This window comes from Amblyraja radiata, chromosome 2 (genome assembly GCF_010909765.2).
Source record: "Amblyraja radiata isolate CabotCenter1 chromosome 2, sAmbRad1.1.pri, whole genome shotgun sequence".
NCBI classification, from domain to species: domain Eukaryota; kingdom Metazoa; phylum Chordata; class Chondrichthyes; order Rajiformes; family Rajidae; genus Amblyraja; species Amblyraja radiata.
The window spans coordinates 106,027,424-106,315,781 of NC_045957.1; the positions used below are offsets into that span (position 1 = coordinate 106,027,424).

At 43.0% G+C, this 288,358-nt stretch overlaps 4 protein-coding genes and 1 long non-coding RNA gene across 9 annotated transcripts in view; 3 read left to right on the forward strand and 2 right to left on the reverse strand.

Moving 5' to 3' along the window:
• Window positions 1-1,194: 1,194 nt before the first annotated feature.
• Window positions 1,195-168,808, forward strand: fam171a1 (family with sequence similarity 171 member A1). 2 transcript variants are annotated; one of them, XM_033012812.1, is made up of 9 exons: window positions 1,495-1,562; window positions 107,058-107,093; window positions 109,887-110,114; window positions 122,814-122,906; window positions 126,860-127,018; window positions 135,231-135,407; window positions 163,444-163,560; window positions 164,958-165,081; window positions 165,929-168,808. In XM_033012812.1, the coding sequence occupies exons 4-9, from the start codon at window positions 122,864-122,866 to the stop codon at window positions 167,508-167,510; spliced, it is 2,202 nt and encodes a 733-aa protein (XP_032868703.1). In that variant the 5' UTR covers window positions 1,495-1,562; window positions 107,058-107,093; window positions 109,887-110,114; window positions 122,814-122,863; the 3' UTR covers window positions 167,511-168,808. The 2 variants fall into 2 exon arrangements, with proteins under 2 accessions (XP_032868693.1, XP_032868703.1); XM_033012802.1 differs by lacking the exon at window positions 107,058-107,093 and having other exon boundaries at window positions 1,195-1,562.
• On the forward strand, window positions 49,268-72,705 carry LOC116966506. The gene is made up of 3 exons (XR_004410041.1): window positions 49,268-49,790; window positions 63,776-63,781; window positions 72,673-72,705. It is a non-coding gene; the product is annotated as an uncharacterized LOC116966506 (long non-coding RNA).
• Window positions 168,809-211,862: 43,054 nt separating the features above from the next.
• Window positions 211,863-258,465, forward strand: nmt2 (N-myristoyltransferase 2). 2 transcript variants are annotated; one of them, XM_033012835.1, is made up of 12 exons: window positions 211,863-212,009; window positions 223,226-223,364; window positions 229,347-229,491; window positions 236,332-236,450; window positions 239,170-239,261; window positions 239,364-239,480; window positions 243,185-243,355; window positions 248,064-248,172; window positions 248,657-248,827; window positions 253,209-253,376; window positions 255,889-256,026; window positions 256,872-258,465. In XM_033012835.1, the coding sequence occupies exons 1-12, from the start codon at window positions 211,900-211,902 to the stop codon at window positions 256,890-256,892; spliced, it is 1,500 nt and encodes a 499-aa protein (XP_032868726.1). In that variant the 5' UTR covers window positions 211,863-211,899; the 3' UTR covers window positions 256,893-258,465. The 2 variants fall into 2 exon arrangements, with proteins under 2 accessions (XP_032868726.1, XP_032868734.1); XM_033012843.1 differs by lacking the exon at window positions 239,364-239,480.
• A 5,228-nt stretch (window positions 258,466-263,693) lies between these two features.
• Window positions 263,694-270,846, reverse strand: rpp38 (ribonuclease P/MRP subunit p38). The gene is made up of 2 exons (XM_033012853.1): window positions 270,601-270,846; window positions 263,694-264,992 (listed from the first exon to the last, which is right to left on the reverse strand). Exon 2 carries the CDS (start codon window positions 264,945-264,947, stop codon window positions 264,036-264,038), a length of 912 nt encoding a protein of 303 aa, XP_032868744.1. The 5' UTR covers window positions 264,948-264,992; window positions 270,601-270,846; the 3' UTR covers window positions 263,694-264,035.
• A 14,752-nt stretch (window positions 270,847-285,598) lies between these two features.
• olah (oleoyl-ACP hydrolase) overlaps window positions 285,599-288,358 on the reverse strand; it is a 48,718-nt gene continuing 45,958 nt past the window's right edge. For 2 of the 3 annotated variants that reach the window (XM_033012910.1, XM_033012920.1), the window contains exon 7: window positions 285,599-287,493. In XM_033012910.1, the coding sequence (XP_032868801.1) occupies window positions 287,351-287,493 (143 nt within the window). In that variant the 3' untranslated portion in view covers window positions 285,599-287,350. The remainder of the gene's footprint in view (window positions 287,494-288,358) is intronic. The other variant, XR_004410051.1, reaches the window with a different exon arrangement.

The following is a 288,358-nucleotide window of genomic DNA, read 5'->3' on the forward strand; positions in this document are numbered from 1 at the left end:
TCGGGTCGGGACCCTTCTTCGGACCCAGTCCAGTCTGAAGAACATCATGTATCCATGTTCTCATGGAGATGCTGCCTGACCCGCCGAGTTACTCCAGCACTTTGTGTCTTGTTTTTTGGAATAAGCACTTGACTTTCTTTTCTTTCTGATATGCTTGCCACTAACTGAAAGGTTTTTACAATCAAATAAACATTTCCAATATCTACAAGGTACTCTACCCCAGTGACAGTGACAGCCCAGTGCCCACTAGTACTGCGATTGTGTCAGATCGCTATCCACCAGTCGGGTTCCCAGGGAATGGAATTGGACATAGATCCAACCGGGCCACGCATAATCCCTGGACCCGAGGATCAAGAAGGGTCATCTAACGGGCCTGAGGATCGGTGGGCAAAGGGAAGAATGCGTAGGAAGGAACTGCAGACGCTGGTTTACACTGACGGTATACTCAAAATGCTGGAGTAACTCAGCGGGTCGGGTAGCATATCTGGAGAGAAGGCATGGCTGACTTTTCGGATCGAAACCCTTCTTCGGATTGAGAGTTGGGGATGAGGGAAACGGGGGCAGAGGGAAAAGTTGCGCCCTTCCTCAAGTCCTATATGCTCATGGTCCTTCGCAACGGTTGGGGGGTGGCGTCGAGTTTCCACTCCAATCCCCCATATCCTTATCTGTTGGCGCCCTGTAAAATATTATCCTCAGTATCGGGAACTCCCGGACCAAATAACCCGAGTACCGGGTACAAAACGGAACCATTAGAAAGGGATACTAATGGTGTCCATGACGCTCCTGGGAAAGGTCTTCTCATTTTGCACGGTACAAATGTTGCTTTGTAAGATGACAATAAAGGTTGATTGATTGATGATTGGCTGGTTCAGTGTTGGTAACTTTAATAAAGTAACTGCAGAGCCTGGAATATTGAGGAAAAATAAAAGTGCTCGGGTAACTCGGCGGATCAGGCAACATATGTGGAGGGAATGGATAGGGTCGGGGCCCTTCTCCAAACTCAACTGAAATGGCTAAATACTATAAAGTGGGGAGAATAATCAGAGGAGTTGGACATATCGTATCACTGTCAAAGTGAAGGGGCAGGCGATGGGATGGGATGGGCGATCGCTTGCGTTATAATTCGTGGCCTTGGACAGGGGAGCGGAATCGATAGGGCTTTCATCGGAGAGCACAGTGTGCTGCCGCCTCTCCTTCTCTCCGCGCTGGATGAGTGCAGATTGCGGCGGCAGCAGCGGGTGGCGCCGCAGCTCCAACCACTGCTTCTGGTCGCGCATCTCTGGGGAGGGGAGTGGGAGCGCTGGGGAAGCTGGATCCAGACGGATTGAGGTTGGAAAGCAGAGAAGACAGCAGCTGGGGCCGTGGAGGAGGAGAGGAAGGAAGCAGGCAAGCAAGCGCCGAGCAGCGTTAAATATGGGCGGCCCCACGGTATTGGCGCCCGTCGCCTGCCGCTGACTGAAGGATGAGCGGCTTTTCGCGCTCCGCCGCTCTCCTGCTCTGCCTGCTGGGCTGCAACGTGTGGAAAGCGGTCACCAAAACCTTACGGGAGCGGCGCGCACAAGGTAGACGGCGATGGCCGGGGTCCGGAGCGGGGAGAGGGGTAGCCTGTCTGTGGGTTGGAGCAAAGGGAGGCAGCGGTGGTCGTGGAGAGGAGAAGGGGTGGTGTGTATGTGTGTCCGTCTATATGTGGGGAAGGGTGGTGTGTGAAGGGGTATTGTATGGCTGCGGTATGGGGTAGTGGTGTGTGTGACTGTATATGGGAGGGTGTTGTGTGGGATTGTATGTCTGTGTCTGTATGTGCTGTGGGTGGTGGAAGTGTGTCCGGCTTCCCCGCGGCTTTATCCGGACCCTGTTATTGTCATTTGAACAACAAACCCCGGGACGCGGCGGCGGGAGGAGGGAACAATGAGCCTCCTCTGGCAGTCCTGCAGTCCGTAACCGCAGCCCTGATGCCTTTCCCTTTTCTCCCCTCCCTCTCTTTTCCTCGGATTTAATAAAGAGCAGTGTCAGGATTCACTATTTAAATTTGTTGGGGGGGAAAAAAATCAGGATAAGATGCCAGAGGTCAGATTCACTGGTTACTTTGATTCATTTCCCCCACAAATTACAAAATCGTTTTTTTTTAAGGGCGGTGTGAGTTTATTTTATTTTTTAAATGCTGTGAATATAATTTGGGGCCGGAGCATCGGTGTGAGCAGTGGCGTAAAACGAGCACAGCGCGGGTTTGTAAATGTATTGGCTTCAAAATGAACACGTTGCTCCGGAGGAGACCCCGGCCGAGGATCGCCTCTGCTAGCCCTCTCTCTCGGTTATTACTATTAAGGGTCATCGCAGAGAGATGACTACCCGGCCGCTTTGCTTTATTTCATTTTAAAGTCACAATCTCCTGCGCCTTGTTAACCCGACCGGTTCCTGGTACACTAATACCGAGCTTCACCAACGAGTGACCAACCCCAGCCCTCTAGTTTGTTTGCTGACATAATATTCTATGCCATGAATCTTTATGCTCCGGCATGGACCGCCGATTAATCTATTTCCTCCGTACACGCCCCGACCGCCGTACAGAAGATAGATGATGGGTATGCTATTATGCTATTTCAAGTATGCTATTTCAGGGGGACAAATACCCTGTGTACAAAATATGGGAAATCGTGGCTGATTGTGTGGAATGGCGGGGTAGGCTGAATGGGCCGAGTGGTCACCACCTCCTCCTAATTCCGTTCATGCATAAATTGAATAATTGTAAGCCATTGCATTTGTTGTGTTGGAGATATCTTGCGTATTCTTTTCGGACGTTGGAGATTGGCATTAACAATATATCTGAAATGTAAAAAAATGCATAAACTGAATAGACATAGAGAGGCCAATATGGCTTGCTTTCCTTTATCTTGATAGATGTTCTTAAAGTCTCATTGTCTACATATTTATCTCTTGTTTTCTGCAAATAAATCGTGATAATTTATCGAATCACAAACAATAATGAGCTTATATACAATGTATTTATCAAAAAGACATGTTAGTATAAATACAGATGTCAAGCTATGGAGGCTAGTGAATCCTACATTATATTTTTCCAGCAATATTTTAATTTGCAGTGCAGTAAATTCTAATATACATTTGGTCATATTATTCATTTCTTTTGTCCAGTTGCTGCGAATGGATAAAACGGGAGCATTCAATTTCAACATTTTGTGAAACATGCATCGTTACTTGTCAGAATTTAAAATATATGTAATAAAATGTTGAATATTTTTAGCATTAGTAATGATACCAAAAGTCAGTTCTAAATTTGGTCAACATCAAATAAAGGGCACTATTCATCAAATTAGGTGCCCAATAGACAGTCTCCAGATTTGAGGAAGGACATTCTTGCTATTGAGGGAGTGCAGCGTAGGATCATGAGGTTAATTACCGGGATGGCGGGACTGTCATATGTTGAAAGAATGGAGCGACTGAGCTTGTGTACACTGGAATTTAGGATGAGAGGGAATCTTATTGAAATATAAGATTATTAAGGGTTTCGACATGCTAGAGGCAGGAAACGTGTTCCAGATGTTGGGGGAGTCCAGAACCAGGGGCCACAGTTTAAGAATAAGGGGTAAGCCATGAAGATGAGGAAACACTTTCGCACAGAGAGTTGTGAGTCTGTGGAATTCTCTGTCTCAGAGGGCGGTGGAGGCCGGTTCTCTGGATACTTTCAAGAGAGAGCTAGATAGGGCTCTTAAAGATAGCGGAATCAGGGGATATGGGGAGAAGGCAGGAACTGGGTACTGATTGGGGATGATCAGCCATGATCACATTGAATGGCGGTGCTGACTTGAAGGGCCGAATGGCCTACTCCTGCACCTATTGTCTTTTGTCTGTTGCTCTAATTTTGCCCACTAACCTCACTGGCTCTCGCTTGTTCATTTTCCTAGTTACATACTCAAAAAATTCCAGAAGATTAGTAAAGCATGATTTCCCCTTCATAAATCCATGCTGACTTGGACCGATCATCTTACTGCTATCCAAATGTGCTGCTATTTCATCTTTTATAATTAACTCCAGCATCTTCCCCACCACCGATGTCCGACTAACACGTCTATAATTCCCTGTTTTTTTTTGTGAATTTCCTTCAGTTTCTCCGTCACCCGCTAATAGTCTAAGAAACAGAAACAAATTGAGCCTTTCTCTTTACTCCTCTCCTCTTCCTCAGTTTTAAAAATGAGCACAGTTGGGATCAACTATTTTAAAAGTTGAGAGAGAAGAAAAATCAGGTTGATGTTCCATAGGTATGAATTGTCCAATTGTCTAAAAACCAGGAACAAACACAAGTAAGAGTAAAGGGCCTGTCCCACTTGGGCGTCATTTGCGCGTCACGCAGATGGCGTGCAAAGATTTTGTACATCCCAAAATCATGGGGCGACGCGTGCGATCGCTCGTCACTGTCTACGACACCACGCACCATGTGCGCATCACGTGCGTGTCACGACGCACGCGTCATGATGTGTAAATTATGCGCAAGTGGGACAGGCCCTTAAGAATCCCACTGTTTCATTTCAGAACATATGACAATAAAACACTCTTGACTCGAAATCTGATTTGTAATGAAAGGGGTGCACAAGTGACAGTCATTTGTCAAAGCATCAGTGACAATGTGTTAATTGCCTATCCTTCGCTGTTCTTGCTAAGCCATTGCAGGGCATTTCCAAGTCAAATACATTGTGGGTGTGGAGTCACTTCTTGGCCAGATCAGAATTATGAGCAGACTTTTATCAGAATAAAAGGAGATGAAGAGGAATGACTTTAGTCAGAGGGTGGTGAATCTATGGAATGGGTTGCCACAGACGGCTGTGGGGGCTAAATCAATGGATATTTTGTGGCGGAGATTGACAGACTCTTGATTATGTTACGATAGAACTTTATTTATCCCAGGAGGGAAATTGGTCTTCCAACAGTCATAAAACACAACACAAAATCAAAGTGATGAGTGGAAAGACCAAGATTGGGGATGTGCAAAAATTGGGGAGAGGGGGGGGGGGGGGGGGGGGGGGGGGGGGGGCAAGGAGGAAGGGGGAGTCAGTCTACCCCAAGACAGAATGGGAAGGAGTTGTACAGTTTGATAGGCACAGGGAAAAATAATCTCCTGTGGCATTCTGTACTGCATCTGTTACTGAATATGCTCCTCAGGTTGAGGTGGAGGGGGTGAGCTGTTTTGTTCAAGATGCTCTGTAGTTTGAGGGGTATCCTCCCCTCCAATGGATCCAACCATCCCCAGGACGGAGTCAACCTTCCTGATAAGCTTGTTGATTCTATTGGTATCTGCGGCCCTCGCCCTGCTACCCCAACACACAACAGTGAAGAAGATGGCACTGGCCACCACCGATTGATAGAACATCTGCAGCATCTTACTGCAGTCATTGGAACAGCAGAGCTTCCACAGAATGTACAGATGGTTCTGTCCCTTCTTATACAGTGCCTCAGCATTCGTGGACCAGTCCAGTTTACTGTCCAGGCAAACTCCAAGGTACTTGTACTCCTTGGTAAACTGCACACCACTCAACTGAGCCCCTCCCCCCCCCCCCCCCCCCCCCCCTCCCCCCCTCACTGGTGTAGCCCACAATTGCAGTCATCCAACAACATCTGCAGGTGGCAGGAGACGAGTTGTATCTGGTCCGAGATATAGATGGTGAACAGGAAGGGAGAGCGGCCCTTGTGTTGCTCACTACCATGTCCGAGACGCAGATCTGTAGCCTGACATACTGTGGTCATCCAGTCAGGTAGTTGGTGATCCAGGACACCATTGGAACATCCACCTGCATTTTTTTCAGTTTGTTCCCTAGCAGTGCAGGCCGGACGGTGTTAAAAGCACTGGAAAGTAAAAAAAAACATAATTCACGCAGTGCTTCCCGGCTTATCCAGGCGAGTATAGGAACAATGCAGTAGGTGGATGATGGCGTCCTCCACAGCCAAGGTGTCGGATTATGGGGAGAACACAGGAGAATCGGGTTGGGAGGGAGAGATTAGATCAGACATGATTGAATAGCAGAGTAGACTTGATGGGCCAAATGGCCTAATTCTGCTCCTATAACTTATGAGATCACCACAATGGGTGTTTCCTCCCCTCAAGGACATCAGTGAGCCAGATGGGCCATTTTGGCAGGTTGTTACCTCTGCAGTCATGGTTATTACAGAACAGTTAATACATTTAACACTGTGGTGCTGTGGTGGGATTAGAGATTAAATATCTTAATTGTTTGTCTAAGATTCTGGATAACATCCAACTTTTTAACTACCCCTATTCCATAGGTCTCTATTGAACACAATATATTTAAAAAATAAGATTTTGGAATTATAAGGATTTATTTTGGTAGTTCCCAGTGTTCATGAGACGGTGGTTGTTGTTCCAAAAGGTCTTCGCTCTTTGTCCCAATTGTATTCCCACCCTAATGTCGAACAGGAATACTTTAGTATGCTGGTTTTTACACAAATCCGACCATGGAGTGAAATTTGCCTTTCTTAGAGTTTATGCATTAGGAAGATATTGTTGAAATAATCTCAGTGAATTGATGTGCATCCTGTTATGGAGCACGGCTGGTGGGAGTGGATAAAGTCCAAGGGAAATCATAGCATTTTCTGTTCTTCATGATTATGATTGGTCATGAAGAGTATTTCATTCCTGCCATAGAATTGGCGCATGTATGCTTTCACTCCACCTTGTAGCGTTTTGGGCCTGACACAGTCAACAGACATTACAAGCACATCTTGCCTTCTACCCCTTTGACTGTTAGGATAAGGGCATACTAAGTACGACTAATGCAGACAATAAAAACTACATTATTGTCAAATTCTTCATAATTCAATTTACATCATTATTTTGCATCATTATTTTCATCACTTGCAGAAGACTGGGACTGTGCATTGGCAAGTGTCTTTTAATTTATCCGTTATTTCAACATTTCTCTGGATGATCAAAAATATGGATAGCATAGAATACAAAAATAGGGGTGTAATGCTGTGAATCTATAAGGAGCTGGTCGGGCTACATTTGGAGTATTGTGAGCAATTTTGGGCACCATATCTGAAGAAGGATGTGCTGGCTCTGGAGAAGGTCCAGAGGAGGTTAACAAGAATGATTCCAGGAATGAGTGAGTTAACATATGATGAGCGTTTGATGGCACTGGGCCAGTACTCACTGGAGTTTAGAAGAATAAGGAGGGACGTCCTTGAAATGTACTGAATAGTAAAAGGCTTGGATAGAATGGATGTGGAGAGGATGTTCCCACTAGTGGGAGAGTCTAAGACTAGAGGACATAGCCTCAGAATTAAAGAATGTTCCTTAGATGAGGAATTTCTTTAGTCGGAGGGTGGTGAATCTGTGGAATTCTTTGCCACAAAAGGAGTGGAGGCCGTCAAATGATATTTAAAGGCAGAGATAGATAGTTTCGTGATTAGCATGGTGTCCAGGGTTATGGGGAGAAAGCAGGAGAATGGGGTTGGGAGAGAGAGAGATAGATCAGCCATGATTGAATGGTGGAGTAGACTGGGCCGAATGGACTAATTCTGCTCCTATCACTTATGATCTCATGACCATCTTGGATGATTTGGGCTGAGGGCTTGTTTCAGCGCTGTATGTCTCTGACTCTAGTATTGCATGATACACTTGTTTTATGTTTGTGGAAAATAAGTAAAATGCTTTAACTTTTGCTTTGTTCCTTCTTCAATATGCAACCAAATAAATGAACAAGCTCAGTTCAGAATGATCAGAAACTACATCGTCTCATAGGATCACTCCCTAATTTCCCACATTCAGATGGAAAGAAGTTGGCTCCTGGATGTCTCAGTTCACCACATTTTATGTTGAACAATATATATTTTTAAGTAAATATACATGCTATTACAAGAAATAGAAATGTATTAACTGCTTTTGTAGCACCTTTTAGTCATGGCAGAATCAAAGGGCTGTGCGTATGGTGGTGCTGATTGGCCTGAAATGTAACTGACACACTGTTTGGACAAAGGTTCAAAGGTTATTTATTGGTCACATACACCTAGGTGTAGTGAAATGCTTCTTGCCAAATGCAATCAACCTGGTGTGCACAATCAAATAAGATCAAATAGAACAAGTAGTTCTTCATGCTGTGCACGCCATATGCAAGAAGAAGATGTGGCGTACATCAGCAGCTCATTTTACCCTCCCACTGTTTTTCTTTCCATAGATTTCAATACACACTGTATCTCATGTTCACTACCTTCATAACCCAAAGCCCGATTAAAATATTTGCTGATGGAAAGGTGCAGAGAAGTTGTTGCCATGACTAATGGGGCTACATAGGGAGTGGTCGGGCAGGCTAGGACTTTATACCTTGGAGTGCAGGTGACGGGTCCATGGATAGGAAAGGCTTGGAGTGATATGGGTCAAATGTATTACATTTTACTCCTCCTCTCTCCTTATTAGACACCCTTTTTGTCTCCTTTTCACCTCTAGCCTTTTTTCACTTAAGGGCCTGTCCCACTTACGTGTCCTTGGCATGCAAATTTCACAACCTCATCGTCGCGTTGAGGCGCACGGGCATCGTAGGGCCGCGCCGGGCCGGTCCCATTGAGAAGCGCGGAGGAGTGTGGAGTTGTGCGCGACATCGCGCGGGGCTCCGAAATTTTTGTAGCGAACTAAATCTTCCCGCGCCAACAGCCTGTCGCGTAACTGATGGCCAAAGTGGGACAGGCCCAAGATACTGGCGCAACGGAACGTCTCATCTCCAACAGCAGCAGAAGCAGGCAAACGATCGCCGAGCTCAGCCTGGGACTCACGACATTGCGGACCGGATCCACTCCCACTTCTACTCCCAGAGCGGGGCCAATAAAACTGAAGATAGACACAAAATGCAGGAGTAATTCAGCGGGACCGGCAGCATCTCTGGAGAGAAGCAATGTGTGACGTTTCGGGTCAAGACCCTTCTTTCAGACTAAAGAAGGGTCTCGACACGAAACGTCACCCTTTGCTTCTCTCCAGAGACACTTCCGGTCCCGCTGAGTTACTCCTGCATTTTGTGTCCATCTTCAAATGACGTCACGCGCTCCAGACGACTGTGCAGGCGAATGAAGTCGTGTGCGACCTTCGCGGGACTGTCGCGCCTCAACACGACCACGAAGTCGCGTAATTAGCGTGCCAAGGACACGCAAGTGGGACAGGGGCTTTACTCTCCTATCAGCTATTCAAATCGCCCTCACAGGTATATCCACCTACCACTTGCTAGGTTTCTCCCAGCCCAACTCTCTTGTCCAGCTTTCTCGCCCCGCTACAATTAGTCTGAAGAACCGAAACATTGCATGCCTTTTACCCTACCTGACCAGTTGAGTTCCTGCAGCACTTTGTGATTTGTTGTATCATACATTAATGCTGCGATTGGAAATGCATGCAGCAAAGAAACGTTTTAATGGGGATTTTAACTTTCTAATCTGGTAACGAACCAGTTTTGAAAATGCTCTTTAACATTTATGATTTAATTTTAACTTACGGGAAATGGACACCAAAAGGCAAAATAATGTGCAGATAGCCCTTTAAACAGATAATGGTGATATTCAAGTTGGAAAAGTAGCAACCATGCTCAATAATTATCTTTGCATAAGGATTTGTAATTGCAAACTAGGATAATCTGCTGGACATCCTGTGGAAACTAGTATTAATCAACGGTATGATCTTGCCAGAATTACAATAATGTAATAATAATGAAGAAAATATTGACATTGAAGAATGAGAGATCTCTAGAACCAGATATTTTTCACCATATTCTTTTAAAAGGTGATAAGTTAGAACATTACAAATACCATATATAAAATCTAAGAGTTTTGTTGGGGGAAATTTGTTCCCTTTTGTAAAAAAATATTTTCGAAAACACTGGGTGTCATGAGCACCTATCTGGAAAGTGAAGGTTGGAGTAGCAGGGAATTGCATAATGGATAGTTTAACACATGTTATTGGGGAATTACTTGAGTCATTAATTTAGAAAACCATGAATGGCCAAATTTAATGGGTTTTTAAAGGATACCTGTTTAACTTTTTTGAAGTGATTATGATGGTGGCTAGGCGTATGTACATGAATATTGTATGGAATTCAAGAAAGCATTTAGTGGGGTCATTCATAAAAGACCATTGGATAAATTGGAAAGTTGCAAAGTGAAATTTGCTGACCCAACTAGCGAATTGCATGATGATAGGAAATGGATTAGGTTTAGGTGTATTATCGTCACGTGGACTTGGATACAGTGAAAAGCTTTGTTTTGCGTGCTCTCCATTCAAATCAGATAATACTACATCTAAATACAATCCGTTGTATCATCTGCAAACTTGTAAATGGAGTTAGAGCCGAATTAGGGATAATATTCAATTCAATTCAATTCAATTCAATGTATTTGTCATTTGAACCTCATTGAACCTAATAGGGGAGAAAGGGCCGACCATGGCTGACAAGGGACGTCAGGGACAGTATAAAAATTAAAGCGAAGAAGTACAACGTTGCAAAGATGAGCGGGAAGCAAGAGGATTGGGTAATGTTTAAAGAACAACAGAAGATAACCAAAAAGACAATACGGGGAGAAAAGATTAGGTACGTAGGTAAGCTAGCCAAGAATATAAAGCAGGATAGTAAAAGCTTCTTTAGGTATGTGAAGAGGAAAAAATTAGTTAAGACCAAAGTTGGACCCTTGAAGACTGAAAAAGGTGAATTTATTATGGGGAACAAAGAAATGGCAGATGTGTTGAACAGATACTTTGGATCTGTCTTCACTAAGGAGGACACAAACAATCTTCCTGATATAGTAGTGGCCAGAGGATCTGGGGTGACAGAGGAACTGAAGGAAATCCACACAGACTGAAGGCTGATAAATCCCCAGGGTACTTAAGGAAGTGGTTCTTGAAATCGTGGATGCATTGGTGATAATTTTCCAATGTTCTATAGACTCAGGATCAGTTCCTGTGGATTGGAGGGTAGCTAATGTTATCCCACTTTTTAAGAAAGGCAGGAGAGAGAAAACTTGGAATTATGGACCAGTTAGCCTGACATCGGTGGTGGGGAAGATGCTGGAGTCAATTATAAAAGATGAGATAGCGGCACATTTGGATAGCAGTAACAGGATCAGTCCGAGTCAGCATGGATTTACGAAGGGGAAATCATGCTTGACTAATCTTCTGGAATTTTTTGAAGATGTAACTAGGAAAATGGACAAGGGAGAGCCAGTGGATGTAGTGTGCCTGGACTTTCAGAAAGCATTTGATAAGGTCCCACATAGGAGATTAGTGGGCAAAATTAGGGCACATGGTATTGGGTGCGGAGTGCTGACATGGATAGAGAAGTGGTTGGCAGACAGGAAACAAAGAGTAGGGATTAACGGGTCCCTTTCAGAATGGCAGGCAGTGACTAGTGGTGTATGTAAGGCTCCGTGCTAGGATTGCAGCTATTTACAATATACATCAATGATTTGGATGAAGGGATTCAAAGTAACATTAACAAATTTGCAGATGACACAAAGCTGGGTGGCAGTGTGAACTGTGAGGAGGATGCTGTGAGAATGCAGGGTGACTTGGACAGGTTGGGGAAGTGGGCAGATGCATGGCAGATGAAGTTTAATGCGGATAAATGTGAGGTTATCCACTGGTAGCAAAAACAGGAAGGCAGATTACTATCTAAATGGCGTTTAAGTTGGTAAATGGGGAAGTACAACGGGATCTGGGGATCCTTGTACATCAGTCTATGAAAGTAAGCATGCAGGTACAGCAGGCAGTGAAGAAAGTGAATGGCATGTTGACCTTATAACAAGAGGAATCAAATATAGGAGCAAAGAGGTCCTGCAGTTGTACAGAGCCCTGGTGAGACCACACCTGGAGTATTGTGTGCAGTTTTGGTCTCCTAATTTGAGGAAGGACATTCTTGCTATTAAGGGAGTGCAGCGTAGGTTTACAAGGTTAATTCCCGGGATGGCGGGACTGTCATATGCTGAGAGAATGGAGCAGCTGGGCTTGTACACTCTGGAGTTTAGAAGGATGAGAGGTCTTCTCATTTAAACATATAAGATTGTTAAGGGCTTGGACACGCTAGAGGCAGGAAACATGTTCCCAATGTTGGGGGAGTCCAGAACCAGGGGCCACAGTTTAAGAATAAGGAGTAAGCCATTTAGAACGGAGACGAGGAAAAACTTTTTCTCACAGAGATTGGTGAGTCTGTGGAATTCTCTACCTCAGAGGGCGGTGGAGGCAGGTTCTCTGGATGCTTTCAAGAGAGAGCTAGATAGGGCTCTTAAAAATAGCGGAGTCAGGGGATATGGGGAGAAGGCAGGAACGGGGTACTGATTGTGGATGATCAGCCATGATCACATTGAATGGCGGTGCTGGCTCGAAGGGCCGAATGGCCTATTCCTGCACCTATTGTCTAATGCCCAGCACTTCCAAAATGGGCTGCAACTGTTCATTAGATTTATAAAAGTTAGAGCTGACATTTATGAAATCAAAGTTGAGATAATATAAGATTCTTTACAGCCAATGAAGTACTGTAAACATGTAATGCGACAATCAATTTGTATATAATGGCCTCATAAAATAAAACAATAAATCACTACCAAGACTGTTTTTAGTAAGGCTGATGGAGGGATGAATGTGGGCACGTTTTTGACTTACCTTTTTTTTTAAACTGTTGTCATGAGAACCTTTGTGTTCACCTAAGAAAACATTCCATTGAAACCTGAATTACAGACCTCAGACAATGAGTAAGAAAGTCAATGCGTTTATAACATCCCTTCTTTGTCCTGATGCTGCAAAGAAATCCACAAGCTAACTTCTTTGTGTCAAACTGCAGTCACAGCATTGGTTACGTTTGCTGACAATTCGTGTGCAGCAGCATTGCACGGACAGGAATAAAGTAAGATGCCAGTATACATTTTTCCATGGTGTGGATAAATGTTGATTGAGACACTATGAAAATTCCACCTATTCTTTGCATAGAATTTTAAATCCACATGAGCAGGCAGGTGAAAGTTTTGTTTTATACCTCCTAAGTACTTTTTGACAATGCAGCAGCACTTTAGCCGAGCTCAGGGTATCATATTGACTTAAGAACTAAAGTAAATGGGTTGACCTGAAACTACTACCTTCCAACTTGGGTGAGTTTCTGCCAATTTTTGGCACTTCAGGATGAAGTTTGTTTTTTAAATGATTAATTTGAAGGTACATTGAAAATGGAGGTTCTAGCTTCACTCCTTGAAAGTTGACAAACATGCTACATAGTAGATGCAACGAGACCTGGGTGTCATGGTACACCAGTCATTAAAAGTAGGCATGCAGGTGCAGCAGGCAGTGAAGAAAGCGAATGGTATGTTAGCATTCATAACAAAAGGATTTGAGTATAGGAGCAGGGAGGTTCTACTGCAGTTGTACAGGGTATTAGTGAGACCACACCTGGAGTATTGCGTACAGTTTTGGTCTCCTAATCTGAAGAAAGACATTCTTGCCATAGAGGGAGTACAGAGAAGGTTCACCAGACTGATTCCTGGGATGTCAGGACTTTCATATGAAGAAAGACTGGATAGACTCAGCTTGTACTCGATAGAATTTAGAAGATTGAGGGGGGATCTTATAGAAACTTACAAAATTCTTAAGGGGTTGGACAGGCTAGATGCAGGAAGATTGTTCCCGATGTTGGGGAAGTCCAGAACAAGGGGTCACAGTTTAAGGATAAAGGGGAAATCTTTTAGGACTGAGATGGGAAAAAAGAAATTTACACAGAGAGTGGCGAATCTCTGGAATTCTCTGCCACAGAATGTAGTTGAGGCCAGTTCATTGGCTATATTTAAGAGGGAGTTAGATGTGGCCCTTGTGGCTAAAGGGATCAGGGGGTATTGAGAGAAAGCAGGTGAAGGATACTGAGTTGGATGATCAGCCATGATCATATTGAATGGCGGTGCAGGCTCGAATGGCCTACTCCTGTAGGCACCTATTTTCTATGTTTCTATGTTTCTATGTTAACATGCTGGTGTTATAGGTCTGGTTAGGTAAGGGCATAGGTTTCCGTCTCATAAATTCTAGGAGCAGAATTAAGCCATTAGGCCCATCAAGCCTACTCCGCCATGGCTGATCTATCTTTCCCTCTCAACCCCATTTTCCCGCCTTCGCCCCATAACTCCTGACACCCTTACTAATTGTTTGTTTGGTTGATTGAAAGATATAGCATGGAATCAGGCCCTTTGGCCCACCGAGTCCATGCCGACCATCTATCACTTGATCACTGCTTGTTTTCCTACAATTCCGGTTCCAATGGTGAGTCCTTGACAAAAATGTTGACTAATTCTCTCCCCACAGATGCTGACTGACTGGTTAAGTTTTTCTGCCAATCCTTGCTCATGTGTTAGATTCTGGTGACATCAGATACCTTCATGGTTGAGCTTGTGTAATTAAACAAAAACTAAGCAACAAACTAAACGTTAATAATAAATGCTGCAGTTTTTAACGTTGTCAATGCTTTGTGATCACTTAGGAGGCAGTTCTTAACTCAGAGAGCAGTTTGAACATGGCACTGACTATCACAAAAGATACATTTGAGGTAATTAGATTAGGCACTTTCAAAAGGAAGCCATCTTAGTGCACCAGAAAAAAAATACGCTGAATGCAAAAGGCTAGGGTGTGAAGAGACTTGAAGTGCTACAATTTCACTGGGTTTGAATGCCCCATATTTGTGCTGGAAATCCTTTTGATTTTATGTAATTAATTCGATAGATTGTTGGCAAAAACAAAATCAATTTCTGTGATTTCCTCTGGAAACCAGGGATTACAGGAGTCCTGGCTATGACTTATGAATCGTCATTAGACACAGGTGAGGTGCCAGGAGACTGGAGGGTGGAAAATGTTGTGTTTCTATTAGGAATGGATGCAAAGAAAAACCTGAGGCCTGTAGACCTGTAAACCTAAGATCTGTAAAGGAAAGGTTACCGGAGAGAATTCTGAAAATCAGACCCTATATTATATTATACAGTATAATGTCAATAATAGGTAAATACAAACTTGTCTAATAACACTTTCAGTCTTGTTTCCAGCCTGGTCATTGAACCTGCTGGTATGTTTAAAAAATGATGACGCGAAATGTTAACTCTATTTCCCCCTCCACAGTTGATGCCACACCCGCTGGGTATTATTAGCATGCTTTATCTCTATTTAAGAACTCCAGCATTTAAAGTATTTTGCTTTTGTATTCATCTCGGAGTAGGGTAGAGCATTTCAAGATTGCAAGTTTAGATATCCAGCAATGGATAAGGACTCGACAAAAAGTCATAAGGTCTTCCTCTCACTTTTGTTCAAGTAAACCATTTCCTGCTGTTCACAGCTAAGCTAAGCTCCATTTACACAGTAGTGGAGTAAAGGGCCTACTTACCCTCCAGCTCGATGATTACTTACTGAACTATGAAGAAAGACTGGATAGACTCGGCTTGTACTCGCTAGAATTTAGAAGATTGAGGGGGGATCTTATAGAAACTTACAAAATTCTTAAGGGGTTGGACAGGCTAGATGCAGGAAGATTGTTCCCGATGTTGGGGAAGTCCAGAACAAGGGGTCACAGTTTAAGGATAAGGGGGAAATCTTTTAGGACCGAGATGAGAAAAACATTTTTCACACAGACAGTGGTGAATCTCTGGAATTCTCTGCCACAGAAGGTAGTTGAGGCCAGTTCATTGGCTATATTTAAGAGGGAGTTAGATGTGGCCCTTGTGGCTAAAGGGATCAGGGGGTATGGAGAGAAGGCAGGTACAGGATACTGAGTTGGATGATCAGCCATGATCATATTGAATGGCGGTGCAGGCTCGAAGGGCCGAATGGCCTACTCCTGCACCTACTTTCTATGCTTCTATGTAGGGGGAAAGGATTTGTGGTCAGAACAAGCTTTGTCTCCCAAAATGTTGGAATAAAACTTTCAACCTGCTAAGTGCCTGCTGGCATACCCAAGACTGTTGGAACGGTCAACATATTTGGGTTTTAGTGCTCTTCCGTTTGATTTAACAATGCTGAAAAAAACAATTACCTGAATTTTTGAAGTTATTTTAGAGACTTGGAATATTTTTTATGTGAAACTAAATTGCCTTTGACTTGTCTATGTTGTTTTACTCATTGCATTAATATGCTGCCACAGTTTTTTTTTAATGTTACTTAATCAAGAAATGACTTTGTATGCAAACATTTGCCAAAATATGCATGGCTGAATTAATCAAATAATCTATCGGTGTAGTAACTGAATCTAATTGGCCCCTGTAGTTACACTTTCTTTATTCTTTGGATAATGGAAATCTCAAAGTCAGACCAGTTCACTTGTTTTTGTGCTGTTGCATTGATAATGATGCATGAAGACAATTACTTTACATTTTATTTTGAAGTCACGTGAGTGACTACGTGAAGAGCCCGCCAGTCTGCACGCGCGTCAAATACGCGGAACGCATGGGGCGCGAGTCGGAGCAGTTCGAAACTGCTCTGGCAGGTAAGTAATTATACTTTCAGCGGGCCGCTGTGGACAGCAGGCCCGGAGAAGCTGATGGAGGTGGCCGGTCTTGGGCCACCGTGGAGGCTCCATTAGGAGCTAGATTCAATTGTGGCTGCCGCCGTTGGAGCTCCGAACGGGAGCAGGTGGCCGAATTTGGAGGCCGCCGTGGAAGCTCCATAGGAGTCCGGTTTCGTTATTGCCTGCTGGCTGGGAGTTCGCTGCTAAGATTAGCAGCAGACGCTAGTTTAAATATAGCCGCGGCTAGATTTCGACCGCTGCTAAAGATAACAGCAGCCGGTGTTAGCCGCGGCCAGGGCAGCGAACGCTAGGTAAGCTCAGCTGCCATAGCGCCTATAAATGTTTTAACATAGATGCTGCTGAGGCAGCATACGCTGTAGACCAGCATATAGTGTGTGCTCTATTTGTAGGGGCATTTCGATATACTACAGATCTTTAATTGAAGTTAAAAATCTGAAGAACTGATTAAGGTAGTTATAAATAGAGCTGGCAGTTTTTAATAGCGGTTGCTGTTCGGTCACGTTTGTGACTATCGCAGCAGATAGGACATTTATTATCATACACCATATGGTGTAGTAGAATTTGACGCCATTACCGCATAGAATGGGGCTCCACTGGAGCGGGCGGCTGTTCGGAGGAACTCCATTGAGGCTCCAGAAAGCTCCTGGCTTGGGAAGCCTTTTTTCACCTGTGTCTATTAGACACCTGTGGAGCAATACCTGGTGCAGGGTTGCATCATGATAATTTCCGCTCAGTAGAGGGGACTGTTGGAGATCTTTCATGAGAGACCCCAACCATGTGGATATCGACAAAGCAGTCGAATCTTTGATCCAAAGCTATGCTTCTGTTTAGGGGGGCACCGTCCTGTTTGTTATGGCTGCCCAGTCTACAGCTGCCCGTTTTTTCACTCTTTTATTTATTTTTAGTGTGTTTTAGTGTTTTGTTTTTGGAGTTCTAGTCTTTTTTATGTGGGGGGGGGGGGAAGCGGGAAACTACTTTTCAGGGTCCCTACCTGGTCGGAGAGGCGGCTTTTCTCCGGGCAGTATCTTTGACCCGTCCTCGCGGCCTACCAGCAGGTCTGGAGCGGCGTTTCCTGAGGGGGACCACCCAGAACCTCGGCTTCGGCGGCGGCGCAGTGCTGGAACGCTATTGTGGAGCCGGCGATGCCTTGCCCGGGTCGCCGCGCTGGAGCTCCGGTGAGCTGAAGACCGCCGATGAAACATCGCGGAGCTGCGGGACTGTGGAGCGGCGGCGCTGAACTTTACATCGGGAGCCTGGGATCTGTTGCCAAGATCGCCAGTGGTGGAGCTCCATCCAGCGCGGCCTGCCGGCTTCAGAAGCCGCGGTCTCCAGTAAGGAAGCGGCCGTTCCAGGTTTCCCAAGCCACTGAGAGGGTTCTCCCGATGCCGGAGCACCATCATCCGGCGAGAACGGCCTGGAACATCGGGCCTCCATAAAGGCGACTGCGGAGGCCAAAATATGCCCGACTATGGGTGGACATGAGATGGGGACTGGGCTTTGTGCTTTCCCTCATAATGGGAACCATTGTGGGGGGATGTTTTTTATGTTTAAATCTCTTTATTATTGTTATGTCCGTATTCTTTTTTTATGTGCTGAAGCATTTTGCTACACCTAGGTGTATGTGACCAATAAAATAACCTTTGAACCATTGAAATCATATGAACTATGTTCTGTATACCGGAGGCATTACAGGCGGCTCCAGTAATTTGCCTGTGACAACACTGGCAGGGTTGCAGTATTTTCTCCCACTCTGTCTAGCGGACTATCGGGAAGAGGTGACTCCGATTATAATGCCGGTTCATGAGTCATATGGGGGCCAGAGGCCTGAGGAAGCGACACCTGGTGCAGGGTTGCGCTCTATTTCCTCCCTGAAATACTCCGTTGAGGCTCCAGAAGGGAGCAAGGACTCGGAATCACTAGCAGGTGCAACCTGTCTGGCAAGTATAACAAATAGTGATGGTTTATACCGACAGAGCGCCGATCTGCACAGCTAGAACTGATTCGGCTCCTAGAGGGAGCAGCTTGGCAACCTCGAGTCGGGGCAAAGTCAAAGCCAAGTCTGTGGGACGTCCTGTTGGATGGTTTGGGTCAAGGGGATTCTGTCCCCACATCTATGGCAGATGTGATTGGCCGTTTGTCTCAATTGTAACATCTGATGAATCAGATGGTGGCACGAGAAATGCTCCATGTTACGGAGGCATGTACAGGCAGTTCAAGTCATACGCCTGTAGCAACTCCTGGTTCAGGGTTGCAATTTTCCTCCGACTCGGAAGAGTATCGGAGATGGTGCCAAATAATATGCTCCATGTTACGGAGGCATGCACAGACAGTTCAAGTCATACGCCTGTAGCAACTCCTGGTTCAGGGTTGCAATATTCCTCCCACTCGGAAGAGTATCGGAGATGGTGGCACAAAAAATATGCTCCGTGTTATGGAGGCATGTACAGGCAGTTCGACTCATACGCCTGTGGCAACGCCTGGTTAAGGCTTGCACTATTTCTCTCACTCTACGAGAGTGTCAGAGATCGGTATGGAGCTGACTCCGAACATGAGTATGTGCCTGAATCCCATGCTTTAATGCATGATGTACGAGAGTCGCGTAAGGAAGAGCTGCCTGCTCTTGCCTTTCAATTTCCTGGTACCTCGGGGACGGGCAAGCCACTACAAGAGGAGTTGGCCAGTGGCATCAGCTACCTAACATCACACCAGCTGAAGAAATGGCAAGCATGACAGACAGGGTCTGCAAATGGAACTTCGCTGAAGATCCAACAAGCAAATCGACCCGGGTTCAGAGAGTTGCTGCATAGTAACCTCTATTTAAATTTCTGCTCAGTTAGTAGAGTTGCTGGTTCATTGGAAACATCTTTTTCATCCTCTCTGGGATAGGTACCTACCAGCAGGAAGCTGGTCTGGCATATAATATTTTTTATCGGACCTGCAGGTTCATGTTGTGAATCAACAATGTATTTATAATAATCCGTAGGCACTCAATACCAGTATTCCTGATTGAGTGGCGGGTCGAAGAGATTTTGTTGTGCACTCTGGCGACTCACACAAGTGGTTTCAGTCAGAGGACTGCGAAGCATTTCCTGATTCAGGTTTGCATTTTGCTAAATTGACAGGGAACACGTATTCCCACATCAAGGGGAGACTGTCTTTTCAGCTCTAGTCATAAGGTTCCGTCCGTATGGTCAATAAAAGAACGGTGGTTCCGAGTGGAATCAGTGACATCTCATCGGACGATGAGTGGTCTGGCCAAGAACGAGGGGGGTATATTTCTGATACTTCTCAAGATTACAGAAACAGGGAGCATGCCGAATCAGGTTAGCATTTGGCTAATTGGATCATAGAAACATAGAAAGTAGGTGCGAGAGTAGACCACCAGGTCCGTCGAGCCCGCACCGCCATTCGCTCATGGCTGAACACTAAACAGACACACTTACCCACAAACAGTAGACACAAGACACAGAACACAAGACACTACCCTCCCCTTTATACCGCTATCACCCCTCTCCACCCCAAGAACCTCGTGATCTCCTGGGGAGGCAAAAAAACGGATAAAAACCCAGGTCCAATTCGGGAAAAAAATCCGGGAAATTCCTCTCCGACCCCAATCCAGGCGATCGACACTTGTCCAGGAGATCACTCAGGTCTTACTATACTAACCATACCTAGGTCCATATCCCTGCCCTCTCCCCGTAGCCCCTTATCCCCTTGGCAGCTAAAAAAACATCTATTTTAGTCTTAAATATATTTAAAGTTTCTGCTTCCACTGCTCCCTGGGGCAGTGAATTCCATAAATTAACCACCCTCTGGGTGAAGAAGTTCTTCCTCATCTCAGTTTTAAAAGAGCCCCCCCTTATTCTGCAACTATGTCCCCTAGTTCTAGTTTCCCCGATCATTGGGAACATCCTCGGTGCATCCACCCGATCAAGGCCCCTCACGATCTTATATGTTTCAATGAGATCGCCTCTCATTCTTCTAAACTCCAAAGAGTAGAGTTCCAGCCTACTTAACCTTTCCTCATATGTCAATCCCCTCATTGCAGGAATTAATCTTGTAAACCTTCGCTGCACTGCCTCCAGGGCTAGTACATCCTTTCTTAAGTATGGACCCCAGAACTGTACACAGTATTCCAAATGTGGTCTCACTAATACTGTGTACAGCTGCAGCAAGACCTCCGTGTTTTTATACTCAATCCCCCTAGCAATAAAGGCCAAAACTCCATTGGCCTTCCTGATTGCTTGCTGCACCTGCATACTAACTTTTAGTGATTCATGTACTAATACCCCTAGATCCCTTTGCGTTGCATTACAACGCAGCTCCTACTCATTTAGAAAATAACTTGCCCTATCATTTTTTTTCCCAAAGTGAATGACTTCACATTTATTAGTATTAAATTTCATCTGCCAAGTTGTTGCCCACTCACCTAGCTTATCTATATCCTTTTGCAGACTCTTCCTATCCTCCTCATCCCCTACTTTTCCTCCCATTTTTGTATCGTCCGCAAATTTTGATATATTACACTTGGTTCCCTCCTCCAAATCATTTATATAAATTGTGAACAACTGGGGTCCCAGCACCGACCCTTGCGGAACCCCGCTAGTTACCGGTTGCCATCCCGAGTATGAACCATTTATCCCCACTCTCTGCTTCCTATTTGTTAGCCAATCCTCTACCCATGCTAATATATTACCCCCAATCCCATAATTTTTTATTTTTAGCAATAGTCTCTTATGTGGCACCTTGTCAAAAGCCTTTTGGAAGTCCAAGTATACCACATCCACCGGTTCCCCTTTATCCACCCGGGTTGTTACTTCCTCAAAGAATTCGAGCAGATTCGTTAAACAGGACTTCCCCTTCACAAAACCATGCTGGTTCTGTCCGATGAAGTCATGTTTATCCAAGTGCCCCGTTAGTGTTTCTTTAATAATTGTCTCTAACATTTTACCCACCACCGATGTTAGACTAACCGGTCTATAGTTACCCGCCTTCTGTTTACTTCCTTTTTTAAATATAGGTGTTACATTGGCCATTTTCCAATCCACTGGGACCGTTCCTGCCTCCAGGGAGTTTTGGAAAATTATCACCAATGCATCCACAATCCCCACCGCTATCTCCCTCAAGACCCTTGGATGTAATCCATCAGGCCCAGGGGATTTATCCTCCTTCAGTCTCATTAATTTCCCTAATACCACCTCCTTGGTGATCTTAATAGTATTTAGCTCCTCCATTCCTACCGCCCCCTGTTTATCCAGCGTTGGAATATTTTTTGTGTCTTCTATGGTGAAGACTGATACAAAATACTCGTTTAATGCCTTTGCCATTTCCATGTTCCCCACCAACAACTCTCCAGTCTCACCCTCCAATGGACCAACGTTCACCTTAGCCACCCTTTTTCTTTTTATATAGCTATAAAAACTCTTACTATTAGTTTTTATGTTGTTCGCTAAATTCCTTTCATAGTCTATTTTCCCCGTCTTAATTAATCTCTTAGTTATTTTTTGCTGACCTTTAAATGCTTCCCAATCCTCTACCCTCCCACTATCTCTGGCTACCTTATATGCCCTTGCCTTCAGCCGAATACTATCCTTTATAGTTTTACTGAGCCATGGCTGACTGTTCTTACCCTTACCCCTTTTTTTCTTCATAGGAATAAATTTTTCTTGAAGGTTATACAGTATACCCTTAAACGTACACCACTGCTCATGTACCGTCTTATGTGTTTAGTTACCCAGTTTAAGATGGATGATTGGCTTTCAGCAACTTAACTGATTCAGAGAATCGATCTTGAAGATGCATACTTTGCCATATCTATACACATGAGGCACAGATTATCTGGTGTTTTGATAACATAGCCAGTGGTGGAAGCCAATGCTGCCCTACTCAGATCAAAGGGCATTGTGTCTTCGAGTTTTAGATAATATGCAAAATTTGCAGCTGATAAATCTTGGAGGTGATCAGTAGATACCTCTTGCGATATTAAGGATGAGGCAACATGAAATTTAATAGTGCCAATTTTGCCTATTCATTCAGGCCATGGTAAGGCGGCTGAAGCAACTCCTTTTTACTCGGTCACAAGTGATGGCTGGGAATGCCTGTCTTCTCAGGCAGCTATGGGAAGTTTGAGAACAAAATATGTGAGTTACATTTAAACGGAAGTAACAGAGGTTTGTGTGGCTTTCAGTTTGAGCCTAGAGAAGCGTTTATGTGATAGCACAATTGACACTGCTTGTGCTGCTTTGTCATTCTCTATAGTACCATAAGTGGGACAATAAATGATTGGTTATTCACCCGCTGTTCACTAACGTTATGCAGGGTGTCTTTTATATGACCACTCTAAAAGCCTATACTCATTGTAGTGTGCGATGTATATCAGTAAATTATTATGCAAATATTCTTCTACTGTATTCCTAATGGGAGCAGTATCTTTAAGATGATTATGCTTTCAGCAACTGATCTCAGCACAAAGAACACAGTCTTTACTCAGTCTCTGGGTCATAACTGACATTAGGGTAGTTTGTTATGGGAATGATCTCATAAGCAAAATGGGCATGATTGCGTACATTTGAAGTTGACAGCATACCCACCAGAGCAGAAATTGGGGGTGTCATTAGGTATATAAGTGCACTGAGCTTGCTAGTACCTATGAGATGAAAGATAGTTTCTTTATTGTTATTCAATAGTCTCAAGATATTGCTGATGGCTCATTAGCAGCCAATAGAATGGATAGTTCCCTTTCATCATACAGCAAGAGGCTTACATAGTGCGTGTTAATAGATTATAAAATTTGTTTGAATATGTCTGGATATTTGCAGATAGAATTCTGCACAGTGTTGCACGAGTTATTGTCTAACTCAACGTCAATTGGGACTATGGTCCGGTTAAGAACAATGGCCATGTATGCAAGTTAGCATCATGGTATTAATAACCCATGGTTTTTCTACCATTAATGGTTTATCTGTTTAAGTGTTTCACACATAGATTGGGTTACTGCATGAAACCACAGAGCTTTGAAGTCTTCACGTAGTCACTCACGTGACTTCGAAATAAAATAGGAAGATTAAACGCGAACTTACCGTTTGAAGTTTGATCTTTATTTTATGAGAAGTTGAAGTGAGGGAATACGTGCCCTCCACTCCCAACCCAACTTCTCATGAAGATCATTCGGTAGTTCTAAGGTCGTTAATCTTTCTATAGCTTAGATCGGGACTCTGCAGAAGGAGTTGGACAGGTTGGGAGAGGGGGCGGAGAAATGGCAGATAGAGTATAGTGCAGCAAAGTGTGGAGTCATGTATTTTGGTGGTAGGAATAAAGATGTAGACTATTTTCTAAATCGCTGCGAATCCAGAAATCGAAGGTGCAAAGGGACTTGGGAGTGCTGGTGCAGGATTCCCAAGAAAGTTAATCTGCAAGTCGAATCGGTAGTAAAGAAAGTAAACTCAATGCTAGCATTTATTTCAAGAGGGCTTGTATACAAAATCAGGGATATAATGTTGAGGCTCTATAAGGTACTGGTAAGGCCACATTTGGAGTATTGCGAGCAATTTTGGGCACCATATATGAGGAAGGATGCCCTGGCCCAGGAGAGAGTCCAGAGGAGGTTTACAAGAATGATCCCAGGAATGAGTAGATAAACCTATGATGAGCGTTTTTCAGCATTGGGCCTGTACTCGCTGGAGTACAGAAGAAAGAGGGGGGACTTCATTGAATCAAATTATCTAATTTGATTGGATGTCATGTGAAACAAAACTTTTCACTGTACCTTGTGACCATAATAAGCCAACACCTATGCCTGTGATTTAGTTGTGCAAGGCATGGAATTGGTAAAAAGATGATTAATACTAAACATACGTGAGTTTCACACATTCAGACCAACATTCGGTGCTGAAAATGTACAAGGTAGAAACAATGGCGCTATTATCGCCTTTTTGTTACCATCATTTGAGCAATCATTCATCGGGAATGGAATTATGAACATTTAAAAAAAAAATCTATTTCAGCAATTGATTCCTAGAGTGCTGTTTCTACCACAATATATGAAACATTTGATAGAGTTTCATTCACATTTTGGTGAATGACGTGCTCAGTAGACTGCTAATTTTGGTTGGACCACATTTACATTCCTGTGTGCAGTTCTGGTCACCCCATTACAGAGAGGGCAAAGAGACTTTACCAGAAGAGGTTTACCAGAATTTGTAGAGAGTATTCTGGTAAAAAATTTGGACAAAATTTGATTATTTTCTCTGGAGTTCGAAGACTGAAGGGACACTTCATAGAAGTATATACATTTATGAAAAGCATAGATAGTGTCTGAAGGGATAAACGAGGAACTGCAGGTGCTTGTTTACTAAAAAGAGATACAGAATGATCAGTCTGAAGAAGGGTCTCGACCCAAAATGCCACCTATCATTGTTCTCCAGAGATGCTGCCTGACCCGCTGAGTTACTCCAGCACTTTGTGGCTCATTTTTTAGACTGTCGGAACATTTTCCCCAGGGTGGAAATGTAAAAGACTGGGTGGCATAACTTTAAGGTGAGAAGTGGCATAGTATAAAAGAAATGTGCGGAGTGGTGGGTACCTGGAGCACGCATCGAGGACTGGTGGTAGAGGCAAATACAGTAGTGGCATTTAAGAGGCTTTTAGATGGGCATTTTGGATGTGCAGGGAATGGCGAGATCTGGATCACAGCACCATGGCACAACAGTAGAGTTGCTGCCTTACAGCGCCAGAGATCTGGGTTCGATCCTGACTACGGTTGCTGCCTCTAAGGCGTTTACACATTCTCCCTGTGACTGCGTGGGATGTCTCCGGATGTTCAAGTTTCCAAAGACATGAGGTTTGTAGGTTAATTGGCTTCTGTAAATTGTCCATAGTGTGTAGGACTAGAACCAGTAAACGGGTGATAACTGGTCGGTGCGGACGAAGGGCCTGCTTTCACACTGTATCTCTAAACTAAACATGCAGGCAGAGGAGACTAGTTTAACTTGGCATCATGTTTGGCACGGACATTGTGGCTGAAGGGCTTGTTCCTGTACTTTTCTGTTCCATGTTCTATATAATAATTTCGGGTGATGTGCGCAGTCTGTTCTCAATAACAAGTTTTTGGATTTGTTAATTCAGGCCCAGTGCTGTATCCCAAGGATAATTCTGTGAACATCTGGCCTTTTATTACTAACTGATTTGAAAACCCATTTAGTATTGGCCACATAAAATACTTTTCTTTCAAACAAAATCAGGACACAAGATTTCAAAGTAGAAGATATTATATTGTACATTTTGTCCCAATTATGATATTGAAAAAATTGGGTTTTTATTTGTTTTGTATGATGAGCTTTATTTCCCTGATATTGTACAAATAAGTGAAATTCTCCTGATACAGTGACATATTTGTGTGCAGCATTTTATTACCTATCTGCACTGGATTAAACACTATTATTAGAAATTGAAACATTATAAAAGAGAAGGCAAAAGTGATTCAATGCAAATATAGCACCAATGGACTTGATCATGAAAATTAGCTGGAGGAAAACTAATTTTTGTGATCAGAAAGTCCCTGTAAACTAGGAATACTGACTTGCCACCAGATTCCGGTTCAGTTCAGTTTCAGTGCAGTTTAGTTAATTGTCACATGTACCGAGGTACAGTGAAAAGCTTTTGTTATGTGCCAACCAGTCAGCGGAAATATTGTAATCATGTATAGTCTTTCCGCTGACTGGTTAGCACGCAACAAAAGCTTGTCACGTGTACCGTGAAAATAAACTAAACTGAACTGAACCGGAATCTGGTGGTAAGTCCGTATTCCTGTATTCACAGGGACTTTGTGCTCATGAAAATTAGTTTTTCTACCGCATTTTTCCATCAGGAACCATACTGATCTTTTCTTCCAATGTCTAATCTCTGCTTCTTATCCTCCCAAGCATCTCAATTCGGGTCTCTTCTCCACATTTTCATTTGAATTTTAATAATCTCGGACCCGCAAACCCTCAGCATAGGAGCACTCTCTCTACACTAATGACTGCACCTCCACTGACTTCTCTGTCAAGCTTCTCAAGTTTGCGGACGACACAACCCTGATTGGACTGATCCAGGATTGGGTTTTTTGGGGAGTTTTCCATGAGTAGTTGCTCTACTTAACAACCAAAAATCTGTAGCCTCCTTTTGCTCTGTTATCATATTTAATGCACATGTTTAATCAATAATGTTTTATTATTAATGTTTTATGTATAATTCTTAAGTGTCACTGTATATCATGTTGTCACTTGTGGGCAGAGCACCAAGGCAAATTCCTTGTATGTGAATACTTGGCCAATAAAAGTATTCATTCATTCATGGGGGTTCAGTATTGATGTGGATAGAGAGCTTGCTAGCAAACAGGAAGGAAAGAGTAGGATTAAACGGGTCCTTTTCAGAATGGCAGGCAGTGACTAGTGGGGTACCGCAAGGCTCAGTGCTGGGACCCCAGCTATTTACAATATATATTAATGATTTGGACGAGGGAATTGAATGCAACATCTCCAAGTTTGCGGATGACACGAAGCTGGGGGGCAGTGTTAGCTGTGAGGAGGATGCTAGGAGGCTGCAAGGTGACTTGGATAGGCTGGGTGAGTGGGCAAATGCGTGGCAGATGCAGTATAATGTGGATAAATGTGAGGTTATCCACTTTGGTGGCAAAAACAGGAAAGTAGACTATTATCTGAATGGTGGCCGATTAGGAAAAGAGGAGATGCAACGAGACCTGGGTGTCATGGTACACCAGTCATTGAAAGTAGGCATGCAGGTGCAGCAGGCAGTGAAGAAAGCGAATGGTATGTTAGCATTCATAGCAAAAGAGTTTGAGTATAGGAGCAGGGAGGTTCTACTGCAGTTGTACAGGGTCTTGGTGAGACCACACCTGGAGTATTGTGTACAGTTTTGGTCTCCTAATCTGAGGAAGGACATTCTTGACAGACAGAGAAGGTTCACCAGACTGATTCCTGTGATGTCAGGACTTTCATATGAAGAAAGACTGGATAGACTCGGCTTGTACTTGCTAGAATTTAGAAGATTGAGGGGGGATCTTATAGAAACTTACAAAATTCTTAAGCGGTTGGACAGGCTAGATGCAGGAAGATTGTTCCCGATGTTGGAAAGTCCAGAACAAGGGGTCACAGTTTAAGGATAAAGGGGAAATCTTTTAGGACCGAGATGAGTAAATCATTTTTCACACAGAGTGGTGAATCTCTGGAATTCGCTGCCACCGAATGTAGTTGAGGCCAGTTCATTGGTTATATTTAAGAGGGAGTTAGATGTGGCCCTTGTGGCTAAAGGGATCATGGGGGTATGGAGAGAAGGCAGGTGCAGGATACTGAGTTGGATGATCAGCTATGATCATATTGAATGGCGGTGCAGGCTCGAAGGGCCGAATGGCCTACTCCTGCACCTATTTTCTATGTTTCTATAAGTTACAAAGATCGTTCTTTGTCATTTCTGTCAGGCTGTGAAGAAAAAACAGCTATTTGAAATCTGAAGTACAGCAGAAAATCAACCTGCTTGAGCGAGGAGTTTGTCTGCACCGACGCGATCGTATTTGGCCTGTTAGCTGGAAGTCCCAGAATCTTCCCCTTCATTAGATGCTTTATTAATGTACTGTAGTAAAAATTCTTGTGATACCACTGGCACATCTACATATTGCTTAAAATGCTTTCGACCATAGCAATAATTTATTTCTTTACTCAGGATTTATTATCTGTCCCTCGTAGCCTTTGATCTGTCGTTTTCACACCTTACCCTTCCTTATCTCTAGATTATCTGTGACCCGGTACGTCACCTAATCTCCAGAGATGCTGGCTGACCCGCTGGGTTACTCCAGCTTTTTTGTGTCCATCCTCATAGCCTCTGAACTGTGTAAAGTGCTTCGGGGCGGTGCTAGAGTAATAATTTCTTAGTTTACACTCTCAGCAAGTATTACCTGTCCCCAAGATAGACACAAAAAGTGTAATCAGTAACTCAGCGGGCTAGGCAGCGTCTCTGGAGAGAAGGAATGGGTGACGTTTAGGGTGGAGACCCTTCTTCAGACTGTCCCCAATACCCCATGAATTGTGGCTTACTGAACAACATTGTTCAAACAACTACCAGTTCCAGCAGCAATTTCAAGGTCACCAGGTTTTTTAATTCCATACTTGATTAGTTGTGTGAATTTGAAATCTGCAGAGTGCACCTTCTGGATTCTAGCCCAGTAACCTGATCACTAGCCAGCCATACTCTTGCTACTTCTGTGACTTTCCCTTCCATATATTTTTACAATTTTAACCTTGATGGTGTTAAAATAGTTCTGTTTTTGTTACCTTGGTACAGATAATGTAATCTTATCTTAAATTAGGTTAATAATTTTACTGATATAAATTTTGAGGTTTATACGGCCATGAAAAAAAATAAAGCCGACATTTATATACAGCATGGATTTGAATGTAATTGACCAGACATTCCTGCAGTCAGGAAAATATTTCTGACAAGTCGTGCAGAATAGATGTCTGTATTCAATTCCTCAGTCAAATTTAAAGGTCACTAATTATCACATTATCACTCTGTTATACATACTGATCCATGAATTTGATATTGCACCATAGTGCAGGAGTAGACGCCTGATGAATGTATGTGGAACATTAGTACAGTGTTATCGTTACCCAATTATAGAAAACATAGTGTAGACCAGCCAGAGTGGTATCAGGGATATGGAACAGTATTTATGAAGATACATTTCAAGACTAGAACAGCCTTCACTGGTGAAGAAGGGTGGGAGGTTTAATAGTTTTTTAAGTGAATGAATCAGTGAGGTGAATGAGTTAGGGAGGGGCAGGGTTGGGGTTCAAAATGAAATGTTTGTCAGTGAAAAATTACAATCACTCAGTGTAAAACCATCACTCGGGTCCAAAGCAGAAGTTATGAGGAATTCATTTTGACGAGGTTTTTTTTGACAATGTAAGATTTATCATTGGAAGTGGTTAAGATACATTATTCAATTATTAATTGGCATTGAGGAGTGAAAATAATGGACAATAATGTAGAATAAAAAATGAGAAATATTTAAAGTGTGTTCAACACTAATCATTTGGGTTAAAAAAAGAAACAAACCCCAAATGAACATGATGCAAAGAAGCATTAACACATAATGATAGATGTGAGAGGAAGAAAAGTATATTAAGAGCACAGTGGCCAAGAATATAACTGCTGATTTTTTTTTAGAAGAATAAGATATTAAATTAAATGCTATGGAGCGTTAAATATTACACAATAACAATTTAAAACAAACTGAAATTCAGGTTGGGACCCTTCATTCTGAAGAAGGAAACCAACCTGAAACATGTCTCTCCATTTTCTTCATGATGGATCAAACAGTGTCCATCAGATGCTATGTGGCCCTCTCATTAGGGTCTCCTCGATATCCAGCAGCTCCGCTCTTGCTCCCCCTCCCCCCCATTCGCACCAAGGACAGAGTCCCCATTGTCCTCACCTTCCACCCCATCAGCCGTCGCATACAGCATATAATCCTCCAACATTTTCGCCACCTCCAACGGGATCCCACTACTGGCCACATCTTCCCATCTCCACCCCTTTCTGCTTTCCACAGAGACTGTTCCCTCCGAAACTCCCTGGTCAACTTGTCCCTTCCCACCCAAACCACCCCCCTTCCCAGGTACTTTCCCCTGCAACCGCAGGAGATACAACACCTGTCCCTTTACCTCCACCCTCGACTCCATCCAAGGACCCAAACAGTCTTTCCAGGTGAGGCAGAGGTTCATTTGCACCTCCTCCAACCTCCTCCAACCTCAGATTCAGATTCAGATTCAACTTTAATTGTCATTGTCAGTGTACAGTACAGAGACAACAAAATGCAGTTAGCATCTCCCTGGAAGAGCGACATAGAATATGATTTAAATAAATAAATCTATTTACATGCATACAGTCATAGTGTTTTTCCTGTGGGAGGAGTGTCCGGGGGGGGGGGGGGGGGAGGGGTTGATTGGCAGTCACCGAGGTACATTGTTGAGTAGTGTGACAGCCGCAGGGAAGAAGCTGTTCCTGGACCTGCTGGTCCAGCAACGGAGAGACCTGTAGCGCCTCCCGGATGGTAGGAGGGTAAACAGTCCATGGTTGGGGTGAGAGCAGTCCTTGGTGATGCTGAGCGCTCACCTACTGTATCCGCTGTTTCAGGTGTCAACTTCTCGACATCGTTTCGCTGAACACTTCGCTGAACACCTCCGCTCAGTCCATCATAACTTACCTGATCTTCCAGTTGCTCAGCACTTCAACTCCCCTCCCATTTTCAATCTGACTTTCTGTCTTGGACCTCCTCCATTGTCAGTGAAGCCCAGTGCAAATTGGAGGAACAGCATCTTGTATTTTGCTTGGGTAGTTTACACCCCAGCGGTATGAACATTGACTTCTCTAACTTCAAATTGCCCTTGCTTTCCCTCTCTATACCCCCCCCCCCCCCCTTCCCAGTTCTCCCACCACTTACTGTCTCAGACTACATTCTCTCTTTGTCCCACTCACTCCCCTGACATCAGTCTGAAGAAGGGTCTCGACCCGAAAAGTCACCTATTCCTTCTCTCCAGAGATACTGCCTGGCCCACTGAGTTACTTCAGCATTTTGTGTCTACCTTCCATCAGATGCTGCCAGATCCACTGAGTTTGTTTCATACATTTAGTTTAGTTTATTGTCATGTGTACTGAGGTACAGTGAAAAGCTTTTGTTGCATGCTAACCAGTCAGTAGAAAGACAATACATGATTACAGTGGAGCCATCCAGACTGTATCGATACTTGAATGGAAAAGCGTTAATAACGTTGAGTACAAGGTAAAGTCCGATCAAAGATAGTCCAAGGTTCTCCAATGAGATAGTAGCTCAGGATTGCTCTCTAGTTGTTGATAGGATGGTTCAGTTGCTTGATAACAGCTGGGAAGAAACTGTCCTTGAATCTAATGCTGTATGTTTTCACACTTCTATATCTTTTGTCCATAGGGAGAGGGGAGAAGAGGGAGTGACCGGGAGTGTGACTCGTCCTTGATTATGGTGGTGGCATGCGTGAAAACCATCTTAGACCAACATCAGCAGGGAGAGTGTTGACATCAGAGCAGAATGTCCCCAGTAAAGTCCACCAGGGTCCTGAGGGAAAAGGCAATTGTGGGAATAGTTCTCCACTGAAAGAATACCCACCTCAAAGGAAAAGTTCCTGTAGATCCTCTCAGTTTTATCCAAGGCATTGATCTAAATACAGTTGTTATAAGAGTTTGTTTGATGTTGGGCGTTCTAAAGCCAACTACTTGCTTATTGGTTCCCCCATTTCTCAACTACCATCTCTAAACCACCATTGAGGAGTGCAATGGAACACTCTCCACTTGTTTTGAGTGCATGTCCAACACCATTTAATAAAATCATCCATGACAAAGCAGCCTGCTGAATTGGCACCTAATCCACCATCCTCATTAATCAATCTCTTCACAATAAGGTATACCACAGCAATTTGCTTGATTCTTCAACAGCATCTCCCAATCCCTGACAATCTTTGATAAATCAATAGGCAAGAGTTTTCACATCGTATTATCATTCTTGTTGGGAAATGTATTCCTGGTCCTCCTCCTTCTTTGAATCAGAATTCTGGAAATGTCTCCTAATAGCATTGACAGAGTAATTATGCTACCAGGAATCTGCACACTAGATTTTGCAGTACATGTTTATAGAAGGGGTGATACACTTTTTTTGAAAAAGCATCCCATTGGGTTGACATTGATTAATCAATTTTGCTTAGGCAGCTTACAACCCAGCGGTATGATTATTAATTTCTCTAATTTCAAGTAACCCTTGTTTTCCCTCTCTCTTTGTCCCTCCCCTAGTTCTCCGACTAGTTTCACTGTCCTCCTGATTAGTTTTACTGATTGTGTGCCTTGTTGTCTATCTTCTCCTCAGCTAACAAAGAATCATTCTGCATTTCCTTGATCATCATCTGCTTTGATCTGTCATTTTCACACTTTACCATTCCATATCTCTAGTGTCCGTCTCCACCGGCACTCAGTCTGAAGAAGGATCGCAATCCAAAAATCACCCATTCCTTCTCTCCAGAGAAATGCCTGTCCCGCTGAGTTACTCCAGCATTTTGTGTGTATCTTCGGGGTAAACCAGCATCTGCAGTTCCTTTCTACACATTTTGATTAATCAATGATGTAGCTGGTTGAAAAACTGTGGTTCACAGTAGAAAGCCTTTGTTTAATCGGAACATTGTGAAAATGACGGGTTTACTATTAAATACATTTTTATAATATCTCAAGATGTTCAACTGGTAATGTACTTGGTTTAACTTTCTGTCTCTAAGACTGTATGCTGCATTGCATTCAAACATTTTTAGATTGGTCAAAATAAGCCTTATTTCCCACTTGACCTGGAGGTCAGATACCATATTTATATAAACCAGGATGGAAATTATGCTCGTATTATTCATGGAACTTGAAGCAAAATGCTCTCAGAGAATCACATTTGATCAATACAACAAGAACAACAATCCTATTGTAATAAGAAGGTAGTGTTCTTGGAATGGGATATTCCTGGCTCAGGGGCAGCATTTGTTGTGTGTACTGTCCTTCACTATGCTGTGAAGCCACAACCTCCTCCTGTGTTAAATTAATTCTGCCTGTAGAAAGCACTATAGGTGGCCTCTTGTCGCCAGCTCTCAGCTTGCTTTCCATTTGCTTCACAAGTGCCTGGAGCACTGGGTGGAGTGAGGCAGGATGGATATTTATTTTAATTATTTTTTGTGTGGAAAACTGCCCTGCCCTTCAGTTATCATGTTGTGGATGTTAATGCTTGCACCGTTTATGAAGTATTCTCTCCTTCCTGCCTTCCCTCACCCTCCCTCCCAAATGGTGTGACCTCTTTATGACTATTTGCCCCTGGGGTAACTTTGTTCTTCAGCTTTATTTACCTTGGTTCCCATTTTACTAATAATCACAGTACTTTATTAGAATACCACTCCCCATAACCATTTATCCAAATCCTAATGGGATAAATAACAAACAGAAACCAGAAGTGAGTGACTGCTGCCTAGTAATTTTGAAGTACTGTAACCCCAAAACTAACAACAATTGTTAATGAACTTTTAATCCTATTACTTATTTCCATATGCTTTCATCTTCCCCACTCCAAAGTAAAGCAGAGAGTCTTGAAAGTAGACATAAGCAACTGATTTTACACTATCCATAATATTTACGTGCTTTCTCAAATCTCTCTTGGTCCCTTCTAATAGATTCTTCTGCAGAAATGTTTGATTTTGTCCTTGTATATGTTTAGTTTAGAGATACAGCATGAAAGCAGACCCTTTGACCTACTGAGTTCACGCCTACCATCGATCACCCGTTCACACGAGCTCCGTGTTATCCCAATTTCACATCCACTCCAAAGGCATAGGGGGCAATTTACAGAGGATGATTAATCGACAAACACGCACCACTTTTAAGATGTGGGAGGAAACTCCTGTGGTCACGGGGAGAACGTGCAAGCTCCACACAGACAGCACCCGAGGTCAGGATTGAACCTGGGTCTCTCATGCTATGAGGCAGTAGCTCTACCAGCTGTGCAGCCCGTCCACTGCAGATGGAACAGTACTCAGATTCCCAGCTACAGTGTCTTACCCTCTTCCTGGCAACTGATAACCTGATTAGTTCAAACAGTACATCCTGGTCTTCTGTTACGATGTGTAGTCTCCTCAAACTCTACCCCAGCTTCACACATCTGATTTTGGCCCCTTGTTATCTTTAGATTTAACCATTACTACAAACTTCTGCTGGACTCACATTTTCCAATACCATTCAACCACACAATAATTTTAATAACTTTTAAATGTCTGTTTCTGTTCTTCTGTAACTGCTATGCTATTAATATTCATGACAACTTTTATAACTGGCAATACCTCCATGACAGTGCTTTCCATATATCTCCCTCCTAAACTGTTTTGCTTCTGTCCTTGGTTCAAGTTCAATCCACACCTGTGCTTGCTAACTAGAGTGGCTCTGACATTAATTATATTTGGATTTCTGTTGATGTTGTTATCGGAAATCCTTTTCCATTGTTGCAATCTCCTCCAGTACTGCAACTCTTTGTTATCTGTGTTCAATTCTATTTCTTAGGTCATAAGGGATAGGAGTAGAATTAGACCATTCGGCCCGTCAAGTCTACTCCGCCATTCAATCATGGCTGGTCTATCTCTCCCTCCTAACCCTATTCTCCTCCATTCTCCCCATAACCTCTGACACCTGTACTAATCAAGAATCTATTGCTGCCTTAAAAATATCCACTGACTTGGCCTCCACAGCCTCCAAAGAATTCTATGGATTCACCACACTCTGGCAAAAGAAATTCCTCCTCATCTCCTTCCTAAAAGAACGTCCTTCTTCCACAGCCTAATTAACAAATAAAACATGTTAATTGCTGCGACTTTGGTTGTTGTTAGTGCAGCTGCTGACCCCAAACCCCTCCTACCCTGCTTTGGTTCACGCTGACTTCTGACGATAGTTCCCATTTGGAGCCATTGGCATTCAGCGGTTGAAACTTGAGTAATCCCAAGCTTCCAAGTGGATATTGTGACATGCAGAAATCGGGGAGTTGCTGACAGATTGCGAAGTCCGAATCTGTCTGCATTGTTTCTGGACCCCATGTGGGGATTGTGGCCAAAGGACGAGAAGGCAAGGAGTTGAAATGCTCCTTTATAAGATTTAATTTGTTTTGGTTTAATCGTTATAATTTAGCTGTTTAAAAAAAAAACAGTCTCTCCTTGCTATTGCATTACTCAGTTTTAATAACTTTTGAATGCATTTCAGTTATGTTTAAGTTATCAGCATTAATAACAGCTTTTATAACTGACAAAATTATTGCCTCCCTCCCCCCATCACAACCTCTTCATAAGTTCACTAGTCATAGGAGCAGAATTAAGCCATTCGGCCCATCGAATATTCTCTCCGCCATTCTATCATGGCTGATCTATCTTTCCCATCTCAACCCCATTCTCCTCCCTTCTCCTGTTTCGGGGTGAGTCTAATTTGCTGCGTAACCTGAATTCTATAACACATGGATACTTGACGATGATGCTGAGTGATAGAGTAATATAGTCACTCTGGTCTAGTTAAATGCAGGCTAGGATAGATTCTGAGTGGTCAATATGATCATTGTCTACAGGTATTTCAATATGCTTGTGCATTTGAGTTGCCTGATTTGACTGACCACCTCCTACATTGGTGGAATCCAAAGTGGACTTTGCATTGCCAGATATCGGGGTTACTGACATGAGGACTAGAAAGAAACTGCTGTTGAAGCATGGACACAAAATGTTGGCGTAACTCAGCGGCAGGCAGTATCTCTGAAAAAAATGAATTGTTGACGTCTTGGGTCGAGACCCTTCAGACTGAGAGGGAAACTAGAGGTATGAAAATGTACAAAACCAATCAAGGCCAGCACCGATGACCTAGGAAAGGTGGAGCCCACAACGGTCCATTGTGTGCAGTCTAAGCAGTTGGGAGTAAAAGTGGCTAACATCAGGAAAGGAAAGAAAAAGTGGTAAAAATTCAGGGAGGGTAAAATTGGCGTTTTCAGTTGCCATTAAATTTCCTACCATGGGACATGACCCAACATAATTATTAAACCAGTATTGAATACTGGCTTTTTGTCATGCCAGAAATCTGATTCCTAATATTGTTAGTTCAATGAGGGAATGATATTTTGTCTGGCAATTTTGACAAAAGTTATCCTCTTCAGTGTCTGTTAGCAATACCGGAACATCATTATAGATATCACTTTTGTGAACATAATATAGAACTAAAGCATGATATTATAAAGATCCTATTATAGAACATAATTTATAATGATTAGACTATCTCTTGCCTAGTAAACGACTGCATAGTGATGTGCTGTCAGCTAATGGAAGGGGAAACAGTCCCAGGCTGTTTGTCAAACATATGTAGAAAGGTTCCATTAAAGTACTGTTTTGTAAATAAAATAGATTAATCTCCAAAGAAATTATATGATAGAGATGTGCCAGTATGATCTCTAATGCTTACTTCAGTATGCGTTGAAGGAATTAGTATTTTACATTTGAATTGTTTTTAATGCTGAACCATTGACACAGTGGATTTTAATATGATGCAAAGCTGCAATGTTACCATAGCAACCTTCCGACTAATGTTAACATAAAGGGACAAGTGTGTTTTTCAAGGAACAAAATCTGCCAGTGTTAAATTCTGCATATTTGTTTTTGGGTTTTATTTTGGAATCAGTTCTTCTTTCCAAATGCTCTGAACTGAGCTGCACTTGGTGGCAAGTGTGAGGAATAGTGTAATAAGCAAAGTTATATGGTTCAGGGATGGCTGGAAAATGACTGGAGATGACGACCTCTGCTTTTAGTTCCCATTGCGTGGCTAACCTGGCATTGCCCCTGCACAGCGGTGCACAGGTAGAGCTGCTGCCGAACAGCGCAGGAGACCCATGTTCGATCCTGACTACGGGTTCTGTCAGTATGGAGTTTGAACATTCTCCCTGTGACTGCCTGGGCTTTCTCCGGGTGCTCCAGTTTCCTCCCACATTCCAAAACATGTAGGTTTGTACCTTGGCTTCTGTAAATTGGCCCTAGTGTGCACAATAAAATGAGTATATGGGTGGGCCAAAGTGCCTGTTTACATGCTGTAACTAAACTAAACTAAACTAAACTGAAGTTGTATTTATATGAAGCAGCCCTTCAAGTCATATTGGTATTAGCTTGTTATCGGCACATGTACCAAGATACAGAGAAAAGCTTTGTTTTGCATGCTAAATCATACCATACATGAGTACAATCAAGCCAGACACAAGTACACCAGGTAGTGCAAAGAGAAAAATAACAGAGTGTGGAATGTAGTGTTACCACATTATAGTATTACAGTGGAACAATTGTGCGATTATGTGACTGTTACAGGTTGAGAGAATCTCGTTAATTCCTCACTTAAAGATCACATGTCTCTGATTGTAAGGGATTTACATTTATTTTCACTAATCTTTTCCTTTTTATATATCTAAAGAACCTTTGAGAATCAGTTTTTATATTCCCGAAAGCTTTCTTTCATGCTCACTGCTCTCCCCCCCCCCTCTTAAAGGGCCTGTCCCACGAGCATGCAACTCCATGCAGCAAGCGCAACCTAACGTGGTCGCTTGAGCCATCCGGCCTCACGGGGCCGGTCCCACTTCAATCGCCGGAGCCGAATGGAGTTGTGTGGAGCTGGTCCCAACATCGCGCGGGGCTCCGAAAAACTGACAGTGTTCAAAAATTCTGCGCGGCAACGTCCTGCCGGCCTGCAGCTGCCTCGACGCCATAAGCACTGCCTCGATGGGCATACGCAGCGTCTCGACGCCGAACGTAGCGTCTTGACGCCGTACGTCACGAGCGAACTTCCCGCGGACTTCGCTCGAACTTCACGTCACTCACTCAACCTAGCGCGGCCCCCGCTTCAGGTTTGGTCACGCTTGCCGCATGCAGTCGCATGCTGGTGGGACCGGCCCTGTACGGGGATCACTCGACCTCCGCGCGGCCCCCGCTTCAGGTTTGGTCGCGCTTGCCGCATGCAGGTCATATGCTCGTGGGACAGGCCCTTTATTAACCCCTTTGTCCCCCTCTGTTGGATTCTAAATTTCTCCCAGTCCTCCGGTTTGCTGCTTCTTCTGGCCAATTTATATGCCTTTTCCTTGCATTTAACACTATTGCTGATTTCCCTCATTAGCCACGGTTGAGCCGCATTCCCCGTTTTATTTTTTCACCAGACAGGGATGAACAATTTTTGGAGTTAATGCATGCGGTCTTTAAATCTTTGCCATTGCATCTCCACCGTCAGTCCTTTAAGTATAATTTGCCAGTCTATCCTAGCCAATTCCCGTCTCATACCTTCAAAGTCTCCTTTCTTTGATTTCAGCACCCTGGTCTCTGAATTAAGCATGCCACTTTGCATCCTAATGCAGCATTCCACCATATTGTGGTTACTGTTGCCCAAGGGGCCTTGCACAACAACAACGCTAACTATACCTTCCTCATTATACAATACCCAGTCTAGGATGGCCTATCCTCTAGTTGATTCTTCTACATATTGGTTTAAAAAGCCATCCCGTATACATTCCAGGAAATCCTCATCCTCAGCGCTGCTACCAATTTGGTTGGCCCAATCTATATGTAGATTAAAGTCACCCATGATAACTGCTGTACCTTTGCTACATGCATTCCTAATTTCCTGCTTGACGCTATCCACAACGTCCCTAGTGCTGTTTGCGGATCTGTATACAACTCCAACAAGCGTTTTCTGCCCTCAGCTATTTCGCAGTTCTATCCATAGCAATTCTACAGCATCCAAGCTAAGGTCTCTCCTTGCTATTGCATTAATCTCCTCTTTAACCAGCAATGCCACCCCACCTCCTCTACCTTTCTGTCTATCCTTCCTGAATATTGAATACCCCTGCATGTCTATCTCCCAGCCTTGGTCACCCTGGAGCCATGTCTCTGTAATTCCAACTATATCATATTCCTTAACTACTAACTGCACATTCAATTCATCCACTTTATTACGAATGCTCCTCATATTAAGGCACAAGCTTTCAGGTTATTTTTTCTTATCTCCCTTCTACCTAGCGCCTTGAGTATTAGAAAGGCGCTATATAAATCCCATCCATTATTATTACCTTTTGCTTCTGTCCTCCTTTTATGTCCGTCTGTCTCCTTGCATTGGTTCCCATCCCCCTGCCATGTTTAGATGTAACCTTTCTCATTCCCTTTAACTACACGCATACGCTTCCACTTTGTTGACTCCACCCCCCCCCCCCCCCCCCCCCCCCCCACCCCCCAACCATTTAGTTTAAACCCACCCGTGTAGCACTAGCAAACCTGCCTGCCAGAATTTCGGTCCCCTGATTTACCTGTGTTTGACCCACATCTCTCCAAACCTTTGCTATCCATTTCCCCAGCAGTTTATATAACTTTCAACTCATTTATAACTGATAACGTACTCCTATAATTTAGGATTATAGCTCCTAAATGGACCTATAATCGATTTGGTCAAACTCCTGTATTTCATTTACATTTTAATACCTTTTATTGTCTTTTTAAACACTTAGCCATTTGCCTGACCATCAAACTGTTCCAGCTAAAAATGAAAACCTTTTTGTTGGAGTGATAGATAGTAAATGGTGATAGCAAATTATGCCTCACAAATGAAACCGGAGATTATGATGAAACTGAAATTGTAGCAGTTATTATCAGCTTGCAATGAATATTTTATTACCTGGTTTGAATAGAACACTCTTGTTTCTGTAAGTCATTTGCAAGATTGACACAGTGTCTCTTGTGTTTTCCCTTTATTTTTGGAAAGTAGAATCTAGTAAATATAGAATCTATTGGATAGTTTGATTGCAAGACAGGCAATAAATCCATTTTATTGAAAATTAAGCAGGAAATCAATGCAGCAAAGTTGACTTAATGACCAAACCTGTGAGATGTCCTCTGGTAAAATATGTTGGCTCAGTAGCTTTTCTAATCTACCAGACCTTGACCTGTGTTACATCATCAATGTATTCATCATTTAGTTAATCTCAACATTTCAATGATAGGACCAGATATTTTGCAGAATTTTCTTTGAACAGCAAAGAAGGGAATTGTGCCCAGCTAAACATCTGTAGCCTTCAAATTGTGCAATTGTTCACAAGAAAAAAAATGTGATTTGCCTCTCTTCTTCAGTTAAATTTCTTGCGCCTGCATGGATTACATGATTTCCCCCTTATGAAGTGAGGAGCAAATGTATTGATTAGTTTGAAAATAAATTAAGAAGTCTCTCTCCTTAGATTTACTGGAAGATTTTAATCCCAGTGGGTTAATGTGAATTCAGCCTGCAGTGAAGTTCCTCTAACATGCACAGTGATTTATCTGTACAAATATCTTTCCACTGACCCCTATTTTTGTGCCTGGGTTAAGGCAAAAATGTTGCCTGCAGTGCTACTGGGGGAGGGGTGGATGGGATCTGAAGCACCAGTTAAGGTCAGAAAGAAGAAAGTGAAACTTTAGCAAGCTGCTCATATGTTTTGTCCATTGCCAATCTGCTCTCCATGAGAAGCCTTATTTTCCTTCAAGGGTGTCTGGGCACCATTCAGAAGCTTGAGTGTGCACCATCAGACTCAGGAACAGCTTCTTCCCAGCCTGCTATCAGGCTTCTGAATAGTCATTCCATAAGACAGGGTACTGTTTGATTTATCATTGAGGATATTGGACATTGTATATGGAACTGAAGTGCTGCAATGCTGAGGACTGTATTCTGCATTCTGAATGTTCCCTGTTACCCCACCCATTATATTTGATTTTGACTGGATTCTATGAATGTGTGGTATCTGATCTGTTTGGATAGCATGCAAAACCAAACTTTTCACTGCTCCTTTTCACAAGTGACAATAATAAACAAAAACCTAGTCATCGTAAAGCACGGTCTGGATCGGTGAATAATTAAGACAGAAGCTGTCCCATTAGCCCCATATCCTGATGATAGGGGCTTTTAGGACATCCTTGGTCTGCTACCGGGATTTTAAAAAGAAAGGTTTGGCCATTTGGTGTGAAATGCTGGAATAAGCAATGAATTAAGTTTATAGGCTAAAACACTGGGATGTTAGGGGAATTAAGCGTGTTGATAAATCCCATCTAATTAAATCAAAGTGTTTGTATGATGAAGCACAATCCGTCTTATGAATTGAGTGACCCAAGGTTGTAGTTGTTGGTTTACCAGTAATGGGCTGTTGAGCTGAATGAAAGGAAATCCCCTCAACAATATGTTGGCTATTTGAGGTTTCTTTCTCCATTTTAACAACTGCGCAAGGCATATAAACACAACTTTGTTACTTTCATTATTGAATATAACGCTGCTAGCTATTTACATTTCTTAATAGTTTATTTCAAATGCTCATGTTTTATCGTTCCAGTGTTCCCTTTGCTCTTTAATTTTGTGAGCTATCTAATTGAACACAATACAGATTTTTTTTTAATGCCAGATTCCATTTAATGAGAAACTAGAGAAGATTCAACATATTTTCCTGACAGTTGAGAGGAAGCTGATCATTCATAAAGAGCACCGAATGAATTAGCCTTGGAACAGATACTTTCATTGCACTGAGATCTTGGATTTTGTGGAGGCATACTCTGTGGGTCAGGCAGTAGCTGTGAAGAGGGACATAGAATCGACATGAGTAAATGGCCTATCATTAGATAGCTACAAAATGCTGGAGTAACTCTGCGGGACATGCAGCATCTCTGGATTGAAGAAATGGGTGACATTTTGGGTTGAGACCCTTCTTCAGACCTGCCTGTCCCGCTGAGTTACTCCAGCATTTTGTGTGTATCTTCGATGTAAACCAGCATCTGCAGTTCCTTCCTAGACCTTTCATTTAGAATTGGAGGAGGTACCTGTGCACTTGTATTGGGCCCGTTGTAGTTTTATGTATTTCACAAAAAGTGTACCTCCCAATGTGAACACTGCACATTCCCACACTGGGTGGATTGCTGAAGTATCCAGGTGGTGTAATTCCAGCATTGTGAGGGTCCGGCTGCAGAATGCATCTGCCATGTGCTATCCTGGAACAACTTCTGTATCGGATCGATAAACAATGCAGCGAACATGAATTTAATAGATAAGAGGAGGATGTGTAATTCTAAAAGCAGCTGCTGAAAATGTAGCAATTAATGCACAAAAGGACACAAAATGCTCGTGCAACACAGGCCGCATCTCTGGTGAACATGGTAATTGTAAGTGTAGGGTGGGCTCGCACAGACCATTATAGTTGTGTATGTATGTCTCCCCGCTGTTACCGCTCTGCCACCATTTTGAAAACACATTTGTACTGATTACCCCCTAGCTAAACCCTAATTAGTGTTCCTCAACTGAAAAAAAGTGTTAGAGGGACAGACTTGATCTTATTTAAACATTTGCACTTTGTTTTTATACTCCTCCACTGAAAGGTTCATGATTGAATGGCGGAGTGGACTTAATGGGCCGATTGGCCTAATTCTGCTCCTATCACCAATGATCTTATGATAATGGTGATACGAGGCTGCAGATGCTGGAATCTTGAGCGAAAAACAAACCACTTAAGGAACTCAGCGGGTCAAGCAGCATCTGTGGACGGTGTGCATATGTGATATTTTAGGATGCCTCCGACTGATGGAGTAAGGGGGAGAAAGCTGGAGAAGATAGGTAGGGGGTGGATCATCAGATAGGAGAGATGGTGACAAAGACTAGAGATAAAATTGAGAAAAAAAGTGTTAGATGAGGAAGAATAAAACTGGAGGAGTGAATAAACGTAAAAGATCACTTTAAAAAAATCTAGCTCATAAAACTAAATACCATTTAATTAGACCGGTTGTCTGGCAGATCAACATCCTGCCATGATTCTTCATAATCATCTTCATTGTCTACGATACCAGCTATTTCAATGTCATCTGCAATTTTACTAACCGTACCTTGTGCCTTCTCCTCCAAATGGGTGATATAAATGACAAACAGCAATGGGCCAAGCACAGATGCCTGAGGCATAATGATAACATTTTAAAGATCGAGTGGATCCTGATGCCTTCCTGGTGCAGACTGAAGGTGTAAAGAGACTGGACATCCATGGTAAAGATGATGCTATGGGAGGCCAGGAATTGGAATTTATTGAAGTGAAGAGCATGTAAAGTGTTTTGGATGTAGGTCGGGAGGAACACGACAAGTGGGTACAAGAGACAATTGGAGATAAGTTTAGTGGGGGCAGAAGCAGCCAGGAATAAAGAGTCTGGCAACACAGTCCTTGTGGATTTTAGGGAGGAAATAGAAAAAAGTAGTGTTGGGTTGGGGAACTATAAGGCTGAAAGGTGGGGGGTTGGGGGGGGGGGGGGGGGGGGGGAAGAGATCACCAGAGCTGAGGAGATCGATGATGGCCTGTTGTTTGTCCATGGAGTAGACATGGTCAAGTGATGGGTAAAGAGGAGGTGTCTGAGAGGTGATGCCTAATCTCAGTATGGTAAAAGTCAGCCAGTGGGACTATAACCCCACCTACCTTGTCAGGGGGTTTGATGACAATATTGGGATTGTCACTGAGTAAGCAAACGACTCTGTGTTCGGAGTGGCTAATGGGAGTTGAGAAGTTGAGGCAGTCGATGTTATGGTAACCGTTGTAAATGAAAAGGTTAAGAGAGGGTAGCGGGCCAGCAGGGGGAGACCATGTGGAGGAGGAATGTTGGACATAGCAGACGGGGTAATTAGTGGAGAGTGAGGACTCCTTGCCAGATGAGTAGGCCTGGAGGCGGAAGCGACAGACAAAGAACTTGACTTCATGGTGCACTCATCCCTCATTGAGATGTGGGCAAGGGGTACAAAGGTAGGGCCTCTGCTCAAAACAGACCATTCTGCATCGGGGAGGGAAAGGTCGGGGGGGGGGCATGGTAAAACCCGACCAGGGTTAGGGCTATGATCAGACGCAGGGTCTGAAGAGGGTGCAAGGGGTCTCGGGGGAGGTACCATGGAGGGTGGAGGGGGCTCGGAGGAGTACAAGCGAATGGCATGTTGGCCTTCATAACAAGAGGAGTTAAGTATAGGAGCAAAGAGGTCCTTCTGCAGTTGTATAGGGCACTAGTGAGACCACACCTGGAGTATTGTGTGCAGTTTTGGTCCCCTAATTTAAGGAAGGACATTATTGCTATTGAGGGAGTGCAGCGTAGGTTTACAAGGTTAATTCCCGGGATGGCGGGACAGTCATATGCTGAGAGAATGGAGCGGCTGGGCTTGTATACTCTGGAGTTTAGAAGGATGAGAAGGGATCTTATTGAAACATATAAGATTATTAAGGGTTAGGACACGCTAGGGGCAGGAAACATGTTCCAATGTTGGGGGAGTCCAGAACCAGGGGCTACTGTTTAAGAGTAATGGGGTAAGCCATTTAGAACGGAGATGAGGAAACACTTTTTCACACAGAGAGTTGTGAGTTTGTGGAATTCTCTGCCTCAGGATACTTTCAAGAGAGAGCTAGATGGGGCTCGTAAAGATACCGGAGTCATGGGATATGGGGGAGAAGACAGGAATGGGGTACTGATTGTGGATGATCAGCCATGATCACATTGAATGGCGCTGCTGGCTCGGAGGGCTGAATGGCCTACTTCTGCACCTATTGTAGAAACATAGACATAGAAACATAGAAAATAGGTGCAGGAGTAGGCCATTCGGCCCTTCGAGCCTGCACCGCCATTCAATATGATCATGGCTGTTCATCCAACTCAGTATCCTGTACCTGCCTTCTCTCCATACCCCCTGATCCCTTTAGCCACAAGGGCCACATCTAACTCCCTCTTAAATATAGCCAATGAACTGGCCTCAACTACCTTCTGTGGCAGAGAATTCCAGAGATTCACCCTCTCTGTGTGAAAAATGTTTTCCTCATCTCGGTCCTAAAAGATTTCCCCCTTATCCTAAAACTGTGACCCCTTGTTCTGGACTTCCCCAACATCGGGAACAATCTGTCTATTGAAAGTGTTTGTATTGTGGTGCAGGGGTGTGGGATAGGGTACCAAGAAGGAAGGGCAGTAGGACTCAGCAATGTCGGTGTTTAGGCAGGGTCCTGGCCTGGAGGAAGCCGAGAGCAGCAGTAGGACCCTGGAGAACCAGCAGTCCCAGCCTGCGGCAGCCAGGGAAACTGGAATTCAGTTCATTTTCTAATTATTTGGAACGTTTTGAGAAACTGCTTCCATCTGATACACAGTGATTGTGACTTTTATGCAATTGCGTCTGCACATTCCTAAACAAAATGCAAAATTGCTGAAGAAACCCGGCAGGCCAGGTAGCATCTGTGGAGGGAATGGACAGATCGACTTTTTGGGTTCTGACCCAAATTCATAATCTTAATGCAGTACATTTGAATAAATCTAAGCCTATTTTTTGTCGAAAGAGGTAGGACGACAAGGAGAGCTTTGCAGAAATCTTGTTTCGGTGAGCGCTGCCAACCAAGATTTACCGGCATGCTCAGCCAGCTTATCGTGTAGATTTGTAATTTTGCTCACTGGTTCATGGCTGAAGAAATTCAGGGACATCTCTTGCACTGGAAATGCACTTGACAACCAAGCGCTTGTGTCCACACTTTTTGTCTTGAGACTAGGATGCCTTGTGGAGAGGTTGCTGACAGCTTACATGTGGAGAACATTCAATATGCAGTGAGTGCCGGCCAGCTGGCCTGTAGCCGGCACTTGCAAAGTTTTACCAGTGAAATCAAACCTTTGGCAGAATGCTTCAGTTTTAAATTGAAGAGAGTGCATTGCAAAATGATTTCTAGTTGACATCATGCACATTTTGTTTTTCTTTCCTGTGCTGCCTGGATCCAGTTTCGGATAACAAATTCTGCACATTTAATATTCATAGAAATATCCACTGTATCATTTGCATGAAGCAAATCTTTTTTTTTACTTTGCCTTATTTCTGAAAGTGATATCTCTGCGAAGAATAGTGAAATTTAATAGTGCGATGAATGACACAGAAGTCTATTTTTCTTTCTGCTTGTGACATTTTGGATGGCGATGCATTTTTTTTCCATTGCTGGACTGTTTCACAAACTTGCTGTGAATTGAACTCTGCAGTGATTTTACCAGTGAATCTTTGAAAGGCTGGACCATCTAGTGGTGCAGAACATTAACACTTTTTAAAATCAATTTAACTTTCAATATCTTTCCAGTGAATTGAAAGATGAAAGCAACAAGCACTCTATTCTCTCCATACTAAATAAGGTAACTACAGTAAAACTGGTATCATCTACAGACGGATTGTTCAATATCTGGGTTGCTAGCAGCTGATTCCTGCATGCCCTTTAAACTCTCCAGGGTCCTGATTCTCGTGCTCCCTTAAACACACCAAGGTCCTTGTTTCTATGCCCCCTTTATACTCTCTGAGTCGCAGTCCCTGCAACCCCTTTAAGTTTATCCAAGTTTTCTGGAAAACACAATACACCACTGTATAATCATTTTCTAAAAGGAAAAAAAAAGAATTCGAACTGTGTTAGAGTATTAATTGGAAAAACGTCCAATCATCCGGAGAATCGGCCAGTCTGGCACTGCCAAAAGTCCTAAATGTCTGCAGTTCCCTTCACAAGAAGTAATTTTCCATCCAACAAAATTAAAGCTGATACAACTGCCGTGCTATTGCTTTTTTTCTTCAAAATAATTGTAAAAAAATCAGACTAGGACAAACTGCTTCAACAATTGGAAGGCATATGGCAGAATTCCCAAAATATTGAAAGGGATCGGCAACTCAATCCTTCCACCTTGTTCTGCCTTCCTAATGCATTGTGCACAGAATATCTGAAGTATTCCAGATGTAGTCCAACGCGGATGGAGAGTTTAGGTTAGTTTTAAGGTACAGCATGGAAACAGGCCCTTCGGCCCACCGAGTCCCCGCCGACCAGCGATCCCTGCACATTGGCACTATCCTACACACACACACACTAGGGACAATTTACAATTTTACTGAAGCCAATTCACCTAGAAACCTATACGTCTTTGGAGTGTGGGAGGAAATTTGAGCACCCGCAGAAAACCCCCGCACTCGCAGAGAGAATGTACAAACTCTGTACAAACAGCGCCTGTAGTGATCGAGCCTTGGTCTCTGGCGCTGTAAGGCAGCAACTCTACCGCTGCTCCATCGTGCTGCCCTAAGTTAAGGGAATGGCATGATGATGTGCTGGAACACTTCTCATCAGTAAAGAGGAAGTGCTTGAAAAATTGGAGTACATTAGGGTGAATAAATCCACAGGGCCTGATGGGACCCATCCAAGGAATCTATGGAAGCAAGAGAGTAGCTTTCTGGGGCTCTGACAGATTTCTTTGGATTTTCATTAGCTATGGATGAGATACCAGCAGACTGGAGGATAGCTAATGTTGACCTTTTTTTAAATTTCATATTAGTTTATTTTTTTGTTGGCCAGAGTGCAATCAAGTTAGTTGATGTGGAACAAATGTTTTCAGTAGTAGGAGAGTCTATGACCAGAGGCCACAGCCTCAGGATAAAAGGACATACGTTTAGAATTTAGGTGAAGAGGAATATCTTTAGCCAGACGGTGGTGAATCCGTGGAGTTCATTGCCACAGATGGCTGTGAAGGCTAAGTCATGGGGTATTTTTAAAGCCGATATTGATAAGTTCTTGATTAGTAAGGGCATGAAAGGTTACGTGGAGAAGGCCACGATCAAATGTTGGAGGCGATGGACCGAATGGTCTAATTCTGCTCCTATGTGTTATAATCTTATGAAATTAGCTTGTAGCTCAAAGAGCAAACTGTATACATAATGATAGATACAACAACAAATAAAAATACTTTGAAGATGGTGGAAATGTCAGAGAAGATGTCAATGTGTTCTCTGACATTTCTGTCCTCTTCAACCTGATCCCAGTCATGTTTTTCTGTCCTCAGCCCTTTCTGCTTTCTGTAGAGACCACTGTCTCTCGAGTTTGCTCATCCCAACCTCGGTCCTTCCCAGCCATTTTTTCTTGCAACCACTGGAGATGCAACACCTGTCCCTCCATCTCCACTCTTACTTCCATTCAGGGAGCCCAACTATCCAGCCAGGCGAGTCAGAAGTTCACTTGCAATTTTCAAATCTCATCTATTGCAATTGCTGCTCTAATTGAGCTGGAGCTCATGGTTGCTAACCATTTTAACTCCACTTTCCATTCTCTTACAGACCTTTCTTTCCTTGGCCTTCTCCACTGTCAGAGTGAGGTCTCTTGCAAACTGGAATAACAGCACCTTATATTCCACTTGAGTAAGCTACAACCCAACAGGATATCCAATGAATTAGGAATGAACCAGGAATGAGTAGGTTTACCTATGATGAGCATTTGTCGGCACTGGGCCTGTACTCTCTGGAATTTAGAAGAACGAGGGGGACCTCATTGAAACATACAGAATAGTGAAAGGCTTGGTTAGAGTGGCTGTGGAGAGGATGTTTGCACTAGTGGAAGAGTCTAGGACTAGAGGCCATAGCCTCAGAATTAAAGGATGTTCTTTTAGGAAGGAGATGAGGAGAAATTTGTTTAGTCCGAGGGTGGTGCATCTATGGAATTCTTTGCCACAGAAGACTTGGATTGGTTTTTTTGGAACGTCGGAGGTTGAGGGGAAATGAAGGAAGAATATAAAATTATGTGAGGCATTGTTTGGGAAGACAATCAGAACCTTTTTCCCAAGGTGAACTGTTCATCACTACTTAGGCATAGCTTTAAGATGAGATTGGTAAACTTAATGGAGGTGGTGGATAAGATAGTGACATTTTAAGAGGCTTTTAGATGGGCACGAGGAAAGGCAGAGAATAGAGGGATATGGACCATGTACAGGCAGATGAGATCAGTTTAACGGCATCATTTTCAGCACAAACATTATTAGCCAAAAGGCACATTCCTCAAGGTGGAAATGACAAAAACTAGAGGGCTTAGCTTTCAGTTAAGAGGTGTAAAATTTTAAGGAGATGTGTGGGGCAATTTATTTTTACATCGAGAGTGGTGGGTAGCTGGAATGCGTTGCCAAGGGTGGTGGTAGCGATAGATGCGATAGTGGCATTCATGGGGCCTTTGGATGGGTACATGGATATGCAGGAAATGGAGGAATATAGATTATCTGTTGGGAGATAAGATTAAATGAATTTGGCATTACGCTTGGCATGGACATTGTGGGTCGAAGGCCTTTTCCTGTGCTGTACAGTTCTATGTTCTATCAGAAAATATCTCGTCGGGGGGAAAAGGGGAATGGAGGAAATAACTGAAGATGGTTGGGCTTTGGAACCTTTTATCTCCTGTAGTGGAAGTAATTCGGCTCTGGGCCTATACTTGATTTTTACTTTATAATCACAACCACATTCCTCTGTGCAGAATGATTATATAATGGAGACTTTTCAATCAAGGGGATTAGGGGTAAAACTTTGGGGCGGTTGGTTTTTGCCCCCCCATCAAATTAAGGAATTTTAAATTATGATTTAAACCTTTCCTAGCCAGTTACCTGTCCGCAACTTTTGAACAATTGAGGTTTCATGCATGGATAGATGATTGTTCTTCTTCTTGCATTTGGTGCGCACAGCCTAAAGTTGTAGGACAACTTGTTCTATTTGATCTTATTTGATTGTGCACGCCAGGTTGATTACATTCGTCGAAACAGGGCGGACCACGTGAACGTTGCAATCTCCCAGCCCATAGTTGATTGTGATAACCTTGGTTTAAATTCATTGAAATAACATATATCAAAAGGCTGAATGTGGCAGTTAGATGCCACTGCACTTGTAAATTTGAAAATGATCATGATTTTGATGTCAATCAGAAGATTATGATTTTTACCTCGTTTGTTACAGACGCTGTGTAGTGTCGCCCTTGGATACATAGTTTTGAATTATTTTACTGGGCAATGAGAACCCTATTTTTTTTTTCAAACTCTTGCATATGGTGTCTAGGGAAGGCAGTGGGAGATAAATAAGTCAAGATGTTAAACTGGATTATTGCTCAAGAAATTAATATAAACTCCCTCCTCGGTTTACAGCATTTCTTTTTGTGCCTGGAATCAGAATGGGGAAGTTAAATAATCAAAGCTGTCAATGTTCATAAGTTGTAGGAGCCAAATTAGACCATTCAGCCCATCAAGTCTACTCCGACATACAATCATGGCTGACCTATCTTTCCCTCTCAACCACAATCTCCTGCCTGCTCCCCACAACCCCTGATACCTGTACCCTTGACAAGCTGTTAATGTTGATTGTGTTTTAAACTGCTTGAGGAGATTTTTTATTTGTTTTAAAAATCATTTGACTGCCTTATTTGTGCTGAAATCTTGTAATATATAGCCATTGTTAATACCATTAAATGAGACGTATTTGATAAAGACATTGATATTTGGCATTTACACTCATATTTGGTGTCTTGATTTGTGTCAGTTCTTGTTTCAAGGAATTGATCAATAATTTACCTTTGATAGATTTTAACATTTTAAAGATGTAGAATTAAGTGTTGTAGCTTCTATGAGCAAAAGTGATAGCAATTATAATTATAATTTACTTCAGACTTTAGTCACAGCGCTTCAAAATTTCTCTTGAATCGTGTAATATTACTGGATTTTAATGTATTAATTGGTTGAAGCCTGTTTAATTAGTCACGGCCTTTTGATTAGGGTGCATTTAATTTAATTCAAAAACACTAATAATGCATCGGTTTTCAAAAGGAAAGTTTATTGTGCAGCCAACAGAGAGACTTGAACTGTCTCCATTCTCTGGCTTTTTTTTATTAGCCCCACTAAATGCAAATTGTTAATTAATATAATGTTAGAGAAGAAAAGCATGTTGCTGCAGTAAAGGAGTAATTATTGATCAATCAAATATCACGCTGCAGTAAAGCATGGGAATCACAGAGGCTTTCAGCTGCCATTTAACCTTGTTTTAAGCATTCCATTAGGAACAATAACTCAGCAGGAAATAGTAATGTTAAGCCCATCAGCATATGAAAGGGGACTGACAACAGGGTTATTGAACTGATTTGCTTGGGGAGGTCTGCCCAGAAACTATCCATCATTGTCAGGTTATTGCACGTTGAAGCACTCTTTTTTTTGTTTTTGCTGTGACGGTACAGGTACTGTTAATATTTCCGATGGATGAGGTTTATGGTATTGCTCCAGGGAAAAGTTACTGCATTCTTACTGGTGGCAAAAGTCAAGAGTGTTTAATTCTCATATGTTCCGACAATGGAACAATCAAATTTGTACTTGCAGCAACATAGTAGGCCTGTTAATACAAAACTCGCAAATAATATATAATAAACAAAAAAAATGAATATGTTAACAACATTGGAGCAAAGAAAACATAATCCTTGGTGCAACCAAAGACAGTCCACAGAAGTTCATAGTTGTGGTTAGTGTTGTGTAGTGTTCAAGAGTCTGATGGTTGTTTGGAAGAAGCTATTATTGAATCTGGTAGTTACAGTTTTCAGTTTCCTATACCTTTTTTCTGATGGTAGAAGTGAACTGAGAATGTGGCCAGGTGATGTGGAATGTGGTCCAGCGGAACGTAATTAACCCTTGCTGCTGCTGTTATAGCAGCCCTGATGGAGCGAGATCCAGATCAGTATCTACTCCTGCATACCTCAACTCCGTTTTAACACCTGACAAGATCTGAGCAGATAGGTTCTTATAACGTCTTTTGTAACTAACAATCATAGTTAGCTCAGAGTCTCAAAGGCTCTTGGTGACCTTGACGTATTGTTGTATATGTGTGTCCCCACATAACGAGAAATCCCTGGGTATGTCTTGAGTTATTTTAAGACCTGACACCCCTACTGCTCTGCTTAAATTAATTATAGCATAAAATATTATGCATATATTTGCAGATGTAATCGTCCTCTCCTGTCACAATAATGCAACGAGTGACCTGTTGCGCTAACCAGCGCCAGGAGGATAACTACCTAATGAGGTCCGATCAAAGCTAAGAATGTAGCTAAGAACCCCCTAGTTCAAATAGTGTTACACAATGTCAACCTCCCATACTGCATTGTACTTGTCCTGGGAAACCTGTGTAACAGATATCCTTCACTAACTCGATATCCGAGGTGAACCCAACAACTTAGACCTCGTTAGCTGCAGTTAGTCTGATGGAAAGCCCCTTGGCACAGTTAATGATCCTATAATTCAATATTGTCAAAGACCATTTAAATGAACTGCAATAACTCAGAATCTGTACCATTTTAAAATCTAACATGAGCATTAAACAAACGCTTCCAATCTCCTGAAGCAGCAAAATACCGCTTTTTGTTACCATTCCAGCACTGTCAATACATATAAATATAGGCATGACAAACCCAAGCCATAGGCAGTCTATTGAGAATCTGTAGAACATATATTGATTTTATCATGCAACGGCTGATCTTTCAAGCCGCAGGCTGGACCAGCAAATTACGTTTAAATAACCATATAATGTTGCATTATTATTATTCCCAACAAATCAGGAATCAAACTGCATTGGCCAATTCCACAGCTGGAACCTAAAGCGACTCTTGATGACTCTATTCCAAGACCCGACTCATAAGGAAATTCGGAGGAAGACATAAAAGACCATTCCTCATGCTTGTAGCGAGAAAGTATATTTCGCCACTGTGATGCCACACATTTTGCAACCTTTAATTAGCATGAAAGCCATATATCTATATTCGGTGTTGCATTGAATCAGAATTTCATAAATACTGCGTGGTCCAACACCCATTCTGTGTTGTCATTGATCTGTACTTAATGATACTCCAGTGGCAAATTAGATTATGTACCTTTTACAGGATCTTTTCCCTGATTGCACCCTCGTGCTTATCATATGCCACATCTTAGTGTATCAACATGAAGTTGAGCATGCCCTTATGCATATTCACTCAATCACTCTTTAACCCATAATGCACTTAGGGTCTATAGATAGTTGATACCAATACTGAAGAGTTAATAACTCATTGCAAATCTCCTGCACCTCAACTAGAGATGACATTCGCATGTTCCCACCTTAAGCCATAGCATCTTTTTTTGCAATATAATGACATATTTATTGATCAACTGCTGGAGCAATGCTGAATACTGTTTGTCCATCATAGTGGCTTTCTTAGCTTCAGCTGGCAATAGCAATTTGTATTATCAATGATCTTTGTGACCCTTATTGTTTGTCATTAAGCATGCTGTCAGTTCTCCCAAATGCACAGCTGCATCACATCTATTACATTGTCAGTTAGTCTAATGAATAGGAACTCCTTTATAACCACAAGGCTGTTCCAGGTTTCTATTGATTGCAATCTATTGCCCAGGGCGGAGTCACATGGCAACTATCCATTTGATAACAACCTAATTTACTGGATAGGAGAAACCAATTCCTCAATTAGCTTGAAACTGAGTGGATTTTAATCAAATACAGCATCAAAATATAATCCAGACAATACATCACAATTGTTTTTGAACTCTTAGTAGTCCTTTGAATGATTTATTGTTATCATACTGTTTAACTTGCCTCATCATAACAATGCCTTCAAACATCTCTGATGATCATTGTACATGGAAAACCCCCTAGGAAATCAGTTTGATCACCCTTCTTTCTTAATGAACAGGCCACACCTGCCATCATTTCGAGTCTGCCCTGACAATAACTCTGGCCCGGTTCTGATAATTCTCACATGTCCCAAGACAACTCTTGCCATAATTCTGACCTTGCCTTGAAAGACAATTCACCATATCTCCGAGCCTGTCTCGAAGGCAACCTGGCTAAAAATACTTGACCTGGCTCAACACTCTTCTGGCCAAATTCCAACCTTCTTGGAATACTAGTATTGTCCAGTTACCTGGTTAAAATGCCTCTGAGTAGATGACAATGTCTCAGTTATTTGTGTGTTGCCCAACCAATTGTAAATCTTACCAACTTGTTCGTGGTCACTTAGTTGTAGAGTAACTCTGGTCAGCTTAATGCTGCTACCAGCTTCAGTGAACCGCTTCCTGCCGATGAAGCCGTGGGTGCGTTTTCCCCCTAAACTATGTGCTTCGCCCTTCTGGTTTTGCCTGTGGAATATGTCTCACCTGAATAGAATATTCGGCGGGTGGTTCTAACTCCCCTGATAGCGGTGTTCACTGCATTGTTGTAATGGCAACCTTGCTGCCAGAATCGTACCTCTGACATGTGCCCTTCATTCCTTGAGGTATGCTCCACGCTATACCCTCAGCCTCGGCATCAGATTACACTGACCCGGCATGTTCTCCTCTTCCATAAGGGAGACATTAAGCAGCCCTACTACAAGGCGCTGCTGGCATAACCTCTCCAACAGGTCCACCCTTCAGGGTCAGAAAATGCCCCGGTAAGCTCACCTCCTCCATGAGGGAGACATCATTGCAGCCCTTCTCCAGGTGCTGCTGCCATACATTTAAACAGCTCTATACAAGGCGCTGCTGACACGGCTTAGAGCAATAGGTCGGCAATGCCATATATTCGGCATCCCCATTATGCAGCCCTGTTACAAGGCGCTGCTGGCAAGGGCTCCCCATCTGCCCAACACTGCCATATCTCCTGATGTTAGGGTGTATCTATCTTGAGCCTCCTCTCAATAAGGCTCCATCCTTGCCAACATCCACATTATTTATTTTTACCGGAAAGGAACCCTCCCGGCGCCAGGACTGACCACTTGGGTCGATTTTCCCCATATCTTGGGGACCTCTGCAGTCTGGGCACCACATAGCTGGTGGATTTCCCCTCCCCCGGGAATCCCAGCACCCTTGTATATTACCGGAGGGAAAACCCCTACCGGCCCCAGGGCTGACCGTTCCGGTCCATTTAACCCCTTTCCTGGGGACCCCTGCGGTCTGAAACCCGCATAATTACTGGATTCCCCTACCAGGGAACCTCAGCCTCTATATGTATATCGGGGGAAAAAACCTCCCGACACCCGGCATATATATTTATATCCCGTCCTACTGGAGGTCCCCTCAACGGGAACCCCAGGATTAATTTTCATATCGGAGGGAAAAGCCCTCTATATTGTCGGAGGGGAAACCCCTTCCCGACTTCAGATCTACTCATATCGGGGGGAAAGCCCTCACGGCCTACTGGAAATCCCCTTCCTCGGGACACCCCCGCATAAATGTTATTGTCGGAGGGGAAACCCCCTCCCGGCACCCGGCCTGCTGGCGGTCCCCTCCACGGGAAACCCCAGCATAATTATTCATATTGTCGGAGGGGAACCCCCTCTCGACTCCCGCTCTACTGGCGGTCCCAGAATAAATAATTATATCAGAGGGAAAATGCCCTCTCGCACCCGGCCTACTGGAGATCCCTTCCCTGGGAACCCCAGTGTTTCTGTGCCTATCGGAGGGAACCCCTCCCGGCACCCGGAGGGCCTGTAAGCCACTGACCACCCGTCAGCGACCCACTTCGTGAAACCCGACAAACCAAACTACCCGCGCTTGGCGGCAAGAACCGAGGTTTCCCCACAGCCCATAGCTGGTTCCCTCGTCGGGCCTCACGAATCCTCCGGCGGGAAACCTCTGGAACAAGAGGTTCCTGCAGGGAATAAAACAGGTAAGAAAAACCAGCTTACCTGAAGTTTAAACTTACCGGGCTGGGGAGCTGTTGCCCCAACCGGTCGTTCTGCACCAATGCGTCTGACGTAATGACGCACGTGCGGCTGAACAGGCCTTCTTCACGTATTCCCTCATCGTAACCCCTCATAAAATAAAGATCAAACTTCAAACTGGTAAGTTCTCGTTTAATCTTACTATTTTACCTACTTCTGTCAGGTCTCCCCTCAGCCTCCATTGCTCCAGTCTAGAGGAAACAATGTTAATAATTTAATTCCATTCACCATCTCACCAAATGAAGCAGACCATATGTGCATACAGAATGACCATATATAAAATAACCTCCATTTCATTAAGGCTCTTGGCTGTGAATACCTCCAATGAGAGAGAATTTAACCAACCATCCTTTGCATTAAATGGCATTTCTCTCATCAGAGTTTTCCATCCTCAACATTTTCGGGGTGACCTGAATGTTGACCAGAATCTCAATTGGACCAGTCACCTAAATATCCCAGTTTCAAAAGCAGAGGTTGGGTATCATACAGGGCGTAACTCACCCACTGTCATCTCAAAAAACTTTCCACCATCTGCAAGGCATACGTCAGGAGTTTGATGGAATACTTCAATAGCCTTGGTGAATGCAGCTTCTGTAAAAATGTCGATGACACTAAGGATGTAGCAGACTACCTGTTTGGTATGCTGTCCAGCATCCTAAGCATTTATTCTCTCAGGCACTGAGAGATGGTGACTGTGTAGTGTGCCATCTACAAAATGCCCAGCAGTTACTCTCCTAGGCTAGCGTGACAACACCACCTAAATCTGTATCCTCCATCACCAGGAAGGAGAATACATCAGGTGCACTGACACTACAGGCTCTACGTCCTCTTCTAAAAGTGTACACAATCATACCTTTGAAATATCTTGCAGATCCTTCAACACTGATGGCATCCAGTTGTGGAGGTTCCCACCCAATAATGTTATGGAATACTGTACCAGGAGGATTGGAACAACTTGTCATCACTTTAATAGAAATAAGGAATTGACATTAAACCTTGGACATGCCACTATTGCTCAGATCCTGGAAAATGAAAATAGAAATTGTCAGAATTATCAGTTTATTATTTCCATTTTGAAGACATTTGAAAATGTTTTTGAATCTATCGATCTGTTTATCCATCCAAGATTGGTCAAAAAGGTTTCTTTAAAGAAATGAACCCTTCATGTTAATGATAGAAAGAGTCTTAAACTAACCTAACACAATATATTTCAGAGGCTAACGTCAGCCTTGCTGTTTGTAAATAAAGCTAAGATTATTGGGTTAAAATTGGATGGAATCTACCAAATTGATATCTGATTGTTTTCCAGAATTACTTGTAACTTAGCAGAGACCAAATGATCAAATTTACAACAATTAATTTTGTGCATTCACCACAGTTCAACAATAAAACATGACTATAATATTATACTCCATATATGAAGTAAAATTAGGACCATATTTTATGTTGCCAAATATTAAAGAATGGAAATAAATGTGCAATACATAAATACTAAGAGATTATGGGCAGATGTGGCAGTCCGAACATATAATTCACAGAGGCTAATATGCAGGTACAGCAAGTAATTAAGAAAGGCAATGGGATTATAAGAAAATGTGAATACAATTGAATCGTAAGAAATGATTTCAGTTATATAGGACATTGGTAATCAAATATCTGGAGTACAATATGCAGCATTCGTCTCCCTATTAAAGGAATACATTGAAAGCAGTTCAGGAAAGATTTAGCTAGACTGATATTCCCAGATTAAGTGGGATGTTTAATGGGGACAGATCTGAGTTCTTTACTCAGAGAGTGGTGGCTGTGTGGAATGAGCTTCCAGTGAAGGTGGTGGAGGCAGGTTCATTTTTATCATTTAAAAATAAATTGGATAGTTATATGGACGGGAAAGGAATGGAGGGTTATGGTCTGAGCGCAGGTATATGGGACTAGGGGAGAATACGTGTTCGGCACGGACTAGAAGGGTCGAGATGGCCTGTTTCTGTGCTGTAATTGTTATATGGTTATATGGTTATATTGAACAAGCTAGGATTGTTATCTGCTGCAATTTTGAAGAGTTAGAGAAGATTTATTTGAAACGTATAAGCTCTTGAGGATTCTAGGAAGTTTGATGTGGTGAGAATATGTCCTCTGGTGATGAATCTCAGAAATTACAGGTCACTGTAGCAGATATAAAGGAGCTGCCCATTTAAGTCAAATGACGTGAAAATAAATCTTACAAGAGAGTCATTGACCCTTTGTGATTCTTCCTCAAAGGTGGGGAGGAAGCGTAGTGTTGTAATATTTTAAGAAAAATTAGATAAGTTAGCAGATGAGTGATGACCGCAGGTGAACGGAAGTGTTGAGTTGACATTACAATCAGTCACATTAAATGACAGAGACGACTCGAGGGGCTCAATGGCCTACTTTTGCTTCAATTTCACCTGGTTGTAATCTGTGGTGCAAGTTAAATGCCAAAAAATGTGGCCTCCACAATATTCTTGGTTTGAATTTTTATCAAAAAATCGTTAATTGCTTATTTGCCTTTATGGCAATGACATGGAGCATTGTTGTCAAAAAAGAGTCACCTTATTCATCTGTACAGTTTGTTGCAGTTCATGGCTGATCATGAGATATTGTCTTTCTAAAACCGGAACATAAATAATTGTTTTGGGAGAGGATATCAATTATGATCAATTATATTCATTTGCTGTCACGAATCATCAAACTTGATTGTATATGCTGTGAAAAAATTATTATTAGGGTACTTTAAATATTTTTATTTCAGTATAAACTGGGAAGTGCACAAACTATCAATTTTAAAATGCAATAGAAATCACATTGTGTAAATGCATCACTGCCTTTCTTTGTTCAGTTTTAGAATCATTCAGAAGTGAATGGTTGTAATTTTCTGTTATTTAGGTCAGGGTTGGCGTAAAATTTTATGCCTGTCTGCATCATAATAAAGCTTATTCTCCATATGTCATGTCACCCTGGCAGAGTAGCTCAAGTGCGTGTGTGTTTAAGGATGGAAAATATATCCTGGTACAATACAGGGATGGTGTCAGACCATGTGCCTTTTTGAATACAAAGTACAAATGTATTTTGACGTCTTTGTTTGATTCTTTGTATTTAGTTTAATTTATAGATACAGCTTGGAAACAGACCCTTCAGTCCACCGGGTTCACACCGACCATCCAACTACTGTCCAACCATTCACAATAATTAAAACGAGGTAATCTAATCTGTTATCTAAAACAAATTCATTTTTGCAACCGCTCCCAACACACTATATACAGAGGCCAGGACCCGTAATATTGGGCATTGTTAAGGGCCTGTACCACTTGGGCGACCTAATCCGCGAGTCCGGAAGAATGCCTTTGACCTTCAAGCTCGAGGGCACTCTCCTGGAAAGCCTCGAGCTGGATCGACCGGCTGCATTGAAACCGCAAGCTGGATCGACCGAACAGCGAGCTGCATCTACTTACCGCACACACACACAAACACACACACAAACACATCGCGAAGGTGGGGGCCAGAGAAAGCGGAGGAGCGCTGTCTGCGCGACGAAGATGAAGGTAAACGGCTGCCACGGAATACCGCAAGTCCGTTAGAGAGCGCGGGGGGGAGAGAAGGAGACAGAAGGGGGAGAGAAGAGAAGGGGGGAGAAGGGGGAGAAGGAGTGGAGACACCTTTAAGAAGTATAATAAATTTTAATCGCGGAACTTTTTTCAACCTCCTGAAAGTTTTTCCGCGACATAGCTGAGGCCGCGAGTAGGCAGGAACCTCCTTCGAGCATGAAGGAGAGTTCCAGTCACCTCATACGACCTACTAGGACCACGTGTCGACCATGCTGCGTGTTTGAGTCCAGGGCAAACGCTTCTAAACTCGCAGCTTAGGTCGCCCAAGTGGGACAGGCCCTTTATTGACTCATTAATGTGAAATGTACAGAGACAACGGAAAATACCCAAATGGCTACAGGTTTAAAGCAAAAATGTAATAAAGTTTCTGGAAATAAGGAACAATTTGGTGAACAACATATTAGTAATAAAGACAAATTTAATGTAGGAAGCATTATTTTAAAAATTGCAGATCCAACTATATTTAAGGTATGTAGCTGATAGTGGAAGAATAATTTAGAAAGCAGGAAATGGAGACCTGCAGAAAATTGACATTCAATTTAGCCAAGAGAAGTGTGAGATGATGCATGTGGGGAAGAGCAACAAGATGAGGGAGCATAGAACAAATGGGAGAATATTGAGCAGTGTAGAAGAGCACAGTCACCTTGGAGTCTGTATCCATCAAATGCTCTTACAATCCTAAAGGGCAACATAGGAGGTTGAGGGTTGATCTTTATAGTGGTGTATAAAATTATGAGGGGTATAGATATGAATGGTCACGAGACGCATCTTTTTCACATGGAGGGTGATGGGTATATGGGACAAGCTGCCAGGCAAAATGGTAGAGACGGTACAACTACAATATTTGAAAGGCATTTGGGCGGTTACATGAAGCGAAAAGGTTTGGAGGGATATAAGCCAAACACATCCAAATAGAACCAGCTCAGGTGGGCAAATTGGGCTGAAAGGCCTGTTGTCATGCTGTATAACTCAATGATTCTAAAATAGACATGAAAAGCTGGAGTAAGTAGGTGGGTCAGGCAGCATCTCTGGAGAAAGGGAATAGGTGATGTTTCGCGTCAGGACCCTACTCAATGATTCTAAAGATCTGATTTCACTGTGTGGATGCAAATATATTTGTGCCAGGACCAGAAAATGTTAGCTGGAAGACTAGAAAGGTTTTAATCTGAACAGAAAATGCCAAGGGGATGTTTAAATGAGGTGTACACAATTAAGAAGGCCCAAATTGAACTCATTAGGCACTACTAAAATACCCGAAGCGAAGTCTTGCATGATTTTTTGCAAGCATCGTCCAACGAGGCAAAATGGAGGGAAAGCATAGAAGAACATTCCCCCCCAGCCTAAAGAGAATGCATCTATAGCCTCCGCCCCTGGGTCTGGCCCCCATGCTACATATCTTGGTAATTGGTAATTAAGCCTGGTGGCAAACAAATCCATATCAGGTGTTCCATAACGAGCAATAATGTCGTTAAATACTTTTTGATTTAACATTCACTCAGTGTGATCATTGAATTTACGAGATCTAATATCTGCCACCGTATTAAATCTACCCGGCAAGTAAGCAGCTGAGATCCAAATCCTCCTGTCTATACACCAATTCCAAATGAGATCAGCTAAAGTATCACAGGCCACTGAGTTTTTAAGAAGGAACTGCAGATGCTGGAAAATCGAAGGTACACAAAAATGCTGGAGAAACTCAGCGGGTGCAGCAGCATCGATGGAGCGAAGGAAATAGGCAATGTTTCGGGCCGAAACCTTTCTTCAGACTGATCGGGGGTGGGGGGGGGAGAAGAAAGGAAAAAGGAGGAGGAGGAGCCCGAGGGCTGAGGGTGAGATGGGAAGGGGAGGAGACAGCAAGGGCTAACAAAATTGGGAGAATTCAATGTTCATGCCCCCAGGATGCAGACTCCCCAAGCGGAATATGAGGTGCTGTTCCTCCAATTTCCGGTGTTGCTCACTCTGGCCATGGAGGAGACCCAGGACAGAGAGGTTGGATATGGATGCCTAAATCTAAAGCGGAATTTCTCACTCTCAACTCTCACGCAATGTTGGCAGCCCCTGCCTTGTTATACAGACTCCCATAGTTAATTTTACAACTGGAGGCATTTTCTCACCATTAAGTAATCACATTGGCTGCATAGCTCCACTTGAGGTTATGTCCCTCTATTTACCCTTCTTTGACTTCATAATAAAACAGACTCGCAGATTGACACCTACAACGTAGTCATATGATACTATCATAGTCGTATGTAACTAATTTTGTTTCAAAAATTGAGCTTCTGATGCTGTCTTCTGTCTGCTGTTGTGTTTGTGCCTGCTGATGTGACAAAATTCCATACCATCTTATTTACTCCCATTTCTGTCAAGGTAGCAGTTTTGCAAATTTTGTCAAATGTAAGATGCTGTGTGCTTATCAATTTGGATTGACTTCACTCTCCTTTTAGCCACAGGCAGTTGTATTTCTAGCACACAATATAAGAACTCGCCAACGTTGCAACGTGAATAAATCTTTTCATGCAACTAATGCAGATGCTGGTTATTTCTCCCAGGCATTGATTCCTAGTATTAAACATGCAAATTCCTGCAATTTCAAATGGGTTTTGATTGAAATAATCCGCTCGTTGATGTACGAGCGTAGATTAGTCAATTTAATTATCTTTACACTTATACTGGGACCTAGCACGTGCATTTTCAGTATGTTCCTTTGCTTTGAGAATATTAATTTATAAAGAAAATATTCCATTCTTTATGCTGCGAAGTACATATGCTTGATTGTGCATTAATATGCTCTCTATATATCCAGTCTACATTTGAGACATCATTTGATCCTGTTTCGTAGTCATAAAGTTGTACAGCACAGAAATTGACCCATTTGCTCACCATATCTATGCTGACCTTTTTACCAATCTACATTAATCCTATTTGCCTACTTTAAGACCATATCCTTCCAGACTTTGCCTAATTAAATGCATGTCTAAATGCCACTTAAATGTAGTAATTGCAAATTACTACATTTCATCACCTCCTCTGACAGAATGTTCCAGGTATCATACTCTCTGTGTAGTACAAAACCTTCTCCTATTACATCCCCTTTAAAATTCCTTCCTCACACCTGAAACTTGTGCCCCCTTGTTTTTGATGCCCCTATCATGGGAAATTTCGACTATACCCATTCTATTCCTTTCATCTCCTTGTACATCATCATCATCATCCCTCTCCCTCCTTCACTGCACGCTAAACAAGCCCAGCCTAATCAATTCTCGAGTTACTCCAGCATTTTGTGTCTCCCTTTGATTCAAACCAGCATCTGCAGTTCTTTCTCACACAGCCTAATCAATTACTCCTCACAACTGAAATCTTCCAATCCAGGCAACATCCTAGGCATATGCGGAGAATGGAAGGCTAAGAATCATGTGCAGGTGGAGGAGGTTAGTTTATCCTGGCATCATGCTCGACACAGACATTGAGCCAATGGCCCCGTTCCTGTGCTGTACTTTTCTATGCAGCTTAATTGTTTTATCGATATGCGTATTGGTAGTCTTATGTCCATAATACTGCATTGATGACACAAACCAATGCTGGGAGCCTCGGAGTATGTGAACTTTTATAACTATCATGTGTGAATATCACACATTGTTTATGTTTCTGTCACTTGGATAATGGCTTATATCCATGTTTATACACAAATCTACTGCATTCAGTGTCTCTACATGAATGTCGATGTGCTTCTGAAACGTGTTCTAAATACTGTAGCTAAATGATAGTTGTTGGTGTGAACAAATAACCAGATAAGTTCAATTTTGTATTCCTTTTGGAAGCAGCAAATTTGCCTTTGATGGTTTTTAATCCTCCAAACAACAGAAGGGCTAGAATGCAACAAGTGTCAAAAATATATACAATAGCTTGGGCTCCAGCTATTTGCAATTTACATCAATACTTAGTCTGAGGGGACTAAATGTCATATTTCCAAGTTTGTTGATGATAATAAAGTAGGTGGGATTTTGAATACAAAGGAGCACAACCAATTAACCACCGTGCATATAATAATACTCCAGGGGACAAAGTGACTCAAGACTAGAATTTACAAGTATAATTATGTCCTAATAAATCTGGTTAAAAGCTATCGGCAACTGTTGATTTAGCAAACTAAAGTAATTGCTATGCTTTTAGTCCAACATCAACATCCAATATTTATTTTTGATTATAAACAAACTGAAAATGCACAACTTTAGGAAGATGTATTTTATTAGTCTGATCACCTTCACTTTACAGGAGTAGTTACATCTCTTGAATATGGTGTGAAAATTTTGAATTATTTCAAATATGCAGGTGACGTTTTGATACTGTGTCCTCAACAAATGTTGGCTATAAGCAATGAATTGGTTGAAAAAGAAGCAGCTGGTGCTGGGTAGGAGAAGAAGTCAGAATATGAAGATGTACAGAACAACGTGTCTGGGAGATTGATTCTGAGACCCCTGATCATAAATGGCCAGGCTTCCAAACCCAAAGGAAATTAATCAAATCCAATCAGGAAGCAATGAGTGATTTAGTAGCAAAGCTGACATTGATGTTAGAGGCTGCTAAGGTCAAGGCCCTTCTTCAGACTTTTTCTCCAGAGATGCTGCATCACCCGCTGAGTTAAGCCCCTGTCCCACTTACGTGTCCTTGGCACGCTAATTACGCGCTCTCGTGGTCGCGTTGAGGCGCGACGGTCCCGCGAAGGTCGCTCACGACTTCATGCGTCCGCACAGCCGTCTGGAGCGCGTGACGTCATTTGAAGATGGACGCAAAATGCAGGAGTAACTCAGCGGGACCAGCAGCATCTCTGGAGAAAAGCAATGGGTGATGTTTCGGGTTGAGACCCTTCTTCAGTCTGAAAGAAGGGTCTTGACCCGAAACGTCATTCATTCCTTCTCTCCAGAGATGCTGCCGGTCCCGCTGAGTTATTCCTGCATTTTGTGTCTATCTTCAATTTTCTTGGCCCCGCTCTGGGAGTAGGAGTGGGAGCGGATCCCGATCCCGCTTCTCAGTGGAACCGGCCCCGCGCGGCCACACGATGCCCGTGCGCCTCAACGCGACGACGAGGTCGCGTAATTTGCGTGCCAAGGACACGTAAGTAGGACAGGGCCTTCACTCCAGCATTTTGTGTCTGTCTTCGGTGAAAACCAGCATTTGTAGTTCCTATACACAATGACAAAGAGAATGTTAGGTGCGAAAGTAAATTTTATTTGTACATTGACGTGAAAAGCATCAATTAAAAATGCCAACTGAACTTTACCACCAAAGTTCATGATGAAATTTGAGGAGACTTGACCATCAAATGCTATTTTTGATTCTTAGCACACATGTGCACAGGCAATGTCTGGAAGTAGTACAAAAAAATGAGTCTGAGCAACAAATGTGAGAAAACATGAAGAAAATGTAATTTTGCTAAAAGCACTTAAAGCATTTAATTAATCAAAATTATAACTTGCCTTATTCTTACCTTTCTTCCTTGGCCATAAAATGTCCATGGCTGATGGCTCCTGTGCCAGGCTGTGGATGCCAACAGGATTAACAAAGGCTGGCTCAATCCTGGGGGTGGAGTTGGATTCATGAGAGGTGGTCTTGGAGGTGAGGATGCTCCTCAAACTGCAGAGCATCTTGGACAATACAATTCACCCTCTCCATGACACACTGGTCAACCTGAGGAGTACCTTCAGCAACAGACTGGTTCCACCAAGATGCAGTACAGAAAGCCAAGGAGACCTTCTTCCCTGTGGCTATTAAACTGTACAACGCCTCCCTCTTCTGTCGTGAGGTAGACTGACACTCCTCCCCCTCCCCAATCTTTGCACATCTCCAATCCTTTCCACTCGTCACTTTAATTTCATGTATCTTGTGTTTTATCATTGATGGCAGATCAATTTCCCTCCTGGGATAAATAGTTTTATCATATCATAAGTCTATCCTGGCACAGCATCTGTGGGTAAATTCTCCAGCATAGGTGTTGGAGTATTCAATGGTTTTAGTGCTTCACTCTTGGACTTCTTGCAGAATCCATCGGAAGAATGCGGCCAAGAAATCTCCAACAGAGCTCACCACTTTTGCCTGAAGGTCAGATCAAACCAGGGCCCACATGCCAATAATTTGCTGTAGAGCTGCTGGCATCTCCCAGCATGGTCTGGCCAATAGATTTACAAGGGAAGGAAATAAAATACCTCAGAATTATTTCAAATTAAGGGATCCCGCAACATTAAAGGTCACAATTACAGGAAAGTTCATTTCTCAGCGAGTACTATTTGTATAAGGATTGATTAATACTTGGCACAGTCTTTTTAATGGCAAATGTCCTTCGAAACAGTTTGATATGGTGGGTTCATAGATTTCCATATAAATGTGAAATGGATTGGCCAATGTGTTTTCCGGTCTATTCTTAGCTATGTGAAGTAGCACTTGCCTTGTGATCCAAGGAAGTTTGCTACGTGAGAAAGATGCTGTTTAATTATAAGGGGCTGTATTTAGTAACGCTGTTAGTGGAAGCTTGCTCATAGATTCCAGTCACCATGCAACCACTGATGAATATGAAACCATATTTACAATGCATCAGTATAATGAGGGAGGAACCACAGAAGGGTCTGGACCCGAAACATCACCCATACCTTCTCTCCAGAGATGCTGCCTGTTCTGCTGTTACTCCAGCATCTGCAGTATAATGAGGGAACTGTCTACACAATGCGAACAGAACTAGTTGCAGCTTTTTTACCTTGTGGATTTTCCAGGCTTTCAAAAAATACTACCCACAAAAGTTATTGGACCATTTTGAAGCCTCTGGCCAATCTCCAGGTGTGTCTGTGCCAAAGGTTACTATGACAGACCCTTATAAGAATCTTCCTGAGAGTGAACCCCTATAAAGCAAGTGGTCCGAATGGAGTCCCTGGCCTCATCCTTTGGACCTGTGCAGATCAGCTGGCAGAGATATTCACGGAGATTTTAAGAAGGAACTGCAGATGCTGGAAAATCGTGGGTACACAAAAAAATACTGGAGAAACTCAGCGGGTGCAGCAGCATCTATGGAGCGAAGGAAATAGGCAACGCTTCAGGCCAAAACCCTTCTTCAGACTGATGGGGAGTCTGCATCTTGGGGCCCCTGTGTCAATAGGATCATCATCATCCCAGTGCCAAAGAAAGTAAAGTAACATGCCATAATGACTACTGTCCAGTGGCTCTGACCACCATCATGAAGTGCTTCGAGAGTCTAGTGATGGAACATATTAACTGCGGTCTTCCAACCAGCCTTGATATACTGCAGTTTTCTTACCATTGCACCAGGTGCACAGCAGATGCCAACTCCCTGGCCCTTTACTCATCTCTGGAACATCTAGACAACAAGGACTCCTACATTAAACTTCTATTTTTTTGAGGGGCTATAGCTCTGCATTCAACATCATAATCCCATCCAAAACTCATCTCTACACTCCTGGACCAAGGAATCAGCACCCGCTCTGCCACTGAATCCATAACCTTCTGACCCACAGACCAGAGTCAGTGAGGATTGATGACAACACCTCCTCCACAATAATTCTGAACACTGGTGCCCCGCAAGGAAGCATTCGCAATTCCCCTACTGTGCTTCATGTTCACTCGTGACTGTGTGGCCAAATTCGGCTCTCGCACCATCTACAAGTTTGCAGATGACACGACTGTGGTGAGCCGGATGATGAACAATGATGAGATGGAGTACAGGATGGAGATGGGAAAGTTAGTAACATTGTGTCAGGACAATAACCTCTTTTTCAATGTCAGCAAGACAAAGGTACTAGTTAGCCACTTAAGGAAGCATGATGGAGTATATGCTCCAATCAGCATCAATGGATCCAAATAGAAAATTATTGAGAGCTTTAAGTTCTTTGACATTAATATTACCAACAATTAGTCATGTCCAAACCATATTGTAGGTATGTTGCAAAGCCTACCTGAAGCGTCGTTGAAGATCTGCTGCTGAGGGTGTGCGCGATTTTGGCGCCGTTTAGAGGGGGCGGGTTTAAAACGCGATTTTCTCTAAGCTGTTCCAATCGAAAATGTTCAGCCTAGTTAATTATTAACGAAAAATCGCTGGAAGACCCCGTCGCAAAAGCTATTATTAGGTTTAAAGGCCTTGAATAATAGTTATAGTAGTTTAAAAATCAATCTCTAAACCCGCGACCGCCAGCAACCGCAGGGTCTCATAAAGCAAATAGCAGAAGTTAGGTTGTATATTTTTACATTAAAAAGGGCTTCTAAAGATCCCTTTATACTAAGTTTAATATTGCGAGTAGCTCAATTTGGGCCCATTATATCGCGCAGTATTTTTCTCGGCATTTGGGGCACAAATCTACCGCAATGTGAACGTTCTAAACCAGCGCGTTCCACAGGATCCCACTGGAAAGCTGATTTAAATGGGCATTTATTTACAGCAATTAAACATTAAATTCCTTCCATTTGGCCTATAAATTAATGTAAATGAGATTTAAAAATCATGTTTTATTGTGAATTATTTGTGAATATTATTTGGACATTTAGGCTATTTAAAAATGTTAATCATTTATTAAGAAATGGATAGATGTTTAGATCTAGTAATTGAAGTCTGAAATTAGCTACAATTAGGTAACTAACTAATTATATGCTTTAATTTCAGGTCATCCAAGTAAGATTATTTTATATTTGTTTCAGAATGCTTCAATCTATGATAACTGAAAATTTCATTCAGTTCTCTTAATTTTTAAGAAAGTTATGGGCTTTTGACTGTTCACGATCACAGCTTTTTTGTTATGTCCATAGAAAATCAATAGGGAACAAGATGCTCATTTCCCAGTATGAAAATGGCCATAACTTTTTAAATACTTGAGATATGAAAGTGAATTAGGTGTCAAATTAAACTTATTTTTATGCTTTATCTGATGGGATAAATTGCAGACTTGATTTTTAAAATCTCAAAATTTTGTAACATTGCTACATATTGATGCGACAGCCAAGAAGGCACACCAATGTCTCTACTTCCTGAGGAGACTGAGGAAATTTGGTATGTCTCCAATAATTCTTACAAACTTTCACAGATGCACCATAAAATGCATATTGTCAGGTTGCATCACAGCTTGGTTTGGGAACAGCTCTGCTTAAGACTGCAAGAAATTGCAGAGTTGTAGATATAGCCCAATTCAGCTCGCAGACCCAACATCCCACCATTGACTCCATCTACACTTCATGCTGCCTCAGAAAAGCAGCCAACATAATTAAAAACCAGTCCCACCCTGGTCATTCCTCCTTCTCCCTGCTCCCATCTGGCAGAAGATTGACAGACTGCACCATCATGCTCATGAGCAGCTTCTTTATCAGACTTCTGAACAGTCCTTACATAAGCTAGGGTGCCATCTGATTCACCTCTACCTCATTGTGAATATTGGACATTTGTCTATGGAACTGATGCACTACAATGCTGAGAACGATATTCTGCACTCTGTATCTTTCCATTAGCTTTATCCATTGAACTTGAGTTTGATTAGATTGTATTTATGTATAGTATTAAGTTGTTTAAAATGTACTAAATATCCTTCGGACATTTTCTCCACAAACTTTTCAGTCACCTCTTATTTTGGCCTCTATTACAATGTTATAGCTATTCCTTTTTTCCCTTGTAAAGCAATGTTGAATTTATTTTAAATACTGTAAAGCACTGCATGATCAATATTGTCAAAAAAGTGCCAATTCAGCTGACCACACAATCTCGAAATGCAACATTTTAGAGTGTGAAGATGAGTTGGATACAAGATCTTAACATAATGAAATGATGTCCAACAATATCTGCAGAACCAAAAGAGATGGGGGAGATATTGAACAATTTCTTTTCTTCGGTATTCACCAAGGAGAAGGATATTGAATTATGTGAGGTAAGGGAAACTAGTAGAGTAGCTATGGATACTATGAGTTTCAAAGTAAAAGAAGTACTGACACTTTTGAAAAATATAAAAGTGGATAAGTCTCCAGGTCCTGACAGGATATTCCCTAGGACATTGAGGGAAGTTAGTGTAGAAATAGCCGGGGCTATGACAGAAATATTTCAAATGTCATTAGAAACGGGAATAGTCCCCGAGGATTGGCGTACTGCGCATGTTGTTCCATTGTTTAAAAAGGGTTCTAAGAGTAAACCTAGCAATTATAGACCTGTTAGTTTGACTTCAGTGGTGGGCAAATTAATGGAAAAGATACTTAGAGATAATATATATAAGCATCTGGATAAACAGGGTCTGATTAGGAACAGTCAACATGGATTTGTGCCTGGAAGGTCATGTTTGACTAATCTTCTTGAATTTTTTGAAGAGGTTACTAGGGAAATTGACGAGGGTAAAGCAGTGGATGTTGTCTATATGGACTTTAGTAAGGCCTTTGACAAGGTTCCTCATGGAAGGTTGGTTAAGAAGGTTCAACTGTTGGGTATAAATGCAGGAGTAGCAAGATGGATTCAACAGTGGCTGAATGGGAGAAGCCAGAGGGTAATGGTGGATGGCTGTTTGTCGGGTTGGAGGCAGGTGACTAGTGGGGTGCCTCAGGGATCTGTGTTGGGTCCTTTGTTGTTTGTCATGTACATCAATGATCTGGATGAAGGTGTGGTAAATTGGATTAGTAAGTATGCAGATGATACCAAGATAGGGGGTGTTGTGGATAATGAAGAGGATTTCCAAAGTCTACAGAGTGATTTAGGCCATTTGGAAGAATGGGCTGAAAGATGGCAGATGGAGTTTAATGCTGATAAATGTGAGGTGCTACACCTTGGCAGGACAAATCAAAATAGGACGTACATGGTAAATGGTAGGGAATTGAAGAATACAGTTGAACAGAGGGATCTGGGAATAATCGTGCATAGTTCCTTGAAGGTGGAACTCATATAGATAGGGTGGTAAAGAAAGCTTTTGGTATGCTAGCCTTTATAAATCAGAGCATTGAGTATAGAAGCTGGGATGTAATGTTAAAATTGTACAAGGCATTGGTGAGACCAAATCTGGAGTATGGTGTACAATTTTGGTCGCCCAATTATAGGAAGGATGTCAACAAAGTAGAGAGAGTACAGAGGAGATTTACTAGAATGTTGCCTGGGTTTCAACAACTAAGTTACAGAGAAAGGTTGAATAAGTTAGGTCTTTATTCTCTGGAGCGCAGAAGGTTAAGGGGGGACTTGATAGAGGTCTTTAAAATGATGAGAGGGATAGACAGAGTTGATGTGGACAAGCTTTTCCCTTTGAGAATAGGGAAGATTCAAACAAGAGGACATGACTTCAGAGTCAAGGGACAGAAGTTTAGGGGTAACATGAGGGGGAACTTCTTTACTCAGAGAGTGGTAGCGGTGTGGAATGAGCTTCCAGTGGAAGTGGTGGAGGCAGGTTCGTTGGTATCATTTAAAAATAAATTGGATAGGCATATGGATGAGAAGGGAATGGAGGGTTATGGTATGAGTGCAGGCAGGTGGGACTAAGGGAAAACAGTTGTTCGGCACGGACTTGTAGGGCCGAGATGGCCTGTTTCCGTGCTGTAATTGTTATATGGTTATATGGTTAATAATGCAGGAAGCAAAAGGGTAAGGTTTTCTAAACAAATATTGGATCTTGGGAGCTCTAATAATACTTACATTAATCCCATGATCAACTCTTCTGTGGCATATGGCACCAACTGGACATGTTGTTTTGTACATTTGCTTCAACAAGGAGGATGATGAAATGTCTTGATGTTAATGAATATCCTGAAGACGAGACAAATTTTCAGTCCGCTTGTCATGAAGTGACAGTTTTCCACGACATCATTTTCAGTTCCCAGGAAAATGTATATTAATGTCATGGGAATCTACTGAACTTTGTAAACTTTTGGCAATGGCATATTCAGTAAAATGCATGCTATTTTTGCCAGATGTAGCTGCAACCATGCATGAAGTGCTGCAAGATGCTGTGATAAGTTGGAGCTCCATTTGTATTTAAGTAGCTGTGATTATAAATTGTTACAGTTTAATTTAATTGTTTCAAACTAACAGCTATAAAACATGGTTAACAAAGTATGAAGAAGGGTTTCGGCCCGAAACGTTGCCTATTTCCTTCGCTCCATAGATGCTGCTGCACCCGCTGAGTTTCTCCAGCTTTTTTGTGTACCTTCGATTTTCCAGCATCTGCAGTTCCTTCTTAAACAATATGATGCATACATGGGATTTTAGAGAAACGACGCCATTGTTATTTTGTATATAGTATACCATCAATGCAGTATATTACAACTACATTATTATAACTATTCTGATGGAAATTGGATGTTTGTAACAGTTGGGCTGAAGGAAATGTTGGCCTTTGAATGGTTCGAGACAGAGGCTTCCGCATTAAACTTGAACTGCTTTTTGAAAAAGTGCAAGGAGTAAGGATGGCTAGGGGTGAATGGCAGAAATTGTAAAATAGAATTATAAACTAGCATTGAAATGGTCACTGTTTCATGGAACTGATGATTTTCTTTTGACTTCAATGGAGAGTTTAAGCTGTTAAAGCAGTCAGACAAATCTTCATCTGAATTGGTAAACCACAAGTACATCCAGTTTCCTAAGTATAGTGTGTGTATATCCTAAAACCATGTTACGTCCTATCATTGAAGTTTTGGCAATTTCATCTTGCTAAAATAGGACTGGTGCAAATGCATGTGTTTAATGCATCATCTTACATTTATGAATAGGGCTGAACAGACTCTATTGAAAGCATTCAGATTCTGAATTTTCCCTGTAAAGATAACTGTCATTTTGTGTCCACTCTTGTTTCTTCCTACCGAATAGGTAATTTAGTACAACCGTGATGGGGAATGGAATAGTTAGTTTGCATTTTATGAACCATTTTCCCAATTGTTCTCAAAGCCTCCTTTGGCAACTAATTCTATATATTTAACAAACTAATAATTACCTAAATCATAGCTGTGATTTGCTTCATTATCCAGACATAAGCATAAATTCAAACTATTCTTGTTTCTGGTTTCACGGTATATCATTTATTTGCAAAATAAATTTATTTTTGTTTTTGTTATTCAAAAAAATTGATACAATATAAAACATCTTGACTATTGATTGATTATACCTTTAATAATCCTTTACAGGAAATTACAGTGCCACGACAGCTTCAAGACAGACATAACACCACACATTTCCTCAAATGGCTTCCATACTTAACAAGTTAAAATACAAGTTAAAATACAAGTTAAAATACAACTAATTTAAAAAAAAGTGCAGTTATTTATGCGCATTATATAACCTTATAGCAGCTGGTAAACAGGACTTCCTATGTCTCTCAGTTTTGCACATTGGTGCAATCAGCCTCTGACTGAAGATGCTGCTCTTGATCACCTTCAGGGCATGGAGTGGGTGAGTGGGGTTGGTCATTATTGAACCCAGTTTGTTCAGAGTTCTGGCCTCTGCCACCTGCTGGACCGTTCGTTGCTCAGCCCCGACCACTGAGCCGGCCTTCCTGATTAGCTTGTCCAGTCTGTTTTTGTCCGCTATGCGGGCGCCATCTCCCCAACAGGCCACAGCAAAAAACAGAGCACTGGCCACCACTGACTACTTCTTATAGACTGACTCACAATTAATTTTATCTGTTAATTACTATTTCCATCTGAATATTTTTCCTTGGCAATATATTTTTATGATCTACACTATATGAATTTTAAACAATTCATTAAATAGTCAGGCTTTAACTCTAAGCAGGTATAAACACGCAGAAAACTGCAGATGCAGGACACGAGCAAAAAGAAGGTGCTAGTGGAACCGTCAGGGAGATGGACAGATGAAGTTTTGAGTCTGAAGAAGGGTCCTGATCTAGAATATCATCTGTCCATCTCCTTCCACAGATACTACCTGGCCTACTATGTTTAGTTTAGTTTATAGATACAGCACGGAAACAGGCTCTTCGAGTCCGCGCCGACTAATGATCCTCACACATTAACATTATCCGACACACTCGGCGGACAATTTATCCAGTTTCTCCAGCCCTTTGTGTTTTGTATTAACAAGTTACTCTTTTCACAGAAAGGAATTAGGGTCGTGGAAATTAATTCACAAAATTTAAAACAAAATATTTCAGGAGGATTTTCATTTGCTGTTTTTTTTATTTTATTTCTGGCATAGAACTTCCCCACATAATGTCAGTAGCAGCACAACATGCAAAATTCATGTATTAAGATACTTTGCACTATCTGAAACATTTTTTTAATTTACTTGCAGTCCAACCATTGTTTAATACCTTTTCTCCCGAAGTAGTGGTATTTAAAAGGCCATTGCACAAAATGTGCTTGGTTCTGTGTGATCTGCATTTTTATTCCCTGTGTGAGTAGTAGCTCATGACTTTGGTGGTATCAGTAGAAATAAATATTGACATTTTCTTGTATTAGGCACTGGGAACAGCCTTTTTCTTCCCTCCTGCTCTTCCTCCTCCTCCTCCCCCCTTCAACACCTAATTTATTCCACACCATAAATTGTCATATTGCTCTTTACTCCACATAAATCCTACTGCTACTGCTCAAATCAGCCAAACTGATCCATTCTCTGTGGGGCAGTCATTCTTAAATCATGTTTAGGAATTCATGACTGCAGTGTGCGGTATTGAATGACTTAGTCATGTGATTTCATGAACTAAGATAAACTTGCTTCAGCAAGCAGAAGGGCAAGGATTAGCGTGAACTCGGGTCTAGCTTATTGTCATATACACAAGCACAGTGAGGTACAGGTACAATGTAAAACCATGGGGAATGACCTGCATTTTTAATTAGAATGGGAACATTTATGAATATTTCTATTGAATTGAATACCTTTATTGGAATTAACCTAATTTTAATAGTAGAAATATGCAAGAATATAAATATAATTTCTGCACAAGATCGTTGCAACTTGACTATTTACATACTCGGAATGAGACATTTATTGGTAATGATTTTAAATGCCGGCCATTAATTAAGAATACGCAACGTAACATATTAATACAGCAGGTAGTGCCTTTGTTGCACAAACCCATTAATGCAGGTTCAATCGTGACCTTTGATATCATTAAAAATCTAGGAAATAAAACATCTTGATTGCTTCTTACAGACTGACTATCAATTAGTTTCATGGGTTAATTACTAATTTAGTCTGAATATTTTTCCTTGGGAAATATATTTTTATGATTACCCTATGAATTTTAAACACAATCTATTAAATAGTCAGGCTTTAACTCTGGGCATTAGCAAAGTATAGACACAAAAAAAACTACAGATGCGGGAAATGAGCAAAAAGCAAAATGCTGGAGGAACTTGATGGGATAGGAAGCATGTGTGGAGGGAGAAGGACAGGTGACGTTTCGGGTTTGAAAACAGGTTGCAACAATGGAGCAGCGGTAGAGTTGCTGCCTTACAGAGCCAGATTTTTGGGTTCAATCCTGATTACAAGGGCTGTCTGTATGGAGTTTGTATCTTCGTTGGGTGGTGAATCTGTGGAATTCTTTGCCACAGAAGGCTGTGGAGGCAAAGTCAGTGAATATATTTAAGGCAGAGATAGATCGATTCTTGATTATTACAGGTATCAGAGATTAAGGGGAGAAGGCAGGAGAATGGGATTAGGAGGGAGAGATAGACCAGCCATAATTGAATTGCGGAGTAGACTTAATGGGCCGAATGGCCTAATTCTACTCCTATCACATGATCTTATAACCTTCCCCCTGTGACTACATGGGGTTTCTCCCCTTTCCTCCCATATGATTTAGTTTAGTTTAGTTTAGAGATACAGCATAGAAACAGGACAATACCGCACACTGCAGTCATGAATTCCTGAACATGATTTAAGAATGACTGCCCCACAGAGAATGGATCCCAGCACACCAAGTCCGCACCGACCAGCGATTCTTGCACATTAACGCTATCCTACACACTAGGGACAATTTACATTTATACAAAGCCAATTAACCTACAAACCTGTATATCTTTGGAGTGTGGGAAGAAACCGAAGATCTCGGAGAAAAACCACACGGTCACGGGGAGAATGAACCCAGTTCTCGAGCGCTGTTAGGCAGCAACTACTGCTGCGCCACTGTGGTATCATTTTAAAAAAATCTAGGAAATATGAACATCGGAGAATGCTATTAATCTTAATTGATTTTTATCGCAGTTCTCAGAGCAGTTCCATCAGTCTTATTATCTTGTTCTCTCTAACACTACCTCTGTTTCTCCTGTGACCCATCCACACTAGTAAAGGAAATCATGGGGGAAACCCACGTAACCACTGGGAGAATATACAAACTTCACATAATGATAATGGTTTAGGAGCAAGGAGGTTCTATTATTGTTGCACAGGGCCATGGTGAGACTGCACCTGGAGATTGTGTGCACATTTTGGTCTCCTAATTTGAGGAAGGACATTATTGCTTTTGTGGGATTGCAGCATAGGTTCACCAGGTTAATTCCTGGGATGGCAGGACTGACATATGATGAATGGGTCGGCTGGGCTTGTATTCACTGGAATTTAGAAGGATGAGAAGGTTTCTTATAGAAACATATAAAACATAAAATTCTTAAAGGATTGGTCAGGCTAGATGCAGGAAAAATGTTCCTGATGTTGGGGGGAGTCCAGAACCAGGAGTCACAGTTTAAGAATAAGGGGAAGGCCATTTAGGACTGAGATGAGGACAATTCTTTTTCACCCAGAGAGTTGTGAATCTGTGGAATTCTCTGCCACAGAAGGCAGTGGAGGCCAATTCACTGGATGGTTTCAAGAGAGAGTTCGATTTAACTATTAGGGCTATAGAAATCAAGGGATATGGGGAAAAAGCAGGAACTGGATACTTATTTTAGATGATCAGCCATTATCATATTAAATGGCGGTGCTGGCTTGAATGGTCTACTCCTGCACCTATGTTTGTATCATTAAACGCAGGTCGCTGGGTCTGGGAAGCAGCAGCACCACCTGATGTGCCAGTGAGCCGCCTCCTGTTTGTATGGAGACTCCACATTCTCATTGTGACCACTTGGGTTTTCTCCTGATAATAGGTAAATGCCAACTGTAAGCTGCCTCAGTTGTAAGAGGGTAGGAGAATAAAGAGGAACACGTGAGAGAGAATTGAGAATTGAAATAAGTGGGGATATTGGACTGATAGGAATGTTCTGAGAATTGGCACAGACTTGATGGTCAAGTCGCACAAATCAATCTCCCTCCCTTCCATTGAGTTTAATTTATTGCCATGTGTACCGAGGTACAGTGAAAAGCTTTTGTTGCATGCTAACTAGTCAACGGAAAGACAATATGTGAATACAAATTGTCATTTCATTGGCTTCTGTAAATTGTCCCTAGTGTGTAGGATTAAACTAGTGCACGGGTGATCATTGGTCGGCGTGGGCTGAAGGGCCTGTTTGCACGCAGTATCTCTAAATTAAACTACCATCCACAGTGTACAAATAAATACACGATAAAGGAAATAACGTGTATTCCCGAGTCACATCCCAGCCACTCCCACTTCTCCCCTCTCCCATCAGGCAAGAGGTATAGAAGTGCGCAAACACACACATCCAGATTCATGGACATTTTCTTCCCAGCTGTTATCAGGTAACTGAACCATCCAACCCACAACTAGAGCCTGTGCTACTAGTTCTGAGCTACTGTCTACTTCATTGGAGACCCTCGGACTATCTTTAATCGGACTTTACTGGACTTTATCTTGCACTAAACGTTATTCCCTTCATCATGCATGTGTACACTCTGGAAGGCTCGATTGTAATCTTGTATTGTCTTTCCGCTGACTGGCAAGTACGCGACAAAAGCTTTTCACTGTACTTCAGTTTACGTGACAATAAGCTTCTCAAATTCTACCTCCGTAACAATAAACAACTTGCAGCAATAATGTACATGCACCTACAAATCCTTTGATTACACGTTGCAGCCATTTTGTAACAATGTAAAGCGTTCTTAAAATGCAATTTGTGTTGCATTGAAGAAATATTGTCACATTCATATGCAGCTTAAAATTATGACATAAACCATATGTAGAATTTACCATGAACAAAAGCAAAATATAAGCATGCATTGGTATGTCGATTCTGATGTGTTAACTTTGTCAAATAGGTCTATTTCATCAATGTAATTTTGTATTTATAAAGCACCCAACACCACATACATGTCAGAGGTAAATTCCATTTGCTATTTCTCCGTCCACTTTCCCAAGTGATCCGGATCTTGGTGTATATTTGGATATCTTTCCTCACTCTCCACTCCACCACCAATGTTGACGTAATCTGCAAATGTACTCATAATGTTAACTACATTGTCACCCAATTCATTAACATGTAACAGACATCAGCGCACCCAGCAACAACCTATGCAGCACTCCACTGGTCACAGGTCTCCAATCAGAAAGGTCTCCAACCCTATCCAAATACCCTGTGACTCATTCCTCCAAGCTAAATGTGAATCCAATTTGATCTAAGCTTTTAGACAATCCTACCATGTGTCAGAATTATGCAACACATTTTTCTATGGAAAAACCCATGCTGACTATCACTAATCAGTCCCCCCTATCCAAATACTGGTGGATCATGCGCTTCAGAAGCGCATCCAACAACTTTCCCACCTCTGACGTCAGACTCACCAGCCGGTAGTTCTGTTGCTGCCCTTCAATTTCAATTTCAATTAACTTTATTTATCCGTTAGGAACGTTGGTTCCTAATTAATTGCCCTTATTAAATAGCGATAGAACATTAGCCACTCTCCAGTCTTCTCGAACTTTACCTATGGCTAAAGATAATGCAGATCTCTCTGCAAGGGGCCCCGCTGTTTCCTCTCTAGCTTCCCACAAGCTCCGAGGATGTACTGGGTCAGGCCATGAGAATTTATCTACTTTAATGCACTTTCGTAATACTCTTTATTAATATTTATGATCTAAGACATCCAAACTCCTATAACTCAATTTAGGATTATCCTTTACCTTGCCTGCCAGTCCATTTCGTGTCCTCCTTCTGCTCACCTGATTGCCTCCTTAAGTATGCCTACGCTTCTTACACCCTTGGGATTTGCTTGGTCCCAACTGTCTAAATTGAATGCCTTCCTCCTTTTTCCTGACTAGGGCCTCAACATCTTTCATCGTCCAGGGTTACCTAAAATTGCCAGTCTTGCTCCTCACCCAAACAAGAACACCCTGTACTTCTGCTATTGCATTTTTTAAAGCCTCCCACTTGCCAGCCATCTCCTTACCTGCAAACAAGCTGTCGCAATCGACTTCTGCAAGTTTCCCTCCCTCATGCTTCCAAAATCGTCCTTGCCCCAATTCAGGACTTGATCTTTTTCCATAACTGCTTTAAAACAAATACGGTTATAGTCATTGGTCCCAAAGTGCAACTCTAGCACTTCAATCACCTGCCCTACCTAGTTCCCGGAGTGGAGATCCAGTGTTGTGCCTTCTCGAGATAGGACTCAAATGCATGTAAATGGGACCAGCTTAGTAGATGGGGCAGGTACACAAAATTGCTGGGGAAACTCAGCGGGTGCAGCAGCATCTATGGAGCGAAGGAAATAGGCGACGTTTCGGGCCGAAACCCTTCTTCAGACCATCTTGGTCAATATGGACGAGTTGGTCTGAAGGATCTATTTCCACACTGACTCTGTCTCTCTTTCTTCTACTTTATCTTTTCTCCCTCTCACCCCTCTCCTCCCCGCCTCCTCTCTCCCATCACTCCCTTTTTCTCTTACCCTCGCCCTCTCCCCTTTTCTCTTGTCCACAAACTCTTTTTCTACTTTCAAGGCAAGCCACATTTGATATTGTTTGATCCAATCTATTAGAATATCCTATTACAAAAATGTTTTTCTTGGAGTTAATTTCACAGCATGCTTCAATTACATGATAAAAGTTGAATCCAGTCATTAGTCCCATCCACTCGTTGTTTTATGGAACAGTGGTAATACGTTGCAGATAACCATCAATCTCTTTGAGGTATCCATATCTCATCAACAGAGTATACTCAAAAATTCAGCCTCGACAACAAGCCTGGGTGTGCTTCATTCCAACCGCTAAATGAAAACAGATGTTAACTTTGAAGGATTTTTTTGTTCCCTCAGTACTGTCTGAAATCACTCATAATGCCATAGCATTAACTACTTTTTGACTTTATGAATTTAAACAGAATTGGTGACAGCCCAATATGTGAACTTTAGAGTCATGGAGTGATATAGTGTGGAAGCAGGCCCTTCGGCCCAACTTGACCACACCGGCCAACATGTCCCAGATACAGTAGTCCCACCTGCCTGCGCTTGGTCTATATCCTTTCAAACCTGTCCTATCCATGTACTTGTCTAACTGTTCCTTAAACATTGGTATAGTCCCAGCCTCAACTACCTCCTCTGGCAGCTTGTTCCATACACCCACCCACCACCCTTTGTGTGAGTAAGGATACAGTATTATTGATTATGTCCTTATATCCTCGTGGCATATGTGAATTTTCTATTGTATTATAACATGGAAACTGACCAAAAGAAGCCCAACAAATTGTTATGACACAGAAATAGCTCTGTACACCAAAACCAAAAGTTTAGAGAAGGCTTCTAGCTGTGAGAAAATCTAAAATAGTTTGCGGAAACATAGGTCATATATTCCAGGCGAGCTTGCCTGTTGGATACAAAATTGGCTTGAAGGTAGGAGACAGAGGGTGGTGGTGGAGGGTTGTATCGCCAACTGGAGGCCTGTAACAAATGGTATGCCATAAGAATCGATGCCGTTCATTACTGATCACTGTCATTCATTATTTACATTAACAATTTGAAAGTGAATGTAGGTGGCATAGTGATGCAGTGTGGAAACAGGCCCTTCAGCTTAACTTGCCCACACCGACCAACATGTCCCAGCTACATTAGTCCCACTTGCCAGCATTTGGTCGATATCCCTCCAAACCTGTCCTATCCATGTCCTGTCTAACAGCTTCTTAAATGTTGTGATAGTTCCTGCTTCAACTACCTCCTCTGGCAGCTTGTTCCATACATCCACCACCCTTTGTGTGAAAATGTTACCTCAGATTCCTATTAAATCCTTTCCACCTTAAACCTATGTCCTCTGGTCCTTGATTCACCTACTCTGGGCAAGAGGCTCTGTGCATCTACCCAATTTATTCCTCTCATGTTCTTATACACCTCTATAAGATCATCCCTCATCCTCCTGCACTCCTAGGATAGAGTCCCAGCGTACGCAACCTCTACCTATAGCTCAGAGCCTCTAGTCCTGGCAACATCCTCATAAATCTTCACTGTAACCTTTCCAGCTTGACAACATCTTTCCTATAACATGCTGCCCAGAACTGAACACAATATTCTAAATGTGGCCTCACCAATGTCTTATACAACTGCAACATGACTTCCAAACTTCCATACTCAATACTCTGGCTAATAAAGGCCTATGTGCCAAGAGCCTTTTGACCACCCGATCTACCTGCAACTCCACCTTCAGGGAGCTATGCACCTGCACTCCTAGATCCCTCTGCTTTACAACATTACCCAGAACCCTACCCTACCATTCATTGCCAAGTCCTGCCGTGTTAGACTTCCCAAAATGCAACACCTCACCTTTTTCTATATTAAATTCCATCAATCCTCAGCCCACTTGGCCAATTGATCATGATCCTGCTGCAATTTTTCACAACCATCTTCACTATCTGCAAAATCACCCACTTTGGTATCATCTGCAAACTTGCCAATCTTGCCATGTATTATATGTTTTCATCCAAATCATTGATTTCCATGACAAACAGTAATGGGCCCAGCACTGAACCCTGAGGCACACCGTGGTTAATAAATTTGTGGTTTACGCTAAAACTGGTTGTATAGCGGACAGCGAAGAAGATTATCTAAGGTTATAATGGGACCTTGATCAATTGGGCCAATGGGACAAGGAATGGAGTTTAATTCTGATAAATACAAGGTAGTCTGTTTTGGTAAAGAAACACCAGGGGAGGACTTGCACAGAAAATGGAAGGGCCCTAGGGAGTGATATAGAACAGAGCCACTAAGGGATGCAGGTATATAGTCCCGTGAAAATGGTGGCACAGCTGGACAGGGAGGTGAACAAGGCATTTGGTGTGCTTCTGTTCATCGGTCAAAGAACTGAGTAGAGGATCTCAGATGTCCTATTACTGCTGCTCAAGACGGTGGCAAGGTTAAATTTGGAGTATGGTGTACAATTCTAGTTGTCCTTAAGGATATCATTAAACAGGAAGGTATGCATAAAAGATTGACGAGGATGTTGCAGAGTCTGGGGCTTTGGGCATAAAGAGATGGTATGGGCTGGAGAGACTAGGGCCTTTTTTCCCTGGAGTATTGGAGGCAGAAAGGGGCAAGATAAACTGAATAGCCACAGGCTTTCCTCCAGAGTAGGGGAGTCTAAAACTAGCAGGGGATAGTTTTAAGTTGAGAGATTTAAAAGGAACCCGAGGGGCAATTTTTTTACACAGAGAGTGGTGCCCATACCTGCTAGAAGTATTAGAGGCGTGTACAATTCAGACCTTTGAAAGACACTTAGACAGGTTCATAGATGGTTATCAAGACATTTAGCTATACAGCATGGAAAGAGTCTGCTCGGCCCAGCTCATCCGTGCCAACCAAAGTTCCAAACCAAGCTTGTCCAACTTATTTGCACCTTGCCCACATCCCCCAAACCTTTCTCATCCATGTATCTGAACAAACGCCTTTTTAATATCGTAACTGTATCCGTCTCTTCCTCTGGCAGCTCCTTCCTATCGCAGGGTCACCAGAACTTTATGATGAAACGTAAAAAACATATCCCTTTGAACATAAACCACTTGAAATTTCCATTTATAAATTAATGTGTCCAGTCTGTGTGTTACAAATGATCTACCCCAGTTTTTAGGTGATCTATCATGTTACCTAGACTAATGTTTGCATATTTCCTTTGAAGTTACATACAGATTTCTTTCATGCTACACTTATGATTTTTTTAAATCTTTGAAATAGAACACAAAGTATAGAAATTCTGTGTAAAAAGGAACTGCAAATGCTGGTTTATACCAAATATAGACACAAAATGCTGGAATAACTCAGCGGGTCAGGCAACATCTCTGGAGAAAAAGGATGTGTGACCTTTTGGGTGTCCAGTCCCTTCTTCAGATTGGAGCAAAATAGAAATTCTGGTCATTATTTACAGATGCAGCTTGCCTATCTGGTTTTTGATTCATTCATTCACAATGGGATTGTGATATAATAGCTCTTCTGAGGGAGGGATGTGCAGGACTGCCAGCTCAATGTTCTGGATGACAGATGCCATAGGAGATAAAAGCAGAGGGGGAGTTGCGTGTTGATATGGGACAATATCACAGCAATAGCAAGGATATTCCTGCAGGGTCAGTACTGCTGCGCAGCGGTAAAGTTGCTGCCTTACAGCACTTGCAGCGTCGAAGACCTGGGTTCGAACCCGACTTCAGGTGCTGTCTGTACAGAGTCTGTACGTTTTCCCCATGACCGCGTGGGTTTTTTCCGAGATCTTCGGTTTCTAGCCACATTCCAAAGACGTACAGGTTTGTAGGTAAATTGGCGGAATTAGTGTACAATTATCCTTAATAAATAAATAAATAAATAAATAATTATTAATGAATAGTGTCGTGTGTGGGGATCGCTGGTCTGTGTGGACTGAAGGGCCTGTTTTTCGCACTATCTCTAAACTAAACGAAAAAGAATACCCAGTGTGACTAAAGTGGTAGAACCTAGAAATAAGAAAGAAGTGATCATTTTGATGGGATTGAACTCTGGGTACCCAAGTAGTAGTAGAAATTGGAGGTGCAGGTAGGTAAGGCAAGCGCAGATGGGTTGTAGGTTTGTAATTGTTGGTAATTTTAATTAGAAACATAGAAAATAGGTGGAGGAGTAGGCCATTCGGCCCTTCAAGCCTGTACCGCCATTCAATATGATCATGGCTGATCATCCAACTCAGTATCCTGTACCTGCCTTCTCTCCATACCCCCTGATCCCTTTAGCCACAAGGACCACATCGAACTCCCTCTTAAATATAGCCAATGAACTGGCCTCAACTACCTTCTGTGGCAGAGAGTTCCAGAGATTCACCACTCTCTGTGTGAAAAAAGTTTTCCTCATCTCGGTCCTAAAAGATTTCCCCCTTATCCTTAAACTGTGACCCTTTGTTCTGGACTTCCCCAACATCGGGAATAATCTTCCTGCATCTAGCCTGTCCAACCCCTTAAGAATTTTGTAAGTTTCTATAAGATCCCCCCCCTCGAACTTCTAAGCCGAGTACAAGCTGAGTACAAGCCGAGTCTATCCAGTCTTTCTTCATATGAAAGTCCTGACATCCCAGGAATCAGTCTGGTGAACCTTCTCTGTACCTTCTATGGCAAGAATGTCCTTCCTCAGATGAGGAGACCAAAAATGTACGCAATACTCCAGGTGTGGTCTCACCAAGACCCTGTACAACTGCAGTAGAACCTCCCTGCTCCTATACTCAAATCCTTTTGCTATGAAAGCTAACATACCATTCGCTTTCTTCACTGCCTGCTGTGGGGTGAGAGAAAGGCGGTTTAATTTTTGTGGTAAGACAGGTGGTTTCAGCTCTTGACAGCATTTGTGGTTTACCTGTACAGGCTTACCTGTACGCCACGTACAAGAGACCGCAGCTCTCAATGGGCCGAAGGGCCTGTCCCCGTGCTGTACTGTGGGTCAGCTGTTGTAGTTGAGTTCAGTTTACCTCCTTTACTCTGAATTAACTTGCAAGTTAAATAGGTAGTTTTAGCATTTTTAGTGTTAGAGATGCAGCGCAGAAACAGGCCCTTCGGCCCTTCAGTCCGTGCCGGCCAGCGATCCCTACCCACTGACACTATCCTGCACACACGAGGGACAATTTTACTTTGAAACCAAGCCAACTGTGGGAGGAAACTGGAGCACCCGGAGGAAACCCACGCGGTCAAAGGGAGAACGTGCAAACTCTGCACACACAGACAGCGCCCGAGGTCAGGATCGAACCCGTGTCTCTGGCGCTGTGAGGCAGCAATGCCCCTAATATTGACTAGGATGGCCATAGTGCTAAAGAATTCTGGTGCAGAAGTTGTTAAGGATGTAGGAAAGTTTTCTCAAGCAATATTAATATGACCCTACAAGAGAGGGGGCAACACTTGACCTTCTCTTGGGAAATGTGGTTGGACTAGTAGCTCAAGTGTTCATGGGAGAGCACTTTAGATTCAATTAGGTTGTTTTAAATAATTATGCAGAAAAATAAGATTGGTCCATAAGTTACTAAGGTCCTAAATTGGGGCAAAGTTAATTCTGATAACCTTAAGTAAGCACTTGCAACAGTTGTATTGCAGAAAGACATAGGGATACAAGTACATAGTGGTGGCAGAAGTACGCAGGATGGTGAAGGTGGCATATGACATGCTTGCCTATTGGACAGGGCATTGAGTAGAAGAGTTGTGATATTATGTTATGTACAAGACGTTGGTGAGACTGTATCTGGAATATTATGTGTTGTTCTGGTCACATTGCTGTAGGGAGGATGCGATTAAGCTGTGTGCGTGTGCAGAAAAGATTCACAAGAATGTTGCTAGGACACAAGAACTTCAGTTGTCAGGAGAGACTAGATTCTTTGGAGCAAAACAGGCAGAGTGGTCAGATTTTATAGAGGTTTATGAAATCACGAGCGGCAGAAATAAGATGAAAGCATAGATTTAAGATGAGAGGGGAGACAGTTAAAGGATATCTGAGAGGTAACATTTTAGCACAGGGTGATGGGAACATGGGACAGACTGCCAAATGACATGGTAGAGGAGAGTACAATTACAATGTTTAAATGACATCTGGACGTTCGAGGATTGGAAAGATTTATAAGGATATATGTCAAACCAGGCAAACGGGTCTAGTTCAGTAGACAACTTGGTTGGCATGGACAAGTTGGACCAAGTGCTCTGTTTCAGTGATGTGTAACTCTTTGACTCCATACTGCATTGTGCAATTGAGCATGGAATAAAGTTGGCAATGATGACTGTTTTCTTCAAAGGGTCGAATTGTATTAAATTAGAATTATAGTTTATGTGAGAAGGAAATTTGTAATACCCATGGCTAATTAATTTTATATTTGCTGTAGTCTGAAGAAATTTAAATGCAGCATTAAATTAATGTTCTAACAATTTGAAACTTTGCATTGTAAGCACTGAAAAATGGGTATGAACTTGGTGAGCTATGCAAATCAAGACCAGAACCTTACTCTTTACTGCATCTCAGTATATGTGACTATAAAAAAATAATGCCAAGAAAGTGGGAAATTTGACTCAATTTTGATCTCAGCTACCTGAATTGATTGACCCCCAATATTTAGAAGAGATTTGTTTGAATTCATGAAGTGGAATTGGACAAGGGGATAAGAATTTGGACGAGAGGATTGAAGGTTTTGTGGCTGATACAAAGGTTTGTGGATGATATGAAAATAGGTGGAGGGGCAGGTAGTGTAGAGAAAGCAGAGACTCTGCAGAATGACTTGGACAGGTTGGGAGAATGGGTAAAAAAGTGGCAGATGGAATATAGTGTAGCAAAGTGTGGAGTCATGCATTTTGGTAGTAGGAATAAAGGCATAGATTTTTTAAATGGGTGCAAATCCGGAAATCGGAGATGCAAACGGACTTGGGAGTGCTGGTGCCGGATTCCCAAAAAGTTAATCTACAAGTCGAATCGGTAGTAAAGAAAGCAAACTCAATGCTAGCATTTATGTCAAGAGGGCTTGTATACAATAATAGCGATGTAATGTTGAGGCTTTACAAGGCACTAGAATATTGTGAACAATTTTAGGCACCATATCTGAGGAAGGTTGTGCTGGCTCTGGAGAAGGTCCAGAAGAGGTTTACAAGGATGATCCCAGGAATGAGTAGGTTAACCTATGATGAGTGTTTGTTGGCACTGGGAGTGTACTCACTGGAGTTTAGAAGAATGAGGGGTGACCTCATTGAAACATACAAAATTTTGAAAGGCTTGGATAGAGTAGATGTTGAGATGATGTTTCCATTAGTGGGAGAGTCTAGAACTAGAGGACATAGCCTCAGAATTAAAGGATGTTCTTTTAGGAAGGAGATGAGGAGAAATTTGTTTAGTCAGAGGGTAGTGAATCTGTGGAATTCTTTGCCACAGAACACTTGGATTGTTTTCTCTGGAACGTCGGAGGTTGAGGGAAAATGAAGGAAGTATATAAAATTATAGAAACATAGAAACATAGAAAATAGGTGCAGGAGTAGGCCATTCGGCCCTTCGAGCCTGCACCGCCATTCAATATGATCATGGCTGATCATCCAACTCAGTATCCTGTACCTGCCTTCTCTCCATACCCCCTGATCCCTTTAGCCACAAGGGCCACATCTAACTCCCTCTTAAATATAGCCAATGAACTGGCCTCAACTACCTTCTGCGGGAGAGAATTCCAGAGATTCACCACTCTCTGTGTGAAAAAAGTTTTCCTCATCTCGGTCCTAAAAGATTTCCCCTTTATCCTTAAACTGTGTCCCTTTGTTCTGGACTTCCCCAACATCGGGAATAATCTTCCTGCATCTAGCCTGTCCAACCCCTTAAGAATTTTATAAGTTTCTATAAGATCCCCCCTCAATCTTCTAAATTCCAGCGAGTACAAGCCGAGTATATCCAGTCTTTCTTCATATGAAAGTCCTGACATCCCAGGAATCAGTCTGGTGAACCCTCTCTGTACTCCCTCTATGGCAAGAATGTCTTTCCTCAGATTAGGAGACCAAAACTGTACGCAATACTCCAGGTGTGGTCTCACCAAGACCATGTACAACTGCAGCAGAACCTCCCTGCTCCTATACTCAAATCAGTCTGTGGTTCTTTGTATGTAGTGTGTGCAAGAGAGTCAGCTGGTGGATGTATGTTTGGATCCAGTGGTCAGTGGAACTGAATGTGAGGATGGAAGTATAAGCAATGACTGAAGTGAACTGAAGTTCAGTGACCATAGAAAAACATCTTCCACCATCTACTTCAAGGACACATTGAAATTAAAATCCTTTAATCTTTCAGGTGCGTTGCTTGGATTGACTGTGATAATACCTTTTTAAATTGAGTCTCCTGCAATTGCACTTGAGCATTAGAAAACCAAAATATTTTAACTACTTTAATATATTTTAAAAGGTATGGTTCCTATTAGGGTCATAGAGTGATACTGTGTGAAAACAGATCCTTCGGCCCAACTTGCTCACGCCGGCCAACATGTCCCAGCTACACTAGTCCCACTTGCCTGCGTTTGGTCCAATTCCCTCCAAACCTGTCCTATCAATGTACCTGTCTAACTGCTTATTTAATGTTTGGATAGTCCATGACTCAACTTCCTCCTCTGGCAGCTTGTTCTATATACCCACAATCCTTTGTGTTTGTGTATTGCTTGTTGGAGAGCTCCTCTTTGTCCTTTTCAGATGTTTTTAACTTTGTTTGTCTAAATCATTAGTATGTCCACATATGGTTATGCTTTCATAGAGTTATGTGCAAGATTCGCATCTTAATGATCGGGCATTTTTTCTTTCCGTGATCAGACAGTCTAATGGTTTCTTGTTCCATTGGTTCGTGCTCTGCAATATGCTTAGCAGGGGGGATTTAAATTGTATCCTTTCCCTGTAGAAACTTTAATAAGCATCTGCACCCATCTTCACTCCCTCAGCATGTAGTCCTGGACCTTTGAATGTACTAGTTTGCAGCATTTAGTCCAAACAGAAAAAAGCATTAGTCCTCTTCAGTGCAGCATCTTATGTGAATGCTAATCCAGGAGTTAAACTAATTAAGGCTTCTAGTCGATATCCCTTTCTTTTTCCTTGGGTTTATTGATTGCAATTCTGGTTTGCATATAACATAATGTAACGACTTGTACAGATTTGTCTTCAAACGGGCAAGGGCACAGATGGCTATTGTCAACACAAAGTCAAACAATTTCCCCACCCCTCCATATGATGAGATGCTACAAGCTTACATCTAGGATTCTATCTGTACTTGTGTACAAGCTAAAACACTCTTTTCAAAGAAAAACCTCCTGGGGAACAGGGCAGCATAAGGTCATCCTCCCAGTGTGGCGGAGGCCCTGTATAAATCATACTAATGAGGACCTTGATCCTCTGTTTCAATACAACTGTTTAAATGAACAGCCGAGTGAATTCTGGTTTGAACTTTCTTTATTTGAGGAAATAACTCATTAACAGAGTAGGAGTTTTACCCCTTTTGTTTCCCAAATTCTTTCTTTTTCCAATTGAGGATAGGGGTTCTAAAAGTTAACTGCCAAAGCTGCTTGTCGTTTGTTTCCATGCGCAAGAAATATATTTGACCAGGTTGACTATATTTTGGTTAATGTATATTAAAGGATGGTAATAATTTTCTCAATAGCTTACTGGATAAATGGAGCATGTGTGACAATACGTGACACAGATAAAGAAGCTAGTTAATATCGGCCAGATGTCATTTGGACATGAGTGGAACAAAAACAGCCAGTGTTTTTTGCTCCCTAATTATATTCAATTAGCTTTTTAAAAGCAGTAAATGCATGAAAGTCTCATTGAGGATGGGATGATGTTGAGTGATATTTATCTCACCATATAGAAATCCTTCTAAGATGCATTGTTCAGACTCATGTTAAAAATATGGTACACGATACTGATGGAAATATATTCTAACTCCACAGCTTAGTTGGAAGAGGGAAGGCTAACAACCTCTGGTAACGTGCAGATTTAAATGGAATATATTTGATGATTCTTTTGTCTGTATCAGCTGATATTTCCTCAAAATCTCCTCGCCGACTTCCTCTCCCCTTTGAATGGCTTGCTCCGCATGTTGAACATAATTATAATGCTTCTCCTATTCCTGAAAATCCTGTTGAACGTGTACACTGAGACATGGTAGAATGTTTCTATCTGAAATACCCTCCGCTAACTTTGTCACAGTTGAAGTGGGAGTGAAATGGAATGACATTGATCTCTTTAATAGATCCACAGTGGAAGTATAATTAGAGGAATATTAAACTAGGTTTGGCTGTGAAGTTGGGGTTTGGCTGTGAATCTTGGCAGATTTAATTAATAGTTTTAGAATGGATTGATCTAAATGTTTCTGTATTCTTAAGAATTTATGTGGCATGGTGGCACAGCGGTAGAGTTGCTGCCTTACTGCGCCAGAGACCTGGATTTGATCTTGACTATGGGTGCTGTCTGTAGGGAGTTTGTATGTTCTCCCTGTGATGGCGTGAGTTTTCTCCGGGTGTTCTGGTTTCCTCCAAAGACGTGCAGGTTTGTAGGTTAATTGGTTTCTGCAAATTGTCCCTAGTGTGTAGGATAGAACTAGTGTACAGGGTGATCATTGGTTGACGTGGACTTGATTGGCCGAAGGGCCTGTTTTCACGCTGTATCTCTAAATTAAAATCTAAATGAATTATTTTTTAATTGGAAGCGAATCTTGCCAGATTATTTCAAGATAGGCCACAGTTATTCTGGCCTGATTGGCAACACTTTTCTGGAGCGCTGGTATGGGTGTTGTGGGCTGAAGGAACTGGTCTCCAGAGGGCTAGTATGGACATTGTGGGCCAAATGGATTCTTGGGGTGGCAGCTCAGTCCCTCAAGCATGATGTGCTGGCACATCACTCATGGCTGGTGGGCTGGCAGTTGACTCACGGCTATTCATTGAAATTCCATTTCAAGCAGGGTGCGAGGCCACCAAATTCAAATCCATTTTCCTACCATTTCAAGCAGGGTGCAAGGCCACCAAATTCAAGTGCAGTTTCTTGCCACTTCGAGCAGGGTGCAAGGCCACTAAATTCAAGTGCAGTTTCATACCACTTCAAGCAGGGTACAAGGCCACTGAATTCATGTGCCGTTTCATACCACTTCAAGCTGGGCACAGGGCCACCAAACTCAAGTGCAGTTCCTACCACTACAAACAGGGTGCAGGGCCACCAATCTCAAGTGCAATTTCTTGCCACTTCAAGCAGGGTGCAAGGACAACAAATTCAAGTGCAGTTTCATGCCACTTCAAGCAGGGTGCAAGGACAACAAATTCAAGTGCAGTTTCATGCCATTTCTAGCCGGGTGCAAGGCCACCAAATTCAAGTGTAGTTTCATACCATTTCATGCAGGGTGCAAGGCCACCACATTCAAATGCAGTTTCATACCATTTCAAGCAGGGTGAAACTACCATAAAACCATCATAAAACCACACAAAACACCACGCTCAAGTTCAGTAGACATTCATTGTGTTCAGTTGATTCACAGCTCAGACAGTCTGGCCTCTCCCTCCCCCATCATGCAGAGACTGTGCCACACCCACACTTCCGGGTTTTATAATCCCTCCCACTTTCACCACTTTTACTTCGACCCAAAACCCCCAAACAACCATTTGCAGTGTCTTTTACTTCAACCCAAAATCAAACAACCATTTGCAGTGCTTTTTACTTCAACCCAAACCCCCCAAACAACCATTTGCTGTGCTTTTACTTCAAACGAACCATATTTTCATTTTCAAACCACATTGAGGGCACTCAAGGACAGTAAAACCACACTCACAGCTTAGTGTTCAGTGTTATTCACACCTCGTGACCCTCTCACTTCCCCCATCTTGCAGAGACTGACTGAGGCACAACACTTCCGGGTTTTATAGTCCCTCCCCCCTCCCACCAGCAGGGGCAGCAGAGAGAATGTCAACTTTTTGTAAACATTAATAACTCTTTTATGTTTCATCGATGGGGAAAATCCTCTGGTCCAGCTCAGCGGAGGGGGACTCTGAGCGAGGTGGCCAAAAATGACGGCTGTATGTGGTGGCGTTCATTCAGAAATCACGAAACAGAAAGTGGTCAATCTTAGTTTTAGTAATATAGATTTCGCATTTGGAATTGGAATTCCATAATCAATCCAATTTCATGAAAAAAGTTAGCAGATCAGCTTTGAACCCCTGCCCATCTGTCTATGTTGATCCAATCTGAAAACTGTTGAAGATTGAGAATTCTAAACAGGTGTTTATTCCAGCAAATATTGAGGGAATTATGCAACATCCCATGTGAAGGAAATGATCAGTATCTAAAATGTTACAGGCTTAATAAATTGTCTTGCAATAAATAGGTTGTAAAAATTCAGTTAATGTTCACTTGGTAGGTTCTCAGTAACACCACATTGATTTTTTCAAGCCATCGAGCAAAGGAAGTCATGCATATCTTTCAGAAAGCACCCAACTGTAATTTATAAATGCAGCACTGAAAATTTTAAAGGGTCATTATCTTTTTATGGGTTTTCGCCTTGAGCAAGTGCAATGACCATGTCAGTTTCAGTTTAGTTTATTGTCACATGTACCGAGGTATAGTTAAAAGCTTTTGTTTTGTGCTAGCCAGTCAGCGGAACCATGAAATCTGTGAGATTTCAGTGTGGGGACTTACACCAGGGTTTCAATAGTAGCGAGGAAGGGATTTGAAATATTGATTCATAATGGGTCAGAGAACTACTCTGAAGAAGGGTCGCAACCCTAAACATTGCCTCGCCATGTCACGAGGGGATGCTGCTTGACCCACTGATTTACTCCAGCATTTTACGTTTTATTCAAGATTCCATCATCTGCAATTCCTTTTGTCTCCGTTGAACAGTGCAGCACAGGAACAGGCCATTCAGCCCACAAAGTCCATGCCAAACATAATGCCAACTTAAAATAATCTCCGCTGTCTACACATGATCCATATCCCTCCATTCCCTGCATATCCGTGTGTCTATCTAAAAGTCTCGTACATGCACAGAATGACGATGTGAACTGGGTCATGGTTGTAACTATTTCTTTTGCAGTGCCCTTTTGTCACACTTCAGTGCACTTGATTGCAGGACCAATTTGTTCAGTTGTCAACCTGGTTTGCATTGTCCTATGTAATCAGGCACAAATGCATTTTTATTTACTTGAACCTTACTTCTGGGTGTGACATTTTGGATTCTGCTGTCAAGGTTAGCCATACAGCAGACCGCAAGGAAAAGCACATTTATTTATGTGGACAGTTTGGAACAAAATTCTGGTTAGCTGCTGTATTGGATCACATTGGAAAATTGCGAAGACTAAAACACAGATCATAGAGGAACAAATGTTTGATGATTTGTTTGCATTCTATGCATTGCAGAATTGCCGCAAGGCCTGTACATCATGTATATAAGAATATATAGAACAGTACAACACAGAGACAGGCCCTTTGGCCCACAATGTTTATGCCGAACACATTGCCAAGCTAAACTGATATCATCTGCCTTTGCATGATCCATCAGTGATGGCAGCCTCGCCTACAGTCTGTTTGTCTTTTCATCTTTTTGTTAATTTTAATATGTTTTAAAAAGTATGTGTTAATGTTCTCTGGTTTGTTTTACGTGGGGGGGGGTCAAGGGAAACTTTTTTTCAATCTTACCTAGCCGGAGATGCAAATTTCTTTCTGGATTGTATCTCCGGTCGCTCTACGGCCGAACATCATCGAGCTGGTGACCTTGCTCGAGACTTTGACCCCGCCGTGGGGCCGTGAACAGAAGGTTCGCGTGCCCCGACCGCGGGAGAACAAAGAAGAGAAGATTGATTTTTTTTGCCTTCATCACAGTGTGGAATGTGGGGGGTCGATGTGGTGGATTTTCATGTTAAAAATGTATTTGGGTGTCTTGTTGCTCTTTATTGGTATAACTGTATGGCAATCTGAAGGTCACTGTACCTTAATTGGTACATGTGAGAATAAACACACCTTGAACCTTGAACCATATCCCTCTATTCCTTACACTTCTTGTGCCTATCTAAATGCCTCTTAATTGCCACTATTGTGGAATATTTATGATTGCTTTGCACTTGCAAGCAGTTTTTTTTTAATCTACAAATGTCAAGAGTTTGTGCAGGCAGTATGTTTTTAAAAACAATATCAAAATTAATGAAAAGTGTGAAGAAATAAGATATTGTATGAATTAGATGAGCTGAAAATTGTAACATAAAGGAAAGACTTTGGCAAGTGAGAATTTGTAATACGTTAACTCTGGCAAACAATGTATTATAGGGTATATTCTGTAATAAACTGTGACTTCCAATATTTGATGTGGCAGCAAGATCTGTGTGCAGGCATCCCTCAGTATCTCTATTCAAAGTCTTTGATCCAGATATTTAGGTCTCCCTCAGGTCATTTAGGTCATACCAGCAGAAGCACAAGATGACAGAAGTGACGAGATGCACAATCCTGTAAAAGCCTGGGCTGGTTAAGTAAGAGTATTCTAAAGGTGGATAAGACTGTTGTTCAGAGGGAGTAGGAATTGTCTTCTTACATAATAAGAAAACATTACACTATCTCTGCCTTGGGAAAACACTTCAGGCTGTGAAGAGAAAGACTCGCTCTGTTTTGAAGACAAAAATCACAATTTCTTATCGGTGCAGTTTTTGACTGAAATCCAGGGGCTGGCCTTAAACTACTGTCCTATTGCAGTAATTTAATATTCTCTGGTTTGTTTTTGCTGAATTGGACATTCCTTTTAAGGGAAAGCTGGCAAAATGTTTCAATTAATACTAATTGTTCTTTCCTTCATCAACCAATATGGACTCAGACAAAATGCATTTAAAGAGAAAGGATTAGGCTTTTTTTTCTCATTTAAAATATTTTTTCTAATATTTACAAATATTCTGTTTTTATAAACAATTGATGATGCACATATTTTCATTACCAAATGAAAGGCTGTTGGAATTGATTTGGATTGATTATGCCTGTTAAAAGATCAACATGATGTGACAGATGCTCATGTGGCTATATTGCTACAAACCTGAAAGTGGGACCTGGTTGATCTTTATTTGAGTGAATAAGGCAGAGGTGATTGTTTAAGGGGATTGTTAAAGATAGTGCATATTCTGACTGATATCCTTGCTGCAACTAAATAAGGGCTGGCAAAATATACACATTTTAAATAGTGGTAACAATTATCTGAAGGTTCTCACATCACAGGTCTATTTAATATTCCTATTTTAATATGCTGCAGCCAATTCAAACTTCAATCCATCTGGTAGTCTTGTAAATTAGTATTTCAGTCCTTCATGAAGGTGAAATTCGTCTAACAATAATAGATTGCCTGATAGCTGTAGTTCAGAAAACAACAGAAAACAGTTCATCCAGGGAAATAAAGTCACATCCACAACTGCCACAGTCACCCATGGTGTTCCTCAGGGATCGGTGCTGGGGCCACTGCTTTTTATCATCTATATTCAACCTCTTGGCAATATTCTCCGTCATTTTGGAATCAATTTTCACTGCTACGCCGATGATACACAACTTTACCTCTCCACAAAACCAAACACCTCCCTTCCCCCAACTGCCCTCACCACCTGTCTTCAAGCTATCAGCAACTGGATGTCACTCAACCTTCTAAAACTCAATGGAAATAAAACAGAAATCATGCTAATTGGCTCAAAGTCCACACTCTCCAAAACCCACCCGTTCACCATTTCAGTTGATGGCTCACCCATACCCACCTCCTCCCATGTCAAAAGTCTCGGCGTCATTCTGGACAGTACACTTTCCTTTGGACCCCACATCAGCAATATCACACGCTCTGCATACTTTCATCTCCGCAACATCTCCAGACTCCACCCCTCCCTCTCCAAAGGCAATACAAAAGTCCTCATCCACGCTCTGGTTACATCCCGCATCGATTACTGCAACGCCCTCCTCACTTGCATCTCCAATAAACTTCTTCATCGCCTCCAATGCATTCAGAACTCTGCAGCCCGGATCATCACCCGCACCAGATCATCGGACCACATCACACCCATCCTCACTCAGCTCCACTGGCTCCCTGTGCACCACCGGATTAACTATAAGATTTTACTGCTGACCTTCAAAGCCCTACACCACCTTGCTCCCCAATACCTCTCTGACCTGCTGCTACCATACACTCCTTCCCGGTCACTTTGTTCCTCCTCAGCTGCAATTTTAACCGTCCCCACATTTAGACTCAGCACCATGGGTGCCAGAGCCTTCAGCTGCTCTGCCCCACGTCTCTGGAACACTCTCCCACCTCTCATCCGTCACCTGGACACTATCGATCAATTCAAATCACAACTCAAAACACACCTGTTTAGATTAGCATACCCGACATAACTTCCACCATGTTCACCCTGATTTTAATGACTTAAAATGTTTTGTGTATTTTTTGTTATTTTTGTTTTTTGTTTTTAATCAACTTGATTTTAATATTGATAAATGTATTGTGATTTTATGTCCTGTAAAGTGTCCTTGGGTGTCCAGAAAGGCGCCAGCAAATAAAATGCATTATTATTATTATTATTATAGCTGTAGTTAAACATTTGCTAATTAGAGGACCAAAATTATTGTGATATTAAAATGTGCAATATCATTATCATGTTATTAATTAATTATGTCAACATCTAAATATTATCTCTTTTTTTGATAGAAAAATTAAAAGTATTTGTAAGTAACAGAGAAGAGCCTGAATAAATACATCAAGGGATCTTGGGGTCCAAGTCCATAGCTCCCTGAAAGTGGCAACACAAGTAGATGGAGTGGTAAAGAAGACATACAGCATCATTGCTTTCACAGTCAGGGCATTGAGTACAAGAGAAGTCAGGAAGTCACAATGGGACTTTGATTCGGCTGCATTTGGAGTATTGCATGCAGTTCAGGTCGTGCCATTCCAGGAAAGATGTGGTGACTTTTTAAAGGGTGCAGAGGAAGTTTGCTAGAATGATACCTGAATTAGGGGGTAATTCTGGGGATAATAATGACCAATTTTTGTCTTGATTCTAGTTATTTTCTGATATTTTGAGGTCAGTATGGAGTGACCTAAAGGATAGGTTTTCATTAACAACAGAAGGTATTAAACTCCAGCTGTAATTTGAGTTGATCTTAGTACAACTTGCCTTTTGAATCTAATAATTTAAGCGTTTGACTATTCCTTTTATGGGTCCAAGATAATATAAGGCATTATCGACCATTTTTCCACTGCTTTAATTTTTTTTAATATATTATCCTCTGTGACATGTAGAATCGTGTTAGATCAACTGTGTAAACCAATAGGCAAGTGCAGAGTAGGTAAATGCGTTAGGAAATATCTGTTCAGATGGAGAGTAATGGGCTTGTCCCACTTAGGTGACTTTTTAGGCGACTGCAGGAGACTATGCAGTCGCCACATGGTCGCCACATGTTCGCGGGTGGTTGCAGGGTAGTCGCCTTCATGGTCGTGAGGAGTTCCCGCATTCTGGGAACTAGTCGTGGCCTCATTATGGTTGCTGCAAATTTTTCAAAATGTTAAAAAATTTGCGATGACCAGAATGAAGCCGCCATGGAGAGTAGCGAGAATTCTCGTGCCGTAGGTGAGTCGCCAGGAGGTCCTAGTGGGTTCCCAGGAGGTCGAAGGTTCTCGTAGTTTCTCGTAGATTGTAGCCGGTCAAACCGGTGAATTTCATTGGCTCATTGGGAAAAAAAAACGTAAGCAATAGTTTTCAGAACCATGGATAAACGATCGGTAATGTTAAATGTCCGCCAAGCTTCACAGCCGTGTATCTCTGGCTTCTTAAAAGTTGGCTCCACTCCTTCTCCCTCCTTCTCCCCCCTCTCCCCCCTCTTTTAAAGGACTTACCATACACTGTGCTTTAGCCGTCTTAATTACAATGCCAACCTTCCTGTTCATCACGGTGTGTGTCTGTATCACCTTGGCTTTGCACCATGTGAATTTCACTCAGACAGCGCTCCCCCCTGTCCCTCGCCTGCATAACGGGCTGGTGTGCGAAGGAAACGATGTGTGTGCACTCTGACAGTCGCCGTTTCAGTTGCCGGTTTTTCAGGCGACTGCCGGCAATTGACAGTCGCCGGCAGCCAACTGAAAAATTGCCTAAGTGGGACAGGCCCATAAGCACTGACACAGACTAGACAAATATGAGACCTCTAATACAGACATGAGACCTCTAATACATCTAGACAAATAAACTACTCCATGTTGCTTTGAATGAATTTGACTTTGATCTTTGCAACAGTTCTCATTGTAATGGTAAAAAGGAAAATGTGAGAATTGCATGGCAGGCTCTTAGTACACATGCTGAATTCACTAAACATTGTTGCAGTAAGTTCCTCCTTCAATGGATCATTTTCTGCATCATTTGCAACAATTTATACGGTGTGTGTGTCTGTGTTGTTCAGGATGTGGACTCGCTGATCCTATCAGGGCACACTGACAAAGTAAACCCATTTGAGTTAGCTATTTCCCAGCCACATCTGCTCTCTGATTTATGAATAACATACTGTCAATTTGCGCAAAATGAAGAAAATTGCCATTTTCTTGCTGTCTTACGTTGAGGCTCAGTGGTTGCTAGCAGTTTTCAGGTGCTTTCCAAATTTTAATCCTTTCATGATATTAAACAAGGAAAGAATGGAGCATATGACTATTGGAGGAATTGCAGGAGTTACAACATGGGATGTAGAACATAGAACAGTACAGCACAGGATTATCTGTACCAAACATAATGCCAAATTACACTGATCTCATCTGCCTGTACATGATCTGTATCCCTCTAGTCTCTGCACTTCAATTTTCCTATCTAAAAGCTTGAAAGCTCCTGTTGTATCAGCCTCCTCCACCTCCCCTGGCAATGTGATCCAGGCCCCAAATACTCTGTGTAAAAAAAAAAAGCCCTGCATATCTCCCCCTCCATCTATACCCTCTAGTGTTGAACGTTTCCACCCCAGAAACAAAGATCTGTCTACCCTGTCAACATTTTCTATACTTCTATCAAATCTCCCTTCAACCTCCAAACGTTCTAGTGAAAACAATCCAAGTCTATCCAATGGTCTTCCTGTAGCTGAAACCCTCTGATCCAGGCAGCATTCTGGTAAACCTCCTCAGCGTCCTCTCCAAAGCCTCCACATCTTTCCTGAAATGGGGCGACCAGGACGGCTCGCAATACTCCAAATGCCTATGAAGCTGCATCATCATCCCAGTTGTGTTGTGCTTTTGCATTAAGTGCAATTGAACACCGACTATGGGGTATTTTGTTGAATGGTGGTGATCAGGAAATGGAATCCAAGGCAATACATTATTTCCTTCCTCTGTGGAATGAATGTGCTGCTTTAAAGTCGTGCCAAGACTCTGTTGTGTCCATATGAGAAAGCCCTGGGGGTCAGTGAGTCATCCAAAAGATTGCATCTCTGATAGTGCTGCACCTCCTCAGCATTGCCTTGGTGGGTCCACAGAAACCTTTGTCCTTGGTTCGTTGAAGTAGAAATTAAACTCTGGATCTTCTGAAAAAGAAAGCCACAAAATGGTGGAATAAATTACTCCTGAACTCCAGTCTGAAGAAACATCACTTCTCCATGTCTTCCAGAGATGCTTCCTGGCCTGTTGAGTTACTCCAGCGTGTTGTATCTTTTTTTGTAAACCAGCATCTGCACTTCCTTGTGCCTGGAACCTCGGACAAGAGCTGTATCTACTGAAAAATATCTGTTGCTCCAAAGTCTGAGGAGGTAGTTGAGACATGTATTATAACAATATTTAAAAGACACTTGGATGGGTACATGGATCAGAAAGGGGTTGGAAGGATATGGGGCAAATGCTTAATGATATGGAATGAGCTTAGCTGGGGCATCTTGGTCAGTATGGACCAAAAGGGCCTTTTGCTGTGATTCTATCCAGACTCATAAATTAATAGCAAATAAACATCTTTATTTATATCTTTATCTTTTTATGTCTATTTCCTTATAACAAAGAAGACAATGTCAGCTCTGAGCAATCCCAATTCCCCTTGTTCAGCATCTGCAGTTCCTCGTGCCCCCTCTCTCCTCTCACATGCCTATTAACACCCCCCCCCCCCCCCAATTCTCCCTCTAGCGACATATACCAGGGGTAATTTTCAGTGATCAATTAACCTAATAACCAGCATGTCTGGAAGGTGAGAGGAAACCAGGGAAACAGTTCACAGGAAGACTTTGCAACTCCATACAGCAACAGAGATTAGTAGTGGACACGGGCTGATGGAGCAGTGACTCAGCTGCAATGACTGCCATGCCTGTGGCTGCCCCACCATCCATCTATGTGTGAAACTTAAAGGGCCTGTCCTACGAGCTAACGTAGTCGCTTGAGCCGTACGGCCTCGCGGGGCCGGTCCCACTTCGATCGCCAGAGCCGTATGGAGTTGTGCGGAGCTGGTCCCGACATCGCGCGGGGCTCCGAAAAACTGACACTGTTCAAAAATTCCGCGCGGCAACGGCGGCCCTGCCAGCCCGCAGCCGCTTCGACGCCGTACGCACCGCCTCGACGGGCGTGCGCAGCGTCTTGACGCCATACGCAGCGTCTTGACGCTGTAAGTCACGCGTGAACTTCCCGCGGACTTCGCTCGAACTTCACGTCACTCACTCGACCTCCGCGCGGCCCCCGTTTCCGGTTTGGTCGTGCTTGCCGCATGGAGTCGCATGCTCGTGGGACAGGCCCTTTACTCTCAGTTTACTCACACATTACTGTTGATGTCCCAGTTCCATCAATATAGATGGAATTCATGTAAAGGCAATGAAGGTAAGCTGGTCAAGACCAGATGATGGGAAGACAATGCTATATGGATATAGTAAATAGAAAGGATTGTTCTTAATTGATTGTTTTTGCTTGGAACCTCTGCATTGTGTAAATTTAAGAGATCATTTTGTCTGCATTGTCAAGATACTGCAGTGGCTGTGCATATTTTTGAGAGAGACAACATCAAAGATATTAGAGGAGCATATCTTTGGACAACATGCAATGAGGGAAAATGTTTTATTGTTGCAACAAACCATTATCAGTGCATTGTGGAAAAAAGACTAGAATTGAAATCATTTAGATTGTTGCATGACAGTGTGAGGTAGAATATTTATAAATAAGAAAGACCTGAAACCTTTAAAAGACCTGAAACATTTAAAATAACTTAGACTGATTATTTTTTAATTATCATCAGGTAGCTGGGATTTTGAACGTGCAGATATTTTTAATTATTGCATATGCAAATACTTTGCATTAATCATACGGAGTACATACAAGGAAAATGTAGCCATGAATTATTTCACAGAATAAAGAGCTGGACAATAGATGTTAGCAGAATAGGCAGGTTGCTTTAAATAATTTTATTTATCATTAATTCTTATTTTGTTAACATATCTGTTCATTGCTAACGATGGTCTAGTTCTCACATTTGTTGTGTGATGTACGGTGACTGTCCGAAATATTTGGATGAGTCTCAGAGTACACTGAACAAAAAATGCTGACAGGGTACATTCTGATAATCTTGTGATAATTACATTTTTGTAATCCTGCTTGTGCCAGACGGGATGTGGAACTATATGCAAGGTTTTATGCCACATTACATTGCTCAAAGCTTCCTCGGTTTGAATGCAGGGATATGCCATGCTGCAGAATGGATTTGCTCCGACACAAGACAAGTTTGAGATCTCGATTCTTAGCCAGGGAAGGTTTTGCAAAATGCCAAAAGCAGCAGAAATGTAGGGATCGTCTGCATCTCCATTTCTATAATGATAAACAATTTATGGCACAGGTGAGGTTGGCAGATTCCACGAGCAAGGTGTAAAACTGTCATTGTTTGAGCCCTCAGGCATTGAAACCAATTGTAATACCCGAATGATAATCCAACTGAGATTAGTGGACAACAGATGGGGGATTCAAACCTGGGACATTATTTTATTACAAACTCAGTACCACAGCAGATGGTGCATTTATCAACTCAACAATCAAGGGAGAATTGTGGATTCCCATTTCATTTCTATTCAGGGGGTGTCAGTATTAGACCCAACTAAAATAAATGTTGGTGACTCCCTCATCAGCTGGATGTCTTTGTGCGTGCATTGAGGTATGAGCAGACTAAATTTTGACGGCTGGTGGGTTTTTTACCCCAAGTTTTTTTGTTTTATTTTAATCAAAAAATGTATTCAATTATTAAAAAATAATATTTACACTACAATAAAACAAGCCAGAGCCCACCACCATAATACAATACAAACATATATCCATAATAAACTATTATACAATTATGATACAATCCTTATTGAGGATAAATTCTACACCATGCGGAGCCCAGCGGTCCCGGAACTCCCTCAGGGTGCCCGCAGACAGGGCGTATTCCCTTTCTAACCGCACCCAGGCACGGGTCACAAGAAAGGGGCCCAAGTTCTTGGTAGTGAACTCTTTCCAGTGTTAGGGAATTAGACATTGGAACAAAATTGGCTGAGATCTTTTTTCAGTAAAACACTCCATTAAAAATCTTTCTATGTTTTTAGAGTGTGGTCTTTTCAACTGGTGTAAGTGTCTTTTGGGCAAAATGACAGGTAGTTTTGCTATAATTTTACAGATTTTTATTTTTATTATACTATCTTTCAGCATGCATGTCTTTAAAAACCCTAGATAAGTATTAATGAATCAATTCCCTCCCCATCTGAATACACTGCATCTTTATAGCATGTTTCCGCACTGTCATTCTCCCTTTTCTCACTGTTTCCCCTTGTAGGCGTTCCTTTTGTTGTTGTGATCATCTGTCTTCTTGCAGCTCCCATTACCACTCCTGCTTTGTGGTCTGTGATAATTAACCTTTACGTTGCTATGGTTATAATAACTCCATTCCCCGAGGGTATAATCTAGCCTCAACGTATTGATTCAAAAAAGGTTTGAGTGGAGTTGCCCTAGTTATGCTGCTGTGCTCTCTGTGGGGATTTTTCCATTCATTCTTCCATATTGCAAGAACAAACAGTGTTGCCATGGTTTCACCATTTCCCCCCCAGTAATTGATGCTAAATCCTTTGCAATTATTGAGTGGATTGGGAGGATTCTTGATGAACTGGAGGGAAAGTTATAATTTATTGACCCAATGTCAGAACTGCAACTTGGTTTTTTTTCCTCTCTCTCTTATGACAATGTGTTGTGAATATTTTACTAATGGCAGAAGCTAAACCAGAGGTCCCTAACCTCCCTGCCAAGGTAAACAAAGAACGCCTCTTCCTTTAATCATGCCGTCTGACTCTATCCTGCAGCTAAACCTCTGCATTATCTTGAAGGAGTCAGACTGCATGATTAAAGAAAGAGAAGATAGACACAAAATGGTGGAGTAACTCAGAGGGACAGGCAGCATCTCAGGAGAAAACCAATACCAATATATCCAGCATTTGGTGTTTCTATCAGATTTCTCGTATCTGCAGCGATGTTCCTTTCAGTTCCTGTTTTAAAATAAAAATCAGTGCCACTGCCGCAATCTTCAGGCCAGTACCTCAATGTTCAGCATGTGTGAGTGTTATACCCCATTGCAATTATGGCCTGATCCATATCCCAGCTTACTCTGTTACAAGCTCTACACAAACATACATTTAAAAAAAGTCTGTACCGTTGAGTTACAGCGAAAAGCTTTTGTTTGCATGCTGATCAATTAAATCAGATCATACCGTACATGAGTAAAATTAAGTCATGCACAAGAACAACAGGTTGTGCAATGAGAAAAAATAACAGAGTGCAGAATAGAGTGTTACAGCATTGTAACAATACAGTTACAAAGGAAAAGTTTAGTGTCCGCAATGAAGGCAGGTTGGAAGATTGGGACTACACCCTGATTTATGGGACGACCGTTCAGTAGTCCGATACAAGAGAGGAAGAAGCTGTTCCTGAATCTGGTGGTATGTGTAGGTATGTTGCAAAGCCTACCTGAAGCGTCGCTGAATATCTGCCGCTGAGGTTGTGCGCGATTTTGGCGCCGTTTAGAGGGGGCGGGTTTAAAACGCGATTTTCTCTAAGCTGTTCCAATCGAAAATGTTCAGCCTAGTTAATTATTAACGAAAAATCGCTGATAGACCCCGTCGCAAAAGCTATTATTAGGTTTAAAGGCCTTGAATAATAGTTATAGTAGTTTAAAAATCAATCTTTAAACCCGCGACCGTCAGCAACCGCAGGGTCTCATAAAGAAAATAGCAGAAGGTAGGTTGTATATTTTTACATTCAAAAGGGCTTCTAAAGATCCTTTTATACAAAATTTAATATTGCGAGTAGCTCAATTTGGGCCCATTATATCGCGCAGTATTTTTCTCGGCATTTGAGGCACAAATCTACCGCAATGTGAACGTTCTAAACCAGCGCGTTCCACAGGGACCCACTGGAAAGCTGATTTAAATGGGCATTTATTTACAGCAATTGAACACTGAATTCCTTCCATTTGCCTATAAATTAATGTAAATGAGATTTAAAAATCATGTTTTATTGTGAATTATTTGTGAATATTATTTGGACATTTAGGCTATTTAAAAATGTTAATCATTTATTAAGAAATGGATAGATGTTTAGATCTAGTAATTGAAGTCTGAAATTAGCTACAATTAGGTAACTAACTAATTATATGCTTTAATTTCAGGTCATCCAAGTAAGATTATTTTATATTTGTTTCAGAATGCTTCAATCTATGATAACTGAAAATTTCATTCAGTTCTCTTAATTTTTAAGAAAGTTATGGGCTTTTGACTGTTCACGATCACAACTTTTTTGTTATGTCCATAGAAAATCAATAGGGAACAAGATGCTAATTTCCGAGTATGAAAATGGCCATAACTTTTTAAATACTTGAGATATGAAAGTGAATTAGATGTCAAATTAAACTTATTTTTATGCTTTATCTGATGGGATAAATTACAGACTTGATTTTTTAAATCTCAAAATTTTGTAACATTGCTAGTATGTGCTTTCAAGTTGTTGGGTCTTCTGCCTGACGGGAGTAAGAAGAGTGAATGAAGAGGGTGTAAATGGTCCATGATTATGTCGGCAGCTTTCCCAAGGCAGCATAAAGTGTAGTTGGGTCGCACTTGTAGAGAGAGAAATACTGTAGAATTAATGTTTCAGGTTTGGACACAGATCAAAATAAAAGATGGAACACCCCAAAGGCCTACATTTATCTATTTTACATCTATATATCACCCATGGGGCCATTATGAAGAGTGAGTCTTAGTGCTGAAAATTGCCAGACAACTTGATCTCTTGTGGAAGTGTACTTGGCAGATTAGCCAGTAAACTATGCTACACAGACACCAACAGTTGGTGCTTGCCAATAATGGTAACTGGATAGTGATTAGAATCAGGGGCCAATAAAAACGGCTTCACCTTAACCTGAAGTGCTAAAGCAGATTGAATAATTTTAGTTAAGAACAATTGACATGGCTAAGAACAATTGACACGGCACAGAGCGGGAAACAAACAGTACTTTATTAGGAGGGGGGGGGGGGGCATTCCTGAGTCAAAGGAAAGTGTTTGTTTGTAATTCAAAAAATGCCTTGTTTAAGTGAAAAATCTGATTCCTAATGGTAAAATGTTAATCATTTAAAGAAAAGTTTCAACCATAGCTCACCAGAAAATGCTAATACTTAATTTAATCTCATCCAGACCAGCAATATTCAAAAGAAGTGTCCTTGTGACACTGAAATCTACAGGTTGTAGCCAGGAATATTAGCAGAAAAGTAGAACATTATGGTTTGGAAACTGGCTCAAAAATCATGCTGAACTGTTGGGTGAAAATTTGTGGCACAGACATTGTGGGCCGAAGGGCCTGTTCCTTAGCTGTACTGTGCTGTTCTATGTTTTATATTCCTCGTGAAATTAATTTGAATACAATTTTTATCAAATTTGACGGCAATAGACACATTATGCTACACCATGTGCATATACTTATTTGCGAGTCCATAGCACAGAGGTTCTGCCTAGTTTAGTGTTAATGTGGTATGCTGCATTCCAGCTATAGCTACGGCAAGCAGTTTAAGATGTTCAGATGTCCTGAAAACCTCTTAATAATTGGTTATTACTTTCCCAATAATGCTAACGATGCATATGAAGACATATGAAGAAAGACTGGATAGACTCGGCTTGTGCTCGCTAGAATTTAGAAGATTGAGGGGGGATCTTATAGAAACTTACAAAATTCTTAAGGGGTTGGACAGGCTAGATGCAGGAAGATTGTTCCTGATGTTGGGGAAGTCCAGAACAAGGGGTCACAGTTTAAGAATAAGGGGGAAATCTTTTAGGACTGAGATGAGAAAAACGTTTTTCACACAGAGAGTGGTGAATCTCTGGAATTCTCTGCCACAGAAGGTAGTTGAGGCCAGTTCATTGGCTATATTTAAGAGGGAGTTAGATGTGGCCCTTGTGGCTAAAGGGATCAGGGGGTATGAAGAGAAGGCAGGTACGGGATACTGAGTTGGATGATCAGCCATGATCATATTGAATGGCGGTGCAGGCTCGAAGGGCCGAATGGCCTACTCCTGCACCTATTTTCTATGTTTCTATATATGAAATGGACCAATTATATTATTGTGCAGAAACAAGGAATTGTAGATGCTGGTTTACAAAAAAAGGCTGAAGTAGGGTCCCGACCCGAAATGTCACCTGTCCATGTTCTCCAGGGATACTGCCTGACCTGCTGAGTTACTCCAGCACTTTGTGTCTTTTTTTAAATATTATTGTGCACCATGCTACTCTTAGAGTTGGATTAGACATGTTTATTCATTGCCATGAAAATGCCATACCTGGTACCAAGTAGTGCCTAACCAGGCTGCAAAAATATATGCTGAATATCATGAGGTTCACATGTTAACATTACCAACCAGCAAGGCACAAATAGTTATATATATTTTTAAAGCTGCACACCCTTCAGCCAGCTTGGAGGCCTATGACCAGTGATGTGCTGCAGGGATCGGTGCTGGGTCCGATGTTGTTTGTCATCTATATTAACAATTTGGCTGAGAATGTAATAGGCATAGTTAGTAGGTTTGTTATGATACAAACATTGGTGGTACAGTGGACAGTGAAGAAGGTTATGTAAGATTACAACTGGATTTAGATCAACTGGGAAAGTGAGTTGAAGAATGGCAGACGGAATTTAACTTGGGCATGTGCGAGCTGTTGTATTCTGGGATGTTTTAAACCAAGGAACCTGCACTGTAAATGGCAGGGCCTTATGGAGTGTAATAGAATAGAGAGATCTAAGGGTACATAGTTTCCTGAAAGTGGTGACACAGCTAGGCAAGTGGGGAAAAAGGCTTTTAACACAGAAGCCTTCTGCGTGAGTCTTCACAGAAGACTGAGATGAGGAAACACTTTTTCACCGAGAGAGTTGTGAATCTGTGGAATTCTCTGCCACAAAAGGCAGTGGAGGCCAATTCACTGGATGTTTTCAAGAGAGAGTTAGATATATCTCTTAGGGCTAATGGAATCAAGGGATATGGGGAGAAAGCAGGAATGGGGCACTGATTTTGGATGATCAGCCATGATCATGTTGAATGGTGCTGCTGGCTCGAAGGGCCAAATGGCCTACTTCTGCAACTATTTTCTATGTTTTTAAACCTTTCTTGATCAGAGCACTGGATACAAGAGTTGGAACGTTGTGTTAAAAATGTACAAGAGACCGCACTTAAAGGGGACATAAGGAACAACCTTTTTTACACAGAAGATGATGGATATATAGAATGAGCTACCAAAAGAAGCTGCAGGTACAATAGCAATACTTAAAAGACATTTGAACAGGTACATCGACAGGAAACATTTAGAAGTATGTGGACCTGAAGAAGGCAAATGGGACAAGCTTATTTGATTGGCATGGACAAGTTGGGCCAAATGACCTATTTTCGTGCTGTATATCTATATAATTGTGAATTATCTTGGGGATTTGCATGAGCTGTCCTTTTATTTTTCAGAGATTAGAAACAGAAAATGATGGAAACACTTAGCAGGTGAGGCAGCAACCCGAGTGAGATACATAGTCAATGATTTGGGTTTGAAACCCTTCATCAGCAGACAACCTCTAAATGCCTCATTAACCCATTTGCCTGGCTTCACCCTATCACAGATATTCCCTTCATCCTATCAATGCTCTTTCCCTTCCCCCTCCGCCCCTCCCTCCCCCCCGCCCTCCCTCCCCCCCCCCCCACTCCCTCCCCACCCTCCCCCCACTCCCTCCCCACCCTCCCCCCACCACCCCCCCCGCCCTCCCACCCCCACTCCCTCCCCCCCCCACTCCCTCCCCACCCTCCCCCACCCCCCGTGCATCCCAACATTTCCAAATATTCTCTGCATCTTAAAATTAACATATTTTCTCTTTCAAAGTTCTGATGAAGGGTCCCTAACTTAAATTATTAAGTTAATTTCTCTTTCCACAAAATGGTAATTTGCCTGCAAAGCGTTTCCAGATTTTTTTGTTTTAATTTTGGATTTTGAACATCTTTTGTGAATTTCTTTTATTTTTCAGGTTTCGTTGTTTAAAAAAAAAACTGCATTCTTTGTTGAAATAAAAAAATACTATTGAGTATCTGACCAAAAATCTGTAGTAGCAAGATCTACTGTATCTCTTGAATGGTGGCATTTGTGCCAGATAGTCATGGAATGACACAGTATGGAAAAAGGGCCTATAGCCCACCAAATCCATGCCAGCTACAGAGAACCAATCTATGTTAATCCCATGTTCCAATACTTGGCTTGTATCCTTCTTATTCTTGTCCTTCTATGTTCCTGTAACCTTCCTCTCAATGCATTGGTTTCCTTCCTTCCCAAAGACGTGTGGTTTGGTAGCTTAATTAGACACTGTAAATCGTATCTGGTGTGTAAATGAGTGTGGGACCTGAGTGGGGTGAGCGGTAGGAATTGATGGGAATGTCTGGAGAGTATAGAATGAGATTAATGTAGGATTAGTATAAATGGATGGTTGGGGGATGGCAAGGACTTGTTGGGCTGCAGAGCCTGTTTCGTGCTGTATCTTTCTCTATAGGTTATTGCTCCCACTGTAGAAAATAAAATTGCACTAAGGCTTTTAAGTAGAATCCCATCTAAGTATTTAGATAAGCACTTGAATACCAAGCACTATTCAAGTGCTTATTTAAGTAGTTAAACGTTGTGGAGTTCCCCTCCTCTACCTACGTGGGCAAGGCTTTCCAGAATTAGATAATTCTGCATCTTCCCCTGTGCAATCACATCCTACCTGGCCACTACAAGCATACAGTACGTCATCTATGGCCCAATGAATAATGTACATAGTGTGCCATAACCTCCTCGCTGTTGCTCCGTTCAAATTGATGTGAACGTCAGGATAATAAGTAATGTGATTAATATAGGATTAGTTCAAAATAGGTGGCTGATGGATGGCATAGATTTGCTTGGCCAAGGAGCCTGCTTAGTGCTGTATCTTTCTCTATAACCTATGACTCCTGTATGTAGAAAGTAAAAATTGTATCAAGGTTCTTCCGCAGACTACATGAATCACAGAAACATGTAAAAGGGGCACCAAAACTATCTACTTGAAGGGAGCAGCTGCTGGAATTTACCTGCTGGTCCTCAGATTGTGCAAACAACAGCTTTAAATGTGCCTCAAATAGAAAATTGAAGAAGGTAAAATTTGATGCAGTTGGCGCAGATTTCTGCTCTAGCGCTGTGCATCACAACAAGTACAAGCTCAGCGGTACTAGTGGACGAAATGACCAGTCAGTCGGTATGGGAATTCATTGCAAAAAACTTAGAATTAGCAGTAAATTGATGGTTGCAACATGCTGGGGTGTTGTCTTTTTAAATAGATCAAGACCCATTAAGCTTTCTCCTGGAGTAGGTTTATTATGTGTGAATGAATCATTGCTTTATTGTCACATGTGACAAGTCACAGTAAGATTCTTTATTTGCATACCCAAGCTATGCAATAGTCACCACATAAAGAGTGCCTACAAAGTTACAAGGCAGCCCGCAACAGGTCTACCCTTGTTCTTCCCGTCCTCCCCCCTCCCTCACGGCAGTCTCCCCACACCAGGTTCTCCATCGTCCTCCCCTCCCCCCTACCTCACGGCAGTCTCCCCACACTGGGTTCTCCATTGTCCTCCCCCCCCCACTCCCTCACAGCATCCTCACTCCGCGTGATCCGCCCTCATCCATCGGTCGGCGCCAATATTATTGCTTTGTTCCAACTCTTGTCATTTTGAAAATATATAATATTGTTGAATTATCTTATGTGCAGAATCATCTCACAGCAATATGATAATAAGCAATTATCAGTTTAGTTTATCGTTACGTCTTCACGTACAGTGAAATGCTTTGTTGCCCGCTAACCAGTCAGTGGAAAGGCAATACATGATTACAATCAAGCCATTTGTAGTATACATGATTAGGTAATAATGTTTAGTGCAAGGTAAAGCACCTAAAGGCTGAACAAAGATAGTCCCAGGGTAATCAATGAACAGAATCAAGGGATATGGGGAGAAAGCAGGAACGAGGTACTGATTTTGGATGAACAGCCATGATCATATTTGGCTATTTTCTATGTTTCTATGTAAGGAGATAAATAGTAGTTCAGGACTGCTCTTTATTTGTGGTAGGATGATTCAGTTGCCTGATAACAGCTGGAAAGAAGCTGGCCCTAGCAGGAACAAGGTGTGTGCTTGATATTGGTGCAAACCTAATACGTGAGAGCAAATGCAAAGCTGTTTTCTTCCATCTAATTTTCTGTCTGATCAGTAATATCTCACAATATTTTCCTGTTTTCTTTTCAGATGTGACGTTAAAAGTCCACGTGAGTGATTCCAGTACCCATCAGCCTTTAGATAAAGTCTTCATTGAGATTTTTACCAACCAGACTTCATTTGCTTCAGGATATTCAGAAGCAGATGGGATAGCCTTCATCACCTTTCACTACACACTTGGAGCTCAACTGTTTATTGTTGCAACAAAAAGCGGTTATGTGCCAAACTCCTCTCCATGGCTGGCCACCAAACTGCCTTGTAAGTTCTCAATCAGTAAATTTTAGTAAATATTTCATATTTTTAACATTTGTTCCTTTGTGTGTGTGGAAAAAAGGTGGATGGGTGGGGATGGGGAGGGAATGCAGAGAGAGCATAGGGGAGGTTTGGAGGTGTGCATGTGCGAGAGAAAAAAAGCAAATGATGCAATTATTTAAAGGAAACGGCAGCCATTTCCTTGTATTACCCACTCCATGCCAGATTAAGAGGAACCTGAGGGGTGACTTTTTTACACAAATGGTGGTGGGTGTGTGGAACATGCTACCAGGGAAGGTAATTGAGCTAGGTACTATCATAGCATTTAAGAAATATTTGGACAGTTACATGGATAGGACAGGTTTAGAAGAATATGGGCCATGCACAGGCAGGTGAGGCTAGTGTAGATGGGGCATGTTAGTCAGCATGGGCAAGTTGCACCGATGGGCCTGTTTCCACGCTGTATGACTCTATTAGATATAATTTCAGGCGAACCCTATGTTACAATCGTGGGTAATGGAAATCCACAAATCAGTATTAAAAAATATGAGGCTGGAAAGGATGTTTCCACTAGTGGGAGAGTTTAGGACCAGAGGTCATAGCCTCAGAATAAGAGGACGTTCCTTCAGAGATGAGGAGAAATTTATTTAGTCAGAGGGTGGTGAATCTGTGGAATTCATTGGCGCAGAAGGATGTGGAGGCCAAGTCAGTGGATAATTTTTAAGCCAGTGATAGATAGATTCTTGATTAATATGGGTGTCGGGTGTTATGGGAAGAAGGCAGGAGAATTAGGTTGAGAGAGAGAAACAGATCAGCCATGATTGAATGGCGGAGTAGACTTAATGGGACTGAATGGCTTGATTCTGCTCCTGTCACTTATGAATATGAATAACATTCACTCTCAGAATTTAAGTGGAAAAAAGTAAATAAATACAAAATTCCAGCAAATGCAGTTTGTTGTGTCTCCAATTACAATTATTTTTTCAACTCATTCCTTGATGCATGCTTAGATGATACAGCTTTGCATTATGAAAAATCGTGATGCAGAAGTTTATCTAGGCATTCAAGCCTAGCATACCTACCTCCCTTACAAGGATGTTGCCAAGACTAGAGGGTGTGAGCTATAGGGCGAGGTTGAGTAGGCTCGGTCTCTATTCCTTGGAGCGCAGGAGGATGACGAGTGATCTTATAGAGGTGTACAAAATCATGAGTGAAATAGATCAGAGTCGCTTGCCCCGAGTAGCGGAATCGAGGACCAGAGGACATTGGTTCAAGGTGAAGGGGAAAAGATTTAATAGGAATCCGAGGGGTAACTTTTTCACACGAAGGGTGGTGGGTGCATGGAACAAGCTGCCACAGGAGGTAGTTGAGGCTGGGACTATCCCATCAATTAACAAACAGTTAGACAGGTACATGGATAGGACAGGTTTGGATGGATATAGACCAAGCACAGGTGGGACTAGTGAAGCTGGGCAAGTTGGGCCGAAGGGCCTGTTTCCACACTGAATCACTCTATGACTCTATGACGCTAACATAGAGAGGCACCTGTATCATAAAATATGATGCATTGCCTCAAATTGTGTTGAAATTCCAAAAATCTGTATGTATATGGGAATAATTTGTTAATGGGCTGTGCATTTAGAAATGGAAAGAAATGGCAATCTTCCCAACCTGATTTCAGTTTAAGAGAAAAGTGGTTTTGATGAGGATCTTGGTTTCCAATTTACAACCACCTATAATAATCTCCATAACTTTGTTGCCACAATGAACACTCTCTGGAATTTTGTTTCAATGCCCTTATCAAGAACAATTTAATGCCAGTTACGAACATCTGTTCCCGCATTCGGTGCAGTGAAGTTTGGGGATCCATTGGCAGGCTCTTTATTTGTTTTGAATGAGATGAAGAAACGCCTCACTGGTTTCGTATTTCTGAACTTCAAAGGCCAGAAATTTGAGAACCTATCTGACAATGAGCAGATCCATCCCTCACTTTGAGAGCCTGTCTAGTTCTGCTTGGAGACCCTGACGTATTGTTTGACCCTGACCCCACCTGGTGATGCCTACACAAATCCCATTGTTCATCCTGTTGTGAGTTGTTCCACCAGCATAGCAATAGAGTGGGACCTAAATTAAAGCAGGGAGGAGTGTCCATAATGGGAACTCCATCAGCCTGGATCCACCAATTGCCAGACATTCTTCATCTTGCAGTCAGAGACATTTCTGAGGTCCTCTTATCGGAACACAAAAGTCCAAAACATCTTAGAAGCTCCTCACATTGTCATTGTGACTGCTCTCATTAGAGAATGTAAATTGGTCTGCAGATTCCCAGTAGATAAACCAGGAAACGTGCCCACTCTGTCCCTCCACAGGTTTAGCAGATCCATTCATTTTGTTGGAGAGGAAATTATATCTATTTTTCTAATTAGTTGATGGTTTTAGATTTTTGTTTCTTCAGCTGAATTGCTGTGTTTTGAGTATTACACCTTGAGACTTTGAGTTACTCTAGCAAGGTGTTTTTAACTGAAGCTTGTGTCTCAGAAGGTTCCTTGTAATCTGAGCCTTGAATGGATGAAATTTCAATATAAAGGGAGTCCCTGGTTAAAGGCTCCCTCAATAGAGGAAACATCCTCATTACATCATCCCCATCAAGCCCCTGAAGAATCAGGCATATTTCATAAAATCACTTCTAAATTTCTGAGTGTGTCCAATCAATTTACTACATTGTTCCTTAAAATACCTTTTTTCCAGGAATCAATCTGATGAACGTTCTCTATGCAGTTACAAGACACATATAACTAACTTTGAATAGGGAAGCTGAAAACATGTGCAAACTGTAGGAATGGTTGAATGAAAGCCTTATATAGGTTTACCCACCAAAGCTATCAATTGAAGACAAGTAGTAGTAAGCATAAGGTAGTGATTGTGGGAGATTTCAATTTTCCACACATAGACTGGGAAACACATTCTGTAAATGGGCTGGATGGGTTGGAGTTTGTAAAATGTGTGCAGGATAGTTTTTTGCAGCAATACATAGAAGTACCTACTAGAGAAGGGGCGGTGCTGGACCTCCTGTTAGGAAATGAGACGGGTCAGGTGGCAGAGGTATGCGTTGGGGAACAGTTCGGGACCAGTGATCACAATACCATTAGTTTCAATATAATTATGGAGAGGGTCAGAACTGGACCTAGGGTTGAGATTTTTGATTGGAGAAAGGCTAACTTTGAGGAGATGCGAAAGGATTTAAAAGGAGTAAATTGGGACAGTTTGTTTTATGGGAAAGATGTGGAAGAGAAATGGAGGACATTTAAAGGTGAAATTTTAAGAGTACAGAATCTTTATGTCCCTGTTCGGTTGAAAGGAAATAGTAACAATTGGAAAGAGCCATGGTTTTCAAGGGAAATTGGACACTTGGTTCGGAAAAAGAGAGAGATCTACAATAATTATAGGCAGCATGGAGTAAATGAGGTGCTTGAGGAGTATAAAGAATGTAAGAAGAATCTTAAGAAAGAAATTAGAAAAGCTAAAAGAAGATATGAGGTTGTTTTGGCAAATAAGGTGAAAGTAAATCCAAAGGGTTTCTACAAATATATTAATAGCAAAAGGATAACGAGGGATAAAATTGGTCCATTAGAGAGTCAGAGTGGACAGCTATCTGCAGAGCCAAAAGAGATGGGGGAGATATTGAACAACTTCTTTTCTTCGGTATTCACCAAGGAGAAGGATATTGAATTATGTGAGGTAAGGGAAACAAGTAGAGTAGCTATGGAAACTATGAGATTCAAAGAAGAGGAAGTATTGACACTTTTGAGAAATATAAAAGTGGATAAGTCTCCAGGTCCGGACAGGATATTCCCTAGGACATTGAGGGAAGTTACTGTAGAAATAGCAGGGGCTATGACAGAAATATTTCAAATGTCATTAGAAACGGGAATAGTGCCGGAGGATTGGCGTACTGCGCATGTTGTTCCATTGTTTAAAAAGGGGTCTAAGAGTAAACCTAGCAATTATAGACCTGTTAGTTTGACGTCAGTGGTGGGCAAATTAATGGAAAGGATACTTAGAGATAATATATATAAGCATCTGGATAAACAGGGTCTGATTAGGAACAGTCAACATGGATTTGTGCCTGGAAGTTCATGTTTGACTAATCTTCTTGAATTTTTTGAAGAGGTTACTCGGGAAATTGATGAGGGTAAAGCAGTGGATGTTGTATATATGGACTTCAGTAAGGACTTTGACAAGGTTCCTCACGGAAGGTTGGTTAAGAAGGTTCAATTGTTGGGTATTAATGGTGGAGTAGCAAGATGGATTCAACAGTGGCTGAATGGGAGATGCCAGAGAGTAATGGTGGATGGTTGTTTGTCAGGTTGGAGGCCAGTGACTAGTGGGGTGACACAGGGATCTGTGTTGGGTCCACTGTTTTTTGTCATGTACATCAATGATCTGGATGATGGTGTGGTAAATTGGATTAGTAAGTATGCAGATGATACTAAGATAGGTGGGGTTGTGGATAATGAAGTAGATTTTCAAAATCTACAGAGAGATTTATGCCAGTTGGAAGAGTGGGCTGAAAGATGGCAGATGGAGTTTAATGCTGATAAGTGTGAGGTGCTACATCTTGGCAGGACAAATCAAAATAGGACGTACATGGTAAATGGTAGGGAATTGAAGAATGCAGGTGAAAAGAGGGATCTGGGAATAACTGTGCACAGTTCCCTGAAAGTGGAATCTCATGTAGATAGGGTGGTAAAGAAAGCTTTTGGTGTGCTGGCCTTTATAAATCAGAGCATTGAGTATAGAAGTTGGGATGTAATGTTAAAATTGTACAAGGCATTGGTGAGGCCAATTCTGGAGTATGGTGTACAATTTTGGTCGCCTAATTATAGGAAGGATGTCAACAAAATAGAGAGAGTACAGAGGAGATTTACTAGAATGTTGCCTGGGTTTCAGCAACTAAGTTACAGAGAAAGGTTGAACAAGTTAGGGCTTTATTCTTTGGAGCGCAGAAGGTTAAGGGGGGACGTGATAGAGGTCTTTAAAATGATGAGAGGGATAGATAGAGTTGACGTGGATAAGCTTTTCCCACTGAGAGTAGGGAAGATTCAAACAAGGGGACATGACTTGAGAATTAAGGGACAGATGTTTAGGGGTAACATGAGGGGGAACTTCTTTACTCAGAGAGTGGTGGCTGTGTGGAATGAGCTTCCAGTGAAGGTGGTGGAGGCAGGTTCGTTTTTATCATTTAAAAATAAATTGGATAGTTATATGGACCGGAAAGGAATGGAGGGTTATGGTCTGAGCGCAGGTATATGGGACTAGGGGAGAATACGTGTTCGGCACGGACTAGAAGGGTCGAGATGGCCTGTTTCCATGCTGTAATTGTTATATGGTTATGGTTATAAGTGTCAAACAAGGCTGCGTCTTCACACCAACATGCTTCTCAATCTTTCTCACCACAATATTACATCTCAACAAGCTTTCAGCTGGAGTCAAGCTTATCTTCAGAACTAATGGGAAACTGGTTGCCTTAAGATGTCCACCCTCCAGAAGCAAGATTAGCCAAACCTCAGTTGTCGAGCTGCAATATGCAGACAACATATGCTTTTACACGTGATCCTAGGCTGAGCTCGAAGCTATAATTGATGGACTTCCTGGAGGCTGTTAATAGGTTTATTGAGATGAGTTCAGGTTGACTATATTGGTCACCTTCATAGCTGTAAGATTATTGTTTGCTTTGGTGGAAGTATCTTTGGCTTGGGTCCACCGGTAATCTAACAATAACATTTGCAGATGGCTTCAAGAGATTGCTAAAAGCTAGGACCTCGGTTGATATGATTAGATAGTTGTTCACCCTCCTTGCTGTCAACACAGTTGCTACCCTTCAGCAGTCAAAATGAACAGCAATTCTTTATGAAGGTGACGAAAGGATAGAGAATAAATTTCAGGCCTTGTTTTTTTGCTGCAGATATTGCTTATGCTTCCTGTTTAAATTTAAACCATATTAAATTAATTTACTACTGACAGTTAACCACAAAACTGTGGCTATATTGTCAAAATAATTTATTGCTTGTGAAACATTTTGCTGTTGATAAGGACATAAGATGAAGCTAGATCAATATAAATTTTCTTCAACAATTGTTCCTCATTGGCTGCAGAATTTTAAAATCCCATTAGGTTTTGCTTTTATTCTGTGTGTAGTAAATTTTAATCTTTGTTCTTCTTGAAATGGAATCAAAGTCTATTAATGGAAAATACTGGGAAGCATTCCGTACCCAAAGCCTTAAAGATTTAAAATTTGCTACCTCCTTTGTAGATGTTGCCTCCGCAATTTTTATTTTCTTCCCTTTACGCACCCGGGTGATCCCAATTCTCGTGTGAAAAAATATGCTTTTAACAGGACAGCGGTTCTTACTCATTAGATTGTAGGTAGAAACGTGTTACTCAGCTCAAATCTGAAGAGTTATCTTATCACAAACTGAGCCACACTGACAGCCTTCTGCTGCCAAAGGCTTTAGCTGACAGCTGGCAGAAGATCCTGCTTGTGATCAGTGGAGGATGAATTTGTGATCAGCGAGGAATCGTTATGATTAAGCTATCCCTGCGGAAAGCCTGGCACAAGATGAAAGTATTTAACTTGGAAAAGTGCTTATTATTATTGCACTCCTACAGAGTGTCATTACTGGCCATCTGCATTGTGCGTTTAGATTATATTCCCAACATAAACGTGGTTGATATAAATGTCTTGTTTTTACTGCGATATACTTTCATCATGTGATATACTTTCATCATCGTCAATGCCATTCCCCTTAACAAAGACTGCCTGCTTTGCTAACTATGAAATAACTACTTCTGTGAGTGTATCCTACTGTCAGAAATTATCATAAATATCAAACGGTACAAAGGAAGGTTGTGTGTAGAACGGTGGCACAGCGGTAGAGTTGCTGCCTTACAATGCCAGGGTCCCGGGTTTGATCCTGACTACAGGTGCTGTCTGTACAGAGTTTGTACTTTTTCCCCTCGACTACGTAGGTTTGCCCCGGATGCACCAGTTTCTTCCCACATTCCAAAGACGTTCGGGTTTGTAGGTTAATTGACTTCAGTAAAGATTGTAAATTGTCCCTCATGTGTGGGATAGTGCTAGTGTACGGGAATCGCTGGTCAGCGCAGACTCGGTGTGCTGTATCACTAAACTAAACTATACTAAAGGAATCCAATTTAAATGTTAACAATTAATTGCTAAATACCGACAGACTTGGATTGTCAGGAGTATAGAGCATGACTAAATTTTAAAGTGAATTTTAAGTAAGTAGAAATGTTCGAATTTCAGTTTTCGGACATAATTTTCAATTATTTTTAAAATACCAAGCATTTTTTACCAGACGAAAATTAAAGAGTCAATGTTGCATTCTCCTGTGCAGGCACAGACCATGATTACAGAGGTTCATAATTATGTACGTTTCTTCACTTTTACATTAGCAGGGCCCAATAGATTAAAAAAACCAGACCGGAGAGTGTATAAAATTATTACCTTCGTTAAAGATTAATCGGATGGAAATCATTAATTCTCAGGCTGAAGAGTTTGTCTGCAGATGTCTTGATATGGTTATTCATAATGGTTATGAGTAGAGCCAGGATGTTTAGGCATTAAAAAAAATTTAAATAGGCAGGCAAAAAGGCATTAAAAAATTACAAAAAAGTTACAAAAAAGGCATTTATTAACAAAAATGGCATAAAAAGGCATTTATTTCAACCACAAAAATATGGTTAAAAATGATAATATAAAGGTAAACTACATTAAATGACCAAAGTTGCCTAGTTGCTCATAATTACTAGCATTTTTTTCAAATTATTTGGTGTTAAACTATGCCGTCTGTCAGACAGAATATGCTTCAGTTGTGAAAAACTTATTTCTACCTTAGCTGAGGTCACTGGTGCATATTCATGCCGATATCTTGTGCATTACAACTACCTTTGAGAACTTTAGCTACGTTTTCTATTTCTTCAAGATCTTTGTTAGCTAAAAACACACTCATATTATCCTTGTATGTCTTTACCTACATCGCCAGGAACTTTACGAATATCGTCAGCTACTTTGTTGAAAACCTGCAAGTTATTCACTAATGTTTCGCCATGTTTTTCAAGGGATGTGATAGCTTGTGGGAAGTTTGCCCAATTGGAAGCAATAAACACAAGATTGTGGTGGAGGGAATTTTTCTGCATGATTTAACTGACAATCCTGACTGCAGCAGATTCTTCTTCTTCAAAACAGTTGACGATTTATTTTATCTTTTCAAAATTTGCAGCATAGTAGAGTACAGCAGAGAGCCATGTACCCCACCGTCAAAACGGGCTGAGGAGGTAGCCTCTTGGGTGCCATTTCCTTGAACAATTGCATACGTGACGGTGCTTTGAGGAAGATTTTCTTGACATTGGAAACTAGGCGATCGACATTTGGAAACAAGCTACATATGTGCTTGGCAATTCTATGAAGTCCTTGAGCTGAGCATGTCAAATGCAACATTTTGGGGAATAAAACTTTTTAAGTCACAAACAGAAGTTCTGGCCAAAGTACAGCAAGTGAAGATGTAAACAACTGACCAATAGTTGAGCTGTTTGAGTTCTACAATACTTCCGATGTCAACTTCTTTGACGGTTGACCTGCCTCCAGTGTACTGATGACCATAACATTGGCAACATAACTCCCCACAGCATCAGTTGTCTCGTCTATTGAGATCCATATTTTGTTGCATGCAACTTCATCTCTAATGTTCTGCACCACAATATTGAAGTTGCTGTCAACATAACTTTTCCGTAATGATGAGATTTCTTGGTCTATGTTCCTCTGTGTATTTCTCTAAAAAACCTCTGAGAGGTTTGTTTTCCAATTTCCAGCATCAATGAATGCCTTGCACAGATCACTTGAAAACTCAGATTTGCGACTGGAGTCAGCAGTAAAGGTAGTGAGGAGACAAGCTTGGGTATTTTGCTTGGGTAGTCTACACCCCAGTGGTATCAACATTGACTTCTCTAATTTTAGATAGCCATTGTCTTCTCCCTCCTCCCCCTCTCCCTTCCCAGCTCTCCTTCTAGTCCTACTATCTCCGCCTCTTCCTTTCTTTTGCCCCCGCCCCTCCCAATATCAGTCTGAAGAAGAAATCAAGAGGCGGTGGAATATGCTTCTATACCAACCAGGACTGGTGCAGTGACATCACGGTACTGTCAAATTTTTGTTCTCCCAACCTAGAATCCTTCTTTATAAACTGCAAACCCTTCTACTCTCCAAGGGAATTTAACTCCTTTATTCTCGCTGGAGTTTACATTCCCCCCCCCCCAAGCCTGCGTACGTGAGGCGCAAACGCAACTCGCTGACCAGGTAATGAGGGTAGAGAGTGACTTCCCGGACTCCATGGTCATTGTTTTGGGGGACTTTAACAAAGCTAACCTCAACCGTGACCTTCCAAAATACAGACTTCATATTACCTGCCCCACCAGAGGGGAGAGAACACTCGATCACTGTTACACGGCAATCAAGAACGCATATCGCTCTGTTCCCCGGGCGGGTCTGGGTCTCTCTGATCATTGTCTAGTTCACCTTATTCCAACCTACAGGCCGAAACTAAAATCAGCTAAACCTGTGGTCAGAACAACGAAAAGGTGGACAAGCGAGGGCATTGAGAACCTACAATCCTGCTTTGACTGCACGGATTGGAATGTGTTCAGGGAAGCAACCACAAGCCTCGATGAGTATACGGACACCATATCATCATATGTCAGCTTTTGCGAGGACAGTTGCATTCCAACTAGGACCCGGACCTGGTTCAACAACAACAAGCCCTGGTTCACTGCAGAACTCAGACAGTTCTGACGATCTCAAGAGGAGATCTACAGGAACGGGGATGCAGACCTCTACAGGCAGGCCAAGTACAAGCTGAGAAGAGGAATCAGAGCTGCCAAGGAAAGGGACTCTGAGAAGTTGAGGAGCAAGTTCTCAGCTATTGACTCTTCTTCAGTTTGGAAGGGCTTGCAAGAAATTACCAGCTACAAGAGGAAAGCCCCCCGCTCTTTGGACAATCTTCAGCTGGCCAATGACCTGAATGAGTTTTACTGCAGGTTTGAAAATCAGAAACATAGAATAGAATAGTTTCTTTATTGTCATTGTAACATGAACCATGTACAACAAAATTGTAAAATGTCAGCCAGTCAGTGCACCATTCAAACATTTCTAAAAGCTAACGATACATACAAGGTAAAATATTTAAAAAAAGATAAACAACTAAAATAAATATCATGAAAATAGCACGCATAAACACCCAGCCCTACATCCTTCTGTCGATTTCACAGTCTCTTAGTATGTATCGCCCCTGCGTTCCTTGGCGGCTACATTTAGTGCCTTTATAGCAGTGGGGTAAAAACTGTTTTTAAGTCTGTTTGTCCTTGTCCTTGTAGATCTGTACCGTCTGCCTGACGGTAACAGTTCAAACAGGGAGTGTCCAGGGTGGGAAATGTCCTTTATAATACTCTGGGATTTTTTGATGCAGCGGGAACTGTGTAAGTCCTCCAAGGTAAGGAGAGGGCAGCCGACAATCCTCTGGGCGTTGTCAATGGCCCTCTGGAGCGTATTGACATAACCCTGGTACCCCCTCCCCCCCTCCCCAACCAACACAGCCAGACCCCAGTCTACAAAGAATGGACCCTGCACCCTCTCCTTCCCATTCACCACTTCACACCTACTTAACTCAAGACTCCAGTATGAAAAGACTGGACCATTTCCCACCCCAACTAACACTTCACACCCACTCACAGCCTGACCTCAGTCTGCAAAGACTGTGCCTTTCTACACCCACCCCCCTCCAATCACCACTTCACACACAGTCACCCACACCCTCTGTGCTGCACAACATCACTTATCCAATATCAACAATAAAAATAGAGGAGGCGAGAGCCGGAAATCTCCAGGCCCTGACAATGTTTCCCCCTCTACTCTTAAGCTCTGTGCCAAACAGCCGGCACCGGTCTATACAGACATTTTTAACCATTCCCTGCAAACTTGTACTGTCCCTGTCTGCTTCAAAGTCTCCACTATTGTCCCTGTACCCAAAGAGGCAAGGATTACTTGTCTTAATGACTACAGGCCTGTCGCACTGACCTCTGTAGTCATGAAGATCACAAACCCCCTGCTGGACCCTCTGCAGTTTGCATATCGGGCCAATAGATCTGTGGATGATGCAGTCAACCTGGGCCTGCACTTCATCCTGCAGCACCTAGACCGCCAGGGGACCTATGCGAGGATCCTGTTTATTGATTTTAACTCTGCATTCAACACCATTGTGCCAGAGCTACTACACTCCAAACTTTCTGAGTTAACTGTGCCTGAACCCCTCTGTCAGTGGATCACCAACTTCCTGACAGACAGGAAGCAGCATGTGAGGCTGGGAAAGCACATCTCAGACCCACAAACACTCAGCATAGGAGCACCTCAAGGCTGCATACGCTCTCCTCTCCTCTCCTCTCTCTACACCAATGACTGCACCTCCACAGACACCTCTGCCAAGCTTCTCATGTTTGCGGAAGACACAACCCTGATTGGACTGATCCTGGAGGCTGCAGCGAATCGTCCGACCAGCAGAGAAGATTATTGGCTGCAACCTTCCCTCCATTGATGAACTGTATGTACACTGCAAGGGCCAGGAAGTGAGCGGGCAAGATCATCTCTGACCCCTCTCACCCTGGCCACAAACTCTTTGTATCACTTCCCTCTGGAAGGCGACTCCGGACTGTCAAAGCTGCCACACCCAGGCATAAAAACAGTTTTTATCCACGAGTAGTTGCTCTACTCAACAGCCAAAAATCTGTAGCATCCCTTTGATCTGGTATTTTGTTGGTTCACATGCTTGATCAATGGTGTTTTATCATTAATGTTTTATTATTATTAATGTATGGTGTTTTCTGCGTCATCCGTAACTGTCACTGTATGTCATGTTGTTACTTGTGGGCGGAGCACCAAGGCAATTTCCTTGCATGTGAATATTTGGCCAATAAACGTACTTGCTTTAAAAAAAAAAGAAGGGTCTCGACCCGAAACGTCGTCTATTCCTTCTCTCCATAGATGATGCCTCACCCGCTGTGTTTCTCCAGCATTTTTTTGTCTACCTTCGATTTTTCCAGCATCTGCAGTTCTTTCTCAAATAGACCTTGGAGAAGACTGAACCAGCGGGCAGCGGCATGAACGAATGAATGAGCGATGGTGGCGCCCCCGGTTTCACCCAGGTGGTGGAAGTTTTCTTGTAAATTATACTATGTTAACACGTTAATAATAACTTATTAATATTAACGTGTTAACATAGAAAATGTCATTGTAATCACGGTACAACTAGAGAAAATAGCACGATCTTTTAGCAAAACTGCAAAAAAGGCTGATTGGGGCACTCGATCATGAAAAAGGCATTATCCTGGTGAAATCATTAAAAAAAAGGCATGAAAAGGCACATGGCATTTATGGCAAAATCCTGGCTCTAGTTATGAGTTACCATGATGCTGTCATGCCCTTCAGTCCTAATCGTGAAAGTGTGAATCAGTTCCCTATTACACCGCAATATAACACTCATTAGCCATCCAATATAATAATGTTGAGAGCTAATGGCTTCATGTAATGTTGCAGCTTTGTTTTAATTCCGAGTATTTTTCTTTTTTAAATTTCTTTCACAGTGTTTTCCTCGGTGAGTCTGCTCCTACACCCTGAGCGGATAGCAACTCTGATGGTATATGATGATGTTGTTCAGATTGTCTCTGGATTCCAAGGTGTGTACCAGACTTCACAATTTGAAATGTTCGTCTGTGAGATTTATTAGGTTTGTCCTGACTAAGTAGATAACTTGAAATTACTATTGTTGCAGTTTGTAACGCTTGAACTTCTTTGGTGAAAGAAATATTACCTTATTTTCTCTAGCACAATTTAAAAATGAAGTGTACTGAACTCACGGTGTAAGTATGTAAATATTTTCCTGTCATTTTAATGCTAAATAAGAATGTTTCTGAAGTGTGATTTTTTTTTGTTTCTTTTAACCAAGCAATCGCTGTCGGCTAATAAATACTAGACCAAGTGCAGACCCGTTGACTCTGTTCCCCCAACGTGTGGTTGTGGGGGGGGAGGCGGCATGCAGCGTCACACACACTAACTATCCCTCCCCCCCGCACTCACGCTAATTACCCCCCTTGATATTATATTAATATTATAATATTAATATTAATACCCCCTCCCTCTCCTCTCTCCCCCCCTCCCCCCTCCCTCTCCTCTCTCCCCCCCTCCCTCCCCTCCTCCCCTCTCCCCCCCCCTCTCCCCCCTCTCCCCCCCCTCCCCCCCTCTCTCCTCCCCTCTCACCCCCCCTCATCCACCCCCCCTCTCCTCCCCCCCCTCTCCTCTCCCCCCCCTCTCCTCCCCCCCTCTCCTCTCCCCCCCCCTCTCTTCTCCCCCCCCCTCTCCTCTCTCCACCCCCCTCTCCTCTCTCCCCCCCTCTCCTCTCCCCCCCTCACATTGATGCAATCATCATGAAAGCCCATCAATGCCTCTGCTTCGTTAGAAGACTGAGGAGATTTGATATGTCGACAAATACTCTATTGAACCTATAAAGGGGCGGCACAGTGGTGCAGTGGTTGAGTTGCTGCCTTACAGCATCAGAGACCAGAGACCCGAGTTTGATCCTGACTATTGACTATCCTTAGGGAGTTTGTACGTTCTCCCTGTGACCACATGGGTTTTCTCCTGGTACCCTGGTTTCCTCCCACGTTCAAAGACGTGCAGATTTGTGGGTTAGAAACCTAGAAGCAGAGAAAAATAGGTACAGGAGTAGGCCATTCTGTCCTTCGAGCCAACTCTGCCATCTCTTAAAAATAGTCAGGGGATATGGGGAGAAGGCAGGAACGGGGTACTGATTGGGGATGATCAGCCATGATCACAATGAATGGCGGTGCTGGCTCGAAGGGCCGAATGGCCTACTCCTGCAACTATTGTCTATTGTCTATTCAATATAATCATGGCTGATCATCTAAAATCAGTACCCCGTTCCTGTTTTTTCCCCATATCCCTTGATTCCTTTAGCCCTAAGAGCTAAATATCTCTCTCTTGAAAACATCCAGTGAATTGGCCTCCACTGCCTTCTGTGACAGAGAATTCTACAGATTCACAACTCTTTAGGTGAAAAAGTTTTTCCTCATCTCAGTCCTAAATGGCCTACCCCTTATTCTTAAACTGTGACCCCTGGTTCTGGACTCCCCCAACCTCGGGAACATTTTTCCTGCATCTAGCCTGTCCAATCCTTTAAGAATTTTATATGTTTCTATAAGATTCCCGCTCATCCTTCTAAATTCCAGTGACTACAAGCCCAGTCGACCCAATCTTTCATCATATGTCAGTCCCGCCATCCCGCAAATTAACCTGGTGAACCTACGCTGCACTCCCTCAATAGCAATAATGTCCTTCCTCAAATTAGGAGACCAAAATTGCACACAATACCCCAGGTGTGGTCTCACCAGGGCCCTGTACAACTGCAGTAGCACCTCCTTGTTCCTAAACTCAAATCCTTTTGCAATGATGGCCAACATGCCATTAGCTTTCTTCAATGCCTGCTATACCTGCATGCTTACTTTAAATGGCTTCTGTAAATTGTTCCTGGTGTATAGGATGCGAAACTGGGATGTGTGGTAAACGGGTGATTATTGTTCGACGAGAATGCAGTGGGCCAAAAGGCCTGCTTCCACGCTATACTTTTAGCTAAACTAAACTACAGTAGAGAGCATATTGACTGGTTGCATCATGGCGTGGTTTGGCAACTCAAACGCCCAGAAACAAAGATTGCAAAAGGTGGTGAACTTCACGGGTATGGACCTTCTCACCATTGAAGGGATCGGCAAGAGTTGCTGCCTCAAAAAGGCAGCCTGCATCAACAGAGACTTGCACCACTCTGGCCACACCCTCATTGCACTCCTGCCATCAGGAGGAAGGTATAGGAGGCTGAAAACTGTAACATCCAGGTTCAGGATCTGCTTCTTCCCATCAACCATCAGGTTATTAAACACTACAGCTCCGAACTACATAAACAGGAAGACATGGGTTTTTTCTTTGCACTATTATTATTTGTTTTTGCAATATACTGTAAATACTGAACATTTGTTGTTGTTTATTATGTTGTTTACAGTATACTATGTTTACATGTTTGTTGTTCTTTGTTCCATTTCCATTTACAATAAAACAATCTTGACGTAACTCGTGTATGTATTTTCGGCCCACCAAGGACATGCCGACCATCAATCACCCATACACACTAGTCCTATGTCATGTCACTTTCTCAACCACTCCCGACATGCTAGGGGCAATTTTACACAGGCCAAGTAACCTACACATCTGCACGTTTTTGGGATGTGAAAGCCAGTGCACCCAGAGGAAACCCACGCGGTCACAGTGAGAATGTGCTAACTCCACATAGACGACACCTGATCAGGATCAAACCCTGCACTCTGGTGCTGTGAGACAGCCGCTGTAGCAGCTGCACCATTATACCGCCCATCTGTTTCTGCACTTAAAAATCTTAAACCAATGGTGCTCTCTACATTTCAGGTGATTTTGTAGAAATATAGCTATAATGCCAAAATGTACTTAAGCTATAGAGAATCAAATTTGTCTGTACATTATAGTTACATTTGCCTTGCTTTTAGAAATAGCCAAAGAGGCAGGGAATTTTGCTTCAGCTTCCGCTGAGGAATATTAACGTTAAAAAACATGATAACCTAATCTGCAGTCAGAAAAGTCAGTACCAGTTTGTTTAAAGATTATTTATTTATGAAAAGTGTTTAACTGGTAAAAAGGAATAGAAGAACAAATGTTTTTGGTTTTGAATGGTGATGAGCAATAAATAAAATTTGCTTCGAAAATAGTTGGTGCATTTGATATAAAATATCCCGTTTACAGTTCTAGACACGGGTGGGGTGCCGGAAGACTGGAGGGTGGCTAATGTGCCTCTATTTAAGAAGGACTGTTCATCTCTTAAGTGAAGGAATATACCATTGGATCCTTCACTAGGGTGGTCTGCGAAACATTGCAGCCAAAAGATGTGACTCAAGATTCCTAGTTAATTAAGTGGCAGCAGTTGTGGTGGAGGTTGTGGGTTGTGGGATGTTGTGGTGGGGGGGAGGGGGGGGGGCAGTTTTCAGAAGATCAGAGAAAATGCAAATCCTGTGGCATACGCTTCCTGTTACATGAAACAACAAATATATGGGCAGCCCAATTGAGAAATTTGAGCCAAATTTGAAATGAAACACTGGGTACAAGTGCAAAACTCAACTGCAGATTTAAACGTAGGCAGAACATCTACACAATCAATCTGTTGTTTTTATTCCAGTAGATTGTTCCTACTTTTTTATATCTAACTGCTATGGTGTGCCACTATTAATTTTAATTCCGAAGCAAACCTGGCCATCAAACTATATAAGGTAGACAAAAATGCTGGAGAAACTCAGCGGGTGAGGCAGCATCAATGGAGCAAAGGAGATAGGCAACTTTTGCCTATTTCCTTCGCTCCATAGATGCTGCCTCACCCGCTGAGTTTCTCCAGCATTTTTGTCTATCTTCGATTTTCCAGCATCTGCAGTTCCTTCTTAAATATCAAACTACATAAATTGTTCTCGCATTTTATGCCATAATTCTGCCATAGGATCATGTATGGTGGATGCTTGAAAAATAAGTTTTTCTCATTCCATAGGCACCCTAATTCAGCCCAGGATCCAGTTCCAGAGAAGGTCTCTCAATTTGCCAAAGAACTTATCCTATCGGAGCCTGATTGCTTTTCTTACAGTAGCTGTCACTCCATGGGAAGTGGGTGGTTTCCCATATTTACAAGGAATTGATGTCAATCGAACAGGTAAGATGTGAGCATATTATCTTTTAACATACCCATAGTTTAAACAGAGTCCTTTTTTTAAATTCATTTACAAGATGAAGGTAACACTGAAGAAGCCAGCATGTTTTGACCTTCCCCAGTTAATCTTGGTGGTGAATTTCCACCTTGAATAGCTGCTGTCCTTCTGATGAAGATACTCTCACGTGCTGTCGGGTAGGTAATTCTAAGATTTATGGGCCTGTCCAACTTAGGAGACTTTGCAGTCGCCACATGTTCGCGGGTAGTTGCCGGGGAGTCGCCTTCATGGTCGCGATGAGTTCCTGCAATCTGGGAACTAGTCGCGGCCTCATTAAGGTCGCCGCAAATTTTTCAACAATTAGCGGCGACCAGAATGAAGCCGCCATGGAGAGTAGTGAGAATTCTCGTGCCGTAGGTGGGTCGCCAAGAGATCCTAATGGGTTGCCAGGGTTCTTCTAGGTTGTAGCCGGTAAGCAGTAGTTTTCAGAACCAAGGATAACCGACTGGTAACGTTAAATCTCTGGCTTCTTAAAAGTTGCCTTCCCCCCCCCCCTCTTTTAAAGGACTTACCGTACACTGTGCTTTAGCCGTCTTAATTACAGCGCCAACCTTCCTGTTCATCGCGGTGTGTGTCTGTATCACCTTGGCTTTGCACCGTGTGAATTTTTTAGACAGATCAAGCGGGGGGAGAGCTGTCTAAAAAATGTACATGGGCTGTTGAAGGAAGCGATGTGTTTGTGTGTGTGTTCCACTCTGACAGTCGCCGTTCCAGTTGCCGGTTTTTTAGGCGACTGCCGGCAACTTGACAGTCGCCGGCAGTCTGCTGAAAAATTGCCTAAGTGGGACAGGCCAATAAGTCTCAGCAAAGCTGAAGAACTTAGGCTGAGGTCCAAACAAAGCTGAGGTCCAAACCAAGGTGATGTGTGACTTGAAGGCTGCCTTTAGGTGGAGGTGTTCCCGTTCGCATACTGCCCCAGACAATGGTGATGCCCTACACAACGGTGTGGTGTGAAGTAAAGGGCCTGTCCCACTTATGTGTCCTTGGCATGCAAATTACGCGACCTCATGGTCGCGTTGAGCCGCGACGGTCCTGCGAAGCGGCGCGATTACATACATACGCACAGCCGTCTGGAGCGCGTGACATCATTTGAAGATGGACACAAAGCTGCAGTAACTCAGAAGTGGGGGCAGATCCAGGCCGAGTTCGGCGATCGTTTGCCTGCTTCTGCTGCTGTTGAAGGTGAGATGTTGCGTCGCGCCAGGGTCTTGGGCCTGTCCCACTTTTGCCGTCAGTTCCACGACAGGCTGTTGGCTCGCGAAGATTTAGTTCACTACAAAAATTTCGGAGACCCGCGCGATGTCGCGCACAACTACATATCCCTCCGTGCTTCTCAGTGGGACCGGCCCCACGCGGCCATACGATACCCGTGCGCCTCAACGCGACCACGAGGTTGCGTAATTTGCGTGCCAAGGACACGTAAGTGGGACAGGCCCTTATGTAACTACAGTAGTACACCCCAAAACACCACACTTAGTCAATTGTTGCCTGATTGTCAAAGGACGTCTCGCTGACCTCACCTCTAAGAATGCAGCCATTCAGTCCATTTTTAAACCAAATGTGAGATGAGGTATGGGGCTATGTTGTCCTGTGGAATACACTTTGTTATTGCAGTTCTTGTTAAGTGCCATTTTATAGTACCATTGATGGCACCGCCCATCACTTCCACCACCTGGCATATCTTACCCTCCACTCCCCTACATCATTTTGAATGAATTAGAGTCATACAGCACGGAAACAGGCCCAACTCACCCATGCTGTCCAAGATGCCCCATCTACTCTAGTCCCACCTGTGGCTTTTAGACCATATCTCCCTAAACATTTCCTATGCATGTATCTGTCCAAGTGTATTTTACATGAGGTTATAGTACCTGCCTCAACTACCCCCTCTGGCAGCTTGTTCCATTTACACACCACCCTCTGTTCCCACGCTGTATCTCTCACTGATTACATGTTTTGAACATTGGCTGTTCCTCACATTCTCTGTGAAGGTGCCTTACGTTCTCAGTGCCACTTCTTTTCTCTTATGTGGCTAATAATTCTAACCATGCCATGAGACAAATTGATGTACCTATGTTTTAAACTTGTGCCAATGTTTCCGGAAATTAGGGAATTTACCTGTGGTTGCACAACAGACTTTCGTCATAGAGTCATAGAGAGATACAGTGTGGAAACGGGCCCTTCGGCCCAACTTGCCCACACGGGCCAACAATGTCCCAGCTACACTAGTCCCACTTGCCTGCGCTTGGTCCATATCCCTCCAAACCTGTCCTATCCATGTATCTGTCTAACAGTTTCTTAATTGATGGGATAGTCCGAGCCTCAACTACCTCCTCTGGCAGCTTGTTCCTTACACCCACCACAAAATTACCCCTCAGATTCCTATCAAATCTTTTCCCCTTCACCTTAAACTTATGTTCTCTGGTCCTCGATCCACTACTCTGGGCAAGAGACTGTGCATTTACTTCTCTAGTCCTCTCATGATTTTGTACACTTTTATAAGATCACCCCTCATCCACCTGAGCTCCATGGAATAGCGACCCAGCCTACTCAACCTCTCCCTATAGCTCACACCCTCTTGTCCTGGCAATATCCTTGTAAATCTTTTCTAAACCATTTCAATATCTTTCCTATAAGGTAGTGCTCAGAACTGAACACAATATTCTAAATGCAGTTTCACCAGCGTCTTATACAACTGCAACATGACCTCCCAACTTCTAAACACAACAAAGTGCCAAAAGCCTTTTTGACCACCTTATCTACCTGCGACTCGACCTTCAAGGAACCATGCACCTTGATCCCTCTGCTCTACAACACTACCCAGAGGCCTGCCATTTACTGTGGAGGTCCTGCCCTTGTTCGACATCCCAAAATGTCACACTTAGATTCCAGAAATGCTCATTTATGTAACCACCATAATAGATATCAAAGGATAAATTTATAAATATTGCCCAACTAATTTCTTGTGTTGATATGGTCTGAATGGCAAAAAAAATGGCAAAAAAATACAAGTTCACACAACTTTGTGCCTGTATCTAATATAGTCAAATCTGGTTTTCTGTAAAGCTAAGCTTTGTTCTTGGTTGTTATATTTTATGTTGTCTTGTAACTATTTTATAATGTTGTAATAGTGTGGAATGTTAAATGTTCCAGTAAGATGTTATTGACTTGAGTAATAGGTCCCACTTGAGAATTATGTGATTATCAGTAGTGCAATAGCAGGCATGCCATGAAAGTGTAATTCCATTGCCAATAATGACTGAATTTCTAGCTTAAGTCGAAGAGCATTTCTCAAAACACAGGCATATTCTGAAAATGAATACTATTGTAGAGATTTGGTCTCAGCAGCAGTTACAAGAAATCCAATCCTATTGAAAGTTTGACATCCTTGAATGTTATCTCTCTCTCTCTCTCTCTCTCGCACTCTCTCTCGCGCTCTCTCTCTCTCATGTTCCCTGACCTGCTGAGTTATTCTAGCATTTTGTGCTTTGATATTTCCAGAATTTGAAGCCATATTTGGCGGCGTCGAAGATGGTATTTTTTACCCTAAAATAAGGCCCGAAAATTTATCTGCGTCTTGGAGGCCGAAGGTTAGATTGTTAGCATCAAGAACGATGTTGCCGTACTGAGGGATAGTCAAGTCTATCCCTCATTGCTGGCAGCTGATTTACATTCTCTGGCTGGGTGGCTAGGTCCAGTGTCACCCTTGCAAACACTTTGCTAATGGCGACATTCTACCAGGACCTAGGTCTGGTCCCCAGGGCGGGATGACGGAGCAGCTTTCCCGCCGGGGCAGCAGGGACAGTGGCCGTCCGCTGGAGTGGAGTTGGCCGAGCAATGCCACTCTCATAGCGACTGCTCCGCGGAACCTGCCATGCCTTCGACCCTGGAACTGTGTGAAGTGGGAAGCGGCTGTAAAAGGACAGCGCCGCTGTGGGGGAGAGTTCCTTTCACAGTGTGTGCGAAGTCTGGCCCGGGTCAGCATGGCCTGGGCTGCACAAAGTAACAAACCTGGCTGGGCCACCAGGGATAAAGCTGCGGGGAGGGCAGGAGCGTTGAGATAGAGGGGGTCAGGGATCATGCCTGCAACTTACTCAGTAGCTCAGATGGCTGCGAGCGGCTGCCAGGACCGGACAGCGGACCGGCCGCCACCTCAGCGCCTTCTGCCGTCCCGCCCGCCAACCAACCATGGTGTTCTTCAGCACAGGCGCAACCGATGGAGGTGGTGGTTGGAGGGTAGCTACTGGGCGGAAGGCTGGCTGCCCCGTCCCGGGCTCCCTCTCTCTCTCTCTCTCTCTCTCTCTCTCTCTCTCCCTGTTATGTGATCTCCATTGTGGGAATGGGAAAGATGGAGGCTCCCCGGTCCTCATTGCCTCCTTGAAGGAGTTTCACATCTTCCTTTCTACTGACTAAACCAAACCCTTGATCCTGTCCCGCCAGCCTTTTTTTCAAAATTTAGCAACACAAAATGGGGCTGCGTCTTTGACGCAGGTGTGACTTCATTGCCGGGAAATACGGTATTTAGCATTAATATTTATTCCATGATTAGATGGTCTCACCGACAATCCCTGTTATTCCATTTTTTACATTTAAACATGTAAAACATGTTTAACACTTCAGGTTCAACTGCTGAGGGCACAAGAATTTGCTGTGGATTATTTCAGAACTCGTTTTTCGATTGGATTGGATTCAATTTATTGTCATTGCACTTTTCAGTGCAACAAAATGGTTTAGCCTGCAGTCATAACATAGAATAAATAACAAACACTCAACACAGTTTAAAGTCCCAAAGTCATTGTCTCTTCCCTCCTTGCTCTCCCTCTGCGCTGAGGCAATCCAAGCCTCCGATGTTGCGACCCCACCGGGTGATGGTAAGTAAGTCCCGCGGCTGAATCCGTGCTCCGCAAACGGGCCGGTTCAAACTCCGCGGCCCGGGACGGTCGAAGCTGCCGAAGCTGCCGCCCTCCAGTCCAGCGGACGCAGCTGTAGTTGCGGGAGCTCCGGAAAAACAGGTCACCAACCTGTGACCTGTGAGCTCCCGACGATGTCGTCCACTGGCCCGTGGCCGAGCCTCGGAGGCTCTAAAGTCGGGTCGGAAGTTGGGTCGCACCGCAACCACAGCCCCGAAGTCGGCCAGCCTCGCGTTGGTAAGTCCTGGCTCTGCCTCCGCAGCCGCGAGGTCGGTCGCAGTTGGAGGCCGCCAGCTCCGCGATAGGCCTCAGCGCAGACGGACACGGAGACGGGGGATACGGCAGGAAAGGTTGCACCCCCCCCCCGAAGGAAGAATCAAAAAACATACCACACCCACCCCCCTCACATACACAACTAAATAAACCAAAATAAACTGCAACAACGGGACAAAAGAAAACAAAAAACAGAAAAGACAAACGGACTGCAGGCGAGCCGCAGCTGCAAGACAGCGCCGCCACTTAGACATACATGGTAATGGGTGTATTTAGATTGCATTATAATGTGGCATTTGTTCATGTAATCATTAAAGATGCATTGAAGAAGAAAGAGCTTCTATTTCTTGCATTGCTTTTTACACCCACAATATATCCTTAAGTACCTTAAAGCCTGTACTTTTGTAATGCAGCTTCTACTGTATAAGTGAAATCAAGACAAATAATTGAAACACAGCAAAGTCCAACAAATTAGAAAAAATGATCACATTATCTTTGCTAAAGATCCTGGCTGCAGTGTAAGTATTGGCCAGGAACTGTATTTTATTCAGTTGTTTATTATAACTACATATCTGATATTTCAGACTATCTGATCTGTAATAAAAAAGGTCTACTGGTTGCTATTGAACTGGAACGTGATCTCAGCTATTCAGGCTTGAATGACAATCAGTTGATATTACTTGGATTATTACTACAGCACCCTCCATAATGTTTGGACAAGGACCCATCATTTATTTACTGTATTTCCTTAAGTATGTAGAAATGAAGGCTAATCTAGTTTACTTTTTTGAAAAGAAGTTGCTTTTAAAACCACTGATTTTCTGGCACCCTTGGCTCCACTGCCTTACATATTATCTGTTTGCCAGACCAAAAGAGGTCCTGTAATAATGATACAATACACCTCTGGCCCACTAATTATACCCCTATAGAATTCAACTATGGGAACCGATCCACTGGCTCAGGCCAGGCTGCAGTTCCAGAGCCCCAGTCACAGGGGGCAAATTTGACCTGCTGATCAGAAGTCCGGCCATGGAGGTTGGCTGTGGGAATGGATCTGCTGGCTCCGGCCAGGATGGAGTTCCAGAGCCCCAGCTGCAGTGGGCAAATCCGACCCACCGATCGGCTGCAAGAGTCTCGATGAAGCCGAGAGATCGGCCTCTTCACCAAGCCACGTTTTGGGGGGGATTTCTGGGAGGGAGGGATATCATGTGCGCTCTCATGATTTTGTCTGGATTAAAGGAACATCAGTTGCTGGAAAATCAGTGGTGGATCTGTGTATAATCAAACCATTGATCTTGTATCATTTTTAACTTTAGACAATGATATTCTGAATAACATAGTTGCACATTTGTAATATTGAATTAATGGATGATATTGAATTCTCCCCAGATTTTACCTATTATCTTTTGGTTGTGCGGTACAATTTTCAAGAATTATGTTGCAGAAAGAAAGATCTGTAGGTTGCATTTAGCTGTTCATTTCATCATCTGTACTAATTACTGTTCATCGTTAACAGGGAGTGTGCTGTGATATGGATCTAGTTTGTGTAGAAATACAAGTCATTTATTTTAATATAGATTTCATTGCATGAATTGGCAAATTTGATTTTGACTCTTTTTGGGTGGGGAGGAGCTCCACAACTGCAGAGATACACAGATATTTTTTAACTTTTTGAGAGTTAGTCACAAATCAGTGGAGAATGCAAACTGAATCAATTATTACAAATGAGTCTGCCTGCAGGGATCTACTTGCGAAATTGAACAGTCTTTGTGCTGTGAAATCTGTGAACTGGATCTTTACCTGGCAGTATCCATATTAGGAATAAAGAAGAGGAGATGTGTAACTGCCTGGATCAGCGGGTTCCTGCTACAAGGAGAGGTTGGATAGACATTAGACAATAGGTGCAGGAGTAGGCCATTCGGCCCTTCGAGCCAGTACCGCCATTCAATATGATCATGGCTGATCATCCACAATCAATACCCCATTCCGGCCTTCTCGCCATATCCCCCGACTTCACTTTCCTTATGAGGTCTATCTAACTCTCTCCTGAAAGCATCCAGAGAATTGGCCTCCACTGCCTTCTGAGGCAGAGAATTCCACAGATTCACAACTCTCTGGGTGAAAATGTATTCCCTCATCTCTGTTCTAAATGGCAATAGACAATAGGTGCAGGAGTGGGCCATTCGCCCATTCCACCCTTCGAGCCAGCACCGCCATTCAATGTGATCATGGCTGATCATCCGCAATCAGTACCCCGTTCCTGCCTTCTTCCCATATCCACAGACTCCGCTATCTTTAAGGCCCCTACCTAGCTCTCTTGAAAGTATCCAGAGAACTAGCCTCCACCGCCCTCTGAGGCAGAGAATTCCACAGACTCGCTACTCTCTGTTTGAAATAGAGAGTTGTGAATAAGGGCCTACCCCTTATTCTTAAACTGTGGCCCCTGGTTCTGGATTGTTTTCTCTGGAACATCGGATGTTGAGGGGAGACTTGATAGAAGTAAATAAAATTATGAGAGGCATAAATAGGGTAGACAGTAGGGTATTCAACACTAGAGGGCACGGCTATAGGGTGAGAGGGGGAACATTTCATGGAAATGTGCAGGGTAATTGCCAGCAGTGTGGTGGAGGCAGATGTGACAGTGGTGTTTAGGAGGCTTTTAGATAGGTACATGGAAGTGCAGAGAATAGAGGGATATGGATCATGTGCAGGCAGATGAGATCAGTTTAACTTGACACAAACATTGTGGCCTAAGGCCCCATTTCTGTGCTGTGCTGTTCAATGTTCTAGCTGCCGGTTTGTATTGTTTTCAGTGCTCAAATTATGAACATCTTATCTTCCTAATCCAACAAGTAGTTTTCTTTGCCTATGCAAAAGCATCAAATGTCTGGTAGCCTTACTGATTTATTTCTTCCCAAATGATAATGACTCACTCAATCTGTCCATTACTACAAAATGATTTTTGCTTTAACAGGAAACAGCAGCAGGTTTGAGCTGACCCCTGTCACAGCCGTGAGTGTTCATCTGTTGAATAGTGATGGGACTGAAATCCAAGTGAACGGGCCTATTTGTGTGACTATTCCTCTGCCAGCCAATAGCCGTTTGAAGCATGACGATGCTCTTCCAGCATGGAAGTTTGATAAGAAAATTGGTAAGCAATCTAAAAAATTCCTATCAAAATGTTGGACACTGAAGAAAAGTACTAGTTCACTTTTTCAGCACGTGCATTGCCGAGATGATTTAGAAGATAAATAATGTTTTTCATATTAAATTCGTACTGGTAAGTAAAAAAATCAAACCATTTTATTTTTCTGTTGCCTTTCAAACTTTCATGCCCCTCTTTGGGAAGACAAGGTCTATTTTTATCTTGTCTCCAAAGGCTTTAAATTATTACTTTTGCACTATTGGTATACTTGTATCCTTGCATGCTTAGGCCATTGTAATCAAGGGAATTTTATGGTAATTGTGAATGCCTGCCTCCTACTTAAGACAACTCAAGATACATGGTTAGATGAACAAGAGACTGGAGATGTTGGAATCTAGAATAAAAGTGGCCCAGTCTTGATGCAGGGTCTCCACCCGAAAAGTCCCTTTGCTTCCACAGATAGTACTTGACCAGATGGATTATTCCAGCAGTTTATTGTTCGCTGTACATAGTCAGGCTTTGTCAGTGGCTAATAATAAAAATGAACTGCAGATGTTGGTTTATACCAAAGATAGATGCAAAATGCTGGAGTAACTCAGCAGGTCAGGCAACATCTGTGCAGGAAATTGATAGGTGACTTTCTGGGTTGGGACTCTTCTTCAGTCGGTGGCTAATTGACAATCAAATACAATTTGTAGCAAAGCATCCCATTCATCAAATTTCAATCACTTTCAATCAGCCCTAACGGCATATTTCTATGAAAATGGTGATAGTTACAAAGAGATAAGCAATGTCTGAGTCAATCTAACTTCCGAGAAAGTTATTAGTGCGCATCATAATGAAAGGAAGGGCCCATATGAAAATTAACAAATAAATTTAGTAAATGTACTTGGCAAGTATACTGCACAATGGCCCTGGTAGTAGATCCACAGGCTCACAGCGCTGGAGAGACAGCTTCAATATTGATCTCTGGTGCAGTAGGTGTGGAGTTTGCAAGTTCTCTTGTACGTGCTCTGGTTTCCTCCTACATCCAAAAAACAGGCAAGCTGGTGGGTTAGTTGCTCACTATATATTGTGTGACTGTGTGTGGTAGAGTCTGAAAGGAGTTGCTGACAATAAGGGGAGATTAAAAAATGGGATTAATGTAGGATTAATATAAATGGGTGGTTGTTGGTCAGTGTGGACTTGATGGGCTGAAGGGTCTGTTTCCCTGTTCAACAGTATCGTTTTGACTGTGCTGGTGCTACATGGTATTTCCAGAAATTAGTTTTGTTTTGAAAATCTGAGGACCAATCAAGTCAAAATCTAGTCTAATTTTGGCCTGCGGATTTCCTTTTGATAATCCCTGTGTCCAATTTCTGGTAAATTCTACTTCTCTTTCTGGAACACCAGGTTTCATGTTTCAAGAATAAAAGGGTGCCAGACCCAGTTAAGCTGCCAGTGATTTTATAAAACAGTTTGTGTGTTTATATGTGTGGACATAAACCAAAATGTGCAAAGTATGTTGTTGACCTAAAAGTAATCCAATGCCCACTGGCAAAACTCTGCATGCTTCCTACGTTTAGTTCCGAATTTTCTTTGACACCCTGATGAAATGGTTAAATATGTTTTTCTCTTGTTCCTCTGAATGTTTTTTTTAATCATACATTTGCTCTGCTAAATACTTGTGCTTCTGTTTTACAGTGGCATTCCCTGTCAACTCTGCCATTTCCTTTCACCACCCTAACCCAACAGCCTGTCACTTTCTCTTTAAGTAGATTTCTTTCTCCTTTGTCTTTCTCTCTTCCTGCCTGTTCTGTAACTGACTCCTGTGGTTGTAAACTGGGTCAGTAAACCTTTGATATGTATGACTGATTAGACAAACTTAATGCAGCACCATGCAGAACGGTGGCTACACGTATTATTGCCATATCCAAGACTGAAAGAGGAAATACATGTAAGAGAGGGAAAAAGAAATGTGCTAACATAGCATAACAATAACAGCACCACAGTGGACTTGAGTTCCTAACCGTCCTTTTAAAAATTGTCAAACAGAATGAGATTAAGTAGGTGATCTTCCATTGCCATTGTAGTACACGTTGAAGGACAGGAGACATAAAGTGAAAGGTCATTTTCAGGGACAATATGTTCAATGTCATCTCAAGCTGAAAGTTGAAAAGATAAAGAATTAAGACTAAAATCTGCACTTAGGTTTCCACGTTAAGTCGAGTTTACTATTGAGATAGGGGTACGATGAAAATTTCCCATTCAGCAGCGTCACAGGCACATACTCAGACAAATGCACTAGAACAAATTATACCTAAATTACACAACATTTCTAAAAGAACGAAGGCTGTGCCAAAAAAACAAGACATCAGTGCCAAACGCCATCAGAGATTTAAAGAAATGTCCGTGGAAATACAACGGATGGGCTATAGTGTTCAGTTGTCAAGGTGGGATTAAGGATGTGCGGGTCGGTTCAGGAACCTGCCTCGCCTGCAGCGGGTTCGTGTTTTGACTTTTTTGGGGTTTTTTTAGTTTGTCCAAAAGTATGTTTTAATGTTTCTCTGTATGTCTTGTGTGGGGGGTGGTGGGGGGGAATCGGAGGAAACCGTATTCAGGCACATACCTCGACGGACAGGCGACTTTCTTCCTTCTCGCTTCTTCGTCCACCTCCTCGCGGCCTCACAGCTAGTTTTGTGCAGCCTTTCCCGGAGTCTGGCCCAGAGCTTCAGCTGCGGCATAGCAGAGACTTTAACATCTCGGGCCCAGAGCTTCAGCGGCGGTGCAGCGGGGACTGTAAGCGCTCCGACATCTGGAAGCCGTGGTCTGTGGAGCTTCTGGCGGCAGGCGTGGAGCGGACTTTACTTACCATTGTGGAGCAGGCGATCCCTCGCCGGGGGTTGCCGGAGAAGAGCTCCGACCGCCAGCCTGCGGCCTACAACATCTGGAAGCCGCGGTCTCCGGTAAGGAGGTGGCCAATTTGGGCGCTCCGGGTGTGCTCGACCTGTCAGGACATCGGCTTTCTGACCATCCCGACCAGAGGGCTTTGACATGAGGCCGTCCGTAGCAGCGACTGCGGAGGGTCAGGGCCTTGTTCACGGGTGAACAAGGGAGGAGGAGGTGGACTGTCTGAACTTTATTGCCTTCCACCACAGTGAAGAATGCTGTGGTGGATGTCTGTGTTGAATTACGTTGTATTGTGTCCTTTTTTAATTGTAACGCTGCATGGTAAATTACATTTCACTGCACCTTATGATGCATGTGACAAATACATTTGAACTTTGAACCTTGATAGCTGTAGGAAAGTAGTTATTTCTGAACCTGGTGGTGTGTTACTTCAGGTTTCTGTAGCTCCTGCCCGATTGTAGGTGAGATAAGACAACATGTCTCTGATGGTGGGGATCCTTAATGATACCCAGATAAAATGGTTAAATATGATTTGTTTTTTTAAACAGCTAATTAAAAAGAAGGGCACCGACCCTCAGCGTCACCTAGCCATGTTCTCCAGACCTGCTGAGTTACTCCAGCACTTTGTGCGTGCCTTTCTTTCCTTGATGATCATTGGAACCTTCTTGAGGAAGTGCTTCATGTAGACGCTTTCAATGGTGGGGCGGGCTGTGCCCAAGATTGTCCGAGCTGAGTCCATCACTGTCTGCAGTCTTTTGGGTTCCTGTGTGTTAGAATTGTCATCCCAGGCCATGAGCAATTACTCAGGATACTTTCGATAGCATACATATTTTTCTTACGTTTAATTCACAGTAACTCAGAATGTTATTAAAAGCCATGATTCCACCGATATTTTGTAACTGCTGTTAAGAAAAGTAAGTAAGTAATTTTATTGGCCAAGTATTCACATACAAGGAATTTGCCTTGGTGCTCTGCCACAAGTAACAACATGACATATAGTGACAGTTATGAATGACTCAGAAAACACTAAACATTAATAATAATAAAACATTAATGATAAAACACCATTGCTTTGTAGGGTTTTCACAGACGACACAAACGAACAAACACATAAAAAACAGTAAGGAGCAGTACAAGTGTTCAAGAAGGAACTGCAGATGCTGGAAGATCGAAGGTACACAAAAATGCTGGAGAAACTCAGCGGGTGCAGCAGCATCTATGGAGCGAAGGAAATAGGCAACGTTTCGGCCCGAAACGTCGCCTATTTCCTTCGCTCCATAGATGCTGCTGCACCCGCTGAGTTTCTCCAGCATTTTTGTGTACCTAAGGAGCAGTACAATGTGGCCGCCATCGTCGGCGCCAGCAGCAGCAGCAGCAGCAACACTGCAAGCAGCTACACAGGATTGTATTATTAGTAATGGAACATGGAATTAATGTAAATTATTTATATGGCTCAGTTTATTCGTTCCCCTCGTAATGAGGTACTACATTGCATTCAAAATCGCAGAATATTTTGGCTGTAAAGGAGTCAAAATATCTCAATCTCGTTCATGACGTTGTAGGCAGAAATTGGAAGTATAATTTTTACCATCATTCTTAAGCTGTGCCTTTCAAACTGGATTTTAACCTCATTTAAAGTTGCAATAATCTCTAATTCGTGTTAGTCCACCTATTTAGTTGTTTACTGGCTTAAGATTTAAGACTCCAGGGACTATCAATGGAGGTTTTAGGTTGTCCATGCTTATGTTCTTCAATATTTCATATTTTTCAACTAAAGGAATGGTGTCAATATTAATTCCAGAGAAAAGCTGTCCGGGATATGCCATAAAAGTATGAAGCCAAGTTATTTTTTTGAACTAATTTCCCTCTAACACCAAGCACAAAAGCACAAAAGCACAAAAGAAATCAAACATACTGTAACTGGAGTGGATGGTTGTATGAGGCAGCTTATAATGTGTATTGTCCTGCAAGGATGCCAGAGATTTTAAAAGGTAAGTAGTTTTACTTTATGACATGCTGCATCCTTCACACATCTTGGGAGCCTTGCCAGAGTAGTAATATTTCAGATGAGGGAGGCCAAAAGAGGGATGTTCATATCTCTGCCAAAACACATATGTTGAAAACGTTGTCCTGGACCTTGGCCAGATTTAAACAATAATCTTTGCTAAACATGCAAGGATTATTCCAAGTAGCTGTGCAACGGATACTGTTAATGAAAATGTAACAAGGAAAATGAATAATTAGTCACACATTTTGTAGAATGGCTCTTAATTATAATATTGAAATATTCCTGGTGGAATAGAGAATGCATTTCACCAGATCTGCTTCAGACTGAACCAGTTAAGCTCACATCATAAATGAGACCACTAATCATGGCCTAAATTCACGAGTCAGTGGGTGTATAAACGATGTCAGTAGCATCTGCACAGAGGAATTGATCTGATCAAAAGTATATTGATGGACAGTGCTCTCGTGTACTGAACCACTTGAAGGCAAAAGGCAGCCCAAAGGGAAAATCTTCAGAGTTTGAAATCCATTCTGTCCTTTTACCAAGTGAGAGGAAGGATGTTGTTAAGCTGGAAAGAATGCAGAGATTTATGAAGATGTTGCCAGGATTTGAGCTGAGCAATAGGGAACGTTTGACTCTATTAATAAGACTTTATTTCTTGGAGCGTAGGAGGCAGAGTGGTGATCTTATAATGATGTATAAGATTATGAGGGGAATAGATAGATAGATAGATGCACTGTCTTTTGCACAGAGTAGGGTAATCAAGGACCAGAAGACATAGGTTAAAGGTGAGAGGGAAAAGATTTTATAGGAACCTAAGAAGCATCTTTTTCACACGGAGGGTGGTGGATATGTGGAATGAGTTGCAAGAGGAGGTAGTTGAGGCAAGTACTATAACACCATTTAAAAGACATTCTGACTGGTACATAAATAATGTAGGCAGGCAGGTGGGACTAATGTAGATGGAGCATCTTGATCGGAATGAAGATGTTGGGCCAAAGGGCCTGTTTCCTTGCTGTATGACTCTATATCTACAAACACTTTGTATAGGTAGGAGAATGCGGTTGAGAGGGAACGATGATCAGCCATGATTGAATGGCAGAGTAGACTTGATGGCTCAAATGGTTTAATTCTGCTCCTATGACTTATGCTCTTTCAAATAGACAATATGGCTGATCATTTGAATCTTTTTCCAGTAGCATTCTCTGCCATCTCAAACTTTAAGAAAGTTTTCCTTGAATTACATAATCTGATTTTTAATAGGAATCACACCCATAATTTTATTTACAGGTGAAGTAGAGTCCATAGGCATAGTTAATTAAGGAAATTAGACTGCGTGAAGGCAGATATGCAAATTAAATGGCATAATGGTTACCTTGGGTTGCAGTGCCTGTTCCTGTTCTGTACTATTCGATGTGTTCATGGGATGTATTGGCAGAGTTCATCATAGGGTTCTACCTTGTTCCAAAAGTAACATGGCACCTTCCCATGTAATCAGATCACCATGCTCTAGCATTGTTTCTTTTGAGATCAAATCCAAGTTGCCAAATCGAAGTACCTGGCTTTGATGTTAGGCCCTGGATGTTAAGAGGGTGGAGGGGGAAAAATAGATCTGCCATGATCGAATGGTGGAGCAGACTCGATGGGAAGAATGCTGGCTTTATCTTGCACAAAACATTATTCCCTTATCATGTATCTGTACACTGTGAATGGCTCGGTTCTAATCATGTATTGTCTTTCCGCTGGCTGGTTAGCAAGCGACAAAAGTTTTTCACTGTACCTCGATACACGTGACAATAAATCAAATGGAATGGCATAATTCTGCTCCTATATCTTATCGTCTTAAGCATAAAAAGATTGTTTAGCAAGATACACCTTTTTTGTATCCTAAAAGAAAGATGTTATGCTTTTACAATACTCTTGGCCTTCTTAAAACAATGTGGAACCATGCCTTAGTGAACAGGAACTGGATCAGATGCTGCAGGAAAATTAATATTTATCAGTTAAAAAGCACAAATCGTTTTTGTCCTTGAAGGTTTCAGAACTATAGGGCTTAACTCTGCAAAAAGGGAAATTGTGAAGGTTGCAGCAGAACATTTTGCAAAACAGTGGGGAAATTGACTACTTTGCCTCAATAAAAAGCTGAAGCAGGAGGTTTAGAATTTAGCAATACTGCGTGGAAACAGGCCATTTGGCCCACCGTCCATGCAGACAATCGATCACACGTACACTAGTGCTATGCTATCCTATCATACACATTGGGAGCAATTTACAGAAGCCAATTAACCCCCCCCCCCCCCCCATCCTATATGTCTTTGGAATATGGGAAGAAATTGGAGCACCCGGAGGAAATCCACGCAGTCACGGGGAGAACGTGCAAGCCCAGACAGCTCCGTAGTCAGGATCGAACCCTGGTCTCTGGTGCTGTGAGGCAGCAACTCTACCACTGCGCCACTGTGCCGCCCATAAAGATTATTTGACCACATGGTGCCAGAGGTAACATTCCATGGGTGTGTCCAGCAGAACCTTCCTTGAACCATCCAAACACTGGTCAAGTCCTTGTATTTGAGCCATTTGAAAGTAGATTCAACAGGGTAAGTGATTTTCTTTTTCAACTGATATCATACCTTATGGATAATTATAGTTTTAAAAGTCCAGAAAGTGAATATTAAGCTTTAAAGTTCTAAACAATCTAGGGCCGGTACTGTAGCGCAGCGGTAGAGTTGATGCCTTACAACGCCAGAGACCTGGATTCAATGCTAACTATGGGTGTTGTCTGTACGGAGTTTATACGTTCTCTCTTCTTCTCCTCTGCTATCAAGTTCACCTCTACCCTATTGTGGACAATGGACTTTGGTTCTGGAACTGACAGACTACTATGCTGATATGCAGAATATAGTTATCAGCAAAATTCTGCACTCTATCTTCCCCTTTGTACTTGAGCTTGACTTGAATGTGTTTATGTATAGTATTATTTGATCTGACTGGATACCAAGCAAAACAAAGCTCTTCATTGAGGCTCAATACATGTGACAATAATAAATCTAAACCTAATCTCTCCCAAAATATTCTCCTCCGCTAGAACTATTGTCCATAAGAGAAAAACAACTCAACAGTGGGCCAGACACGGATCTCTGGAGAACACGGATAGGTGATGTTTCAGATTGTGACCCTTCTTTGTTATAATTTCTGTTCTTTTTCCCCCCTCCATCACCAGCAACCGTGTCAAACCATTCTGTCCTACTCCTGTCATGCTTGTCACTAAAAATCTGTTGGTAATTAGTAATTGATGGTGATGTGATTGACTGCACATTAATCAGCTTGAAATGTCTAATTACTCTATGCATAGCACAGAGGTTACCCACAGTCTATGTTATATTGTGGTGCATAATGCTACCTGCATATGGCAGGTGTTATTACATGCCACTTTTGTTGTTAAATTTACAATCTACTTATTGAACAGATTTTTAAAAACCGCATTTAGTTTAAGTTAGAGATACAGTGCGGAAACAGGCCCTTCAGCACACCGAGTCCATGCCGACCAGCAACACCATACGCTAACACTATCCTACACACTAGGGACAATTTACAATTATACCAAGCCAATTGACCTACAAACCTGTACGTCTTTGGAGTGTGGGAGGAAACGAGATCCCGGTGAAAAGCCACGCAGGTCATGGGGAGAAAGTGCAAACTCTGTGCAGACAAGCACCCGTGGTCAGGATCGAACCTAGGTCTCTGGTGCTGTAAGGCAGCAACTCTAATGCTGCACCACCATGCCGCCCACATTGTAAATGATCTAAAATTAAATAAGGCAAAGGACCATTTCTAATATTTTAATGTAAGTTTATAGAAAAGTTGTAAGCCAGTAGTTTTTGAGGAGGGTTTCGGTGAATTAGATGCATATTGCCATACTTGAGGAACTGGTTAGAGAGTCAACTCATTATATGCATTATAATAATTAGGGATATTCATTTTTGCCAAAGAAAAACATATATACTGACAATAAATAGATGTAATTGAACAATGTGAGCTAAATTGCTACTTGAAGCAGTGGTTAGAGGTTCCAAATTCTAATTTAGGATATGATCTTCTACATATAGAACATTAAATGGCAGGATTGATATTTCCTGCTGTGGGAATTGTGTATACGAGACCAACTCAGTGTCTAGAGATGGTAGCTGATGAGATTAGTGCTGATGCAGGCATTTTCTTGCTTGTTAATAACATTCCGAAATAACTTCAAATGTTCTGTGAATCTCAGCTTTCAGCAGCGTCATTTGCAAAGAACACTCACAAAAATAAAAGCTAGCAAATTATGTCATAGGTTTCTCATTAAAATCACGTAAAGTTGTGAATTTGAGAAATAATTTTCTTGCTCATCTATGTCCAGTGGACAATGTGGCTTATGGTTCTTTGCAGACATTAATGATTGAAAGAAAATGTACATGGATCAGGTTTAAGTGCAGCATAGAGTCATAGAGTGATACATGTGGAAACGCCCTTCAGCCCAGCTTGCCCACACCGGCCAACATGTCCCAGCTACGCAAGTCCCAACTGCCTGCACCTAGTCCATATCCCTCCAAACTTGTCCTATCCATGTACCTGTCAAACCTCTTCTGAAACGTTGGGATAGTCCCAGCCTCAACTACCTGCTCTGGCAGCTTGTTCATTACTCCCACCACCCTTTATCCGCATGTCCAGAAAAACTCAGTTGGTCACGATTGCTTTGCTGCCTGTCCCGCTGAGTTACTCCAGCACTTTGTGTCTTTTTTTGTATACTGGCATCTGCAGTTACCTGTTTCTAGGTTTAATTGCACATCAGTTTTTGAAAACATTTGTCGTCTTGATCTTCGTTTGGTTGAACATCATTACTACAACTGCATGGGGCATCAACGAGGCCACCACTGGACACGTACAGTTGTAGTCACATTTAGGGAAGGAAAATGTTTCCTTTGAGAAGCTTGCAAGCTAGATGCAGTAAAGAGCTGTCGGCTGGCAAAGGATAACACAATCTGATCCAAGGGTTAGTTCCATAGGACAGAGATGGGGAAGAATTTCATTTAGAGGATGCTGAATCTTTGGATCTCCGTACCCCAGAGAGCTGTCAATACTGAGTTTTGAAAAATGAGATCAATTTTTAGATCTCGGGGGAATGTGGAGTTATAGGCATAACATCGGAGAGGGAAGTTGATGTCAATGGTTTAATCAGGCCTGATCTTTCTGAATGGCAGAGCAGGCTCAGTGGCCTATTCTTTCTTTAGATGGATGGATTCATAACTTCACTCTTCCAGTGCAAAAATAGACACAACCATACTAAGTTGTAAACCACAGGTGAAGCCTGCTTTGTTGTAACTGCAGCTGTAAAGTGTCCAGGTTTGGACAAAGGGTGAAGATACACCTGAGCTCAGTGGTTTCTCATTGAAGATGCATGGTGCAAATATAGCCCTCGGAAGAATGGGAACTGCCATGCACTGTAGTGTGTTTATGTGAAGAGATTATGCTGGCAGTGTACATTTTTGTTGTTATTCCTCCTTATAAAATGGGATGACCATTAATTGGAATTTGGTATAGTCATTATTGTGAATTATTGACAGCTCCAAACTGCTGCTGGTGAAACAACGTCCTCCAGTACTGTTGTGGTTGGGAGTTCCAGCATTTAGACGAGCAGCAAGGTAGGACCAGCAATATATTCGGTAGTGCAGTAAATCCTCACTCTAACAGACCATGGGGGGGGAAGAGGTGTTGTCAGTTATTGCCGATTGTACGCTATAACTGAGTAAGGGATTACCATTGCATAAATAGTAGAAACATATAACGACAAATGCTGGTTAAAGGATACAAAGTGCTGGAGTAACTCAGCAGGACAGGCAGCATGTCTGGAGAACATGGATAGGTGACGTCTCGGGTCCAGACCCTTCTTCAGACTGTTGGTCTGGAACTGGACCTGGAATCCAGGTGAGTTGATAGTTGGGGAAGAGGCGAGGAGGCTCCTTTTCATATCTCTCGTTTCCCTCTCCCCCGACTCTGCCTGAAGAAGGGTCTCGACCCGAAATCTCACCTAGTCCTTTTCTCCAGCGATGCTGCCTGACCCGTTGACTTACTCCAGCTTCTTGTGTTCTCATGTGCCTGGTGCCCTTGTCATCCTCAGCAGCAGAGACGTGGATTCGGGAGATGTTGTTAGAGTGGTTGGGCTTGTAATTACTGTGCTTTTGGTAGATAACATGCACTGAGTCATTGTGCGGTGGTGGTGGAGCGGATGAATGATTAGCACAGTTCATTGGTGCCAATCAGAAGCAGACTTGAAGGGCCATTATGTTCATCAAAACAGAGAGCATCAGATTTCTGGGCCTTAACAGAATTGTGGGATATGGGGATAGTGGTGCTGAGGTGAAAGACTAGCCATTATCATCATCAATGACCATGTGTCCTATTCCTGCTTATATTTCTTAAGTTTTTTGTTCTGGAAGGCATCCAGCTTGTTGAGATTGGTTGGAACTGCACACGTGTAGGCATGATCGCTAGACATGAAAACATCGAAGAAGGAGCCTTCCTGTTAAATTGGTGCCTCAGACTCCCTGGAGGCAGGGCCTGCAGGTTGCTGAGCACTTTATTTTCCCATACAAAGAGATCTAGTTGTCCGAGTGCATGAAACACAAAGGGCTGGTGTGTCAGTGGAATAAATATTTATGATGGTTTATGGACTGTTAACCTTTGTTGCAAAGGATGGGTAACATGATTGCAGGTAGGTTTGGATGCAGCTTCATAAGATGTTGGTGATTTGTTGCCTGGCATAGTATGCATTATTTTGGTCTCCAATTTTCGGAATGACATGTTTGTGGTGGACTAGTGTAGAGATGGGCTCATAGAACATGGAATGGTGCTGAAGTGGAACAAGCCCTTAAGAAAATGTAGGTATGTTACAATACCTACATTCAGTGGCGCTGCAGTTCTGCAACTGGCCGTGTGCGCGACTTTGGCGCCTGTGAGGGGGGGGGGGGGGGCCCGATTAAAACGTCGTTTTCTCCTGCCTGTCCGAGATATATTTTCTCGGGCTGCCAGGTGATGCAGAAAAATCATTCCGAAGTCCGTTCTCTGAATTTTTTTTTTAAATCGCTGGAGTAAAATAAAAAAGCGACTTCTAACGCCGACAACAGGACGGATCTCATGTAGGGGACAAAACATAAGGTATGTTGTTTAGTTTACATATAAACTTGTTTCTTAGGATGACTTTAATCCAAATTTCATTGGCGAAAATGTGATTTTGGCCCCATACGAACCGGCAGTGTTTTTCCTGCCGATATGGGGTTCAATTCACTGCAACTGCAACGTTCCAATCGATCGCGTTCCACAAAAACCCACTCACAAGATGATTTAAATGGCCATTAATTTACAGGAATTAAACATTAAAATCCTTCCATTTGGCCTATAAATTCATGACAATGAGATTTAAAAATCATGTTATATTGTAAATTCTTGTGTGAATGTTATTTGGACACTTAGGCTATTTAAAAATGTTAACCTTTTCTTAAGAAATGGATAGATGTTTAGATCTAGTAATTGAATTTTGTAAGCACTGAATTAGGTAACTAACTAATTATATGCTTTAATTTCAGTTCATCCAAGTAAGATTGTTTCATATTTGTTTCAGAATGCTTCAATCTATAATAATTGAAAATTTCTTTCAGTTCTCTTAATTTTTAAGAAAGTTATAGGCTTTTGACTGTCCTTGATCACAGCTTTTGTGTTAAGCCAATGGAAAAGCAATATGCTAATTTCCGAGTATGAAAATGTCCATAACTTTTTTAATACTGAAGATATGAAAGTGAATTAGGTGTCAAATTAAACTTTTTTTTATGCTTTATCTGATGGGATAAATTGCAGACTTGATTTTTTAAATCTCAAAATGTTGTAACATTGCTAGAAAATCTAAGTTTATCTCTTCTGCCTGCGCGTGAACCATATACAATACAATACAATAACACTTTATTAGCCAAGTATGTTTAGCAACATACAAGGAATTTCATTTGCCAAGTCAGTCATACAAATAAAAAGCAACAGAACACACAAAATACATTTTAACATAAACATCCACCACAGTGACTCCTCCACATTCCTCACTGTGATGGAAGACGAAAAAAAAGTTCAATCTTTTCCCTTGTTTGTGCACCCGCGGGTTGGGGGCCTCGAGCCCTCCGTTGACGAGACGATCTTATGATTTGATGAGACGGGCCCTCCGCGTCGGGGTGATCACTCCTGCATCAAGAGGGTATCTCAGCTACCCTGCGCCGAGCGATTGAACCCGGTATCAGAGCTTGTCGAACCTTCTGCATCATTCCCGAGAGTATGATCTCTTGATGGTAAAGTCCGCAGGCCGCCGTTGGAGCGATCCCAAGCAAGGGATTGGCTCCGATGGTAAGTCCACGCCCCGCGGTGGGGCTCAAAGTCAGTCCCGAGCGAGGCCTCCAGCTCCAAGATATTGCACCATCTTTGAATAGCCATATGTGCCTATCTGAAAGCCTCATAAATGCCACTATTGTATCTGCTCCATCACCACCACCTCAGACAGCGCATTCCAACACCCATCACTCTCTGTGTAAAACGCACCACACATCTTCTTTAAACCCCACACCCCTGACCTTAAAGCTAGTCTTTGACATTTCCAGCCTGGGAAAAAAACATTCTAACTGTCTACCCTCTCTCTGCCTCTTCTTATACATTTATCGGGTCACCACTCAATCTCTGATGCTCCAGAAAAAACAATCCAAGTTTGTCCAACATCTCCTTAAGCTCTCTAATCCAGTTAGCATTATGGTAAACCTCTTCAGTGCCTCTCCAAATTCTTATCTTTCCTATAATGAGTTGACAAGAATTGCACAAAACACTCAGAGTGTTCTGTGATGTTTTCTGATGATGAAGGCATCACAATAATAAGGAAGGTTAGAGTGGGCCTGTACATATTGTTCAGATGAATGAGAGGTGATCTTATTGAAACATATGATTCTGAACGGGACTGATGAGCTGAAAGCTGAGCAGTTGTTTCCCCTGATACAGATATCCAGAACTAGAGGGCAGAGTTTCAGAATAAGGTGTCGTCCATTTCAAATAGACTGGTGAGAATTTTGTTCTTAGAGGGCTGAGGTTCTTTGGCATTCTCTATCCCAGAGAGCTGTGGAGGCAGGGTCCCAGATGATGATTCAAGGATAAATAGGCTGATGATTGAACTACGAGGAGTTGACAAGTATGGAGGCAGTGCGAAAGTAGTGGTGAAGCTGCAGTTGAATCACACTCTACCTTATTGAATGTTGGAGGGGTTTAATTAACCAACTGATTTATTTCTGCTCCTGTTTTGTATCTTCTTGTAATACATTGTACTTCCCTGTCAGGCACGGAAATCGCTATCAAAATATGGAGGGGACTGGGGGACAGGGGGGACACAATTTTTTGGCAGCCGCGCGCGCGCATGCGCGAGGCTTCGGAGGCTCAATCCAGCGCTAAATGCAGCTCAACTCTGCCTGTCTCGCCGGGTTAACCTACAACCCTGCCTGGACTGACGGGACACCAGCGCTGCTTCTCCGCGCTGGCTGTGGGCCTGGGGCACCACTCCCATCTGACTCCCGACCTCTCTGGTCACCCGTGGGGGGGGAGGGCACTCGTGTGGGGACGGGACAGCGCCGGAGACCCGGGATCGATCCTGGCTGCGGATGAAACGCAGGTCTGTGCCGAGAGTGTTTTGCGCCTCTCCCTCCTCCAATCACCGCGCTGAATCATCATGTCCCGCCCCCGACATCTCTCTCGTCCAATCGGCGCCCTCGATCAGTAATCCAACACCACTGTCTCGAGGAAAGCGGAGATTTCATCGGGTTTTAAAAACCGGATGACAAAAACTTGGTGGGGACTGTCCCCCAACTCTCAAAACAGAGGGGGGACGTGTCCCCCCGGGATTTCCGGCCCTGCTCCCTGTATAAAGATTTAAATGCCTTTTGTGGGTGTTCTTGCAGATAGCATCACTTGAGAATTGATGTCATTTTATGTCACGGTATGTGTCTAGAGAACTCCACAAGCACTATTGGTATCACAAGATCCAATCAGTATAGTTTAGTTTAGAAATACTGCGAGGAAACAGGCCCTTCGGCCTACCGAGTCCGCACTGACTGCAATCCCCGCACATTAACATTATCTTACACCTACCAAGGACAATTTACACTTATACTAAGCCAATTTTACCAAAATACCTGTATGTCTTTGGAGTGTGGGAGGAAACTGAAGATCACAGAGAAAACCCATGCTGTCACGGGAAGAACGTACAAACTCCTTTCCTTATTAATAAAATACATTTCAAGAGTGTATGAAAAAGTTCCACCATGCTACAAACTCTCTCAGCTATTAGAGTCACACAGCACAGAAACAGGCCCTTCGGCCCAACGTCCATGTCGACCAAGATGCCCCAAACAATCTTCCTGATATAGTAGTGGCCAGAGGATCTGGGGTGACAGAGGAACTGAAGGAAATCCACATTAGGCAGGAAATGGTGTTGGATAAACTGATGGGACTGAAGGCTGATGGTCTGCATCCCAGGGTACTTAAGGAAGTGGCTCTGGAAATCGTGGATGCCTTGGTGATAATTTTCCAATGTTCTATAGACTCAGAATCAGTTCCTGTGGATTGGAGGGCAGCTAATGTTATCCCACTTTTTAAGAAAGGCGGGAGAGAGAAAACAGGGAATTATAGACCAGTTAGCCTGACATCGGTGGTGGGGAAGTTGCTGGAGTCAATTATAAAAGATGAGATAGCCGCACATTTGGATAGCAGTAACAGGATCGGTCCGAGTCAGCATGGATTTACGAAGGGGAAATCATGCTTGACTAATCTTCTGGAATTTTTTGAAGATGTAACTAGGAAAATGGACAAGGGAGAGCCAGTGGATGTAGTGTATCTGGACTTTCAGAAAGCATTTGATAAGGTCCCACATAGGAGATTAGTGGGCAAAATTAGGGCACATGGTTTTTGGAGAAGAGTGCTGACATGGATAGAGAAGTGGTTGGCAGACAGGAAACAAAGAGTAGGGATTAACGGGTCCCTTTCAGAATGGCAGGCAGTGACTAGTGGGGTACCGCAAGGCTCGGTGCTGGGACCGCAGCTATTTACAATATACATCAATGATTTGGATGAAAGGAGTCAAAGTAACATTAGCAAATTTGCAGATGACATAAAGCTGGGTGGCAGTGTGAACTGTGAAGAGGATGCTATGAGAATGCAGGGTGACTTGGACAGGTTGGGGGAGTGGGCAGATGCATGGCAGATGAAGTTCGAAGATGAAATGTGAGGTTATCCACTTTGGTAGCAAAAACAGGAAGGCAGATTACTATCTAAATGGCGTCAAGTTGGGAAAAGGGGAAGTACAACAGGATCTGGGGGTCCTTGTACATCAGTCTATGAAAGATAACCATGCAGGTACAGCAGGCAGTGAAGAAAGCGAATGGCATGTTGGCCTTTATAACAAGAGGAATCGAATATAGGAGCAAAGAGGTCCTTCTGCAGTTGTACAAAGTCCTAGTGAGACCACACCTGGAGTATTGTGTGCAGTTTTGGTCCCCTAATTTGAGGAAGGACATTCTTGCTATTGAGGGAGTGCAGCGTAGGTTTACAAGGTTAATTCCCTGGATGGCGGGACTGGCATATGCTGAGAGAATGGAGCAGCTGGGCTTGTACACTCTGTTTAGAAGGATGAGAGGGAATCTCATTGAAACATAAGATTGTTAAGGGCTAGAGGCAGGAAACATGTTCCCGATGTTGGGGGAATCCAGAATCAGGGGCCACAGTTTAAGAATAAGGAGTAAGCCATTTAGAATGAAGACGAGGAAACACTTTTTCTCACAGAGAGTGGTGAGTCTGTGGAATTCTCTGCCTCAGAGGGCGGTGGAGGCAGGTTCTCTGGATGCTTTCAAGAGAGAGCTTGATAGGGCTCTTAAAAATAGCGGAGTCAGGGGATATGGGGAGAAGGCAGGAACGGGGTACTGATTGGGGATGATCAGCCATGATCACATTGAATGGCAGTGCTGGCTCGAAGGGCCGAATGGCCTACTCCTGCACCTATTGTCTATTGTCTATTTTTTTATAGCATTTTATTTTTTTCCTATAGGTTCAGATTTTTTTATCATCTTAAAGTCTTGAATGACCAGTTTCTTATTGAATTTGCCATTTGAGATGGTTTTGAAGTTAAACTGGTTCATAAGAACCACGTTCATGTGTTAGGTGGTCGTATTAATCTGGAATAGATGTTCTCTTTCAAAAGCCAATCACCCGCCTACATCTGGTTAAACATGCTCCATGAATAAACTTGTGGCTCGTTAAACCCAAGTCCAACGTTTGCAAACATTTACCTGATTTATATCCAAATTAAATTGGACACAGTGATTTATCGAACTCCTGGGATCAGTCATTTCAGTTAAGCAGGAAGCCATTTGTGATCAGAATCTTAGAGATTCATTGATGTACAGACTTTAATAGATGACGTTATTTGAGGTAGGAATAAGTATTCCAAGTGCAGCAGCATCCATTGAAGGCGACGCTTCCGATTACACCACGATGGGTTAAAATAAGAATGCCAAAAAGGCTTGCTTAGACATTCTACTAAATTATTTTCTCCTTGAATACTTTTTGTTAGATATTTCCGTATTAGTTTCCTCAGTTATAGAGTTATACAGGATGGAAACAGTGCCTTCAGACAAATGTGACCATGCTGACCAAGGTGCTCCATCTGTGCTAGTCCCACCTGCCCACATTAGGCCCATATCCCTCTAAACCTCTCCTATCCATGTACCTGTCCAAATGTATTTTAAATTTCATTATAATATCTGCCTCAACTAATTCCTCTGACAGCTGTTTCCATATACCCAGCACCCTCTGTGTGGAAAAGGTTGGCCCCTGGGTTGCTATTAAATCTTTTCATTCGTACCTTAAACCTTAGTCCTCTTATTCTTGATTCCCCTACTCTAGGTAAAAGACCATGATTTTATACCTCTCTATAAAATCACCCCTCGGGCTCCTGTCATGCAAGGAATAAAATCCTAATCTGCTCAACCTCTCGCTATAACTCAGGCCCTCAATTCCTGGCAACATTCTCGTAATTCTTCTCTGTACTCTTTCCGGCTTATCAAATCCTTCCTGTAGCAGGCTGACCAAAACACAGCACTCCAAATGCAGCCTCAACAGCATCTAGTTAAACTGCTAGAAAATGGCTAATTTATACAAGGTATGAATTGTTGGGCCATCTTACTTGTTCAGTGATAGATTACTGACCTGATTAAGTGCAGGACTGTCAAAAGTCAAAGTCAATTTTATTCATCACATGCACCCGAAGGTGCAGTGAAATGAATTTGCCAGCAGCGATACAATCAAAAAGAACACACAATACACAATAAGATTTAACACAAACATCCACCAAAGCATTCTTCACTGTGGTGGAAGGCACAAAGCTCAGTCAGTCCTCCTCCTTGTTCAATCGTGGTCGGAGCCATGAACCCTCCGTAGTCGCCGTTACAGACAGCCCGATATATAGGCCCTCTCGTTGGGATGATTGAAACTCCGACGTTGGGATGGTCAAACACACTCCGCGGCTTGGAGGTCCCGAATCGGCACTTTCCTACCAGAGTCCGTGGCTTCAGGATGTTGTAGGCCGCAGGCCAGCAGTCGGAACTCTTCTCCGGGAATCCCCGGTGAAGGATCCCAGGCTCCGGATGGTAAGTCCACGCCACGCCCGTGGCTAGAACATCCGCAGATCGGAGCACTCCTAAATGTCGCCTATCTGTCGAGGAGGTGACTAAAAGCGGTTTCCCCCCTTTCCCCTCCCCACCACCCCCTACACAAGACACATCAAGAGACACTAAAACAAACATTTGGGCACACTTAAAAAAAACAAAAAATGTCGAAATAACGAACACGCTGCTGGTAGGGCAGCCGACTCGCAGCGCCATCACTGACCGAAAATTAATTGCTGAAATAAGGATTTGGAAAGAACATGCTCGCTGTGCATAATTATTATGGTGGCATCACAGTGGAAATGGAAAATGTGGTTCTGTCACGCTAAAGCAATTAACATGACAAATGCCTCAAGAAAAAGTCACAAGTTCACCCTTGTCTGGCTGCACAACTTGAATTTTGAGAAACCATTGTCACTAAGTTAAGAAATTAGTCATAGATTCCCTGTGAACATTGCCGAGGATGAGTGGTAGCAGAAAATGGTGTAACTCTTTTGAATGAGCACAGAGCATATTGATTTGACACAGGTCTTTGGCTAGGGAGTTAAAGATATCTCTATACTTATAAAACTTTGATCTTGAATGTGTATTTATTTGTGTGTGATGTGCGTGTGCGTTTCACATCTCCTCAAAAACACGACGCGCTAATGGCGAGATTTATACATATTCCGATAGAGATTGTCAAAAATTGCCTTATCTGAAAATGTCATGTATTATTTCCGAGTTATTTATGAAAATGTTCACAAATCTCACGTAACTTAGAAAATAAACGAGATGATCTCGCTGATGACATCACAATGGATCTGGCTGCCTGCCTCTGCTCGCGCTGCGAGTGATGTCACCCCTATTCTGTCTTCTGTACTTCTTGGCTTCTTAACTTTCACACCTTTAAATTTGTCACTTAGCGTTTTTAAACTGCTGCTCAGGTCGTTCCGCGCACTCTGCTGGGCTCCTTGAAGTTCTAGAACATTGCGGCGGCGTGAGGGTGCGGAGCAGCGTGGTGCTCTGGGAGAAGCCGTCTATGGAAACTTGCGATTCCTCCATCGATCGCAGGGACTTGGGGAATCGTGACGCCGTTGACCCCGCAGCCCACTCACCCACAGCCTGTTTGCCCGCCCGGCTCCCCTCCTCCTCTCCCCCCCTCCTCCGATCACACCCCCTCCTCTACCCCACCTCCTCCTATACCCACCTTCTCCCCCTCCCCTCTCCTACCCCTCTCCCCCTCTCCCCCTCTCCTCCCTCCCCCCCTCTACCCCCCCACTCTCTCCCCTCCTCCCTCTTTCTCTCCCCCACCTTTCTCCCCCCTTCTCTCTCTTCTCCTTCCACCCCTCTCTCCCCCCTCCTCTCTCTCTCCCCCTCCCCCCCCATCCTCCCCCTCTCCCCTCCCGCTCCCTTTCCCCCCTCTCCCCCCCCCCCCCATCCCCCCCTCCCCCCTCCATCCCCTTTTCACCCCCCCCCCCCCCCCCATATATGTGTGGGGGTGGTTAGTGTGTGCGTGATGTCGCACGCAGCCCCCCCCCCCCTCCAACGGGTCCCACTTAGTCTAGTAAGTAATAGAATTGAAAGTCACTTATTATCTTTGGTGACAAAATCAAAATCTTTCTCATACATTCTTCCTGTTTGTTCCAATATTGAATGCTGTTTCTTACAAAAGATATCCTAGTTATACATCTCGGAAACAGGCCCTCAGGACAAGCCATCCTGACCAACCAAAATGCTCATCTAAACTTGTGATCCATATCGCTCTAAACCTTTCCTCTCCACGTACATGTCCGAGTGTCTTTTAAATGTTCTTATCGTAGCGGCTTCAACCTTTTTGACTAGAAGCTTGTTCCATATGTGTATTACCCTCTGTACGAATATGTTTTTCCTCAGGTTTTGATTAAGTCCTTCCCCTCTCACCTTAAACCTATGCCCAGTTCTTCAAAGGTTTCAAAGGCCTTTTATCGTCACGTGTGCAATTAAGGTACAGTGATATGCGAATTACCATACAGCCATACTAAAAAAGCAAAAAGACACACACCTACATAATAGTCAACATAAACATCCACCAAAGCAGATTCCCCACATTCCTCACTTTGATGGAAGGCAATAAAGTCAAATTTTATCCCTCATTTTTCTCCCGCAGTCGGGGCAGTCAAACCATCCGTCGGGGTGATCGAAGCTTCCGCAGCCAGCAGTCGAAGCTCCCTCATCGGGGCGATCGAAGTTCTCCTGTTGGGGTGGTCGAAGCTCCCGTGTCGGGCAATGATGGTCCCGCGTCGGGGCGATCGAAGCTCCTGCGGTCGGAGTTCCCGATGTCGGTCTCTGACCAGAGACCGCGAGCTCCATGATGTTAAAGTCTGCAGGCAACTGCGGTAGAGCTCAGAGGTCGATATCTGGCAAAGGGATCGTGGGCTCCACGATGGTAAATCCACAGGCTCCCGCGGTGGAGCTCTCGAAATCAATCTCCAGTAAAGGCCGCCAACTCCTTGATGTTAGGCCGCAGTGCGGACGGAGATGCGATACTAAAAAATATTGCATCTCCATCGAGGTAAGAGATTAGAAAAAGATCCCCCAACTCTTTGAAATCCGTCCCGACCCCCTGGGAAACTGAAGGGAGCGACAATCAACTGCCACGGATGCAAATAATGTCATACACAAGAAAGGGCAGATGCTGGTTGACAAAAAGTGAACACACAGTTTTGGAGTAGCACAAAGACGTAGCAGAATTTTGGAAACGTCATCCCGTCACCCATTCCTTCTCTCCAGAGATGCTGCCTGTCCCGCTGAGTTAAAGAGTGCCCACGGTAGACTCACGTGTCACTACGGTAAACTCACGGGCTACTACGTTCTTACAACGAGTTTAAAAGTTTAAAATTTTCACTTCAAGAGTAAATTTGGCTTGTGGAAATCTTTCATCATGTTGAAAGATTTTCACGAGTTAACAAGTTTCCCGAGTACCTGCCGTTAGCGTTACGAGTTCCAACGTTCCCACTACGTTAATTCTACGTGATTACTACGAGTTTGATTTGTTTTAAACTTGGGATCACTCGTGGGTGGACTCGCACCGTGAGACAGGGGTTTAAAGCTGAAGGATATCCTTAGTGGTAAAAACATCCCAGTGCACTTCACAGGAGCAATGTCAGGCCAAAACATATCACCGAGTCACAATTATTGAGACATTTAACCAAATTGAGTGACTCAAGGAGTCACAGAGAAGTTTGGAGGGTTTTCAAAGCTTGGAGCCTAGATATTTGAAGACATGCTCACTGACGAAACAGCAATTATAACACACAATGAGAGGCCAGAATTGTGGAGTGAAAATATTGGTGTGTCATAAGGTGATGAGGAGGTAAGGCCATTAAGTCTACCTTTAGGAGCAATAGTATGAGAATTTTAAATATGTTTTATCAGAAATTCAGTCCAAAAGGTTATATTTTCTTCAAAAATTATTAGTTTCATAGGATCTGTTTACGTAGCTAAATTGGTTTTTATTACTGATTGGATTTTCCAAGCAGCATTGAAACATTTTAGGGTAGCAAGCAGAAGATGACATCAAAACAAAATTGCTCAAAACGCATCATAAAAGGCATCCGCCAACTGCACAGTCGAGATGATTTGACAATCTACCATGTTTTAAATATATTCCATACAATGATTCCAAACTGAGCTGAGGTCTGAAGCTTGTGGTTCTAAATCATATTTGGCCTGTAATTTTAAATGCAAGACTCTCAGTTCTCTATTATTTTGAGAATTGTTGCCAGTGATTTGTCTTGGAATTTTAAATCCTTTTACATTTATCAGTCTGATAACATCTAAGTCAGAAAATTGTAGAAGTAAACTTTTATGAAAGTGCCCAGAAATATTATCTCAAAAGCAATGTCACAGCTGTTGACCAGAAATTGCTAGTTCACTCAAACATTCCCTTGGGGTCTCTGGAGGAGATTAAATGTGCTTTTTGTTTTCAGTAGAAATACGTTTCAGTGATTGTTCCAGGAAGCATTCACAGAACAAGAGGGTTTTTTTTGCAAAATATCGAACTTTCAAAAACCTATGTCCAGATGTCCAATGCAAAGAATAATGGATCAAGTGAATATATTTAGAGAAAAAACAAACACAGAAGATGCTGGACACAAGAGTTTGTATTTCAAGTCGAAGACTCTTCATCAGAATGGATGACGAAGATCTTTGACCAGAATTGTTAACTCGGTTTCTTTCCCCATAGATGCTGCCTTACTTGCCGAGTACCTCCAGCACTTCATGTTTGTACTTCAGATTTCCAGCATCTGCAGTTTTTTTTAAAGTTTCAATTATAGATCAAACAACTTGATTTGGTCTCATTGCCTGTTCATTTGTAGGTTTGCACGTTGAAGATGGGCAGAGGAAACTAGATTTCATGCATGGAACCAAAAGGACTTGCCAGCACAAGCTGAAACCATTCATAGCCCTCATTTAACTTTTTCTAAAATCATTAAATCTATTTTTAATTGATTATGGATGAAGTTCTGTTCCACACCTAACAGTTCAAACGCCACTTCACAGCTTTCTGTCTGAATGAAGTGTTCATCCATTCTTTGAGTTTATATGTTTCCTGAAACAATATTTTAAAACTATATATCAACATATCGACTGATTAGAAAAAGTTTTAGCCAAATCAAGAGTCAAGAGTGTTTAATTGTCGTATGTACCGAAAACAGAACAATGAAATTCTTACTTGCAGCAGCATCACAGGTCTGAACACATAGTACTCATAGATAACACAATAAACTAAATAAAGTTTAATCAAATTAACAAAAACAATAACAGTGCAAAATAAAAGCCTGAAGTTCCTAATGCATCCAAGACGGTTTGTATATATGCCAATACCACAGAAACAGTTAAAGATTTTCACTCAGTTTCTAGGATGCTATCAGAAGATTCGGGTTACATACAATGAATGGAATTTTGAGAAGTAAAATGCTTTTATTTTTAATATCCAATGATAGTGATATGTTTCCACAAGAATTCACAGTCACGATTCAGCTCATAGCAATCTTACCTGTCATTGGTCTTAGTCAAGGAACATTAATATTAAATATCTCTTTTAATGTGAGATTTAGTAAGGAGATCCATTTCCTTTTGAAGTTATCATATTCAGCAGTTTCCCACACACTCCCTCTGGAATCTGGTCTCAATGTAGATCAACTTTCAGCAGGTTTTATTGGATGTCCTTAGTGATTTACAACACAATTTGTGTTGAACGTAATGGAATTGGTTTGGTAGTTTTAAAAATTAACTTATTTTTAGTTATCATTTTAGTTGACTTCTGTTGCAATTGATTAATTGCTGATTCCAATTTGTCGTGGAGGTTTTTAAACTTTGGGCAATTGAACAGGAAGTCCCTTTGTAAGCTTGGGAATTCAGTTTCTTCTGTTCAAATAATGAAAACTCCTTCAAGTGACCAATGGAAGAGAGAGTGTGATCAATCAAACCATATACACTTATTATTTTGATATCTCCATAACATGATGACAGCTGGTAACACAAGTCAAAGGTGTACAAATGAAGACACAAAGTGCTGGAGTAACTAAGCGGGTCAGGCAGCATCTCTGGAGAACATGGATAGATGACATTTCAGGTCAGGATACTACTTCGAACTTAAGAAATTTCCCTTGTCCACATACCAATTAGTTTAGATCCAAAAAGCAAAATGTAATGGTTGAAGGTACACAAAATTGCTGGAGAAACTCAGCGGGTGCAGCAGCATCTATGGAGCGAAGGAAATAGGAGACGTTTCGGGCCGAAACCCTTCTTCAGACTCGATCTTCCAGCATCTGCAGTTCCTTCTTGAACATGTAATGGTTGAAGTTGAGTTCTGGTATAACGCTGGTTCTATGTAGTGGGGCTGCTTGTTCCTTGTGATATAACTATCAATGATTTGGATTTGTATGTAAGAGCCATGACCTAAGTTTGCAAGTATTCAAATTGATTTACCATTGTCACATATACCACAATACAATGAAAAACTGTTTTGCATGCTATCCAAGTAAAACTACCATTCCAAAATGAGAGAGTGGTTGACAGAAGGAAATCTACACAATCAAACCATATTATACAAGAGTACAATCAATCCATACGCAAGTACAACAGGTAATGCTAGACAAAAATACCATACTGCGGAATGCAGAATGTGTCACCCATTCCTTCTCTTGTTCTCTTGGGCTTGTACACTCTGGAGTTTAGAAGGATGAGAGGGAATCTCATTGAAACATGTAACATTGTTAAGGGTTTGGACACGCTAGAGGCAGATGAAGTTTAATGCGGATAAATGTGAGGTTATCCACTTTGGTAGCAAAAACAGGAAGGCAGATTACTATCTATATGGCGTCAAGTTGGGAAAAGGGGAAGTACAATGGGATCTGGGGGTCCTTGTTCATCAGTCTATGAAAGTAAGCATGCAGGTACAGCAGGCAGTGAAGAAAGCGAATGGCATGTTGGCCTTTATAACAAGAGGAATCGAATATAGGAGCAAAGAGGTCCTTCTGCAGTTGTACAGAGCCCTAGTGAGACCACACCTGGAGTATTGTGTGCAGTTTTGGTCCCCTAATTTGAGGAAGGACATTCTTGCTATTGAGGGAGTGCAGCGTAGGTTTACAAGGTAAATTCCTGGGATGGCGGGACTGTCACATGCTGAGGGAATGGAGCAGCTGGGCTTGTACACTCTGGAGTTTAGAAGGATGAGAGGATATCTCATTGAAAAATATAAGATTGTTAAGGGTTTGGACACGCGAGTGGCAGGAAACATGTTCCCGATGTTGGGGGAGTCCAGAACCAGGGGCCACAGTTTAAGAATAAGGAGTAAGCCATTTAGAACGGAGACGAGGAAACACTTTTTCTCACAGAGAGTGGTGAGTCTGTGGAATTATCTGCCTCAGAGTGCGGTGGAGGCAGGTTCTCTGGATGCTTTCAAGAGAGAGCTAGATAGGGCTCTTAAAAATAGCGGAGTCAGGGGATACGGGGAGAAGGCAGGAACGGGGTACTGATTGGGGATGATCAGCCATGATGACATTGAATGGTGGTGCTGGCTCGAAGGGCTGAATGGCCTACTCCTGCACCTATTGTCTATTGTGTATTGTCTATTGTCTCTCCAGAGATGCTGCTTGTCCCACCGAGTTACTCCAGCATTTTGTGGCTATTTTCGATTTACAGTAAACCAGCATCTGCAATTCTTTCCTACACATGCAGAATGTAGTGTAGAATGTAGCAGCTTATAGCATTACAGAGAAAGTGCAAATTTAAAAAAAAGTGCTCGCTCACAAAGAGGTAGGTTGGGACATCGGGACTACAGCCTAAGTTATGGGAGGACCATTCAGTAGTGTGATGACAGCAGGGAAGAAGCTGTTCTTGAATCTGGTGGTACGTGCTTTCAAGCTTTTGTATCTTTTGCAAGACGGGAAAGGGGAGAAGAGGGAATGCGGCCCTTGATTGTGTTTGATGCTTTCCCAGGGCAAAGACGCTTGATTTTATGGCACACTGAGTTGTGAATCAAGTACTAAGAAGTGGAATGATCAAAAGTTGATTTTTCTTTTGTCTAGCATACGCGCAATAGTCTGAGTGTCCCTTCTGCTGTAAAGTGATTTAACTGCAGGTAAACGTTTTAATGGAATTAATTCATGGGCTTCTTTGGTGAAAACAATCACAGCAACTAATTTAACTAAAAAAATGAATAGGTCACAGTGGGTAGTCACTAAATCACTGGGTGTCCCACTTGAATTACAAACACTCGCATTTTAAATCTTTCATGTGCCGTGTCTTAATGTATTGCATTACAACATAATGGATAAATTATTGGAAAGGGTCAGATTTTCTTTAAAATGCATTGTACTAAATATTCTGATAGATATATTGCATTAGTGTCTGAACTGCGGTCTCGTAGTGACTGGGTGAGTCTGCGTTATGTGCATTTGAGAGAAGATTTTATATCAGCGGGTAAGTTGCATACATAATCGGTAAACAGAACAGGAGGTATAGGTTTTAATTTCAATGAAGAGAAGTTTAAAGTGAAATTACACAGGTCACAGTACTGTGGCCACTCCTTTCCTTGATATTTATATATATATATATATACACACATACATACATACACACATACATACATACACACATACATATATATATATATATATATATATATATATACATACATACACACACACATATATATATATATATATATATATATATATATATATACACACACACACACACACACACACACACACATATATATATATATATATATATATATATATATATATCTTTATTTATATATATACACACATATCCTTTTAACTATAAAACTCTGGAGTGCTGCAAGGCTCAGTGTTGGGGCCGCAACTGTTTACCATATATATTAATGATTTGGAAGAGGGAATTAGGAGCAACACTAGCAAGTTTGCGGAAGACACAAAGTTGGATGGCAGTGTGAACTGTGAAGAGGATATTAGGAGGTTGCAGGGTGACCTGGACAGGTTGAGTGAGTGGGCAGATGCGTGGCAGATGCAGTATAATATAGATAAATTGAAATAGAATTGAAATAATTTAATTGCCACACAACCAAGGCCGGTGGTATTTGGGTTGCCAGCAGCGGTACAATAATAAAGAACACAACCACAATAAAAATTTTACACAAACATCCACCACAGCATTCATCACTGTGGTGGAAGGCACAGAGCTTGGCCAGTCCTCCTCCATTTTCCCCCGTGGTCGGGACCACCACCCTCCACAGCCGTGAAACATAGAAAATAGGTGCAGGAGGAGGCCATTCGGCCCTTCGAGCCAGCACCGCCATTCATTGTGATCATGGCTGATCGTCCCCTATCAATAACCCGTTCCTGCCTTCTCCCCATATCCCTTGACTCCATTAGCCCCTAGAGCTCTATCTAACTCTCTCTTAAATCCATCCAGTGATTTGGCCTCCACTGCCCTCTGTGGCAGGGAATTCCATACATTCACAACCCTCGAAGGGCCGAATGGCCTACTCCTGCACCTATTTTCTATGTTTCTATGTTTCTCTGGGTGAAAAAGTTTTTTCTCACCTCAGTCTTAAATGACCTCCCCTTTATTCTAAGACTGTGGCCCCTGGTTCTGGACTTGCCCAACATTGGGAACATTTTTCCTGCATCTAGCTTGTCCAGTCCTTTTATAATTTTATATGTTCTTATAAGATTCCCCCTCATCCTTCTAAACTCCAGTGAATACAAGCCTAGTCTTTTCAATCTTTCCTCATATGACAGTCCCGCCATCCCAGGGATCAATCTGTAGAAATAAGTAAATTTTTAATTAAACTCATTTTTTAATGAGGTAAAAAATCATCAAAACAGTAATATGTTGAGTCAAAATTTCTATTGATTGTTTTTTCCAGGTGCTTGGCTGAAGAGTGGATTGGGCATTATACAAAAAGAAGGCGACTATTTCACTTGGACATATTTTGCTCCACAGTTGGGTTATTGGATTGCAGCCATGTCTCCTCAAAGCCCTGGTAAATAACTGTTATTATGATCACAATCATATTTGAGCTTTGCTACAGTGGTAGGGGGTTGAAAGTGATGTGTTGAAACAGTGTCATAGAGGATAAATTTGTGCATTTCCTTTCGAGCTTACACCTAGAAATGGGATTTCACATCTTTTAATGGGATAAGTGGTCCTGCATTTTGCCCCACCACCAAATTGTGCATCACTGTGAAAAAATAATGAAATTGGGACATCCTCAATTTTTTTTTAGAAGTGTTCATGTGGTTTCCACCCCTTTGTTAAAGATTTGTTATAGTCAAGCTGCACATTTAGGCAGGTGGCTGCTTTTGTCATCCATGAGCTGTCAGGAAAACAAGGGAATGGTGAGAGGGTTTGCACAAAACAGCGAAGGATCACATAAACCTGGGGGTGGGGGCGGAGGGGGTTGTGGTTGGGGCGGGGAAGTAATCGATAGTACACCAGTCTCCGGATGGAGACCCCATCTGACACATGGAGAGAGGGCTGGGCTGTACCCCGTGGTGCAGCTGTGGTCCAAGGCTGTGGTTAGAGCCACAGAACGAAACATTAGTGAGCTGAAGATATTTATGGTCCAATCCTTTCGGTGCGCCTGGTAATGAGATTTTTTTCAATACTTTTAAGATGACTTGGGAATTTATTGAATATAAAGATGTCCCAGTAGGGACATTTTAAATCACCCATGTCAGATTCATTTCATTTATTAACAGTCATTTCAAACTGAAGCTCACGGCTCATGAATTACCAATTGGAAATGATAAATGTCCCACACATTCAGGATATCATCATTTACATAAAATGCAAAGTGGGATAGGTGTCTCCATGCTATGGCAAATCATGATCGTGGGTGCCCAGTCCAATTTTGCAGTGGACTAGGCTTCAATAGAAAATGGGTGCAAACAGTTCAAACATATGGGCGGCAAAGTAGTGCAGTGGTAGAGTCGCTGCCTTATAGCGCCAGAGACCCGGGTTCGATCCTGACTACAGGTGCTTATCTGTACAGAGTTTGTTCGTCTCCCCGTCACCTGCGGGGGGGGGGAGGGTCCGGGCTCTCCGGTTTCTTCCCACACTCCAAAGACGTGCAGGTTTGTAGGTTAATTGACTTGGTATAATTGTAAATTATCTCTCGTATGTGTAGGATAGCGTTAGTGTGCGGGGATCACTGGTCGGCACAGATTCGGTGGGCGGAAGGGACACTATGTATCCACTATGTATCTCTAAACCAAGCTAAAAGTAAAATATGCAATATCGGGTGAAGTTGAGTCTAATTACTAAGCACTAATGCATTACCACTTGGCATTCCTTAACCTATTTTGATATTAAGAATACTATATCTTCCACCAGGAAAAATAATTTCTATTTTTTTATAATTTAATGTATTTGTTTTAGGTAATCTGGCTGGTGTTGGAGCCAGTGACATCACTGTCTACCATACTGTCTTCCTGTTGGCCATTCTCGGAGGGATGACCATCATTTTGCTTGTTTTGCTTTGCTTACTCATCTATTATTGCAGGTAAATCCTAAAAGGGAAATAAAACTGAAGCTGAGCACTTTGAAATGCACCATTATCCACTTCCAAAGGATGAAACTGATTTAATTTTTAAAATATTTTTAATCATAATCTGAGACATTCTACTGTGCAATTCTTTCAATGTTAATTGGTCATCATTTATTTAAAACCATAAGGTGCTTGAAAGGCTATTTATTCTGCTGCAGTAATTTTTTTATTATATTAATGCATTTTGTTCAATATGTTGTACCACAGTGTGGTAGGAAATTACTCCATACTGTGATTCTTCATTCAATGAGTGCCCAGTTTCAGCCATGCTGTCAGGGATACATCTGTTAGCTGCGAAATTGTTTGGATTGGGAGATTAAAATACAGTGCGAAGAAAAAAGGGTAATATACCATTTTGTATATTTAAAAAGTACGTGTTTATTCATTGTAGTAAACAAAAATTGACGTGGACAAATTATCAAATATCAATAAGAAGCTGTTGGGAGCACTTGACAGTCTTGGAGATTTTCCTTGATAAAATTCTTTTAAATCTCTCAAATTTAATGCATTTAATGCATCAATTTTAGCAATAAATTTGGTCAATAAGTAAATCCAAACTTTCTCTTTCCTACTGTTAAATTTGTGCTTGTAAGTATAAAGACCAACATACAGCAAACCCAAACTCATTTCTCTATATACGCCAGATCAATTGAATTCCAACGTAGATTTGTCATGGAAATGTTTGAGTTGCTAAGTATATCTTTTAAGTGCCCGTTTTATCTTTTAAATTATGTGAAGTCATTTTCGAAGCACATAGAGATATTATTTCTCCTTTTCCCGTCCCACCCCATATATCTTGCAGGAGAAAATGCCTGAAGCCTCGTCAGCACCATAGGAAAATCCAGCTGTCCTCAGCGCTGGACAGTTCAAAGAAGGACCAAGCAACTTCTATGTCTCACCTCAACTTAATCAGTGCCGTCCACATGGAACTCGCATCCAACGGGGAGGCAGATGTTCATACACCGATGCTTAAGCCCTCATACAGCACTTCACGAGAATTCATGTCAAGAGAAGAATTAATGTCACATAGAGATTCAATGCTGCGAGATGTCTTGAGGGAAGACTATTATAGGTCTCCGAGAAGTTACCGCCTCAAAATGGCCAGATCAATTGACATTTTGGAAGATTTTGAATCTCCTGTGAGAGAAGACTATAGGCAGAGCTACAACTCTGTTGTTTCCCAACCACTGTTGAATCGAAGGGATAAGGAAGTTCAGGGTTCAATGAGCCTGTTCACCGCTGACAGTAAGAGTAGCATCCGAGAGCCAGATTATCAGCTAACATATGTACCTGACAAAGCACAAAACACCGAAAGAAAAACAACTGATTACAAGATGTCTCGGTCCGTCGACCACCTTGAAAGACCACCCACCTTTCCCCAGCCAGGTCAATTGCTTTGTTGCAGTTCAGCAGATGAGGTGAATGACAATGTTTATAGAAAAGTGCTCCCTACATTAGTCATTCCTGCCCACTATATGAAATTGCCTATGGAATATCCGTCCATGGGACAGCCTTTGACTGTCCCAGCGGAACAGCAGACAGAGTTGGAGAGGCTACAGGCCGATCTTTCTCTCTCTCATCAACAATTACATCCACACTCTCAGCAGCAGCAACTAGCACCACAAGTTTTATCACAGCAGCAACTTCAGGAAGCGGAGGGGGAGGACTGGAGTCCACAGTCAAGTGCCATGTCCGAATCTGTGTCTATTCCCACAACACTAAGTGAAGCTGCCATGGCTCAAATGAACGGTGAAGTGCAACTCTTTACTGAGAAAGCACTGTTGGAACTTGCTGGAGGAAAACCTCTCCCTCACCCGAGAGCTTGGTTTGTGTCCCTCGATGGACGTGCAAATGCCCAGGTTAGACATTCTTATATTGACTTGCAGAAAGCTGGGAAAAACGGGAGCAATGACGCCAGTTTGGATTCTGGCGTGGACATGAATGAATCGAAGCCCGCGCGAAAGGGTAAAGAAGCACGGGAACGCAATCTTTCTGGCAGTATGACGTACACAAGGCTGGTGTACATGGATGACATAGAGCAGAGTGGCAGTGAAAGCGGTACAGCAGTTTGCAGTCCAGAGGACACTTCAATGAAGCCACTGGAAGGGTCAGCTGAAGAAGGGCAGAGCGGCACCACAGAATGTCTACAGGACGAAAACATTCAGATGATCGAAGAAATTGAAGACTGTCTTCCGACGAGTCCAAATCACACTGAGAATGCTGATACTGATGATCAGATGATGAATATTGAAAACGATCATATTAATGACAATGATCAAATCAACGAGAATGATGACAACGATAGTACAGACCAGGAGGAGGATAAAAAAAGTCCTTGGCAGAAACGGGAGGAAAGACCTTTACTTGCATTTAATTTGAAATGATTGCTTATAGGTTTAACTCTTGCTGGAGTTTTAAAGAAAAATAAAGTTGCCAAATATTCTTTTATGAAAATGCTTGTTCAGTTTTGAGAACTTCAGATCTTTAAAAAAAAGCTAAACACGTGAATATATTTGAAAGGTACTGCGAATGACGTCCTGATCTTCCTGATGGTGTGGAGTTAAACATTCAGATATGTTTCCAAAGCAAATGTTGCTTGAATGAAGACCTAAAAGACTGCCAGATGATTGTAGCAAGACAAGTGAATTTAGATTTATTTTTACCATAAATGACCTATTGTGCAAAAATATTCAATTCCATCCCTGATATTTTCCCCAAATATCTCTGTTAACGGTGGCAGTTGATGGATTTCTACTTATTTGCCTGAATTATACTGTAAAGATGTACTAAAAGACATACATACAAGCTGTGTCCATAAGTATGGAATATTTGAAAGTAAGGCTATGCATTGCTACTTTTAAAATTTATGTTGCTTAAATTACTTGTGTCTAATATTTGATGTAAACTATTTCTTTAAGATCTTTTATTCTGTTAGGATTATGTTCATTGTTGTTAGAACACTTAGCTACCAGTACGCTGTGAATGACAACACTCAGTGACAACATAAGCCTTTGACTAAAACCAAACTGTCCTCTTCAAAAAAATCTGATCCGGTATTTTCCAAGTGCCTTCATGATTTCCAGTAAGCAAACCCTACTTCAATAGTTCACGTCTCTGGACTATTGAAATTCTGCTTTTCATAATTGTCAGTTTTTTGACAGTTCTTCAATGATTTGCATGCAATTATCAATCATTTGTGCTATTTTTTTTTGTCATGCTTAAAATACAACAGTATACTGTGGGTAGTAATGTGTACAGTATTACTAGTTTGCTGTTGAACTACAGACTAGAGTAGAGAACTCCTAAAGAGACATGAAGAAAGTAGCCACGACTGGATGTTCTGTAAATATTGTGTGTTTGGCTGCAGTTGAATGTTTTAATAGCTAGCATTTCCAATGTCTTTACAATGGGGATTATTGAGTGGACAAGAGTGAGTGATCAGTGTGTTTAAAAGAACATTTTATCCCTGTGTATCATCTTACAGTGCCAGGATTCCTTTGCTGTACAATCTTTTGGATTGTTTGCTTGTTTCTCTTAAGGTTAATTGCTCAAAATAAATCTTGGGTAAACGTTATATTTCCTTGTATTTATTTTTTTTTGGTGGAGGGAAATATTTCCTGTCTGTCTTTTTATAATCCTGTATTTATAAACTTTTATTATATAAACAGAAAATCAATTTTTATCTGGGCTTCAGTTTTATTCTTGGACTAAAGATTCAGTACGAAGTTTTGTTTGAACACTTGCTTACTCAGTGACCACTAGCTTTTATTAAAGATTACAATAAATATGCACCTGGAATTATGATGCTCTGTTGTTTCAATTGTTTAAAATATTGCATTTAATAATGGGTGACATGGTAATGGGCTAGAATTTGGGGTGCAGGTGACAGTAATGGGCCTGTCTCACGGTGCGAGTCCACCCATGAGTGATCCCGAGTGAAAGAAAAAATCGCACTTGTGGTTGTCTTCGAGATTCCAAGTTTATGTTCACGAGTTTAAACGAGTTCCCACGTGTATGTCTAAGTTTGCCGTTTACTTCTAATTTCTGCGATGTACCAAGTTCCTCTCCCGAGTTACCAAGTTCCTCTGCCAAGTTACTCTTGAGCCAACCGTGAATGAAGGTCTGTTTTAGGTATGAAATAGTGGAGCTGGACAGCATCTCATACAGTAAGTATATTCTGATTCAGTATTGAAAGTTATTCAATTTCAGAACTTAAAAAAACTAGGCCGGATCTTGGCCCCGCACTCGCTGCCATTGTGCAGCAAGGAGGCGGTGGCGGCGAAGCAACAGTGTTAAAGAAGACAGCTCCATCCTGAATTTACTGCCAGGTCTACACACTGCGGGGAGACGGGAGATTAAATCTTTGAATGTGAACGGATGTCTCCACGCCTGCTCGTTCTAAGCGGAATATATTTTTAGTTGCCTTTCAAGCCGGTCTTTGGCCTTATTCCTTGCTTTTGTTTATTCGCACACACTTTTCGTGTGTGAGGGTGTGAGAAGTCCATGCCGGATGCCGGCCGGCAGCAGCCGCTGTTCTTTCACATCAGTTGCACATCAGATTGTTGGGAGATGGAGCTCAGGGTTCGCCTCCTGAGCTGCTTTGGTGCCCAGGCGTGAGTTGAAGTGGAGGGAGGCTGGGATGGGGGGGGGGGGGGGATGCGTAGGCGTCATTAATCTGTCTGGGGTGACAAGGCTCTTGGGTTAGGCTGGGATCATTCTCTGCTCTCATCTCTCTTTCTGTGTGTGCATAAGCAGGGGGAAGAGTGGTCTACCTCGCTGGGGCACAAGACCTCTGCCGCCTGCCCCTTGCAGCCATCAACTTGTTTGTTCCTTTGGTGCACCTCATCTGCCCTGCTCCCATCCCAGCCCTGCCCCAGCTCTCTGCCCCATTCTCTTGGAAATGTCGTTGCCGCCGCTGTAACGAGGAGGGGTCCGGCTGGCAGGCTTGGTGGGTGGGTGGGTGGGCAGGGATGGGGTGTGGGTACAAACCACCAAATCCATTCTCAAAAGTTGGGCAGAGCCGTGTAGAACTCACATTTCTCTCTGCTTCATATACGTGGGAATTCCCTCAGTATGGTCACTCAGCGGGACAGGCAGCATCTCTGGAGAGAAGAAATGGGTGACGGGATGACGTTTCCAAAATTATGCTGCGTCTTTGTGTTACTCCAGCACTGTGTGTTCACTTTTTGTCAACCAGCATCTGCCCTTTCTTGTGTATGACATTATTTGTATCTGTGGCAGTTGATTGTCGCTCCCTTCAGTTTCCCATGGGGTCGGGACGGGACTGGTGTTGGGAGGGAAAGGTGGGGTGTGGGAGGGGGGGGGAATGGGGGTTGGGGTGACTTAGTACGAGAGACAAGTGTGGGAGAGGTGTACTGACTGTGTGGGCAGACACTTTGGTAGTGATTACCCACCAGTCTCAAAAGCCGCAGTGTCTCCGTCCCTGGGATAGCAGGGGGTGATCAAACAGCACAATACCCCCCAACACGAAGAGCAACATGAAGGGCAACGATCCCAAGGCTTTAGCGTCAGAAACAGCGGGCAGGCGACAATCACCCGCCATAACGCGAGAGAGATCATGCACTATTGTTGGTCTCCTTTGCACGTCGGTGTTTCTCTCTTTCTCCATCTCATTGTTGGCCCTGTCTGTCGCCACCCCCACCCACACCCCTCTGCTTCCCGGCCATGTGTGTGACCCCTTCCCTCCCCTCTCCAGCTCCCCGCCCATTGCACCGGGCGCGGGGGCTTCGCACCATCTTCACGTTGGCGACGCCAGCAGGTCAGTGCCAGTCGCCCTGGGGCAGATGCTCGGGGGCTCTCTCCCAGCGTGGCCCTGGAGAAAGGGAAAATACAAAACATGTCAATCCCACTGTATGGGCCTTAGTCATTGTGCTGTACAACACGGAAACAGGTCCTTCGGCCCAGCTTGGCCGTGCCGTCCAAGTTGGCGTCTTGGTGTAGTCCTATTTGCCTGCATGTGGCCCATAGCCCTCTAAATGCTTCCAACCCATCCATTTATCTGTCGTTAATAACCTCAAGAAAATATTAAGTCTACGTGAGCCTGCTTCAGTTTCCTGGGTCCAACTCAGAGAGAAGTCTCCACCCTTTCCAGGGTTAATTGCTCTGTTTATAATGCTCTCTGCATTATGAAGTCCTCGACAGTGAACCCCATGGGCAATCACTAGCAAAGTGTCTGCCCACACAGTCAGTACACCTCTCCTACACTTGTCTCCCGTACTAAGTCACCCCTCCCCCCCCACCCCCCCACCTTTCCCTCCCAACTCCAGCCCCGTCCCGACCCCCTAGGAAACTGAAGGGAGCGACAATCAACTGCCATGGATACAAATAACGTCATACACAAGAAAGGGCAGATGTTAGTTGACAAAAAGTGAACACACAGTGCTGGAGTAACACAAAGACGCAGCAGAATTTCGGAAATGTCATCCCATCACCCATTCCTTCTCTCCAGAGATGTTGCCTGTCCTGCTGAATTAAAGATTGCCCAGGGTAGACTCAAGAGTCACTACGATAAACTCACGGGCCACTACGTTCTTACAACGAGTTTGAATGTTTCAAATTTTAACTTCAAAAGTATATTTGACTCGTGGAAATCTTTAAACATGTTTAAAGTTAACAAGTTTCCCGGGTACCTGTCGTTAGCGCCACGAGTCGCTAAGTTACGTCCACGAGTTCCGACATTCCCGCAACGTTAATTGTACGTGATTACCACGAGTTTAATTTGTTTTAAACTCGGGGTCACTCGTGGGTCGACTCGCACCGTGAGACAGGGGTTTAAGGCTGAAAAAACTCACCAGGTAACACTGGTGCACAACTGTCCACGTGCATAGTTAAACAAGAAGGTCCTGGTGGTGTTTTTCAATAATGCTTCAGCATCAGCTATCTTGCAGTTTGGCTTAGTTCAATTTAGTTTAGAGATACAGCACGGAAACAGGTCCTTCGGCCCACCGATTCCGCGCTGACCAGCGATCCATGTACACCAGCACTATCATATACACTAGGGACAATTTACCATTTTTACCAAAGCCAATTAACCTACAAACCTGTACGCCTTTGGAATGTGGGAGGAAACCAGAGCACCTAGGGAAAACCCATGAGGTCACGGCAAGAATGTGTAAGCTCCGAACAGACAGCACCCATAGTCAGGATCGAAACCGGGTCTCTGGTACTGTAAGGCAGCAACTCTACCGCTATGCCACCGTGCCCCCCTCCTGTCTTACAGGTGGGATCTCCTTGGAAGCTGCTGGAATCATGGCTATATATGCTCTTTATAATGTTTTCTTTGCAATGATTTAAATGGTATATATATTTCCGTGTTTTATGGTTTGTACTTTGCTCTTTTGAATCAGCCTGGCTCATAGAAGTTGCAGATACCCTGCAGAGGGTCACTCACAGCAAGCTCCAAGGCAATACAAGGATAAAATATGTGGGAACTCAAATGTTCATGCTTTCTTGGTTATGTCAGCGGTCTCCAATATTGAATGCGTATGCAAGATCAATGGTTGGTTGGAACAAATAAATCGCATACAATCTGCTGGAAGAACTCAATGGATCAAGCAGCATTTGTCAAGGGAAATGAGCCGTCGATATTCCGTGCCAAGACCCTCAAAATGGCGACGGTCCATTTCCTTCCACAGATGTTGCTCGACCTGCTAAGTTCCTTAGGCAGAATGTTGTTGCTCCAATTCCATGATCTGCACTCACTTTTGTCAGTTAAATAACATGGCAGGCAAGGCCCATCAGATGTACCTTGCTGGTGCTTGTCAGCTCACATGGGTGAAAATTCAGTGTTTAGAAGTGGTGTTGTCAGTCTCTTTTCAACCTGTTTTTAAACAGAAATGCAAATTGGTCAGCTTGTTTACAAAAAAAAAGACAAAAAAAGGTCTGGAATGATTCAGTAAGCCAGGCAGCATCTCAAGAGAACATGGAAACATTGCCTATCCATATTATACAGAGATGTTGCCTGACCTGCAGAGTTACTTCAGGACTTTGAGACTTTGTCCTTCTTCATGGGCCATGGCTTCTCTTCTTCCAAAGTTGACAAAGAGTTTGTCTGCATCACATCTATTTCCCACAACTGTTCTCTCACTCCCTTTTCTGGTCAGAGCCATAATAAAGTTCCAATCCCACTCTCAAGCCTCCAGATAAATCCAAATTACAGGACTGTGACTGAAACTGGAGTGCTTGTGTTAAACAAAGAAAATAGGTAGGTTTGGGCTTTTCCCCCCCAGAATATTAGGAGCCTGAGGGGTGACTATATAGAGGTTTGTATAATCATGAAGGCATAGCAAAGTGAATGGTCATAGCACGTTCCCCAGTGTAGGGGGCATGGATATAAGGAGAAGGGGAAAGGTTTAAAGAAGACCTGAGGATAACTTTTTTGCATATATGGTGGTGGATATGTGGAACAAGTTGTCAGAGAGAATGGTAGAGATGGTATGATTTCAATGTTTAAAATACATTTGGACAGGTACATGGATACCTGTGGTTGAGAGAGAGATGAACTAAAAGCAGGCAAATGGGCCAGTTCAGTTAGGCAATATGGTCAATATGGAGGAGTTGGGCAAAAGAGACTGTTTCTGAGATGCACAACTCTGCATGACTTTAATTCTTCGATCAAAAGATTATTTCCTCTTAGCATCCTTGAAGGAAAATAAATATCTGCTGCTTTCACCCTCCATTTGGAATTATAATGGAAGTTTTCTCATTCTGACGCCCACCTCCTGCGGCAACAGCTCGGATTCAGGATGAATTGGTTCCACTCCAGAGACAACCGAAGATTCCTATGTGGAATCTGCAGACTCTGCCACAGATGGGCAGGAGATGCCTGAAGTGGTAGGTAGGTTGATTTGAAAGTCGGGTACTCTTTCCACCATTTGCACTTCTCACTTCTTGTAAAATTATATTATATTTTCTAATGACAGAATGAGGCCAGTTGCAGGGTTATAGATTGTACAGCACAAAAACAGGCCCTTTGGCCCACTGCCACCATGCTGACTATTCTGCTCATCCTCTCTAATCACATTTGCCCGCATTAGTTTGTATCCTTCTGTGCCTTGTCTACTTAAACAGTCATTGTCTCTGATTATGCTGAAATAAAGAACTGCAGATGCTGGTTTGCACCAAAAATAGACACAAAGTGTTGGAGTAACTCAGCAGGTCCCGACCCGAAACGTCACCCATCCTTTATTTCCAGAGATGCTGCCTGACCCACTGAGTTACACCAGCACTTTGTATCTATTATTGGGTCTGATTACACCATCTTCTCTAACAGCATGTTCCAGATATTTAGTACTCTGTGGGATGGGTGGGGTACATTCGCCTCTGATTCCCTTTTAAAAGCTTCAAGAGAAAAGAAGAGTCAAAACTCCTATATCTCACCTTGAACACATTCAACACAATCGTACCCAGTAGACTGGTCTCCAAGCTATCCGATCTCGGCTTCAAACACAACATCTGCCTTTGGATTAAGGACTTCCTTACGGACCGGCCGCAGTCAGTCAGGATGGGACCCCACCACTCCCCCACTCAGCACAGGAGCTCCACATGGCTGTGTGCAGAGCCCCCTCCTCTACTCCCTCTATACCTATGACTGCATACCGACCCACAGAACGGTTCCTGGGCACCCACATCTCAGCAGATCACAGGTGGTCAACTAACACGCACTCCCTGGCAAAGAAGGCACAACAACGGCTTTACTTCATAAGATCACTCAGGAAAGTCATGAGTCAGGAAAGTTCTGAGGACATGACTTCAGAATTAAGGGATTGAAGTTTAGGAGTAACATGAGGGGGAACTTCTTTACTCAGAGAGTGGTAGCGGTGTGGAATGAGCTTCCAGTGGAAGTGGTGGAGGCAGGTTCAATTTTATCATTTAAAATAAATTGGATAGGTATATGGATGGGAAAGGAATGGAGGGTTATGGTCTGAGTGCAGGTAGATGGGACTAGGGGAAAATAAGTGTTCGGCACGGACTTGTAGGGCTGAGATGGCCTGTTTCTGTGCTGTAATTGTTATATGGTTATATGGAAAGTCAACTTGCCATAACAGCTGCTAGTGTCATTCTACCATTGCTCATTGAAAGTGTCCTGACACATGGCATCCTGGTGTGGTATGGCAACAGTTCTGCGGCTGACAAGAAGGCTCTGCAGAGAATCATCAATACAGCCCGGAAGATCACCAGCTCACATCTGCCTGCCCTGGAAGAGATCTATAGCTCTCATTGCCTGCGGAAGGCATCACGCATCCTAAAGGACTCATCTCATCCCACACATCACTTGTTTGCCCTTCTGCCATCAGGAAAGCATTGCAGGTCCATCAAATCACACACCTCAAGATTAACAAACAGTTTCTACCCCAACGCCATCACCACTCTGAACTCTGCACTGAACACACAGCCCCACAGCCCCCACACTGCCACAACACTATACTGTGAACTATTGCATATTCTGACGACTTGACGTTTTTGTTGTTTCCATTGTCGTTATTATTTATCTGATACGTTGGAGCTCCGCTTGGGCAGTGCACCTAAATTTTGGTTGTATGTATTTACAATAAAGTGTATTATTATTATTGAATCCATGGCCTATTGCTTATGATACCCCTATACTTGAAAGGGCAATTCCATCAAAGCAATGCCTACGTTACCTGCTCTATACTAGCTCCCCATCCATGCACACCAAGAATAATTGACAGCAGGACATCATCTACCAATGCACACACCTTTGACATGTGGGAAGAAAACTGAGCACTCCAGGGGATACCTACATGGTCACAGGGAGAGCTTTCAAAAACCATGAAGAAACCAAAAACACTTGGCCTTGGCAGGCTCCTCAAGGGCCTGTCCCACTTAGGCGATTTTTCAGCGGACTGCCGGCGAGTGTCAAGTTCGAGGCACTCGCCTGAAAAACCGGGAACTGGAGCGCGACTGTCAGAGTGGAGCGCACACACACACAAACACATCGCAAAGGTGCGGGCCAGGGAAAGCGGGGGGAGCGCTGTCTGAAATTCACACAATGCAAAGCCAAGGCGATACAGTAACACCTTGATGAACTGGAAGGTTAAGACGGCAAGCACAGTGTACGGTAAGTCCTTTAAAAGATGGGAGGGGAGGGGAGAAGGGGGGGGAGAAGGAGTGGAGACACTTTTAAGAAGCCAGACAACTTTTAATAAGCCAGAGATACACAGCTTGTGAAGCTTGGCGGGCATTTAACATTACCGGTCGGTTCTCCTTGGTTCTGAAAACTCGTACTTACGTTTATTTTTCCCCAATGAGCCAATGAAAATGCTCGGTCAGCAAAGGCGATTAACTAAAACTTCCTACGACTAGCTCGACTACCTATAATTACATGGTGATCCTACTACCACTGTACCTACGACTACAAAAGTACCGATTTTCTCCATGGCGACCAATTTTTGGTTGCAGAAAATCTTTCAAGAAGTTAAAAAATTTGTGGCGACTATACTGAGGCCACGACTAGTTCCCAGAATGCGGGAACTCCTCGCGACCATGAAGGAAACTCACCAGAGACCACCAGCGAACATGTGGCGACCATGTGGCGAGCGCAGAATCTCCTGCACTCACCTAAAAAGTTGCCTAAAAGGCCTGTCCCACTAACGCAAATTTTCAGCGACTGTCTTTGACCTTCAAGCTCGAGGGCATTCGCCTGAAAAACCTCGAGCTGGATCGACCGTCAGCGATGAAACCGCGAGCCGGATCAACCGTCTGCACACACACACAAACACATCGCAAAGGCGGGGGCCAGGGAAAGCGGGGGGCGCTGTCTGAAATTCACACCCGCGATGAACCGGAAGGTAAAAGATGGCTGGCATAGTAACAGTAAGTCCTTTAGAGAGAGCGGAGGGGGGAGTAGGGGGGAGAAGGAGTGGAGACACTTTTAAGAAGCCAGACAACTTTTAATAAAGTTTAGCGGGCATTTAACATTACCGGTCGGTTTACTTACCTTTTTTTTCTCAACGAGCTTTTACCTTCGATTACCTACAATGACATTCCGACCTACTATGACCTACCTCGACTAAACCTACGAGTAAAAAAATATCAATTTTTCTCCATGGCGACCTTTTTTTACTCGCGGGCATTTTTCAGCATGTTGATAAAAACGCCACGACCTAGCTGAGGCCTCGAGTACACGGGGACTACTCTCGAGCATGAAGGAGAGTTTGAAAGACCTCCTAGGACCTCGTGTCGACCATGCTGCGAGTATGAGTCGAGGGAAAACTATTTTAAACTCGCAAATTAGGTCGCCGCAGTGGGACAGGTCCTTAAGTGGGACAGCCCCTTTAGAGCTTTTTGCTCCAAAGACATTTCAGATGTTCACTACCTTCCTAAATGCTTCTAGTTTTATGGTCGCAGGCCAGGAATTTCCATAACTAGTTGAGGATCTTGCATGTTCTCAAAAGCAGCTTTTAAGATGCCATTAATAATGATGTAATAGCTAGGCACTAAGAAAAATTCAAGCTCATCCTGTAAAATCAATGTGGTTTTGGAATAAGGGGTTCGTGTTTGAGCAATTGTATTTCTTTGAAGAAGTGGATGGACTACACTTAGAAGTTATTTAACTATATGCCAGATCAAAGGCTACAGTACAAAATTTAAAAAAAAATCATGATATGGGGTGGGCAAAAGATTAGCTGGCTGATAGGAAACAAAGGGTAGGCGTAAATGGGTCATATTCTGGTGAGCAAGATGTAATGAGTGGTATGTCACGGGGATCGGTGCTGAGGTCTCTACTATTTACATTTTACGTGGAAAACCTGCGGCAGTTAAAAAATGGGTGTTATATTTGCTGATAATGCAAAGATAGGTAGCAAACCTAGTTATGAAGAGGACGGAATTGTTACAGAGGATACAGAACTGTTAAGTGAGTGAAGATGTAACAAATGGAGCATAATGAAATTGCCCATTTTGTCAGGAAAGATTAAAAAGAAACGTGTTATCCAAATCGTGAGAAGCCCAAGATGCTATCTCGATGCTGGATTGACAAAAGGCAAATGTGCTTGTACAGCCAATAATTTGAAAGTAAACAGTGCATTACTGTTCACCTCTAGAGAAATGAGATATAAAAGTTGCAAGGTTATGCTTTAGTTATATAGGGCATAGATGAGACCACATACAAAGTGCTGTATGCACAGAATTGCTCTCCTTATTTAAAGGAAATTTACTATACTAATGCCTGCTATGAACGAGTTGCCTTGTAAGGGATGGATGCACAGGGTGCACTTATACCTGCTATTCAGAAAAGTCAGAGGAGCTTCATTGATACAGATACATGATCCTGGGGGTTCTTGACAGAATGGATTGTCTTGCTGGGGGTATAAAATATCACTTGCAACCCAGCAGTATGAATATTGATTTATCTAATTTCAAGAACTCTTGCATTCCCTCTCTCTTTGTCCCTTCCCCACCCTAGTCCTACTAGTTTCACTGTCGTCGCGCTTAGTTTCACTGTTTGCATCCACTCATTATCACCTTTTCCACAGCCACCAATGGACCAGTGTGGGCCCCACCTTCCCTTGATCATCGTTGCTGGCCTTGATTAGTTTTCAAACCTTTCATTACTTTGTTCTTTGTATCTTGTCATACCTCTAGTTTCTTTCTCCCCTGTCTCAGTCTGAAGAAGGGTCTTGACCTGAAACGTCACCTATTCCTTTTCTCCAGCGATGCTGCCTGACCCGCTGAAGTACTCCAGCATTTTGTGACTATCTTCGGTGTAAACCAGCATCTGCAGCTCCTTCCTGCAAAAAATATAAAAGTCGCAAGCTTATACTTTAAGGATGAATTTGGAGCAGACCATTTCTCTTGTGGAAGAATCTAGTACAAGGGGTAATTGTTTAAAAATAAGGAGTCGCCCATTTAAGACACATGAAATGAAAGAATTTCTGAGAGAGCGGTAAGTCAGTGGAAGCAGAGTCTTTGAATATTTTTCAGAAAAATTGATTAGCTACATGGTCGGTGGGAATGGGGAGTTAATTGTGCAATCAGATTAACTGCAGTGTTACAGTCAGAAGGAGTAGGCTCGAGATAGGAAGAGGCCTACACCTGCCTTTAATTTAGCAATGTTACAAACTTTTGAGATTTTAAAAATCAAGTCTGCAATTTATCCCATCAGATAAAGCATAAAAAGAAGTTTAATTTGACACCTAATTCACCTTCATATCTTCAGTATTAAAAAAGTTGTGGCCATTTTCATACTCGGAAATTAGCATCTTGTTCCCTATTGCTTTTCCATTAACTCAAAAGCTGTGATCAAGGCAGTCAAATGCCCATAACTTTCTTAAAAATTAAGAGAACTGAATGAAATTTTCAGTTATTATAGGTTGAAGCATTCTGAAACAAATATGAAACAATCTTACTTGACCTGAAATTAAAGCATATAATTAGTTATTTACCTAATTGTAGCTAATTACAAAATTCAATTACTAGATCTAAACATCTATCAATTTCTTAAGAAAAGGTTAACATTTTTAAATAGCCTAAGTGTCCAAATAACATTCACACACAAATTCACAATATAACATGATTTTTAAATCTCATTGTCATGAATTTATAGGCCAAATGGAAGGAATTTAGTGTTTAATTGCTGTAAATTAATGGCCATTTAAATCATCTTGCGAGTGGGATTTTGTGGAACGCGATCGTTTGGAACATTGCAGTTGCAGTGAATTTGAATCCCAGGTTGGCAGGAGAAATACTGTCGGTTCGAATGGGTCCCAAGTCACCTTCTCGCAACTTAAAATTTTGATTAAAGGTATCTTAAGAAGCACTTTTTAATGTAAAAATAAACGGCGTACCTTGCCTTGTCCCCTACGTGAGATCCATCCCGTTGCCGGTGTTCACGGCTTTAGAAGATGATTTTTAATTTACTCTAACAAGTAAATTATCCAACGCAGTTTAAAAATAACTCCAGAGAACGAATGTCGGAGCGATTTTTCTTGAGCAACTAAACAGCCTGACGAACATCGATTTAAACAGCCTGGAGAAAACGGCATTTTAAACCCGCCCCCCTCTCAAAGGCGCCAAAGTTGCGCACACGGGCAGTGACAGAACTGTAAGTTTTGTAACATACCTATTTAACTTGTAAGTCATATATATCCTCCTGTAAACATCTTGCTGTAAACATCTTGCTATTATTGAGCTTGGATTAAAGTGCCTGTTTCGCAGTTTAATTCAAGCCTCAATGCCAGAAATGTTGATTTGGAAAATGGCCACAAACATCAGTTTGCTTATTCATCTAATGGATTTTGAACAACTTGCGGTGGTGCTACCTCTCTATTGCTGCTGAATGTTGTCAATGCCTTTGGACATTGTGCATTTTGGAGACTTAGACTTGATGCATGCTACCCAAACGATTATGAGATCAGTTCCAGATTGCATATCTTATTCTTTGGCATTCTGTTCCTCAGTCAGTGAAAGGCCATGCTGGATGAAGGCGGTGAATTTAGTCATTGATGTCCATAGTAATCGCAGAAAAGGAATTTTCAAACGGATTATTTTCAATGGAATTTTGTCAAATATATTTTAAAGTTCAATGAAATATATCTACTGATAAAGTTAATCACTAACCTGCCATATGTATCTTTGGCTCTCCCTCTTGGAATGATTAACCTACACCTTTTCAATTGATCATTGTCATTATCTCTTATGGCATCTACTAATCTACCTGTTACCGATATGAAACAAAGTTATTTTCATTTAGTTTTAGTTTTGAGATACAGCGCGGAAACAGACCACTCAGCCCACTGAGTCTGCGCCGACCATTGAACACTGTAGACTAGCACTATCCTACACACTAGGGACAATTTACAATCTTTACCGAAGCCAATTAACCTACAAACCTGTACGTCTTTGGAGTGTGGGAGGAAGCACCCGGGAAAACCCGATGCAGTCGGGGAAGAACAAACAACATCCATACAGGAGCCCAGTCCACAGATTTTCTTGGTGTTTATCTTCATTTCCCCTTTTTGAACAATGTTTGTGATCCTCCTTTCTTAAATGGAAAGAATGGTGCACCACAGATGGTGCCAAGTGAATTTTACATAGCTGTTTCAACTCTTTACATAATTACTCCTGCACAAATGCTGTTTCCTCATACAATTGGAATTATATCCTTGGCAAGAATTTACCCCATTACCTTTAGAATTTCATCTGCTGCACTTGGATGCCGTGGCTTCTCCAGATTATAATAACGATGCTATTTTTTTTTTTAATGTTCTTTTTGCCAAGCTGTGCCTTCCGGAAATAGAAATCCAAAACACAAAATGCTGCGTTTTCTTAAAATGTTGAAGGTGGACAATACCTTTGGAGAAACGGAATTGATATTTCAGGTCAATGACACTCCATCAGAAATAGAAAAATGAAAAATCAAATGTGTTTTAGAAGTTACATACTTTAGGTGAGGTGGAGACACACTGTGGCAGGGTAGAGATCAAGGTTATCCGGATAATGTAATTGCTTTCAGAGCTTTTCAAGCCACAGCCAGAGAAAACATTGTAACATAGAAGTAAATAAAGTTTTTAAAAAATCTATTCACTTTTCAGCTGTAAGGGGTATATTCCTTTGTCTTCTCGTTTCTCCATGTAACTGAAGTTACTTGTCAAGCCTGGTATTATTCTACAAAGTTAAGAAGGGTCTCAATCCGAAACGTCACCTATTCATTTTCTCCAGCTATGCTGTCTGGAACGCTGAGTTACTCCAGCTTTTTGTGTCTGTCATTCTGCAAAGTCTCTGGTGCATTTTCCGTAGACTCTGGATGTCTTACCTCAACATATGATGCTCAGTTGCTGGGGTTTAGACCCAGTGACAATGCAGGAGTGGTTTTCCATTTCTAAGTCAGGATGGTGTGTAACCCTGTAGGGGAATTGCAGCGGATAGTATAGCTGATGATGTTTCGATGTTAAAGGTCTCTGTTTTTGGAAATTCCATCACAGTAAGCTAAGCAAGTAACAGCAGTGTGCATTTTGCAGATGGGTCCGGATGCATTGTTGGTGGAGGGAATGATTGAATAGGATGGTGGATGGGGTGCCTTTCAAGCAAAGACAAAGGCAACAATTGCTAGAAAACACTCAGCAGGTCAGGCAGCATCTGTAGAGAAACTGTTTTATTTATTTATTTATTTAATTCTTTATTTCGAACAGAATAAAAGAATAAAAAGCAAGTGTGAAACAACATACAAAAAACAAAACAAGAATATTTATAAAGTGTCATAAACAATATCTATAAATAAATGAAATCGTATGTGTCCGAAAAGGAGCAGGAAGAAGCCAAAGCTTATTAATTCCCACCCCTTATTCAACTGCTTATAATTATCTTATACAAACAACTGTTGTGTTCTGCACCTTACAGATTCTGCAAGTTCTTTTATTTATTTTCTCTTTCTAACTAGAAGCACCAAGGGCATTTAAATAACACACAAACTTGGTCCCTACCCTATCACGGATATTCCTTCTCCATCCCTTACCCTCTCTGCAGTCAAAATCAAGCTTGTTTTCTCACTTTTCCAGTACGAATGAAGGATCATTTACATGGTAAATTTACTCTTTCCCTTTTCCCAGATGATCAGCAGAGTGTTTCCAGTATATTTTGTTCTTGTTTCAGAAATCTGCCATTTTCAGTGTTATTTTTCTTGAATTGCCAGTCAAATTTCTCAGCACTGGTGTCCTGCAAAGATGCATTGTCAGTCCCCTAATATACTCCTTATACACTCATTTGGAGTGGTTAAACATGGCTCCTACTTTATCTACAAGTTTACAGACGACACCACTCTGGTAGGCCGGATCATGAACAATGGCGAGACGGAGTACAGGAAGGAGATAGACAACTTAGCACATGATGTCAGGACAATAACCTCTCCCTCAATGTCAGCAAGACCAAGGAGCTATTTATTGATTTCAGGAAGCGTGGGGGAGTACATGCCCCTATCCGCATCAATGGTGCCGAAGTGGAAATTGTTGAGAGCTTCAAGTTCCTTGGTGTTAATATTACCTAAGATATGTTGTGGACCAACAGCCAACAAGGCAGCCAGTGCCTCTACTTCCTGAGGAGACTCAGGAAATTCGGCATCTTTCCAATGACTCTTACGAACTTCTACTGATGCACCTTAGAGAGCATACTGTCATGTTGCATCATGGCTAGGGTTAGTATTTACTCCAATATTTAAATCACTTTACCTTTCGTCCAGTTTTGTCATCTTTTCTCTATCCAGTTCGCTCCTGAAAATAATTGTAACAATTTTCATTCATTTATTCCTAAACTGCTGCAAATGTTCTGAGATATGACATTCATTCTGATGCCGAAAGCTTGGTTGTAGTTCAATTTTTTATGCATTTGTGTTTAGGTTTACAGCAGAATTGTACTGTAAGCCCAACAATTTCAATGTGAGTTGGTCCATCTGTACCCAATCCCAAACTAGATAAATATGTTGACCTTTTCAAATATATTGTATTCTTTAAAGCTAACATGGGAGTTGCATTCCTTTTCTTCCTGTTTTGAAAATTAACAATTGGCATAAAAAATAATTATTCTTGGAAATTATTTTTAGGAAATAATGTAATACGAAATGATTGAGTATAATAAACACAAAGGGCATTTAAGTCGTGAAATAAAATATATTGGATAACTTGGCAGCATAATCATTGTGATTTATTCTGCAAGGATTAAAGTAACTGAAATCAAAAATGATGATTGCAATCATTTAGGTAATTAGAATCATTTGGGTGAGGGTAGTTTGGTACAATTTGAAATATCAATTGAAATGTTTAAATTTATTGTGAGCTGCCTGATTTATCATCAAGTTTTGTAAAAACAAAATGGAAATATTAGTTTGTTCTCAATAATAGTACCAGCCACGACAACTCTACTTCAACGATTAATTTTCACAGATTGATTTGTCATTAAATTTCATCTTTACACGGCATTTATTCCCTTAGTTCACTTCAGAGAAAGCGTAATCCCTCTCGCTATTTAAACCACAGCCATCATCTGCCCATCTGAAAGTACAGCTTTATCATCATGAGAAGCCACAAAGTATGGAATAGCTGAGTGGATCAGGCAGCATCTCTGGGCATGAATAGGCAACATTTCGGGCCAGGATCCTTCTTCAGACTGAACCTGAAATTACGCTTATCCATGTTCTCCAGAGACGCTGCCTGACCAGCTGAGTTACTCCAGAACTTTGTGTCTTTTTTTGTAAACCAGCAACTGCAGTTCCTTGTGTTTACTATCAGCAAGAGGGCAGCATGGTGGCGCAGCGGTAGAGTTGCTGCCTTACAGTGCCAGGGACACGGGTTCGATCCTGACAACGGCTGCTAATCTGTACGGAGTTTGTACGTTCTCCCCGTGACCTGTTTGTGTTTTCTCCGGGATCTCCGGTCTCCACCCACACTCCAAAGACGTACAGGTTTGTAGATTAACTTTGTTTAACGTGGGGTGACTGGTGCACAGACAGCCACCACACGGTCTTTGACAGATCTGGGTCAGAATCCAGCAGCTTGGAGTCCAAGATGACCGGGGTTCCTTTTCTGCTGCTGCCTTCATCCGCCTTCCCAGCCGTTGTGACGCTCCACTAAAGTCAGCCATCACCCTGCACCTGTTCCACCATTGAGGTCTTGGTTGGATTGCTCTTTGTTAGGGGCCTCGCCCTCGACCTTACCACCATGGGTGGCCCTGCCAGGAGCATAGCTCCAGACGGCATCGCTCTCAGGATCTCAGGACCACACAAGCTTCTCCACCACGACAAGGTGACAATCCATGGAGAAGAACCTAGAATTACAATTATATGGATACAACCTACAAGCCAACACATCTTTGGAATGTGCAAGGATACCAGAACACCCAGACAAAACCCACACGTCAAAGTCTGTACAGACAGCACGCATAGTCAGGATCGCACCTGGGTCTCTTCTGCCGTAAGGCAGCAACTCTACCGCTGCGCCCATATTGTCATTTGCACAAATATGGTGTGTTACAGGTACAATTAAATCCTTATTTACACCTGCATCACAGGCACACGGACTCAAACACACAAAAACAAATTCTATAAAATTGCACAAAATTTCAAAAATAAAATACTCAGCAAAAAAGAAAACAGTGCAAAAACATATGAAAAAAATAGAAAAATAAGTCTTGCTACCTTTAAAAGTTTACACATAAGAACCCAGAGTTCCCTCTGTGGCACTACTCCATTTAGAACCACGTGTGTTACTTTCCTACTTCTGCTGCATAAATTTATCATTTCATGCCTCTCCCTATGGTTTTGTCTGCCCATTGGCTGCACGGCCTAGACCATCTTCACTAATTGCTGTAAGCTTAAGTTCGAATTATCTGTAAACTTTGAAATATTATTCTCTATTGCAATATCGAAGTAATCTATATATCAAAAGGTAGGGATCCTGGCACAGCCCCTTTTGAAACGCTAGGTTTAGGTTTATTATTGTCACATGTACCGAGATACAGTGAAAAGCTTTGTTTCGCGTGCTGTCCAAACAGATCAGACATACTATGCATAAATACAATCACGTCAAACTCAAGTACAATAGAGCAAAGGGGAAGATTCAGAGTGCAGATTATATTTCTCAGCTTTGTAGAGCATCAGTTCCTCAAAATCCAATGATCACAATGGGGTAGAGGTGAATCAGTACACTAACTTGTGGAAGGTCCATTCAGAAGCCAGATAACTGAAGGAAAGAAGCTGTCCCTGAGTCTGGCGGTGTGTGCTTTCAAGCTTCAGTACCTTCTGCCAGATGGGAGCGGAGAGAGGAAGAAATGGTCGGACAAGCCTTTGATTATGTTGGCTGCTTTTCCAAGTTTCTGTTTCTCCCACAAACAACCATTTAGTAGGACGTGCTTGCTTCATCATCCTTAAACCTGTTTTATATTCTAGCTGAAACTGGTACCCCACAATGAGCCTTTTATGTCAATTGCTTTTTAAAAAATCCATGGCGACAACTATGTTGCATTTCCTTCATTGCCTCTGCTACTTCTTGAAATTAATTCAATTGCTTTGTCAAACATGATCTGCATTCAACTGTGCTAGCTCTCCTCGATTAACTCAAACCTTTGCCAGACTTTTAACTTTAACCGACTTCGCTTCCATCTCCCCCATATCCAGAGATGATTCCGAATCTTTCCACTATCTCCCTCCCCATTTTCCTTGGAAATCTGGGATAAAAACATTCCGGACCTGAACGATTTCCACTTCAACCAATGTTTTTGGCAGTGTCCTCTTCCTTTGTAAATACTGATACAAATTACACAATAGGTTTTCGAGCCTTGCCATGCCCACTTAAGCATAAATCATCTTTTTTGTATCCAATGGGACCCACCTCACATCTTACCTCCTGCTTATTATTTAACTAACTCTAAAAAACATTTTAGCGTTGCCTTTTATGTTAACTGTCCTTTCTCTTCTCATAATTTTTCTTGATTTATCATAACTTATTGAACTACAGATAAACAAGAAGAAATAAGCAAATGTGTTCTAGAGATGGACAGAAAAAAATTTATAATTTTTTATTGAGCTATAAATTAAAATAAATTGTTTGAAAATTTAAGGTCAAGACTGTGAAGTCTAGAATTACAATTATATGGATATAATATCCATCGCAGGTGATAGACTACTGACTGACATCCACTATAAACCCACTGACTCCCATGGCTATCTGACTACACTTTTTCCCAACCTGCTTCCTGTAAGGACTCCATCCCCTACTCCCAATTCCTCCGTCGATGCCGCATCTGCACCCAGGATGAGGTGTTCCACACCAGGGCATCGGAAATGTCCTAATTCTTCAGGGAACGGGGGTTCCCCACCTCTACTATAGATGAGACTCTCACCAGGGTCTCTTCTATACCCCGTGACTCTGCACTCACTCCCCATTCCCCCACTCGTAGTGCCACTTGTCCTCACCTTCCACCATCCCAGCCATCATATACAACAAATAATCCTCCGACATTTTCGCCACCTCCAACGTGATCCCACCACTTGCCACCATCCCATCTCCTCCCCAGTCTGCTTTCCGCAAAGACCGCTCCCTCCATAACTCCCTGGTCAATTCGTCCCTTCCCACCCAAACCACCCTCTCTCCGGGCACTTTCCCTTACAACCGCAACAAATGCTACACTTGTCGCTTCACCTCACCCCTTGACTCAATTCAAGGACCCAAGCAGTCTTTCCAAGTGCGGCAGAGGTTCACCTGCCTCATCTATTGCATCCGCTGCTCTAGATGTCAGCTGCTCTACATCGGTGAGACCAAACGTAGGCTTGGCGATCGCTTCGCCGAACACCTCCGCTCGGTTCGCAATAATCAATCTGATTTCCTGGTGGCTCAGCACTTCAACTCCCCCTCCCATTCCGAATCCGACCTTTCTGTCCTGGGCCTCCTCCATGGCCAGAGTGAGGACCACCGTAAATTGGAGGAGCAGCACCTCATATTTCGCTTGGGCAGTTTGCACCCAAGCAGTATGAACATTGACTTATCTAATTTCAGGTAGTCTTTCCTTTCTCCTCCCCTTCTCAGCTCTCCCTCAGCCCACTGGCTCCACCTCTTCCTTTCTTCCCCCCCTCCCCCCCCTCACATCAGTCTGAAGAAGGGTCTCGACCCAAAACGTTGCCTATTTCCATCGCTCCATAGATGCAGCCTCACCCGCTGAGTTTCTCCAGCATTTTTGTCTACCTTGGATATAATATGCATTGATTTTGGGCAACAATATCTAAATGTCCTGAGAAAAGCCATGTACATTTACAATTGCATGTCTTGACAATAATTATGTAGGTGCCAATTGTAAATACTATCTAATTTGCAAGTTGTCTGCTATTTAATCTGCGGGATTTTGGAAGGTTCACACTTTCACAATAGACAATAGACAATAGGTAATAGGTGCAGGAGTAGGCCATTCGGCCGTTCGAGCCAGCACCACCATTCAATGTGATCATGGCTGATCATCCACAATCAGTAGCCCATTCCTGCCTTCTCTCCATATCCCTTCTCTCCATCTCCCTATCCCAAAGAGCTCTATCTAACTCTCTCTTGAAAGCATCCAGAGAACCAGCCTCTACTGCCCTCTGAGGCAGAGAATTGCACACACTCACAACTCTCTGTGTGAAAAAGATTTTCCTCATCTCCGTTCTAAATGGCTCACCACTTATTCTTAAACTATGGCCCCTGGTTCTGGACTCCCACAACATTGGGAACATATTTCCTGCCTCTAGTGTGTCCAAACCCTTAATAATCTTATATGTTTCAAAAAGATCCACTCTCATCCTTCTAAATTCCAGAGTATACAAGCCCAGCTACTCCAATCTATCAACATATGACAGTCCCACCATTCCGGGAAGTAACCTCATGAACCTACACTGCACTCCCTCAATAGCAAGAATGTCATTCCTCAAGTTTGGAGACCAAAACTGCACACAATACTCCAGGTGTGGTCTCACTGGAGCCCTGTGCAACTACAGGAGGACCTCTTTGCTCCTATACTCAACTCCTCGTGTTATGAAGGCCAACATGCCATTTTCTTTCTTCACTGCCTGCTGTACCTGCATGCCTACTTTCAGTGAATGATGAACCAGAACCCCCAGATCCTGCTGTACTTCCCCTTTTCGCAACTTGACACCATTTAGATAATAATCTGCCTAACTGTTTTTGCCACCAGTGGATAACATCACATTTATCCACATTAAACTGCATCTGCCATGCATCTGCCCACTCACTCAACATGTCCAAGTCACCCAGCACCCTCATACCATCCTCGTCACAGTTCACACTGCCACCCAGCTTTGTATCATCTGCACATTTGCTAATGTTACTTTTAATCCTTTCATCCAAATCATTAATATATATTGTAAATAGTTGCAGTCCCAGCGCCGAGCCTTGCTGTACCCCACTAGTCGCTGCCTGCCATTCTGAAAGGGACCTGTTAATTCCGACCCTTTGTTTCCTGTCTGCCAACCAATTTTCTATCCATGTCAGCACCCTACCTCCAATACCTTGTGCTCTAATTTTGCCCACTAATCTCCTATGAGGGACCTTATCAAATAACTACGTCCAGGATTTGCTTTTCTCAAGGTTATTCCAAGTAGATAGTTTTGCTTATATTAACATGTTAAAAAGCATGGGGGTGTGGGGGGGAGGCAGATAATTGGAACAAAGGCCTGAAAAAATAGCCAAAGATGTGAGACAGGATTGAAGAATTGCGAAGCTAGAGGGAGGAAAGCAGCGGGAGGGGAGAAATAGACGTGGGTCTAGGAAGACACAGGAGTGGGGAGGGGGAAGGAGGAAAAATGGAGGTATGGGGGAGAAAGGGATGGGGGAGTTGTAGGGGAGGGACTTAATTGGAGGTTACCTAAACGTGGCTGAAGTGTGCCTGAAACAACAGGGGTTTCACTTCCCCACTCCCCAACATACATCTAGCCAATATTCTGTCACTCGGGGATAATTGATGTGACGGTCTGAGCTCAATTCCGTTTCTCAGACCTGGAACACTTGAACATAAAATGTCATCCTTTAGTCGACCGAGGGAAGTCATGTCTATCATCTCGTTGGTGATCTACATACCATGCCAATCCAATGTCAAGTTGGGACTTGAATTATACTGGGTTATCAACACTTGAGAGGCTGCAATCCCCGAAGCACTGTTCACCATTGACGGTTACTTCACCCAAGCGAACTTCAGAAGCTTACTTCCCAAATACCATCATCACATCTCCTGCCCCACATGAGGTGTTAACATTCTAGACCACTACTACACCACCATCCTTGCCCTCATTTCGACCAGTCTGATCATCTGGTTGTGCTGAAATTCATTGATAAAAAATAATACAGCAGTGGTCAGAGGAGGTCGACAGTCTACTTTGGGACTGCCTTGAATCGGTGGGACTGCATCATGTACAAGACCACTTCATCCAGCCTGAACGAATATACCGCAATCACCACCAGTTTTGTCACAAAATGACTTGAGCGACTGCATTCCAAAAAAAGGCAATGAACCAGGAAATTTGGACGAACAGGGAGATTTATTCTGTGATGAAGTCTAGATCCAACACTTTCAAGGATGATCCTGCATCGCGCAAAAATCACGTATGATCACTGCAAGGCTATCAGGGATGCCCAGAGAGACTTCCAAACAAACTGGAGGCTCAGTTCAATCAAATGGATGCCAGGTGACTATGGCAGGGCCTGAATATCATCACGGGTTATAAGCCAAGATCAAGGCAGTTTCTGGCCACAATACATCTCTACCAGATGAGCTCAATGCCTTTTATGCTCAATTTGAGCATCCATACCAAGCACCTAGGCAGATTCCCCATTCCCGCTGGCTCTGTCCCATACATCGCGATGGCAGAAGTTAACTTATGTGAAAAGATCCTGAACAAAACAATGCTTCATACAGATTTAATTGGAGTAAAACAAGAAGTTCTCTCAGCAATGGGGCAAGTCAGCTTGTTACTGTACATTGATGCTTGGTGTATGGCAAAGACAGATGGTACACCCTTCCCTCTATTTGTAGGTCTTATGAGGAAATAATATCCTGCTGTTACATTCATTGTGCTTTCTTATCCTGACCAAAGACCACATGCGAGTGTGTAACATTCCATCACATCATCATAAGGGAAAGCAAATGGTTTGATCTATTTGGTCACCCCTTCTATCCATATCATATATTTGGGGATGTCAGCATCATAATATATGGGTTAATTACCATGCCCTATGTATTAAACATCTCATTTTACACAACGTCGATAGAGATGTTCTCATCCTTCTTATGAACCCGTCATTTTTAATGCAAAATTTCATACATTTATTATACACTTTATTGCCCTCTACAGGATTCTTATGGTAAAATAGATCCAGCTCTGATTCCCTAAATATTGTCCAACCCATTCCCCAAATTATTTAACCAATTCCTGTATCATTCACCCATAATGGCATCTTAGCTTTTCAAAGCTCTTAGTCTATTCCTAGTTAGATTTAAGTTTTCATGGTATACAATATCTTCTGAGATGGAATCAACACCAGTGCATTTTTCTGCATCTTTCCAAGCTTATATTTAACAATGTAGATTTTATACAGGTGTTTGTGATCATTCTTCAGTTCTGCTAAGCTTGTGACAAAACTCCAGTTTTTACACCCTCCTGGTTAATACATTTAGTTTAGTTTAATTTAGTTTAGAGATACAATATGGAAACAGACCCTCTGCAGCCAAGATAGGATTAGGGTTGGAGGATGGTTCAAGAACCTGATAGTTGTAGATAACTAGCTGTTTCTGAACTGCTGGTGTGGGACTTGAGACTTCTGTGCTTCCTGCCCAATTATTCAAAAATACCTGCCCTAACATGATTCTGCCCCTTCACATGGATCCTGGAGAATACACGAATGAGGAATAATCTGCCAGGAAGTTTGTCATTATGAGAAAACCATGTCAACATAGGCGTTAAGACTACAAAATATTCTAAGCTACATAAACATGATTACAAAGAAATTATGGATCTCAAAACTCAATACAGCAGTGATTAAGAATGAACACCAAAAGCAGACTATGCTTTCAAACAACTAATGATGAATCAAACAATCAGTGACACTTTTATATGTGGAATTGACTTTCCTCTTACATTCTTACAATGAAGACTTAACAAAGATCTTTCTTGCTCTCTATTTTGTTTTCTCTCTCTCTCCCTTCCTCTCTCTGTACCACTATCTCTTACTCTCGTTCTCCTGTCAAACATAGAAATACCATAATTATTGATGGAAGCTTTCCAATTTTCTCATCTCTGATCCATTGAGTTCAGATTATAAAATCTGTTTGCCCTCTAGTCCCAGTTTTCCATGTTTATAAATATTTCTCCCCCAAGGGCCTTACTTAATTTCCAGCGCTTTTCGTTGGCTTTAAAAGTTGGGATCTTTCTCTGAGGCAACCGTGGGAAACAGAGGATAACTTGCTTCCACTCTGGATTTTTTGGCTCTGAGATGACCGATGTGAGAACTGCAAAATCTCCCACAGATGGGCAGGAGGTGGCTGACATGGTGTCAGTAGTTTGTCCGTGGGTCCAGTCTTTCCGCTGTTTACACAAGGCTTCTGTGCGCTCCTAATGCAAGGACTCTGAATACTTTTCCGAATCCTCTTGCTCCACTTGGAGAGGTTGAACAGACTTGGATTGTTTTCTCTGGAATGCCGTAGGTTGCAGGGAGACCATATAGATGTATATACAATTATGCGAGGCAGGGCCGGATTTAGATGAAGAGAGGCCCTAGGCTGTTCCGCTTGTGAGGCCTCTCCCAATCCCCCACCCCCACGACTAGAGGAAGATGGTCCACCAGATTGACACCAATTTGCAGCCGAGCGTGGCCAATGAGATAAGGGCCGGAAAGCTGGGCTATTTATTTATTTATTTATTGCCAGTGCTAGTGTTGAGTTATCGGCTTAAAACACTATTATTCTGAAATGGAGGGCAAGGAAAATTACTGAAGGGTTGTTTAGAGACTACAGTGCATTGTGACAGCATATGTAAGAAAGGCCTATGACAGAGTCAAAAATATTATACACCTTGCAGGGCTCTCACATAATTTTTTTTCTCTGTAGTCAGCCGGGCAACCTTGGCAGCTTTTTAAGTTGCCAAATGACAGTTTAGGTGGTCATTTAAGATGGCTTGCATGGCGCGTGCGATAATGTGCTCGGACGAAGCGTGTAGTTACCAGTCGGAATTATGCTCAATGAAGCATTCGCATATTATTTCTGCTTCAAATAAAGTCACAAACTAAACATATTCACCAATCTAGACATAGTATATACCACAATGACATGCAGCAAAATTATAATACAGTATCTCAACTCTTTTTACACGTTACAATGAATGCAATTTATATTATTTCTTTCCACTACCAAACAAAAATGTGGTTGGATTATTCAGCGTATGATCAACCTCGGTGAGACCAAGCGCAGGCTTGGCAATCGCTTTGCACAACACCTCCACTCAGTTCGCAATAACCAACATGATCTCCCGGTGGCTCAACACTTCAACACCCCCTCCCATTCCAAATCCGACCTTTCTGTCCTGGGCCTCCTCCATGGCCAGAGTGAGGCCAACCGCATATTGAAGGGCAGCACCTCATATTTGCTTGGGTAGTTTATACCCCAGCGGTATGAACATTGGCTTCTATAATTTCAGCTAGTCCTTGCTTTCTCCCTCCTTCCCCTCCCATCCCAGCTCTCCCACAGCCTACAGTCTCCGCCTCTTCCTTTCTTTTTCGTGTCCACCCCCCCGACATCAATCTGAAGAAGGGTCTCGACCCAAAACGTCGCCTATTTCTTCGCTCCATAGATGCTGCTTTACCCACTGATTTTCTCCAGATTTTGGTCTACCAATGGGATCCCACCACTGGCCACATATTCCCATCTCCTCCCCTGTTGGCTTTCCGCAGAGTCCGCTCCCTCCGTAATTCCCTGGTCAATTCGTCCCTTCCCACCCAAACTACCCCTTCTCCTGGCACTTTCCCTTGCAACCGCAGGAAGTGCTTCATTTGTCGCTTTACCTCCCCCCTTGCCCAACACCTCCTCTCGGTTCGCAATAATGAACCTGATCTCCCGGTGGCTCAGCACTTCAACTCCCCCTCCCATTCCGAATTCGACATTTCTGTCCTTCCTGGGCCTCCTCCATGGCCAGAGTGAAGCCCACCGTAAACTGGAGGAGCAGCACCTCATATTTCGCTTGGGCAGTTTACACACCAGCGGTATGAACATCGACTTCTTCAATTTCAGGTAGTCCCTGCTTTCTTCTCCCCTTCCCAGCTCTCCCTCAGCCCACTGTCACCACCTCTTCCTTTCTTCTTCCCAACCCCCCCCCCCCCCCCCCCCCACCTCACATCAGTCTGAAGAAGGGTCTCGACCCGAAACATCGCCTATTTCCTTCACTCCATAGATGCTGCCTCACCCGCTGAGTTTCTCCAGAATTTTTGTTTACCCATTCACACAAGTTCTGTTATCCCACTTTCCTCACCCACTCCCTACACATTAGGGGCAATTTTACAGAGACAAGTTAACCTACAAAGCCAATGCGTCTTTGGGATGTGGGAGGAAACCCATACGCTTGCAGGGAGAATGTGCAAATTTAACACAGACAGTGCCCGAGGGCAGGATCGAACACAGATCTCTGGTGTGTGACGCAGCAAGTCTACCAGCTGTGCCACTATATTTTGTTTTCCAACACACAAAAAATTATACGTTGATAACTTTGGTTACTAAAAATAATGAAAATATCCATTTTCAGTCTTAAATCTCTAAGTGATGCTATGTCCCCCTTTACACCTACTGTATGTTTTAATTCAGTTCAAGACTATTGGGCAGTACATTGGCCATAAAGTTGCTGCCTAAAAGTGCCAGAGAACCAGAATTGATCCTGAATATGGGTGCTGTCGGTATGGAATTTGCTCCTTTTCCCTTTGATCTCATGGGTTTTCTCCGGATGCTCTTGTTTCCTTCCACATTCCAAAGGTGTGCAGGAACCTATTTCAGACCCAACCCAAAACGTAATATTTTCCTTTTGTCCAGAGATTCTGTCTGACCTGTTGAGTTACTCCAGCTTTTTGTGTCTATCTTCAGTTTAAACCAGCATCTGCAGTTCCTTCCTACACACACGATACTATATGATAGAACTTTATTAATCCCAGGAGGAAAATTGTGTGTGTGTGGGTGTATATATTATACACCCCCCCCCCACACACACACACACATATATATATATATATTTGTATAGTTATATAATCATATATAAATATACATCGTTTTGTTTTCTCATTTATAACATTGTTTACAGAGTACTATGTTTATATATTCTGTTGTGCTGCTGCAAGTAAGGATTTCATTATTCTAACTGGGACGAGAGAGAATAAAACACTCTTGACTCTTGACTTACGTCACTAATGTGTGGAATAGAACTAGTGTACGGTGATCGGTGGTCGGCGTGAACTCGGTGCACCGAAGGGCCCGTTTCCACGCTGTATCTTTAAATTAAACTAAAAACACTAAAACCAGAGGGAGTCTAAAGGGTCTCTACCCGAAACGTCACCCAATTTCTTCTATCCAGAGTTGCTGGCTGCTCCATGGTGTTTCCCCGCACAATTAAAGCATGGAATAGTCTTCACCCTACCATAGTTAACCAACCAGACGCAACTAAATTTAAGGTAGCTCTTTTTTCTCCAAGAACCCTTTCTTGCTTAAGTCCAAGTCAAGAGTCAAGAGAGTTTTATTGTCATGTGTCCCAGATAGGACATTGAAATTCTTGCTTGCTGCAGCACAACAGAATATGTAAACATAATACAGAACAGGAGATAAAAGTTTAGTGTGTTTATATACCATAGACCATATATTTACACAATAAATAAACAGATAACATGCAATAGTTTGTTATTGTTCAGAGTTTGGAGTTTGGTGATGGACCCTCCACCACCTCCAGTTTAAATTCCATTTAGAATATTTTTGGCGGACCAGGAAACCAGAAGCAAGAGTTGCTCCAGCTCCAGGGAGTGATTCTGCATTGGTTTTCAGTGGTCACGGCACATGCGCAGGGTAGCCTGTTCTTGTACTGGACTGTTCAATGCCCACTCTGAGTGAGCATGTACCAGAGATTCCCAGAAATCAATGGGAATGTTGTATCTCTTCAACAAGGCTTTGAGTAGTTTCATGAATCGTTCCCTCAGTCTGCCTTAAAATATCTTTCCCTGACAGAGCTTGGAATCTAGTGGAGCCTGGCACTACATACTAAAAGTGTGAGGCCTGCCTAACATTAATTTCTAAGTGAATGGGCCCTCCATGTTGGGGGTGTTGACTTTGGATATGAGGTAGACTTAAATTATGGGCTTTATTTCATGAATCTTTCTGATTTAGGTATACTTATCATGTCAGTGCTTCCCTTCATATCTTGATGAATATGAGAGCATGAACATCAGGAATAATCCATGCTTCAAGTTAGTGGTGTGGGCCTGGCTATTCTTCACAGCATCTCCATAGAAGATTACCTCAGAAATTCTCACCTCTAAGTGGGTTCTCTATGTTTGATATTTGTCGATGCAGATATTATGCACAATTTCACCATGGCAATAAGTAGGAGGTGAACTTCAGAATGATCTGGAAAAATTTGGAAAACATTTCTACTTAGCAGGATAATATGTTGAAAAGATTAACGTTGAGGATGATATCATTCTGGCCATTAATCAAAACCTCAACTTTAGTTCCCATTCCAAATATCAGAACGTAAAGTGGGGGCAACCAGATATTAGCTCATAAGTGAAGGTGACTGTATCTAAAGGAAAAAGCAAATTTACTGCACCAAGCCTATATTCAATGAATAAATAGACAGGGGAATAAACGATGAGAGTCTACTGGACCTGTCATCCACAGAGCAAACGTCACCTGTTCCTTTTCTCCACAGATTCTGTCTGAACTGCTGTTACTCCAGCTTTTTGTGTCTGTCTTAGCAGTATTTCTTAAGTTGCCTCCGATCTTCATTTCAAGACTGTTTGAATAACAACATAGATGAGCTCTTTCCAAGGTGGAGAAATTTCACTTAGTTTTGCAGCATTTTACAAGGTTGACAGAGAAACTCAATTGCACAGAGGACAATTTAAGCACATTTGCAGCAAACTTTGCTGTGTTTAGTTGGTGAGTGAGCAGAATTAATGGAGGGTGGGAATGCAATAAGTAAGTAATTGTCTGGAAATTGAAGGAAGCTGGATAAGCGGGAAGAAGGTGCTCGCTCAATAACCCAGAACTCAATACATTTAACAGAGCAAGGCTAATAGGAATGCATGAAAGGGTAATATGATGGCAATTTGGAAAGTAATTGTGATAGCATATGACATATATAAGTGCATGGTTGCCGAGACACAGGTTAAAAAGCTGTCATCAAATGACACAAAGAAAGTAAAATAGTGTAGCAGAGGCATGGTGCATCAAATGGAAATGAACAAAAATTATTCGCCACTGAGTCCAGTGAAATGGGTTTGTATTTATAAATATTTAGTAGGACCGGTTGCAATACTTCTGTCAAAAAACATTTATAATGATATATTTGCAATGAAGAGCAATTGATTATTTGAGATCAGTGTCAGGATTGTTCAATAGACTGACAGGTCTGCACAATGTTGAGACAAATCTTGCCGGAGATTTTGAAATCTGCTAACCAAGTGAATGAACAAAAGCTGAATAACATAACCAAGAGGTAAAATCGTGGTAATTCGCTGAATACAGAAAGCCACTGTCAATTTGCAGCAAAGAGGCAGTAGCCGTCACACACTCGATAAAATGCTAAACATCCGATCCAGAGTGTAATTGGTTTAAGTCCCATGCTGAACACCTGGGCACAAATCTCAACAGAAGGACAGCATTAACTGTATCTAAAAATGGTAAGGTGTTAGCCTAGTGAAGCTTCATACAGCACTACCTGTGAGCCAAACAGCAAATACACGTATAGCATGCAATAGATAAAATAGCTAAGCAATCTTGCAACTTACAGATCACATTGTAGTTCTCCAGTCATGATTGGATGTGGATATTTAAACAGATAATGGGAAGTGGAGGACACATCAAGAACATTTCAATCCCAAACCATGGCAGGACTCTGCTACAGAAAAAGCTGAAATATTTACTGCTACGATTAGAGATCCATCTACTAGGTTTGCTTCTGAGAATTCCACAATCACAGAAGGCATTCTGCAGCCAATTCAACTCACTCAGGTGCTATCAAGGAATAGATGAGAAGACTGGATCCGGCAAAAGCTACAGGGTCATATAATAATATGGCTGTAATACTGTAGACCTGTGGTCCAGAATAGCTATCCTTCCAGGCAAGCTCTTCCTGACACAGTCTAGCCAAAAATGTGCGCTATTCATAAAAATGTAGGCCAAATTTAGTTTGGCTAATTACTTCCCAATCAGTCCATTCTCAATCATCAGCTAACAGTTGGAAGATATGGTTAACAGTGACAGAGACTGGCACTAGTTCACCAATAATCTGTTGATCAATGTCCAGCTTGGGTTTAGCCAGGACTATTCAGCTCCTGACCTCATCCCAGCCTTGGTCCAAAGTTGGATTAAAGGGCTGAATTCTAGAGCTGAGCTGAAAGTAACTACCCTTGACATCAAGGAGCCTTGGTAATACTCAGCTCAATGGGCATCAAACGGTAAGCACGTCAATGATTGGATTCAATCTGCACACAAAGTAAGATGGTTGTGCTTGCTGGAAGTCAATTACTACAACCCCAGGACGACAATAAGGATTTCCTCGTGGGAGTACTCGAGATCCAGCCATCTGCTTCAGCAATGGCCTTCATCAGGTGCTTTATCAATGGCCTTCCGTCCATGAAAAGTTCAGAAGTATGGATGTTCATTCATGTTTGCACAATGTTTGGTTTCACCCGCAAATGAATCTGTTTATGACTGTATGATTCAGATAATATTCAAGTATGGACTGATCTGGCAAGTAATAATTGCAGCACAAAGATTACAGGCAATGACCATCTCCAACAGATGCATTGGTGATAATTTTCCAAAACTCCCTGGAGGCAGGAACGGTCCCAGTGGATTGGAAAATGGCCAATGTAACACCTATATTTAAAAAAGGAAGTAAACAGAAGGCGGGTAACTATAGACCGGTTAGTCTAACATCGGTGGTGGGTAAAATGTTGGAGACAATTATTAACGAAACACTAACGGGCCACTTGGATAAACATGACTTCATCAGACAGAACCAGCATGGTTTTGTGAAGGGGAAATCGTGTTTAACGAATCTGCTCGAATTCTTTGAGGAAGTAACAACCCGGGTGGATAAAGGGGAACCGGTGGATGTGGTATACTTGGACTTCCAAAAGGCTTTTGACAAGGTGCCACATAAGAGACTATTGCTAAAAATAAAAAATTATGGGATTGGGGGTAATATATTAGCATGGGTAGAGGATTGGCTAACGAATAGGAAGCAGAGAGTGGGGATAAATGGTTCATACTCGGGATGGCAACCGGTAACTAGCGGGGTTCCGCAAGGGTCGGTGCTGGGACCCCAGTTGTTCACAATTTATATAAATGATTTGGAGGAGGGAACCAAGTGTAATATATCAAAATTTGCGGACGATACGAAAATGGGAGGGAAAGTAGGGGATGAGGAGGATAGGAAGAGTCTGCAAAAGGATATAGATAAGCTAGGTGAGTGGGCAACAACTTGGCAGATGAAATTTAATACTAATAAATGTGAAGTCATTCACTTTGGGGAAAAAAATGATAGGGCAAGTTATTTTCTAAATGAGGAGGAGCTGCGTTGTAATGCAACGCAAAGGGATCTAGGGGTATTAGTACATGAATCACTAAAAGTCAGTATGCAGGTGCAGCAAGCAATCAGGAAGGCCAATGGAGTTTTGGCCTTTATTGCTAGGGGGATTGAGTATAAAAACACGGAGGTCTTGCTGCAGCTGTACACGGTATTAGTGAGACCACATTTGGAATACTGTGTACAGTTCTGGGGTCCATACTTAAGAAAGGATGTACTAGCCCTGGAGGCAGTGCAGCGAAGGTTTACAAGATTAATTCCTGCAATGAGGGGATTGACATATGAGGAAAGGTTAAGTAAGCTGGGACTCTACTCTTTGGAGTTTAGAAGAATGAGAGGCGATCTCATTGAAACGTATAAGATCGTGAGGGGCCTTGATCGGGTGGATGCACCGAGGATGTTCCCAATGATCGGGGAGGCTAGAACTAGGGGACATAGTTGCAGAGTGAGGGGGGGCTCTTTTAAAACTGAGATGAGGAAGAACTTCTTCACCCAGAGGGTGGTTAGTTTGTGGAATTCACTGCCCCAGGGAGCAGTGGAAGCAAAAACGTTAAATATATTTAAGTCAAAAATAGATGGTTTTTTAGCTGCCAAGGGGATAAGGGGCTACGGGGAGAGGGCAGGGATATGGACCTAGGTATGGTTAGTATAGTAGACCTGAGTGATCTCCTGGACAAGTGTCGATCGCCTGGATTGGGGTCGGAGAGGAATTTCCCGGATTTTTTTCCCGAATTGGACCTGGGTTTTTATCCGGTTTTTTGCCTCCCCCAGGAGATCACGCGGTTCTTGGGGTGGAGAGGGGTGATAGCGGTATAAAGGGGAGGGTAGTGTCTTGTGTTCTGTGTCTTGTGTCTACTGTTTGTGGGTAAGTGTGTCTGTTTAGTGTTCAGCCATGAGTGAATGGCGGTGCGGGCTCGACGGACCTGGTGGTCTACTCTCGCACCTACTTTCTATGATTCTATGATTCTATAACAGGAGAAATCTTAACAGCCTCCGTTTGACATTCAATGGCATTACCGTCACCAGTTGTCCCACCATCAATCTGGTGGTACGTACTTTCAAGCCTTTGTATCTTCTGCCTCACTGGATAAAGGAGAAGAGGGAATGAATGATCAGAGTGAAAAAGGTCCTTGATTATATTGGCTGCAATCCCGAGGCAGTATGAAGTGTAGATGGAGTCAGTGGTGGGGAGCACCTTCTGGTGATGGACTGGGCAACACCCACAACTCTCTGCAATTTTTTGCAGTCTTAGGCAGACCAAGCTATAATGCAACCCAATAGTATGCTCTCTATAGTGCAGTTGTAGAGGTTGGTAAGAGCTGTTGGAGAAATGCCGAACTTCCTTGATCTCCTGAGGTAGTAAAGGCCTTGCTCTGCTTTATTTGTCCATAGCTTCAACATGGTGGGCCCACGATAAATTCTTGGACAATTACGCCTAGGAACTTGATGCTCTGGACCATTTCCACTTCATCACCATTGAAGCTGATTGAGGCGTGCATTCCACTTCGCTCCCTGAAGTCGTTAACTAGCTGCTACATCTTGTTTACATTGAGGAAGAGGTTGTTGTTTTGACACTTTGTTACTAAGCTCTCTTTCGCCTTCTTGTACTCCGTCACATCATGGTTTGATAACCACCCCTCTACAGATCTGCAAATTTGTAAATGGAGTTTGAGCAGAGTTGGGGCATACAATTGTGAGTGTATAGGCAGTATAGTAAGGGACTGAGAACACATCCTTGTCATGTCAAGTCAAGTTTATTTGTCACATACACATACAAGATGTGCAGTGAAATGAAAGTGGCAATGCCTGCGGATTGTGCAAAGAACTACAGAACAGAATAGAACCGAATCAGTATTTACATATTAGCAAAAAACCCAGCAATTTTAAAAAGACACAACACAACAGTAAATTGGTACAGTAAATTGGTGAGATAACAGTCCTAATGGCCTGTGGGAAGAAACTTTGTCTCATCCTTTCTGTTTTCACAGCATGACAGCGGAGGCGTTTGCCTGACCATAGCAGCTGGAGCAGTCCGTTGCTGGGGTGGTAGGGGTCCCCCATAATGTTGCTAGCTTTGGATCTGCACCTTCAGATGTATAGTTCCTGCAGGGGGACGAGTGTAGTTCCCATTGTGCGTTCGGCCGAAAGCACTACTCTCTGCAGAGCCTTCTTGTCCTGGGCAGAGCAATTCCCAAACCAGATTGTGATGTTGCTGGACAAGATGCTTTCTACAGCCCCTGAGTAGAAGCACTGAAGGATCCTCAGAGAGACTCTGAATTTCCTCAGCTGCCTGAGTTGGTAAAGGCGCTGCCTTGCCTTACTCACCAGTACTGCAGCGTCTGATGTCCATGTCAGATCCTCTGTGATGTGGAGTCCCAGGTATTTAAAGCAGCTCACCCTGTCTACAGTATCCCCATTTATCTTCAATGGTGTATACGTCCTCGTATGTTACATAGAACCATAGAAACATAGAAAATAGGTGCAGGAGTAGGCCATTCGGCCCTTCGAGCCTGCACCGCCATTCAATATGATCATGGCTGATCATCCAACTCAGTATCCTATGTTGTTCCCTTCTAAAGTCCACAACCAGCTCCTTAGTTTTTATGACATTCAAGAGGAGGCTGTTGTCCTGACACCAGAGTGCCAGATCAGCCACCTCCTCCCGGTAGGCCTTCTCATTGTTATCGGATTTCAGGCCCACCACCACAGTGTCATCAGCAAACTTGATTATAGAGTTGGAGCTGAACCTGGCCACACAGTCATGTGTGTACAGGGAGTACAGTAGGGGGCTGAGGATGCAACCCTGGCGGGATCTTGTGTTCAGGGTGAGGGTGTTCGATGTATTTCTTCCCATCTTGACTACCTGGGGCCTGGCGGTGAAAAAGTCCAGGACCCAGGCACACAGGGGGGTGTTAAGCCCCAGTTCCAGCAGCTTCTCAGCAAGTCTGGTGGGGACTATCGTATTGAAGGCTGAACTGAAGTCAATGAACAGCATCCTCACATAGTCCCCCTTCTGGCTGTCAAGGTGAGAGAGAGCGTTGTGCAGAACCTGGGAGACCGCATCGTCCGTGGATCTGTTCGGATGGTATGCGAACTGTAGCGGGTCCATGTTGCGAGGGAGGAAGACGCAGATGTGGTTTTTGACCAGCCTCTCAAAGCATTTCATGACTACCGAGGTGAGGGCCACCGGTCAGTAGTCATTCAAACAAGCTGGAGAGGCATTCTTTGGGTACAGGTACAATTGTGGATCTTTTGAAGCAGGCAGGGACCATGGACATGGCCAGGGAGAGGTTGAATATTGTGGTGAGCACTGGAGCTACATGAGTAGCACAAGACTTAAGTACTCACCCAGATATACCAACTGGTCCTACAGCCTTCCTCATGTTCACACATGTCAGAGCCTTCCTCACGTCGTGCTCGGACACCGAGAATGTGTGCACATCCCCAGCGGAGGACCTCTCTCCAGCCTGGCTTGCCAGCACGCTGGCGGTGATGTCGTTAGCCAGCGAGCTAGGGGTGATGTTGCCCGTCTCGAATCGTGCGTAGAAGGAGTTCAGGTCATCAGCTAGGGAGGTGCCGGCACTTCCGGTTGAGGGGAGGCTGCTCCGGTAGTTAGTTATAGTCCATAGCCCCTGCCAAAGGTGTCTGGTGTCCTGCTGCTCCATCTGCGATTCCATCCTGTCCCTGTACCTCCTTTTTGCGTCCTTCACCGCCCTCCGCAGTCGGTAGGACTCTACCTTGTAGTCGTCCATATTGCCGGATGCCAGGCCCGAGTTGTAAACAGCGGTGCGAGCATTCAAGGCAACGCAAATGGACCTGTCCACCCAGGGTTTTTGATTAGGAAATAAACTAATCCTTACCATAGGGACGATGTTATCGGCTATTGTTGCAATGAAGTCCATGACCGCTTCTGCGAACTCACTGACGTCACTGGAACTTGCTTGGAACATATTCCAGTCGACATCGGCCTCTGAATGGTCAGACCACTGCTTTATGTACCTAATCACTGCTGCTTCTCGTACTATCCGTTGTTTATACTCCGGCAACAGGAAATTGGCAGTGTGGTCAGATTTTCCAAAAGGAGGGAGTGAAATGGCGTGGAGCAGTGGTCCAAAGTTCTTTCCCCCCTGGTGGCACACGTGATTTTTGAGATTTGATTTATTAAAATCTCCAGCCACCACCATAGCCGCATCAGGGTTCTTGTTTTGATGTCGAAATTAGCACATTGTGTAGGGCCAATAGTGCCACTTCTGTGTCCGCATGCGGTGGAATGTAGACGACTGTGATGATCACTGAGCTGAACTCACGGGGAAGGTAGAATGGACAGCATGAGATCGTCAGATGCTCCAGGTCCGGCGAGCAGGAACGAGAAAGCGTCTTAATATTTCCAGGGTTGCACCAGTTATTATTGGTCATGAAGCAGACTCCTCCACCCTTGGATTTCCCAGATTCTTCCATTCTGTCGGCACGGTAAACAGTGAAGGACTCGGTTGGGCAGATTACCTGATCCGGCACTAGCGAGGTCAGCCATGTCTCGGTCAGACAGAGGATGTTGCAGAGGATGGGGCATTAGTACTGGGAATTATTGTGGAGGTTGTTTGTCCCCCATCCTCACTGATTGTGCTATCTGGGTAAGGAAGTCAAGAATCCAATGTCAGATGGTAGTTCCTGAAGTTTGGTTTGGATTATGGTGTTGAAGGCATATCTATAGTCAATAAATAGGATGCTAATGGAGATGTGTAGGAAGGAACTGCTGATGCTGGTTTGAACCGAAGATAGACACAAAAAGCTGGGATAATTCAGCAAGACAGGCAGCGTGTCTGGATAGAAGGAATGGGTGATGTTTCGGGTCGAGACCCTTCTTCAGACTCATGTCCTTATTTTCCAAATATTCTAGCAATATAATAATAATAATAAATTTTATATTTAATGGGCGCCTTTCATACAAAATCTCAAGGACACCTTACATAGTAATCGGAATAAAAACATATAATCGGAGTAAAACAAGTACAGGTGCACAACCTTTTATCCGAAAGCCTTGGGACCAGACACTTTTCGTAATTCAGAATTTGTCGGTCTTCGGAATGGAAATTTTTTAGCGTAGATTTTAATGGCTGGCTCAGTGGTAGAGTGCTCGGCTCATATCCGCAAGGTCGCGAGTTTGCGCCTTGATCCTGGCAGTTACTCGATCGCGAGTTTGAGTCTTCAATGTCGTTTTTTCTTGCAGAATAAATGTTTGTATGAAATGCAGTGTAGGAGAGGTGTACCGACTGTGTGGGCAGAACTTTGGAAGTGATTGCCCACCAGTCTAAAAAGCCGCTGTGTCTCCCTGACCCTGGGATAGCAGGGGGCGATCAAACAGCACAATACCCCCCTCCCCCTCCAACTCCAGAGGAATCCGCTCCCCGATGGGCCGCTACGGCGACAAGTGGCAGTTTGCCCACAGCCCGAGCTGCGCCCCCTCATCCGCCACCCCAAGAACAAGACGTACCTTGCACACCATCAGCTTCTGCCCCTACGTGTTCCTCTGGAGTTGGAGCGGGGCTGGGCTGGGCTGCTGCTGGCTGTGGGTCTCTGGGATCTCCGTGCTTGCTGGGGGTCGGTGGGCGGCGGTGGGAGCTGTGGACCTACGGACCTACCTCCATGGAGCTAGCCAGCTTCGGAGCGTGGAAAGCTGCGGGGGCGAGCTGCTGCGACCCGACTCCGGTGGATGGTGACACCGGGAGCTCGCAGGTCCACGGTGGGAGACTGCTTCGCGGGGCACCGGCAGCGGCGACTTCTCCCGCCCGAATTACGGGGTTCAGAGTGACCTGGAGGGGGGCCTTACAACGCCCGGCACGGCTGTAAATTGCCGCGGACTTGCTAGCGCCCGCCGAGGGCTTTGACCTCGACTTCGGGAGAGGAATGGAGAGCAGGGGAGAGACAAGTCTTTGCTGCATAAACCAAATTTCGTTTGAATCTCATGTGAGGTTCAATGACAAATAAAAGGTATTGTTATTATTGTATTGGTGTCCCGTTGGTCCTGACGTCTCCGGCCACCCCCCTGGACTGGAGCTGAGACTGGGACTGGGAACTGTACCGCCTTTGCCCCCTCCCTCTGCAACTGCAAACAACCCCACTCTCCTGCAAGGGCGGTACAGTTCCCGGAGGATGGCAGGTGGCCGGAGACGTCAGGACCAACAGGAACCCGCTCCCCGATGGGCCCCTACGACGCCCCGAGCTGCGCCCCGTCATCCGCAACCCAGGTTCCTCTGTAGTTGGAGCGGGGCTGGGCTGGGCTGCTGTTGGCTGTGGGTCTCTGGGTTCTCCGTGCTTGCGGTGGGCCTGGGGGTCGGTGTCCCGTTGGTCCTGACGTCTCCGGTGCACGGTCCTGCTGCAATCGCCGACTTGAAGACAGTGCAAAGCCCCCGTGCCGGTGCAATGGGCGGGGAGCTGGAGAGGGGAGGGAAGGGGTCACACACATGGCCGGGAAGCAGAGGGGTGTAGGTGGGTGAAACTGAAGGGAGCGACAATCTGCACTGTGTATCGTGAGTCTACCGTGGGAACTTTTTAACTCAGCGGGCTGGCAGCAGCATATTGTCAATTATTAACCCTCCCGCGCAATATACCCTCACCTTCTCTTTTATGAATGGGGATTTAGTTCCCCTTTCTTCGACGACCGACCGGAGGTTCCGCTGTCACCTCTGCGGGCCGCCCTCGGTGAACGTTTTCAAGGACCTTTTTCAAGGACCGAAAAAATGTCCGCTATTCGGAGGTTTTCGTTATTTGGATCTTCGGATAAAAGGTTGTGCACCTGTAATTAAAGACATCACAATGACACAAATTAAAAACAGAATTCAATCCAAAAACAGAAAATCAAAAACACAGTGTGAAGAGAGAGCAGCGGCAACCAATTCGTGCCAGCGTCCACTCTCCCTTCACGGCAGCCATCTTGGACACAGACCTACAAGACTACAGTTAGACAAAAAAAAATCATCCCCCCACAGTGGATAGCACTGTGGGGGAAGGCACAATGTCCAGTCCCCACCACTGTTCACCACAAAGTCAGGCCTATTGGGGCCACCGCAATTGCCTCTACGGAGGCCCGATGTCCCTGGCCGTTCTCACCGGGTGGTCTTGCCCCGGCGTCGGGAGAGTCCTTTCGGCGGCTGGGCCACTTGGAACGGCCGCTTCTTGGTTGGAGCCCGCGGCTGCCGAAGCCGACAAGCTGGCAATATGTGCAGTGTATGGTCGTAGAGTTGTTCGTGTCCCACCAAACTTATTTCCACATACCTCGACTTCATCCTATCCCCCTTGGTTAAATCCCTCCCGACATATTACCAAGACACCTCACACGCTCTTCGTCTCCTCCATAACTTGTTTTCTAGGTCCCCACTCCCGCATTTTCACCATGGATGTCCAGTCACTGTACACTTCCATCCCCCACCAGGAGGGTCTTAAAGCCCTCTGTTTCTTCCTCGACCGCAGAACCAACCAATCCCCGACTACCAATACTCTCATCTGCCTAGCGGAGCTGGTCCTTACCCTCAACAACTTTTCGTTTGACTCTCCCATTTCCTCCAAATCCTCATTCGAGGCATACCGTGGCCCTATCCCCGAGCTCCAACTCCACTACATCGATGACTGCATTGGTGCTACCTCATGCAGAACTCACCGACTTCATCCATTTCACCAATAACTTCCATCTGGCACTCAAATTCACCTGGACCATTTCTGACATCTCCCTACCATTTCTGGACCTCACTATCTCCCATGGGTATCTGGACTACACTTCTTCCCACCCTGTTTCCTGTAACGACTCTATCCCCTACTCCCAATTCCTCTGTCTATGCCGCAGCTGCACCCAGGATGAGGTGTTCCAAACCAGGGCATCGGAGATGTCCTCACTCTCACCAGGGTCTCTTCTATATCCCGTACCTCTGCTCTCACTCCCCATCCCTCCTCTCGTAACAAGGGCAGAGTTCCACTTGTCCTCACCTTCCACCCTTCCAGCCGTCACATACAACAGATAATCCTCCAACATTTTTGCAATCCCACCACTGGCCACATCTTCCCATCTCCTCCCCTTTCGGCTTTCCGCAGAGACAGCTCCCTCTGTAACTCCCTAACTGCAATTCACCCCTTCCCACCCAAACCACCCCCTCGCCTGGCACTTTCTCTTGCAACCGCAGGAAATACTATACTTGTCGCTTTACCTCCCCCCTTGACTCCATCCAAGGACCTAAACAGTCTTTCCAGGTGCGTCAGAAGTTCACCTGCACCTCCTCCAACCTCATCTATTGCATCCGCTGCTCTAGGTGTCAGCTGCTCTACATCGCTTGATGATCGCTTCGCCCAACACCTCCGCTCAGTTTGCAATAACCAACCTGATCTCCCGGTGGCTCAGCACTTCAACTCCCCATCCCATTCTGAATCCGACCTTTCTGTCCTGGGCCTCCTCCATGGCCAGAGTGAGTCCCACCGTCAATTGGAGGAGCAGCAGCTCATATTTCGCTTGGGTAGTTTACACCCCAGTGGTATGAACATTGACTTTTCAGGTTCCAATTTCGGGTAGTTCTTGCTTTCTCCCTCTTTTCCCTCCCCTTCCCAGCTCTCCCACAGCCCACTGTCTCCGCCTCTTCCTTTCTTCTTCCCGCCCCCCCCCCCACATCAGTCTGAAGAAGGGTCTCGACCCGAAACATCACCTATTCCTTCGCTCCATAGATGCTCCCACACCTGCTGAGTTTCTCCAGCACTTTTGTCTACCTTGTGCAGTGTATGGTGTCAGCTGTGAATCTATTATGACGGTAGGCAAACTGCAGTGAATCAAGGCTGCGTTTCGGGCCGAAACCCTTCTCTCTGAAGAAGGGTTTCGGCCCGAAACGTCGCCTATTTCCTTCGCTCCATAGATGCTGCTGCACCCGCTGAGTTTCTCCAGCATTTTTGTGTACCTTCGATCTTCCAGCATCTGCAATTCCTTCTTGAACACGTGAATCAAGGCTGTCTGGGAGGCTGGAGTTAGGGCACTTCATGATGGCAGATATCAGGGATACAGGATGATAGTCATTAAGACATGCTACCTTGTTTTTAGAGTGAATTTAGAGATACAACGTGGAAGCAGGCCCTTCGGCCCACTGAGTTCACTCCGGCCACTGACCACCCGTACACCAGTTCTATGTTATTCCACTTTTGCAACTTACATGCTAGGGACAATTTATAGAAGCCAATTAACCTGAAACCACACGTCTTTGGAATCTGGAACGCCCGGAGAAAACGTACGGGGTCACAGAGAGAACATATAATCTCCACACAAACAGCACCCAAAATCAGGATCGAACCCGGGTCTCTGGCGCTGCAAGGCTACCATGCTGCTCCTTTTCATTGGAGCTGGGATGATAGTGATCTTTTTAAAGCAAGTGGGAACCTCAGAATGGAGCAGAGAGGTTAAAAATGTCTGTGAATACTCCTGCCAGCTGGTCCTGAGGATGTCGCCAGGGACTCCATTCGGGTTTCCACATACTCTCAGAAAGGCTGATCTGACATCTGCATCAGTCACCGTGGATACAGGCACAACTGAGGCTGTTGGAGCAGATATCATTCCAACAACCTTCTGTTCAAAGCAAGCACTGAATGCATTGATCAGGAAGTGACCCATTGTTGCCAGCAATTCTTCCCAACTTCACTTGATAATCTGTTACAGCATGCAAGCCATGCCACAGTTTACGGTAGTCTATATGGTTATCTTGGGATTCTTGTTTGGTCCAGAATTGCTTTTTGGCCTTCTTGATGGCTATCCGATGAATGTAAATAGATTACTTGTACCCGTTCGGATTTTTTTACTTTCAATGTTGCAGATTTGGACTTCACGTGGGAGTAAACTAATCCATGATTTGAAGAAGGGTCTCGACCCGAAACGTCCTTCTCTTCAGAGATGCTGCCTGTCCCGCTGAGTTACTCCAGCATTTTGTGAGATATGCAAATGATCCATGATGTTGTACTTCCGGTGGCGCTAGTGCCAGCAGCCTCCACAGCCTCCAACAGCCTCTTTTTGTTTTTTTGTTTATTTAGTTATGTAAAAGTGTGTTTTTTTGTGGTTTTTTTGTGTTTTGATGTGGGGGAAGCGGGTACGGTGCGGGGAATACCGTCCTTCAGCCGCTTCCTGGTGAGGACGCGACTATTATTCGAGTCGCGTCCTCGCCCCCCCCCCCCCCCCCAGTGGCCTACCTACTGGATTGGCGCGGCCTTTCCTGCCGGGATTGACCAGAGCTCCAGCAGCGGCGGGACAGCGCTGTAACATCGCGGGGCTGGCGATGCCTTACCGGGGATCGCCGTCTGGAGCCCGGAGTGCTGGACCTGCTGCACCGACATCATGGAGCTGCGGTTTGCGGGCTCCCAACGCGGGCGGTGCTGATGGACAGCACGGGGTCCTGCGACTCCGCCCGGCTCGGCCGCTGCGGACTCGGGAGCTGCGGACTCGGGAGCTGCGGACTCCGGCTGCGGGAGGCGGCTGATCAGGAGGTCCGGGCCGCTGATGAGGAGGATGTTCACCGTCGGGGTTCGGCGTCGGCGTTCCACCAGCCCGGCGTGAGGGCCTGAACATCGGGCCACCCGGTGCGGCGACTGCGGTTGCTAGGAAGGCCTCGACCACGAGTGAACATCTGGGAAGAACGGAGGGGAGGCTGGCTGGACTATGGTGCCTTCCTCACCTTGGTGCCACTGTGTTATGTTGTGTCGTGGACTTTCAGTGTTTGTGCTTTTTTTTAAATTCTATTTTATTTTTAATATGTTTTATTATTTATTATTATTTATTTATTTTTATTTTTATGATACTGCTTGTAAGGGAAATTCATTTCGTTGTCTCTAACTGAGACAATGACAATAAATTTGAATACAATACAATACAATGTGCAAATGATCCATTTTGTTCTGTTCCCTGCCTGTTTATGTGCCTGTCCGAATATCTCTTATGTCACTATTGTGTCTGCTTCCACCACACTCACCTGGCAGAGCGTTCTGGCCGTACTCTATGTAAAAAACGTACCCCACACATCTTTAAACATTCCCCCTCTCACGTTAAAGCTATGCCTTCTACTGTTTGACATTTCCACACTGGGTCCACACACAGACCATCTTGACTGTCTAACCTATTATGCCTCGCCTAATTTTATAAACATCCATCAGTTCTCTCCTTAGACCCCCTACACTCCAGAGAAAATCGTCACATTTTCCTGGATGAACAAGGTGTCAATACATTTCAGGGAGCTCAGCAAATTCCCGGCAAAGCTGCCAGTTTCATTGTCACTCCGTCAACCACTCTCAATATTCATTTATTCCTTCCATCGCCAGTGCATAGTGACTGCAGCATGCACAGTGTACAAAATGCACTCTGGGCTACATGCGCAGATCCTTCAACAGCAGCTCCTAAACCTGTGACCTCCCTTCACCAGGAAAGCCGAGGAGAGCAGGCACATGAGAACAGCCCCAGCAGCAGGTTCCTTCCAGGTCGCATGCCATCCTGACCTGGGAATATAAAATAAGTGCTTCATTCTCACTAGGATGAGGAGTTCAAGAATGTTGCTCAGGATACTAATCAAGAAGGGACAATAAATGCTCAACAACCCAACCCATCTTAAGATGAAATTTAAAAAAAAACGCAGCTTAGCTTAGTTAAGTTTAGAGATACAGTGTGGAAACAGGCCATTTGGCCCACCGAGTCCGTGCTGACCCGCAACCCCTGAAAACTAACACTATCCTACACACACTGGAGACAATTTACAATGTCTCCAAGCCAATTAACCCACAAACCTGTATGTCTTTAGAGTGTGGGAGGAAACTGGAGCACCTGGAGAAAACCCACACGGTCACGGGGAGAACGTACAAACTGTACATACAGCAGCCGTAGTCAGGATCGAAGCCGGGCTTTTGGTACTGTAAGGCAGCAACTCTACCGCTGCTCCTGTGTCTCTGATGCTGTGAGGCAGCAACATTTCAGTTGTGCCACCATGCTGCCCTAGTAGCTGCATATTAAAAATTCCATAAAACCGTCTGAAGGCAGAATGTTTTTCCCCCTGGTTTGGAAGACAATCCAACTAACAACAGTCAATTAGCTGATGCTGCTTTTTCTGTACTGATGCTGATTTTTCATTGTACCTGTACCTCACTATACTAGTGCATATGACAGTGAACGTGTAGTAATTTAAGGTAGTTAAAAAACTGTAGGCAAGCAGCTAGTAGAGCAGCATCTGTGGTCAGCATTTTGGATCGAGCTCCTGCATCAGGACGGAAATTCATCAGTCTGAAGAAGGGTCTCGACCTGAAGCGTCACCCATTCCTTCTCCTTCTCCCGATCCCGAGTTGCGGTGGGGGGTTATGCCAGTGTGGGCCGCACGGCGGCGCTGTCGCCGCTCCCCCCCCCGGCCTGGCTCGGCTCGGCTCGGCTCGGCGGCGCCTGCACCATGGCGGAGGACAGCGAGTCTGCGGGCAGTCAGCAGAGTCTGGAGCTGGACGACCACGACACCTGCGGCATCGACGGAGACAACGAGGAGGAGAATGAGCAGACGCACAGGTGAGGGTTGGGGACTGGGCTGCGGGAGGGAGGGAGGGAGGGGCCGGGAGAGGGAGAGAGAGCTGCCGACTCCGGCCTGTGGGCCCGTCACCATCACCGCCACCGCCGCCGCCACCGCGCACCTGGACCCGGACCCGGGGATGGACGGCGGCGGCGGCGGGGAGAGAGGGGTCGGATACCCGCTCCCCCTCCACTAATAACCATCGGGCCGCAGCGGGGATACAACGGCAACAATAATGCGCTGGTTGTCCAGAGCTTCTCCACAACCCGTCCAATCTCTCATTCAAAACCCAGTCACCTCCGCTACAGGCCCTCCTCAACCCCACCTCCTACTCACTCTCATATCCTCCTCTCCACCCCCACACATCCCCATCTCTTCAACCCCCCTCCTCCCCTCCATCTCCTCCCCCCTCTCCTCTCCTCCTCTCCCTCTCTCCTCCTCTCCCTCTCTCCTCCTCCCCCCCCCCCTCCCTCCTCCTCCCCCTCTCCCCCCCCCCTCCCTCTCTCCCCCCTCTCCCCCTCTCCCATCTCTCCCCCCTCTCTCTCCCCCCCCCTCTCTCCCCCCCCCCTCTCTCCCCCCCCCCTCTCTCCCCCCCCCCTCTCTCCCCCCCCCCTCTCTCCCCCCCCCCTCTCTCCCCCCCTCCTCTCCCCCCCCCCTCCTCTCTCCCCCCCTCCTCTCTCCCCCCCCCTCTCTCCTCTCCCCCTCTCTCCTCTCCCCCCTCCTCTCTCCTCCCCCCCATCGTCTCCCCCCCCCCCATCGTCTCCCCCTTCTCCCTCTCCCCCATCATCTCCCCATCTCCCCTCCCCACCATTTCCCCCTCCCCACCATCTCCCCCCTCCCCACCATCTCCCCCCCACCTTCCCCTCACCCCCTCCCCACATATTCCCCTCTCTCCCCCATCTCCCCTCTCTTCCCCCATCTACCCCATCATCTCCCCCATCTCCCCATCCCCCCCCATCTCCCCTCCCCCCACATCTGTACACCCCATCTCCTCCTCTACCCCTCTCCCCCCATCTTCCCCTCTTCCCCCCCATCTCCCCCTCATCCCCCCCCCCCCATCTCTCCCCACCTAGCTCTCCATCTTCCCCATCTCCCCCTTCACCCCCCATCTCCCCTGCTCTCCCCCCCATCTCTTCCTCAATTTGTCAATTCAGTAGTATTGCTTGAAATTCATTTGGACATGCATTTAATTGGATAAGTTCTTAAATGATTTCGGAAAGAACAGATGCTGGTTTAAATCGAAGGGAAACACAAAATGCTGGAGGATCTCAGCGGGACAGGCAGCATCTCTGGAGAGAAGGAATGGGGGACGTTTCGAGTCGAGACCCTTTTTCAGACTCATGACGGGAGTGGGCGGGACAAAGATAGAATGTAGTCGGACAGTAAAGGGCCTGTCCCACTTCGGCGACTACAGGCGACTAGGCTGTTGCCACATGGTCACGGGGTGGCGCCTGTATGGTCGTGAGTAGTCTCCTCAAATCACCTAAAGAGTCGTAACGTTTTTCTTGTCACTGCTGGATTTTGAAATGTTCAAAACTTTTCGGCGACAGTGGGCTTGACGTAGCTTGTCTTCTCCTGTCGAAGGTGCTGTCGTAGGATGTCGCCAGGACGATGCAGGTTGTCACCAGGTGATATTGGTTGTTGCCGGGTGTTGACCGGTGAATTCCATTGGCGACTACCTACGTCAAACGACTGGATTGTCTTCAGTTGTCGCCGACAGGGTCGTTGCTGTCGTAGGTGGATGTAGTTTGACTTCGATTGTCGCCTGTGGTCTTAGGTGGACGTCCTAAGTTGCGACGATTGGGTTGCCGGTTGTCGGTAGCTTACTGTAGCTTGACGTCGACTAGGTGGTAGGTTGTTGTGGACATTGTCGTAGACATTGTTATAGGGGGTGTCCAGTCGCCGCTTCTTCGGCAACCTGCTTCGACTGTGACAGTCGCCGGCAGTTGCCAAAAAAATCGCCAAAGTGGGACAGGCCCTTCAGACTAGTGGGAGATCTGGGGAGGGGATAGAGGGGGAAAGCAAGGGCTATCTGAAGTTAGAGAAGCCAATGTTCATACCGCTGGGGTGTAAACTACCCAAGCAAATTATGAGGTGATGTTCAGAATGATGTCCTTGAATTGTGTGCTTGTTGAATCCTGAAAGATTCAACATCTCAATGCAGGTGTGAAAATGACAAATGGGAATTATTTCTTCAACTAAAGAATTTGTAAAGCAGTAGTTCATTTAGAAATTAAATATTACAGCAATTTGGATTTGGTGTAACTATGGTAACTGAACTTGCATTAAAAAAAAAAAAATTTTTCATAATATAGAACATTCTCCAATTATGGGCTATATAATGTTTTTCAGAGAGCTTTGGCCAAATGTCACAACGAAATTGTATGAGCTGGTTGTCATCTGCCTACCAACCACAATATGTATCCGCTCGGCACGGCAGGCCCCCTTATACATGTGCACTGCCACGGCCTGCACGTCCTCCCCTTGCACATGCGCACTGCCACGGCCAGCACATCATCGGCCGTGGTTGTGCGCACGTGCCGCCCTGCACATGCGCACTGCCACGGCAACTGATTGGCGGCGGCCACATTCTCCCTCCCATTGCATTGTGGGAGATCTGGCCGTCAATGCTGTACGGTCGCCGCCTCACCGCGACCGCTGAAAACCAACGCAGAATTACTCCCTGGAGCTGGAGTAACTCCCTGGAGTAACCCTTGCTTCTTGGTTTCTTGGTCCTCCAAAAATATTCCAAATGGAATTTAAACTAGAGTGGACCCACCACAACCAAACTCCAAACTCTGAAAAATAACAGCCTATTGCATTATCCTGTTCTGTATTATGTTTACATATTCTGTTGTGCTGCATCAAGCAAGAATTTCATTGTCCTATCTGGGACACATGACAATAAAACTCTCTTGACTTTTGACTTGGACTTAGGCGGGGGTGGAAGATTGCAACCTTCACGTGGTCCGCCCTGTTTCGACTAATTCAATCAACTCGATGTGCACAAACAGAAGATCAAATAGAACAAGTTGTCCTACAACTTTAGGCTGTGCACGCCACACGAAAGAAGAAGAAGACTTAAGAAAAAAAGGGTTCTTGGGGAAAAAAGAGCTACTTTAAATTTAGTTGTGTCTGGTTGGGTACCTTTCGTAGGGTGAAGATTATTCCATGCTTTAATTGTGCGGGGGAACTCCATGGAGCAGCCAGCATCTCTGGATAGAAGAAATTGTGTGACGTTTCCGGTAGAGACCCTTCTTTAGACTCCCTCTGGTTTTAGTGTTTTTAGTTTAATTTAAAGATACAGCGTGGAAACAGGCCCTTCGGCCCACCGAGTCCACGCCGACTGCCGATCACCCGTACACTAGTTCTATCCCACACATTATCGACGTAAGTCAAGAGTGTTTTATTCTCTCACACCCCAGTTAGAACAATGAAATCCTTACTTCCAGCAGCACAACAGAATATGTAAACATAGTACTCTGTAAACAATGTTATAAACCAGAAAACAAAACTCCATACAGACAACACCCACATTCAGGATCAATTCCGGGTCTCTGGCAATTTTAGGCAGCAACTTTATGGCCAATGTACTGCCCCATAGTCTTGAACTGAATTAAAACATACAGTAGCTGTAAAGGGGAACATAGCACCACTTAGAGATTTAAGACTGAAAATCGCTAGTTTCTTTTTTTTTAGTAACCAAAGTTTTTACACGTATAATTTTTTGTGTGTTGGAAAATAAAATATAGTGGCACAGCTGGTGGACTTTCTGCCTCACACACCAGAGATCTGTGTTCGATCCTGTTCTTGGGCACTGTCTGTGTTGAATTTGCGCATTCTCCCTGCAAGCATGTGGGTTTCCTCCCACATCCCAAAAACGCATTGACTTTGTAGGTTAACTTAATTTAACTCTGTAAATGTGTAGGGAGTGGGTGAGGAAAGTGGGATAACAGAACTGGTGTGAATGGGTAGACATAAATGCTGGAGAAACTCAGCAGATGGGGCAGTATCTATGGAGCGAAGGAAATAGGCAACGTTTTGGGACGCTTCTTCAGACTGATGTGAGGGTGGGGCGGGAAGAAGAAAGGAAGAGGCAGAGACAGTGGGCTGAGGGAGACCTGGGAAGCGGCGAAGAAAGCAGGGACTACCTGAAATTGGAGGTCAATGTTCATATCGCTGGGGTGTAAACTGCCCAAGCGAAATATGAGGTGATGCTCCTCCAATTTACGGTAGTCTCACTCTGGCCATGGAAGAGGCCCAGGACCTCACACCCATACAATAATATGTCTCTACAGTTGCATGGAAGAATCTCAGTTTGAGACCCTTAGACACCGAGACGTCCAGATTTTCCCCATGTTATTGAGGACTTTCCATGCGAGTGCTTTCCAAACCTTGATGTCATTCTCCGAGCTCTGCATCCTCGCTCTCAAGTACTTGAAGTACACTGGTCTTGAGAGGCTCCTGGTCACCAACGTTGAACGCCAAGTACTCCATCTTCTTGGCATTGAGGTGGAGGCTCACTTTCTCGCACTCCGTCGAGACCCTGCCGAGCAGCTCCTGTGCCTCCCTAATCTGGTCTGGCGCGGCCGGCCAACCTCCCCGGCACCGGTGGGGGCAGAACGCTGGTCGTTGGTGGGGGTGCGCGCGGTGTGCTGCGGCGGCTTGGCTGGACGGGCAGCATCCCCGGAGAAAATAAATGGGTTCCTCGGGAGTAGGAGTGGTGCCGGGCTGGAGCAGACGCCGCCCTCCCCCTCCCCTGTGGGCCAGCGCTCCGGGTTCGCCCCATGGCGGGGACGGGTCACCGGGGGGGGGGATGGGGCGGTCCAGTGGCTGCTCGGCAGCATCCTGGCGCCGGGGACACGGGCTCGACCCAAGCTGCGGATGAGGCACAGGTCTGTGCGCGATCTCCCGTCTCCCTTTGGCATCTGCTCCCTCTAGCTGTTACACCCACTCTCCCGCTACTTGACACCCCATTCCTCAGAATAAATATATCTTTACACATAAATCATGAATAAAGATAAGAATTTACATAGTTTATGCAGCCAGCTTTTTCTTTATAGTGAGTGACCTTTGACAATTCCCATGATTCCTTGCGTTTTTCGGAATGCTGAATTCGCTTATAAATACCTGTTTATAACTTTTTATGTAACCTCCCTGCGGTACTCAGACACCATTGTTTCATAAGAACCCAGGCTGCCAGTTTCACCGTAGATCATTTAAGAGAGATACTTTGGAAATTGACATGTAATTACTTCTGTTGATCCTTGTGCAATGATATTCTATTAAACAGTGCAACATACAACTTTTATGAGTTGTAGCCTGCAGCAATAAAATAAATGAACAGTCATTAAATACACTTTCATTTTTTAAAATCCTGTATGAAAGATAATTTTTTTATTGCGAGTCTCAAACTTTGTTTCCCCCCCCCACCCCTTTTTTTCCCCATTAATACAACTTTTTAATAATGCAGTTTTCTATGACAAAAGGTTTCTTAGGAATGCAACTATCATTTTATGGCAGAACTATCTGTATCTTGTGTTTGCGGTATACAGCTGTTAAAGTGGTTGTGGATGGAGTGACACTTACGGGCACTTTTTTCCTTGAAGCACTCAAGGCTGAGGGATAACTTTATTGAGGTTTACAAAATAATGAGGCATAGATAATGTGAATAGTTACAGATTTTGTTCCCCAGGGTAGAAAAGTCGAGAATTGGGTTTACAGTGGGAAGGAAAGATTTATAAGAGACCTGAGGGGCGATTTTGTAATGCAGTGAGTGGTGCGTATATGGAACAAGCTGAGATAGGAAGCTATAGAGGCAAGCAGGTTGGTGATATTTAAAATACATCAGGCAGGTACACAGATGGGAAAGGTTTAGAGGGATATAAGCGTAATGCAGACAGTTGGGACTAGCTCAGCTATAAAACCTGGTCAGCATGGGCTGAAGGGCATGTTTCCCAGCTGCATGATTCTATGAACCTGAGTAGTTTCTTGTCAGACATATGCTTTTAGTGCCATTCATTACAGTATTGTGGAGATATGCTTATGCTGTGAACGTTGAGTATTTTCTGACAAGGACAAAATTGATCTATGCGGGGCCTTTGTAAAATTGAACCATTTTTTCATTGCCCCGGTTTAGTTTGATTGTAATCCGCATTTATAATTATGCACCTTAGGTAAGCTTATTTTTTTTATTGCTATTGTTTTGAGGTACGGTAAATGCTGGTTTTAACGGACCACTGTATGAGGGATTTCAGACCTGTTGTCACCACCCCTGGCTCCCACCGCCTCCAGCCTTGCTTCTGATGCCATATCAGGCTCGCAATGTGTACCAGCAAGCCCGTCTTCACCCACCGCATGGTTTGGTTGATGCAGCTGTTCTTGCAACTCGAGTTGTAGCCCTGAGGAGCAGCTTTCTTTAGGCCGCTGCCAACAACAGGTTGTGCTCAGTCACCATGGGGCTCCCCCTCACTCACCTGGTCCGTTATAATGAGGGTTTACTGTACTTTGGAGAACTCCAAACAGAAGTTGTAAGAAAGTAGTGGTTAATGGCATCACGGGTTCCGAGTCTTGGACTCCTCTGTTAACTCTATCGCCCAAGTGATATTAAAGCTTTTGCAGTGCTTTTATCAAGTCTAAGTACTTCAGACTGAGCAATTTCCATTTTGATACAAATGTGACAAAGTTGGAAAAGGCATTGAAGAATGGATTTGTGTGCAATCAATGCGATTTGTTGCCGAAGATAAAGTATGTAAGATAACTTATGAAAACTTTGAGACTGATATTTGGTAAGTGAGATGTTATACAGTATAGAAATAAGGAACTGCAGAGACTGGTTTGGAAACAAAGACACACAGTGTTAGAGTAATTCAGTAGGTCGGGCAGCATCTCTTTGAACATTGAATTCCCCAATTTTAGGTAACTACCACCCCTTCCCCTTCTTCCAGCCCTTCCCTCTCTCCCCTGTGCCCCACCTGGACTTGCACCTATTTCACCCCTTCCACCTCCATTCCTTTCTCTAGCTTTGAATTGAACATACAAAACTTCTGGACAGAAAAAGTTTACAGATAATATGAAAATAAATTGAAGCTTATTGTTGTACAGAAGAGTGAAGGAATTGATGTTTGAAACTTGCAGGCTAAACCTGGCATGATTATTTATCCCCATTATGATCCGCTTATGAATAGCTGGAGCAGGATATTATATTTGTGAGCTTCTGGTAGAAGCTTAACTTAAAGACTAGTTTTGACAATATTCAAGAAATTGTTTTCAACTCGAGTTATAGCGAATTGCAGAGTTCTACAGGATAGAAAAAGTCCCTTCAGTCCAATTATCCATGACAAATAAGTAGTCTACCTCAGTGGGTTCCATTTGGCCTATATCCCTCCAAACCATTGCTATCCATGTATCTGTCCAAAATATGTTTTTTTTATAATTGTGCCTACCGTAACCACCTCTGCAGCTGATTTCACATACCTACCACCTTCTGTGTTTAAAAAGTCGCCTGTCAGCTCCCCTTTAAATCTTTCTCCTCTTATCTTAAATAAAAGTCCAGTTAGAACTCCTCAGCCTGAGAACAAAAATGACCATTCACCTCATCAAAGCTCTTCATGATTTTATATAACTCGGTCGCCTCTCAGCCTCCTATGCTCCTGGGGAAAAAGAGCCCCAGGCTAGCCAGTTTCTCTTTATACAGTGCCCTTCACAATATTTGAGACAAAGACCTATCATTTATTTATTTGCTTCTGTACTCCATAATTTGAGATTTGTAAGAATAAAAATTACATATGGTTAAAGTGCACATTCTCAGATTTTAATACAGGTGCACAACCTTTTATCCGAAAGCCTTGGGACCAGACACTTTTCGTAATTCGGAATTTTTCGGCTTTCGGAATGGAAGATTTTTAGCGTAGATTTTAACGGCTGGCTCAGTGGTAGAGTGCTCGGCTCATATCCGCAAGGTCGCGAGTTTGCGCCTCGATCCCGGCAGTTACTCGATCGCGAGTTTGAGTCTTCAATGTGTTTTTTTCTTGCAGAATAGGAGAGAATAGGGAGGGTTAGGCTGGGATCATTCTCTGCGAGATGATCTTAGTGCGGGAGACAAGTGTAGGAGAGGTGTACTGACTGTGTGGGCAGAACTTTGGAAGTGATTGCCCACCATTCTCAAAAGCCGCTGCGTCTCCCTGTCCCTGGGATAGCAGGGGGCGATCAAACAGCACAATACCCCCCTCCCCCTCCAACTCCAGAGGAATCTGCTCCCTGATGGGCCGCTACGGCGACAAGTGGCAGTTCGCCCACAGCCCGAGCTGCGCCACCCCAAGAACAATACGTACCTTGCACACTATCAGCTTCTGCCCCTACGGGGAGCGTGTTCCTCTGGAGTTGGAGCGGGGCTGGGCTGGAGTTGCTGATCTGGGATCTCCGTGCTTGCAGTGGGCCTGGGGGTCGGTGTCCCGATGAGGGGGCGCAGCTCGGGCTGTGGGCGAACTGCCACTTGTCGCCGTAGCGGCCCATCGAGGAGCGGCTTCTGGTGGTCCTGACGTCTCCGGCCAACCCCCTGTACAGGAGCTGAGACTGGGAACTGTACCGCCCCAGGAGAGTGGGGTTGTTTGCAGTTGCCGAGGGAGGGGGCAAGGGCGGTACAGTTCCCAGTCTCAGCTCCTGTCCAGGGGGGTGGCCGGAGACGTCAGGACCAACAGGAACCCGCTCCCCGATGGACCGCTACAGCGACAAGTGGCAGTTCGCCCACAGCCCGAGCTGCGCCCCCTCATCCGCAACCCTAGTTCCTCTGGAGTTGGAACGGGGCTGGGCTAGAGTTGCTGCTGGCTGTGAGTCTCTGGGATCTCCGTGCTTGCAGACGGTGTCCCATTGGTCCTGACGTCACAGCCCGAGCTGCGCCCCCTCTTCCGCAACCCCAAGAACAAGACGTACCTTGCACACCATCAGCTTCTGTCCCTACGGGGAGCATGTTCCTCTGGAGTTGGAACGGGGCTGGGCTGCTGCTGGCTGTGTGTCTCTGGGATCTCCGTGCTTGCAGTGGGCTTGGGGGTCGGTGTCCCGTTGGTCCTGATGTCTCTGGTGACTGGCACTGACCTGCTGGCATCGCTGACGTGAAGACAGTGCAAAGCCCCCGCGCCGGTGCAATGGGCGGGGAGCTGGAGAGGGGAGGGAAGGGGTCACACACATGGCCGGGAAGCAGAGGGGTGTAGGTGGGGTGAAACTGAAGGGAGCGACAATCTGCTGCTGCCTGCCCGCTGAGTTAAAAAGTTCCCACGCAAGACTCACGATACACTGTGTATCGTGAGTCTACCGTGGGAACTTTTTAACTCAGCGGGCAGGCAGCAGCAGATTGTCAATTATTAACCCTCCCGCGCAATATATCCTCACCTTCTCTTCTATGAATGGGGATTTAGTTCCCCTTTCTTCGACGACCGACCGGAGGTTCTGCTGTCACCTCTGCGGGCCGCCCTCGGCGAACGTCTTCAAGGACCTTTCTTCAAGGACCGAAAAAATGTCCGCTATTCGGAGCTTTTCGTTATTTGGAATTTCGGATAAAAGGTTGTGCACCTGTAAAGGCCATTTTTATACATTTTGGTTTCACCCTGTAGAAATTACAGCACTGTTTATACATAGTCCCCCTATTTCAGGGCACCATAATGTTCGGGACACCGCAATGTCATGTAAATTAAAGTAGTCATGTTTAGGATTTTGTTGCGTATCCTTTGCTTGCAATGACTGCTTGAAGTCTGCGATTCATGGGCATCACCAGTTGCTGGGTGTATTCTCTGTTGATGCTCTGCCAGGCCTGTATTGCAGCCATCTTTAGCTTATGCTTTTTGGGGGGGCTAGTCCCCTTCATTTTTTTCTTCAGCCTATAAAAGGCATTCTCAATTGGGTTCAGATCAGGTGATTGACTTGGCCACTCAAGAATTGACCATTTTTTAGCCTTGAAAAACTCCTTTGTTGCTTTAGCAATATGTTTGGGATCATTGATTTGCTGTTGAATGAACTGCCGGCCAATGAGTTTTGAGGCATTTGTGTGAACTTGAGCAGATAGGATGTTCCTTGACAAATCCACACCTGACTCCTGAAGAGTGTTTCTGATCTGTAGGACAGGTGTTTGGGGATTTTTCTTTATTGTAGAGAGAATTCTTCTGTCATCAGCTGTGGAGGTCTTCATTGGCCTGCCATTCCCTTTGCGATTAGTAAGCTCTCCAGTGCTCTCTTTCTTCTTAACTATGTTCAAAACAGTTGATTTTGGTAAGCGTAAGGTTTGGCTGATGTCTCTGCAGTTTTATTCTTGTTTCTCAATCTCATAATGGCTTCTTTGACTTTCATTGGCACAACTTTGGTCCTCATGTTGATAAACAGCAATAGAAGTTTCCAAAGGTAATGGAAGGACTAGGTGCTGAGAGCTCTCTTATACCTGCATTAAGGAGGCAATTAAACACACCTGAGCAATTACAAACACCTGTGAAGCCATGTGTCGCAAACATTATGGTGCCCTGAAATGGGGGGACTATGCATAAACACAGCTGTATTTTCTACATGGTGAAACCAAAATGTGTAAAAATACCCTTTAATAAAATCTGACTATGTGCACTTTAACAACATGTGATTTTTTTCTATTACAAATCTCAAATTGTGGAGTACAGAGGCAAATAAATAAATGATGGGTCTTTGTCCCAAACATTATGGAGGGCACTGTGTTTGCCCCCCATTGGATAAAACTTCCTCTTAGCATCCCACCTTGCCAAGCCACCTTAAAATGATAGATAGATAGATAGATAGATATAATTTATTGCCACACAACCAGGGTTGGTGGAAATTTGGGTTGTCAGCAGCAGTACAATAATAAAGAACACACAATAAAACTGTAACACAAACATCCACCACAGCACTGTGGTGGAAGGCACAAAAATTTGGCCAGTATTCTTGTTCTTGTTCATAATACTCAATGAGTATGTCCAACATGTATGCTCTTTCTACAATGTATATTTATGTTTAGCCCTCAAGTCACGATGTAGAGGAAACTAGTTAATTTTGAATTCTGAATGAAAGACTGCTGTGGTAAAATTTAATGGACTAAGTAACCCTTTCTCTTTCTGTGCAAATAGACTGTTGATATTTGTGCCATTAATGAATTGTTATATAGCTAACTAAATTATTTGCTACAATATCCACATTTACCCTTATTCTAAACTTGTTTTGTCAGAAGTCCTGGAGGGGATACTGGGGCCAGAAAGAAAAAGAAAAAACAGAAAAAGAAGAAGGAAAAGCCCAGTTCTGCCAGCACCAAATCAGACTCTGCTTCAGATTCACAAGAAATCAAAGTACAACAGCCTCCTTCAAAAGTAAAGTCACCGTTTTGTGTTTTACAAATTTCCAGTGCGTGCTAAACATTGAAGGTCTTAATTTCCAGGGCGATGTTATCTCAGAATGAGAATCTATGTTTTATATCATTGCAGTTTGATAATTCGATTGAATTTGATTATATCTGCCAGTTAACTGCTTGATTTGTTTAGAACACTGTAGATGTTACCTATATCAGTACTAGGGTTATGGGAGTATGATTACAAATCAGGATAAAAAAACAATCTTTTTTTTGTTACACCTATGGCTACCAATTATATTTCCCCTTTTTAGAACATAGAAAAGTACAGCAAAAGCACAGGCCCTAGAACCCACCTTGCCTGCACTGATCATGACGCCAAGTAAACCGAATTCCACGTGAATGCCATGGTCCATTTTCCCCTTTACCCTACCTATTCATATGTCTGTCCTAATGTCTCTTCAATGTTGCTATCATATCTGCTTTTACCAACTCTCCTAGTAGCATTTTCCAAGCATCTTACCGCTTCTTGTGTAAAACAAAACTTGCCTTGCAAATCACCTTCAAACTTTCTTCCTTTAACCGCAAGCCTGTGCCCTCCAGTATTTGGTTTTTCCACCTGCACCCTTTTGTCTTCTCCACTCATCATTGCTATATTTGGTGAGTAATTCCACCCTTCTCTCCCCTATTTGACTCATCTGCCAATCAATTTCACCTTACATCTACATCCACCTATTGCTTCCTAGATTTTCCTCAACCCTTCCCCTCACCTCTTTCTACAAGCTATCTCCGTGCTATTCCATTAGTCTAAAGAAGTTCCTGACTCTAAATCTTGTCAGTCCATTTTCGCCCTGCAAACACTGCCTGACCTACTAAGTTCTACTCTTTACCATCAAATACTCAACGGTCTGGTGAGTCTCCTTGGCACCCCATCCAAAGCCTCCATTTGCATCCTTTCCATAGTGTGGTGACTAAAACTGCACACACTCCAAATGTTGCCTAACCAAAGTTTTATACAGTTGCAATGAGACTCACTGCCTTTTATGCACTGTGCCTTGACCATGTCATATGCCTTCTTTACTATCCCAACCACCTGTGTTGCCAGTTTCGGGGAGTTATAAACTTGCACCTCAAAATGTCTGTACACAAATATTGCTAAAGGACCTGCCGTTACTGTATACTTTCTTCTTCTGTTCGACCTCTCAAAATGTAACCCCTCACACTTATTTGGGTTTAGTTTGCAATTATTGGGAGCATTATTCACACCAATTGATAGTTCCTGTGAAAAAAAAAAAACTTCATGTACCGTATTTCCCGACAATGGAGATGCTGTTTTTTACCCAAAAATAAGGCACGAAAATTTACCTGCGTCTTGGAGGCCGATGGTTAGGTTGTTAGCTAAGAAAGATAGACTTGGCTATCCCTCAGGGCAGCAACATCCCTCACCTCCCCCCCCAACCCCCCCCTCTTTCCCCTACTCTCAGTCACTCCCTCCCTCCCCCCAGTACCGCTCACCCCCCCCCCCACCCCCTCCTCTCCCTCTATCCCACTCCTCACCTCCCCCTATCCCACTCTCCCTCCTCACCTCCCCCACTGTCCTCCTCTCCCTCTATCCCCCATTCCCTACCTCCCCCGCTCCCCCCTCCTCTCCCTCTATCCCCCCCCCCTCCTCCTCCACTCTCCCTCCCTCCTCCTCCGCTCTCCCTCCCCCACTTTACCCTTCCTCTCCTTCCCTACCCCCTCCTCTCCCTCAATCCCCCACTCTCCCTCCTCACCTCCCCAGGATCTCGATGTAAACTACCGCTGGTCCCGTTTTCTCCAACACATCAGCGATTAAGTTGTACTTGAGGCGGGGGTTGTCGGGGGTACGGGCCGAGCGACCTGGAGCCGGGGGACAGTGAGGCCGAGGCTGCTGCCGCCGAGGACCCTGGGTCCCACTCCTCTCCCACCTCAGGGGCCCGGAGCAGCAGCGCCGCCGCCCCCAGACCTAGCCCCAGCATCAACGACGCAGTCATTTCAAATCCTTGTTGTACTTGAGGCGGGGACTGTCAGGGGGATCGGGCCAAGCGGCCGGGGAAGGGGTAGGGAATGGTCCAGGCTGCAGCCTAGTTCTTGCCCCGGGTCCCACTCCTCTCCCTCCCCGCAGGCCTGGAGCAGCAGCGCCGCCGCCCCCAGCCCCAGCGCCGCGGTCATTTCAAATCCCGCACGTGCAGATACCGGGACCACTACGCATGTGCGGGGAGACTTTCAGTTATTTTAAAATCCACACGCGCGGACACCGGGCCCATTGCGCACGCGCAGTCATTTCAAATCCCGCACGCGGCTGACGGGCAGGGTAAGTAGAAAAGTAATTTTTTTAAGTTTTAAATCCCATCATGACGTCAAACGCGGCTGACGAGCAGGGCAAGTGGAAAAGTGTTTTTTGTAAAGTTTAAAATGGCAATAACTTGCAAAATATAATATCAATCTGAACTAAACTTGGTAGGTCACATTGCAGGACAATGGTGAGTGAGGTGGGCCAAAAATTGTACCGCTATCTTGTATCGTTTTGGCGGAATTCTGGTGACGTTGAACGCGGCTGAAGGGCAGGGCAAATGGAAAAAAAAATGTGTTTAAATTATCAATAACTTGTAAAATATGACATGAATCTGAACAAAACTTGGCTAATGCACACCGTAGGACTGGTGAGTAAGGTGGGCCAAACATTGTAGCGCTATCGTGTACCATTTTACCGGGGTTTCCAGAAAACGGGGGGGGTGGGGGGGGGTGCGGCCTGCTGCGTCACACACACACTCCCCCCCCCCCCCCCGATATTATATTAATATTATTCATCCGCTCATTTTTCCCCATGCCCCGCCCTATCCACACACGCATAGCCCCCGACTGCGCAGGCGCGGCTAGAGAGGGAGAGGAGGGGGGTAGAGGGGGAGGGGGTAGAGAGGGAATGACTGAGGAGGGTAGAAGGAGGGGGAGGGGGTAGAGAGGGAGGTGGGTAGAGAGTGAGGGGTGGTGGGGCACGCGGCGTCACGGGAGGGCTGGTTCCTGAACGCAATACTCCACCACTCACCCATAGGTCCCAATACTCACCACTGCGTAGTGAGGGAGGGGGGGCGCAGAGAGGGGAGGCAGAAGGGGGGGGGGGAGCAGGAAAGAGGGGGAGGTGGTAGAGAGTGAGGGGGTAGAGAGTGAGAGGGAAGAGAGGGAGGGGGAAGGGGTGGAGGGGGAGGGGAATAGTGAGGGAGAGTAGAGAGGGGGAGAGGCAGAGAGTGAGGGAGGTAGAGACCCCATCCCATCTCCCTCCTCCTCATTTCCCTCATCCTCCTCCCCTCACTCCCATTCCCCTCATCCTCCTCTCCTGCCGCAGCACTTGCCCAGGTCCTAGAGCAGCGCCAGAGCCTGGAACTCGGCCTGGTTCTCGTACTCAGCCCGGCCCTGGCTGTAGACTGCAGCCGTCAGCTCGGCCGCCGCAGTCTACAGTGCAGGCCCCGGCTTCATCTCTGGGCTCGTCCCTGACTCCGGCTCGTCCTTTGTTCCACCGGCGGCCTCTTTTTCGGCTCATCCCAAGCCCCGGGCTCGGCCCTCACTCCAGCTCCAGGCTCTGCTCCAGCCCAGGCCCAGTCGGGTGGGCATGGACCCGAGGACCCCGAGCAAGGCGGGCCCTGGGCAGACTTGGACCCGAGGACCCTGAGCGAGGTGGCGGGCGGGCGTGGACCTGAGCGAGGCTGACGTGGTCCCGAGGGCCCTTAGAGAGGCGGCGGGCAAGCGTGGACTCGAGCGAGGCTGCGGGCGGGCATGGACTTGAGGACCCGAGCGAGGCCGTGGACGGGTGGGCGTCGACCCGAGGACCCCGAGCGAGACTGCGGGCAGGCGTCGACCCGAGGACTCCGAGTGAGGCTGCGTGCGGGCGTGTGTGAAACGGGCGCCGACCTGAGCCATGGTGCCCGCCCACCTCATTGTGATGTCAGAATGAAACATGAAGGCGTGCATTGAGCAGTGAGAATGAAGGGTTCCACTCCCCCAACCCGTAGGCGCATCTGGAGGGGGGGGGGTAGAGAGAGAGGGGCCAGAGACAGAGATAGAGGGGCAGAGACGGAGAGAGAGAGAGAGAACGAGTGAGGGGGGGGGGGGAAGAGAAGAGGGGGATGGGGGAGAGGGGGGCAGGGAAGCCAGAGAGAGAGGGGGGGGAGAGTGGGTGAGGGGGAGAAGAGAGGGGAGGGGGATGGGGGAAGAGGGGGGAGGAGGGGAGAAGGGAAGTTCAATCGGTGAAAAACCTGGAAGTAAAAAACCCATTCCTGTCCAGGCTTTACTTAAACTCTTAAGTGTCCTATTCATTCCCTCCTTTGGAAATCCATTAGAGTTTCCCCACGCAAGTTCGATCCTGCCGACCACGCCAATGTTTGATTACCTATCACAGACAAATCAATCACAAAGTAAGGCAAGATTCTTTTATTCGCTAGCGGGAGTGTGCTGGACGCTATATACTATAGCTTCCTTGTCGCACAACTCTCCGAACAAAGACAAGTTAGTACAGTTATACTTATTTCTTATCAATAAACACACCTCCTAAATCTGAGTGAACAAGGGAGGCTGGACCCATATATAATTTAAACCAATAGCACGTTACAGGTAAATTTTGCAATGTCAGCCTTATTCTCAAATCTTGGGAAAGTTTCAGTCCAGCTGCCCATTCTGGGAGTACAACTGACTCAATTTTTTGTTTTCAAATGACTCCATTTTGTTTCCAGATTGGGCATCCGTCTGTGAACTAAAACAAGCTTGTAAGACTTGGATGAGAGCAACTACCTTGTCCTTAGCTGGGACAGGCTGTTCAGAGAGATATCTAATATGGTGCTGTGCCCAGACAATGCATCTCTATGTTAACACATTGTTTCAATGATTAGTATAAACCGAGCTTTAAAATTTCCCATACTTTTTTTCTGCTGGGAAATATTCAACTTGAAAGATGACTGTTTTCTGGGTTCTTTCAGCAAATCTCCATTTTAATTTACGAATCAAACTTGACCAAATTTAACTCTTTTTCACACGCCGACCATTAACACACTGCTAGTGTTTGTTACCCACTTTTACTTAATTCCCTGCGCATTAGGGGCAATTTTACAGAGGTCAATTAACCTGCAAATTCGCACATCTTTGGGATTTGGGAGGAAACCAGAGCACTTGGAGGAAACCCACGCAATCACATGGAGAACATGCAAACTCCACACAGACAGCACCTGAGATCAGGATCAAATCTGGGTCTCCTGGCGCTGTGAGGTAGCAACTCTACCCAGCTATGCAATTGTACCGCTTATAAAGTTATAGTTTTATAATTTTGCTTCCCTCAATCTCTTCTGAATGGAATATGTAATTTTGATATTACAGGTACAACCACCAATTTTCAGGTACCCTTGGTTCCAGAGCCTTACCATATTACCCGTTTTGCCAGACCAACAGAGGTCACGGCCTTGGGGGCGGGGGGGGGGGTCCAAGATACCAGCCCACAGTCGGCCTCAGATGTTGGCTATAGTAATGGATATGCTGGCTCCGTCAGGGCAGGAATTCCAGACTCCTGGCCACAGGGGGCAAATTCAACCCACTGATCAGTGCGGATGTCCCGATCTGTCGCCTCACTTGGCTAATGCCAGTTGTTTTCTTCTATGTTCTGAATGAGACCAGTTGATGCAAACTGAGATTGAGTTTTTGTTCTTACTGATTGTTTGGTTCAATACATGATTATAATTATTAATGTGGGTAAACTGAATAGAATTTGGTGATTATGCTTCTATGTAGGGTTAAGTGACGTTGTCGTTTATGATTTGTATTAAGAAGTTGGATGACGGCTTCATTGGAACAAATTACATCTGATTCCAGTTGAAAGATGTTTAAACGAATTAATTAATGTAGACAAAATTGATAATTTTCATATTGATTTGTAAAACAGTTTGCATTTATATGGTACCAGATTTAGAACATTTTAAAGTGTGACAATGCTCTTTCTCACTAGAATCCCTCGGTACCAATGCAAAAATTACAGGACATTCAAAGAGCCATGGAATTGCTCACAGCATGTCAAGGCCCTGCGAAGAATCTGGAGGAGGCAAGTCAACACAGATACCACTTCTGGGATACACAACCGGTACCCAAACTTAGTACGTTTAGCACCTATTCTGGCTGACTACAATATATATACAGGATTCTTATGTTAATACAAAGAGTGAACTTTCAATTTAGTCATTCACTGAGCCAAAGGATTCCTAATCAAGCATCACAGAAAACGTCCAATTCTAAAACAAGTTATCAACAGTGTAATGTTTTGAGACGTAATCCAGGAAATAAGAATTCAAATGTTTAGAGTTTTAACTTAATTTTTAGAATCTAAAAAAGTAAAAATAGCCACGAAACTGTTGCAAATGCTCAACTAGTTTAGTCGGGAAGAAAATCTGGTAACATTACCCGGTTTAACCTACAGATGATGATTTCCCTCTAATGTGGTTGATTGTTTTACTTCTGAAAAGCCATTCAGTTTGTACCACTTGTCAAGAAACGTGGCAACGAGAGGTGGGCAGAGAGGCTGAAGTTGCCTAGGTCCTGGGGTTAATTTTTATTTAATTATCGGACTAATAATTGCCTCAAAATATGCTGAGGGAATTATATAGATTTTGGTAGTAGTGGTTCCTAATCAGTATAATGTACTTATTAAATCAAAATAAGCTTCTAAGGGATTTTCTGCATGAGCATACAGATTTTATGAAGAGATTAATTAATTTATTTTTGCTTTCCAAAACATTGTTTACTTCCTGTGCCATGTCTCCACCATTTTTCCAAAATTTCTTACATTTTATGGATTTTTTAAATCAAATATTTTGAACTATATGTGCAGATAGAATATTGAAATCCAGCATATTGTGGGTTAAAAATTAGAAGTTTCTCAAATAAAATTTGTTGCATTCTTTTTGATAATTTTATATTTAATACATTTTATTGATGAAGATGTCCAGCAACATCACTTGGTATCATAAAGGTCCATAGAAATAAAAGGCCAATTCTGTGAAATGAATTAGAGCACAAAACTGCTGATGCTGGAAATACAAAATAAAAATGGAAAATGCCATAAACACTCAGCATAATTTGCATTAAGAGAAACAGATTCAACAAATCAGGTCAATAAACCTTCATCAGAACTGAAATAATGAGAAAACAAGCATGTTCTAAATTGCAATTTGGAGGGAAAAGGGAAAGAAACAACCAGCATGTTGCAGCCCTTCTGAGTCAAATTGGATTCAGCAATTTCAGATAATCAATTTTTCTCTTCACAGATGTTGCTTGATATTTTAGTTTCTTGGTTTAGTTTCTTGATATATTTGTACCTTGGTTTTCCCCCTGACTGTACTTGCCTGTATTTAAAGTATATGTTACTTGCTACCTTGACAATTTTAGCCTGCAGCCTAACCTTCTACAGCTCTCCCTATCTTCCACCACCATTCCCTCCCCCAACCCAACCATTGCTCTTACTTGGAACTTAAAATGGTGATTTACTCAATTTCCAGTTCAGATGAATGGTCATCGACCTGATATGATGATCCTGATCATCTTCACACATGGTTCGTGACCTGCTGGGTGCTTCTGGAATTTTCTGTTTTTGTCTGGGAAATACCTTACTTGGGGCATTTGCTATGCAAGTCATCATCAAAACAACAATTACTAAATAGATACTAGTTCCCAATGTTATTCTGTGGATAATTTCCTCTTCATATCGCCATAATTAATGACTGTCGATTTCCAACTGATCTTTAGCTGTTTTCATTTTGAGTTCATGTTCTATTGTGTAATCAAATGTTGCCTTTAATTATGTTTTGGACTATATAAGTTTGCAGCACCAAAATTAGTGCATTCAGCATTTTGAATATGTGTCTTTTTAAGATAGCTTACACTAATATGCCACATCAGACGCTTCCCATAATACAGTGCCCTCCATAATGTTTGGAACAAAGACCGTGATTTACCTATTTGCCTCTGTACGCCACAATTTGAGATTTGTAATAGAAAAAATCACATGTGGTTAAAGTTAGCCGCAAAAGTAGAATGGCCGGGTTACAGTTTGCCAAAGAGGTATTTAAAAGAGCAACCACACTTCTGGAAAAAGGTCTTGTGGACAGATGAGATGAAGATTAACTAATATCAGAGTGATGGCAAGAACAAAGTATGAAGGAGAGAAGGAAAAGCCCAAGATCCAAAGCATAACACCTCATCTGTGAAACACTGTGCTGGGGGTGTTATGGCCTGGGCATGTATGCTGCTGAAGTTACTGGCTCACTTATCTTCATTGATGATACAACTGCTGATGGATGAGCTTAGAGCCTGGATTGACACCTGGAAGTATGATGTTGTGGCGATCAGTGAAACATGGTTGCAGGAGGGCTGTGATTGGAAACTAAATATTCCAGGATTTCGTTGCTTCAGGTGTGATAGAATTGGAGGGGCAAGAGGTGGAGGTGTTGTATTGCTTGTCAGGGAAGATATTACAGCAGTGCTTTGGCAGGATAGATTAGAGGGCTCGTCTAGGGAGGCTATTTGGGTGGAACTGAGAAATGGGAAAGGTGTAGCAACACTTATAGGGGTGTATTATAGACCGCCTAATGGGGAGCGAGAATTGGAAGAGCAAATATGTAAGGAGGTACACAAAATTGCTGGAGAAACTCAGCGGGTGCAGCAGCATCTATGGAGCGAAGGAAATAGGCGACGTTTCGGGCCGAAACCCTTCTTCTGAAGAAGGGTTTCGGCCCGAAACGTCGCCTATTTCCTTCACTCCATAGATGCTGCTGCACCCGCTGAGTTTCCCCAGCAATTTTGTGTACCTTCGATATTCCAGCATCTGCAGTTCCCTTTTGAACAAATATGTAAGGAGATAGCAGATATTAGTAGTAAGCACAAGGTAGTGATTGTGGGAGATTTCAATTTTCCACACACAGACTGGGAAACACATTCTGTAAATGGGCTGGATGGTTTGGAGTTTGTAAAATGTGTGCAGGATAGTTTTTTGCAGCAATACATAGAGGTACCTACTAGAGATGGGGCAGTGCTGGACCTCCTGTTAGGAAATGAGACAGGTCAGGTGGCGGAGGTATGCGTTGGGGAGCACTTCGGGTCCAGTGATCACAATACCATTAGTTTCAATATAATTATGGAGAGGGTCAGAACTGGACCTTGGGTTGAGATTTTGGATTGGAGAAAGGCTAACTTTAAGGAGATGCGAAAGGATTTAAAAGGAGTGAATTGGGACACTGTTTAATGGGAAGGATGTAAAAGAGAAATGGAGGACATTTAAAGGAGAAATTTTAAGAGTACAGAATCTTTATGTCCCTGTTCGGTTGAAAGGAAATAGTAAAAATTGGAAAGAGCCATGGTTTTCAAGGGAAATTGGACACTTGGTTTGGAAAAAGAGAGAGATCTACAATAATTATAGACAGCATGGAGTAAATGAGGTGCTTGAGGAGTATAAAGAATGTAAAAAGAATCTTAAGAAAGAAATTAGAAAAGCTAAAAGAAGATACGAGGTTGCTTTGGCAAGTAAGGTGAAAGTAAATCCAAAGGGGTTCTACAGCTATATTAATAGCAAAAGAATAACGAGGGATACAATTGGTCCATTAGAGAGTCAGAGTGGACAGCTATCTGCAGAGCCAAAGGAGATGGGGGAGATATTGAACAATTTCTTTTCTTCGGTATTCACCAAGGAGAAGGATATTGAATTATGTGAGGTAAGGGAAACAAGTCGAGTAGCTATGGAATCTATGAGGATCAAAGAAGAGGAAGTACTGACACTTTTGAAAAATATAAAAGTGGCTAAGTCTCCAGGTCCTGACAGGATATTCCCTAGGACATTAAGGGAAGTTAGCGTAGAAATAGCAGGGGCTATGACAGAAATATTTCAAATGTTATTAGAAACGGGAATAGTGCTGAAGGATTGGCGTACTGCGCATGTTGTTCCATTGATTAAAAAGGGTTCTAAGAGTCAACCAAGCAATTATAGACCTGTTAGTTTAACGTCAGTGGTGGGCAAATTAATGGAAAGGATACTTAGAGATAATATATATAAGCATCTGGATAAACAGGGTCTGATTAGGAACAGTCAACGTGGATTTGTGCCTGGAAGGTCATGTTTGACTAATCTTCTTGACTTTTTTGAAGAGGTTACTAGGGAAATTGAGGGTAAAGCAGTGGCTGTTGTCCATATGGACTTCAGTAAGGCCTTTGTCAAGGTTCCTCATGGAAGGTTGGTTAAGAAGGTTCAATTGTTGAGTATTAATGGTGGAGTAGCAAGATGGATTCAACAGTGGCTGAATGGGAGATGCCAGTGAGTAATGGTGGATGGCTGTTTGTCATGTTGGAGGCCGGTGACTAGTGGGGTGCCACAGGGATCTGTGTTGGGTCCACTGTTGTTTGTCATGTACATCAATGTTCTGGATGATGGTGTGGTAAATTGGATTAGTAAGTATGCAGATGATACTAAGATAGGTGGTGTTGTGGATAATGAATAGATTTTCAAAGTCTTCAGAGAGATTTAGTCCATTTGGAAGAGTGGGCTGAAAGATGGCAGATGGAGTTTAATGCTGATAAGTGTGAGGTGCTACATCTTCGCAGGACAAATCAAAATAGGACGTACATGTTAAATGGTAGCGAATTGAGGAATGCAGTTGAACAGAGGGATCTAGGAATAACTGTGCATAGTTCCCTAAAGGTGGAATCTCATGTAGATAGGGTGGTAAAGAAAGCTTTTGGTGTACTGGCCTTTATAAATCAGAGCATTGAGTATAGAAGTTGGGATGTAATGTTAAAATTGTACAAGGCATTGGTGAGGCCAATTCTGGAGTATGGTGTACAATTTTGGTCGCCTAATTATAGGAAGGATGTCAACAAAATAGAGAGAGTACAGAGAAGATTTAATAGAATGTTGCCTGGGTTTCAGCACCTAAGTTACAGAGAAAGGTTGAATAAGTTAGGTCTTTATTCTTTGGAGCGCAGAAGGTTAAGGGGGGACTTGATTGAGGTCTTTAAAATGATGAGAGGGATAGACAGAGTTGACGTGGATAAGCTTTTCCCATTGAGAGTAGGGAGGATTCAAACAAGAGGACATGACTTGAGAATTAAGGGACAGAAGTTTAGGGGTAACATGAGGGGGAACTTCTTTACTCAGAGAGTGGTGGCTGTGTGGAATGAGCTTCCAGTGAAGGTGGTGGAGGCAGGTTCGATTTTATCATTTAAAAATAAATTGGATAGGTATATGGACGGGAAAGGAATGAAGGGTTATGGTCTGAGTGCAGGTAGATGGGACTAGGGGAGAATAAGTGTTCGGCACGGACTAGAAGGGCCGAGATGGCCTGTTTTCCCTGCTGTAATTGTTATATGGTTATATGTGCACTATTAATTCATTATTGCAATATAACAATATCATCATATTTAGAAGTCTAAATTCTTCAAATCTTTTTTATAAAGAATTATTTATCATTGGTAAACAAATGCATTAACTTTTGTATCTCCATAACTTTATGAACCGCATGGTGATAAATATGTAAATTAGCACAGGCACAGGGTGATATATGGGGTTTCAGTCCTGGAAAATTCCATGAGCCAGTTTCTTTTAAGTCAGAAATGTTCATTTTCCAAAGCAACCAGTATCATGTTGCTCCACATACACTTCCTATCATTTTTTCTTTTCATTGTTACACGCCTTAATACTGCCCATAATTAAACTAGTATTCTGTATCCAGTCATAAATGAGATATTATTATTATTATTATTATTACTACTACTAGCTTAAAAATGCATGGGAGAATTTTCATAAAGCTGAATTTCCATATGTCAGGTCATTCGTAACTCAGGGTGGCCCTCAATATCTATGTTTTAGTTCTGCAGCATTTATAAATAGAAAGTATCTGAAATCTAAATTATGTATGTCATAAAACTATGTTCCAACAAGGAATCACTGAAGATTAAATTAAATTCTCTAATTCAGGTTGATGAACACAATATGCATCTACTGACTCCTTTTAGGTTGTTTATATTGCTAAAATGTCTCTCTTACTTTTGGTATTATTTGAATAGATAAATTAATGTTAACACTGTCAATAAGAGAGTATCACTCTCTTACAATCGGAGCTGCAATGTGTAAACATTTTTAAAACCTCACAGTTGCAAGTTTTAATATTGTTTATTCAAGTTTAAAAGATTAAAAGCTTATTAATTAGAATATTTGATTGTGTGCAATTCAACTCGGTAATATGTGCCACTCTCCCAGTCTTTCACCGAGCCCTGGTTCCTGCGTTCCCCGTTCACAGACCGAGGTACCAGTTCCCATGCTCCCTGTCCTCATACTGGGGCCCTGGTTCCTGCGTTTCCCATTCACGCATCGGGGCCCCAGTTCCTGTGTTCCCCATTCACACATTGGGTCACTGTTCCTGTGCTCCATATCTATTCACCTGGGGCTGCACTACTGGGACTCCAGTTCCTCCACTTCCTTCAAACTCACTCCTTCTGTTGGCCATGCTCCCTTGAAACTCATTGGGTTGTGAAATGCTACTGTATAGCATCTTAATTAAAAAAATAAGTGTACTAGAATATTAATAAAATAACCTTTAATAGCCCAATAAGTTTACTAGAACAGAATAATCGTGACCATACACATAAAGTGCTGGAGTAACTCAGCGGGTCAGACAGCATGCCTGGAGAAAAAGAATTGATGATGTTTAGGGACCCGACCCGAAACGTCATCCATCCTATTTCTCCAGTGATGCTGCCAGACACGCTGTGTTACTCCAGCACTTTGTGTCTATCTTTGGTATAAACCAGCATCTGCAGTTCCTTTCTACACATTTAATCTTGAGCATGTTGGATTTTCTGAGCTTTACTATATACTTAATATATATTAATGGTTATATTAAGTGATTGGTTCATTGGTGCATTTATGAAATAATTTTGTGTTTTGGTCCCTATAGATGAAGTGGTGACAACTCATGGTTCTATTGAACCAGATAAGGAGAATATCCGTCAAGAGCCATATACTTTGCCTCAGGGCTTCATGTGGGATACTCTGGATATGGGTAGTTCTGAGGAGGTCAGTATCCCATTTTAAGTTCATAAAAGGTTGCTGCTAAGTTGTTTTCCATGTAAATGTGATCACCTTAATTAAAATTCAGCCTGAGAAAAAGCACTCTCCCTCTGGAAAAGTCACTAGGAACATTTGCAGCCTATGATAAATGATGCTGATTGAAAAGGCTGCTGGAATAATCAATGTGAAAAATTAAAATACAACATATGAAATTGTGCAGATAAACTTGGATCTTTCCATTCATATTTAAGAATGTAAATGGTGGTACTTAAAGTGGCCACATAAGATTCCATGGAAAGACATAGAGTCCTGGAGTAAGTCATCACGTCAGGTAGCCACTCTGGAGAACATGGATAGGGTACATTTTGGGTTGAGACTTTTCTTCAGATTCCATGTTCTCCAGAGATACTGCCTGATCATCTAGAGGAGTTACTCCAGCACATTGTGGGTTTTTTTTAAATATAAACAAAAATCTGCAGTTCCTTGGTTCTACATTCTAAGTTTCCAATAAGCTGTCCTAGCTAGTATATTGCAGGCTTACCGAATCACATTTGCCCTGGCTAACATTTATCTTTCTATTTTGTGGAAATAATCTAATTGTTGCTTTTTAAACCCCAGCTGTATTAATTACCGCATTTTGTTACAACAGTAATTCTGATGTTGGTCACGAATAGACTGAATAAATCTGCTTTTCTCAGTTACATCACTTACTTTTGGTATTATCTGGGCTCTTGTCTAACTAGCAAATGAAGGAATTTGGAAGTTTTTACCATATAATGTGAGCTTTGTCTTTTGGGATAGTGAAGGTAATTTATCTCCACTAAGCAGATAGTTAACTTCATTGCTCCCAAGTGAGTGAAGGCAATTTATCTGCTCAGTGCAACAAAGAATCCCTGTATTGGGAATAACAGAATATTTATTTTATGTTTTAATTCAACAACCAAGCAATATCTTGTTTTTTTAATTAGTGCATAAAGTAAAAATTATGTAATTTCCAATAGTCATAGAGTTTTACAACGTGGAAACAGGCCCTTCGGTCCTCTTTGGTGCCAGCTGCCTCCACCTACAGCCCGGTATCTTTTTGTTTTCTTGTTTTTGTTAAAGTGTGTTTTTGATGTTTTTTTAATGTCTTTATGTGGGGGAAGTGGGCACGGTAAGGGGGATACCGTCCTTCAGTCGCTTCCTGGAGAGGACGCGACTATTATTTGAGTCAAGTCCTCGCCCCCCCCCCCCCCCAGCGGCCTACCTGGATTGGCGCGGCCTTTCCTGCCGGGATCGACCAGAGCTCCAGCAGCGGCGGGACAGCGCTGAAACATCGCGGGGCTGGCGATGCCTTACCGGGGGTCGCCGTCTGGAGCCCGGAGTGCTGGACCTGCTGCACCGACATCATGGAGCTGCGGTTTGCGGGCTCCCAACACGGGCGGCGCTGATAGACAACGCGGGGTCCTGCGACTCTGCCCGGCTCGGCCTGCGGACTTGGGAGCTGCGGACTCCGGCTGCGGGAGGCGGCTGATCAGGAGGTCCGGGCCGCTGAGGAGGATGTTCACCGTCGGGGTTCGGCGTCGGCGTTCCACCAGCCCGGCGTAAGGGCCTGAACATCGGGCCACCCGGGGCGGCGACTGCGGGTGCTAGGAAGGCCTCGACCACGAGTGAACAACTGGGAAGAACGGAGGGGAGGCTGGCTGGACTATGGTGCCTTCCTCACCTTGGTGCCACTGTGTTATGTTGTATCGTGGACTTTCAGTGTTTGTACTTTTTTTTAAATTCTATTTTATTTTTAATATGTTTTATTATTTATTATTATTTTGTTTATTTTTATGATACTGCCTGTAAGGGAAATTCATTTTGTTGTCTCTAACTGAGACAATGACAATAAATTTGAATACAATACAATACAATACAATACTTTGCCCACCCCGGCCTACACTAGCCCTACTTACCTGCGTTTGGCCCATATCACTCTAAACGTATTCAACCAATCCATGTACCTGTCTAAATGTTTTATAATTGTTGCGATAGTACCTGCTGCAACTACCTCCTCCCGACAGCTCGTTCCATACACCCACCACCCTTTGTGTGAAAATGTTATCCCTCAGGTTCCCATTTAATGTTAACCCCCCCCCCCCCCCTGCACCTTAAACCTATGTCCTCTGGTTCTCAATTCCACCTGTGATTCTTTGATGCAAATTTTACTCAAAAATTACATATGAATAATACCTTTCAGGATCATTAGCACAAACATAAGTAGGTTTAATCCACTATAACCTTTTTCCTGGTGAGTGCGACTGAACCCTGAATTTAAATAGAAAATTATGGAAATACCCAGCAAAGTAGATAGCATTGTGAAGAGGGATCTTTGTTTTTAGTTTAGTTTAGTTTAGAGATACAGCGCGGAAACAGGCCCTTCGGCCCACCGGGTCCGCGCCAACTAGTGATCTCCGCACATTAACACTATCCTACACACACTAGCGATAATTTTTTCATTTACCAAGCCAACTAACCCACAAACCTGTACGTCTTTGGAGTGTGGGAGGAAACCAAAGATCTCGGAGAAAACCCACGCAGGTCTCGGGGAGATCGTACAAACTCCGTACAGACCGCACCCGTAGTCAGGATCGAAAAACCAGGTCTCCGGCGCTGCATTCGCTGTATGGCAGCAAATTTACTGCTGTGCCGCCGACGATTTAATCAATGGCATTTCTTATTTTGCCTGTTTTGCTTGCAGTTAAAAGAACTGTACACGCTGTTAAATGAAAATTATGTGGAAGATGATGACAATATGTTTAGATTTGATTACTCGCCTCAGTTTTTGCAGTGGTAAGTAAATAGTTTTTACAGTTAAAAATGCTCTTTTGTGATTTAAAAAAATAAATATTAATTAGTTTGGATTGTTGTTTTAAAGGATGAATATTTTTATAGGGCTCTTCGTCCTCCAGGCTGGTTACCACAGTGGCACTGTGGAGTCCGTGTATCTTCAAACAGAAAATTAGTGGGGTTTATTAGCGCCATTCCAGCCAATGTCCGTATTTATGAAATGTAGGTTCTCATTCTATTCCATTTATTTTGAATATATATAATTTGTTTACTTGGGCTATTTGTTTATGTTTTACTTTTTACTGTAGAACTAAAATTTGATTCTGTAAAATTTTATGTAGAATTTCTTCAGTTATTGGACTTTTTTTAGATTTTTCTTTAATTTTTTTTAAATGCTTATTTATATGTATTGTTTAGATTGTATGGTTAGTACCTCTAAGAAGATAGGGACATCATTATTATTTTCTAATATGGTTATTTCCACATTATTAACTCTTTAAAAACTCTGACTGTCAATGTGCTGCAATTTTCATATTGCACTACAGCCCTGTCCACATGATAGAAACAAACAGACTTTCTTAAGCAGCCCACTACTTTCTTATCTAGCTACCTGTCCAAATGATTTTTAAACATTATAATTGCATATGGGTCCACTACCTCCTCCGGCAGCTTGTTCCAAATATTCAGCACCCTTTGTGTAACAAACTTAACTGTCAGATCTTCTTTAAATGTCTCCCTGCCTTAAGACTATGATCTCTCTAGACTCCCCTGCCTGCGCGAAAGATTCTGACTAGCCCACTATGCCTCTCATAATTTGTAACCCTCTACAAAGGCCCCCTTCAGCCTCCTACATTCCATTGAGAATAAACCAAACGTATCCACTCCTTATAATTGTAGCTTTCCAATCCAATGAGCTTCCTGGTGAATCTCTTCAACACTTTCTCTATTGCTACCATATTCTTCCTGCAATATGATGTTCAGAACTGTACACAATGTCCGTAGTTTGATCTAAACAATGTTTTGTATAACTGCAAATCTCACTACGTTGGTCGATGAAGGCAAACATACCAAATGCATTTTTCACTGACTGATCCACTGTGTCAATACTTTCAGGTGCAACCTGTCCCTATTGTACAGGTCACCTCTGGCTCAGAAGAGACCTTAATGGTCCAAAAATCTGAATCCCTACTCCCTTCACCAACTGCTCAGCCACACATTCATCTGTCCTATCTTCCTATTCCTACTCTCACCAGCACCAGGCACTGAGAGTAATCCGGAGATTTCTATCCTATCACGCCTGTTGTCATCCGAAACACCAAGATTTACGAAAAACAGACTTTACCTTATCTTCCATCCACCTATCTCAGCCTCCACACTGAGGTCTCGTAAACCAAAGCCTTAGCTCTTATATTGAAATGCAGCAATAAACTTTTACACACGAAGACTTGGGCATAATAGACATCCTCTCTCAACATGGCCAATCCGAATAGACCACTCTGCCAGAGCCTGCCTTCCTTTTATACACCTCCAGGAGTAGTAACACCTGGACTCTAATGGCTTTCTTAAATTTCTTGCACAACTTCTCTTAGCTGCTCACATTCTGGCTGCTTTTTAAATTTCCATGTAAAACATACAAGATTTTAAATCTTGTAATCTCTCTTAGATTTTAAATCGTGTATGTTTCAATCAAGTTGCTACTCTTCTCAACTGCTCATTTGCAAGTGAGTTTCCCGATTATTTGTGTCCAGCTGTATCTTTAAACAACTGTGTTATCTATGACCCCACTATTTTTGGTATCATCTGTAAACTTATTGTTCATACTCCTGACATTCTAATCCAAGTAATTTTATATATTGCAAACAGCAAAGGCCAAGTACCAATCCATCTCCAGCCCCCCATCCCTTGTCATGACAAGAGCTGTCAGGATCTTGTATATTTGTCAAGTTGCTGCTCACTATTCTAAACTTCAGTGATAAAGGCTTAGCTTGTTCAACTCGTAAAACAATTAGCCCGTTTTGTGTATCAGTCTAGAAAGACCTTCTCTGAACACACTTTCATCCTTTCTTACATAAGGAGGCCAATGCTGTACATTATAATCCTGAAGTCTTATATTAGTGAAGCTAACTTCCTTACTTTTATATTCTCTCCCACTGACAGTCACAATAACATTTTGTTTGCTTTTAAATTATTTTCTGTACTTGCAAATGAGTCTTTTGTAAATCATGCATTTGTTCACCCAGATTCTTCTGGATCTCAGAGCTCTGTAATCTCTTTGATCATGGGCTCTTCTATGTTTAGGTTAAATAGAATAATTTCATATTTTCTTACATTTTACTCAATTTTTCATGACTGCCCATTAACAATCTTTCTCTATCGCTTTCCAGACTTCTCAGGTTATTTTCATAACGTTTTATGCCTACGTTTGTGTCGGTTCCAACAACTTAGTAACATTTCCCAGTGATTGTAATTTTGACATCCCCTTTCATTTCCTGATTCTGTGAAGTTATTCATATCCTATAGAAATAGAACCTGACGGAAATACAAAGAGCATAGAGTCTTACTGCACCGAAGCAGGCACTCTGGCCCATCATGATAAGCTCTTTGCCAATTTACTCATTACAACCATATCCTTCTATGCCTTGTCTATGTAAGTGTCTGTCTAAATGCCTCTTAAATGTAATAATTGTTTCCAATTCACCAGCATCTCTAGCTATCTGCCACTCTGTAAAATTGATTTACCTCTCAAATCTCTCACCTCTTAGTTTAAGCTTATGCCCTCTTGTTTTTAGATACCATATTGCAATTTATCCGATCTATAACTCTCGTAATCTTCCATACCTCTATCAGGACAATCCTCCACCTTCTTTGCTGCAGGGAAAGCAAGCACAGTCTATCCAATCTCTCCCTGTAATTTAAAGTTTTCCAGTTCAGTCAACATCCTGGTGAATCTACTCTGCACTCTCTCATCCACTATCATCCTTCCTATAGTGTGGTGACCAGAACTGCGCACAATATCCCAAGTGTGTCATATATCAGAGTTTTGTTAAATTACAACACAATGTCCCAACTCTTGTATTTTATACCCCACCTATGAATGTAAGCATGCCTAATGCCATTATCAGGCAACGTGGACTTGTACCCCAGCTCTCTCTGCTCATTAATATTATTTAGTGTCTTACCGTCATCTTGTAAGCATTTAGAATAGTTTCCCACTGCAACATTCTGAGGCATTCTACCTTTAAAGTATGTAAATACATATGCTACCATGATATTCCTTAACATATATTGACCGCAAAGAATATCAAATGGTTCAATGGCACTTCATTGTCACATGTACCTAGGCACGGTGAAATTTTGATTGTATGCAATTTTGTACATATCTTACCATACATATGCACAATCATACTTGAGTACATGATTGTAAGAATAATAGGTCACACCAATGATCAAATGTAAATGGCTCCTTGTTTCTTCCAACTGCACTTACTACAGCTAGGCCTGGTGTATGTGTTGCTTTAAACTATACCTGAGGGATGGATGAAACTGCATTAGTAGTACCATTATTGCTACTAGAAATGATCTACATTCCGCAATTGATGTTAAACTAGTGGTTGTAAATCACGATATATTGCAAGAGAAATTCTACTAATATATATGTTGTATAAAATATTACATTTTCACCACTGGTGCTCATCTCAAGAGTTGTATGCTGCAGTTTTTTTGAAAGAATATATTAAGCAAAATGGACTAATTCTATTAACCTGTAATAATATGCTTGTTGGTCATTTATCATTAGAAAAGATTATTTTCAAGTCATTCAAAATAATGCTATAAAGATCAAAACGCTATACAGAACAAAAATATTATTTCCACTATTGAATATAGTTAAGTACATAGTTTGAATGTTTTGTAATTGTTTCTGTCAGTGAAAAGAAGATGGTAGAGATTAATTTTCTTTGCGTACACAAGAAGCTGAGGTCGAAACGTGTTGCACCTGTTTTAATCCGTGAAATTACACGAAGGGTGAATTTGGAAGGGATCTTCCAGGCAGTGTACACGGCAGGAGTGGTTCTTCCAAAGCCTGTAGCTACATGCAGGTAGCATTTTTTGTTAATCTAAGTAATACTTCCAAAGTTAATAACTAAATGGTTATGTACGTATGTGTTAAATAGAACTAACATTGCTCTTCAGACATTTGTGTTTTTTAGGATATTAAATCTTGTCCTCGGGTAATCACATCTTTCATATCAGAATATTGAGATGAATTTCTTTCTGGTGAAGCGCAGACAAATCATCCATTGTGCACCAGCATACAAGTGATCCCTACATTACAGAAGTTGGGCAGGAGGGGTACTAAAAAATGTTTAAATTGCAAAGCTGCATCATCTGCATATGTCAAGAAACCCAAGTTGAAAAAAATAAATATTTTTAAAGAACAAATTTTATTCTGTACCTTCAATTTATAGATAGTGATTTGTAAATTCTGTAAGGGCGAGTTAATGCTACCCAAACGGCTGTAATGCAGTGATCACACAAGCAGATGTAAGGAGAATAAATCCATGTATTTTCAAATATAAAGAATAGTCAACCAATGAACTATGAGTAATTGAGATCAAGGGTGTCCACACTCCTCTTCAACATTAACATTTCACTTGTTCACTAGACAAAGAACTAATAATATTTCACCTGAAAACAGTCACTTAGTGTTGCAATGGAGTGTTAATCTAGATGATGTAGCCATCCCTGATGTGGATTCATAAACCTAGTAACATAAAGATTAAAGTGCTTTCAACTCAGCTGAGTTTGAAATGAACAATAGAAAATGTCAATATACAAGATTTGCATCTGAACGCCTTTTTCTCCTTGCAAATGCTGATGCTCTTGCTGTGTATTTTCAGGATTTTTAAACATAGATTATGTAGATCATTTTGTTTTGCCAATGATTCACAAATTAGTTTTTAAGGAAGGATTTGAGATACAGGTGCACAACCTTTTATCCGAAGATCCAAATAACGAAAACCTCCGAATAGCGGCCATTTTTTCGGTCCTTGAAGAAAGGTCCTTGAAAACGTTCACCGAGGGCGGCCCGCAGAGGTGACAGCGGAACCTTCGGTCGGTCCTCGAAGAAAGGGGAACTAAATCCCCATTCATAAAAGAGAAGGTGAGGGTATATTGCGCGGGAGGGTTAATAATTGACAATATGCTGCTGCCTGCCCGCTGAGTTAAAAAGTTCCCACGGTAGACTCACGATACACAGTGTTTCGTGAGTCTTGCGTGGGAACTTTTTAACTCAGCGGGGCAGGCAGCAGCAGATTGTCGCTCCCTTCAGTTTCACCCCACCTACACCCCTCTGCTTCCCGGCCATGTGTGTGACCCCTTCCCTCCCCTCTCCAGCTCCCCGCCCATTGCACCGGCGCGGGGGCTTTGCACTGTCACCGGAGACGTCAGGACGAACGGGACACCGACCCCCAGGCCCACTGCAAGCACGGAGATCCCAGAGACCCACAGCCAGCAGCAGCCCAGCCCCGTTCCAACTCCAGAGGAAAACTGCAAACTGGCCGGAGACGTCAGGACCACCAGAAGCCGTTCCCCGAGCTGCGCCCCCTCATCGGGACACCGACCCCCAGGCCCACTGCAAGCACGGAGATCCCAGAGACCCACAGCCAACAGCAGCCCAGCCCAGCCCCGCTCCAACTACAGAGGAACCTGGGTTGCGGATGACGGGGCGCAGCTCGGGGCGTCGTAGGGGCCCATCGGGGAGCGGGTTCCTGTCGGTCTTGACGTCTCCGGCCACCTGCCATCCTCCGGGAACCGTACCGCCCTTGCAGGAGAGTGGGGTTGTTTGCAGTTGCAGAGGGAGGGGGTAAGGGCGGTACAGTTTCCAGTCTCAGCTCCAGTCCAGGGGGGTGGCCGGAGACGTCAGGACCAACGGGACACCGACCCCCAGGCCCACTGCAAGCACGGAGATCCCAGAGACGCACAGCCAGCAGCAACTCCAGCCCAGCCCCGCTCCAACTCCAGAGGAACACGTAGGGGCAGAAGCTGATGGTGTGCAAGGTACGTCTTGTTCTTGGGGTGGCGGATGAGGGGGCGCAGCTCGGGCTGTGGGCATACTGCCACTTGTCGCCGTAGCGGCCCATTAGGGAGCGGATTCCTCTGGAGTTGGAGGGGGAGGGAGGTATTGTGCTGTTTGATCGCCCCCTGCTATCCCAGGGACAGGGAGACACAGCGGCTTTTTAGACTGGTGGGCAATCACTTCCAAAGTTCTGCCCACACAGTCAGTACACCTCTCCTACACTGCATTTCATACAAACATTTATTCTGCAAGAAAAAACTACATTGAAGACTCAAACTCGCGACCGAGTTTACTGCCGGGATCAAGGCGCAAATTCGCGACCTTGCGGATATGAGCCGAGCACTCTACCACTGAGCCAGCCATTAAAATCTACGCTAAAAAAAATTCCATTCCGAAGACCGACAAATTCTGAATTACGAAAAGTGTCTGGTCCCAAGGCTTTCGGATAAAAGGTTGTGCACCTGTATTAAGGTCTAGACTTTTGAGGGCATACCTACTAGTGGTGGGATAAAGAGAGAAGTACATGCACCGGAGGGCAAAGTTTAAGGAACAGAGTGGATTCAAAAGCTAGAAATAGATAGTATACATTATATGAATTGTGATTTTGTGATATGTCGGACTTTCAGCCGATGAACGTATTATTGCTGAGCATCTGAAGAAGACACATTTTATGCTTGTTTACTCCTTTCCCCAAATATTTATCTGCTCAATATCTTTTCTTGTCCTCAGTAATCTGACCGTAATTGTTTCACCCTAAGATATTGATTAACTCTTTTTAAAACAGTCTGAAGAAGGGCCTCGACCCGAAATGTTGCCTATTTCCTTCGCTCCATAGAAGCTGCCTCGCCCGCTGAGTTTCTCCAGCATTTTTGTCTACCTTCGATTTTCCAGCATCTGCAGTTCCTTCTTAAACATTTTGTCTACTCCACTGCAAAATCTCCTCAAGGTATGCCTACTTTGAAGGTTTTCCTCCTTTCTCCGAAGACAGTTTTACAACCTCCTCTTTCACTACCCCCCCCCCCCCCCCCCCCCCACTCTGCAGCATTTCTGTCTACCATTGCTGAGCATCAGGTCAGTGGATGTTGGTGCAGGAAACTATATGATAGAATGAAATTTTGGGAAGGAGAAGGAGGTTCCAAAATCAAAAAAAAATGCACATGATAGAAATAGGAAATAAAATCAGAAAATGCTGAAAAGGCTTAGCAGTTCAGACAGCATCAATGGAAGAGAAACGTTTAATGTTTTGTATCCAGGACCCTCTGTTTCCAGCATTTTCTGTTTTGGTTATCAGTAGATAGTGTTGATATTGTACTTTCAAAGGAATACGATAACTGGTTTAAAAAGAGTTAATCAATATCTTAGGGTGAAACAGTTACGATGTCAGATTACTGAGGACTAGAAAAGATATTGAGCAGATAAATATTTGGGAAAAGGAGAAAACGAGCATAAAATGTGTCCATTGAGCAAGCTAACCTTCAAGGGAGCATGATTGGCTCATGAGATTAATACTAGGATTTGGGTAACTGGAATCTCAATATAAAACACACATAGAAATGTACAGTCTGCTTAGCATGCAACAAAACCCTTTTCACGGTACCTCGGTATATACGTGACAATAAACAAAATTAAATTAGAACAGTACAGCACGGAACAAGCCCTTCAGTCCACAATGTCTGCGCCATACATGATGCCAAAAATGACTTGTTTGCTTGCACTCTTTTTGACAGCCATAGGGTAAGGGGTTTGAATTAGCCTTTTATTGTCTAGGCTTATGATAGAATAATTACAATTCATAGAGAGAAGAAGCTTTTAATGAGGGCCGCATTTTAGAGTGTTGTGTGCAATTCTGATCGCCCTATTAATGAAATGATGTGGAGGCACTGGAGATGATGCAGAAGAGGTTTACCAGAATACTGCCAGGATTAAAGGGTATTAGCAATAAGGAGAGTTTAGACAAACTTGGATTGATTTCTCTAGAGCGGCAGAGATTGAGGGGAGACCTATGGTAAGTATATACAATTTTGAGAGGCAAGGAACCTTAGATAGGTCAGAACATTTTTACCAGGGTGGAAATATCAAACACTAGAGGATATAGCTTTAAGGTTAAAAGGGAGTGTTCAGTGATGCGTGAAGCAAATGTTTTACATAGCGATTGGTGTGTGCCTGGTAAGCACTGCAAAGGTGGTGGTGAAAGCATACATAATACTAGTGTTAATGGAGGTTTTAAGATAGGCACATTACTATACAGGAAATGGAGATATATGGATCACATGTCGACAGAGGAGATTAGTTTAGCTTGGTATCATGTTTAGCGCGGACATTGTGGACCAAAGGGCCTGTTATGTGCTGTACTGTTCTATGTAAATCTCCCCCCCTTATTTTAAACCTATGCCATCTAGTTTTAAATCTTTCTAATCTGGGAAAAAGTCCGAGACTATTTATGGCCCTCAACTGTAGAAATCTCCCTGTGAGGATGTAAAGAAGTGATCAATCATGTCTCGTTATCTGTGACAAAATTGGTTGTGAGTTTTGCTCTGCGGTTTACAATAAAGTGCTAGGACGTTAATAGACTTTTTTTTATCTGTGGCAACATTTGGTTGCCAATAGGAGAGTACATAGTATTTAATTTGTTAACACCATTAGTAGGTTGTGATTCAAGTGTTCTTGATGATATTATGGGAAATGAATGACATTTAGATTCATGATCTATACTGTTGGTGTATTGTAAGGTACTGGCATCGATCTCTGAACCCCAGGAAGTTGGTAGAAGTGAAGTTCTCTCATCTCAGCAGAAATATGACTTTACAGAGAACCATGAAGCTCTACAGATTACCTGATGTAAGTATAGCAAACGGCCTCTATCCTAAAATACATGCTGTGGAAATAGTAAAGTTGATTCTAATTACTCCATTGATATCAATTTCAGAATGCATTTGTTTCAGTGAGAGAACTGAACAGTTTTAGAGCAATAATGTGTTGTATCATTAAATAAATCTCAAAAGTGCTGGGGTAATTCAGCGAGTCAGGCAGCATCTCTGGAGATCATGAATAGGCGACGTTTCAGGTCGGAACCCTTCTTCAGAGTTGTACTGTGATCATGCTTAGAGTGTTTCAAATCACTGTGGCAGTCAATAGTCTTCTAAAATTATAAAGAAATATGCATTCATACTGATGGTTATGTTAATATTGCTATGGCATGTGTGAAATAAAGGAATGAAGTACAGCAATAGTAAAAAGTGGATCAAATCTCATCTGATTAGAAACAGTAGTACTAACTTCTGTTTATCCTAGTGACAATTCCATTGTATTTATTTTTTGTTAGACCCCCAAGACAGCGGGTTTAAGGCCAATGGAACAAAAGGATGTGAAAAGTGTACAAGAGCTGCTCTTTAATTACCTAAAGCAGTTTGAACTTTCTCCTGTGATGAATGATGTAGAGGTGATCCACTGGTTAATGCCTCGTGAAAACATTATTGACACTTACGTGGTAGAGGTAATGCAACTATGTTGTGGGTCTGTATATTTAATGGCCTTGGATATTTATTTTTTTAATTGCTTCCGGTTCCTCTTAATCCATTGACAGGCATCAATTAAGTTAATTATTGACTTTCCACTATTTTTCTCAGTTTGTTGCAGCACTCCAGATTTGACCCTATGGGGGCATCTCATTAGCCAGAAATGAGAAAGCACTATTATAAACATCCATTGAGGCTTTTTTTCACCCTTGATGCTTTTTTGTAGGGGAATGAAAGAGACAAAATAAGTTAAAGCTAATCATTTTTTTTGTTGAAACAGATGCAAACTTTTTGAAAATTACAATTGGGAAAAATACACTTGAAAAGTGCGGTTAGAAAAGATAAAATAGAATCAGTGGTTTATTTAGAATTTAGATTGTTTCAAAAATACAGACGCAGTTCAAATTCTGACAATATTTGCAGAAACAGAATCATATATTCATCAATTTAAGAAAACGTAAATTCAAAGCTCCAGACTTTTACTATATTTTGAAAAGGTACTTCCTGATTCCACTCCTGAAAAGCTTTACTTTTAATTATACGTCTTTTTTTTTTGTTTAATTCATTTGCCAGAGAAAATACTTACACTGTATTTACTGTATCAAGTTTGTCTTAATATTTTAAATATATCAATCAGGTATTTTCATGATCTTTAATGGTTTATTGGGGCAGATGGATACAGTTTAATTTAGTTTATTGTCACGTGTACCAAGGTACAGTGAAAATCTTTTTGTTGTGTGCTAACCAGTCAGCAGAAAAACAATACATGATTACAATCGATCACAATGTCATTTAAAAATATGAAAGCATTTAAGTCATTGCAGTATGGGAATGTTGAAGTTTGGAAAATCCAGCCTACCCAAATAAGTGTGCTAGATGGTGTTCCAGCACGGCACCAAAGACACGTTTGGTTTTGGGCTCTCAGTTGGGCTAACGAACAAAAAATAAATTGCACTCTAGTTGGCTCTGACAGAGTCCTCAGGGCATTGGGCGGGCAGGCAGCTATAGGTCTGATTGTGGATATCTTTTGAAAATGAATTGATCAGTCCTTTGCTGCTGTTCATGGTGGGATTGCATATTTGGCATCAAGGAATATTCAAGGGAATAATTAGGACTGTGTCGTGGGTGAAAGGAGGAGGATGATCAAGGCTTCTTTTATAGGTCAGGGAAGGTGGAAGTGAGAATTAGCTTCTTAGCCAGTCGTCATGGACAGGCATTCAGGATTATGGCCAATGATTGAGGTTCGTTGGCCAGTAATAAGGTCAACTAGTAGGGAAGGAAGTCTGAGATCAAGGCTAGTGGTTGACCAAATTTAAATATGGTTATGGCTGAGGATTCAGGGTATTGATGTGTAAGTGTAAAGCAAGCGGTTGAAGGGTTGCAAAATTAGGAAGGTTCTAAACATTTTCTATCCATGTACCTGTCCAAGTGTCCTTTAATGCTGTTATAGTAACTGCCTCAACGCCTCTGGCAGCTTGTTCCATATATCCACCACACTCTGAATGGAAAAAGTTGCCCTTTGGGTTTCTGTGAAATCTTGCCCCTTTCACCTCAAGCCTCACCTCGATTCCTCTATGCAGGACTGTGCCTTACACGTGCAGGTCGCACCTGCAAGCCTAACTCAAAGTCTCAGAATTACGTTTGAACTGCCTTTGCTGTTATTCCCTTATTCCCTTCAACTTACTTATACTTACCACATGTAATTAGTGCTACATATATTTTGCATGCGATTATCATATCTATTTTATTATGAGTTAATTCCTTAAGAGGAAGGATGTAGATTAGTCTGTCTTTACTATATCACCAAACTGATTATGCATGCTGCACATTCCTAATGTAGTCCAGTCTAAATCTTCATCCCCACCCTGGACTGTTAGTACTGTTAAGATAGTGCGTTACTATCTCCCGGCAGACTTGATGCTGACCAGGGAGACGAAAGCATGTAATGTTCCCTCCGCTTGTACTGCAATAAAGACTATGAGTAATTACCCCTGTGTATGGGTCACATCATTAAACATGGTTGTCAGAAATTATGGACCCCTTACTAGCCTAATTTGGTTCCAGCTTGTTTTAGTTTGTTTTTTTTTAGTTCAATTCATTATTTCACTATGGCTGCCATACTTCATAAGCGAGTACTGAATGATTTCAGACAGCTTTGTGAGTTACGCTCCAATCTCGTAATGGAGCGCCACAGATTTTTTTCGCGCAGCCAAAGGCAAAGTGATTCTTAGCCCTTTCCAGAGTGAGGTCTGCATCACATATGTTCATCTCGCACCTTGTCATTGAGAATACCATATACCAGTCTGTCACAAATAAAACTATCACACAGGTTTTCAAACTCGCATCAGCTGGCGATGTGCTTTAAAGAACTGATATAGGCTTCGACAGGCTCACCTTGCCTTTGGCTGCACGAAAAAAATCTGTGGAGCTCCATTACGAGATTGGAACGTAACTCACAAAGCTGTCTGAACTCGTTCAGTAGGCAGACGGGATTCTGCCGGGACTATCTGAATACCCGCAGCGTTTACCTGGGCTGGGGTGTAGTGGAATCGGCGTACACATCGAGTGGCTTCTGTACCAGCCAAATTGAGGAGAATGGAGGCATGAATGTCTGGTGGTGCAGCATGATGCGTTGCACGGATATAAACGGTGAGATCCTCTTCAAAGATGCGCCAACGCTCAGCGAGGTCTCCATCAAACACAAGCGGTTCAGGCTTACGAAGTATGGCAGCCATAGTGAAATAACGAATTGAACAAAAAAAACAAACTAAAACAAGCTGGAACCAAATTAAGGAGTCCATAATTTCTGACATCCATGTTTAATGATGTGACCATACATAGGGGTAATTACTCATAGTTTTTATTTCAGTACAAGCGGAGGGAACATTACATGCTATCGTCTCCGTGTCAGCATCAAGTCTGCCGGGAGACAGTGACGCACTTTCTTAACAGTACTAACAGTCCAGGGTAATGATGGTGATCTGGGCCAGAGTGCATAAAGGATGTGCAGCATGCATAATCAGTTTGGTGATTTAGTAAAGACAGACTAATCTATACCTATCCTGGGTAAACGACTCTTCATTTACCATACACGTTCTCCCCATGATTCTATACACCTCTACCTGATCACACCTCAGGCTCCTGTGCTCCAAGGAATAAAGTCCTAGCCTGCTCTCCTCTCTCTATAGCTCAGGCACTCGGGTCCTGGCAACATCTTCGTAAACCGTCTCGGCTCTCTTTAAACTTAACAACATCCTTCTTATAGCAGGGTGACCAAAAATGAACACAGTACTGCAAATGTGGCCTCACCAACATCTTGTAGAACTACAATATTTTGTCTCGACTTCTATAGCCAGTACCCTGACTGATGAAGGCGAATGTACCAAAAGCCACCTTTACCACCCTATCTACCTGAGATAGACACAAAATGCTGGAGTAACTCAGCGGGACAGGTCGCATCTCTGGATAACATTTCGGGTTGAGACCCTTCTTCAGACCTGTGATGCCACTTTGAGGGAACTATGTACCTGGTACCCTGTTACAAAATATATCCAATGAATAACTGTGTCATTAAATGCATCCTTGATTCATTTCAGAAATTACAAATTTTGATTATTTCTTGAAACTTACAAAAAACTTTGATGTACAAATTTGGGGTGATGCAAAACCTGATCTTTTTTTAAATTGCTGTTTATGTGTTACTATATTAGCCAGAAGTAATGAGAAATATTTTGTCATACAGTAAATTCACTGTTCAGCATGAAAGGACTGAAATCTAATTTTGTAAATAGCTACATCTTAAAATACAGTTACATTATAAACATGCAAATTTAATATATATGCTAATTTGCTCTAAATGATGCCATTAACATAGAATAGTCCCTTTGTATTTACACATTAATTAGCATTCACGTTTTCCTGAAAGTAGCGGAATAACTTTTCTGAAAGTAGTTGACTAACTCAGAAATAATATTTTTATGCTGTAGCATTAAGGCATCATGGACAGTAAAATCATGGCATCTGTGATCCCCTTACTCACTTCTGATTATATCTTGTATTAATTCACCTTAAGAGTTCTAATATTTGTTTCCAAAATTTGATTCTCCTTGTCTTTAAAAGTTTTGTCTTGAAACTAATCTTCAGTCTTTTTAAACAGAGATTGGCATATTCTTGATTAGTACGGATGTCAGGGGTTATGATGAGAAGGCAGGAGAATGGGGTTGAGAGAGAAAGATAGATCAGCCATGATTGAATGGCATAGTAGACTTAATGGGCCGAATAGCCTAATTCTGCTCCTAGAACTTATGAACTTATTTCTTCAGGTTTGCTTTGTTTAAACAAGTATTTATTATCTTTCAGGGTTCTGAAGGTGTTCTGACGGATTTTGTAAGCTTCTACACATTACCTTCCACAGTTATGCATCATCCTATTCATAAGAATCTCAAGGCTGCCTATTCTTTTTATAATGTTCACACTGAGACTCCACTCAGTGACCTTATGAATGATGCACTAATAATTGCAAAATCGGTAAGCTTTTCATGATCTTTTCTTGAAGTAATAACAGATCTGATCAGATCAGTCGCGGATAATTGTTGCAATGATGCTTTGTAGGCAGTATAATAACTGGAAAATTAATTCTTCATCTCTCAATTGTGCATTAATATTGGTTATTCTTAAAATGAGTTACATTAAAACATGTTCGAGCTATCAGCTTCTAGAAAGGTGGGAAATTGACAACCTTTGTTAAGTGCAGGTTAGGTACCAAGCAAACACAACTTTGTCAATACTGCTGACTCATGCATGGCCAGAACTTATCTAATTTTCTTCAGATTGAGTTCTTCACATGCCTGGTAGACCGTGGGCCAAGGTGCTTTTTTGTTTCATTTTGTGACCCAAATCACGTATCTACCTGCATTTATAACATATTGTGTGAAAATATTATAGAAATCATACCTGAAACTCATCAAGAACAAAACTTGCACATATTTTTAAAATATGGTAAAAACCTCCAATTTTCCGAGTAGTAATTGTCCAATCAAAGCACGTTTGACATTGAGTCGGACGCCAATTGACCAATCACGCGTCTTGTTTCAGGCTAGCTAGGCAGAGAGCACTCAGGGATCATGGCAGAGAGGAAGGTTCGTGCAAGAGGTTTTAACTGTCAAAACAATAATACAATAAACTCACATGATTATCTACACCAGAATGAACCATGACAGTATGATTGATGATTACTGTGAGCTTTCAGCAAGTTGTCATCAAGTTTTTGCAAGAGAGTGAACTGCAGATTACTATGCATGACTACGTTTGAAAGAGTTGAACTTTGAGGAAGACTGGATAAGAATACTTTGAATACCCAACTGTACTAAAGTAACAATGTTCTCCAAAAAGGAGACCGGTTCAAGACATGATTATTATTGTGAGATTGTAGTGTTTTCTTTCGTACATCACGTATAAACAAATAAAAATACAATGTTTCTGTTTGTAAACTAGCCATTCATGACATGCCCACCTATGAAATCTAAACCAAAAGATTGGGAAAATAAATGATTATATACAGTCTACTTTTGCTGTTTAGTGTGTCCAAGTATGAATCCATATAAACCAGGAGCGAGGAATACAACACATCTCATCGATTACCGGAGATGAGCAAGGTCCGCCTGTTCATTTCAGTTACAGCGAGCGTGGTGGTTGGATGAATTTTAATCAACAGGTTCCCGGCAATGTAGTGAGGAATGATCTCGCTGTACAGAGAGGGGATACGCCTCACCGGGACCCCAAAATGTACTGCAGGTCGTGCTTCATTCCACGAGATGGGTTGGGAGACAGCCCGAGGTCAAGCGGTGATTGAGGCCGCTAAGATGTAATGAACAGTGTACTTACTCGTCCAGATCAAGTCGAGCGATCCTGACCACTGGTTCGTGCAAAGTACCTAAAACAAAGTTACTTTCCTCTGGTAGACGCACGATGCTGGAGTAGCTCAGCGGGACAAGCAGCATCTCTGGAGAAAAGGAATAGGTGACATTTGGGGTCAAGTCCCTTCTTCAGACTGAGAGACACAGATATCTTTAATTTCTCTCTCCCCTCACTCAAACAGAAGAAGGGTCTGGACCCAAAACGTCACCTATCCATTTTCTCCAGAGATGCTGCTTGACCCGCTGAGTTACTCCAGCAAGTGTGTCTACCAGAGGAAAGTAACTGGCAGTCAGTGGGGAAAGCACAGGATCTGCCCTCACCCATTAATTAGGCAGGTTCAGGAGTCGATGAAACCCGGGTCAGCACAGCCTGGGCTGCACAAAGTAGCAAACTTGGCTGGGCCGCCAGAGGTAAAGTTGCGGGGAGGGCAGGAGCGTTGAGAAGGAGGGGGTCGGAGATCATGGCAGCGAGTCACTCACCACTGCCGCGGAGCTCTGGGCGCAAAGCCACCGCATTGTGGCCGGGGAGGGAAGTAGCTCTAGCGGCAGCAGGGACCGGACAGCGGAACCGGCCACTACCTCAGCGCCTTCTGCCGGCCCGCCCGCCAGCCACGGTGTCTTCTAATTATTTTAATTAATTCGTGTGCAACTTTTGGCACTGACGAGATACGAATTCCTTCTTAATGATATTTTATCTAAATCTGTGCCAAATTTCAGGTAGATTTCAGACATGGGTCACGAAAGTTAAATTCTAGACGCATTTTCAATGCTCGGCCCACAGCCTATGGGTACATGAAAGCCGTTGGCCATGCACTTTAAATGTAACTATTTGAAGAACAGTGAATGGTAAACTTGCTGCCTAATTGCACCACAGTAATTTGATTTTGCATTGCAGGAGTGTGACAACATGAATTTTGCCTGCTGCAATCCATAGAAATATTTCCCCATCTATTGTCCAACCATACATTTCTTGGTGTTTTTGTTTATAGAATAATTAAAGGGACATTAAAAGAAAAATGTTGATACCTTCTAATATTTCATGCATACTGAGAATGGAATGGAATTTTTGAAGATTTATTATCAATTCTTCTGTCTGTTCATAAGAATATTTTCTTTTTTCACAGAAAGGATTTGATGTGTTGAATGCACTTGATTTAATGGAAAACAAAACATTCCTAGAAAAACTAAAGTTTGGCATAGGTGATGGAAATTTACAATACTATTTGTACAATTGGCGATGCCCAGATATGGAGCCTGAAAAGGTGAGAAAAGTATTGTAAACTCTCAGGCCAAAATATAACTGGGCTAGACCTGAGTCTTAGAATATATCTAGAGAAGTCTAGGTGGATTCTGTTATTTTAGATGCTCCCAGTGAATACTGAGGCAGCAACTTAGCAGAGGAAGATGTTGCACCTGCAATTTGCCCTGGGTGCGTTGGGCAGGAGGATAAAGCATGTCAGAAAATGCTGGAAATATTCAGCAGGCCAGGCTTCATCTTCGGGAAGAGAAACGGTAAACATTTCAAGGGAGAACTGTGTTATGAAATGTTGACACTTTTTCTTCCCAGAAATTATAATTATTTCCAGCATTAGTTGTTGATGTTTTACATTCCCAACATCTGCAATTAAAAATAAATGACCATGAGTCATTTCTGCTGGTCTCATCATATTCTTACCAATTAGATAAGAGCACAGAACAGCACAGAAACAGGCTCTTTGGTCCATATTGTTTGTGCTGAATATGAGGCCAAGTTAAAATAATCCATTCATTCCCTGCATGTCCATGTGCCAATCTAAAAGCCTTAAACACCACAATCATATCTGCTTTCAACACCACCCTTGGCAGCATGTTCTAGGCACTCAACACTCTAAAAAAACAAACTTGTTCTGCACATCCCTCTGAAACATTTCCCTTCTGATGTTAAAGCTATGCCCTTTAGTTGTTGGCGCCAATAGTGTGTACGTTTAGTCATTTTATATATGCAAATTAGCTAATTATTTAACATTTTGCATCGAATGAGCTGGTTTTTAATCTTGTACACGCAATAAAACTTATTTATATTTTGACTTTTTAAAACTTTTACATAAAGTTGTTATTGTTTTTGTAGGTTGGTCTAGTGCTGCAGTAGAACATTCTACTCTCTCTGTGGAAGCCTCTTCATAGAATGCCAATGCCATGCCTTTGATCAGTGACAAAAGTCTACCAGGTGAACACAGAATTCAATAAAAGGAGCTGGTAGTTTCAACCAAGTTTTGCTTTCAACAGAATGGAGACTATTGATTCTTTTTAGGACTTGATTTTACTGTGCAGTGGTGTTGCATAATTCCATGGTGTTTTGTTGGGAGTTTAAACCTTTAAGAAGTTTATCTGATAACCATTTGCCATCTGAATGACAATTCTCACGAATAACTGAGGATTTTGTATGCACTTTGTTTTATTAAATTCCAGAGGCAGATCTGCAATTAGATTTTCATAATGAACTTGTTGCTGCTGCTAAAGATAGTAAGGAACAGAAAGAGGGGTTCTTTTGCAGAATGACAGCTAAGTATTTTGTACAAATGAAGTGCGCAATAGTAAATTGTGAAGAAAATTGTTACTATTGTACGTGGCAGGTGTTCTTGTACTGCCAGACATTTCTATTTATTGACCAGTGTTTTTTTAATTGTTCACAATGGGGACGCTGAAGAACCATGGTATGAACTGACTTACTTTTACTCGGTTGCATCAAGTTTGCAAGACGGGGTGAGATTTGTTGAATTAATGCAATTTCCAGCAAAACAAATGAATCAGAAGGTGCCCCATGCTATTCTGTATGCACCCTCAATGTTGACAGTGCAATTTGGCTGCTCGTAGTGTTCATGGCTTACTTGTGAAAGAGGCTGCATTCCCACAATTTTTTTTATTGTACAGCTGAGACAAGGTTTGTCACTTAGTTTTTAAGCTTTTTTAGATGCCACCTGGTGTGGCCCAATAATAGTGGTAAAAATGCTTGTTTTACAATTCCGAGGGCAGAGGTTGAGTCCAAGAACTGTGACGTTTCAGCTATACGCCTGGGCCGCAACTCATTTTTAGGTCTCTGGCAAGCCAATACATAAATAGCTGAGTTGGTGGTAGATGAATAAAACAGCAGCCGAGGAACGCTGCTCCGAGAGGATTTAATATCAAAATGAATCATGATTGATTAGCATCTTCCTCCAGCCAAGCCATTGATCTTTGGTTACATATGAAAACTTGGGTATTTTTTCTCCCCAAAAACCTGGATATTGAGTCAGGTGTATGTGTGTTTTTTTAAAACTGCTCCTGTAGGTAACTGACAGACTAAATCAAAGGGAAATCATTTTTTAAAAGAAAAAACTGAAAGCTTTGTTCTATGTTGTGTTTTCCACAAATTATGTTACGAGGAAGGGATAGGGCCTTGTTTGAGCATGTTTAGCTGTTTAACAGCTTAAAACTTTGCCTGGAGAAATGACAGGTTGCATATAGTTTACTTTTATTGTTATGCATGCTTCACTGAAAAGGCCCCACACTAGAAAATGTGTGCAAGAAACTATCCATTCCTCAATCAGTTCTCAAGAGGTCAAACATGGTTTATATGTTGCCAGACGAAGAATGTACTTTTTCATTTCAGTAATGTTTTCAGTTCACCAGCATGACTGTTTGATGTCTAAATTAATAAACAAATTATTTCAACTTTGTTAGAACCTGCATATGCTTTGATTTAATTCCTTCCACATTCAAAACCGTTCACACCAGTTTTGCAGAGAAAGTACACGACTGACAGTGTTATTTTCATATATTTATGAGAACCCGTTGCATTTTCCTAGGTATTTTAACTGGGATTAGAAGGGTAAATTGTGCATGTAGGTCAGTTACGTTACAGTTTACTAGAAGTTGTATGAGACTTTAATGATATTTTGTAAAGACGAAACTGCTAACCTGTGACCCTGAGCAAAGGTCAGTACTTAAAATATGGGAGATGATTAGTGGTGAAAAGGAAACTTATCATGGATGCATCTGCAAAAAAATTCTAGAATGAAAGCTGAAATAGCAAATGTACTAGAAAATACATGTGGGTAAAAATGAATCATATAATATGTTAATTTATTAAAACACAATCAGGAGAATAAATACAGTGAATGCAGTATTTTACCCAGAGTAGTAAAATCAAGAACTTGGGTGCATTCAGACCATTTTTCTTAAATGGAAGAACTTTGAAATCATTAGGACTCTTCATAGAGCTGGCCAAACTGAGAAGAAGGGCCTTGGTCAGGGAAGTGACCAAGAACCTGATGGTCACTCTGACAGAGCTCCAGAGTTACTCTATGTAGATGGTTTAACCTTCCAGAAGGACAACTATATCTGCAGCACTCCACCAATCAGGCCTTTATGGTAGAGTGGCCAGACGGAAGCCACTCCTCGGTAAAAAGGCACATGATAGTCCGCTTGGAGTTTGCCAAAAGGCACGTAAAAGAGATTCTCTGGTCTGATGAAACCAGGATTGAACTCTTTGGCCTGAATGCCACGTGTCACGTCTGGAGGAAACCAGGCACCGCTCATCACCTGGCCAATACCATGCCTACGATGAAGCATGGTGGTGGCAGCATCATGCTGTGGGGAGGTTTTTCAGCCGCAGGAACTGGGAGACTAGTCCGGATTGAGGGAAAGATGAACTGAGCAAAGTACAGAGAGATCCTTGATGAAAACCTGCTCCAGAGCATTCTGTACCTCAGACTGGGGCGGAGGTTCACCTTCCAACAGGACAACAACCCTAAGCACATAACCAAGAAAACGCAGGAGTGGCTTCGTGACAAGTCTGTGAATGTCCTTGAGTGGCCCAGCCAGAGCCTGGACTTGAACCCAATCGAACATCTCTGGAGGGACCCGAAGGTTATCCATTTTGGTGGCAAAAACAGGAAAGCAAACTTATCTAAATGGTGGCCGACTAGGAAAAGGGGAGATGCAGCGAGACCTGGGTGTCATGGTACACCAGTCATTGAAAGTAGGCATGCAGGTGCAGCAGGCAGTGAAGAAAGCGAATGGTATGTTAGCTTTCATAGCAAAAGGATTTGAGTATAGGAGCAGGGAGGTTCTACTGCAGTTGTACAGGGTCTTGGTGAGACCACACCTGGAGTATTGCGTACAATTTTGGTCTCCAAATCTGAGGAAGGACATTATTGCCATAGAGGGAGTGCAGAGAAGGTTCACCAGACTGATTCCTGGGATGTCAGGACTGTCTTATGAAGAAAGACTGGATAGACTTGGTTTATACTCTCTAGAATTTAGGAGATTGAGAGGGGATCTTATAGAAACTTATAAATTTCTTAAGGGGTTGGACAGGCTAGATGCAGGAAGATTGCTCCCGATGTTGGGGAAGTCCAGGACAAGGGGTCACAGCTTAAGGATAAGGGGGAAATCCTTTAAAACCGAGATGAGAAGAACTATTTTCACACAAAGAGTGGTGAATCTCTGGAACTCTCTGCCACAGAGGGTAGTCGAGGCCAGTTCATTGGCTATATTTAAGAGGGAGTTAGATGTGGCCCTTGTGGCTAAGGGGATCAGAGGGTATGGAGAGAAGGCAGGTACAGGATACTGAGTTGGATGATCAGCCATGATCATATTGAATGGCGGTGCAGGCTCGAAGGGCCGAATGGCCTACTCCTGCACCTAATTTCTATGTTTCTAAAATAGCTGTGCATCGACGCTCCCCATCCAATCTGACAGAGCTTGAGAGGATCTGCAGAGAAGAATGGGATAAATTGCCCAAATAATGGGTGTGCCGGGGTTGTAATCGCTGCCAAAGGTGCCTCAACAAAGAACTGCGTAAAGGGTCTGAATACTTTTGTAAATGTGATATTTCAGTTATTTCTTTTTAATTATTTTGCAAACATTTGATAGGATACAGAGGGTGGTGGGTATATGGAATGATCTGCCAGAGGAGGTAGTTGATGCAGGTACTTAAACATTTATAACACATTGGGGCAGGTACATGCTTGACAAGTCTATGCTTTTCCAGATGTGAGTAGAACCTAATCCTATCAATCTTTTGGAAGTACATACAAAGAAGTTTCAGAGTGAGCAATTAAAAAAATAACGGCCTTTTGTACACAATGTTAAGTTTTAATTTTTACATGCACTTTAAAGATGCAAATAAAGAATAGAAACTCACAACAGTTTCTGTTCTCCTGGGGCTTAGCCAATTTTCTGCTTGTGTTAATAATACCAGGGAGAAATAGATTGTCAGTAATGGTGACGTTATACTGTTTTTGTTGGGTCAGTTTAGGAATTAAGACTTTCTTCTTGCTCTTCCCCAAGCTGAGCTGAAAAATACATCAAATATTCCAGAATAGATATTTAGACAATAGGTGCAGGAGTAGGCCATTCGGCCCTTCGAGCCAGCACCGTCATTCACTGTGATCATGGCTGATCATCCACAATCAGTACCCCGTTCCTGCCTTCTCCCCATATCCCTCAACTCCGCTATCTTTAAGAGCTCTATCTAACTCTCTCTTGAAAGCATCCAGAGAACTGGCCACCACCGCCCTCCGAGGCAGAGAATTCCAGACTCACAACTCTGTGAAAAAGTATTTCCTCATCTCCGTTCTAAATGGCCTACCCCTTATTCTTATACTGTGGCCCCTGGTACTGGACTCCCCAACATCGGGAACATGTTTCCTGTCTCTAGCGTGTCCAAACCCTTAATAATCTTATATGTTTCAATAAGAGAACGTCTCATCCTTCTAAATTCCAGAGTATAGAAGCCCAGCCGCTCAATTCTATCAACATACGACAGTCCCGCCATCCCGGGAATTAACCTGTGAACCTACGCTGCACTCCCTCAATAGCAAGAATGTCCTTCAAATTTGGAGAACAAAACTGCAGAATGAATTGCTCTTTACTCCTATACTCAACTCCTCTTGTTATGAAGGCCAACATGCCATTCGTTTTCTTCACTGCTATCTGTACCGGCAATGCTTACTTTCAGTGACTGATGAACAAGGACCCCCCCAGATCCTGTCGTACTTCCCCTTTTCCCAACTTGACACCATTCAGATAATAAACTGCCTTCCTGTTTTTGCCACCAAAGTGGATAACCTCACATTTATCCACATTAACCTGCATCTGCCCACTCACCCAACCTGTCCATGTCACCCTGCATCCTCATAGCATCCTCCTAACAGTTCACATTGCCACCCAGCTTTGTGGTATAGTGGTTGTGGAATCAAATAAATTATGAATTGAGCTGGCTATATAAGCTGAACTTAGAGGGACCTGTGGAAGAAACCAGTAAAATAAATTTAGGTATTGAGCACCCATCAGATTGGCAGGAAGTGAAGACTTTGTCTGCACTGTGACATATACAAATTATAATACAGTTAGATATCAAATGCAGGTAGTTGATGAAGGCATGATCAACAATGAATGACGAGTTTAACCAGGGCACATTTGTTGTGATGTGACAAAAAACAGACTCGGATTTTTGAACAGGTAAATACCAGGGTATAAAATCGGATCTTTTCTGGCAGGCTGCAAATCGGATAGAAGAAAGAACGCAGATGAAATTAGGAATACATCTTCTAAACATGCAATGACAATAGTTTTCTACGAAAGCCTGCATCTGTGGTTTAGAGGATACTAACATCCTCATCCAAGAAACCATGAATAGTGGGCTGGAGTGTGGGATACTACGTGTCTAGGTATCATGGGCAGTGCAAATAAAGGGAAGGCAAGAGCCTCAGCCCAATCTCTCACCTGATACTTCACAGCTCAAGTTGTATTTGAATTTTTTTTTAAATGTCATTGCTGGAAAATGAAATTACCAAATTCAGAAATTTGAACTCAATACATAAAGAACTGCCAGGTAAAGTGATGCAAGGATATTACTGACAGAAAAAACTACAAATCAAACAGGTTCACTAGAGCATTAAAATCCCATGGAGAAAAATGCAAGAGACACAAGAATTGTAGATGCTAGAATCTGGAGCAAAAACAAAGTGCTGGAGGAATTACAGTAGGTCAAGCAGCATCTGTAGAGGGATAGACAGACAACGCTTGAGGTTTAGACCCTTCATCTGGCCTTAATTTTTCACTCATTGTACTGATATTAGTATAGAACATACATGAGAGAATAAATAATGTATCAGTTAGAACAGTTTAAAAATGCTTTAGATGGTTTTAATGCAAACTATACTTTAATGCAATGATTGTGCCATACATGACCTACTGTATAACAACTTGGTCACTGGCATGTAAGTCCACACTAAAGCCTGTTGAAATTGCTTATAAACAAGCCCTAAAAACTCTTGACAAAAAGGCCAGAATGTACCATCACTGTAGCATCCTGAAGAAATTTGATCTGCTGAGCTGGGAAAACGTAATAAAATATTCGGACTCGATTTTGGTTTACAAAATCTTCCGTGGACTAGCCCCACCTCCATTAAAGGACTTCATAAAGAAAAACACAAATAGGTCGACAAGAGCAGCCTCCAGGGGTGATTGTATAGTCCCGTTTAGGAAAAGTGTCTTTGGGCAGTCAGTATTTTCATATCGAGCGTCGCAGACCTGGAACGCGATACCATGCGTCATACGGGATCTGCCAACCCTTGCCTCATTTACCAAACATCTAAAAACATGGTTACTGCAAAATCAAAATTGCAATCATAATCTACCTTAAAATTATCCTATGGTACTCTTTTATTGCTACTTTTTTACTTTGTTTGTTTTGTTTTTGTCTTTTGTTTTTACCTTGTTTGGGATGTGTTTACCTTGTGTGGGACTAAAGATGGAAATTAGCTACTGGCTACAATCTTGCATATTACATGCAAATGTTTATTAATATGCACTGTCCCTAATAAAATCAATTCAAATTCAATTCAAATTCAAAACTATCCTGTATATGATAGGAAACTAAAAGAAATCCCAGATTCACATAAAGGAATTGCAAGAAATATTTATTTTATAACATTATATATGGTGAAACTGTGTTCCCAACTCTTCTGTTCCTTTATAATGTACAATTAAGTTCAGTTTTGTTAACGGGTCCATCAACAAATCCTTGATTTATCAGAAAATAAAGACTGCACATGGCAGAAATCTGAAACCTATATTAAAAACAGAAAGGTTATTGACGTGAAATGCTAACTGTCCAACTGGGTCGAAAATTGAGCATTCTTGACCATGTTTTATCTTGGTCTGTTGTGTCCACAAATGATATCTGACGTTATGCAATTCCCAGCATTTTCCAGTTCTAATTTAGAATCCCAGCAACTGATTGTTACTTTTTCTTTTTTGGCTTTCGAATTTTATTTGGATTTGGAAACACCTTCTTTATTTTTAAAGGTAGCAATGTCACTCCTGCTCCTTGCTGCCTTGTATTGCACAATTCTAAAGGAACCTCTCTTGATTCGAATTTACGCTTCAGACTTTGTGGACGTGCGACGTCCATTTCTTCACTCTTTGGCATTTCACTGGTCTCTTTAAAGTCCAGCGACTCCAATCCTGGGGCACTCTCAACTTGCTGACTTTGCTGCATCCACGAAACATTTAAAGGAGGCACCTGTGGGCCAATGGCATTAATCATTTCAATAAAAGTCTCTGAATTATTTTTAAATCCCAGTGCAAGTGTGGATTTTAAACCCAGCAAAGGTGCCACCGTTTCGCTCAGTCGGGCAACTTGACAGGCAGGGACCGTTCTACTTACACTCAGCTGTATGAGGTGCTGGGTCATCATAGGGGGTTTTGCTGACTTACACACCAGAACCAGACACAATTCATCTTTTTCTAAAGCCCGAGTTACTTCATTGATTCCAATGGCCAGCTGTTTCCTAAGATCCACATTAGTCCATCCTTGTTTGGCCTCTGGAATCTTGATCACTTTATCATCTTCTTTCAAATGTTCTGTCTTCTTTTGGCCTTCGCTGATTTCTGCATAGTTTCCTTCCATAGCTCTATTTTCTTGATTTTTTGGCGTCTTGGAAGCCCTTAGTTTCCTGGGCCTCTGAATAGGTTCCTGTTTGTACAAGTTAGTCTGTTGAAATGTTTCCTGTACCTTCTGTAGGATGAATTCCATATTTTCCCTTTTCAAAGGGCTCCACTCTAAAACAAATGGATTGCTGAACGAAATCTTAGCCTTTGGCGGTCGCATTTTCCGTACCCCTTTTTGCACTACTTTGGCTGGGGTTTCCATGTTTAGATTTGAGAGGAATAAGATCCAATGTATAAAACTGTCAACCTGTTAAAATAAAACACAGGTTTATTTGAAAAGCAAGCAAACAAACTTCAATGAAAACAAAAATTCTGCTCTCTATCAGAAATCCCTACGGGCTGGCATCTGGTTCACGAGATGATGTATGCTGCACTCTCTTTTCACTCAGCAGGGTCCTGGGTTCCATGTTTCCTTGCTACCTCTAGGGTTCACTGGAAAATGTAGTGCAATATTTTGTACCATCTTAAAATAAAGCAAATTATGTATATTGGGGTACAATCTGCTATCAAAGTACAAAACATGACACAAGAGACTAGATGTTGGGATCTTTACCAAAACGCTGAAGTAACTGAGCAGTCAGGTAGCATCTATGGAGGAAATGCATAGGCGACATTTCTTCAGAATGATTGCAGTGGGTGAAAGGTTTGTGCCCAAGCCCCCCCTTTCTACAACCAGTCTGAAGACCTGCCCCCCTACTACAATCAGTTTGAAGAAGGATCCCAACCCAAGGCACCGCCTATCCATTCCCTCCGCAGATGCGGCATGACCTGTGCTATTCCAGAACTTTGTGTGTTGCTCAAATGTCCTAACCATGGTGCCTGTCTTATTGGAGTTTTACTATGAACGAGTCTAACAGTTTGGTTAACCAAACTAAAACCAGAGAGGTGAGAATTCAAATTATAAATCTGCATACTGAAAAGACTAGTCTCATCCACCGAGACAGCTGTGCACGATTGCAACTGCAAGAATACATAAGATAGTCCCCGCCATTGTAGAAGTTAATTTTTAAGATAGTGTTCCAAGTTTTTGTCAGCAGACATAAACTTTCCTTTTCAGTTTAAACTTGTAGGCAAATGTTCATTAAAAGAAATTCAAGTTCGAGTTCACATTTATCGTCACATGCACCAATTAAGGTACAGGGGCCTTTGAACGGGGCCGTTGCCGATGGTCGCTGTTCAAGCCCTCTCGTCGGGATGATCGAAACTCCGGCGTCGGGACGGATCAAAACACTCTGGAATGGAGCTCCCGAGTCGGCCACTTCTTACTCCGGAGACTGCTGCTTCACTGTTAAAGTCCACAGGCCCCGCGGTCGGAACACTTCCTCAGCGCTCCTCGGCAAAGGATTCGCCCACTCCGCAAAGGTAAGACCGCGCTTGGGCTTGAAGCACCGGGCCGGTCTCCAGGAAAGGCCGCACCAATCCAGTTGTTAGGCCGCAGGTGTGGACTCAGATATGACACGAGGTAAGTGACTGAAAACAGTTTCCCCCTATTTCCCCCCACCCCGCACATAAGACATACGAGAAACATTAAAACATACATTTTAGACACACTAAAAAAAATTTAAAAAGTTGAAATAACACAGGCTGCTGGTGAGGTTGCCATCTCAGCGCTACCCTAGTGATCAATAGTTTACATCTCCAAGATCAAACTTCTGAAATTTTACTTTTCATCTAATTTACTAGCAAATAGAATGAGATGGCCTGTCAAGCATTTTAGACTTTGGTGACAATCATCTCTACTATTCACAATCACAATAATACTTTATTAGCCAAGTATGTTTTGCAACATACGAGGAATTTCATTTGCCAAGTCAGTCATACAAATAAAAAGCAACGGAACACACAAAATACATTTTAACATAAACATCCACCACCGTGACTCCTCCACATTCCTCACTGTGATGGAAGGCGAAAAAAAGTTCAAATCTCTTCCCTTCTTTGCTCTCCCACGGTCGTGGGCCTCGAGCCCTCTGTTGACGGGACGATCTTGAGTCCCATAGCCGGTGGCGTTTGGGCCCTCCGCATCGGGGCAATCAGCTCCTGCATCGGGGGGGGGGGGGGGGAATGTCCGCTCCCCCTCTTGGTTTTTGGTTTCTTGGTCCTCCAAAATATTCCAAATGGAATTTAAACTGGAGGTGGTGGAGGGAGGACTTAAGCCAGAAAGGGTTATTGGGAAGAAAGAGCTACTTTAAATTTAGTTGCATCTGGTTGGGTAACTATAGTAGGGTGGAGATTATTCCATGCTTTAATTGTGCGGGGGAAGAACGAATTGCTGTACATATCTGTCTTTGTAGCTGGAATCACAAATTGGATCGAATGCCCTTGTCTGCTTCTAATTGGTTTGGGTTTGGTGTAGGTCTTGTAATCTATGTCGAGCTGACCCTCGCCGGCGATCAAACCCCGCGTTGGGGCTGGTCGAGCCTCTGCGTCGTTGGAGCTCCGGACTAGCCTCTCTCTCGAGACTACGAGCTTACAATGGTAAAGTCCGCAGGCTGTGGTTGGAGCGATCCCAGGCAAGGGATCGGCTCCAATGTTAAGTCCACGCCCCGCGGTAGGGCTCAAGGTCAGCCTGAGGAGGCCTCCAACTCCACCGACGGTAGGCCACATTGCGATCGGAGATGCAATCCGGAAAATAATCGCATCTCTGGCAAGGTAAGAAACTGAAAAAAGAGTTACCCCCGACCCCCACATAAAACAAACCGGGGAACATTTACACAAACTTTTAACACACTAAGAATTTTTTTTTAATTAAAAATTCTACTTTTGATTATACATCGCTTCACTTTTCTGACATTTATAGTTTTCATTCCAGATGGTTTTTATGTTTATTATGAACGGACAATTTATTTGTACTTCCATACGATATAAAATAATTATTCAATCCATAGTCATCAAAGTTTTACCATGTTTTAAATTACAGCCCCAATTAGCTAGCTTCATTTAGCCTGTTCTGGCATCACTTCTATATTTAACAGTGGGCAATGTTAAATTTCAAAAGGACCTAGATGTGCTTGTAAACAAGTCACTGAAGGCTAATGTGCAGGTGCAGCAAGTGATTAATAAGACAAATGGTATAATGGTATAACAGGAGCCGTTAGAGCGGGAGGAGCAGCGTCCGGGCAGTGAGTTGAAAAACCGAGCGCTGGGCTTTGTTTCACAGAGGCCCAGGAGCCGTTGGAGCGGGAGGAGTGCCTACTTTCAATGACTGGTGTACCACGACACCCAGGTCTCATTGCATCTCCCCTTTTCCTAATCGGCCACCATTCAGATAATAGTCTACTTGCCTCCAAAGTGGATAACCTCACATTTATCCACATTATACCTCATCTGCCATGCATTTGCCCACTCACCCAGCCTATCCACGTCACATCCTATCTGCTCCAGTTCGAACAAATGCCTCGGAACTGGCCGGCAGTTCATTCTACAGCTAGACAATGATCCCAAACATACTTCTAAAGCAACAAAGGAGTTTTTCAAAGCTATAAAATGGACAACTCTTTAGAGGCCAAGTCAATCACCTGATCTGAACCCAATAAGCGAGCTTGGTATTCTGAAAAACGCAAGGAATAATGGGACTGTATAACCTGTGCATAAATTCTTATCTTTATTATTCATGATTTATGTGTAAAAATATATTTAATCTGAGGAATGGGGGGGGGGGGGGGTGCCAGGTAGCAGGAGAGCTGGGTGTAACAGCGAGGTAACGGGCAGATGCGAGTGGGAGACGCGGGGGGGGGGGGGTGCCAGGTAGCAGGAGAGCTGGGTGTAACAGCGAGGTAACGGGCAGATGCGAGTGGGAGACGGTGGGGGCGGGGTGAGGTGGGAGACGGGGGAAAAGACTGGACCGGTGGAGAGACATTCACGGCAGTTGCTCGCACACAGACCCGTGCCTCATCCGTAGCCAGGATCGAACCCGGGTGCAGAACTGCCACTAGAGAGAGAGAGAGAGAGAGAGAGAGATAGAGTGTGTGTGCGCGTCTGTGTGTATGTCTGTGTCTGTGAGCGTGAATGCCTGTGTTTGTGTGTGTCCGGCTAAAGACTTCCAGACCGACTGGACATCGGCCCAGAGCTGCGATCCCCAGGCCCACAGCCAGCGCAGTGAAGCAGCAAACCCAGCTCCACTCCGCCTGGCCAACCGATGGGACAGCGGCCGATGACCGGCGCTCGAGGCACCGAGGGGGCCAAACGACAGCCACTAGACAAGGCGAGAGGCGCAGCCGATGGTCCCTGGCCTGCTGGAGCCCCCTGGGAACAAGAGCAGATCCGGAGCCAGCGCCCCCCCCCCCCCCATGCCGGCTACAAGTCCGGGGCCGCCACCGCCCCGCCAGCGCAGGACACCCCCGTACAGGGGCGGAACACCCGGGAGGGGACGGCCCAGCAGCAACTCAACAGCGCCCGCAGTGCCGGAGATGGCTGCAATACAGACCTGGCAGAGCATCACCAGAGAAGTCATCCAGCAACTGGTGATGCCCATGAATCGCAGACTTCAAGTATTAATTGCATGCAAAGGATATGCAACAAAATACTAAACATTACTACTTTCATTTACTTGACATTGCTGTGTCCCAAACATGATGGTGCCCTGAAATGGGGGGGGACTATGTATAAACACTGCTGTAATTTCTACATGGTGAAACCAAAATGTATAAAAATGGCCTTTATAAAAATCTGACAATGTGCACTTTAACCATATGTAATTTTTATTCTCACAAATCTCAAATTGTGGAGTACAGAGGCAAATAAATAAATTATGGGTCATTGTCCCAAACATTATGGAGGGCATTGTATATTACAATAGGATTTGATTACAGGAACAAGGAAGTCAGTGCATTGCAGAGGGCCCTGGTGAGATCACACCTGGAGCACTGTGTACAGTTTTAGTCTCTGTAGGTTTGCTATGTGAGGAGCGATTCAATAAACTGGAGTTTAGAGGAATGAGAGAATCATCAAAACATGGAAAATTCTTAGAGAATTTGACATGCTAGATTCAGGAAAGATTGATGATAGACACAAAATGCTGGAGTAACTCAGCTAGACAGGCAACATCTCTGGAAACATGGAATGGGTGATGTTTCGGGTTGAGACCCTTTTTCAGACTGAGCTCAGTCTGAAGAAGGGTCTCGACCCAGATCCTCACCCATTCCTTCTATCCAGAGATGCTGCCGGTCCAGCTGAGTTACTCCAGCATTGTGTTTATCTTCGGCGTAAACCAGCAGCTGCAGTTCCTTCCTACACATTCATGCAACCACCATCGACCTATTTTCAAAAATACACTGCTAACTCAGCAACAAGCAATTATCCCCATAAGAGTCATTGACCTGAAACTGTTTTACTCTCCATGTCTGCTGCAGACCTGCTGAGCGTTTCCAACATGTTTTGTTTCTGCTGGTAGTGGTAGCAAGCATTTGATAATGGTCTGGAGCAGAGGGATACAATGGTCTCGGCACGGTGTGAATAGTACTGCTAACCAAACATGCTATAGGATCTTTGCTGCTAACTATTACCAAAGTTCCAAGTACAAGTTCCGGCTTCTGCCCCTTATCCCCTCCAACCTGGATTAAATGATTGTACATGTTCTCTCTGCCCCTCTTCTTGCACGATTAGAAACATGGTACTAAAAATATTTCAATGTAACATCACAGGATGAGGCGTTATCGCCAAAAGTAACATTTTCAAAAAGCAATTTTCCATTTAACAAAATCGTTATCTCATCACGTTGTGCTCTACAAATATTAAAAGTCAATGTCTTACAATACGGTACATTTTATTTCTGGTTAATTAAAAGCAGCGTATTGTAGCATAGGACTAAAAGCTCCATGGAGCCTGGGCAGCGGTTTGCACGGAAAGCTACTCACCTCGCTAAGCGGCACAAATTCACCAGAGACTCTCCGTTAATGTGTCCAAGGCCTTCCAACATCAAAACACCGGTTCTGCTCCAGGTTTCTGCATGGACGGTGCGCGAACCCGTCCGGGCCACATTCCACGCACACGGTGCGCTAGCTAGTCCGTCCGGGCCACGTTCCACCACTCACTGTGCGCGAGTCCGTCCGGGCCACGTTCCACCATTCACTGTGCGCGAATCCGTCCGGTTCATATTCCAGTTGAACAGCGGGTGTTGGTAATCAAAGATCTTATAGCGGAGCAAGATAGGCCGATCTTGCGCAATGCAATGGGCTGACGTGTAGTACGCTACGGACATTTCTTTCGTCCATTCCAGTAACCGGAACCTACCCGGCCCGACCCGACTCGCAGTGTAATCAACGTTGCGGGGGAACAGTTTGTGTGTGATATAGGGTTAGATTCATAATTCTGTTCGTTCATAATTCTGTTAATTCTTGTTAAAGAATAAAATTTGACTCTGGTAATTTTCTTTTTAAATGTTTTTTAACTCATTTCTTTTTAAATGGCTCATAAGCTGTGTTTGAGTTGATTTTGTAGTAAGGAACCTACTCGACCCGACTCGCAGTATAGGGTGATTTCACGAAAGGTCACTGGAGCGTAGATCCGCATCCACGTGACCGAAAATTTTAACTGGAGTACATGCGTCACTTGCGGTACATGTTAGTGGATGGGAAAACACGCACTTTCACACCCGTTAAAAACATCGAAAACGGCCCGTTTTTGAGCTGCAATTTACTGTACCGGTCGGGGTGACCGTGAGGAACAGCTACCTAAATGTATAGTAAAAAAAAGATAGAAACTAAGGTAAATTCAAGAGGGAGCTGAAGGTGTCAAAACAGCGGAAGTTGATAGCGGACATTTGCCGTAGAGATTTAAAGATCGAAAATATCGGGAATTATCGCGTTTGCTCGCTGCATTTCATCAAAAGTGGCATTGTTGACTTTTTATCTTTATTCATTTGTTAGATGAAAAGTATTAAAAGTTAAAAATCCGTCAGTAAAATTGCAAAATCGCCCATGGTGGGTTTTAACATGCAAAATGAAAATGCTTCTGAAGCTCCATTTACCATTTAAATAATCGTAAACTATCAATGCGTTTTGAAATAAATTTTACTGAGATGCAAGCTAAGGAATGGGAACGCCATGCACGTGCAACAAGAAGAGAGTATTAAAGCAGGTTTGGTTGCAGCTCAAGCATCTATAGTTCTGCAAGTTGATGGCGTTCTTGTGCACATTGTCTATCCTGCTCACAGTGGGTGCCCAAGCAGGATTGTTGACATCATTCCATGCTGCAGGCTTGTCTGTTATTAGATGAAAAATAAATAAATAAGTAGTTTGGGTGATTGTGCAGGCTTTAAACAAGAAACATTGAGAAATCTATTTTGGCAAATAATAAAATGTCCTGCTTTTGTCCAACTAACAGCTGACAATTATCCCATTTATCAATTTATTTCAAAACGCATTGATAGTTTACGATTATTTAAATGGTAAATGGAGCTTCAGAAGCATTTTCATTTTGCATGTTAAAACCCACCTGAGAACCATGGGCGATTTTGCAAATGAATAAAGATAAAAAGTCAATAATGCCACTTTTGATTAAATGCAGCGAGCAAACGCGATAATTCCCGATATTTTCGATCTTTAAATCTCCACGGCAAATGTCCGCTATCAACTTCCGCCGTTTTGACACCTTCAGCTCCCTCTTGAATTTACCTTAGTTTCTATCTTTTTTTTAACTGTAAATTTAGGTAGCTGTTCCTCACGGTCACCCCGACTGGTACAGTTAATTGCAGCTCAAAAACGGGCCGTTTTCGATGTTTTTAACGGGTGTGAAAGTGCGTGTTTTCCCATTTACTAACATGTACCGGAAGTGACGCATGTACTCCAGTTAAAATTTTCGGTCACGTGGGTGCGGATCTACGCTCCCGTGACCTTTCGTGAAATCACCCTATAATCTTTAATCAACATTGCGGGGAAACAGTTTGTGTGTGTGATATAGGGTTAGATTCATAGTTCTTTTTAAAGAATTAAATGTTTATAAAAGTTGACTCTGATAATTTTCTTTTTTAATGTTTTTTAAATCATTTCTTTTTAAATGGCTCATATGCTGTGTTTGAGTTGATTTTGTATTACACTTGCACTCTGTAATTCATTCATTTAATCACACTGTTCACAACTGCAGTATTTGGGAAAATAATCACAATATGAAGATTCCAGTTGCTCTAGCCCTGGAATGTTACTTAATGTTTTTGTGTCTATGGAGTTGTTTCTCAACAATAAAATGGGTCTGGTCTTCCCAATAGCCAGAGAGTGGAATGAGATCTGCCTGTAATGGCGGGGTTATCTAAATTAAGTATTTCACAAAATTAAATTTGTTTAAGCAAGATTTACAAATGATGTATAACTTAAGGATGGTTTTATTCAGCGAGCATACAACTGATTAGATTGTGCTGGAAAGAACACACATATATGAATGTGATATAGATGTATATAATAATATTACACACACATTTACATTTCTTCTGATTTTTATATCCAATGATGAACTTTATTTCAGACTAGACAAGGGACAACATTAAATAAAAAACATTGTAAACCTCCCCGCAACTTCACTTTGGTGCCTCGGCCGTGCTGATCCAGGCCAGACTCCCCGCACGCTGTGGAAGGAACATCTTTTCGCTTTTATTGTAATTTATTTCTCTTTTAACACTGAATAATTGATAACGACACATTAACAGCATATTGCACCAACCCACTCAATTTTAAATAATTCATAATAGAAATCCATTAACATGGTTAACACTTTATTTCTGACATACATAGTAAGATTTACATAATTCACATTATTCTGTGCGCGAGATATACAGGGTTGCAGTGATCAGCATATCAGCTAACCAGTGAAAGTGATGTACAATTCAACGTATGTAACACAATGATAGCCCCACCCCTGCTTGCACCAAAGAGCAAACGTCCAACGTAGATACAATAATAAATAAATCGCCATTTGTATTGTTTTGCGCAGCTAACAAATCACAATTTCACAATTTCACACAATGTACATAAGATGGCAGTTATTTAACAAATACTCCGCAGTTCAGTGTAGGAGATCATGTCGGCGAGTATTCTGGACACACTGTCGACATCTGAAATTACAGAAAATATCATGCAGTCAATATGTTCTTATTCTGCATTAAATAACAGAGAGATAGAAAGAAAATGCTCTTGAGAAGATTTTTACAAGGATGTTGCCATGAGGTAACTAGTACTCCTGCACCTATTCCAGCACTATCTAAATGGCGTCAAGTTGGCAAAAGGGGTAGTACAACGGGATCTGGGGTTCCTTGTACATCAGTCTATGAAAGTAAGCATGCAGGTAATGGAGCAGCTGGGCTTGTACACTCTGTAGTTGAGAAGGATGAGAGGATATCTTATTGAAACATATAAGATTGTTAAGGGCTTGGACACGCTAGAGGCAGGAAACATGTTCCTGATGTTGGGGGAGTCCAGAACCAGGGGCCACAGTTTAAGAATAAGGAGTAAGCTATTTAGAACGGAGAGGAGGAAACACTTTTTCTCACAGAGAGTGGTGAGTCGGTGGAATTCTCTACCTCAGAGGGCAGTGGAGGCAGGTTCTCTGGATGCTTTCAAGAGAGAGCTAGATAGGGCTCTTAAAAATAGCGGAGTCAGGAGATATGGGGAGAAGGCAGGAACGGGATACTGATTGTGGATGATTAGCTATGACCACGGTGCTAGCTCGAAGGGCCAAATGGCCTGCTCCTGCACCTAATGTCTATTGAGGCCTCGACTGTACCTGAGACAAAGGGGAGCACTCAGCTCTAAGATCTGAGCTATAGTGAGAGTTCGGGCAGACTTAATAAAATTCTCAGTACAAGGATGTTGCCATGAGGCCTTGACTGTTTCTGAGAGAAAGGGGAGTAACCAGCTCTAAGATCTGAACTATAGTGAAAGTTCGGGCAGACTTAATAAAATTCTCAGTACAAAACAGAGTCAATATGTTCTTATTCTGCATTAAATAACACGGAGATAGAAAGAAAATGCTCTTGAGGAGAAGATTTTTAAGAGAATGTTGCCATGAAGACTCGACTATCTGAGCTCAATGATCTAACTACTGTGAGATTGAACAGACTAAATAAAATGTTCAATATGCCACAGAAGTAATAAATGTTTTCTTACCTTTCCTCCTTAACGGGCAACCTGAAGAAAGACAAGTCGGGTCATTGACGATTGGAGCAACTTACAGCAGAGCAGAATGCAGGACTAGTAGATGTGGACACCGCCATGGACAAAGAGAAGATTCTTTAGATTCCAGAGCGGAGGCGGAAGCAAAGATCCGATCTTTGGCCGGAAGCAAGATGGCGGAAGCAAGATGGCGGAGGCTGGTTGTTAAAATGGGTCCTATAATTACCCATGAATCTGCCCATGACCGTACTACGCGTTTTGCGTTGGAGTAGGCCATCTTGCTCCGCTATAAGATCTTTGCGTTCCACCACTCACTGTGCGCGAGTCCGTCCAGGCCACGTTCCACCACTCACGGTACGCGAGTCTGTCCGGTTCACATTCCAGTTGGTAATGGTACGTGAACAATTAGATACATCTACGCACCTTGGCATGTGATTGCACAGCATGGAAGCGTTCTGTTCTGTTCCTTGCAAATCGTTAACAAGTCATGCTGGTGAAGGGGGTGAAAAGAAACCATGGAGACAAGAAATCAAGAAATTGCAAAATCACAAATCTGCTGGAGTTCTTTGAGGAAGTGAATATCAGGAGGCTGTAGATGTTGCTAACCTAGATTTTCAGAAGGCCTTCGATAAGGTGCAGCACGTCAGGCTGCTAGGGAGGATGCGAGCCCATGGTATTAAAGATGCTAGTGTAGCGGCGCCTGCTGGCATACGCAGAGATCGAACCCGGCGTTCGGAAGCCACGGTCATGTGACTCGGGAGGGGCCGCTTGTTTTCGCGCGGTTTTTGCTTGCGCGTGGCAGTTCAGCGCTGACCACTGATGTGGCCAGACGTGTCTAGAGAACATGTGTACTGAAAACCGAACTTTCGAATAAAGATCCGTTCAAAAACTTCAGTTGTCGTTCTTGAGACCACCAAACTAGCATGGATAACGAGTTGGCTGGATGGCAGAAGACAAAGAGTTGCATTAAAAGGGGCTTTTTCAAGTTGGCTGCCAGTGACTAGTGGAGTTCTGCAAGGGTCGGTGCTGGGGCCGTTTCTCTTCATGTTGTATGTTAAGGTATCAAAGGTATTTTATTAGTCACATTCACATACACCCAGGTGTAGTGAAGTGAAATGCTTTTTGCCACTTTGCAGCACACAAAAAAAGAATACAGACATAACACCAATGAGAGTCTTAAACACATAGAACATCCCCCCACAATGGCTCCCACCATGAGGGAAGGCACAAAGTCCAGTCCCCAACCCCAGTTCACCCATAGTCGGGCCCATTGATTTAGATAAAGGGATTGAAGGCTTTGTGGCCAAGTTTGCAGATGATGCTAAGATAGATGAAGGGCCAGGCAGAGTAGAAGAAGCAAAGACTGCAGAAGGACTTGGATAGGTTAGGAGAGTACGCAGAGAAATGGCAGATGAAATTCAGTATAGCAAAGTGCGGAGTCATGTATTTTAGGAATAAGAAGAAAGGTGTAGATTATTTTCTAAATGGAGAGAGAATCCAGAAATCGGAGGTACAAAGGGAATTGGGAGTGCTGTTGCAGGACTCCCAAAAAATGAATTTGCAAGTCGAATCGGTAGTAAGGAAGGCAAGTTCAATGCTAGCATTTATATCAAGAGGACTGGAATACAAACTGCTGAGGCTGTATTGCTGAGGCTCTATAAGGTGCTGGTCAGGCTACATTTGGAGTACTGTGAGCAAATTTGGGCCCCATATCTGTGCTGACTCTGGAGAGGGTCCAGAGGAGGTTTACAAGAATGATTCCAGGAATGAGTGGGTTAGCATACGTTGAGCATTTGACAGCACTGGGCCTTTACTCGCTGGAGTTTAGGTTGAGGGGGGACCTCTGAAACTTACAGATGAAAGGCAAAGAATGGATGTTGAAAGGATGTTTCCATTGATGGGAGTCTGAGACCAGATGTCATTGCCTCAGAATTAAAGGGCGCTCTTTTAGAGAGGAAGTGAGGAGGAACTTCTTTAGTCAGAGGGTAGTTAATCTGTGGAACTCATTGCCACAGAGAGCTGTGGAGGTCGTCTGTGGATATTTTTAAGGCAGAGATAGACAGATTCTTGATTAGAATGGGTGTCAAGGGTCATGAATGAATGGCGGAGTGGACTCGATGGGCCAAATGGCCTAATTCTACTCCTATAACTTGTGAAGTAGAGACATTGATGTGTTCTTCATTTTCCTTGATCTGTATTCCCTTTGTCTCATTTTCACACTTTACACTTCCTTGTCTCTGCATCTCCCTCTCCCCTGATTCAGTCTGAAGAAAGGTCTCGACCTGAAACGTCACCCATCCTTCTATCCAGAGATGCTGCCTGTCCCACTGAGTTACTCCAGCATTTTGTGTCTATCTTCAGTTTAAACCAGCATCTGTAGTTCTTTCCTACAACACTGATGTGTCTTCATGGTTGTCACACCAATGTGGTTGGTCCAGGTCAGATCATTGGTACTATTAATGCCAAGGAACATAAAACTAAGTTCATGTTCACCTCCGCACCATTCATGATGATTGGGGCATGTACTCCACCATGCTTCCAAAATCAATAACTAGCTCCTTTGTCTTGCTGACATTGAGGGAGAGACCATTGTCCTGACACCACATCACTAAGCTCTCTATCTGCTTCCTGTACTTAGTCGTGCCATTTTTCGTGATTCAGCCCACAACAGTCATCCATCTGCAAACAAGTAGATGGAATTAGAACTGAACTTGGCTGTGCTGTCATGAGTGTAAAGGGATAATAGTAGACTGAGAGTGCATCCTGTATTGAGAATTATTGTGGAGGAGGTACTGTCACCTATCCTCACTGACTGGCCTGTGGGTTAGAAAATCAGGATCCAGTGATGGGGGGTGGGGGGAGGGGGAGCCGTGGCTGTCTCCTTCGACCCCCACCTTCTCAACGCTCCTGCCCTCCCCGCAACTTTACTCCTGGCGACCCAGCCAAGTTTGCTACTTTGTGCAGCCCAGGCCGTGCTGACCCAGGCCAGACTCCCCACATGCTGTGGAAAGGAACACTTCCTCCTCCTCTCCCCTCCCCCCAGCTGCACTGTCCTTTTACAGCCGCTTCCCATCTCAAACAGTTCCAGGGTTGAAGGAGTGCCAGGTTTCGCTGAGCAGTCGCTACGAGAGTGACATTGCTCGGCCAAATCCACTCCAGCGGACGGCCACTGTCCCTGCTGCCCCGGCGGGAAAGCTGCTCCGTCATCCCGCCCTGGGGACCGGACCTGAGTCCTGGTAGAATGTCACCATCAGCAACTGGAGCTAGCCACCCAGCCAGAGAATGTATATCACCTGCCAGCAATGAAGGATAGACTTGGCTATTTCTCAGTACAGCAACATCGTTCTTGATGTTGCTTTTTTTTAAATTTCAAAATAGACTTTGTAAATAAGTAATTTCCACAATCTGAAGTTCAAGATCATCTTTAATCAGTACCCAAATTATAACGGTACAGCAGGTTGTTAGTTGTTAGTTCATCGTGACCGCTTCCAAGACTGAGTAGTGTAGGAAGTGGGTGTTAATATAAATTATACAGTAAGGTGGGGTTAGTGATGCTATTCTACTATGATTGGCTTACATGCATAAACCAATCTACATCCTTCCCCGTAAAGAGTGAATATAGGTATGTTACAAAACTTACCTTCAACGGCGCTGCAGTTCTGCCGCTGCCCGTTTGGCGACTTTGGCGCCTTTGAGAGGGGGGCGGGTTTAAAATGCGATTTTTCTGCAGCCTATTCAAATCGATCTCTGTTAGGCTGTTTAGTTGCTAAAGAAAAATCGCTTCGACTGCCGGTTTATTAAGTTTATTAAAATTAGCGCTGGATAAGTTAATTGTTACAGTAAATTAAAAATCATCTTCTAAAGCCGTGAACACCGACAACGGGACGGATCTCACGTAGGGGACAAGGCAAGGTAGGCTGTTTATTTTTACATAAAGAAGTACTTCTTAAGATGCCTTTAATCAAAATTTTAAGTTGCGAGAAGGTGACCTGGAGCCCATCCGAACCGGCAGTATTTTTCATGCCGATATGGGGTTCAAATTCACTGCAACCGCAACGTTCCAAACCAGCGCTTTCCACAAAATCCCACTCGCAAGATGATTTAAAGGGCCATTAATTTACAGCAATTAAACACTAAATTCCTTCCATTTGGCCTATAAATTTATGACAATGAGATTTTAAAATCACATTACATTGTGAATTCTTGTGTGAATGTTATTTGGACATTTAGGCTATTTAAAAATGTAAATCGTTTCTTAAGAAATGGATAGATGTTTAGATATAGTAATTGAATTTTGGAATTAGCTACAAATGGGTAACTAACTAATTATATGCTTTAATTTCAGGTCATCCAAGTAAGATTGTTTAATATTTGTTTCAGAATGCTTCAATCTATAATAACTGAAAATTTCTTTCAGTTCTCTTAATTTTTAATAAAGTTATGGCCATTTGACTGTCCTTGATCACAGCTTTTGTGTTAAGTCAATGGAAAAGCAATAGGGAACAAGATGCTAATTTCCGAGTATGAAAGTGGCCATAACTTTTTTAATACTAAAGGTATGAAAGTGAATTAGGTGTCAAATTAAACTTCTTTTTATGCTTTATCTGATGGGATAAATTGCAGACTTGATTTTTAAAATCTCAAAATTTTGTAACATTGCTAGTGAATATGGTTAAACACACATGCCGCAAGAATTCAAACATACTTGCCATATCTGTCAGGCGGTCTACTAATACAGCCCGAACACGTATGGACCAAGCCCTCTCCCCCTTCGCCGGAAAGATTAAAGGGAGGTGGTCAACCCAGAAGTGAGAAAGCAGCTGGGGATACCCATGGTGACTGACAGAGGGAGCATGCAGGAGAGGCAGTGGTGTAGTTAGTCATAGCCGCCGGTCGTGGTGGGGTACTCCAAGTTGACTGACACCATGTAAATAAGTAATTTCCACAATCTGAAGTTCAAGATCATCTTTAATCAGTACCCATATTATAACAGTACAGCAGGTCGTTAGTTGTTAGTTCATCGTGACCGCTTCCAAGACTGATTAGTGTAGGAAGTGGGTGTTAGTATGAATCATACAGTAAGGTGGGGTTAGTGATGCTATTCTACTATGATTGGCTTACATGCATAAACCAATCTACAGACTTTATTCGAGAAATAAATATATACAATACATGATCCTTACAAAACTCCATCCGACATTCTCGGAGGCTATACATACATGCAATACAGTTTCCCCAAATCACAATTTTTTCCCCACCCTTGCCACTCTATGCAGCTCACTGGCGTGGAATCCCTTCCCTTATTTTGAGGGGCATCTCCACCACACCCTGCCCCCTCCATGTCCAGCAGCGGAAGGACCCTAGACTGTGCTCCTCCCACATATAAAATTCTTAAAAGATTGGACAGGAAAAATGTTCCCGATGTTGGGGGAGTCCAGAACCAGGGGTCACAGTTTAAGAATAAGGGATGGGCCATTTAGGACTGAGATGAGGAAAAACTTCTTCACCCAGAGTTGTGAATCTGTGGAATTCTCTGCCCCAGAAGGCAGTGGATGCCACTTTACTGGATGTTTACAAGAGAGTTAGATTTAGCTCTAAGGGCTAAAGGAATCAAAGGATATGGGGAAAAAGCAGGAAGGGGTTACCGATTTTAGATGATCAGCCAGGATCATATTGAATGGTGGTGCTGGCTCCAAGGGCCTACTCCTGCACCTATTTTTCTATGTTTTTTCTGTTTCTATGTGAAAATCAGTGGATATTGCCTGGTCCATCATAGGTACTGACGTCCCCACCATTGAAGGGTTTTATAAGAGGCGCTGCCTCAAAAAGGCAGCCTGCATCAAAGACCAACACTACCCTGGCCACGCTCTCATTTCACCTCTGCCATTGGGAAGAAGGTGTAGGAGTTTGAATACCATGACCCAGTTCAAGAACATCTTATTCACAACATCAACCAGGCTCTTGAAACTACAAACACTAACTAAACCAAGAACTGTCTTGGTAGCACAAAGGACTTAAGGCTTTTTTGCACTGATAAAAAAATATTGTTTTGTTTTGTTTTGTTTATTACGTTGTCTACAGGTACTCTATTTCCAGGCCTGTAATGCTACTACAATCAAGAATTCCATTGTTCTGTTTTCGATACTTATGACAATTAACCCGGGGAGCCGTTGGAGCGAGGAGGCGTTACCTGGAACTGTGAGTATAAAAACAGCGCGGGGCTTGCTTTTACAGAGGCCCGGGGAGTCGTTGGTGCGAGGAGGAGTTACCTGGAGCTGTGAGTATAAAAACAGCGCGGGGCTTGCTTCTACAGAGGCCCGGGGAGCCGTTGGTGCGAGGAGGAGTTACCCAAATCTGCAACGTTCCATCTCACTTCCAGAGAAGGAGTCTGGTGGAAGCCTCTGATTGGTCGAACGGACTAGAGGAAGCAGCTGATTGGCTTGTATCCCGGGTAAGGCTTTATTGTATTCGGATAAGGGGGAGAATGAGGGCCAGGGCAGTTTACTGTTCTGGATGTCAGATGTGGGAGGTCATGGAGTCTGAGTGCCCTCCAGACGTCCACATCTGCGCCAGGTGCGTCGAGATGGGGCTCCTAAGGGACTGTGTTAGGAACCTGGAGCAGCAACTCGATGACCTCTGTCTGCTCAGCGAGAGCGAGGAGGTCATAGAAAGGAGTTACAGGGAGGTGGTCACTCCAAGACCACGGGAGACAGAAAACTGGGTCACAGTTAGGAAGAGCAGAGGCAGGGACGAGTGAGTACTCCAATGTCGGTACACCTTGCAAATAAGTACTCCTGTTTGAGTACGGATGGGGGTGACAGCCTGCCCGGGGGTAGCGAGAGGGGACGGGCCTCCAGCACAGAGACCGGCCCTGTTACTCCTGAAGGTAGGGACAAAAAGAAGAGGGCAATAGTAATTGGGGACTCTATTGTTAGGGGGTCGGATAGGCGATTCTGTGGACGCAGTCGGGAGACCAGGATGGTGGTCTGCCTCCCTGGTGCCAGGGTCTCAGATGTGTCTCAACGCGTCCAAGATATCCTGAAATCAGAGGGAGAGGAGCCTGAGGTCGTGGTACATATAGGTACCAATGACATAGGTAAAAAAAGGGAAGAGGTCCTGAAGGGAGGATTTAGGGAGTTGGGAGGAGAGTTAAGGAAAAGGACCAAAAAGGTAACAATCTCAGGATTACTGCCTGTGCCACACGACAGTGAGAGTAGGAATGGAGCGAGGTGGAGGATAAAAGCGTGGCTGAAAGACTGGTGCAGAGGGCAGGGATTCAAGTTTCTGGATCATTGGGACTTCTTTTGGGGAAGGTGGGACCTGTACAGAAAGGATGGGTTGCACTTGAACCCGAGGGGGACCAATATCCTGGTGGGGAAATTCGCAAAGGCTACTGGGGAGACTTTAAACTAGAACAGTTGGGGCGAGGGACTCAAATAGAGAAAGCTAGTAGACAGAATGGGAGGCAGGAAGCAGAAAAGGGAAGCACTCGGGCACAAGAGAAAGAAAAAAAAAAAAAAAAAGGAAATAAACAGAGAATAAGAGGCGGGGGGTTTCTTAAATGTGCATATTTTAATGCTAGGAGCATTGTAAGAAAGGTGGATGAGCTTAGAGTCTGGATAGACACCTGGAAGTATGATGTTGTGGCGATCAGTGAAACATGGTTGCAGAAGGACTGTGATTGGAAACTAAATATTCCAGGATTTCGTTGCTTCAGGTGTGATAGAATTGGAGGGGCAAGAGGTGGAGGTGTTGCATTACTAGTCAGGGAAGATATTACAGCAGTGCTTTGGCAGGATAGATTGGAGGGCTCATCTAGGGAGGCTATTTGGGTGGAATTGAGAAGTGGGAAAGGGGTAGCAACACTTATAGGGGTGTATTATAGACAGCCAAATGGGGATCGGGAATTGGAAGAGCAAATATGTAAGGAGATAGCAGATATTAGTAGTAAGCACAAAGTAGTGATTGTGGGAGATTTCAACTTTCCACACATAGACTGGGAAACACATTCGGTAAATGGGCTGGATGGTTTGGAGTTTGTAAAATGTGTGCAGGATAGTTTTTTGCAGCAATACATAGAGGTACCTACTAGAGGAGGGGCAGTGTTGGACCTCCTGTTAGGAAATGAGACGGGACAGATGGCGGAGGTATGCGTTGGGGAGCACTTCGGGTCCAGTGATCACAATACCATTAGTTTCAATATAATTATGGAGAGGGTCAGAACTGGACCTAGGGTTGAGATTTTTGATTGGAGAAAGGCTAACTTTGATGAGATGCGAAATGATTTAAAAGGAGTGAACTGGGACATTTTGTTTTATGGGAAGGATGTAGAAGAGAAATGGAGGACATTTAAAGGGGTAATTTTAAGAGTACAGAATCTTTATGTTCCTGTTCGGTTGAAAGGAAACAGTAAAAAGTGGAAAGAGCCCTGGTTTTCAAGGGAAATTGGACATCTTGTTCGGAAAAAGAGGGAGATCTACAATAATTATAGGCAGCATGAAGTAAATGACGTTCTTGAGGAGTATAAGGAATGTAAAAAGAATCTTAAGAAAGAAATTAGAAAAGCTAAAAGAAGACATGAGGTTGCTTTGGCAAGTAAGGTGAAAGTAAATCCAAAGGGTTTCTACAGCTATATTAATAGCAAAAGGATAACGAGGGATAAAATTGGTCCATTGGAGAGACAGAGTGGACAGCTATCTGCAGAGCCAAAAGAGATGGGGGAGATATTGAACAATTTCCTTTCTTAACCTCCAACCCGTTCTTATAATGCTCCTAGCATTAAAATATACACATTTAAGAAACCCACCCTCTCTTATTCTCTGATTATTTTCTTTTTCTTCTCTCTCCCCTACATTTTGGGTCAGAGTGCTACCATTCTCTGCCCCCTGCTTTTGAAAAATATAAAAGTGGCTAAGTCTCCAGGTCCTGACAGGATATTCCCTAGGACATTGAGGGAAGTTAGTGTAGAAATAGCCGGGGCTATGACAGAAATATTTCAAATGTCATTAGAAACGGGAATAGTCCCCGAGGATTGGCGTACTGCGCATGTTGTTCCATTGTTTAAAAAGGGTTCTAAGAGTAAACCTAGCAATTATAGGCCTGTTAGTTTGACTTCAGTGGTGAGCAAATTAATGGAAAAGATACTTAGAGATAATATATATAAGCATCTGGATAAACAGGGTCTGATTAGGAACAGTCAGCATGGATTTGTGCCTGGAAGGTCATGTTTGACTAATCTTCTTGAATTTTTTGAAGAGGTTACTAGGGAAATTGACGAGGGTAAAGCAGTGGATGTTGTCTATATGGACTTTAGTAAGGCCTTTGACAAGGTTCCTCACGGAAGGTTGGTTAAGAAGGTTCAACTGTTGGGTATAAATGCAGGAGTAGCAAGATGGATTCAACAGTGGCTGAATGGGAGAAGCCAGAGGGTAATGGTGGATGGTTGTTTGTCGGGTTGGAGGCAGATGACTAGTGGGGTGCCTCAGGGATCGGTGTTGGGTCCTTTGTTGTTTGTCATGTACATCAATTATCTGGATGAAGGTGTGGTAAATTGGATTAGTAAGTATGCAGATGATACCAAGATAGGGGGTGTTATGGATAATGAAGAGGATTTCCAAAGTCTACAGAGTGATTTAGGCCATTTGGAAGAATGGGCTGAAAGATGGCAGATGGAGTTTAATGCTGATAAATGTGAGGTGCTACACCTTGGCAGGACAAATCAAAATAGGACGTACATGGTAAATGGTAGGGAATTGAAGAATACAGTTGAACAGAGGGATCTGGGAATAACCGTGCATAGCTCCTTGAAGGTGGAATCTCATATAGATAGGGTGGTAAAGAAAGCTTTTGGTATGCTAGCCTTTATAAATCAGAGCATTGAGTATAGAAGCTGGGATGTAATGTTAAAATTGTACAAGGCATTGGTGAGACCAAATCTGGAGTATGATGTACAATTTTGGTCGCCCAATTATAGGAAGGATGTCAACAAAATAGAGAGAATACAGAGGAGATTTACTAGAATGTTGCCTGGGTTTCAACAACTAAGTTACAGAGAAAGGTTGAATAAGTTAGGTCTTATTCTCTGGAGCGCAGAAGGTTAAGGGGGGACATGATAGAGGTCTTTAAAACGATGAGAGGGATAGACAGAGTTGATGTGGATCAGCTTTTCCCTTTGAGAAAAGGGAAGATTCAAACAAGAGGACATGACTTCAGAATTAAGGGACAGAAGTTTAGGGGTAACACGAGGGGGAACTTCTTTACTCAGAGAGTGGTAGCGGTGTGGAATGAGCTTCCAGTGGAAGTGGTGGAGGCAGGTTCGTTGGTATCATTTAAAAATAAATTGGATAGGCATATAGATGAGAAGGGAATGTAGGGTTATGGTATGAGTGCAGGCAGGTGGGACTAAGTGAAAAAAGTTGTTCGGCACGGACTTGTAGGGCCGAGATGGCCTGTTTCCGTGCTGTAATTGTTATATAGTTATATGGTTAACCACTCTTGACTTGCCTCTTACCTTTTCCATTCCAAACATCCAGGCAGCAAAATAATCATTCGAGGTGAGGCAGCAATATACTTTGTCCAATCTGATGCACTGCATTTGATAGTCATAATATGATCTCCTCTGCACTGAAGAAATCAAATATCTGTGAAAGATCCAGACCCAAAACACTATTTGCGCATTCTGTCCACTGATGTTGCCTGACGCACCGAGTTCCACCAGCACTTTTTGTTATAATCAGAAACACTTTCATAAAAGTTTTAAAACATGCTTTTTTAAGGCTTTATTGCTTATGTTGTGGTATCTACATTACAATTTTCTTCAATGTGAGAGTACATACTTTGTCATATAGCAATGTTAAATACACAAAAGGAAAATGAAGCTCAGCTTAAATCTCAAATAGCTTTAGTTCACACACCAAACTGACCCCAAATTACATCATTTCTATCCTTGATAAGCTCTCCTACTATCCTGCACATACACAATGGACCGAGCCATCCTTCAATCCTTGGTCCTGATTCCAGCTGCCTGGGCAGTCCATGCTTTTGACAGCATCACGTATGGCTGAATTTTAAAGCCTTTAGTTCTGTATTTCAACTCTGAGTTATAAAAATATTTTTGGTTAAAATGTTAATAAAATTTTAATTTTCTTTCATATTTGGCATCTAAATTATTTCCATATTTCTTTTGATTTTCTAAGTTAATTTATTTATTTATAATCTCCCACTCATAAATTGAAAATAATGGCACCTAGACCGACAGAATGTAGAATTATGTTTAGATTAGACTGGCACTTGGACATACCTGTACCAGCTCAGTCAGTGAGCTGGAGAACCAGGAAAAGTTAAGTCTGCAGTGACAGTGGTGGAAACTGAAGAACATCTCAAATCATTATGAAGTAACTCAACGATGCGGTTACTTGATTTTTTTGTCATAAGTCAGCACAGGTACAGTGTATTCACTATCTTATAAACAAACCCACTTTTTAAATGTAGGCAATTCATTTTTTTTGCAGGCATGAACAAATACAATGTTGTGAAAGTTTGCAGTGAAAGGGGTCTAAAGAGTGCAAGAAACAAAATATCACCATATACACCATAATAAACACATTGGCCCTGAAATTTCTGAAAGTGGAACTGTATAACATACCAAGTGAAAAGCAACAAGACATACAACCACATAAAAGTTAACATAAACATCCACCACAGTGGATTCCACATTCCTCACTGTGAAGGAAGACAATAAAGTTCAATCTTCTTCCTCTTGTTCTCCCGCGGTCGGGGCAGTCAAATCATCCACAGTCAGGGCGACCAAAGCCCCCGCAGCCGACGATCGAAGCCCCCGTCGGGGTGATCGAAACTCCCACGTCAGGGCGGTTGAAACTCTCTCCGCGGCATGAAGCACCCGAGTCGGCCTCTTCTTACCAGAGACCGAGGGCTTCACGATGTTAAATCCCATGGGCCCCGCGGTTGGAACTTCGATCCCCAGCAAAGGGATCGCAAGCTCCGCGATGTTAAAGTCCCACAGACTCCCACGGCTTGGAGCACCTGGTCGGTTTCCAGGCCAACTCCACGATGCTAGGCCGCAGTGAGGACGGAGATACAATACAGAAAAAAAATCGCATCTCCGTCGATGTAAGAAATCGAAAAAAAGTTTCCCCCAACCACCCACATAAAACAAATCAAGGAACACCAAAACATACTTTTTCACAGATACTAAAAATAACAAAAAGAAAGGACAGAGACTGTTGGCGAAACAGCCACTGCATGACGTTTGATGTTAAATGTACAGACTTTACAGTTAAAAACAAAGCACCTGGTTAAAGCATTGTCAGTTTAACATTTTCATTTTTCAAAATGCCCTCTATTTATTATACCATTGAGGCAATTCATTTTCTTAAAAAAAATATGATGAAAAATGTTAACATGAATGGAGCATTCAAATTCTCATCACAACCTTAGGCGATACATTGGTTGTGGGATTACTGCTCCCACACCAAAATACTGGCTTTTAAAGATAGTCTGACTCTGCAGTTTCTAAATGCTTTGTGATGTAGCTGATTAAAAACTTTTCATTATCTGGCTCCTTCAGGTAAAAATGGCCTCCAGAAAGACTCTGGCTGGTAAATTCTCCAGTTGTTAAATCTTTCCAAGCTGTAGGATTTAAACAAAGTGCAATTTTATTCCGGTACAAAACAGAATTTACATGGACAAAATGAATTGTTGTTTAAAACAACCACTTCCCTAAACATTTCTCGAAGTATAGAACTCCACAGGACTGTATTCCTCTGCATGTTTGATTTTTAAGCTGTCCCTTTAACCTCTTGGAATAAGTGGGTTTGTTTTGGGTGGGAAGTATTTTTACCATTTCTTTTTTTTAAAAATATTTTATTTTATTAGAAGTACAATCATATGGCACCAAAGTGCCTAATATATATTTTCATAATACATTTTATGTACAGCTTCTTATTTTTTTTGTTATAATAAAGAAAGATAAGAATAAGAAAAAGAAATTAGATAGTAAAGGATAGAAAGACGTGAGATATATAGTGTGTGAAGAAAAAGAAAAAAGACGAATGAATGAAGAAAGTTGAAGAAAAGAAAATAGGAAAAAGAGAATAAGACATAAAGAAAAGAAGTAAGGTGATCATTGTTTATAATCTTGACCATCCCTCGTCCAGTCCTGAAACAGTTAGCTTTTACAATTGTGTTGCACCATATGATTCCAAAAAGACGACAAATGGAGACCAACTCGTTATGAATTGGTCTGATTTATCCATTAGGAGGAATCGCATTTCCTCAAGATGTGCGGTGTCCAACATGCTTGCAATCCACATTTTAAGCATTGGTATTGATGTATTTTTCCAAAATTTTTACCATTTCTAAAGGGGCTGTCCGACAGCGGTGACCTAATCTGCAAGTTTAGAAGAGTTTGCCCTCGACTCAAACTCGCAGCATGGTCGACACGAGGTCCTAGGAGGTCCTGTGAGGTCGCTGGAACTCTCCTTCATGCTCGAGG

Excerpts from the sequence above, each read along its gene's own strand:
- fam171a1 (XM_033012802.1), top strand. The coding sequence starts at position 1,463 with ATGAGCGGCTTTTCGCGCTCCGCCGCTCTCCTGCTCTGCCTGCTGGGC. Across the intron at positions 163,561-164,957 it reads CATGTCTCCTCAAAGCCCTG|GTAATCTGGCTGGTGTTGGA; the intron begins GTAAATAACTGT and ends TATTTGTTTTAG. Across the intron at positions 165,082-165,928 it reads TTACTCATCTATTATTGCAG|GAGAAAATGCCTGAAGCCTC; the intron begins GTAAATCCTAAA and ends TATATCTTGCAG.
- nmt2 (XM_033012835.1), top strand. The coding sequence starts at position 211,900 with ATGGCGGAGGACAGCGAGTCTGCGGGCAGTCAGCAGAGTCTGGAGCTG. Across the intron at positions 236,451-239,169 it reads ATATGGGTAGTTCTGAGGAG|TTAAAAGAACTGTACACGCT; the intron begins GTCAGTATCCCA and ends TTTTGCTTGCAG. Across the intron at positions 253,377-255,888 it reads CACTAATAATTGCAAAATCG|AAAGGATTTGATGTGTTGAA; the intron begins GTAAGCTTTTCA and ends CTTTTTTCACAG.
- rpp38 (XM_033012853.1), bottom strand. The coding sequence starts at position 264,947 with ATGGAAACCCCAGCCAAAGTAGTGCAAAAAGGGGTACGGAAAATGCGA.